Source organism: Crotalus tigris, unplaced genomic scaffold (assembly GCF_016545835.1).
Source record: "Crotalus tigris isolate CLP2741 ecotype Arizona unplaced genomic scaffold, ASM1654583v1 scf7180000023589.2044511, whole genome shotgun sequence".
NCBI lineage: Eukaryota > Metazoa > Chordata > Lepidosauria > Squamata > Viperidae > Crotalus > Crotalus tigris.
The window spans coordinates 1,165,200-1,377,743 of record NW_024100062.1 but is presented as its reverse complement, the minus strand read 5'-3'; the positions used below and the strand labels follow the sequence as shown (position 1 = coordinate 1,377,743).

Below are 212,544 nucleotides of genomic sequence, written 5' to 3'. Positions count from 1 at the left end.
TGGTATGCTGACCAAAAGAAGTTTCATCTACTGTATCTTTATTCTAGAAAAAAAATCATGCTAATCTTAATAGAACCTGTTCCAAAGCAAAACACAATCTGCTTTCACATTAACTTTGTAGCAGTTAATTTAAAAACACACGATGTTCAAGTCTGACATTTTCAGATCAGATATTCTACAGTATAAGGCATAGTTGTTTTTTTTATTTTAGTTATTATGGGGAATACTTTATTTCTACTACAGTTCGTAATAAATATGAATAATTGTTTATTGAACAAAAAAAAAGACAGAAACATTAGGAATACACAGGAGAAACCTCTGCCTAACAGTCCCATTTTTTGATAGGTTTGAACCTTGGCTGATGAATCACCTACCTACCGTGTTTTCCCCGAAAGTAAGACTTACCCTGAAAATAAGCCCTAGCTTGATTTTTGGAGGTAGGCCTAATATACGCCCTACCCAAAAATAAGCCCTAGTTTGGGGTGAGGCACACACCTAAAAATCAAGCTGGGATTGGGGTGAGGATCTGCCCCACATACCCTGCAAACCACTTACCTTGCACCAGGCCTCTCCTTGCCAGCCCACTTCTTCTCCGGTGTCCATGGAAGGCCTCTGCAGCCAAGAACCAAGCTATGGATTGAATCCATAGCTCGGTTCTGCAAGTCCTCTTCAGCTCGGTTATCGGTTATTGGCTTGCTCAGTTATCGGCTGCAGAGGCCTTCAGGAAAGGCCTAACTGTGAAATGCAGGCCCAAGCTCCATTCTGAGCTGCAGAATGAATCTTCTTCTTTGGCTACAGAAGAAGTGCCAGAGGTGAGTGGAAAGCCACCCCCCCCAAAAAAAAATGACTTGGTGCCTCTTTTGGAGGCAAAAAAAAAAAAAAGACCTGGTCTTATTTTCGGGGAAACATGGTATATTAGCAGTATGACTTTTAAAAGTGTTATTGACAACTTCCAGCAGTTTGTCAGGGAATTTTCCATGTATGCAACTTCTCAACTCACCTGATTTATTCTTGTCTGTTGCAAAGCAAAAATGTCATGGAGATCACTACAGAATAGTCAGCTCTGAGACTCAAAGAACATTTGACAATAAATTATAAAAGCTCATGAATAAACATACCAGAACTTCAAGTTTCAGTCTAAGTTATTATCTAAATTAACAGAAAATAGAAAAAAATGTTACTTTTATGCCTTCAGTGATCTTATATTAAACTGAAAGATCAGGTTTAGTCTGCTTCTGCTTTTGGATATTTGAAAATCCAATACCAGGAATATGAAAACTCTTTATGTTCTTTACAGAAGTGATATGAGTGGGTATGTTTTCTGCTCCCTTAGCTGTCCCAGCATTCCACTGAGAAATGGAACGATGGTATTTTCATTACAACATTATTTTACAGCTGTTATGCAAACAGTGTAAGTCTGAAAGCAATAAATTCATCTTATCAGTATCAATCAGAGTTTGATTTGTACCAAGGCTTGTACCAAGGCAGATGCATAAACATCTGTTTATAATAGGACAATAGAATAATGTGGAACATTTTAAAGTAAAAATGTATGAAGCGGTCTTTGATTGGGAGAAATAACTAGTACTTTTGTCATTTAACAGTCACAATTTGAGCCCTGGAATGAAATCATGATGCTCAGACATTGTAAGAGGTAACGGAAGGGAGAAGAGAAGAGAAGGGAAGGGAAGGGAAGGGAACAGAAGGGAAGGGAAGGGAGAGAGGGAGGGAGGGAGAGAGAGAGAGAGAGACAGAGAGAGAGGACGAAAGAAAGAAAGAAGAAAGAAAGAAAAAGAAAGAAAGAAAGAAAGAAAGAAAGAAAGAAAGAAAGAAAGAAAGAAAGAAAGAAGGAAGGAATAATTCTTGGGCAGGAAGCTTTATACCATCTATTATAATATTCCAAAACAAAAACATTCTGGGAGGATGGATGGTTTCATACTCTTTCAGAGTCCCTCCCTTTCCCTTTCCTTGGAAAATATTTTAAAAAATGAGTTAGCAGGGCTTACATTTTAAAAAGCACATCAGATTAATTGTACATAGATCAATATTTTAACTTGAAGCAAGAAGAGTTACTATTCCACAGGCAAATCTGTAAATGAACTTGGAGAAAGCAAAGAGTTCAGTATTTCACCATACCCAGTGACCCAGGTTTTTTTTAAAAAATATATATGCAGTATTTCACTGCTCAACCTTCTCAGAAGGAGATGGCAGTCCAGGATGAAACCCATGCAGGGCGATAACTGCTAACTAGAAGAAAGGGAGTGTTTCTACCAAAGTACACAGCAGCCAATTGATGCTACAACCAAATGCAGCGTAGCAGACAGACCGCACAGCACTGCTTGTGCTGGCAGAAGTTGGGGGGAAAAAACTACAGTACTTTTGATGTGGAGAGAAAATATCGACAAAGGTTACCTTTGCACTCAGCTGGAGTTGAACTGAGGACATTGTGCATTCCTGTCTTAAGGAAAAAAAGCTACTAGGTAGTCTTAATGATATTGGGGGCAAATGGAGCATGCAGATTAGGCCTAGTCTCCTTTGTGGAAGTACAGGGAGAATAACATGGTCCAACCTTGGTTGATTCTCCCAAAGATGCTTTTTTCCTTGAAGACGTTTCACTTCTCATCCAAGAAGCTTCTTCAATTCTGTCAGAACTGAAGAAGTTTCTTGGATTAAAAGTGAAATGTCTTCAAGGAAAAACAAAGATCAGTTGTGCCTTTTGGACAACCATAACTTGGATGACTGAGAATCTCCAGAGGCACTTGGTTGATTCATTCATTTAGATTGAGATGAGTTAGTTGTTCCCAGCCATGCCATTTGCACGAAGCCTAAATGTCATTTTCATAATCACAAAAGTAGCCTTTATTATTGCTATATATCAGTACTGTACCTCCCTTTCTTCTTATATTAGCTACATGAATTAGTGAGGCATTTGCCCCAGCTGTTCCTGAGCATGGTTTTTAAGTTTGGGACTTTAAAATGTTTCATCCCTCTTTGCCTAGACAGGTTCTTGCTTTATTTCTGACAAAATAATCTCCCATCCTTTTCATAATATTTGATGAAGCAAGTTTTTAATCTTAATTTGTACCTGTAGAATAAACAAAGTATCTCAGTTCCATTAGTTTACAGAAAGTTCTCTAGCTTGTGATTACAATGACATGTGACCTTGAAAATTATATTCATTAGTGTGCATGTAGGCAGGTTAGCTGGTTTGGTATTTTTCAAAAATGGTGATATAAATAAAAACTGACATGATGGCTGGCTACAATCCAAAACATGGCTTTATAATCCATTTATGGTCATTACTATGTAAACTGTAATATGATCTGAACATGCAACATATCCTAGAAGAAACTGATTAATTAACATATAAACAGGGTTGAAATAATTACATGACATGGTAGAATGGCATGACAAAATGTTTCCATTTTGTCTATATAGCTTCAGGTAACTCTCCTCTGCATATCAGAAGCTATATAAAATGGTTGCTGTCTTACATCTTGATGCCTTTTTCATAATACAATTACTATGCCTTCAAGGTTTTTAACAGCTCATTATACTTTGTATAATATGCAGTTAGTACACTATAGTTATTAGACTCTGTATAACAAGATACTTGGCATATTTACTTAAAAGTCTTACTGTCTCAAAGGGGTACACTATAGATGCACTTCACATATTTTTATTTATGTAATAAAGTTGATATGTTATGGCTTAGCTGTATCTGGGGTTATTTGTGAAGATTTTAGGATGACTGATATTAACTGATAAGGATGGACTTCTTTAAAATAATTTTTAAAAACCACAGGATTGAATTGAATGCAAGGTGGGATTCAAATATATGAACAACTGGTTCTCTGTGTGGATGCCACTTCCAGAAGTCCATCCTGGGCCTGGGCAACAAAAAATTAGCTACCGGTTCTGCTGAAGTGGTGCGAACTGGCTGAATCCCACCACTGATTGAATGGATAGTTTATATATCCATTACTCTTTGGGCAGTTCTCTTAACTTTTTTGTTACATTGCTACAGGAAGCATAGTCTGACTAAAATTCAAAACAATGATTAATAAGTGTTGCAATGTTCATAAGTCCATATACTTATTTTCCTTAATTTCTGCATTTAAGAAAAATAATTAATTGAGTTATGGATACTTATGTTAATGTGAGTTGTAGTCTGTCATAATATAAAAAATCAAGACCATTTTTGGGACTCTTAATAAAAGTATGCATAGATTTTCAATTGTATAAATAAGACAGGGACTAAACAATTATAGAATTATGAACCTCAGTTATATTAAAATAATTTGGATTTGGAGAATACATTTGTGCCCATATACAAAATAAAATTAAGATTGAGTATTTTAAGGTTTGAAGTCTAACAGGATGAATTTATATTTGTTCTAATCCTAACATTATTTATTTTGATGTTCTGAATATTAAATGGAGACACTATGTTTAAATAATGTGAAGAACCCTGATTTAAAGCAACAGATGGCAATCTATTTAAGGCTTATGTTGACAGTCTACTCTAAACCCATACAAATTGTGTCAAACATATATAATGGCATGAATTATACTTTTCTTAAAAGTACATTTCCAAGACTACATTTGATTTTTTCCCATTATGACAATTTACCATTTCTCTGTAAGTATGCTTAAGCATAGTCTTAATATTTATTACAGCTTCAATTAGGAGGAAATTAATAGAGTTTTATTAGGCATTTCATTTTGTACATCATTCTTTAGTCAGTTTTTGTATATTTTATAAAATCTGTTACTTTTTTGAAGGTGAAAGCATAATTTATGTAAATTTATTAGGAAATGAGTCTTGTTCATTGGTAAATATAAAAGATTATAGCCTAAAGTAATTTTATCAGTTTCCTGAAAAAAATCAGACTTCTCTTGGGATATCAGGCCCTTAGTTTGTCTTCAATTAATGGGTTAAGGATGGAATAAGTTTCAGTGTGACACTCAGGAACTCTGGATGATCATGAGACGGAAGGAAATAATTTATTTTCTGGATCTCCTTGTTGCCATCTATGGTAATCTTGGATTTCCACAGCCCAAGTCTGTCTGATTTGGGTTGACTGATTCAGATTCAGATTACGCAAGTCAATGTGCTTGTTCACCTTCTCCCTTTAACTGTTTAGGATCAAGTTATCTGAATCATTTTTCACTCATATCATCCTACCTGATCTTGAAGATCAGCAGCTGAAGAAGCTTCTTGGATGAGAAGCTAAACATCTTCAAAGAAAAACAAGAAAGTCTAATTGCCTTGTGAAAAAGCATCTTTGGGACAACTATGACCTGGATGATTGAGAATAGGCATAGACATCAGGAACTGAAATTGGGGGGGGGGGGTTGTTGCCCTCCTTTTGAGGGCTTCTTGGTTTATGAACAAAACAGAGAACTTTTTAACGGTCACCTTGGATATGGATAAGGGCATCTATAGCAGGACTTCAAAGAAGTCAAGGCATTGGGTAATAATTTTTGTGCCTTCTTTTAACATGTATTGCATGGACCTTAAAAAGCAGTGGCATCATTTTCATTTTTTAAACTTATATACCTTTGTTTCCTCCAGATAGAAAACACATCTGGACTTCATTAGACTCCAGACTTTAAGAACTACTAAAAACCCATTTATTTGTCCTACTATTTCCCTGAACAGTTGTTTTACTTTTCCTAGGATTCCACATCGCTGAGCATATTATTTTGGAAGAACTTTCCAACTTTTAAGGTGTTTCAGTGTTGGCTTTATTTTGTGTGAGCTGTACTTTGGGACTTTTACTAATTAAGCTAATAAAAAAGAATATTAAATAAACAAAAATATATGGAATGTTGCTCTGAATTCATAATATTTCTGATTGTGTTATTTTTTATCTGGGTAAGATAACTGACAGTACTATGAGGTGACCCTCATATGAGTGGGAACCAGGAACTATGGAACAAGAGAATTTAGGACTAATGAACCATTTAGCCTAAAATGAGAACCCAAAAGGGAGAGGTAAGTAGTAAGAAATAAATCAGGAATATGAATTAGGGAAGAATTTGCTGCTCAGGTAAAATCTTTTTTGGAAGAAAGGAATGTTCTGTTTTGATGGACTGATTGATTTTGGTAAGGCAGGCAGTCCTTGGTCTAAGAGCACATCACTGTGAAGTTCTCATTTGCAAATCAGTGGTAGTCCACAATTCCAGGTGTGACTCAAAATGAATTTTGATTGGTCTGTCTCATGACATTGTTAAAGACATAGGTTACTTTGTTTGTTTTTTAGTCTACAATAATGTGTTCTGAAGTAGGACAATTAATTCATAATGTTTTAAGAAAACACCAAAGTCAATAATATATGTATTTATTATGGTACGATTGCAACTCAAGACACGTTATCGTGAATGAGTTATTTAGGGAATTGTGATGGAAGAAATAGTTCCCTGTACAACTATATGGTTTAGATTCAATTTCAAAAAGGTGTTTCAGAACCTGCAGGGGCACAAACTAAAGCACTATATTGGCACAGGGGGATACCAACATAATTCCCAGGATTGTTTAGATCTCTGAAAACAACGTAAGTTATCTTATAGAGTTGCAAACAGCTGCTACATTCACATCCTCACACTCCAAAGCAACTTTTTGAAATCTAATCTAAAACACTGCACCATTGCACACAGCAGTTTGCACTTGTAATGTATTAGTGTACAGATGCATTAGACCAGGCATGTCAAACTGCCGGCCCATGGGCCAGATGCGTCACACCAAAACCGTGCCCACCCCGTTGCCGGCAATGGGGAAAAGGTCACAATACGTCGCGTGACATCATGTGACGTCGCAAGTTTGACATGCCTGCATTAGACCAAAGGAAGCTTATCTTTAATTTGCTAGGAATCTACTGTAGATACCTAAATGATGTTAAATGGACATGTATGTGTACTAAAAAAAAAGTAAGATATTTCCTCATGTTCTGAAAGGCAAAACATAGGTAGTAGTCCTGCAAAGTCAATTATTGGAAAAAAAAGGGATTTCCCTACATGTATCATTTCAGCCATGTGTTCACATTGTGCACTGTTACCTGTTATTGACCTAGTGTTTTTTGGCAAAGGGTCTTCTAGTGGCCCCCTTATCCCTCATCTATCACTATATCTTTTATATATATATATTTTATTGGTTTTTAACTATAACAATCTCCAGTGCCTGGTGTGCAGCGTGTTGTCTTGATTTATATTTTAATAAGAAAAAAAGGATAATAATAATTAATTAACAATCAGTAATGATTAAATTAGTTAATTCCATAATTAATATATTAATTAATGATATATTTCTTTGATCTTCCCTTCTCCCATATGTATTCTTAGCCATTATAATATAATATAATATAATATAATATAATATAATATAATATAATAATATAACCTTAGCTATAATATAATTCTTAATATTTTCAATATATAAATGATTATATATAGGCATTTTTTATATTTATACAAATAATAATAATCTCTCTATATAACATTTTTTCCAGCTTATATTATTCTCATAACCATCATCTCATTAGTTCAGCATAATTTTTGTTTACACTTAAATTCCCTATATATTCAATCCAATTCTTATCAGTCATAATTTTTTCATATTAGTCATCTAACTGTCCAAATTTTCCCATTTAGGTACATCATCCCAATATTTTATGTCACGCATTATAAAAATATTATACTTTTCATCTATCTTATAATATCTAGATATAATATCCTTTTTAATCAGTTTATATTTCACTTATATTAATAAAAGTTACATCAACTGGCTATTTTAATATTTCATATATTATAGAACATACTATATTACTTAAATCTCTTATCCTTCTTGTTATAAGGCCCCTTTATGTTCAAAATTCTCTATTCTTTTAGCCATATTCAAACAAGTATTTTTTCATGTAGTAATCCATCTGGTAGGGTGAGTCAGGTCTCTTGTATCTGGTCTTCTTCTTTTGCCGAGTAATTTTCCAAGTTAATGTAATCCGCTTACCTGGCAGTTCCTGTATTTTTATAAATGTTGTTGGGAATGCAAAAGATGAAGTAAGATGAATACTTTCTGTCTCCCAAATTTTGATGGTTCTCCTGATAATTCTATAGTGATAGTCCATTCCATTTTTCTTGTTGTATCAGAACCTTGTAGATTTTTTCCTGTTTGTGTCAAATTATAATTCTTTTCCTTTGTTATTACATCAATTTGATCATACTCTTCTAATTTGTAGTATGCTATCTGATTTATTTGTTCATTTGGTGTTATTTCCTGAATGTTTTTTAAATTGTAGCTTTAGATTGGAAATATGCTTATTTAAATCATCAAAGCTGTTTTGAATTTCCTCATGGTTTGAGTCTATTGTCATTTGTATTTGTCCTAACATTTCATATATTTCCTCCTGGAAAGTATTTATCTTGCCTTGAAATATTGCTTCTGGAGGCCTTTGATTTTCCAGGCTAAGTCCTTCAGAAGAAAATATTGAATGTGGTGCCTTGTCACTTTTTGATACGTATGTGATATCCATGTTGTCTCCCCTCTTCAAATAATCTTTCATCATTGTTTTAATTCAAAAGTCAATTTATCAGTCAGTCAAAATTACAGTTCAGTGTGTTAAACCACTTTAAATCCTTCCTGTAGATTCTCCTCTAAAAGATTAGCCAAAAAGCCAAGATTTTTCTTTTCCATAAACAGTTCTTAAATTTAAGCATGTGTTTTTTTTCTTTCAGACACTTTTTAATCTTATAGCTGGCTCTTCCTTTGTTCCCAGCTGTCTTCAAGGTTATTTGCAATTCAAAGGAACAGCTTTTTCTTTGTTTCTAAGCATTCTGCCAATTTCTGAGTCCTTATTGTTAGTGTTCTATTCTCTGATTCTCCATTCGATGTCAGCAGTTATTTCTTTTTTCAGTTTTTTTAATCAAAAAGTTATTTTTGTTATATATTTTTATAATTCCCTCACAAATTCTTTAGGGTATAATATTGACAGTTTGTTAGTTCCTAAATTTGTCCAGACTGTAATATTTTAAATCAAATTTTAATATATCTCTTTCCTCCTTTAATATTAATTCGCTGCTTCCGTCTGTAAGGGAATGGGAATATAGTCCTCTCCCTTTACTTCTGGAGGTTTTCTTGCTTTGGGGACCTTTTCAAGGATTCAATTAGTAGATTGAAAAAAAGAAGATCAGTACTGTCACCAATTCCAAGCATACTGTTCACCGATGTTCAGGTTCGTGCTCTGGGACTTTGGCTGCAAGTAGCTTGGGCTAGACGTTGATCTCACGCTAACCTTTCTCCTGTCGGGTTCGGAGGGCTTTCCCCAGATCAAACGAAGAGATTGCCGTTGCTTCGTGATCAGCGGGGAATCCCTCCTTCACGGTCATCTCTTCAGGGCGACTTTGGACCCATCTTGGGTTCCCCTGGCAGGCTAAAACTAGCCATGGGGAGCGGAGGTCCGCTCTCGCATAGCCATGTGCTACGGGCAGAAAACCGGAAGTCATCTACCACTATATCTTAAAATGCTTATTTTGGGATTGCAAAATCGATATTAAGCCTCTGTTCATTTGCTGCATTGTACTTTCCCATAGTGCTCCCACAACAGCATTGCTCAGCATTGAGACAAATTTAAATGTTGCTAGACCAACCTTGCATACTGCTCAGAGAAACAGGCTACATTCTTTAAGTCAGGGGTCTTCAAACTTGGCCCTTTTATGACTTGTGGACTGGCTGAGGAATTCTGGGAGTTGAAGTCCACAAGTCATAAAAGGGCCAAGTTTGAAGACCCCTGCTTTAAGTGGACCCGGAAGACAGGTATTAATTGTGAGTCTTGCCAGAGTGTTAGTTGCAACAGCTGGTAAATGATTATGAATGTTAACTATTCTGGACCGTATAGCTCTATGTAACCCTGAGAGCATGTATCAGTATGTTAGAATATCTGGCATTTATTGAGTTAAGGGGTGTTTCCTTAAGAGATGGATTATGGGAAATGCAGTTTTAGCTAGTCAGTCATCTCATGTTAATGGGTCAATGGGAGGAGTTTCTAAAGGGCATTGGGAGACTTCCTGGACACAAGCCAGATTGGAATGTCTTTGTCTGAAAGAAGCATGGGCCATCAGATGTCACCCGATGAGCCTGCACCATTATAAAGATGGTATGGAAGAGATCATCATTCTTTTACCTATAGGAATGGACAAAATATGTATTTTCTAGAAGTAACAACCACAGCATGAATGCAAGTAATCTTTCTGATTAAAATATGTTTTTTGTTATGAAATCATTTCTATTGAGTTATCTATCTGATTTGATTTATAAGGCATTTTAACTCAAGATCAGAATATTAACTCAAATAAAGAAAAAAAATTAAAAATTTACTCATTCATTCTGTATTTCATTGATCTTTTTATTTTGTCAGCATTAGAATCATTGTTCCTAACAATTACAGTTTTTGTCTCAGGAGCAGTATCAACTTCTGAAGAAAGAAGCATCCCAAGAACTTTATTACAAGGTGAAAATATTTTTTAGGAACTAATTCCTGCATTCCGTAGTTATGATCTTTTCTGTCTGCAGCTCTGGTACGACTTTTTTTGTAATATGGGCAGCAAGTATTACAAGCAGTCATTCATTATTATCCAGTTTGGCCTTATACATAGAAATAGCACTCTCTACAACTGTAACCTTACTCAGAAGACATTTTGAGGACCCAGTGGAACATATTTTGGGATGATAATTTCCAGAATTGGGCAGCATAATTCAGCACGTTGCTAATTTTTAAATGATATTCAATGTTATATTCAAAATCCATTGTGAATTATCCAGTATTTTGAATTATTCACTTAGCTGCCACAGAAGCACAAGGTTTTCCATGCAGTTATCAGTTGTTTAATAGAAATGAAGATTCCCTTTTCATCTACGATTTGTCTAAGCCGTAGTGTTACACTATGGCTACAGACGCCATACAGAACACTTAGCCATTTGTCTAGGCAAAATATTAAACAAACATTAAAATAGAACTATATTGGACTGTACTAGGGATCCATTTAACCTACTATTGTTGTGATGAACTCTTTTACCACCAAATTAGCATTCTTCTAAATGTTATCACCTAAGGCAATAGGTTTAAAACTTTTTCAGGCTGTGGAAACTGTTAGTTTAAAAAACCAGCTCCCAGAATTTCTGCAATCTGCCCCTCAGACATACAAAGTTTGATACGTCATGAGAATAAACCCTCCCTTCTTCCCTGGGATGGTGGCTTTTGAATATCAGCTGTACCATAGAGAAATTGCTAAGAAAGACCCTGTTGCAGTCAAGGCATTTTTTTTCTTTTAATCTTGTGCAGAACCTCATCAATTCCAAGTAGAATCTCAGAATCCGACAACATATAACTGGAAACACCAATGATTTTAAGAAATTGTAATTTGCACTGACTTGCTGAAAACGGTCTGTGGGAAAAATATTACTATCTGTATTTCTAAACTTTATTTCACACTATAATTAATGTAAATTAAGCTAAAGAATAGGTTTTTTTAAAAAAAAACTGACAGTAAATTGCAACCACGTCAATATTTTCAATAAGTTGTGGGAATAAAGAAACTAGGACCCAAAAATAAATGCATCAAGTTATCTACTCTTGTGATTCAATAAGCAGGGCAGCCCAATGAAAAGACCAGCTTTTAATCACAATTTCAATCTAATCTACAGAGGCAGCTTGAGTAGTTTAACAAGTGGAAAGATTCATGAAAAGGTAGGTGGTCCTTTAGCCAAATCCCAGGGGGATATTTAATCTGTGCTTATATAATATTTTTTTATATATATGAGTCATTGTTCTGGATATGCTGGTAGCCATGAGATTAGAAGAAAACAAATCCAAGCATTGAGCTATAGAAAGGCACAATGAGGAATTATCTCTAATTATTCTACTGCAACTACATGGAGGCTGGATTCATGCTAACCGTAACATTTGGTTTGGGCCTAATAGAGGTAGTCCTCAATTTATGACCACAATTGAGTCCAAAATTTCTGTTGCCAAGTGTTAAGTCAATTTTGTCCCATTTTATGACCTTTCTTGCTACAGCTGTTAAGTAAATCACTGCAGTTTTTAAGTTAGTAGCACGGTAGTTAAGTGACTGTGGCTTCCCCATTTATTTGTCATGAACCAAATTGCCTGAGATAAAAATGTTGCTCTTTATGACCTATCACATAATAGCAATGGACATTACATAATTTATGATATGATCATATAATTGTACTTTTATTTCATTTGAAGGTATTTGTATCATTTTTCTATCAAGCAGGTTTTAAAATAAACCAGTGATTTCTAGTATTATTTATCCAACCTTCTTTATTATACTTCTTTATTACCACGTCTTCCAACCTTCTTTATTATACTTCTTTATTACCACAATCGGGAATTCTTTATTTGGTTATAGGCCATAACAGAAAATTCAGTGTGTGAAAGACTTCAATTAGAAATCTGAAACTGTGTGGAAATATTACTTTAGCCTTTGCAAAAGCCTAATTTGTTTGACAGACTCTACATGCTATTTTAGCAAACTGTTTGTGAATGAAAGTTGCCTAACTTAATTTTGACATTTTAACCAAATCTGTACCCATATTCATAGCTTAAAGTCAAACTTCACTTAATCTGTTGTTGAACTGACAATTAAGAGATACTTCCAAACTAAATAGAGTAGTGCTGCAGCCTCATTTCAATCAACAATATCCTTGACATAACAACCATGGGAGCCTTTTGAGTGTATGGAAGATCTACCGAGCTTTGGCCAAGGGCCCATGCTTTTTAGCATTGTAGCTGGGAGGGCTAAATATCACCCTCCCTCAAATTATCCATTCTACTTGAACTCTACTGTGGTATATTTATGGAAGTCCTGTATGTCAAGTTATTTACACATGTTTGGTGTGACTGGAGTTTTAAGATTCCTTTTGAAGTGTTAACACCCTAATAAGTACATGTATAACACATACTGTATTTTTGAAGCAGTCCAGAGTAGCTTAAACACTTGAATCAACAGTTGCATGGCTCTCATTTCGTTAACTCTATCTAAGCTCAGCCACAGTAGGACAGGAAAGTTGAAACAGTTCTCCTTTACATGGCTGCCAATAAAAACTAGCCCTACCTCACTGGACTGAGTCATGTAAGTCCCACTGTGATGATGGAGTTCAGGCTCCACACAGAGTTCAAGTTGGGCTGACAGCACAGTACCACCCAGGAATGTAATGTACACGTTCCCTTTTATATATTCCCCAAGCTGAGACCTGTTAACAAATGAGAAACAGCAATTTAAAGTAGTTTTCCAGTCATTCTTAGATAAGGGTAGCACAATGACAGGAAAACAAAAGTAATCTTTGTTGGTGCATTGAAGAGCACTTTACTGGTCTGTTATAATTAAGGATTCAAATGAGGAGAAGCACCATTAAAAATATAGATGGAGACACTAACTCCAAACCAACTTAATTATATCTGGGGGCCTTTTGAGTGTATGGAAGACCTACAGAGCTTTGGCCAAGGGCCCATGCTTTTTAGCATCTGTAGCTATCAAGCAAGATTAGTATCAAACAAGTTAAAAGTAGAGTGGAAAAGATTTAGAAGGTATTCCATAGGTAAAAAATAGACATAATGTAACATCCTTAGATGAAAAACAAGATTTGGAAACTCAGAAATCAAATACCGGGAGTAAAGTCTGGTCACTAAGATACCAAAAAAGTTGAGATCCTAGAAAGAGTGAAGAGAAAAGCAATTAAGATAAGGGGCCTGCAGGATAAATTGTATGAGGAACAGTTATGCATACTAGCAAATACTTAAGATTTGTAGAAAGGAAGTCGGAAAAATTAAAGTACATATAAAAACAATTCAGAAAGTGACAGAAAGGCCTTTTTTCACCTCTGGGCAGTTCCATTCTATATCTTTCCCCTGCTCCTGTTTCTATGCTGATGCTGGCTGGATCCTAAATCAGCTGAAGGAAATTAGATTGGAATGCTTCAGCAAATATTCAATACAGACTGTGGACTACTCAGCTGCCTTTTGATAATTTCCTAGCTACTGTGCCCACCTGATTGACCTCCCGCTTTTCCTTTTCTCTAATGACTTTTCCTCTTTTCTGCAGCCACTGGGATAAGCTGGAAGGTTAGGCAAGAAGTACAATTTCCAGAACGGAAGCAATGTGGTTTGGAGAAGAGGGTTCAACTCTCTTCTGCAGCCTTGGTAGCCAAGGAAACAATGATTAAAGACAATTCATATAGCCAATTCCAAAGAGAAAATTTGGAATTTTCCATTCAGCCAAGTTTACCTTTCCTTACACACTCCTATTTCTTTTCCTTTCTTTCATTTAATAGCCAAGTTCCATCTCAATTCGAATAGAGACTATAAGCAAAGAACGGAAATTATGATCCAAAACATGGGTTCTTTGCCTCTTCCTACCCTTTCCCTTTTGTTTTTAATTTGACATTAGCTTTTCAAGAAGGGAAGACAAATAAGCAGAATGACTCTGCTTTCTTTCTATCATGATACTCATGTCAGTAAATTGTGGGGGGGGGGGTGAGAGGGAAACTGTTTCACGGCTATCTTGGTAAACTTGCTTTTTTTTTTTTTTTAATAACCGAGGTCCAATATACAAAGCAAAGGCCACTATTTTGTCCAGTCTTATTATCCAGAAACAGCTGTTATTCTGACTCTCCAAAAGGGCAACCTGGCAGGGCAGCTCAGTCCTGTCAGCTGAAATGTGGAAAAAGGAGTTCTCCTGCTTGAAGAAGATGGTAGGATAGTAAGAAGTGATGGTGATAGTGTAGAACTTCTCAATCCCTGTATTGCTTGTTTCCTTCCCAAGCCTAGACAAATTATAGCTGAGAGTGGATGTTATCTTGAAGCATTTTTTTCTACGTTCTTTTAGAAATCATGGAAGACTGAAGTACTGCCAGGAGAATGGAGAAGGGAAAATATTGTTCCTATTTTCAAAAAGGACATTAAAAAGCACTTAGTTAGCCTTATGTTGACACTAGGCAAAACTGTGGAATGGATTATTAAACAGACTGTTCATAAGAGTTTAGAAAAAGAGTCCAGTACTTGGCAGGAGACAGCACGGGTTTATCAGGAGTAATTCAGGTCAAGCTAATCTCCTTTTTTCACAGAATGTCCATTTTTGTTGACTGCAGCAGATATAATGTACCTTAACTTCAGTAAAGCAATTCAGTTAAGTCTCCCATAAGATCTGTGACACGATAGCAGTGTTCCAATATCTCAGGGGTTGCCATGAAGAAGAGGGAGTCAAGCTATTCTCCAAAGCACCTGAAGGCAGGACAAGAAGCAACGGGTGGAAACTAACCAAAGAGAGAAGCAACCTAGAACTAAGGAGAAATTTCCTGACAGTTTGAACAATTAATCAGTGGAACAACCTGCCTCCAGAAGCTGTGAATGCTCCAACACTAGAAGTTTTGAAGAAGAGACTGGACAGCCTGAAATGGTATAGGGCAGGGGTAGGCAACCTTGGCTCTTTTATGACTCGTGGACTTTAACTCCGAAAATTCCTGAGCCAGCACAGCTGGCTCAGGAATTCTGGAAGTTGAAGTCCACGAGTCATAAAAGAGCCAAGGTTGCCTACCCCTGGTATAAGGTTTCCTGCCTGAGCAGGGGGTTGGACTAGATGACCTCCAAGATCCCTTCCAACTTTTTATTATTATTGTTGTTGTTGTTGTTGATGATGATGATGATGATGTTTTGTTGTTGTCACCACCACCACCACCACCACCACCACCACCACCACCACCATCATCCTCTTAAAAGCGAAGATCTTGCAATCTCATGGAAGATCTCAGCTGGTCCAGTCTGCATTACATAACTACAGAGCTGGAGGGACAAGTATACTTCAATGGCTCTAGATTATGTTGAAGGAAGCATCAAGTGGCGCACCATAAGATCCTTATTTACATCTGTCTCTTTCCTGTGCAGGTAGGCATACTTCCAAATAAAGCACGGGTCTGCAGCCATGCTTCATTTTTATTTTCCAGAAAAAGATATGGGGATCCACTTCAGGACTAGAAGTGTTCCTGGAAATAAGGATGGAAATTTGCACTTTGTAGCATTCTGGTTTCTTACTCTGTATACACATGAGCCTATCTGTCTCTCCATCTATCAATTAGCATGTGGCATAAGAACTTGATGGGTACGTCTGGATTTATCCATTGGGATATTAGCCATTCCTTTTTGCTGGGAGTCACAGTGGTAAAATGCTATAAAGTAGGGATTACATAATTGGTAGCTCATGGCCCTTGTAGTCTCCAAGAATGTTTAAACCATGTATTCCAAGCAAACTGTGCTAAAATGTCACCCATTCAACCTTGACTCAATAGGACTATGCAGTATGAAATGTGATGTCCCCATTGACTGTGATGTCCCCATTCCTAGACTGCCTCTACTACTCATTTCAAGTCACCATTCAGTTGCCTTGGTTCCAAAAGAATGAATGACCAAACGTAACAGATTGTATATGCTTTGGGGCTGTCCTTGAACTACATTGGCTTAAGGGGGAGATTTCTTTAGCACTGATCGTTACAAATAGCTTAATCCTGTTTTTTTATTTTATGTAAGAAAACATGGAGTTTGGCTTAAAAAGATACCATCAGAGCATGTTGGTGCTGCAGTGAGATGAAAGAGATGGAAAAACCCATAACCCAAAATTGTTATATTTTCAGTAATTGAAAGAAAAAAAAAACAAGAAAAAGTTTTGAAATTGTAAAATTATACAAGTAATATAATGTTTCTTACTTCCTGACCTTTATGTTCAGTATGCAAATGTTCATATTAAGATATTTGGGAATCAGAGAAGATGTTATTCGAGAGATCTATAATCAGGGTTAAGAGCAATGAGGTACTATATAATTTCGATCTAAAAACAGTTTAAGAAGACAGGATTTCTTTCTATACTGTTTCCTTTAATGTAATTCCCCTGATCATCAAGGCATTTCCATGGAATTGCTTGGTAGCTAAAGAAGAAGAAAAAAACCCACTGCTATATGTGAACAGATTCCTACAATACAGCTGGCTTGCCTAGCCTTGAGTACTTCTGCAGATGTGGCATCTGCAACTGAGGTATAAAAGGAATGCTGCTCTGGACCTGAAGGTACTAGCCTCTCCTCATTAAACTCCAGATATATATTTAATACATTGCATCATTCTGTCAATTGCCTTACTATATATAATTGTTATTCTATATGTTCACACACAGCACAAAGTTATGGTTTGCGCAAGTCATAGTGACTTGGTTCACACCTTAGCCTAAGCCATAAATCACTGCTGACAAATTCCAAGGACTTGTTCTAAAGCAGAATCAAGCCACGTTACAACTTACTGTAAATTTAACACCAAAGACTTTTGCCTGTTGCCTATTTTTGCCTAACACCAAAGATCTTTGCCTATTGCAGCGATGTATAGCTAAATGACTATACTAAGACAACAACAATATTTTTTTTCATTTCAAATACTTCCTACACCCCACCCACTCCCTTCGTACTCTGCGAATTAATTTTTATTAACTGGAACACAATTTGTTTTTCAATCTCATGTAAAATCACAGAATCACAGTCATTGCCTAACAACATTTAAATTATAATTTGGAGAGATCTTGTTTAATATGGTACCAGTTTCAAAATGCTGCAGCATTCTCTGAAGTGAGATGTGTTTGAATATTAGTATTTTTTGAAGTTCTCAGATTCTATGTCATGTCTATGTTGATCACATACAATTCTGTCTCTATCTAAATCTACAGAAGCTGTTAAAGTTCTAAATTATCCTCTGATATTACAAATGGATTGGATGAGGGAAATATAATTGAAGAGTAATTCATTCCAGGTGTTCTTGGTCATGACTAAGTAGACCGAGGCCCTGGAATTGAATCTGGGCTATATTAGTTAAACTCCCTAGAATCTTTTCATTTGCATCTGGGAAAGGAACTCTTGGATTTATTCCTAGATTCATGTATTCTTGGATTGGCCCTGCTGCCAGTCTATTTGGAATACCATAACCCATTTAAACTGGGGTGGGGTTGGGGGGGAGGGTGATTTCTTACCATCTGTTGATCATTTCAGGTTTGGACTGTATTTGCCCCCTTCCATTTTGATCCAAAGCACTCTATCCTGACCCATCTTTTTGGGGTGGAGGGTGAGGAAGGAGTAGAATATAGTTGCTGCAATCTTGGCAGCTCTTCCAGCTGTTGAATATCTGATTGGCAGGGATAAATGTTGTCTAACAAATAGTATCACCCTCCTACTTTATTGGGCAGACCTCTTTTGATTAGCTTTCTGGAGGAGTTTAGGGAGTAGTGGGCTTTGAGAGATGGCTAAACTGTCAAAACCATCCACCCGTCATAGTGATGGTTTCCCACTGGCTAGTGATATTTGGAAAGGGGAAAAGCAATAAAGTCAAAGCATTTAATAAATGGATTTGTTGGACATGTCTTGTACACCTCAAACTTAGATACCACATTTCAGTGGCAAGCCAGAACATAAGTTGTAGAAGTAGAATGGAGATTGTTACTGCGGACTGCAAATTTTCAGCTGGTCTAGAACGCTGCAGATTCTTGACTAGTACCAATTACCAAGATATGAAATTTCCTTGATGGAACAAGTTTGTTCAGTACAAATATAATTCTGGGCAGTGTTTATAATACAAAAGCCCTATACTTTGAAAGAGTGTACTCAACCATATGAAGAAGTAGAAACTTTAGAGTTTTTTCGGTGCCCCATCATTGTTCAAAGCATGTTTGTCAGAAATCTGAAAACGGATCTTTTGATGGTTGCTTTTAGGTTCTGTAAATTTCTAAGGTCACTAAATTTCTCTCTGTGGAAATTCTGCGGGCAGGTAAAGATGTTTTAAGTTCCGCTCTTAAACTGATTTGTTACAGAATAAGATTTTCCTATTTTGGGTGTTATTTTGTATAAATGTAAGTTTTTTTAAAAATGAGTTTTCAGTTATTAAATGTCAAAGTGTTAACTAGAACTCGGAATACAAAACAAATGTGCTATGGAGCCCAATATTTAGGGAGAGGCTGTCAAGACTTCAAAACAGGGATGTCCAGAAAACACTCACTTTCTCTCAGCTCCACGTTCCCAAGCAAATACAAGATTAGATGAGCAACTGTACTAATGAAATCAGGAAACCACACATACTAAAAAAGCTTGGGTGTCTAGCTGTACACTGGAAACCTACCATTTTTCTTCCTACTTAAGATTCATGTTCTGGGCCCTTTCTTCCCACTTTTGTAATTTAATATATTTCTTGGCAGATTTTTTTCTTAGCCTTAAAGCTTTGCTCTTTTGTGATAAAATGGTGCTTTCTCTAGTATAAGAATTGGGCTCTCATTTCATCAGTTTTAGTGCTTTACAGAGAAATAGTTTGCAGTGAAAAAGACTCTTCTGGTCCCCAAAACTAGAGAATAGGGCAAGCGTATGTTCCGTGAATTGTAATCGAGGCCCCTGAACTGGAGGGTGTGATGCGTGGGTGTACATTCCCAGCTGCTATCCCCAAAGGCCTCATCTCATTGTTGATGTCCTCTGGATAATGCTTGAAGCTTGGGTGGCCATGGGCTTAGCTGTCCCTTCCAAGTCCACACCTAAGTTTAAAAAGCATTGTTTTTTTCTTTTGGGTGGCCATACACTTTTCACTCTCTGAGAGAAGGAATTCTAACTTGTTCCACTTTCCAACCAATCCCCATTTTATATCAGTAATGTTCTCATTTTTTAAAAAATAAAATCTGTGACAGCCTAGCCTACACACACTGTGCAAGGTCAAACCTCACCCTACTTCTAGCCTGACTATTTGAAAAAAGCAAACAAACATTCCAATCTGTCCTGATTTCTTCCCCTGATAATTTGAAGAAATGTTTTTGCCAGCATAGTTGAATTCTGAATACTGTTTCTTTTATTTAATTATCTCCAGCTGACTATCTCCCTCCAGGATTGGTACTATGACATATATGTAGGATGAAGAAGTACTCACTTCTATTTTTCTAGTCCAGCTACTTGATTTATTGACCATTTCATGATAATTACCTCTCTCCCTACATCTAAAATCTGAAATTTAAGGTGGTTATCATCACTGAGCATTAGATAAGTTTGCATAATTTTTTATAATTATCAAATTTTTTTAGACTAGATTGCAAATCCTTATTGAAGATTGGGGCTGTAACTTGAAGCAGTGAGCTTTACTAAAACGAATCTCAGGTTCCAGCCGTTTGAAAGTAATTATACTATCAAACATGGTGATAATCTTGTCTAATTCATTTCCTGAATTATGTCATACACAAGGATGTGCAATTAAATTTCATGACAGTCCATAAAAATTACAAAGTAGTATTGTATTGTGCATATGTGGATTCTGGTTGGCTTCTCCTGTAAGATTTGTTTCAGGGCTGAGGGTGGTCCATAAAACATGGCCCAATTATTAATTATCTTCTGACTGAAATCTTATAGTACTTTAAATTCTTCTTTGTCATAAGATAATTTAGTTTAATGTAAAGGATTTATCTGCAAGCTTCAATGACGCTAGTGCTATCCAACAAACAGAATGTTGTAGAACAGTGGTTCTCAACCTGTGGGTCGGGACCCCATTTGGGGTCGAACGACCATTTCACGGGGGTCGCCAAACAACGCAGTCCGCCATTTTCCCCCCCTTTCCTTAGCTGTGCTACTCCCTTTTATTCTATTGGCTTTTGAAAGCCAATAGAATAGACTCTCTTGAATAGAGTCTAATTCTATTGGCTTTCAAAAGCCAATAGGAATTGTCCAGGCTGTCTCTGCCCTGCTGAGCCCGCCAAAAGTCCAATTCTGCAAACGGTGCTGCACCAGTTGAGTAGTCCTCGACTTACGACCGGTTGAGTAGTCCTCGACTTACGACCGGTAGGGGGTCGTGGCATTAAAAAGGTTGAGAACCACTGTTGTAGAAGAACATGTGAAAACTCTAGTACAAATAGTCCTCGACTTACTAGCACAACTGAGCCCAAAATTTCTGTTGCTAAGTGAGACATTTGTTATGTGAATTTTGCTCCATTTTACACCATTTCTTGCCAGTTGTTAAGTGAATCATTGCAGCTGTTAAGTTAGTAACATAGTTGTTAAATGAATCTGATTTCCCCATTGACTTTGCTTGTCAGAAATTCACAACAGGTAATCACATGACCTTGGGATACTGCAATTGTCATAAATATCAGTCAGTTGCCAAGTATGTGAATTTTGATCACATGACCAAGGGGAAGTTGCAATGGTTATAAGTACAAAAAAGGCATAAGCCACTTTTTTCAGTGGTGCTGTAACTTTGAACTATTGTAAGTTGAGGACTACCTGTACAGTATTATAACATCTATTAGCTAGATGACTGTCTAAATCACTGTTGGTTGTATATCACTTTTGTCATAAGTCATAGTTTACAGTCCACAATAGATTCACACAATAAAATGAAACCAATTATTACTTGCATTCTGTATGAATTTGATACTAGAGAAATTGGTACAGTAGCATCCTTAAAGTAAAAAATAAGGGTTATGACAGATAACTGGTTATGGTAAGTTCTTTCAGCACTATTTTTCTACCGATCACTTTCATCTTTGGTACAGTCACGTTCACATATCAAGTTTAAATGGTATTAATTAACTTTATTGAATAAACATATCTGAGTTCACCAGATAATCTAGTACACATATATACCTCATTCAGGAACCACGGCACATAGATTTTGCCTTCAGATAAAACTAACATTCCAGCTTTATTGTACAATGTTGTAGGGATGACAACGAGTTTGGTACTGTGGTTAAAGCACTGGGCTAGAAACTGGGAGACAGTGAGTTTTAGTTGCACCTTAGCCATTAAATCAACCAGGTATCTTGGGCCAATCATTCCCTGTCAGCCCTAGTATGAAGGCAATGGCAAATCAGTTCTGAAATGTTGTCAAGAAAACTGCAGGGATTTGTTCAATCATCATGAGTGATTGTCTCAAAGGCACAAAATGAATACATTTTGTGAATGAATGAATGAATTGTAGGATCAGTAGGCGGACCCAACCATTTCATTAAAAATCACACAATTTTCAGGTACCATGACAGTATCTGCCCTAAAGTACCAAAATTGTAGCTTCAGCAACTTCACTGAAACTCCTCTCTGTTATTCTTAAAAAATGTAGAAGTGCAGCAGACTAACCTGACTTTTGAATGGGACAATCAACTGAAAGGTCAGTGCTCTGGGAAGTCTAATACCTACAGGCAGTCCTCAAGTTATGACCACAATTGAGCCAAAATTTATGTTGCTAAGTGAAACATTTGAGTTTGCCCCATTTTATGACCTTTCTTGTCACAGTGAAGTGAATCATTGCATTTAAGTTAGTGACAGTTAAGTGAATCTGGATGCCCCATCTGGATTCCTCAGAAGATTGCAAAAGGGGATCACATGACCCCAGGACACTGCAACCATCATAAATACCAGTTGTCAAGCATCTGATTTTTTTTTATCATGTGACCGTCGGGATGCTGCAACAGTTGTAAATGTGGAAAATGGACATGTCACTTTTTTCAGTGCCATTGTAATTTTGAATAGTCACTAAATGAACTGTTGAACGTCAAGGACTACCTGATTGTAAAATACAGAATTGCAATTCAACTCCTTAAAAGCTGCGGACGCAATATGCCAACTCATAGTTTGCTTAGGCAACGATGGTTTGCTGAACTAACAGACGCTTGGTGGAAACCACTCCAGGATGAGAGGAGTTGGGTTTGCAAGCAAATAAATTCTAAACTACCAGAAGTCCCCGAAACGAACTCACACAACTAGCAAAACCGGCGAAACAGTCGCGCGGGAAAACTTTGCGCATGCCCTGTATGTCTACTAAGAAAAACACGCTCTTGCTTTTGACTTCCGCCTTTTGCCGCTCATCCGTTCAAACCGACAACCTGACATTGCGTCCTTTTTTCTGTGGTTCATAGCGCCACCCGCATGCTCTTACTTGAACTTTTTTTTTTTTTTTTTAAAGAAGGAGGACGTTGGGGTGGGTGTCAGAAGAAGAAGAGGGCGGTCCCTGGGAGAAAGCTTTTGTTTCATTGGTTCACGGGAGCGTTTGTAATCTTTTTATGGCGCCTAAGTCGGGCGGTCTACGATGATTTTTTTCTTCTTCTGTTGTTAGTTACCTCAGTCGCCTCAGTCGCTTCCCTCACGGCTCCCACAGAAAGTCAGTAAAACACGCGCGTGAAAAGTGATCTCTAGGGTATCCTAGCGCGGTCCAACTTAGCATGGCTTCTTCCAAACGCAAGGATCCGGCTTCTGCAGCAGTATCCCGGATCTTTGTGCTGGAGGAAGAAGTCAGGAGCCTGACTGAGGAGCTGAACCAGTGCCAGGTTGGTACCGACGAGGGGGAAGGATGGAGATCCTCTCCGAGAGGACCAGAGACTTGGCTACTCACGGCCCTCGGGGGACTGTGGGGAAGAAGGGGGGAGACCTTTATTAGCCTGGCTTCCAGTTATGAAACTCCAGAGAAATACTAAAGGGCTTCCCCGTTGGGTCTGTCAATGCCTCACCTAGTGGCTTCATCTTCCTAGGTTCCTTAGTATTATATCAGTATTGCTTAGTATATTAATATTACTAATTATATTAATATATAATATATTAATATATTAATATTACTATTAATGTTCCAATTCTAGATGGGGGGGTGCTTGTTTTGACAGTTTTAGCATTGAGAGCTACTATAGTTCTCCGCCAGGCACACAGTGGTGAATCCCTCCAAAGAGTCAGTTTAGTTTCAGGTTGCTCAAGCAAGCAAGCCAAGCTCCCAAAGAAACATCTCTGATATACAGTAAAGCCATCCAGCCTCTGAAGAGAAAACCCATGTGGTAGGCCTTCTGGCTTTTAACTTTAGTTGTGATGCTGCTCAGAGTCACTTTTTATGAAATGGGCTGCCATACCAATTTAATAAATAAAATAAAAAGAACAAGCGGTTGACAGAAGGTTAGTGATGGTGTTCTATCTGCTCTCTATAAAGATTTTTTTTTAAAAAAATAGGATTAGGATTAGATTTTTTTTTAAAAAATTAAGGAGATAGGTAAATAGAGCGGCATAAGAATCCAACGTAGAGCCTTCTAATAGCAATTACAAATTTTTGCTTCATTGTTGAAATATTGACTTCGGTGAGGAAGTCAATACCTAAACAAATAATTTTAGAGTTAAGTTGAACCACCTAGCTCAGTGGTGGCGAACCTATGGCACGGGTGCCAGAAGCGGCCCTCGGAGCCCTCTCTGTGGACACACATGCCATTGCCCCAGCCTTGCCCCCCCCCGCAACCCCCTCCTCACCAGCAGCCCCCGGAGGAGAGTCGCCCCCGAGCGTGGCCCATGCGGAGCAGTGCATCCAAGGACATGGCAGACAGACAGCGTAGATAAGACTCTGCCCTCACGTCCCATTGCGCACAGTTGATGCTGCGGGGCGCAGGTAGAGGGCGTGGCAACCATGGCGCTGCTGGGCGATTTGCGGCGGGCCCTGGAGGCGGTGAGTGGCCCTGCGGGCAGGCGGAGTGGGGGCAGAGCGGGAGCGGGGCAGGGGTGGAGCAGGGACGGGGCCAATTTTTGGGCACTTGGTCGCTAAAAGGTTCGCCATCACTGACCTAGCTTGTCATTTAATCTACTGGTTCTGGTCCTACCCTCTGGCTTTAAACTATAGATCCATTCCTATGATGACTTAAATATTTGACGATTACTATGATGTGATATCTCACCAGTTAACTTTTTTGAAAGCTAAGCATATAGGTCCTTTAGCTTTTCTTCATATGGCCTGGTTTCTAGATTCCTGACCATCTTGATAGGCTTTCTCTGAATTCATTCCATCCTGTATGTACACTTTTTGAACTGTGGTGCTCAGCCTTAGATACCATTTTCCAAATGGGGAAATTATGCCCCCTTTAAGCATCTGCTGGCAAAACGGGTTGCTGAGCTCTACCAGATGGAAAGACAAACCCAAAAGTATGTACACACTCTCACAATAAGCAGTGAAATGATACAGTTTTAATTTGTACTTTCTAGCTTATATCCAATAGATTTCACTTGAAGAAAAAATTTTAAAGGGGTATTTAGGTTGGCACCATTGAGGTTTGGCAAACACAAATAAGGAGTTCAATTCATATTTATTTATTCCACCAGTGCCGCTCCTTTCCTTTCAAATATGATATAGAACTGACAATAACTAATGTACAGTGAGTTTGAATAATAAATTAAAATTGATGTTGGAATTCATTAACAGGATAAAAGCTTGATTAAAAAATGCTCTTCTAAAGGCAGAGAGAAATAGTGGCTAATGCAACTCCTCAGGGCGTGAATTCCACAGCTTGGAAGTGGCCACCTTTACGATGCTCAATAATTGATAGAAGGACATCACCCGATCATTATAATGGTGAAATTGCATCATACTTGTGGGAACAGGATAATTTTAAAACAGTAAATATACTTCAAAATAACGATTAGGAACATTTATATCTCTTTTTATATTGCCCCCTTTTCCAAGAAATTCAAAGAAGTGCATTTGATATCTCACTTTCTTGCACATTTTAGAATACTATGAGACAGATTACAGTAGAATTACTCTAACAATTGATTGGCCCAAGGTTAATCCAAGGGAATGTCATGCTGAAATCTCAAAACAATTAGAAATAGGTTACATTGCTGTTATCTAGTAGCATATTTGCTGGTTTGCATATGTTTAATCTTCAGTTTATGTATTAGGTTAAACTCTCATACCAACTCACTGCATAGGGTGGTTGTTGTGGGGAAAATAAGAGGAAGGAGCATTAGATATATTCGCCGCCTTGAGTTATTTATAAAAATAATAAAAGTAGGATATTAATTGAATAAATAATATGCATAGATTTTGGCTTAATGTGATATGTAAACTGGTAAATTGTGGCTTATTCAACAACTTAAGATAATACAATATTCCAATATGTTTCTAGCACATAGTTACAATGTAATAAAAAGTGAAATGTAATTATTTATTATGAAATTTACATACAATCCAGCTTGCCAAGAGGCAACTCTAGATGCTTATAACAAGAACAGAATAAAGCATTAAAATATCACAATAATATTAGCATTAAAATTAACCTTAAATTTTACAAAGATGATGAGGAAGGAAGCAAGGTACACATGGGATAGAGGTAGAATCTTCTTTTAGTCCATTAATCATTGACATATCCCATCAGGATCCCAGGACAATTGGCAGAATCAAGTCTTCAGGCCCTTTTGGAAGGCCAAAAGGGTGGGTGCACATCTCAAGAGGCAAGATGTTCCAGAAGGAGGGATATTTCCCTATTGTGCAGGAAAATATTCCATTCTCTTTCCTTTTGGCAAGTAGGACACTGGATGGATGCATTTTGTCCCCAAAAAATTAGAAAAAGGCATACATACACAAGCCAGAATCAAAGAATATTATAGAATAGAGCTGGAAGGGACCTTGGAGGTGTTCTAGTCCAAAGAAGGTGCCGCTTAAACTGAGGCTTAAACATATGCAAGTAGTGGTCATGATGCTAGTTATTCAATATTGCTGCCTCTCTCTTTTTTTTTATAAAATCCCGATATTTTAGAAAGCAACCCTGCATTTTGTCAGGAATATTTTGTATAACTTTTGACTTGCTTATAATATCATGGTTGGTGGCTAGCTCATACATTGCCACTTTTCACAAATAAACTCTTGAACATAGAATTCATTCTAACAAGATTTTGATATTATTGGGGACTTCTAGGGTGGGAGATTCACAAAGCACTAAAAAAAATTCTTCCAGTTGTAAAATTTTCCACTGGACAAGTTGCCCTAGATAAGGGCAAATAGATTCTGGTCCAATCTACTATATTCCTAGGCCATTGAGGGTTAATGAGTGGTCAAGAAAAGGCCTGCAAGTTAAAGACTGGTCAGTGTCTTGCCAGTTAACAAGACTGGTCAGACACAGATCTACCAGCTGAAGGAGTCTAGTAATCAAAGAAAACACTGAAACTTTTGTTCTCTTCTGAAAACGGCACAAATGCATTTTGCATACAAGTACTTTTTCTCACCACAGAACCTGTAATAATTTCAGGTAGAAAGCCATCTTGCTTTTTTAATACAGATAGTCCTCGATCCAATTCAGCCCAAAATATACATTGCTTTTACCTCTTTTTACGACCTTTCTTGCCACAGTTAAGTGAATCATTGCAACTATTAAATTAGTAACATGGTAGTTAAGTAAATCTGGCTTCCCCATTGATTTTGCTTGTCAGAAGGTCAATGGGGATGCTACAACAGTCAGGTGAAAAACAATCATGGCACTTTTTTCAGTGCCATGGTAACTGAATGATCATTAAAATAATTGTTGTAAATTGAGGACTATTTGTATTTGTGTTCAATGTTTGCATAACATTTTAATCCATGGTTAACTGAAGCATGTTAGCAATCCCTAATCCCAAGGGTGGGGAAACTATGGTCCTTTTATGATTTGTGGATTTCAACTCCCAGAATTCCTGAGCCAGCCAAATTAGCCACTCTTACTAGTTGCAGTTGGCTCTTACTAGTCTATTTTAGTCTAGATTAGAATGTTTGTTTTTAGAAATCATTTTGGAGGTGTGTGTGTATGGAATACATACATACTGGGAGGGCAGGCTCTAAAGTTTCATATAATTATAAAATTAATAATTTATTTTGTGGGGTGATTTTAAGAGATGAAAAACCTTGTGTAGGTTTAAAGTAGAATTTGCTTTCTTTACACATGAGGCCAATTTTTATTGTTTGGGTTGATTAAAGTGCAGAATGTCAAAAAGGGCTGAATTTTGGACCTGTATGTTTGATTGATGTCATGCTATCACTAGCCACAAATCTGCTACTCTCAGAGTATAATGACAAGCTAAAAAAAGTGTTAAATGCTAAAAAAATGTTGTCCAGGTTTGGTTAAAATCTTAAATTGAACACCTCTCTTCCCCCATATTTTTTAGTCGGATGTTTGATAACTGACATGGAGAAATCTCAGTATCAATGATTGTTCAACATAATAATTGATTTTGGAGTGAAGATTTAGTCTTCAAATCTAAGATGAAAGATCTGTTCTTCCAGGAAGACCAAATGTATGCTCTTTAATTCTATGCTTTCTTTGGACTTGAAGATAATACTGGTCACTGAAATATGTTTGCACATTTATGTTTGGTATATCAGCTACATTTTTTTCTGTGCTGGCCTGATTTGAAAAGAAAATGTTTAATGTGCCTGACAATAACCTTGGAGACCAAGGTTTAAAACAGCCATGATGACCAAGTATCTCATGCTTATCTTCAGTAATATCTGCTCTGTGATATTTAGCTGTCTGGTAATATGAAATTATAAAATGTGCTTAGCTGAATCTAGGCAAAAACCTATTTGTGTAATATTATGTCAGTGGTCAGACAGATGCAAACACACATTTTATTTATATTCTACCTATATTATTTTATAAGTAACTCAAGGTGGAAAACTTTATATAGATATAGAGAAGATATATTGATATATTGATACAGTATAGATATAACTACCGTATATTCCGGCGTATAAGGCGACCCGGCGTATAAGACGACCCGCGTCTTCAGCGCCGAGTCGCATGCCTAGAACGTCATCTTATACGCCGGAAACTACCATAATTTCTGGCGTATAAGACGACCCCTGATTTTGGTGCCGATTTTACCACTTGCAAAAGTCATCTTATACGCCGGAAAGTACGGTACAATATAGATAGTTAGTTTAATGCCGGGGCTAATAATGACAAACAGACCAAAAACTGCTTCTGATCTTGGAGGTTCTAAGACCAAAAGTCAATAATATATCTGATTTTTTTAAAAAATTAAAGTCATCATGTTTCAATGATTCTATAAATGTATTTTTTACCTGTTTTGAATCTGCTGCCATTCTGCCAATTAAATTGATTTGAAATTTTAGTACTATTAATGAATAGTTTCGTTTACCTAACAAAATTGATATTATGTACCAAAATTATTTTCATTTTTAAACAAATATTTCTGATGCAACACTTTTATCCTGCCAGTACTACGCAGTGTTAATGATATTTATTTGTAGTCTTTTTCCTAATCGTCTCTAAACTTAACACCTAACTTCCCTCTTTGTAATATTTTTAGTATCCATAATCCACAATCAATTTAATTAATATTTTAATACTTAATATAACTTTGCATCTCTTAATGTTCAACCGTAGTCAGTTAGTTTGGTGAGATCCTTTTGAAAGGATGCTTGTATTATTCTGAATAATTCCTGTCATCTGCAAACCTATTTGTTTCCTGACTCCAGATCATTTATGAATAAGTTAAATTTCACCAGTACCAATATAGATCCTTAGGGGAATCCCCTGTTTTCCATGAATTTATCTGGGACAGATGTTAGACTGACTGGTCTGTAATTATGTGGATCCCTCTGGATCTCTTTCGTTAAAAAAAATTAAATGATGCTGCATTGGCTACCTTCCAGACCTTTGCTAGGAAGATTTATTTTAGTGATAAGTTGCATATTTTTATTAAGAGATCAGCAATTTCATATACTGTATGAGCATTTTAGGAACACAGTTGAACGCTATCCAGCTCCGATGATTAAATTTATAATTTAATTATAAAACCATATCCTTTGTCCATTCATTGTAATGTAGTTTATCAGAGGTTCTTCCACAAGATACTATTTAGAGACTGATAATTTACAGAATTCATTTCTCTTTACAGAACATTCAGGGGATAGGCATAATTTAACATTTCTGCATTCATATTATTAGTGAATGGGTAGATTTATTTTTTTGAACTAGGCTCCCTATTTAGCAAGATTAGACAATTCACAGTATCAGATCTCTACCAAACACCAAATACTGTTTTGTATAAGAATTTGTTTAGTTCTAATACACTCAAAATAATCTTTCATCTAGATGCCCCTGAGTTGGATGTTTGAAACATTGATGACATCACTATGGTTCTGTCCTACCAATGTGGCTGATCAAAACAAGCAATTATAAACAGTGAAACTCCAACAGCCAAAATTTTGTACATCTATCCTGCATAGCACATTACTTTTGAATTCCCTCCGTACTGATGATTAGCAAAATCTCAGTCAAATACAGTCTGCCAATTTCTTCATTCACTTGATTCAGCCTGCTCATTCTGAACACATTTTATTTCTGCACAAAGTTGAGGCTGCCAGGTTTTTCACTCATATACCATATTTTCCGGCATATAAGACAACTTTCTAAACCATGAAAATCTTCTTAAAAGTTGGGGGTCGTCTTATATGCCCAGTCGACTTATACGCCGGAAAATACTGTATTTTCCGGCGTATAAAACGACTTTCTAACCATGAAAATCTTCTCAAAAGTCGGGGGTCATCTTATACGCCCAGTCTTATACGCCGGAAAATATGGTAATTCAATCTATATATTCAGACATAGTTTAACATAGTGTATTCTGCCTTTCAGTGCCAAGTCACATCAGAGTAAAATGTAAAAGCATGAATCTTTTAATAGACTATTTTCTCCCTCTCCTCTCCACTCTTTCTCCATCTTAGAGGTTTTCTAGTCTTTGACACTCCATAATTGCATTTGGAGGCTTTAAAGGACATGGTACAAATCAGATGCAAACAAGGACCTCAATACAGTGATACTATAGCTTCTTCAGTGTGTGTGTGTGTGTTTGTGTGTGTGCACATGCGCACTTGCGCATAATGTTTATGAACACTGAATTGAAATTTGAAGCAAATTGTTGTATTTGTATATAACTGTTATTTGCAATGGAAAAATACTTGTAATATTTTTCTTCATTTTCTTTCCCCATGATTAAAATATATTTTTTCTCTTTTGGAAAAATATGTATGTATGCACCATGTATAGGAGATTTTAATAGTTTTATGGCCCTACAGTTTAAGTTAAAATATACTTATTTATAATAAGGAGACCCAATAGTTCAGTGGTTAAAGATGCTGAGTTGTCAGCTGGAAAGCTGGTAGCCTGAGTTTGAGACCTGAGCGCCACAGGACAGAGTGAGCTCCTGTTATTTGCTCCAGCTCCTGCCCACCTAGCAATTTGAAAGCAAGTAGATAAATAGTACCACTCTCGGAAGCAGAAATGAGCAGCGTCCCCTAGAGTTGGTCATGACTAGGCAGAGGAAACCTTTACCCTTATTTATTTACAATACATATTTCTTTTTATTTTTTTCCATTTATTTTTCGTTTGTTTCATCTTGAATTTTTGAGCGTTTCAAATAAAGAAGGTCCAGCTATTTGTGTGAATATTATTATATTTATGTATTATATTCATATTATATGTGAAGCAGAAAAGGGTGAGGGTGACAGATGTAATAGCTTCCTCTAAAACAGTGGTTCTCAACCTTTTTAATGTTGCGACCCCCTGAACCGGTCGTAAGTCGAGGACTACCCAACCGGTCGTAAGTCGAGGACTTTCCCTGCCCGGGAGCACCGTACATGCGTGGTGCCACCCCTTGCGCCGGCCGAGGCATAGCTGGCAAGGGGCAGCGACGGCGCAGGGTGACCACCGGCTGGGCCACCAGCTGGCCCAGCCCAAGGGAGGTAAGGCACCCGCCGGGCCCCACGCGCGCCAGCAACCCTCCCTGTACCTGCCGGCCTCCCACCCTGGCCCTCTTTTACTTACATTTTTAATAGTTGCTCAGCAGGGAGGGGTGGAAACTTCCAGACAGCTCGCCTTCGCTGCAGACAACTTGCAGCACTGTTTGCAGAATGGGACTTTTGTCGGGCTCAGCAGAGTCTATTCTATTGGCTTTCAAAAGCCAATAGAATAAAAGGGAGTAGCACAGCTAAGGAAAAGGGGAAAAAAATGGCGGACTGCGTTGTTTGGCGACCCCCGTGAAATGGTCGTTCGACCCCAAATGGGGTCGCGACCCACAGATTGAGAACCGCTGCTCTAAAAAACCTTGCCTGTTTCAGATCCAAATAGCAACATATCCCTATTTCAAAAATTAAATTTAGTTAAGATTAATTGTAATTTGTCATTTACAAACACATTCAAAGAAATAAATACTAATTTGTTTTAAAGCAGTTTCCTCATCCACATTGCTATTACCAAGGTTGCTAGAATATCTTCAGTTCAATATACTTAACTGATACTATCACTTATGGTGAATATTTGTAGCTCAGGTTTAGGATGAGGGTGAAGATTCGTTCTCTGAGCTTGTGGGTTGGTTTCTGAACGTTTCGTTACCAGGCAAAGTAACATCTTCAACAGTGTTTAGGGGATGTCTGTGTCAATCCTTTCAGCATTCCTTCACTTCAATTTCATCTGAAGTAACCCAAATAATTTATTCTTAATTGCATTCCTTCAGTTGGAGGCTCTTGTGCTTAGCCTTTTTCATCCACTTTGAAAACATGTTTCTTTCTATCATTACATTAGTTGCAGCCTTTGTTCTTTTCTATTCTGAATGTACAATAAACTTCTTCACTTTTTGCAGCAATCATCATCTTAGATGCATTTCCCCCATCTACAGCCTCTTTCACTTCATCGTTCTACCAAGCATCCTTTTTCATATTTCCCATACAACTCCCCAGATTTCTGTAGCACTTTGTAACACAATTCTTTTTACTGTGATTCAAGCAACTTTATATCGTCTTTCCTTTCAGCCACTTTCCATTAATTCTTTTGTGAAATTAATGTATTTTAATACCTTTTTCATATAGGACTCATATTTTTTCTTTTTTGCTGCCAATGTTCTTTCATTCTTTATTGTATTTTGTTAACGCTACTAAACAATGGTCCATCCCTCATTCAGAACTTCTTATTACTCTTACTCATATATCCACTAATTTTCTCAATCTTTCATCATAAACAATCCAGTCAGCTGTGCTTTTAGACTTTCATTCCTGTCTTGTCTGTACACATGAATAAATTTATGCTTAAACCGTATGTTTGAAACAAGCAGGCCTTTTTCTAAGATTTTCACTAGGCAATCATTCTCATTCATTTCTGGATAGTTGAATGAGAACATGCTGCATTTTCCCCCCAATACCTTTCTGGTGCATTTACTATTAATCTTCAGTGGAGCAATAGCCAACTAATGGATTCCTACTTTCACATAAATTTACAACAGTGACATTGGAAAAAAAAATCAGGTCCAGTCATGTGATGTCTTGACCTTTAACCTCAATAACTTGCAACCTTAATTATGGGCTCAATTATGGTTGTAAGTTGAGGACTACCTTTATGGTTTTGGTGAGTCAAGGCTTTCACATAATAATTTCTAGTAAGATTGAGAAGATATTGTATAGGTTGGTGGGTTTTGTGCCACATGTAGCATCCCTTCTAATGCTAAAGATGGTGTTATTCAATTTTGACACATGTTGTTCATTTTGCCACAAACACTACTGAAGTCCAGTGTTAGTTCTTACATCATCATCATCATCATCATTTTTAGCAAATGGCATTGTTATAGTAGCCAGGAGACCACGATGTTATTACAGACTAGTAGTTTGGCTTGCAAAGGTACCATCCCTGTTACAGGAAACGCTTGTGCGCTTCCCAAGGTGCACCACAGGAGGGTGAGCTGGCTTCGCACCAGAGAGAAAGTAGAGTGGCTCTTCCTGCAGTGTCACCCAAAGCCCCCTCGCTTCTTGGAACTGCCTCGCAAGCGGGCATTGCATCAGGAAAGTTCAGAGCCATCAGGAATCTGACTGCCTGCACAGAGCACAGCTCATTTTCCTATTGAAGTGGTACCTTTTTTATCTACTCACATAGAACGTGCTGTGGAATTGCAAGGTGGGCAGAAGCTGAGGCAACTGATGAGAGCTCATTCATGCAGAGCTAGGGCTTGAACTGACAGAGCTAAAACCCTCTCCATCATCATTAAGCCACTGAGCCACCACGCCTCCTTCTTATATTCTCATAGTATTCTATTAAACACAACATCTTTAACATAGACCAGTTTACTTCAGTCCAGTATGTCCTTCACTTTTTCCTTTGTTTACAAATATACATACTGTACCTCAGCATATAGTTTAGTCCAGGGGTGTCAAGCTAAATTTCATTAAGGATCACATCAGCATTGCGGTTGCCCTCGGGGGGGGCGGCCTACTGGGTGGGCATGGCCAGCTCTACATCGTTCGCGTCAAGGGTGCCTGTGGGGGCCTGGGCAGGAGTGGGACAGATCTGAAGGTCTCTGGCAGAAGGGGGTGGGACCGGGGCAATGGTGCATTTCTTCATTCCTCATAAAGGGTGACACCTCCCCAGCATGCACCCAGGGGTGGAGCCAACGCGACAGGGGCTGGTTCCTTGCTGTTTCCAGATGGCCTTGTGGAGCTAAGACTGAATGCGTTTCAGCGTAGATGGCCATCACAAAATTGTACATTGGCTCCTGGCTGGTCTGGGCCAGGGCCAAGGCAGCGGGGGCAGTTCCCTCACTGTTTCCAGGATGGCTTTGTTGGCCACATGAAACCACTTCACGGGCCGCATCCGGCCCCCGGGCCTAAACCTAATCTTCTACTTTGGTAGAATAATACTACTTTGGTAGAATGAATATATACTTATATGCATACATATATAGTTGTTTTTAGTTTATTAATATCTGAAGGGTTAGCAGATAATTTTATGCTCTTTAACAATTTGTTACTTTGTAAGCATGGATTTGAAAATGTACTATCTTCTGCTTTAAAAACTGGTTTATTTTTTTACAATATCTCTACCATACTTTTCAATCAATCTACAGTACATGGCATACTATTTAATTAGTAGCTGAGTGAGAAACGTATTTGACCAAACCTTGGTAAATTCTCCTACTGTAGTATTTTGTTCATTGGGACCTATCCTAAAGATTCCCTACTTCTTTGCTTTCTTGAAGACCTGAAATTATATCTGGATTTCATAGGGTTCAATCCTTGGTTTATATTCTTAGAGTTCCTTGGATATCACTTGGCGATACTGCTTTAATATATTTTGGGTGTGCCTGGGATTTTCCTTGGAACTAGGCAGTGTGTTTTTGCCTAAGGCCTCTATGCTGTTACTCTGTTCTTAAGAAGGTTTTCGTCAGTTACGATGTAAAGAAGATTAAGGTAGAAGTATGTTTTGAACTCTTAAGAAAACTGGACAAGTATAGCAGGTGTTTTTGTATATGAATGGCCTCATGAGGCATTACGATCATCAGACTAAGCAGGAGAGAAACTTAAATAATCTCTTCTGGTCCTGAGTTTAGAAAGAGGTATCAGTATTCTGTTTTTCCTGATACAACAGTTCATCTAGAAACAGAACTACAAGAGTATTGAATAAATGCTTCACATTTTTCTAGTGTCCCTTTGCAGAAAATTAGTAATATGCATATTTAAATATAGTGTATTTTTGATCTGCATTCAATTTTAGAAACCTATTACCTCTACCTGTGTGAACATGTAAACACAGTGTGTCCCACCTCATGTATCATATTCTTCAAGGCCTCTCTTCATGGTCATGTTTGCACCCTCTGATTAGCAATGTCGATAGTTATGTTATGTATTTGTTTCTTTTTGTCAAATGTTATCCTTAACACAAGTCCAGAACTGTGAATAAATATTTTTAACCACATTTTATGCATCTACTATTTGCTGGATCTTTTGCAGCAAATCCTTTATGAATCAGATTACCCCCCCCCCCTCTTGTAGTGTAGGGTTTCAGTTTTTAGCTGATCTTGACTAATAGTCCCAAAATAATGTGCAGAGGTAGAGGCATACATGAAAAATAAAAAGTTTGTGTGAATTTAATATACACCTTAAAAAAGAAATATCTTTGTCTCATTTCCTTCCTCTGGTCTTTTATCTTTACGGTCAATAATCAATCTGTAGTAGCTATATCTGGCATAATTATATGTAGCAGAATTACTCTGCTCCCAAAGGATTCCTATAAACTAGGATTCCTATAAACATTCAAGTGTGTGTTTGTGTCAGTTAATCATTCTAATACTTAAAACACTATAAATCTTTTAAATTGAGAAAATTATGGTTATCTTCAATATTGTTTTATAGAGTGAGCCATCAGAAATAGTCTATGTTGAGAATCTGCTTAAAACTTTCATAGGAAAAGCTCAACTACTTATATCTGAATAGCCTTGCTATTACAAAATTAGTGTCTACACATTATGAAAAAGATATTTAGATTATTTTGAGGGATCATACCTTTTAATAAGACACAGAGAATTTACTCTCTTCCCATGGTGATGACATAACCACATTCAGTATTCGCAAGACAGAGATGCTTAGTTGTACTTTATTGCCACATGTCAACTTGATTGTGATGAGGTATAATTATTTTCATTGTTGACTGAAACACAATTCCAATGTTTCTCTCTTTCAAAATTGTCTCTTTTTCAGTATGAAACTTGACCTGCAATCATTGCAGGTACTTCGCTGTGCAGTAGTGGGAAGAGCATCTCATTTTCAATATAGTTCTCAAAACACTCTAAATTTTATGTTTTATACCTGTCTTTTTCCATCTTTCATCCACATTCCCACAGTGAGCAGATTCTGTTTTTGACATGCAGTGGTAGAGTGAGTAATTTTATTTTTAATAAGAAAATTTTGGGGAACTTCCAAATGACATCTATACAGATATATTTTTAACTGCTCAAGCAGACTTCCAATGACCTTTCTCTTCTGTTAACATACACTTGGTAGGCTGAGTAGTCCTTGGTACTTTGAAGATTGATACATCCTAGGCTTTGACAGCTGTAGAATTGGGTCGCTCTGCCAATTTCACACTAGAAGTGAATTTTATTTCAGGTGATATTAGTAGAACCTACAAACAAGTTTCAAGACTGTGTTATCAAGACTTAATAGTATGAAACATTTTATAAAAAGTTTGTGTGAAAAAAATAAAATCTTTCAGAGCTTCTTAATCAGATGACAATAATCAAAATAATATTTAATTCTAGCATTTTTGTTTCATTAAAACCCTTTAGACAGTGTTCAATAATTGTTTAGTAATTAACTCTGAAGCTTTAGATACATCTCCAGATGATATTTTCCAACATAAGTATATGGCTATTAGGAAGTATTAGAACAAGATTCAACCTTGAAACATTCAAATAGTTTTTTCATATTTTGAGTAGCTAAGTATCTCAAGAGAAGACAATTCTATTTACTATTACTACCCCAACCTTACCACTGACAGAGGCAATCCAGAGATATACAGTATAATCAGTAGTAGTGAATGCCAGCTAAAACTGGTGTTTTGCCATCTTTAATCTTTTTCATGTTTTGTTTTCTTAAGGCTGATAAAGAATTTGTATGGTCTTTATGGAAACGTCTCCAGGTTGCAAACCCAGATGTTACTCAAGCAATCAGTTTGGTTGTGGAAAGGTAAGGAGGATTTTTTAAACTATGCATTTCATGTTCCATTATATAAGTAAAGAAACTTTTAGCAGTGCTATTCCTGACATTAAGATGTATTTCCCTAAGATATATTCTAGATATCTGGAAATCGAAAGTAGCTAAGTAGAAAGCTATGTTTTCTAATTTATTCAAATAGCCAACACATTCTATTTGTTGGAGGATTGCAGTCTAAGCCATCCAGTTTAAAAAAATCATAGTAAATTTAGTTCTAAGGGAAAAAACTAATCTGGTAAGTTTTAGTGTAAATGGAAATAGAGATATCAGTGTCAGTGAAATGACACTGCTTTCCTGGGTAGACTCCAGCGTTGGCAGAAAATTCTGCTGGTGTAGAATTTTCCTTGGCTATGTTCCACCTGTGAAGTGGAGGTTTATCAGGATTTGGCATAGACATTCAAAGCCACATGGCTTTCTTAATTCAGCCATCCTATAACTGTTCTAACTATGACAATTTCCACTCTGGGATTTGTTGTATCTTATTTCTCCCATAATGAAAAGAAAGAAGAAAGTGTGCCTTCTGTTTTCTCCTCTACCCAGAATTAAATTTCCAAACATTAGATATGGGTAATCATTCTGCAAGAACATCTTCAGGCTTTCTTTCTCTCCCTGCATGTACTTGGGACACAATTGGGACTATATTGTCTTGTTAGCTAATGCATATATGAATTAAAATTATACAAGGTAAGCAATAGTTCTACAAATACCTTTTAAGTTTATTTTTAGGTAAATAAATGATACATATCTTTACCCAAATAAACTTTGCTACATCTTGTAGGACAGGCAGATGTAATTGGGGAGACAGAAATTTCTTCAAGTAACCCCCCATGTAGAGCTTTAAAGATCCAAATCATCAGTATAGAAGTATTGAAGCTTGGTCACTGTTACTGTCACAAGGTAGGGTTTAATAACATTCTCACTCATATTTGGTCAACTTCATCTTTTTTTTAAGAATAATTTTACTTGCAACAATAAAAAAAACTAATACAAACTGAAAACTGAAAAAGAAAAAAATAGAAGGTGCAGAAAAGAAAGAAGAGAAAAAAATGGAAAAGAAAAAAAGATTATAGTAAAGAAAAAAAAAAGAAATATATAAATATACATTACTTCCCTTCATTTGGAAATGTGAACCACATGAACAGACATTTTATCATGCTTAGAGAGCCCCTAAAAAAGCTAAATAATTTGGATTCAGATAGATACTTTTCTACACAGGAGTTTAAAACTTAACATTCAGTTGAAGCCAGAACTTTTCTGTTTAGGATTAATGGATAAACAGTTAATGACGAAGCAAGTCTGAAGGCTAGAGCAAATTAGAGTAGGTCCTTTTTAAGTTTCTTCACCTGACCATTAAGGTATTATGGACTCCCCTGTCTTTTGTCTAATCATTTCCTAGTATCATCTCTTCCCTTCTTCTCTCAAGGTTACTCTCACATACTTGAGAATGTATGTAGTAGCATTACTATTTTCAACTGATTAATTTTTATTTTTTTTTGCTGAGACATCTATATTTTAATAAATGACTTATTCTTTAAGCAGTGCACATATTTTATGTTATAACTTCCAATATAGCTTTGGGGAGATGGAGGCAGTCATAGATAAGATATTATTTAGTGACAGGAGACTTGGTTCTAGCGCTTATGCACAAGGAGGCATCTGCAGATTTAAATCTGATGGCCAGGTTAGACTCAAAAGAGTCTGAGACGGAGGAAGCTTCTCAGCATGGTCTGGAGAAATTCCAGCCTCAGGTTGAGCCTACCAATGAGGTACATGAGACTGACATGGCTGAGGTCCATTCAAGCCAGCTGGAGGCAGCACAAGATGAGAGGCTGAATCTAGGAATGTAATGATGTATGGGAATCACACTGAGAGCTTGACTGATCGGTCTGTTAGAGGTGATGGGGAGATTTGTAGTTTCAGACTTGCATGTTGCTGTTAAAGTAGCCTTCTACTAAAATAAAATTAGCTTATCTTGTTAGTTTTCTTGTCTAGTTTTCTTGGGAGGGCTGACAGTGAGTTCCTTGTAGCTCTAGAGCACATAGGGCTGAGTACAGAGCAGAATTGGGGAGATTTGAATGGCTTCTTACATGGCAAGAGTGTTCTCACTATTGAATGCCTGCATTCGGTGCAAACTGTATTTAAGAGCCCTTGGTGCTGGGTTCAGCTTTTCCATGGATGAACCTAACCATGAATATGTGCATTAATACTTTTAAAAAGTATTTCCTAAACGTAGTTCAGATAAGCCCATCTGGGGGTAAGCAGACCTCATTTTTTTTAACCAAAATACCATGAAACCTGTGATATCTGTGGGCAGCACATTTTTCATAGTATTTTGGTTAAAAAATTGAGGATCTGCGCAACCTACATTTCCAAACAGTGGCCACCAGTCTCCTATTTGAAAATTGTTAAACAAATCAATTAAAAAATGGGAAACTTTTGGAGTAACCTGATATGTGCTAAAATGTTAAAAAGTAGTGTGAATAGGTGGTCGCTTCAATTAGTTTTTTTTTTAAACTTAATTTGTTGTTATTGTTAATTGCGAAGTCGTGTCCGACCCATCGCGATAACACAGCACAAATGCTCAAGACTGGAATTTTGTCATTGTCTTATTTTCTAGGGAAGGCAACAACATGGATCCCTAAACTTATTGTCCAATTAATTTCCTAAATGTTCTATATAAAGTATATGTATGCTTTCTGTTGTATATCTCCTGCCTAGGAGAAATTTCTACTCCAAGCAGGTTTTAGGGAGGTCAGGTGAACAATAGATCAGTGTGCTGTTTTACAGTTTCTAGCATGTTCATACTGTTCCCTTGACTTTGTCTTTCTTTTTAATTTAAATTAGCCTTTGACATTATTCCTAGGGAAAGACTTCAATGGAAGTTGTTTCATTCTTTTTTAGATCAGTCTAATTATGATGTTGCAAAAAAATAATTATACAAGTTAGGTGTGGTAGCAGATATCTCAATCCAGAATGGCTACCACTTTATCCAAGATAAAATCCATCCCCTTAAACTGAATTATAGACAGCTGCCTGGGCTTCTCTATATTGATGACATAGCTACTCTCCTTCTAACCTGGATTGGCTTCAGAAACAATCTACTAGCTCTAATGGATTATTGTAGTGAAAAGAGGCTTATAAATTATGTTGTTTCCCAACGGTTTGAGATACCACAAATATCAATGGAGATAATATCTTAGACAGATTTCATCTTCCAAGTATCTTGGTGTAGTATTCCAGTCCTTGGAAATCTGTGGGAACAAATTTAATCTATTTTTGATAAAGTTAATATCTGCAAAAGGGCCATATTGAGCTTCTTTCAAACCAAAGGTGGCAAGAACTACTGAATAAAGCCAAATCTTTAAAGCTAAATTCATTTCTAAGATGTTGTTTGATTCACACATATTGTATGTGGATACAAACATTTAACAAACTTAGATTTCAAAGTGTGCTGTTCAAAGTAGCTTGCTACGGTTGTTTAGAAACCACCTCAAAACAACTTGTGTGGCACACAAATCTAATAAATAATAATAATAATAAAATAAAATGATCCCCAGAATCTGTGTAGGCTGACTATTTCTCCAGCATGATGAGTGTAGAATCCACCAGATGGGTTATTTCAGCCTTCCTGCTCAGATAGACTAGGTCAGAACTTTGGCCACGCCTCCCTCAGGGTGTGTCTTCCCAGTTTTGGCTTAGGCTCAGGCAGGGCGCAGTTTTTTCGGCTCCTTAGCTAGGCTAGGTTAATTTGCTTTTTAATTGAATTTAATTGACTTTAAAATTATTAGGTTATATTTAAATTGTATTGCTTTTCATTCAGAACTAAATTCAAAAAAATTGAAGTCGAAAGTTGAATCAGGCCTTCTGGCCTTGAGCCCAATAGGTTCCTGTGGAGAAGGCTGCAGGCCGTTTATCAAATAGGGGCTTTTCAGCTCCCAATCGGCAATCAGCGGACCAGCTGGCCAGCTGGTTTTCGGAGATCGGAGTCTTCAGAGACTCAGACAACTCAGAGGCTTCCCCCTCGGCTTCTTCGGCACGAGGCTTTCCTGGACTTCAGAATTTGCATTGCAGCGGAGGCAGCGTGCCTAACAGCAAGTGCTTTCAGGGGGAATTGCTTTTGATCAGATTAACTGGCTTAAAGTCTGTTTTCTGGCAGGGGGTTTCGATTCCCCTCGATTCCCCTATTTTGGGTGCTTGTTTTTTCCTTGAGGCACTATATGAGGCGTCCGCCATTTTAACCGCATGTTCTGCAGGCGGCCACCATACTGAATGGGTCATCAACAACAGCCGCTATTTTGAGTGTGTCTCTTAGGCAGTCGCCATTTTTAGTGTGTCTCTTAGGCAGTCGCCATTTTGAGTGTGTCTTTTAGGCAGCTGCCATTTTGAGCGTGTCTCTTAGGCAGACACCATTTTGAGTGTGTTTCTAAGCACGTGTTCCTCACAAGAATATTGAGGCCTGCTTCTTTTATTGTCACAGGTCTGCCTTGTTAGTCCTTTCACTCGGGGGCAAGTTTTCAGTGTCATCAGACACAGAGTTGATTCCTGATCTGTATCGGGTGTTATTATTCTAACTACTCATTGTACTCTAGCACATGTCCTTTTCTTCTGGGGTGAGTTGAGCAAAGGGGAATTTATTTAAATCCACCTGCTACAATTAGTGTGTGGCATTTGTCACAGGCCTAGACAGGCAGTTCTAGAGAGCTGTCTGGCTGTCCTTGCCATTGCTATTGTGCAGATCGGATCGGTTTTCCATCTCTGTCAACTAGATCTGCGTGTTTGGATTCCCCCCACTTCTGGATATCTCCTACTCGGATTATCTAGACTGCAATGGCAGACAGTCCCTCACCCCAGGCACCACAGGGCTCGGGTATTCCTCCCGCACAAGCAAAGTGCAGATCTACTGATTTGGACATGGGAGGAAAGAAAAAGGCCAAAACAAAACACCTCTCTACCAAAGAGCCCTCAAAGTCAGCCAAGCGAGAGGCTTCGAGGAGGCATTTGGCAATGGAAAGGGAATTCTCCAAAGCCCAAAGGCTCAGGTCCAGTGAAGCTGAAGTGGTTTCCCCCGCTCCATTGGACACTCCTACATCTGAGTTTCCATTTGCACCTTCTCATGATGTTCCAAGGGATTGGTCTCCTCAGGGGGAAACTGTGCAGGCTGGTCCCCCTCGCTCCTCATCATCATCTTCTCATCATGGCCCTGAGGGCACGTTTATTCCAGCTGAGGCTGGTGCTAGTTATGTGGAACAAGGGGATAGGTGGTCAGCTGAGTTTCAGTCCTTCATGCACAATGCATTTATGCAATTCATGTCTTCTAGGGGACAGCGGCCCTTTCAACCACCACCACCTCCTTCTATACCTCCTTCTCAGGCGGCATGTACCGCTGTCCCCGGTTCAGGGGTTTCTGAGACTTCTTCCCAGCTAGGGGAAGAAGGGTTTGTTAACCTGGAGATAGCTGACATGCCCGTGTCAGAAGATGAGGAGGCAGCGCCCGAACAGGCGCCAATTTCGGGGCTCTTTGACCCTTCTCTTTTCAGGTCTGTAATATTAAAGGTCATTACCACCGTTAACCTCACTGCAATACAGGAGGAGAAACCTTCTACCTCTGCCAGTCAGGAATCTAATCCTTTGTTCGTGGAACAGGTGGTGGAGGATAAGCAGATTCCCTGTCCACAGGTTTTCCGCACTACAGTGGAGAAGCAGTGGTCATCCCTGGCCACTCTGCCTTCCCCTAATAGCACAGAAAAGAAACTGTTCAATCTGTCTTCTTCATTTGCTTCCCTCTTGGAGGTACCTTCAGTTGATACTCCTCTGACTTCTTTGTTTTCCACATCTGCTATTCCAGGGGATATGGCTGAGGCCCTGAAAGCGGAGGAAAAGAAGTTTGAACTCTCTCTTCGCCGAGCGCACCAGGCTTCGGCATGGGTGATAAAGGCTGCGACTTCATCCTCTTTCTTCGCCAGGGCATCGATCATGTGGCTTTGTGAGCTTCAGACACTTGTTCCACCGGATCAGGTTCGAACACATCAGACACTAGGGAAACTAGTGGCCGCTTCAGAGTACGTGGCAGACGCTTCTCTTCGTTCGACCAGGTACTCTGCCAGGTCCATTGCAGCTACGGTTGCCTCTCGTAGATTACTGTGGCCGAAACAGTGGAGAACGGATTTGAAATCAAAGTGGCGCTTATCCATGTCCAAATATAGCGGTACACAGTTGTTTGGGCCAATCCTTGAACCGCATATTATTGAGGGCAAGGATAAACATAAGATTCTGGCACACCCCTCCAAACGGTCTGATAGACGGCCCCAACAGGAGTTTTGTAGGCAGGTCTTCCATCCCAGTGGTTCCTGGGAGTGGAGACAGCCCTTTTGGGCAGGGCAGTCCTGGGATTGGTCAAGAGGCTCACGATGCTTTCCCCCCAGACAGGATCGTATGCAGGACCGCCAGAACATGGGAGCCAAGGGCCAATTTCAATTATAAACGCCCCTTCCGGGGATCGGGCGGTCACCCGTATAGGCGGTCCAAGTGACGCCAAGGAGGACTCTCCCATCGGGGGTCGTCTGGCACTGTTCAGTAACATTTGGGAGATGACCACCACAGACTCCTGGGTAAGGGAAACAGTCAAGTATAGTCTCACCCTAGAGTTCTACTCTCCTCCCCCAGACTGCTTCATTCAGTGTCCGGTGTCAAGAAACCCAAACAAAGCAAAATTGGTAGCCACGGCCATCTCTCATCTGTTAGACATCAAGGCCATAGAACCAGTACCACGGGATCAGGAAGGAAAGGGGTTTTACTCCATCCTGTTTGTGGTCCCCAAAGCCTCAGGTGGATGGAGGGCGATACTGGACTTAAAGGGGCTAAATTACTTCTTAACCTACAGGAGGTTCAAGATGCAGACCCTAAGGTTCATTCTCGCCAGTATCAGGAAAGGGGATTTCCTCTCATCCATAGATCTAACAGAGGCGTACCTACATATCCCGATACTCCCAGAACACTGCAGGTTCCTCCGGTTTTACTACGCATACCGGCATTACCAATACAGAGCTCTTCCCTTCGGTCTGTCCTCAGCTCCAAGGGTTTTCACAAAAAATTTGGCAGTCTTGGCGGCCCACCTCAGGTTGAAGCTGGTGTGGGTGCAGTGTTACCTAGACGACATCCTAGTTTAGTCCAGCTCCTTCCAGTCGGCCCAGTCAGACCTCGAGGTCACAATACATACACTTCAGGCTCATGGGTTCTCAGTGAACTTCAAGAAGAGTCACACGATCCTCACAAAGCGCCTCCTACATCTGGGGGCGATCATAGATTCGGACCTTTGCAAGGTCTATCTTTCACAAGAACATCGGGTCAGCATACAAAAACTTGTACATCAGGTTCGGAAGGACAAAGTTGTGCCCCTGGTACAGCTGTCCCAACTTTTGGGAAAGATGGTTTCTTGCATGGAGATTGTTCCATGGGCCAGGCTTCACTCAAGACGCCTTCAATGGTTCCTCCTTCCCTTTCAGAAACAGAACCTCAGTTCCTCCAACAAAAGGATCAGAGTTCCCCACCACATCTTGGTATCCCTCCTATGGTGGGCTTCACCTGCAATGAACAAGGGGACCATCTTCAAGGAGACCCTCAGGCTCACCTTAACCACAGACACCAGTCTGTTCAGTTGGGCTGCCCATATTCAAACTCACCTGGCCCAGGGACAGTGGTCTGGGTCGGACAGAGCTTACAGTATAAATTGGCTCGAACTCAGGGCCATACACTTAGCTCTCCAACAGTTTTCCTCCCTAGTGATGGGACAGCACGTCCTGGTCCTGATGGACAACGTGGCAGCCAAAGCTCATGTCAACAAGCAGGGAGGGACCCGGTCCTGGTCGCTCATGCAGGAGGCCTTGGACCTAGGTCTGTGGGCAGAATCCAACCTGGGGTCCATCAGGGTGGAACACATTTCGGGGGAGGCGAATCGACAAGCAGATTCCCTGAGCAGGGTTACAGTGGACCACTTGGAGTGGCGACTGGACCCGACACTGTTCAGGGACATCTCGATAAGGTTCGGTCATCCACATCTGGATCTCTTTGCTTCCCCGTCGAACACTCAACTTCCCAGGTTCTTCTCCAGGTTCCTGACATGGGGAGCGGAGGGAACGGACGCCCTCCGGTGCCAGTGGCCGGGGGACCTGCTGTATGCATTTCCCCCCCTTCCGTTGTTACAGGCAACCATCTGCAAACTGATTCAGGTAAGGGCGGAGGTAATCTTGATTGCTCCACATTGGCCAAGGTGTCCGTGGTTTGCCGACCTTGTGGATCTTTCTCTCTCGCCACTGTGGAGGATTCCCCCAGATCGGGTGGCTCTCAGCCAAGGAAACCTTCAACATCCAGACCCACAGTGGCTCCAGTTAGCCGCCTGGCACTTGAGCAGGAAAGTTTAGCTAGGCAATCCTATTCGTCCGGGGTGATCTCGATGATTCAAGCCTCCAGGTGCCCCTCGACTAATAGGATTTATGAAGCCACGTGGAGAAACACTCTCGGTCACAATTCCCAATATTTTGGATTATCTGCTGGAAGGCATGAACAAGGGTTTATTACCCAGTACCATCCGCAGGCAGATAGTGGCCGTCAATGGTCTTTACCTGTGACAACTTGGTTCCCTTGTCACAACATCCAGCAGTTAGTGCTTTTCTCAAAGGGGCGGTTAGCACTAGGCTGCCCGTGGTCCATCGCTATCCGTCGGGGGACCTACCTAAGGTGTTGCAGGCTCTGATCTCTCCTCTGTTTGAACCTCTCAGTTCTTGTTCTCTTCATTTTCTGTCTTTGAAGGTGGCATTCCTAGTAGCCATAACATCGGCTAGAAGAATATCGGAATTGGCTGAACTTTCAGTTAGGAGTGATTTGTGTACCTTCTTCAAGGATAGGGTGGTCCTCAGATTGGACCGTTCCTTCATTCCAAAGGTCAATACCTTGTTTCACAGGTCCCAAGATCTAGTTCTTCCTGATTTTTGTCCGAATCCTTCTCGTGGTCTAGAATGACAGTGGCATAAATTGGATGTATGCAGGACGCTGCGTCACTATGCCAAGCGGATCTCGGCTTTCCGAAAGTCGGAGGCCTTGTTCGTGTCCTTTCAACCCTCCGCCGTGGGTCAGAAGGTTTCTTCTTCGACCATCGGTAGGTGGATAAGGGCATGCATTGCTCGGGCCTATCTGTTTCAGTCTCTTCCAGTTCCTGCAAACATTACGGCTCATTCCACTCGCAGCGCTGTTGCATCTGCTGCTTGGTCCAAGCAGGCTTCAGTCGAGGAGATTTTAGGGCAGCAACATGGTCCTCCCCTTCAGTATTTGTCAGGCATTACAGGATAGATAGGTTTGCAGCAGCGGACGCCGCATTTGGCAGACGGTCCTACAACAGGTTGTTTCTTTGCAGGGGACACAAGCCTAGACTTCCCCCCCCCCCCGTAGGGACATGAGCGGCTTTGGTATGTCCCATCCAGTGGATTCTACACTCATCATTCTGGAGAAGGGGCGTTCTTACCTGAACGCCTTTTCTCAGCATGATGATGTAGAATCCACACCCTCCCGTGAGGCAGTCTAGGCAGGTGTCTTGATAATTGGAGCCAGTGCGCCGGACTTCGTCAGAGATGCTTCACCTCGTCAAAACTGGGAAGACACACCCTGAGGGAGGCGTGGCCAAAGTTCTGACCTAGTCTATCTGAGCAGGAAGGCTGAAATAACCCATCCGGTGGATTCTACATCATCATGCTGAGAAAAGGTGTTCAGGTAAGACAACGCCCCTTCTAGTTCAACTTCCACTTCTCTGGCAGTGTCTTTCTCTAGCAATTGCCACAATTCTTTTTGATAAGTTTTCCTCTTCCTGGAAAGCTGTAATTCATGGCTTCTCAACTAAAGCCCTCCTAGCTAGGAGGTTAGCCACTAGCAGAAATGAAGTAGGTCCTGGATATTGGCAAAATATGAATAAGAAATATTTTATGCTAGGAAATGTTCTATTTAATACTTGCTCAACATACTGGAACTTTTTCTTTAGCTTCCTTTAATGTTTTCCCTCTTCAGTTTTGTACCCTTTTTGCAGAATGAACATGCAACTGCACTTCCAAGGAAACCCTAACCCACCTATTTGTCTGATGTCCTTTTTACAGCAACTTGTGCCTACCTTCATAAGTCCTTGCTAATAGCAATTTTTTTTATTGAAAATTTTTTAAAAGTTTTACAAATAAACAACCAAAAACAAATCAACCCTCACCCAATCCCTCCCAAACCCACCCCTCCCTCCCCCCTCCCTGAACTTCCCAGAACTAAATATAGGCTTATTTAAAATTTTAAAAAACCTAAACAAATTTTTACAACTTATAAAATAATAATAAGATATATGTGACATAAGCATTAAAAAGAAAAATACTTAAAAAAGAAAGAAAAAAAAGAGGAAAGAGAGAGAGAAAGAAAAAGAAAAAAAAATAAAAGAAAAAAAATAAAAGAAAAAAAGAAGGGAGAAAACAAAAGACGGGAAAAAAAACAATCTATACAAGTTATGAAAAAGCTAAATGATATTTTTCCATATCCAAATTATATTGTATAAAATTTATCCATTTTTCCCATACAACAAAAAATTTCTCTTGAGATTGCTCCTTTAAGAAAGCCGAAATCTTTGCCATTTCCGCCAAGTAAGAAACTTTATAAAACCACTCTTGTAAAGTAGGCAAAGATTCCTTCTTCCAATATTGTCCTACTAACAGCCTTGCGGCTGTAATCAAATTTAACATCAATATAACTTCCTTAGCATCACAATCAGTAACAATACCTAATAAAAATAATTGCGGGGTAAATTTTACCCTCCTTCTAAAGATTCTTTGAATATTCCACCATATCTTAATCCAAAAAGCTTTTATATTTTTACACGACCACCAAATATGATAATAAGTAGCGTCCAAACAACCACATCTCCAACATTTAGGCTGTAGATCAGGGTACATAATAGACATTTTTTGTGGGTCGGGGTGCCATCTATAAAACATTTTATAAAAATTCTCTCTTAAGTTCTGCGCTTGTGTAGGACCACAGCGTCATAATATAGTTTCAAATTTGGTACCTTGAGTCCACCTCTCTCACGAAAATCTTGCATAATTTTAAGTTTTACCCTTGGTTTTTTCCCTGCCCAAAATAAATTTGTTAATACCTTTCTGCCATTCATTTAAATTAAGTTCATTCTTTAAGATAGGTAACATTTGAAACAAAAAAAGAAATTTTGGTAGAACATTCATTTTGATAACTGCAATTCTACCCATAAAAGATAACTGTAAGTTATCCCAATTCTTTAAATCCTTCTGTACCCCAATCCACAAGTTTTCATAATTGTTTTTATACAATTTTACATTAGAAGCAGATAATATGACCCCCAAATATTTTACCTTATCAACAACTTCAAAGTCTGTTAAGTTAACCAAGGTCTGTTTATCGCAATTAGTCATATTTTTGGGTAATATTTTAGTCTTATTATTATTAATTTTAAAACCCGAAACACACCCATATTGATGAATCAATTGTAATAATTTTACTACCGAGTAAGTAGGTTGAGACAAAGTAACAACCAAGTCATCTGCAAAAGCTCTTAACTTATATTCTTTTTTATTAATCTCTATTCCTTTTATTTCTTGAGACTCCCGAATTTTAATCAACAAAATTTCCAATGTTAAAACAAATAATAACGGAGATAATGGACATCCCTGTCTTGTACCTTTTTCTATTGTGAAAACCTCTGACAAACCCCCATTAACAATAAGTTGAGCAGTCTGTTTTTGATATATGTTAGATAAAGCTTGTAATATATTTTGTCCAAAATTCATCTCCTTGATTAAACATAACATAAACTGCCAATTCAATTGGTCAAAGGCTTTTTCAGCATCCAAAAATATCAGCCCTGCAGAGACTTGGTTGTTTTTATCTAAATATTCTAATAAGTTAATAATTTGTCTAACATTATTTTTCATATACCTTCCAGTTATAAAACCCGATTGGTCCTTATGTATAAGCTGCTGCAAGACCCCCATAAACCTATTAGCTATAATTTTTGCAAAAATTTTATAATCCACATTTAAAGAGATATAGGCCTATAATTCTTGGGCAAAGTGAGATCTTGATCCTCTTTTGGAATCAAAGATATAAAAGCATTGCGCCATGACGGAGGAATCTCTAAACCCTGTAATATATTATTAAAAAGCTCACATAAAGGTTGAGTCATCTCTTCTACTAAGGTTTTATAATAAATAGATGTCAAACCATCCGTACCCGGCGCTTTGCCTAATTTTAATTGCTTAATAGCTGTCACAATTTCCTCACTGGTAATTAAACCATTAATCTCTTTTTTCTGATCTTCTGTTAATTTAGGAAGATTAGCTTTACTTAAATAATTATTTATATCTATAGTTTGTACATTGGTACTCTTATATAATTTTTGATAATAATCTAAAAAAGATTTCTTAATCAGTTCTTTCTGATAAACCAATTTACCATTATAATTTATTTTATCTATAATTCTCTGTCTCTGTTTCTTTCTTAACTGATAAGCCAGCCATCTCTCTGGTTTATTAGCATTACAAAATGTATTTTGTTTCATAAACATTAAATTAGTTGCAGCTTGGTCAGCCATCAACATATTAAATTGTGTTTTTAACAATTGTATAACTCCTTTCACCTTTTCATCTGAAGGATTTGAGATTAAAAGCTTCTCTTTTAATTTAATCTCATCTTCCAATTCTTTACGTTTCTGAGTCTGCTTTTGTCTATGAAAATTATTCATTTTTATCAAAATCCCACGCATAAAGGCTTTACTTGCATCCCATACCATTGACATTGATGTTCCCTTATACATAGTTAAAACAAAATAATCCTTTAAGCATTCCTTTAATTTTTGAACATTTTTTTCTTGTTTAAATAAATTCTCATTCAACCTCCAGGATCTCCTCTCCTCTTTCTCAGCAACCAGTTCCATCCAAACTGGACTATGATCTGTCAATGACCTAGGAAAAATTTTTACATTCGTCACCCTGTTATATAAATCTGTTGTAATCAGGAAGAAATCAATCCTTGAGAAAGATTGGTGTCTATCTGAGAAGAAGGTAAAATCTCTTTCCTCTTGATTACGTTCACGCCAATAGTCTCTCAATTCCCAATCTTCTTTCAAATCAAAAAAAAGCTTTAGGTAGTTTAGCCTGCTTGAAGAAGGTAGAAAAACCTTTTTTGTCCTTTTGTGTATCTAAAACACCATTCCAGTCTCCCATTAATATCACGGACCTACAATCCAACAGAGTTATTTTCTGATGTAACAACCTGTAAAATTGTTCCTGTTGCTGGTTTGGTGCGTACAATCCCACTATAAGTATTTTCTTACCATATAAGCCAAGTTCAATCATAACATATCTTCCTTGAGGATCTGATTCTACCAGGCAAGCTGGTAGGTTTTGCTTAACATAAATTACCACACCCCCTTTTTTCCCAGGGGCAGGAGATACAAAATGAGATCCCAAGCGAGCATTAGCTAAATATTTTTGGTCTTTAAGTAAAATATGAGTTTCCTGCAAACAAATAATGTCATTATTATGTTGCTTTAAATAGTGAAAGATTTTCTTTCTCTTCTGGGGAAAATTAAGACCGTTAACATTCCAGGTCAGGAACTTTGCCATCTCCCTCAACCAGGAGCCTGGAGAAGATTCCCTCAAGGTCTGCTACTGAAGAATGTGTTGCAGAGCTTTTGGGTCTTGCTCCTCCCACCGGCATCGAAACAATCTGATGAGAAGATTCTTTAGCTTCTTTCTTCTGTTGTTCCTTTTCCTTACGTTTATGTGCTGCACGAGTCATTCTCTGTTCTTTAACCTCTGCTTGACGCATCCATTCCACCTGCCCAGCAGCCATCAAACCTAGTCCTTCAGACTGCTGTTCCACCTCTTTGTCACTCAAGGCTCTCTGAGTCATGGATGAAGATGAGCCTGCTCCCAGGACCGTGTTGTAAAATTCTTTAGCTTTAGCAACCGTGTTAAATCTATAACGTGTCCCCGCATGGCTCAAAACAATACCCATCGGAATCTCCCATCTAAATGGCATCAATCTTGTTTTGAGTTCATTTGCTAAAAAAGCAAAATCTTTTCTGCTTCTTAAAATTTTGGATGGGATTTCCTTTAAGATAATGATATCTTGGGCAGCAATCTGGAATCTCTTGTTATAAAAAGCTTGTAAAATCTGATTACGCAGAGACTTCTTAGCAAAGTAAATCACCACATCTCTTGGCAAATTCTTCTGTTTTGCAATCCAAGAGTTAACTCTGTAAATTTTTTCCACTTCTCCACGTAATTCATCTTTATCTATATTCAAAACAACAGCTAAATCATTGATCACCATCTCCATCAAATCTTGATTCATATCTTCTTTAAGACCCCTAATTCTCAAGGCATATTCCATCTGTCTATACTGAAACATAAGAATATCATCTTGTGAAGTTTCCACCTTTTTTTCCATATCTTGGAATTTATACTCAAGAAAATCTACTTTTTCTGCGACTTCTTCCACTCTGGAGTCCAGCTTCACGACCACAGAAGCCAATCCGGATAAAGCTGAGACTATATCTTGCCTTAAAATAGTATTATTCTGTACAAAAAGCTCCTTCATTTCTTTCTTCATTTCCTCCTTACTTTCAGACTTGCTCTGTTCCAGAAGTTGCTTCACTTCCTCCCTAAATTGAGACACAGCATTTCCCATTATATCTTTAATGTCTTGTGCAGACGAGCCTGATGGGGGAGGAGAAGGTGGAGATGTAGCCTTAGGTTGCTGCACCGGTGGTGTTACTTTAAGTTGTTGTTGAACAGTTGCAATAACAGGAGAAGAAATCACCTTAGAAACTATAGAAGCTGGTTGTCTCTTTGAAGCCATTTTTTAAAGTTAGTCTCTCTTTCTTTCTTCTTAAAAAAAAGAAAATGCTTAAATCTTTACAAATAAAAAAAACCAGGAAAAGTGCAATAAAAATAAAAACTTCCAAAGCACTTTAAAAGAAAAAAGAAAAAGAAACTTAAAAGAGAAAAAAAAAGCAATGCTAAGCATACATTTCATTCAGTCCGTCTTTTCTTTCCGGAGATAGAAAAAAAAACACTTTCAAAGCGCCATTTTACTTTCACTCTCACTTTCCGCCCGAAGAAAAAAAATCCAAAAAAAAAGAATCAGCATAAGCTAAAAACAAATTAAGAAAAATAAGTCTCTAACTCTAAGTAAAATCCTTTAAACAGTTCTGTCCGCTTTAAAAATCACTCACCAGAAAGCTTTAAGTGCGGAGATGGTAGCGGCGTTTCACTTTGCTTCCGAGGAAACAAAGACAGCTGAGAGGTGGAGAAGGCACGAACTCCGAGGGAGCACTCTTTCTACCCCCCTAAAAAAAAAAATCCAGGGAAGGTTAAGAGGTTCTACCTCTATTCATGCAGTCTCTACCCCTTCCCTTTGCCCGGGAAGGGGATTTCGAACCGCGGGCCAGCTGATGTACGCTGTGCTCCGCAGATCTGACACCGTCTCAGGAGGACGGCTACAAGTAGCCGCCATCATCGTCGCTTAACCACCGGAAGTCGCTAATAGCAATTTTGAGAACAATTAATTTGCTTCCTATTGTGGAACTAGAACCCTAATGTCTTCCTCAAGTAACCCCACCCCCACTTATAGAGGCAATATTTCTTTCAGCTACTTTTGCTTTATGTAGGAAATTGCTCTTAATCTTTAGGACACCACCAATATATAATTTAATGTACACTTCGTTAATCCATTGATCTCAAAAGTTTTGTAAGATTTTTAAATTAGTTTAGAATTCTATTAATTTTTATATAAGTATTTTACTACTCGCATTTGTAGCATTATAATGAACTATATTTTTTTCTTTGTATTGGTTTTATGATTTTTTTTTTAGTTTGAACTTTGTAACCTTTGTATTGCACATGTGATGTTAAGGGAAATGAAGAGCAAAGAAGAAATATACCCCACTGGATATAATGCCTGGACTGATATATAAGTTGACAGTTAAAAACTCTGTCCCAGTAGTGTTTTTAATTGTTTATTACTGTAAATATGCAGAGCTAAGAAACTTTAAAGAGAAATATTTGATGAATACAGTCACTTAGTCTAATCATGATGTTAAATCAATTAATGCTGCAGTGCACTTCTATTAGCAGTACTTTTAAAGTATCTTTTTATCTGAGAGATTATAATTAAGGTGTGGTACTTGAGAATCTTTTGGGAAAATACACCTTTGTACTGGTTTGATGTCAGACTACTTAATATCACACAAAGAAAAGTAACTTTTCCTATTTAGAATACTTTTATGTTCCCAGACTGGGACTGAACCGCCCTAAAAATTTCAAAATGAAACAGGATCATTATTGATTCACAAGATATACAGAAGAGATCTCACTTTTCTGCATTCGTTGCTGAAGCTACATTCTTTGGCTTAATTTTCAGGTACAAACAAAAAATATCTTTAGTGTGCAAATAAGAAAAGCCTTTGGGAATATACTAAGCCCTCTAGATATTTTTAAACAAGCCACTATATATCCATGCTAGTATACTTTCCAACTACTTTAAATACTATTGATCTTTGAATTATGTAACAAACAGTATTTTATTTCTACCTCATTTGCCTTTGAAACTTTTTTCAACAGTTAAGCACAAATAAATATTTAATAATTAATTCTGAACACTTGTATTTAGCAATAAAAAACTTGAGACATTTCTGTAATATAAAAATTGCTTCTAGAAGACGAGACCTAACAACATACAGATTTGAAATTAACTTTACCAGTTGGGAAATCCTCTCTTTCAGATGTCTAATCAACATGAGCCTGGGAGACAAAATCTTTATTCCGGCTATGGTAGATGCATTTGGTGGGCATTTGGCAAGCTAAGCATAATTTTCAAGAACAGCCTCCTATGCCTGAAAAGATCAGTGTGTGTTGTCTGTTCTAACATATGTCAGCAAAACATGGACACTAACCTCACAGTCAGTACAAAAGCTACAAGTGAGGCTGGCTCCAATCCTCCTAACTTTTCGTAAGGGCCTAAAGATGTGGCTTTGCCAGCCAGCTTGGGGCCCCGGTGGGGGAACAGCACAATGGAGGTGGTTGATTGAGTAATAACAGGTCTCAACTCCCCCCCTCCCACTTTACCCCGCCCTCCCTGTGTGTCTTTGGTTTTAATATTTTTTTTAACTTTTTATGTTTTAGCTTATATGTAGCTATAAGCCACCCAGAGCTACCCTATGGTAAGAGGAGCAGCCAATAAATTTGATAAACAGACAAACAAATTTTCTCCCCAAAAAACAAGGCAACGTTTAAAATTAATTTAAAAAGCAACTAATTATTACAAGTTTGGTAAAAGAAATCCAGTTTTGCTTTCTTTCTAAACATTGCAAGAGCATGCGAAATCACACTTCCCTGGTCCAGTGACCAAATTGGAGAAAGGGCTACGGTTTGGATATTAATTTAGCTGATTATCTTTTTCTCAATCTTATTCAATTTGAACCACTTTTTATATCTTTTACTGAATACTAGCCTCATTAAACAATGCTTTTTCTTCTCAGATGCAGAAGGTATCTTTGGTCCATGGTTATTGGTTGCCTAGCACAGACATGTCAAACTCGCGATGTCACGTGACGTTGCACAACGTATTGGCACCGTTTTGCCATTGCTGGCAATGGGGTGGGCGCGGCTTTCGCGTGATGCATCCGGCCTGTGGGCTGGCAATTTGACATCCCTGGCCTAGTAGATCCAGTCTTGGAAGATGTACAGGGATTTCATATTCTTATGTATAGAATTCCTAATATTTCTACGTCTTCTTAATAATTGGATTTTTTCCTTGGTTAACTGGATTTTCATTTGTGTTTGAGATATTTATATCAGCTAATAGCTATTGAAGTAGAATAGAGTGTTCCTTAATTATGAGGTGGAAAGATTTGAAGTTGGTAAGATGCTCACTGAAATATTAGAAAAATAGCCCTAACAAAAAGTTGATAATGAAACACAAGTTTTTTTTTCTACCAATGGCTTATAGCATTAACATTTTTAAGCGGTTTATTTATTTACTTATTTGTAATATTGTCCATATACTTCTTTCAGGTATGTGTGTTTCTAGGTATTCAAGAATTTTGTTTTTGTTTCATAGTAAATAAATAAATAGCTTGTAGTTAAGTTTAAGCACAAGGAAAAACCAAACAATCTCTTCAAACTACTTGGTATACTGGATTTTCAGTATGTGAATAACTGCCTGTTTTGCAACTGAAAGTTTATATTCATGAGCAGAAGATCTTGGTTAGTTTTAAATGTCCTACTGTATTCTCTAGGGAAGTTGGATTATGCCTAGTAAGGTCTAGAAACGATTTTGCCTTGGAAGACTGAGCAAAGAGTGCAATTCGCTTTTTCTTTTTAGTTGTGGCTGAGTGTTATGTGATCTGAACAAACTACTGTATCCTTTTGAGGCAGGAGAGGAGCAGAATACAATGACAGGACAGAATTTAAACTTTACATGAATTATTTCAGATCTTCTGGCAGCATATCAAGTGAATCTATTTGTATTAAATCATTTAGCAATGCTCATTGATTAGGTTGCTGTACATGGAGTAATTTAATCAATGCGAGTTTGTCATGTATCAAATTTCTTCTTCAGTTAATCAACATATATAGCACACTGTCATACAGACTGATTACCATATTGTCACTGGATTAAAATATGGGATTAAACTAGAGGACATGAATCTTAATAAACCTAATAATAATAAATGGCTAGTTTTTTACTTTCCAAAATGTTGTATGTAAGTACATCTTAATATAGATTATAAAATATGTGTTTTGGTCACATCATATAGTCACTGCTTAGCATCCTGAATAGAGAAACATGGCGTTGCATCTAAGGTCAAAGAATTGTGATAGTTCACAATTGATGAGCATTTAATACCCTGTTTCATTAAAAATTCTCAGAACATTGAACATAAGTCAACATTCCATGGAGAAGGAAATATTACGCAGCTTGTATGTGTTCATATCTGCATATCGGAGCACAAAATATTGACATGATAATTGCAGTCAAGCTTGACTGAACAGTGGCCTATGGGAATTCAGCTGGTGTTGTACCAACTGGATGGCTGCTCATGACACAGTTTGAAATGCAAGGTGCAAGTTAGCATTTTATTCAGCACAAGCAGGCATCATTTAAAAATCCTTGGGGGAAACCCTGGTGATGTGCAGATGTTAAAACAGTCTGTTCTGAAACACTGATATTTTGAACACTGTAAGAAACTTGTGTATTTTATATTGAAAAAGTGCTTTCCAAATTAAGAAGAAAATATGATGCTTAAAGAGTTCATGCTAGTAATTGTAACCATAATCTCTACAATATAAAACATGTGCATAGCTGTAAAACCATAATTTTAGACATTTGGCTTCTAAGTGTAAAAACACAACCAATTTTCTTCAATTAAGCCTCTTTGCTACTAAACATAAAACAATATGTGGTGAAATATATAATGCAGAGCAAGTTTATAATTGTGTAACCAAATATTTTATTTTAATACAAAGTGAAAACACAATTTGTAGTCATCATATGTCTTTAAAACATTAACTGTGTCAAAAGAAATAATATTTAGACACAAATATATAAGTGTTTATGTGTGTGTACAGTATTTGTGTCTCTGTCAGTTATATTTAATGATATTAGTAGTATCAATCTTTGCATTTTTAAAACATTTTTTATTTTTCAAATTCTTGCAATACTAAGATTTTTAAAGTAAAATTTTATGCTTAAGATTAATTAGCTGAGAAACTAGAGTATTTTGCTGTAAATATCTATCATAGATATTTACAACTGTGGAATGGGAGAATATAATTAGATCCTTTCATTTTAGAAAACACTAAATGAAACTCAATCTTTTTTTTCCAGATAGGGAAAGTCTTTTGTAGAAGCAAAGCACCACCTCTGCCACCATGACTTATATTACTTTTGAAATCCTAAGGAAATACACAGTTTTTATAATTTAGTTATTCAGTTCTAATATGATATTAGTATGGTTTTTTGACCATGAAATGGTGTGATTTTCACAAATAACCATAAATTATGGTTCAAACTACAGTGGGTCGGTTCACATACTATACACTAAGGTAGCATTACCAATTGGCCATTATGAGTTAGCCTGAAGTTTGTCTGAATCTTGTGCTTGAGAGAGGGATAGTTAAAATCTCTGGCATTTTTGGATACTGATGTTCACTTCTGTTAAATTAATAATTTAAAATTTGTAATTGCATCCTATTGAAGTAAAAAATGCTGGCCTAAACTGTTGTGAATACACAGATCTGTTTGTGTGTGTAGAAAAAAAGGGGGGATTTTCAAGAAAATAAATATACTACAATAACTGGTCTTCCATACAGCAGGGTATTTCACTTTATAGTAGTTTGTAGATTTCTGTATTTTACCCTTTCTTCTTCTAAGAGGGTATATACAAAATATCCATCTCAGACTGCTGTAGTTTTTTTTAAGTATTTTACTAATTTTCTATTATTACAATTCATTAGTGCTTAATGAACAACGTGTTGTCTGGGTTGATTTTTTGCTTAATAATACAAGTTAAGTTCTTATTCTCTATCTCGTTTTTTCAGCCATTGATAAAATAAGTTCCATGTTTGGAAGTATTCCATGTCTTCTTTTTCTTTGATTCTCAATGTAAGTCTATCCATTTCAGATCAGTCCAGTATTTTCCTGATTATCTCTTCATCCAATGGTATTTTTTTCATTTTTCCAGTGCTGAACAAATACAATCCTCGCTGCTGTTAATACATGTAATGTTAAATATACATTTTGTTTATCAATTTTTCTGGAATTATACCTAATAAAAAAAGTTCAGGTTTAAAATCTACGTATTTCCCTAACATCTTTTCTAACCAAGTATGTATTTTTGTCCACACTTTTTTTGCTTTAACACGTGTCCAGAAAAAGTGATAATATGTACAGATTTTGATTACATTTCCAGCATTTACTAGACATATTTTTAAACATTTTTGCTAATCTAATAGGTGGAAGATGCTATCTTTAGAACATTTTATATAAGTTTTCTTTATACGAAGTTGCCATTGTCAATTTATAGTTTCTTTCCCAAAGATTTTGCCATTTCTCTAATTCTATATTGTATCCAAATTTTTTTGCCTATATTATCATTGTTTCTTTCACTTGTTTGTCTTCCATTTTCAAATTCAATAAAAAGTTATACAATTTCTTAATCAGTTTTTCATCAGAAGTCAAACGTCTGGTCTTTTAAAAACTGTATATTTTAACATCTTTATCATACCTCCATTGCATTTGCAGTCGAGGCCACCACGATAAGTCAATACCCTGATCTTCTACTTCTACCTCTACCTTGTTTAGATTTTAATTTGCCATCTGTATTCAAAATATCCTTATATGCTAGAATTTTCTCAAATTTAATTAAGTTTGAGTGAATGAACCTGCTGTAGGTTTTAAAGAGTTTATTCCCCCCTTGTTCCTACTAATTTTCCATTTTTTGGGGGGATAGAAACAGAAATAATTAACGTTTGTCTCAAATGCATTGTTTTATAAACATCATTTACTTGGTTAATAAATCTGTGAAAACCATATATAAAAAAGAAAAGAGCTATCCATTTGAAAAACTAGTGATGCTTTTATACAAGCCTCCACGTCTTGTACATGCATGGTATTCCAGGTGCCCTTTTTATGAAAGCATCAGAATCTGTAAACACCTCTGCTTTTGATTTCTTCTTGCCAAACTCCTCCTCCTTCATTGATCTGTGATGAAATGCCTTTTGGGAGGATTTCCTAGATTTTATTCTTTTATATTCTCATACAGAAGAAATTTTACCTGTTATGATAATCAGCGTAAAATATAAGCTTTGAATGCAGAAGAACCAGGTTCAGCGTTTGTCATTTCCAGACAGAGCTGCAAAACATTGTCTGAAAATCTTACCTTTGTCAGCAGAAATAAGAAAGATGGATCACTGCTCTAGCTTGGCATGAGGTAGCTTTTTGGCTTCTATAGCAGTGGTTCTCAACCTTTCTAATGCCGCGACCCCCAACCATGTGATCGTAAGTTGAGGACTACCTGTATTTCCCTGCGGGCGGGGGCAGGAGGAGGGGCGGGGTTTTCTCGCTGTCATTCTCTCTCTCACTTTTTATTTTTCTCTCTCTGGTGCGCACCCTCCACCTCCTCTCCTGCGGCTGGAGCACACGCTGGGCAGGCCGAGGGCGCACGCGGGCTGTCGCCCAGCAACCGCCTCGGTCTGGGAGTACTGCACATGCGGCAGGCAGGCCCAGGCGCTCCTGGGCAGCCATGGCAAGCGGCAGCGACAGCACAGGCTGACCACTGGCTGGGCCACCAGCTGGCCCAGCCCAAGGGAGGTAAGCCACCCGCCGGGCCCCATGCGCGCCAGCTAAAGTCCCTGCGCCCGCCGCTGCCCAACTAGCCTTACCTTGGCTGCCGCCCGTTCGGTGCGGCAGCAGGCAGGCCCAGGCATTCCTGGGCGGCCATGGCAAGCGGCAGCGACGGCACAGGCCAACCACTAGCTGGGCCACCAGCTGGCCCAGCACAAGGGAGGTAAGCCACCTGCCGGGCCCCACGTGTGCCAGCTACCGTCCCTGCGCCCGCCGCTGCCCCGCTAGCCTTATCTTGGCCACCGCCTGTTCGCTGCAGCGGCAGGCAGGCCCAGGCACTCCTGGGCAGCTCTCCCACCCCTGGCCCTCTTTTACTTACATTTAATAGTTGCTCAGCAGGGAAGGGTTGCTCACCTTAGCTGCAGACAACTTGCAGCAATGTTTGCCAACTGGGACTTTTGGCGGGCTCAGCAGGGCAGAGACAGCCTGGACAATTCCTATTGGCTTTTGAAAGCTAATAGAATTATATTCTATTCAAAAGAGTCTATTCTATTGGCGTTCGAAAGCCAATAGAATCTATTGGCTTTCGAACGCCAATAGAATAGACTCTCTTGAATAGAGTCTATTCTATTGGCTTTCAAAAGCCAATAGAATAAGAGGAAGTAGCACAGCTCATGAAAAAGGGAAAACAAACAAACAAACAAACAAAAATGCCAAACTGCGTTTCATAAAGATTCTATGAGGAAAAACTCCAGGACTGTGGTGACCCCCGTGAAATGGTCGTTCGATCCCAAATGGGGTCACGACCCACAGGTTGAGAACAGCTGTTCTATAGGCTTAGCCAGTTTATACTTAGGGATTGTTCAGAATCAGATACTTTTTCTTTCAGGAAAACTATATTATAAACTCATTTCGTTAGAATTAAATGTTTAACTTATATTCCAGTTCAAAATGCAAGATTTTGATGAGAAGTAAAAGATATTTCTACACAGGGTGTCTCATTGGATTGTCATCACTACCTTTTACCAGTTAAACTGTGGAAGCTGTTATAATGCAGTTTTTATCTTGATTCATGTTGCTTTGTGTAAAAATAAATCTAATTGATTTTCACAGACCGCAATTTATGTTTATTTTCATAATTTGTCTTCACCACTATTACTTTGCATATTTATTACAGGAAAGATAATATGTAAGGAGTGCAAAATACCTTTGAAAATATTTGTGGTGTATTAGAATTGTCAGGTTCTGTTTTCTCATCTCATTCATTGTTAAATGCTTCCTCATGGTCTCCAATATTTCATTTTTGACAACTCATTAAAAATGGGCTAAATCCCAGAAAATATGATTCTGTAATGTCGTATAATATATAGTGCGGGCCATATGCAAAAGAAAATGGTTACTTACAGGTAATGGTTTAGAATAATTTCTTGGATTTTTTTTTTTTTTTTTTTTAGGTTTCAGTAGCTGTTGAAAAGTGACTGTGAAAAATCTGTGGATTAAATACAGCTCTGTTAAACATTTAAAATAGGTGGTACTTATGGGAAAAGTGATTGGAGCTTAAGCTTGTATAAATTGACAGCCTCTCTTCACTCCATTTTTCATCCTAAAGAAGTCTGCAAATATTCTTAACGCACATCATTATTGCTCATCAGTGGTTCTAATTAGCTAAACTGGAGTTTGTCTCGGTCATTGATCATCATCAACTCTTTGACAGTGCATGCATATATTTTTTCTGATTTGTGTAAACACTTTTTAATGTATGATAGGCATGCATAGTGTATATTAATTGAATCAACCACAATTTTCCAACAACGCAATTTACCTTTAAAACCAAGCCTTAAATCTGCTTTCCCCCCTCTTTTTCTCTTTATCATACTTAAAATGAAGCTGCAGGTTCAATGGTATTTTAGAAGCTTGAAGCACAGAACATTATTTTGCATCCCTTTTGGGAGCCTCCCTGTAATGAGTGTTGGAAGTTATCCTACGCCACCAGGAGGAGATGCTGATAAAATTCTGTACCAGATTTTAATTTATGCTAAAGGCCTTTGTTCACATTCACTATATGCAAATTTGGTGGTAAGATTTAGATGACTATTATATGTTATAGTGTTAACTGATTCCATTTTCTGTGTGCATTTAGTATTTCTTTTACATCTGCTACCTGCAAAACAAAAGAAAAATTATATTGAGTTCATCCAAAATAAAATAACTCTCCCTTTGTTAAACAGAATCTAAGAGATTATATTCTTAAAATTCTAATTATGTAACAATCTAAGGTAAATTTTAAAAAAGCATACTATAAATAACTCTAATAGAAAATTTAACCCTGTTTGTTATATTTAACCCTATTTACTATATCATTTCATGTTATAATTACTTGGATATTAATACATTAATGCATTCTTTCATTCAACTTTAATCTTTAATTGGATTAACTCACACTAGAAATTCCAGCATTACAAAGATGGAAAAATATGGGCTAGAGGCATGCCAGCAAATACTCTTTTCTCTCACTTGAATAGGGTCTCTTGGTAGAACTAAAATTGATTTGTCTGTTAAGGAATTCACTGCCACTAATGGTGAGATGCTTATCATATGGATTTTAAATGTTGCTGTAGCAGATTTACCTGTAGTTTTTTGCCACAATATCCATTTTTAAGAGAAGAATTATCTTGATATTTGATATGGAGAGAAAGATAGAGAAAACTTTCCCCACACCGTTCTCTTTTTTGTTTCATCTCCTTGTGTCATGTATATAAGCACAAAATTGGGTTTGAAAAAGAAACCCACAGAAATTTAGTCCCTGGATCAATCTTTTTTTTGGGGGGCGGGGGCGGGTAATTAGGCTTAGTGTCTGCCTCTTTTGAGTTTCACTTCTATGAAGTCAAATGTTTCAAATAAGTTCATAGCCATAATGCAGTCTATATGGATATAACATTTATATCATTTTTTCATTGCTTTCATAGGTAATTAATTTATAAACAAAGAGCTATCTTTCTGACCGGTAGAATAAAAATTCAATTTGTGAATTAGTTTTTTTTCTGGATTATAAAGGACATTGTAAAGAAAAAATATTTTAAAAACTTAAAAACTTTTGGAAAAAGCTTAACAGTGAGTTGATGTAAGAAAGTTTAAAACAGATAAAGGGGACAGTTATTTTTTTAAAAAAAATATTTTGTGAAAATGCTTTGGAATTTAATTAGACCAACAAACCATACCTTCCTGGGAAGTTTCTCAAGAACTCAGTGGGATTGTGGAAGACAACACTGGGAGTCAGCTGAAGACAGTTCACACAAGTGGCCATCAAGTGTGGCATACACCAATGTGATGTACTTTCCACACTGCTATCCTGCATAGGTTTGAACTCCTTAGCCAGGTAAGACTGGATACAGATACAAGTTCAAGAGTAGAACTACCATCAGCCACCTTCTCTACATGGATGACATTAAGCTGTATGCTAAAAGTGAACAAGATATGATTTGCAGATCCACCTGACATTGATCTACAGTGAAGGCATTGGAATGTCGTTTGGACTGGAGACATGTGTCTGAATGGTACTCAAGAGTAGGAAGGTATGAGTGGAACTACCAAAAGATCCCATAGCAGACATGCAGACCAGCTACAAGTACCTTGATATTCCACAATCATGAGGAAACCATGATGATGAGGCAAGTCACCAGATACCTTGACAGTACAGTGAACTGGCCAAAGTCATCAGATATCCAGATAGCACAGTGAGCTGCCAAAGGAGGACATGGAGGCTGCCAATGTGAAGATTCAGGAGCTCCTCACAATGTACAGAGCTTTCTACCTCAAGTTTGTACACAAGCCAGAAAGGGAATGGGCAGGGTCCGGTGAGCATCGAAATCATTGTCCTGGATGAAACTGAGATCATCCAGGAGTACTTCAGTAAGATGGCATCCACAGATGAGCTGCTGAGAGAATGCTTAAGGCAACAATAGACATAGGAGAAAAATCAAGCAGAGGAAGTGCTGTGGCAATACAAGACCCTGCATGCAATGTACCATTCACATCTAGCCCAATGTGGCTGACATTGAGAAAACTTATCAGTGACTTGAAAAGGCTGATAAAAAACAGCACTGAGGCACAACACAAGAAAAATCACCAAGCATCAGAGTCATAAAAGCAGAGACAGAATCCAAAGTGAGAGTGTCACGGCCAATAAAGAGACATGCTTGGCATTGTTCTTCAGTAACAGATAAGAAATCACAAGTTGATTTCCTGTGTTTTACAACTTGGCATATTGATGTTTCAACAAACAAGTTGTTTTGGGTTCTTACACTTTCAGTTACGATTTTTGTATCTCTTGGTTGATTGGGGAGGATTTGTCTAATCCCAATATAAAGAACTGTTTTCCAGTTCTTCTCAGATGCAGTTGCTAGTATCTCTTACCAATATCCATTTTCACAAGATTTCCTGGTTAGCACCGTTTTTTTCTAGATGAGATGATTTTATATGCAATTAGGCAGGGAGAAGTTGGTGCAGTATGAATAAATGTACTTAGAAAATATTATATCCAGATTGTGTATGAAAACATGATAATCATTGAAACAAAAATCCAGCAATATACAATTGTATAATGTTAATAATACTGAATTTTCTGATTTGTGCAGGAATGGAACAATATAAATAATGTAGCAAACCTGATAAGTATTGCTTTGTAATTAGCACTATTTGTTTTTCCTTTATACTGCTGCATTTATTTATTTATTTTTAGTGCAAGTTATGGCATACTGGTTTTTTATTTTTGCCACATCTGGATCTTGATTGAGGATATACAGGGGAAGAATCATTTGGAACAGAATCTCCCTCCCCAGTTTCTTCACAGTTGTTGATCTTTTTAATAGAGTATATCTTTACAGTATACCAAAAGAAAAATAATAATGCTTGTCAATATGCTACCCTTACTATATTGCTAACATGAAATTAAGATTCCTTTGCTATCAATAATGTAAAAGCAGGAAGGGAAGAGTTCTTCAGAAATACTTCATCTGAAAGGTATGCCATGTATATTGTAAGTATGCATATCTAGTTTTGCTTTGATAAACACTACATCATTTAGAATAAAGTTGTCTTCATTGTTTGCAGATAAAATTTGCTGTCACTTGCCATATGTTCCATGATTAATTCTGCAAGGCTGTCAGCCACAGATAATTTAATTTTCCATGCTCTAAAATGACATTCATTATTGGGACATGAAAAATTCAAATGATTAGCAGCAAATTATGACTAATAAGTGTCAATATATTTTTGTTTTTAGAGAAAAGCAGAAGGCTGAACTCAAGGACAGGAAGGTTTTAGAGATTTTGCAAGTTAAAGACAACAAAATTCAGACACTGGAGCAGGTTAGTATTTTATATAAACTAAAGATGACAGAATATTGTTGCTCTAATTTCCTTGAGGCTGTATTACATGCACTCTGTTTTCTGATATAACTACTTGAGGTTTCAGGTCTGATCCAGTTTTCTGAATATTATTACTGGTAGCTACTGCTCCTAAATTGGCAGAATCAAAATGGAGTGTGGAGGGATATTGCAATTTCATGATATTATAATTTTATCTTTTATTATTTCTTCAGTAAGATCTGATTTGCTAGTAAGCTGACCAAATTTATCCAGTCAAGAAATAAGTTATTTTCTGTAGTCAATTACTTAATTGGACTACTTTTACAAGATGGTAAACACTTGTGTTCATCTTTGAGCCATAAGGCTTTTTTTCTTTTTACCTCCTATTCCAGGGGTGTTGCTGGCCCGTGCGCCGGTTGCATAATGCGGAGGCCACGCTTACCCTGGCTCCGGCAATGCAAAAAAAGTTGCAATATGTCGCAACACATCATGTGACGTGGCGAATTTGACACCCATGTCCTATTCCATTATTACTTTCATCTGAACAAATGCTCCAGTCTCCAAGTTTTTTGCAGCAGGCACAAGCAGAAGACAAGAAAGAAAATGGAATACAGCTAAATCTGATTTATATTGTTCATCTTACCTTTTTTGCCCTGGCAAATGTACTTTCTTTTTACTGCATTTATATACAACTTTATACTTTGGTTCTACACATGAACAGAAACACATTCTTATATGGAATCATTTTTGCCTTTTTCAGCAAAAAAATCATATATCAATGTTATCTATCACTTTTCTACCAGCATTTGCATATCTTAAAATCACTCATTTTTCATTTTTGGGAAAACACATTCTACCAAGGCACATCAATCTCTCAGCTTTAGTTTCATTATTATGTATAATTTGTAATGATTCACTATATCTTTTTTCAAACAAGACTAGCTTGGTTTTTGGTACATTAATTTTCAGATTTTATTTATTTATTTATTAAATTGGTTTGCCACCCATCTCGCCACAGGACAACATATACATACCGTATTCCTTATTGCATTATGCAATCTACCGGTAGTCCTTGACTTAAAGCCACAATTGAGTTGAAAATTTCTGTTGCAAAGTGATACAGTTGATAAGTGAGTTTGCCTCAGTTAAGAGGCAAACTTTCTCGCCACATTTTTTCAGTGCATCACTGCAGTTGTTAAGTTAGCAACACAGCTGTTAAGTAAATCTGACTTGCCCAGTGACTTTGCTTGTGAGAAGGTTGCAAAAGTGAATCACATGACCCTTATAAATATGAGTCAGTTGTCAAGCGTCTGAATTTGATCACATGTCCATGGGGATGCTGCAACATAAAAAATGGTCATAAGTCACTTTTTTCAGTGCTGTTGTAATTTCAAATGATCACTAAACGAGTGGATGTAAGTCAAGAACTAACTTGTATCTAATATTCATTGTAAATCAGTTGGATTCACAGCATCTACCAACTGTTAACCAAGGCTGAAAAAATTATGACTAACATTATTTTCCACAGGTTCTGAGGAAATTTAGGAATTTTGAAAATATTCTAAAAGTCTAGATAATTACAGTAGGGGAATGGTTTGTTTCAAAAACCTTCTCTTTCACTAGGACTATGCAAAATATTCTAAATAATTAGGTGTGGTGCTTAGTCAAGTCTCAAAGTCTAAGTGTTCTTTATTTCTCTGTCTAGGAGAGTAAATTGAGTGTAATTTCAGCCTTCAAACCAGCACCCTCTGTTTAGGCTGGGCATGTAAATATTAATTTTATTTACTTTATAATCCTATTGTGATCTGTACTAAGGTAAATCTTGATCCAGTTATTTTATACCATTTTTATACCAATTTTTTTAAAAATGTAGCGGACTATTGAAATCTTGTGGTATAACCAGAGCATTTTATTCTCATTTCATATTTTTCTTTTTTTTAATATACCAGGTTTGCATTATAATATGTAGTTCATATTCTGCAATGTGGGATGTACACATTTTAAATGTTTAATTTAAAAGGAGAGAAATATATATGTTTATTTTTCTAATACCTTTTGTTTGTCTCTCTCAAAAATGGGATGAAGGGCTGAATTGCTATCTTATATGGCCGGGAATTGGCATTATAGAAATTGTCAGGCAAGAAAGATAGTGTGAGAGCCTCATGCCTCTTATATATCAGGGTTATGGGATAGATGGTGAATGGTATGCTGGAAAATTGTAGCAATTCCGAACAATTTTCTCTCCCAAAATCATGGGACATGCAAGAGTGAAGAATCAAATTTCAATGAGGGGTGATTTGAGGCCTCCAGTCTTTCCCCCTGTGGGCTCTCAGCCTTCTTTTCACTTGTTAATAAATATTGTGATAATTTCTTCTGTCTTTTTTAATTCAGTAGACTAGAGGTTGGATTAAGCTTTTTTCCTTTCCTCACACTTTAATCTACCTGTAACACTTATTAAGGGAAAATGTGTCTGTAAATGAGGTTAATCAAATACAAAGAAGAGCAAAGTTATTACAATAGATAGCCTTAGAATTGACATTGAACATACCGAAGTGGAAAACAGTTTCTGCTTTTTAGGTTCAGGTAGCAATAGTAAAGGAACCAACAGTCAAGAAATACATCGCACTAGGATAAACTTTTACAAAATAGAGATGAAGTCCTTGGAAAAGATATTCAGATGCTGTGTTGTATTTATACCAATAGAGATCAGAATTGTGCAGCCATGGTTTTCCCTTTAACATTCTATGGAAATAGAAATTGGATTTTGAGGAAGTAAGCTAGAGCATTGATTCTTTTCAACTTTGGTTTTGGAGAAGACTCTTGAGAATATCAAACTGAAAATGTAGACAAATGGATCAAAGAACAAATCAATTCAGAGTTTTCACTAGAAGAGCAAATGACACATTCAAATTATCACTTCTTTTTGACACATATGAAGACATAGCTGTCTTAAGAAGTCTGCAATGCTAGGAAAGGTGGAAGGAGAAAGAAAAAGAAGACAGCCACTAGCATGGTGGATAGGCTAAATTGCAATAGTATAGGTACAGTGTTGAAATATCAAGATGGCAGATCCTCCTGGAGAAAATCAAGATATGTGGGTGCTCAGAGTTGATACCAACATAATGGCAATCATAAACAATCATAGCTTCATTATTCAACATATGTATTACTACTACTATCACCACCACCTCTTTTTTCTACTTTAGGTTGGTCAGGGAAATATTCTCCATTCCTCCTCCATCTTATCTTACAACCAAGTTGTGTAAGACAATAGGGAGACACCAGAAAGCAAGGTAAAAGACAACAGTGATTAAGCAGCTGACAGCTTATTTCAGAAACAGTAACATAGGTGTGGAGGGAGAAATCTGGGAGAAAGTATCTCAAAATAGCTTGTTAAACTCTAGCCTTTAATTTATCACCAAATTGCCTTTTTTATTGACATCCACAACAAACTAAAATGATCCCAAAACTACAGCTCATGCACAGTGATATTCATCATGCCAATGCCATTATGTATTTGCCTCTTGATACCAGAGACAAGTGATTCGTGATATTTGTATGATGGCATTGTCAAGCATCACTATTTGCTCACCTGTTATCCCACCGATAGCCTTTTCCTTTAACAGAATAACAGAGTTGAAATGGACCTTGGAGGTCTTCTATATCATTCTATATATAGGAGACCCTATATCATTCTGGACAAATGGCTGTCCAATCTCGTCTCAAAAACCTTCAGTGATGGAGCACACAAAACTTTTTTTTTATTATTAAAAGTTTTACAAATTTAATACACTATAAACCCCTCCCCCCTCCCCCCTCCCCCACTTCCCAGAGCTGATTACAGGGTAACAAATAAACAAACATAATCTAACTAACATTAACCAACTATACTATCAATCAAAACCATAGCACACTTTAACTCCTTTTCAAAACAAATGTTAACAAATTATGAACTCAAATAATAATATAATTAAAACTATTAATAATTATCTAAAATCTACTCATAAGCAAGATAATACTTTTCAGTTTCGTATCTCTTTTGAATGTAATCAGTCCATCTTCTCCAAACCATAATATATTTTTCTTGTGAATGATCTTTTAAATAGGCGGAGATTTTCGCCATTTCTGCTAAATTAGACACCTTAAGTATCCATTCTTCCATAGTAGGCAGAGAGTGTTTCTTCCAATATTGCCTCACTAATAATCTTGCAGCTGTTATAAGATTCAACATCAAGTTGATTTCTTTAACATCAAAATCTGCAATAATACCCAACAAAAATAACTGTGGAGTAAACTTATCTTTCTCTTAAAAATCTTTTGAACATTCCACCAGATCTTAATCCAAAAAGCTTTTATATCTCTACAAGTCCACCAAATGTGGAAATAGGTTGCATCTGAACTTCCACATCTCCAACATTTGGGCTGTAATTTCGGATACATGCAGGACAACTTTTGGGGATCCAAATGCCATCTATAAAACATTTTATAAAAATTTTCTCTTAAATTTTGCGCTTGAGTAAATTTTACATTTCTAACCCAAATTGTCTCCCATGTATCTAATAAAATCGGCTCTTGAATATTTGAGCCCATTTAACCATACAATCTTTAACTAGCTCCGTTTCAGAATCCAATTCTATTAAAACATTTTAAATTCTCTTTATATGAGCTCGACTTTGATCTTTAATCTGTTTTACCAAATTCACATCCTCTAAAGTGATACCAACCTTTTGATCTAAACTCCACCTCACTAACAATTGATTATAATGAAACCAAGAGTATACAATATTTTCTTGCTTCAGCTCAGTCAGAGACTTTAATTGCCAATCTTGCCCAAGTAATTCTTTATAAGAAATCTTATCCAAATTCACTCCCCTAGATACTCCCTCTATCTGTGTCCAGGAATCCCCCAAATTGGAATTTTATAATTTAACCTATAGTAATACTTCTTCCAGACATGCAACAAGGCACTTCTCAAAATATGGGTTTTAAAAACCTGATCAACTTTTTTTATCATAAATTAAATAAGCGTGCCATCCATATAATAAATCCCATCCCTCAAGAGAAAGGATATTTTTATTTGTTAAGTTGAGCCAATCACTAATCAAGGTTAAAGCCGCCGCATCATAGTACAATTTTAAATTATTTTATTTATTTATGTATTTATTTATTTATGAGACTTATATACCGCTTTAAGTGCAAGCACTCTCTAAGCGGTGTACACCAGTAAGCAATGTATATATATATTTACATTGCCCCCAACAATCTGGGTCCTCATTTTACCTACCTCGGAAGGATGGAAGGCTGAGTCAACCTTGAGCCGGTGAGATTTGAACCGCTGACCTGTAACACAGTCAGCTAAAGTGGCCTGCAGTACTACACTCTAACTGCTGCGCCACCTCGGCTCTTTAGGCGCCTTAAGTCCTCCTCTTTCCCGTATATCTTGTATAATCTTAAATTTAACTCTTGGCTTTTTCCCTGCCCAAATGAACTTATTAATCCCCTTCTGCCATTCCTCCAAATTAGCATCTTTCTTCAAAATAGGTATCATTTGAAACAAGAACTTTGGAAGTATATTCATTTTAACTGCTGAAATTCTCCCCAACAAAGATAATTGTAATTTTTTCCAGTCATTTAAGTCCTTTTGCACTTTTGCCCATAATGTCTCATAATTATTTTTATACAATTTAATATTAGAAGCTGTAATATATACTCCTAAATATTTAACCTTTCTCACTATTTCAAAACCTGTTAATTTAGTCAAAACATCCTTTTCCTTCATAGACATATTTTTCAATAATATTTTAGTCTTATTATTATTTACCTTAAAACCAGAAACCTTCCCATATTGAGTTAAAATTTTTACCAAATCCCTAACCGAGTCTGTCGGTTGAGATAGTGTCACAACCAAATCATCAGCAAAAGCTCTCAACCTATAATCAATCTTATTTATTTTTATTCCCTTTATTCTAGGTGACTCACGAATTTTAATAAGTAAAATCTCCATTGTTAAAACAAATAACAATGGGGATAAAGGACATCCCTGTCTTGTACCTAGCACACACAACTTCTGAAGACAATCTGTTCCACTGTTAATTGTTCTGTCGGAAATTTCTTCTTAGTTCTAGGTTGTTTCTCTTCTTGATTAGCTTCCATCCATTGCTTCTTGTCTTTCCTTCAGGTGATTTGGAGAGTAGGCTGTTCCCCACTTCTTTGTAGCAGCCCCTTAGATATTGGAAGATTGCTATCATGTCACCCCTAATCCTTCTTTTCATTAAAGTAGACATACCCAATTCCTGCAACCATTTCTTCATATGTTTTTGCCTTCAGTCTCTTAATCGTCTTTGTTGCTCTTCTATGCACTGTTTACAGAATTTCAACATCTTTTTTATATCATGGTGACCAAAACTGGATGCAATATTCCAAGTGTGATCTTACCAAGGCATTATAAAATGGTATTAACACTTCACATGATCTTGGGTCTGTCCCTCGTTAATGCAGCCTAGGACTGCATTGGCTTTTTTGGCACACTGCTGGCTTATATTTAAGGAATTGTCCACTAGGACTCCAAGATTCTTCTTGCAGTTGCTACTATCGATTCAGGTACCACCTATTCTATTCCTGTGTATTTGGTTTTTCTTGCCTAAATGTAGAACCTTTTCTCACCATTAAATTTCATTTTGTTAGATAGGGCACAGTTTTTAAGTCTGTCAGGGTCCTTCTGTATCTTTAATTATAATTATAAATTTTATATGAGGGTGAAGGTTCGTTTTCCAAGCTTGTGGGTTGGTTTCTGAACATTTTTGAAAGTTAGCCTGGTAACGAAATGTTCGGAAACCAATCCACAAGCTCGGAGAATGAACCTCCACTTTCATCCTACACCCGAGCTACAGATATTTGCCACTGTTGCATAAATTTTATAACTTTAATTATAAATATTATATTATCTACTATATTGCACTATATTCTTTATCATTGCACAACTAGCAGAGAAACATGTCAATGCAACTTTCCTGACCAGCATATTAATCTGATGCAGTTGTTTCAAAATTTCAGGCAATCAGGAATTATGTTTTCAGATATGCTTTTAAAGAACTAAACATATATTTAACAACTTGGTTCTACAACTATGGATTGGTAGGGCATTAGGAACAATGTTATATTAATGTTCTTGTACAGGCTAGAAATGAAAGGAGGAATTGACAGAAATTGCCTACCTAACTTTATTTGAATGGAATGGGATTCAGTCCAACATGTAAATGTTATGTGAAAGTTATGTTGATTTATCAACCTGGGTTGGTTGAGAGCTGATTTATGTCTCACTATTGGGAGTTTGAGGCCCCCTCCCCTTTATTTTCTTGTTCTCAGTCAGTTATTCCTAGAAGATCATTGTCAGGATGGGAATACATGTTTAGAGCAGTATTTGTTACTTGATTTACATAAAGGCCCAAAGAGCTTTATGATAGTAGCTTTAGATTATTCATAAACAATTACCAAGTAGTCTATACACATAGACACTTCAATTTAAAGCACTGAAATAAAGAAATTAATCGTTATCTTTTAATCTATTCAAGTTTTTATGTGACCACTTTTCATTGTCAGTATTCATCTTTTTTTTTAAAAAAAGAATCTGTTAATGCTAAACATAGCCACTTGGATGCAGCAGAGGATCTACTCAAAAAAGTATTAAAAGTGGCTCTTACCTTGATTTTAATGTGTTTGAAACTTAAAAAGCATGTCTATGAAAGCAGGGAAAATCTTACACATAAATGACAGTTTCTTAACCATATAATTGGTGATTATACATATACATAGTTTTAGCCTTTGTCACTTTCTAGTATTGCTATACCAGAGTCCAGTGAGATGTGCAACATATTGAGAAGGATGATGTTAATATCTGAAGACAGTTTCAGCTTTAAGGAAATGGCAAGATGTCATAGATTAGGAGTAGCTGGTGAATCCCTTACTGTTTGTAAAAGTAAAATATTTGCGATATTTTGGATAGGGAAGGTTTGTCAACCCAGACGGTTTAATGTCCTAGCAAGATAAATGGTGAAAAGTGACAATCCACAATTTCCTGACTAATATGTGAGAAAGTTATGAGATGAATTTCTACCAAACCAATAAGAATTGCATTACTTCCCACATTTTCTGAAAAAAAGTCTTTGCCCTTGAAAGCTGCAGTTCACAAAGCAGAGTAACATAAACAAATTTGTCAGTGCATATCCAGTGATTACAATTGTTATATTTTTTATATAAGAATGACTGTTCTCAATGAACACATAAAAGAAGCTGATAACTGCTTCTTTGTGGTGTCTTGCTGTAATTCATAGGACACACGATGGTGGTTATGATTCGAAACACCTGCCTTGCTGTATATATTGACTAGTTGCTAAAATGAGACATTTATAATGATAATAAGAGTAGTGCCAGATTAATTCATATAAATAGCTGCTTGATAATCATCATTGAGTAGCTAGATGAAATACAATAGCATTTTATGGCTTTTTTCTATTTTATATGACCCAATTAAAATTAAATATTAGAATCAAAAGATACGGAGTTTGGTTTCTTTGGATTGCTGGATTATCCTTGAAATAATTTTCATTCAATGCAGGAAGTTTATGATCTGGCTTTCATTCAATAAGGACTAGAAACAGGGCAAAAAGTCTTTAGTACCACATTGGACCTAAATTTGCAGAAATTGCAGGGAAAGTACATAATTATTGGAATAAACTCATCTTATATATTCTAATAAGATTAGCGTCTGGTATTTTGAATTGACCTCATAAGCAAGAGCACTACAATGCAATTAAAGGTAGTTTTACTTAGCAAACACAATTGTTCTGGTGAAATGTGGCCGGATGTACCATGTGACAGAAAGACAAAGACACTGCAAAGAGACACTGCACAGTTGTTCCCATAAAGTTATCTCATGAAGCATCACCAGCATTGCTCTCATTTTGGTGTGCATTGTTGTCAAGTTTGTAAATTTGAGTATAAGAACACACATTGGTTGAAAAATAATTTGTTTATTAACATTTATTGCTGTTGTATTTGCAAATGATTGCTTAGCGAGGCAGTTATTAAATGAGGACTACCTGTAGTTCAACTGAGGCTTCAAAAATCTTATTTCACTGAAATCAGACATTTTTCTGCTGATTGTTTTTAAAAATGTAGTACATATGCGGAGCTTTTTATCTTTCAAAATGACAATGTGAAAGGAACGCAAATAGCTAGTATATCAAATTCAAAAGATAAATATTACCAAAATATGTATTTTGGGACATTTTCATATTTTATATTAGTTTGATCTATTCAGATGTTATATAACTGCAATTAGTAATAGGAAGATTCATATTAAAACTATAGAAAAAGAACATAGTAATAAACTAAGCAGGATCAAATGTACATTATACGTATAGAATAATTTTGCATATTCTATAACATTGATTCCTTGCTTATCACTTTCATCTTGACATTTGTAGGAACTAAATAAAACTAGTCTTTTGTTTTCTTATTCTGAAAATTGCCTAGATATGAATAAATAAGGGGTTCCCAATTTTTTGGGATCTCTGGACATATTTGTAACATGATTGCTGTAGGGGTATACAGCTGCACGTTTGCTTATGCAGCAGAAGATAATTCACAAAAGACAAACAAAAAAAATCCCCAAATCAGATGTGAATCTATAATGTTCTGCCAGATGCTTCCCATGTTTATTTTTCAGACTTTTTTAAACTCTATATTTAAAAAAGTCTGATTTTTCAACACTAGCATTCATTTTTAGAATGTTGCATTTTCATTGTCATTTTTATTAAAAAGTTGATTATAAGGACAGTCCATGTTCAAACCTCTGCTTGGTCATAGAACCCATTGGATTACTTTTGGCCCAACATACCTGGTGGGCACAAGACCATCAAAATGAGAGCCCTCACTAGGCAATTGAAGTCATCCCACTTATATATTGAATATACCAAAAAGAAAATAATGTTCATCCTCCCTCCCACCCTGGATACCCTGCTGATTAAGGATAAAATGTAGAAAATGTCTGCATAAATTACATTGAGCTCTGATTGAAAAGGTGGAATTTAAATACAAAAAATTATTATCACCATAATCCTATTCGACCTCATTAACAGTGCAGTAGCTTCAGGATTCATACATGTCAACTAACTTACTTGTTGTGTAGTTTGAAGTGGTTCTTCTAAGTCAGATTGTTTTCATTTAAATATTCTGGAAAATGCAGAAAAAAATAGTGGCAAACTCTCTAGAGTAGCATGATTTAGATGATATTTCTCTGAAGAGAACTTTTTGTCAGATATTTCATATTCTTGAGGGACTGCATGAAAGCCCATACAGTACGTGCCACTTGTTCAGCAGTTGGGAAACCTTCTTTAATTATGTGTTGGATTCCATAGTGACGCAACTTGAAAAGCTGAGACGCGCTCAATATAAACTTTGTGGCAATTGTTAATGGAGAGACTTTTATAAAATGCTTCCAGGAGAGATTTTTTACTGTGCAGTCACTCTGCCTTTTTTCACAGAATGTCATGAAGAGGTTAGATGACATTTTCCTCCATTTGTAACCTATGCACCTTTTCTCACCACTTCTGTCATTTTTCTTTGCAAAGAAAATCTTTTTAAGGATGGGGGAATAAAAATCAAGTATAGCTGCACAATACCTTTTGATGGTAGAACTATGAACCTTCCATCTGAGAACATCTATACTCTTATAACACACACAGTACCTTTCTGTGATCTTAACTTTTGATGGTGTTTGACTTTAGTTGAAATATCTCCACTATTTTGAACAGACATATAGTTAAAATTGGAGCTCTTTTACTTGTATGTATAGTTAAAATTGAAGCTCTTTTACTTGTCCCTTTTGTTATTCCTGTAATACTTTATTTTAATTTTTAGCATAAATTTTAAGGATTGTGGCTGATGTAATCTCATTCTTAAAAAAGGCATTTGTGGTCCTATAGCAAACTATAAAGTGAATATATTAAAATTATAAGTGATTTGTCATATGTTCCAATAGTCAGCTAGCATTTTATGATAAGTTATTAATAATTGTATCGACGGTATATATTTTTCAAACTACCGTTGCATTTAATATGTTCCATTTGAACTTTTAAGTAGTTATATTTTACGGTTTGAGATTACAGTAACTGCTCCATATATGTTTGAAGGGAACTAATGGAATTTTCGTATTATATCCTCAAAGGACCACCAGTTTAGGTGGAAATAGATAATTGCTAAAGGCTATCTTTGTGCAGTTTCTTCAAGTAAGAGTTGGAAGAGATCTTGAAAATCATCTATCATATTCCATCTCTTACCACTTGGAAATTTCCCTTCACGCCCAACCACAATCTACTTCCTTGAAATTTAATTGATTTTGTCCTCTTATATATTGTGGAACCACTCTGACAGTTCTGCAGTATCTACTGCAAGTTACTTAACAATTGGTGTCATACCTCTCCACAGTCCTCTTTTTTTCCAGTGCTTTGGTTTTTCATATCCTTTTCTTTAGAGCCTTCTGTTGTTGTTGTTGTTGTTGTTGCTCTTGTTTGACCACACTTCAGTTTCTCAATGTCATTCTTAAAATGTGGTGTACAGAACTGGATACAATACAGCAGGGGTTCCCACTCCCCAGACTAGCACCGATCCACAGCATGCCAGAAACCGGTCCACGCAAACAAGTGAAGCCCCATCCGTGGGATGCAGGCAGCACACGAAACCATGCCCGCTCCGGTCCATGAAAAAAACCTTTCTCCATGGAACTGGTCCCTGGTGCCCAAAAGGTTTGGGGCTGCTGCAATACAGTATTCTAACTGGCCTTTCCGTGAAGAATAGAGAGAAACAGTGACTTCTCTTTATCTTGACATAATGCTTTTGATGCACCCCAGGATTGCATTAGCTATCTCTTTATCTGTATCACACTGTTCAGTGCTTTTTTAACTTTTGTTTCAAGATATCTAGATCCTGTTCTCAAGTGCTTTTGTGTCTAAATCTTGATACTGTCCTAATATGTTCATTGTTTCTCTGTTGTGTTGTTTGCAAATAATTTTTTATATTATACTGTATTTTCTAAGTCCTCATCCAAATTGTTTATAAAAATCTTAAATAGCACAGAGGCTAAAATAAAGAATATGATATGCCATTTAACACACACATCAATTCTGCTTGCTGGAGCTTATACCTGTGCAAAATTCTTTTTCATTGCCTTCATTTGAGATTGCCTTCATTTGAAGGAAGTTCCTATTTTCCCATCATATCCTCATTTTAAGACATGCAAATGAGTATATAAATGAGAAACGCAGATACACTTAATTGATGTATTTGTGCTTTGGAAGGTAGAACAAGTATTTTCATTATATAAGATATTACTACTTGTAAAATCCGTGTTGTAGGACCTATTTATATACATTAATGCACTTATTTTTCCAAATGAAAGTTTCTGCAGAGTGGCTTAGAACCTACTGAACTGTTTATAAAGTAGATACAGTAATAATAAATACAATTTAAAATGGAAGGCATATGTAAAATAAATAAGATAATATGAAAATATTCTAATCCAGATAGGTAAAGATAAAGTAGCTTTTGGAAGATAACCTAAAGATGGTTGGGCACCTGTTATTTGGAATGCTTGCACAGCTGCAAGATTAGGACTAAAAAAGAGTGTTTTGTATGCCTGACAGAATCCTGTACTATCTGTTACCTTATCATTTTATCACCAATTTTGCTCAGAATTCCAGGGTGCTATTGGAATTTTGTAGTTGGGTTGAAGACAATTATTTCCTAATGCAAGCACTGACTAGGGCTTTAGTCAAAAGTACTGCTTTTAGTGTGAATAAAGTTATTATGTCTTGTTCAGAATGGTTAAACTAACTTATTTCATGAAATAAGCAGGATATGATTATTTAATTTTAGGTTGTCCAACTCCAATTGATACATCATTATGCCATATGCTCTATTTCTTTTGTGTACTTGGTGGCCTTAATATTAATATCCAAATAACTGGAAAGAAAAACCTATTTGTTTTCCTCAGGAGAGGAAAATTAAGGATGAATAAAAATATAGTAGACCTTCCCTTTCACAACAATGTTATTTAATTAGCTTCCCGTTTTGATCTGAAGAGACTAAAACTAATCTTTTTGTCCTAGACCTTGCAATCTTTCAAAACCTTATCAGCCAATTATGCTCCAAAGGGGTTAAAATAATAGTAGCTGTCTCATTATTTCTAAACTAGAAAATGTTTGGCTTGCTGTGCAAATCTATATTAAAGCTTTTGTTAATGGGCAAAATTGAAAGCATTGTTAACTCAAGCTTTCAGCTTTACGTAAGATTAATACCTCTGTTTTTAATTTTTATCTAATCTATTTATACAGTTTTCATACCTTGAAAATAAAGTTTAGTAATTTCATTATTTTCTCAAACATGGAGTCTCAATAAAATGCTACAGTAACTTGGGACTATTTCCTAAAATGAAAGGATCTGTTTATTAGATATTATTAATAATAGTGTTTACAGTTGTAAGAAATGCAACATTTTAAAAGGTTTAAAATAAGTATGACAGACTCATGGGCTGACTGCAGTATCTTTTCAGTGATACTGTTATTGCTTAACAAAGTATCTTTACTGTTTAAAAACTACTGTAGTTTTAATTTTTTACTCTGGCTTTTTCCGCTTATGTTTACTGTAGATGTTTTAATGTTGATTGCCATCTTTGTGTCTTTTGCTCTGCCAAAAATCTGTATGATTATAGGAACTTTTAAAATATAATACAAATATTAAAACTTTGATTAAAATGCCTACTAGCCATTGATACAATTGTATACGAATTCCAATTCAGTTTATCTAGATTTCTTATCTTAGATTACTACTGTATTTATGTGTTTCCTCCAATAAAAGTAGCATATTCTTATTATTACAAACCAGTGAATTTAAAGCCACCCAAATAAGCCAAATTCCATTAAATTATTCTGAAGGAAGCTCTCTGTATAAACCAATATTCATATTTAGAGCCAAATGCTCTAAATATCCAATGATAATTGTTGTTTGGCCTAAAAAAGAGCTTGCCTGAATGGTTAGCTTTTTAACAGGAATGTGGAGAAGAATAGTCCAATCAAACTGATGCTGTTTGGTGTCAGTGTGGATGGAGATTAGGGATTTGGGATGGTGGCGTTTGACAGCCAGCCAGTGTTAATTGACTAACGTAGAATTGGTTGCAATTGTTACAGTTGATTTTGTAAATTACATTGTTTCTTTCATCCTTCTGTCTCTTGTCTTTGGTTTTGGATAATTCCTGGTGGAGTGTGGCTGTCGGTTTGTGGGCTATTGCTGTTCCTAGACCTCTAGGAACCAGCACTTCACCTCTCCCAATGACCCTCATCTAAAGTAACTTCCCTATCACAAGACCCACCAAAAGGCCTTCAATTGACACACCCATACCTGACTCATCAGAAGACCCTGATGTGATGTGAGCTCTCCATCACAAGACTTACTGACTACACGAAGCCCTTATAAACAGGGCTTCGGAACATTCGGAAACCAACCCACAAGCTTGGAGAATGAACCTCTACCCTCATCCTACATCCAAGCTACAGATATTCGCCACTATTGTTGGTTTTTTTCCCTAGCAAAGGAACATGGGTCAGGGCTGCCTCTCAAATTAAACTGTAGTCAGCTGTCACTAATTAAGATATATGCTCCCTTTTTTGTCAAGAACCTCAAAGAACAGCTCTGCCAGGTGTGGGGGTTGGAAAGCTTTATGACATCCTCATTTGACTGCTACAGCTATTTGGACAGTGCCTGTTTTTTATCAACCTGAAGTGATTCTTGTTTTTGTGTCTCCTAAGGTTGACATTCCATGCAGCCTGCTGAAGCCTCTTCTTAGTCATTGTCTAAGTCTTGACCCATAACAAAATAAAAACATGTTAATGGAGGAATATACTGAATTAACAATATTTTAGTCCAATTGTCTTTATAGCATTTTCCCGCAGGAGCAGGGTCAGCTTTTTGACGGAGAATCAACCAAGTATTGATCCATTGGTTGCAACAAGAATTGACTAATAAGCTTGTCAGGTGTTGTGGACTCAGAATGACTGGCTCAAAGTTGCCCAGTTGGCTTTCATGAATAAGACAGAACTAAAACTTAGTTTCTAACCAGTTACCTTAATCACTAGACCAAACTCACAGGATATGGCACTTTAAAAATTTCTGTAGTATTTGATTCAACCACTCAGTTCTTCCATTTGTTGATAACCATCATATTTCATCATATTTTAGAATGAGATTATGGATTCACAAGTAGTTAGTCTCCTATAAGCTGTTCACTGGCTTCCACTGATTTGGGCACACTGCTAAAGGGTCTGAATATCACTTAGGAATATCACTTGAATATCACTAGTTATAATAACTGGCTCTGAAGCATCTCATAACAATACAGTTAATGCTAAAGTAAAACTACAGGGTTTCTTATTTGTGCAAATTTGACATGTCCAATATTGCCAGCGCTTTCAATTATCTTATACTTTTAATATGCCCAGTGAGAATACGGTAATCAAATAATATTAAAATTGATATTTGTTTTACAATGCTGAATCTAAAACCGCAAGCAGGTACAGGTGTTAAAGATGAAACAGCTGTTTTTCATGATTCAAGTTTATCTGAAGGCACTCCTTTGTCGTTTTGTCTGTTCCAACATACTTGGCATGCTCCAGGTCCCTTCTTTTTGATGGGTACCCTGCAAGCGAGCCTTCTCATTCAGTCAAATAATCCCTACCAAATAAATTCTAAAGACCTGGCTATTCCCCCCAGGCCTTGTAGTAGGGTGAGTTGGAGTCCATTTGGGTTGGTGCATGGGCAGCTTGGTTGGAGGCTTTTCCCTCCAGGTGATCCATTGTTCTTTCCTTGGCTCGTTATTTTTCATATTGTTTTTGTTATTGTTTGCTGCCCAGAGTTGTCTGTAGTTGGTTGATCTAACAGATGGGACTGATGGATTTATTAAATAAATAGCTTGAACTTTTATTTTGGAACATTATGTCCTTTATCTGTTTATTTAAGAATTGTTAACTCTTTCCTAGAGAACAAGTGGACAACAAGAGGAGATAAACAACCTGGTGAAAAGGAAAATTGCTGTAGATGAAGAAAATGCTGCCTTAAAAAATGAGCTTTGCGTCTTACAACAGAAATCTCAAGATGTAATGCAGGAATGTAAGGTACATTGACTTGCACATAGTAGAAGGTAGCCATAACTTTGAAGTTGCTGTTTAAGTTGCTGGCCTGTCTCTGTGGCAGGGAAAGTGACAAGCTCAGAGGAAATATAGCCTTAGGCCTTAGACTGTACCTTTCAGTTTCCTCACACATGCCAAACTACAGAAAAGATCCCTTAAACTGAAGAATCCACACTTTATAACTTTCCAATAAATAGTTAATGATGGAAATGGAGCAAAGAAAGGAGGAGTGTGAAGATGTGGCTTCGTGTAATTAGATTCTGATGGGACTGGCATTATTAATTGATAAAGCCGAGGTCTGGGAGGATATGTCTGTGTGGGTCTCAAAAATAGCTGGGGACAGCATCAAAGGCAGTTTGATCAATTAATGGGCTCTTTGCAAATGTGTACTCATCAAAGCTGTCATCCAGCTAAAAAATATGACCCTTCCACCTGCATGAAAGAGGCCAGTAAAAAAGTACACAGGTGACCTTGGCCATCAAATATAGACGAAGCTGCTCTGAGGGTAAAATCTGCACAGTTTATATTTGCTGATTAGTTCTCAGTTTTTTAAAAAATATTTTCTCTCTTTTTTTATCGGCCCTTGCGGTCCTGTTGTACAGGACACCAAGGAGTGTGCACAGAGAAAGGATGAGCAAAGCAGACTGGTTATAAAAAATCTGGAGGAGGAAAATGAGGGTTTAAGTACACGCTATGCTGACCTGCTAAATGACCTGGAGAAACTGAAGATGCAGGAATCACAATGGAGAATAGAAAAGTCTGGCATTGATGCAAAAATAAAGGTATGAAAATGTATCGGCTCCCGGATATGATTTCAGAATCTGCTACTCACAGGTTTTATACTACATGTTATTTTCTTTAAATAACAAGTTATATATTCATAACAACCAGTGGGGACTGACATTCATTTACATTCCTTCACTTAAAACCCAAAGCTTTTTAAAAATTGATGTTTCAAAGCAAGAAACTGACTTCAAATAGCCGTCCTAAAATGTAATCATTAAATAATAAAGGCTATTTCATTCAAATATAAGGATGCTTAAAAAAAAAAAAGGTTGGAAATCTTCCTGTCACTCCAGGATTTCCCCACTCAGTGTGATTGGCAGCACAATCTTCTGCATAAGAATATAGAAAGACTATTTCTTAAACAGATCCAAAGGTCCATCTTGTCAAATGTTCTGTTTCTAGTAGTAGCCAGCATGTGTATTTTATACTTGGAAAGATTTCACTGAAGCATTTTCTTAAGGTAAATACACACAGTGCATAGTGTTAATTTAATTTAATAATATTCTGTTATGAACAAAGCATACTATAATTATCCCTGAATTTTGTTATAGACTTCACAGGTTCCAGTAGACTGACTTGGCTTGCAATTAATTGCTCTGCTATAATTTATGTTCCACAAGCTGCCCCTTCCATTTCACTGGGAAGTAGAAAATATCTTGATGTGGGGTGGTGTGTATGTTTGTAACAATCTGCAACCCCAATGCTGCCTGAGGCCTCAGGCAATTTTGTGGCAGTTGGAACATCTTCAAACATTGCTGAAAACTGGCAGCAGGTTTTACCACCATTTTGAGACATGAAATAGATTTCATGTGCAGGTTAAGAACATCCAACTTAAAGATAACGCTTAGATACAAACTATCTGTCTATTAAATGGTAGGTGGCCTTGTCTTTTCTTGAGCTGATGAGGTGCTGAAGCTGTGCAAAGCTTTCAGAAACCACGTTTTAAATATTCAGCCTGTTACCAGCAATTCCTGAAAGCACATTTTCAATGCTTTGTGTGCTTGAGGAAGGACCATGCTATCTGCCATTTTTAGTAATAGTTAAATACAAATTCAGGTTAAAAACATAGAGAATAGAAGTTCTTCACCCAGATACTACCTGTGGTTTTTAAACAAATTCCAGAGCAAAAAATAAAGAAAAAGAATCAGATCCCATGTATATATTATTTTGCATCAGTATATTTATTCTGTAGTCTCTGTCTATGTTTTTGTCTCTCTCTCTCTCTCTCTCTCTCTCTCTCTCTCTCTCTCTCATAATCACTAACAGAAATTTTGCCTCAACTATTAACATGATTGTCAATAACATCATTATAATGGTTCTATATTTTTCTGTATATGAATAACGATCTGGGATATAACCAAACATTATAGAAATTGGCAATTGGTAACAATATTATAATTTTGGATAAAAATCCGTATCAGAGCTACAGTTCTTAGAGCTTTCATGAGTATTGAGTTCATTTCAGATTTTTGTGTGGTAGTGTGACTGTATACGTGTCATTTGGGTCATAATTTGTATATATGTGAGAAAGGAGAAAGAAAGTTTGACTTGGAAAAAAGTGGATCCTGCACTTGAAGTAAAATGCTAAGAAGAAAAAAAAAGTTGTCTTCACTTAATGTTTTTTTATCTAATTTCCTATTCCTCCCATGAGTTTGGTACGTTTTCTCTTTTAGTCTAACCAAGTCTATTCTACTTTATCCTAGTCTAAGAAAGTTCTCCTTTCTTCCCACAAATATATTGCTATATTTTCCAAGAGTGCTACACTAAATTCAAAGTATCAGTGTGCTTAAAAGAGAAAAAGAGGTATATTATTTTCTAGATTCTGAACTCTTCCCTTGAGTCTGTCTCTGAAACCTAGGAGTGGGAAAATTACAAAAATCCAACTTCATGTGGAACCTTGAGCTAATTTCAGAACCCTTTTACAAGTAAGCTGTCTGCTTTTTTTATATCTGTGGTTTCTTTCTGATTCTTGTGTGATGCCCAGAATGACTTTTGGTTTCAAATAAATAAAGCTGTTCAGATATTTGATAGGAAAGTCCCCTTACTGCAGGTAATTCCTAGGTAATTAAAAGGGAAGAAAGAGTCACAGAAAAAGAAATGGCAAAAGACAGCTGTTGACTCCCACCTTGTTTTCATTTTGGTTGAATACAGGTAATCCTCAACTTACAACAGTTCGTTCAGTGACCGTTCAAAGTTACAACAGCTGTCCACGCTGTGACTGAGCGTGGCTACAGCCATTTTCCTGCTCATTCTGAGTTGCCACATAGAACGGAGAGAGGAGGGGGCTGCCCAGGTGCTTTGCTAGTCATCAAAATCTTTTGTCCGGTGGGAACCAAGGTCATTGGTTACTCCCAAGCCTGCAGGCTGGGTGTTGTAGAAAAAGCCCGCCAAATGATTGTAGTGGGGATCATAGTTGCTTGCATTGTTTTATGGGTGGGATTTTTAACTTTGTATTGGGGAATTGTTACATGTGTATTCAGACTTGGTTTCACTCTTGACCGTGCCGATGCTTTGTAACTAATAAACATGTTCTTTGAGGCATTTGCAAGCCTCGAAGTTCTGCTTTATTCATCTCAGCTCTGAAAAATGTGACTTATGACCGTTTTTCACAGTTACAATCTTTGCAGCATCCCAATGATCATATGATCAAAATTCAGATGTTTGGCAACTTGTTCATATTTATGACCAATGTTGTGTCCCAAGGTCATGTGATCACCTTTTGTGACCTTCTCATAAGGAAAGTCAATGGGGAAGTCAGATTCATTTAACATCTGTGTTACTAATTTATCAACTACAGTGATTCACTTAATAACTGTGGCAAGAAAGGTCGTAAAATGGGGCAAAATTCAATTAACAAATGTCTCACTTAACAACCAAAATGTTGGGCTCAATTGTGACCATAAGTCGAAGACTACCTGTACTTGCTTGTTTTGCCACCTCAGTATTAACTTATGGTTCCCCGGTAGGTAAACTCTATGAGAAATGCAATCTTAGTTTTGAATAAGGAATCAGCATAGGCATGTGAGAAAGGTTTCCTGTTTCTGAAAAGACTTGTTTTAATCAAAAATAGCCTAGCATATTTACAATGTAAGCCACACAATCAGATAAACAGTTTTCTTGAAAGCATACATTTCTGAATAAATACTGTATAGTGCAGTATGTATACATTGTTTCTGTTTAAAATGCTGATTGATTTTCTGTTTACAAAAAAATCTGAACGGGCAAGTTTTTCTTACAAAAAGTTGGTATTTGTACAAGTGTCTATTTAGGGTTTTGTGCAGGTTTTTTCCCCCACAGATCTGTGACAGTAATTTGGAAATCTTTTTAAATTAGGTGAAAAGGCAGTGCAAGTTGAAAAGATTGTGTTTCCGTATTTTATTTCTATAAAATTAGTTTTCTCCAGAGTTTTCTTATCAATCACATTCTTGTTTTGTACAGTTAGATTATGTTAGCTTTTGTTTACTTTCAGTTTGACTAAATGTTTCCATCTGTTTGCAGTTCGTGTGCTTGATAGATCAGGAATCTAAGACTGCAAGTCCATGAGAGCACTTTCCTTGGTCTATAGGACTATTTTAATTTTTCCCACTGGGAAATCCTAGTGACCAAGTAAAGAAAGAAGAGGGACAAATGACTTATTTTTTCCATTTCCATATTATCCATCCCACTATTTAGTCCTACAAAAACTTTGTCATGCAAGAATGCAAATTTCAAGCTTAAAAATAAAGGTATCAAAATTTTTCAGCCAGTGATCATACTTAGAAAAAAATGTTGACATTACCAAGGTTGGGACAGAGTTTTGTTTTATTCATTTTTCAGCTATGGTTTTTTTACAAAATAAGTGGCACATAACTGTGGTCTGATGTGGAAGTGAATTATATATTACAGAAGGGTTTTTATTTTGATCCATTAGACCCCCAATTTATCCTGTATTTTCAAACTTTAAGACCTTCTGGTATATTTTTCTTTTGATTGTCTACATGGCACTTGTTACACATTTGCTTTCCTTTGAATCAAAACCTGATTCACCTACTCCTATACAAATAAAGAGCTCTAGATTAACAAACGTTCTGATTATGTATTTCATTTCTAAATTCTTGCTTGTTCCTCTTCTTAGATTTGAAGTATTTGTGGCCACCCAAGAGGGATAGAATAGATCTTGGGTAATGCCAAGATCCAGAATTCAATAGGCTTAAATTGCATGACACACAGGTGTCTCCTCATCTATTAATGACCTGGAGAATATTGTTGTTATTGAAGCTGGATAGGAACAGAAGATTGTTTGTACCATACACAAATGCTATGGGTGAGTGCTGGACTGTATTGAAGTAAGAAGGCCCAAAAAAGGAACAAGCTTTACCTCCTGATGAATTTGGAAGATCTCAATGATAAAGTTACTGGTATCTTGTTTAAGTATATTGGGGGAAGTCTAGGTTGACAGGCTTTTGCCATAAATTCAGTCACAACTAACCTATTCCTGAGAAATAAAGCTTCCTTCTTTCCTGTTCCATTGGTGTGACAATCTGGTGCTCCTGGGTTAATTCCCCCTGCTTGTAAACATGGAGGATTTTAATTCTGTAGAGAATGACATATCAAAAAAACTATTGTATTCCTTCCCTTTGCTTACTCCCGTTTACCTGTTCATTCTTAACTGCAGCCTTTGGGTAGTACTTGAGATAGTCCTCAACCTACGACCACAACTGAGCCCAAAATTTATATTGTTGAATGAGACATTTGCTAAGGGAGTTTTGCCCCATTTTACAACTGTCACATTTGTTAAGTGAATCACTGCAGTTGTTAAATTAGTAACACTGTTGTTAAGTGCATTTGGTTTCCCCTTTGGTTTTGTTTGTCAGAAGGTCACAAAAGGGGATCACATGACTTGGGGACACTGCAACTGTCATAAATGTGAGTCAATTGTCAAGCATCTGAATCTATGACCATGGGGATTCTACAAATATGAAAAATAGTCATAGGTCACTTTTTTCAGTGCCATTGTAACTTTGAATGGTTACTAAGTAAATTGTTGTTAAGTCGAGGACTACCTATGCACGATTCCTGCAGATATTGAGGAATTCAACCCTTCCTGCTTAGTATCTTGTCTTTGGGCTGGTTGCGTTAGTGAGGGAAACTATTTGAAGGGAACCTTTGTATCTTTCTCTGCAATATACAAATGTTGCAAGCAAAAAGGATTTGCAAAGGTCAACCTGCAGTTTCTGTCGTTTGTTGTTACAATTATTGTTTGGACAGTCCATTCTCAATAAGTTTCTGAATCCTGATACTATCAAGCAGGAGGTCTTGGCTGTTTCTTCAGATTTTCATTACGGTCTTCTGATGTCTCAGACGAGTTTTGGAATTGGCAGCTGTTTTTTGCAAGAAGGATTTTTGTGTTATTTTGCCATAGTCTACTCTACATAGAGATCCCACATTCAACCCCAAGATGAAAAGAGCTGAGAATTATCTCTGTTTTGGTTATCTTTCATTCCCCCCCCCCAAAAAAAAATCAGCAGATGGTTCTATCTGTTAATCAGCTACACTTATCAGAGTTCTACCCTATGGGATTGCTCTATTGTGTTCTCCTCTAGGATGTCTCCCCTGTTGTTGAAAAAAAAGAGAATGAAGCTCAGTTTTGTGGTGGAGAGAAAGCTTTTTTTTTTTTTTTGGTCAACCTTGCTTTGTTTGTCACCTGGATTTGGGAGCTGGAGGAATAACCCACCCTAAAGCATTTGTCTCATTTTAGAAAAATAAGAGCAGTATTTCACTTAACCATTTGCAATTCCTCCCCCTTTAAATGTTTGCAGTTCTTATTTGTGCAACTGAGCAGCAAAAACCTTTTAGATTTTAAAAGCATTTATGTTTTTTCGCTCTTCATATGCAGAATAATATAATTCAATTAATTGATTTATATCAACTAATTTGAATTGGTTTTGAATTAGCTATGTTGCGCTTAATGTATTTTAAGATAGTATTAGCTGTATTGAAGTTATTTTATAAGACAGATTTATATTTTACAATCAATAAACATAATTTTCTTTAAGTTTTCCTACCTGCAATACAAAGTTGCAGAAACCATTGCACTAATTCACTCACACAAGGACTTATCAAGTAATTAAGGTGCTTATATATTCTATAACTATCTTTGCATTATTTTACTTATTGTTTTGTACTGTAGCTTTAACAAAAGCTTAGATTTAATTAAACTTTTTATTTTTAAACTTTAGATCAATCAACAATCCTTTTTCCTTTTGCTTACACTTTCAATGTAGTATTGTTATCCTGTACTGTAACTCTGCAGCTATTGGTTCTATCGCAATTGTCTTCCAGAATTTGGAATCAGCTTTAAGAGAAGCAAGGGGACAAGTGGAAGTCCTGCACAATAGATGTGATGACCTGGCTTCTCAGCTGGGGCTTAAGCAAACTGAATTAACACAAAAGGATTTGGATGTGGCCAGAGCTAAGTATGTTTGATATGAGAAATAAAGTGAGATAATGTTACATTGTTTGGATTGGCAATATTTTATCCAAATGCTTTACAAATAGTCCTTGACTTAATGATCATTTGCTCAGCGACCATTTGAAGTTGCAGTGGTGCTGAACGAAGGGACTTAATGATCTATATCCGAAGTCATGGCCATTGTAGAGACCCCACAGCCATGTGATCAAAATTCAAGTGCTTTGCAGATTGCCTGCATTTACGACTGCAGGGCCCTGTGACTCCCCCATCCTCCTATTTCCCACATATCTACACACATCTAGGATAGAAAAGTTATCCATTCCCTTCAAAATAAATAATAATAATAATAAAAACACTAGCCTGTACCTATCGGTTATTTTTTCCGATCCAATTAAATGTTGGCAAGAATTTATAAAAGGGCTTTGAATATCTGCCCATCAGCAGGACAATTCTCAGAAAACAGAATAAAATCAATTTTGTATGGGGAAGAAGCTTGCAAAAGAAAGAACAGATTTGAAAATAGTCCAGGTTTGGCTGATGAACTCAAAAAAAAAATATTTTTTTTTTCAAAAATGCTCCCCAATTTTATCATTATGGGAAAGGCAGTTTGCATGACTCAAAATGCATCTGATTTCAATTTTAAATCCTACCAGTCCTGTGGGATTCCCCCCTGGTCACGTGACCAGAATAAAATGTACTGATTTAATTTTCAGATGACCCATTATAGAAATCATTTGGTAGTATACAAAATGCAAACTCCTTGAGGGAGATGGGCAGCCTGGAAACACTAAATATAAATAGATAAAAATAAATGAAATATCAGAAATCTTAAACAACTATAAAAATTACAGAAGCTGTCTTGCATAGCATTAAAGAATCATTTGGGGAAAAGTTTAAATCTAACAATTAAACTCTATAGGCCAGTGGTGGCGAACCTATGGCATGGGTGCCAGAGGCAGCACTCAGAGCCCTCTCTGTGGGTATGCGCGCTGTCCCCCCCGGTCCTAGGCCTTCAGCTGGGTTTTGTTAAACCTTTTCGCTTTAGGCCTCTGTAGCTGTGTGCAAAAAAAAAAAAAAGGTTCAATCAGTCAATTTCAACTTCTCGCGGCAAAAAAGATCTTGCAAAGTTGGAATTGATTGATTGAACTTTTTAGTCCCACCCAGTCTGCCGTTACCACTGCAGTCACGGCCATCCAATGGGCCACGCCCACCCGGCACTCGACGATGCATAAATGGGTTTGGGGTTGCAGTTTGGGCACTCAGTCTCTAAAAGGTTCGCCATCACTGTTATAGGCCAACTCAAAGATGTGCTTGTAAAAGACTTCTTAACGGGCTATTGTAGATGGGAGTCTTAGATCTTATTGGGTACTGAGTTTCACTCATTTCCATCCTTTATTCTTTCCTCCCTTTGAGGCAGCTGCATGCCAGCTACAAAAGGAGATGCTCTTGGACTTGGATGTGAGTGTGTTGGGAGGAATCATGACAGTGGATTGCATTAGAGAGAGGAAAGGGGTGATATAGGCAAGAATTGAGCAAAGCAAAACATCCAAGACAAAGTTAGTTTGGTGAGTCTATGGGGGCACAGCCAGATTGCTTCAGGTGACTAGAGGCATGGAAGAAATAAGAGGTTTTTTTTTCAGAACTGATAAAAGCTGCCAACTGTGAGAAGAAAGGCAGAGTCTAGCAGCCACATGAACTTTTATATCACGCCAACATCAAGCCAAAATTAGTAAACATTTCCCTTCACAGTCGGAATCCAAGAGATACCAGAGCCCCTGCAGCAGTTCAGGCCAGAAGCAATTGATACCTGACTGTAAGGCCAAGAAAATGCCCACCAGCAACTGAGGCAGCCAAATCTGGAGATTCTGATTCTAGTAAGGCTAGAATCAGGCTGAGAAGAAAAAGAACTTCACTTTCTTCCCATTTGACAGCGAGGAAAGCAGCTAAAGACAGGGCTAGCTAAGCCATGATAATTAACATATATGTGGGCAATTTAAGCTAGCAAGTAGATGGAAGAGGGAGGGAGAAGCAATAAAGGAACTATAGATAGGCATAATAAGCCCAGTGTAATCTATAATAAATACTACCCAAAGATACATAGGAAACAACTTACCATAGAACAGTGATGGCGAACTTTTTAGAGACTGAGTGCCCAAAAACTGGCCCCGCCCCTGCTCCACCTTCTGCCCCGCCCCTGCTCCACCTTCTGCCCCGCCCCCACTCCACCCCTACCCCGCCTGCCCACAGGGCCACTCACCGCCTCCAGGGCCCGCCACAGATCACCCAGAAGCGCCATGGCCATGCCCTCTGCCCACGCCCTGCAGCATCAACTGCGTGATGGGGCGTGAGGGCAAAGTCTTGTCTACGCTGCTTGGCTGCCATGTCCTTGGCTGCACTGCTCCGCGTGGGCCACACTTGGGGGCGACTCTCCTCCAGAGGGGCTGCTGGTGAGGAGGGATAAAATATTGAATATTGAAAAATACATGGACATTCTTAATTTTGTTCGAAAGAAATCATTTTTGTACAATAAACTTTTCCTTTTTATGCTTGTGGTCTAATCCAGTTTCCCAAAGAACCATTGCAGAGTTCTACAAATTATTTTTGATTTTAGTAAATAGAAGTTACTTCTACTAATTAGGAAAATATAATAAAAGTATCTCTGAAATCTTTCCTTCCTAGCAGCAAGGGCTTATATTGCATATGTCATTATTCCTGTGAACTGAAATCTTGTTCTTTGCTATAAGAGTTAAACATTTTTTCCACTTCTCTGGCAAATCTCAGGACAACTCACCAGGATCTGTTTGAAAAACATAAACAAGAATAGGTGATATCATCATTGTCCCAAATAAATCCACTTCACATTTTAATTTAATTTAATTTATTAAATTTATATGCTACCTATCTCACCGTTGGGCAACTTTAACCTTTAAATAAGAAGTTCAAGACCTATAATAATAATATATTTATTTTAAATGATATATATTTTAATGTAACACAGTGTCAGAATCCAATTATATTTCATCTCTAGTTATCGACTATGGAAAACCCCATTTCTGCCCTCTCTAGATTCTGTCATACTACGAAGGGGAAGGGAGATGAGCAAAGGGGTTTTATGGTTCTCCCTTCCTTCGTTACAACTTCAAAGGGACTGAATGTGGATATCACCAAAAGGACTAATCATAACAATAGGGCCCATCACCTTTCATGTACTTCTCTCTGAAGTCTCCCTTCCGCCGGCCGTGAGGAAAAAGGGGGTGGAAATGTAATGCCTGGGATTGTCGCTGGAAGGACGGTGGGGTGGGGGGGCTGCTTGGGACCACCTAAAACCTTGAATGGGAGGACTTGGGCCCCAAGTCCTGTCTAGAATGCCTGCAACCATTTTCTCTTAATAAAGATGCCTGTTGGAAGAAATATTCCAAGAGTTCTGTCTTCTTAAGATGCAAAGTGGGGTGGGTCCTTACACATAGGGCCCATGAAAAAATATTATTTTAGTATGTTTATAAGCTAATTGATGCAATTATGATTAAAATTGTATTTTTAGAAAATTGAGAGAATAATAGAGTGCCATAAAATAGTTAATAAGACTATGATTTGAGATCATCATGGTATTTCTTTTGCTCAGCTTTGTTGTTTCTTGCTTGCTTTGCACAGGAAGGAATTGCAGGAGCTGCAGAATCTCTACAAACAAAACACTGAACATGCGGCACAGCAGGCAAAGCTGATCCAGCAGCTTCAGGCTCTCAACACAGATACACAAAAAGTACTGAGAACTCAGGAGGATGCTCACACAGCTGAAACAATATCATATCAAAAAGTATGCTGCTTCCCTCATTATTAAAAATATATTTCTTCTACATCTATATGATCTGTTCAAGTATCTAAGTTTTTACTATCGGTGTAAATGTACTCTCAACCATGAGCAAGCAGCAGTGGTGTACAGATAGTCCTTGACTTTCAACCACAATAGGGCCTAAAATTTCTGTTGCTGCGTAAGGCAGTTGTTAAGTGACTTTTGTGCCATTTTATAATCTTTTTTGCCACAGTTATTAAGTCACTGTAGTTGTTAAGTGAATTATGTGGTTGTTAAGTGAATCTGGCTTTCCCCATTGACTTTGCTTATCAAAACCCAGTTGGGAAGGTTACAAATGGTGATCAAATGATCCAAGGACAGTGCAGCTGTCATAAATGCATACCAATTGCCTAGCCCCCAAATTTTGATCACATGACCATGGGGATGCTGCAACGGTTGTAAATGTGAAAAACGGTGATAAGTCACTTTTTTCAGTGCTGTTGTAACTTCAAACATTCACTAAACAAATGGTTGTAAGTCAAGGACTACCTGTATAACTCTTTGGTGGAACATCCCTTACTTTCGTGTCCGTGGAATCATTATAACAATACTATTCCAGGTGTTCTGGGTTTTTTTGCAGCTGAAGAAGTAGCCTATTTAGGGCAATGTTACTTTTTTCAGATATGAAACATAGTATAGTGCCATTGTACTGTACAAGCTTACTTTGTCTTACCTGTGACATATACTGCCTGGTATTTCTTCAATTAATGTTTGCAGTTTGGGTATTATGACCATTCTAGTTTTATCCTGAACAGTGTTCTTTAAAATAATGAGATTTCAACCATTTTTCCTTCTCTCTGCTAGAATAGGAAAACTAAAATGACTAATTTTAATTTACTACACTATTCTGCTCTATTACATAACACTGTTTGAGAGTGGTCTGCTTAATATACTTGTGCTGCAATTAGAAGAAATACAGGAAGTGTAATTTCAAACTTGAACGAATGGAAATTATATGTTGTCTAAATGGGAAACCGTATTCGGTGGGTTAGCTCCCATGTAAGTATTTGTAGATTTGTTTGTAGTCCATTGAAATAACTTTTCTTTTATGAAATGTTCAGTCATCCTGATGAATAACTATCTAGAAGCCAAGACCTCAGTGAAAGGAAGTCTTGTATTTTAAAACAAAACTTCTAAACTGTAAATTTCTGAGTACTGTGATAAGGTAGTCTAGAGACTGAGAAACTCTCCTTGTCTTATTATCCTTAGTATTGATTTAAGACTTACCAACTTGAGTCTTAGGTGAGGACAAATCTATTGAGTCTCATTAAAATGAACACACTGCAGGAACACTTTGTCTGCTTGGGACTAGTAAAATAGTTGGTATATATTTTTAGAAAATATTTCTTTTTCTGGTAGAATTACTGTAAATACAGTATAAAATAGATGTCAAGGAGTTTCTTTTAATGTGGAATATTTACTTTGAATAGGGGGAAATTGTGTTGTACAAACTCCAACTAGATATTAATGTTGAAATGATAGTTTATATAAAGTATTCTGGAGTTTATTGATGTGATTTCCAAACATTAGTGAAATTTTCAACAACATATCTATTGTAGCTATATAAGCTAGAGGAAATTTAGAAACTTCACAAAATATTATTATATTAATATCATAATTAATCTATTTTTTGGAGTGTTCAGTAGTCTCATACATGATACTCCCTCTTCAAATTCCCCAAATTCCCAACTAGCAGTTGATCCAGGTGAAGAAATATTACTCATATTTAGCATTTATAGTACATTTCATATTTAAATGAAGAATGTCTTAAAACAATTACAAAGTTATTATACAGACTTTTTTGACCAATGTTTTCCATATTAAAAATATTCAACATATTTGAGAGCCAGTTTGGTATAGCGGTTAAGGTATTGGCCTAGAACAGTGTTTCCCAAACTTGACAATTTTAAGGCATGTGGACTTCAACTCCCAGAATTCCACAGCCAGCATTGCTGGCTGTGGAATTCTGGGAGTTGAAGTCCTCATGCCTTAAAATTGTCAAGTTTGGGAAACACTGGCCTAGAAACCAGAAGAGTGTGAGTTCTAGTCCCGCTTTAGGGGCAGTCACATGCTCTCAGCCGAACTCGCCTCAGCTGAGAGAGAGTTGTGTGGAAAATAGGAGGAAGGAGTATTGGTGTGTTTACCATATTGAATTGTATAAAGAGCAGGATAAATATCTTTACAACCCCTTCCCCCATATTCATGCTTTTTTAATATATACATTTGTTTTGTAATTCTGTACTAATTCATTTTCTGTATATGACTAAGCCACTTCAGTGTATTTGTTTCCCACTTTTTGTTCGATATTATATTCAATGTTCATTCATTCTTGATCTTGTCTCTCCTTCATTTGTTTACCACAGGGACTTCTGAAGTCATTGATTTCCATTGTTTTTAATCTGTATGTTTTTTTCTGAAATATTCCACTCTCATTTCCAAATAACAGTGGGCAAGAAATAAAGATTTATACAGACACATTTGTCCTCTTACAACAAAGTTTCATTTCTCATAACAGGCTAGCTACTACCTACTAACTTTCTACAATTTATATGTTTACATGTCTTAAAAATTATTTATTCACTTTTTTTGGTAAACATTTTACCAAGATGTATGCATTTATTTGCTTAGTCTACTTATTTGCTTCATTTTTCCATCCGCTATTATTTTTCATGCTTTTATTAGCATAGCTGTACACAGTTCTTTCCACTTTGTTTCAGGCAAGTTCTCCATCAATTTTCCTTACATCCATTTTCCATTCATTCTGTTTAGAAAGTATTTCTATTTTCTAATTCTGTAGAGCTATCCCATTGAACTATGTCCCACTGAATTATATCTTAGAATAGAACTGTGTAGAATTGACAACAAAATTACATATTTATTTAAGCTATGGCTTCTCTCTTTCTGTTTATTTTTTTAAAATATTGTATCATTCTTTTACAATATACCTCAATGTTATTCCAAACTAGACTACTTAAATAGTATGCTAATGCATTTAGTTTAGTATATATCTGCCATGTGACTTAAAAGTGCTGAGTAACAAATCTTGCTGTCAAGGTTAATATATCATAGTACATCCATACTGTGTTTAGTTTAGAAAATGAATATAAGAGAGATAGTTGTCTTCAAATATATTTTTTTGTTAGGGGAATTTGAAGCTTGTTAACTACTATTAGTTATTTAGAACAGAGGTCCCCAACCTTTTGGGCACCAGGGACCGGTGCCCTGGAGAAACGTTTTTCCGCACACCAGAGGGAGTGTGGTTTTTGCATACTGCCTGAATCCTTCGGATGGGGCTTCGCTTGCTTGTGCAGCCCGGTTGCTGGCATGCTATGGACCGGTGCCAGTCCACGGACTGGGGGGTTGGGGACCCCTGGTTTAGAGGATGAAAACTGTTGTATTTTAACAGCATGTCTCTTGGTTATGATAATACATTTTCATAAAATGTATCTATTTGTTTTCAATAGCTTTATAATGAATTGATAATATGTTTTGAAAAACTCAAAGCAAGTGAAATTCAGCTCCAGCAAAATCAAGTTTCTCTTCAAGATAAATTATTTGAAAAAGAACAACATATCAGTCAACTGGAAAAGCAACTTCATGAGGCGCTCTGTTTTTCATCTTCATTACCCTACCAGACTTATTCAGAACCAAAAAAAGGGGTAAGAGAAAATTTATATTTTTAAAGAAGGGTTAAGAATGAGCTTATGAGTTTAAAATGATAGCTTATAGGAATTCCTATATATTGTTATAATACTGATGCAAAACTTGGCTTTCCTGTAACATTAATTAATTAAAAATGAAGCTGATTATTTCCTCCTGTCATTTAATTACTTTTATTTGCCAGAAAAGTTTACTTTCAAATGGAAGAGAAACTTTAATTCAAAGAAAACACATCCAACCAATTTTTTGATTAAGCATATTTTGATATATTAAAAATGCTTCAGAATAATTGTCAAGCAAGATTTAAAAATATATAATTAAGACATATATAGAACATCAGCCATTGTAGCTATTGGAGCAGAGAGCTTTATTTTTTTAGAAAAAAATGTATCTAAGGTATGGTACATCAGCTTTCATGTTTGCATTGTTTTTTTTTTTAATAAAAGTTATCATCAAGGACAATATATAGTCTGTCCTGTTAGGGACATTTGGTTATGGTCCTCTTCCAGAACTGAAACGCCTGTTATTTATCCAGGATGTTTTGGCAGAAATAACAGTAATGAGGCAAACAATATTCCATCCTGACTTAAAATAACTCACACTTTAATAGCCCAACTATAATAAAGTTGGAAGGGATCTTGGAGGTCATCTAGTCCAACCCCCTGCTCAGGCAGGAAACCCTATACCATTTCAGACAAATGACTGTCCAGTCTCTTCTTAAAAACTTCCAGTGTTGGAGCATTCACCACTTCTGGAGGCAGGTTGTTCCACTGGTTAATTGTTCTAACTGTCAGGAAGTTTCTCCTTAGTTCTAGGTTGCTTCTCTCCTTGATTAGTTTCCATCTGTTGCTTCTTGTCCTGCCTTCAGGTGCCTTGGAAAATAGCTTGACTCCCTCTTCTTTGTGGCAGCCCCTGAGATATTGGAATACTGCTATCATATCCCCCCTCGTTTTCTCTTCATTAAACTAGACATACCCAATTCCAGCAACCTTCCCTTATATGCTTTAGCCTCCAGTCCCCTAATCATCTTTGTTGCTCTTCTCTGTACTCTTTCTAGAGTCTCAACATCTTTTTTACATCGTGGTGACCAAAACTGGATGCAGTATTCCAAGTGTGGCCTTACCAAGGCATTGTAAAGTGGTATTAATACTTCACATGATCTTGATTCTATCCCTCTGTTAATGCAGCCCAGCACTGTGTTGGCCTTTTTGGCAGCTGCAGCAGCACACTGCTGGCTCATATTTAAGTGATTGTCCACTAGGACTCCGAGGTCCCTCTCACAGTTACTACTATTGAGCAAGGTACCCCCTATACTATACCTGTACATTTGGTTTTTCTTGCCTAAATGCAATAAGATTTGTCCGGCATGATCTGTTTTTGACAAACTCATGTTGGCTTTTAGTAATGACTTTGTTTGCCTCTAGGTGTTCGCTGATTCGTTGTTTGATTATCTTTTCCAGAATCTTCCCAGGTATTGAGGTCAAGCTGATAGGTCTGTAATTTCCTGGGTCCATCTTTTTTAAAGATGGGAACTACATCAGCTCTTTTCCAATCCTCCGGTAGTTCCCCAATGCTCCAGGATCTTTGAAAAATATAGTTCAATGGATCTGAGGTCACATCTGCCAGTTCCTTGAGAACCCTGGGGTGTAATCCATCTGGTCCTGGCAATTTGAACTCATCTAGGCTGGACAGATGCTCACTTACCGTTTTCTTGCCTATCTTAACTTGCGTTTCTATTCTGTTTTTTATGGCACTATTTTTGGTAGGTTGGTCTGTTTTTTCCCTTTGTGTAAAGACAGATGCAAAAAACGAGTTAAATGGTTCTGCTTTCTCCCTGTTGCTTGTCACCTTCAACATGAGAAATATTAAAATTGTTTAAAATCTATTACTTGGTGGTTATTTTCTTAAAATAATTCACCAAATGTGCTTAAAGTTTCAAAATATTTGAAAGTGGCAGTCTGAACTAGCATTCTTTTTTTTTTCTTATTTTAGATAAACTAAGACAGGGGTCCCCAACCCCCAGTTCGTGGACCCACACTTGTCTGCGGCATGCCAGCAACTGGGCCATGCAGACAAGTGAAGTCCCATCCACAGGATATAGGCAGCACACAAAACCACACCCCCTCTGGTCCACGGAAAAACGTTTTTCCATGGAACCGATCTCTGGTGTTCAAAAGGTTGGGGGCTGCTGACCTAAAAGATAGTAAAAAGCAGTTTTAGCTAAGCTATACAAGAACAATTTTTTGTTTTCCTAGCCTAAAGCTTCATTAATTATATTCTTTTGCAAACAAGTTTTCCTCTCCTTCTGGCCTACTATAAAAGTACCAAAAATAAGCATTTTTCCTTTGCACTTGGATGAACATACTTTAGCAAGTTATGAAAATAACATAACATGTTATAAATAACATGTGCGTATACCTTGCATTTATATGCCCCTCTATATTAAATACTACATACGCCTATCCTATGTTAACCTTTGATACCTAGATGGTCAAGAGAAGACTTAATGTTATAATCATCAGCATCTCTCCATCAGTCAAACTGGCGATTTGTGCCAGCTTTTCTTAGGTAGACAAACCTTTAATCTTCTGTCATCTTCAACTGTAATGCCAGCCTTCTAAATTGAGTAGAATAGTTCTCCTTCTCTTTGCCACTCTTCTTTAGGAAATACTCAACAAATTGTATTTGGCAATCTTTCTACTTGCCCATTAATCCAACTCAAGCTTACTCGTTCATATTGGTTTTCTTCAAAGTCAGTACTGTCAAAAGCCAAGTATGGTGTGGTTTCCATACTTCTTCTTCCCAGAGTTGGTGTTTAAGTTCCAGCATAACATTTTTCTATGAGAAGCTAGATTGACATACACTTTCAGCTCCTTATCAACAAAATGAATAGAAACTGTTTGGAACTGCATAGATATCTGAAATGCCCAGCCAGGTAGAAGAGCTGAAATTGGGTTATCTCGCAAGTACCAACAGCCAGTAAATTTATTTTTCTTTTTCAAAAGTTAAATAATTGAATATTTAAATTTATTTACTTCATCAGGATACATGGGCATCTACTCAGAAAACATAGAATAATAAACATTACTCACATATTTCCTTAGAGAAATGTTTTTGGAAGTATTTTCAAAACAAAACAAAAAAAAATAACCGAGACAGCTGTATTATTTGCATGTTACATAGGATATCGTTTCACAGCTATTTCACAATTTACATGGAAGTTTGTTTCCTACTTCACAGTATTTCCAGATGTTGAAATATAGTAATACATACAAAAGTCAGTATAGTGCAGGGGTTCTCAACCTTGGCAGCTTTAAGACTTGTGGACTTCAACTCCCAGAATTCCTCAGCCAGCTTTGCTGGCTGAGAAATTCTGGGTGTTGAAGTCCACAAGTCTTAAAGTTGCCAAGGTTGAGAACCCCTGGTATAGTGCATACAAATGAACGCAAGTTATGTTATTTTCGTAACTTGATAAAGTGTGCTTATGAATGGTTATATCTCCAAACTTGCAGTGGACATTTACTGGAGTTCTTCACCTGTTGCACCTTCTCAGTATTTGTTATTGAAGAATAGGTTGGCTTCAAAGTGAATTAAATGAGAGTACTTTCTATTGGAACAATTGAACAATTTACTAAAGTTAACTGCCAACCTACTAGTTCGAAAGCATGGTACATAGAAAAATATATACTACTTCGGTGGGAAAAATAATGGCGCTTCATGCAGAAGTACGAACCCAACAGATGCCAGACACCCAAATGCAAGCCGACATTGTTGGAGGAAAAACCCCCAGATGATGCTGCAGGATGCCATTAGCTATTCTGAGTGCGGAGCTTAGTTCGCCCCCTGTGGTGATTTGTGGTCAGTGCACGTGTATGAACCAAACAGACTAGCAGTCTTAAGCAGCCAAATACTCTGTATTAACATTGTAGTCTTCTGACTAATGTACCATTGCCATGCGCTAGAAAAAAATAAATAACTGGGTTAGAATAATGTAATAAATCTGAAATATTTATTTATCATATTCAAGAACCACTTATCTCTCTCACATATAGTAACTAAATGTGATAAAGATGTGCAAAACATTTTGACCCTTGTTGAAAAAACTATGTTGATACCATAAGAATATGTTGATGTTGTACGATCTCCCCAAAATTTTCTGATTTCAAAGTGGCCTAGTTATATTTCTCAAGCTGTTTTGATATTGGGATATTTCTACTGAGATCAGCAGACCTTTTCTTGAGCTTAAAAATGTTTTGAACTTGAAAAAATGTATGTTACTAAAATAAAAGGTAGGGGAGGGTAAAGAAATATGAGTTTTAGAAAACAGGACTGTGTTTTTATGTATTTCTTTCCATACGGCTTCGTCTAATGAAATATGCAAGATCCAGGTTGGTATAGAGGTTAAAAGTGCTGGATTAGAAACTAAGAGATCTGTGAGTCAGCTTTTCTCCCTCATCCCTGTGAAACAGACAATGGAAACAGCTTCCAAAACTGTTGCTAAGAAAATGGTAGGGACCTTTCTAAGCAATTGCCAGGACTTAAAACATATTTGATTGCAAGAGAAAAAGAAAATATGCTATAATACTGTAAAAGTAGACAGATCTATAAAAAGAAGGTTAACTGGAAGATTAGCCATACAATTTACTGAGTAAAACCATATGATATTATCGTTTGAATATTTGTTAATTGAATTTGCATTGTTACTGATTGCTCTTTTGAGAGCTCTATACAAATAAAAGAAGTCTTAGGGCTTTTGTTTGAGATAGGAATTTCTTTGCTTGTGAATTTCAGAGTGAAGTGATCTAGATTTCACTTTGGAAATAATATGGATAAATAATTACCATCCTCAGACGGTGTCCGTTGCCAAAATTACAGTGGAGTTTTAACATAAAACATGCACACAAAACTGCATATGATGAGAAATAATGCAGAAAAAATAATTTTACATAAACTTCGTATTGATTCAAAAGTTGGTTGAAATGGGTTTATACCTGAACACATAAAAATTAATATAACTAAATATTGACTGATTCAAATAACTTGTGGACAAATCCAAAAGTATTCCCAGTTTTTTTCCCAAGTAAATATCAACTTTGTGTATTCATAACAGGCTTGCTTTTGATTGTTTGATTGTAAGTCAGTGATTTCTAGATTATGTAAATAAATAAAAATATAATATGCCAGAGACCGGTTTGAACCGTTCAGGTTATTTTCAGTGAATATTAACAATGAGTGATTCTCTATATAAGGATATCTATTAATGAGAAATGTTGCTTGGTAATGGTTTATTACTGTAACATATAAACTGCCTTTAGTACCACATTCCTTTTTTGATATAATCATGTCATAATTAGCAGCATTTATTTGAAATGCTCATGACTGTTTTCAATAAGCTTTTGGTTAATGAGCACTTTTTGATATTTAATTGTTACTAGTAACCTAACATTCAACATTTTGTATATTTGTCATGATATATATTTTCAATATGTCATTTTGGCAATAAATTAGCAAAATAAGACTTTTTCCATTGAAGTATTGATATATAGATTTTTGGGATATACTAAAATTGTGTTTATTTTGTTGTTTTTAAATTGATACATTACTTTAAGACTTTTAAAACAGCTTTGGAAAGGAAAGAAGCCCAAAATATTTTTAAAAGGAAGGAAGGAAGGAAGGAAAGCAATTAGTGCAATTCTGGTGCCCAAATGTATGTTCAGATGAGGTGCATGATTTAAATGTGTAAATGTGGTTCGTAAAAAACATTCCTGCTTAGTATAATATGTTATCCAACAAAAAGTTCAGTTTCCAAATCATATACAAAGTATGGCATCTGAAGTTTCGGTTCAGAAACTTTTTGACTGGTTTTATTCACTTGGAAAACTAAGTAATCAAGGAACACTTTCCTCCAAGCAAAGGCAAAAAGAAAGAAAAGAAGAAACAGTACAGGCTTTATAATAGGACAAGCAATTCAACTTTAACTACTGTCAGTATTCATGTTACTATAATAAAACTTAAGAACACTGTAGTAATTTTTCCCCTACAATTATTCAAAATTACATTACCCTTACTGAAAACTGAATGGCTTTTAGTGGCTTAATTAAACTGTAACTGCTTTGCCATCTGGGTACAGCTTGTCTAGTTGCTTTTCACAGGCAGATCTTTCACTGAATAAATAGTGTTTTGTGTTAGAAGGCAGCTGCTAACATGTAATCTTTAAAATACAAATGATCTGTCCTAATAATTCATATATGCGTATCCACAAATGTATGTATAATTTTGTGGAAAAATTGATTGGGATTTGGGGGTTTTTTTTATCTTAATTTTTTTGTCACTGTTTTATTCAAATTATGTTGTTTCTCAATAATTGCATTTACAAAACTAAGGACATATAATCCATATCTTTATAAGATCACTGACAATACCATATTTTGAGTTTTGAATAGATGCAAAAGAGGAAGGAAAAAGAAGGGGGGAGAATTAAGTAGATCTGATTTTTATGGCTCAAGTGGTTTCATTAAATTAGAGGGCTGTGTGCTCTTGTTCATTAATGAACTTGTGCCATATGCTTTAGCTGTTCTGGTCAATAGCTGATAAAGAGAAGCTTGTGTTAAAAAACATCTCTGGATAAAAATATGCCTGTGATGAGCTTTTATCAAAGGAGTTGCTTTGAATGCGGTAACTACTACTGAGGCAATATGGCTCACAATTTGCGACCCAAAGGTAGTCCTACATTATTGGAATACAGCCTACTGCGCTTCACATTACACAGATGTGAAGGCCTGATTATAGCAGCTTCATAATTAACAGTGATCCGATTTGTTTTGTGGCATAAATGGTGCATGTGTAGAACATTAGCCATGGCACTCTCATTCAAATGCAACTCAAGGGCTCAGCGGCAGGCGGGTCACGAGCTTCAGGGAGTAGCAGCACAAGTTCCTCCATATGTTCTTGCGGCATCTTACTTGGGCTCTGAGTGCAAGATAAGTTCCCTAAAGAACCTAATCGTGTTCTGTAATTACAGTGCGGCTTTCTGCTGGCGAGAAATGAGGGAGTAGCAAAAACCCTCATCAGATAATTTGTAAATTACTTTACATGGCGGATGCCTAACTCAGTTGGTTTTCAACTGCTGAAATTATAAATAATTGTAACAGATGTGGCAATATGGCTGGCCTCCAATAAATGAGGCCCTTGATAATTTGGCCAACCCTTTGACAGGCCAATTTAATAAAATGTGAACAAAATCTTCTTGCTAATAATTTATCATTCCTTTTCCCAATAGAATAAATTTAATTACCCTAGCAGTTAACAAGGTCACACCCAGATGCCAAACTCAGCTACAGTTTTGATAATGCAATCAGGAATTGAAAGGTGATGACAGTGTTGTTGTTTTTTTCATTACCTGGCTTCACATAAACACAGGTGGCGTAGCGCTCTTGTCAGTTTTTAATAATTACAGGCCATTATGGAATGCATAGTTAGCAGATTGAAAACCACACTTTAGTGAATTTGTTTCAGTATGATTGAATTTCTAATGTATAGAGATGATAATACATAACAAGAATTCCTGGTTTACTCCAAAATTGTACAAGACTTTCATTTCAACAGGAGTAATTTACACATTTCAGTGTATCTGACTAATAAAATTGAACATGTTAGGAAATAATAAATATAAAAACAAATGGAACATTTTGTAATGAAACCAGTATTGAGCTAATACTGTATGCTACAGTAAGTCATTACACTGGAAGAAATGTTAAGGTTGTCCAATCTAACATCTAAACAAAGATTATATTGTTTCAGCATGCACTAGTTAGATTTTAATTTGCTGCATATGGAAAGAGTGACAAAAATTTACCGCGCTATGAAGTATTTAATGCTTTCAGCAAAAATTATTTGAGAGCCTTCCGATTACTCATTAAGATAGTTCAGTCAGCAGTGCTTAGGATTTTCTTAGATCTATGTTGCAAGTTTGTTTCAGTGGAGCTTAGGAGGGTTAAAAGATTGCCATATGCAAAAGAGCTGAAGACTTAATATAAATGAAAATAAAAAATTAATGACAGAAGGGTGAAGAAAATAGCCAGAGTTTACTAGAATGTAAGCTCTAGATTGTGACTGTGTATCACAACAATAGAGAAGCAATTAATAGAGGCAGTAGAATAATTGCTGCCTGAAAGGCAGTTAGTGTCTGGAGTCGTCTTCCAAGTCTTTCACTGTGCCCCATATTTATGAAATCATGTTTGCTACACTTAAATTTGTTATTTACTCTTTCCCCAGCTTTGCTTCATTTGTCAATATTTGTACGGTTACACAATACCTCCTACTTTTGAGATTTCACAGCAGGACATACCAGGACATTCTCAGCTCTCCAAATCCTGTTATTCAACTATTGACTAAATTAGCTGAAGATTCTCAGACACATTTGGATGTGGTAGATACTTTATTGAAGTCAAGCCGTAAATAAAAGAGTAAAGTCATATATTAAAAAATGGTCTTCTTCAGAGAAAATAAATTTCTATCCCTTTTCTTGTTATTTTTCTGAACTAATGTGGCAATTTGCTCATTGACCTTGTGCTCAAAACATACTTATGTATTGCTCTGCTCTGGAGAGTGTTGATTGTTGCCTCATTGAATTCAGTCCTTATGCCATCTCTTTTTCACTTTTGCCTTTTTTTTTTTTTTTTGTCTTCCAAGTGTGAAAGTATCACTAACTTCTCTTCCACTTTCCTGGTCATGGTTGCTGTAGGGTACTATGTTTCTCCTTTGATTGCCATTTATTTATTGATTGTATCTGATGAACTGTCTCTCGGCGGGCCTCCCTTGCCCTCCTAGCTCTGACTTATTATACGGTATCAGAGAAGAGGCAATATTTTTGTCCTTTCTACCTTAATAGCTTAAATCAGACATGTCAAACACAAGGCCCGGGGGCCGGATGCGGCCCGCAAAGTGGTTTCATGTGGCCTGCGAAGCCATTCTGGAAACAGTGAGGGAATGGCCCCTGCTGCCTTGGCCCTGGCCCAGGCCAGCCAGGAGCCAATATACAATTTTGTGGTGGCCATCTGTGCTGAAACGCATTCAGTCTTAGCTCCACAAGGCCATCTAGAAACAGCGAGGAACCAGCCCCTGCCATGTTGGCCCTGCCCCCTGGGTGCATGCTGGGGAAGTGTCACCCTTTGTGAGGAATGAAGAAATGGACCATGCCTTGGCGCTTGCCCCGGTCCCACCCCCTTCTGCCAGAGACCTTCAGATCTGCCCCACTCCTGCCCAGGCCCCCACAGTCACCCTTGACACGAATGATGTAGAACTGGCCACACCCACCCAGTAGCCAGGGCAACCGTAATGCTGATGTGGCCCCCTAAAATCGGTTACAACTAGCAGAGTGAAATCTGCAGGGACTCCTTTGCCTTTCTGGGAAGAACCCCTGTTCTAGTACTCTCCCTCTCATCCTTGAATAGAGCAATCTCTGTCACTTTCTCCCTTTTTAAAAATTATTATTTTTTATAATCCTAGACCATTGAAATTATTTTTATTTATTTTATTTATATGCCTCCCATCTCATTATTGAAGCAACTCTGGACAGATTACAAAAGGATAAAAGAATAAATATAAAACCAATTAAATTTGGTAAGAATTAAATAAAGACTAAAAACCAAGAGGATGAGGGTAGTGTGTTCTTTCTGATCCTGTTAATCATTTCCAGTATAGAGCATCTCCACCAGAAAAGTCAAGTTTTAAGACCCTTCTGGAAGGCTAAATCTAACCTCTGGCAGCAGAATGTTCCAAAGGGTGAGGGCTGCAGCAGAAAAGGGTCTTCTAGACTCTGCCAGCCAAAATTCCTTGCAGATGGGGTCGGGAGCAAATCCCTTCTGCTGGAGTGAGTGTGGTGGGCCAATCACATTGGAGTGAGACTGCTTCTAAAATATAGTGAATAACAGGAGAAAAAAATTAAAAACTGAAACAGTGGTTTCTAAAAGCCATGACTATTGATAAAAAAATATTTATTTATTTATTTGGAAAATTTATATTGCCGCCTACTTCCGGCGACTCAAGGCGGCTTACAGGAAATAAAGACACAATATAAAAGAAATAAAAATAATAAAAAATAAAGACAATAAAATAATAACCTCACCACCTCAGTGACAACACACACTCATACTAGCCATTTAATGGACTCCATCCTACCTTGGATTCCCCAGGCCCACTGGCAGAACCACGTCTTTAGGGCCTTCTGAAAGAGTGTTAGAGTGGGGGCCTGTCTAATTTCGGGAGGGATGATGTTCCAGAGGGAGAGAGTCACCATAAAGGCCCTTCTGGGTCCCACCAGATGTATCTCTTTAGGGGACGGGACCCGCAACTTCCTTGCCTCCCTGCTCTAGTGGGTCAGGTTTCTGAGAAAGGAATACACATAACGAGAGCAGTGATCCCATAATCACAGAAGCAATTAAAATTACTGATATCAGCATTGGGTATATAATGGGCATTTTAATAACACGTGTGATGCACACTCAGCCTCTATATCTGAGCATAGGTAAGTGTGGTTTTCACATGGGATGTTCGTTGGTTATTCTTATGGGTAGCAGCCAATGCATGCCAAAATTTAAAAAAAAAAGTCTCCTGTGAGGGACATGAGATGACCGAGATGGAATTATATTATAGAAAAGATAGGAAACCTAACTCTGTCAATTTGAATAGCTTGGTACGAAGGTTAGAAAATGTCAGCAAGGGAAGGCTACAACCTGCCAAGTCAATGTTAATGCATATCTTTGCATAGAACCAAACTTGTCCAACAAGTTCCTCAAAAGGCTTATGGAGATTCTCAATCATCCAAGTCATTGTTATCCCGAAGATGCTTTTTCACGAGGCAACTGGACTTTCTTGTTTTCTCATCCAAGAGCTGAAGAAGCTTCTTCGATAAGAAGCGAAACGTCTTTAAAGAAAAACAAAGTCCAGTTGCCTTGTGAAAAAGCATCTTTGGGTTCCCCAAAAGGCAGAATTAAATGCACCCCAAAGAAGATGCAGCCTAATTTTAACCATATTTGAATATTAGAAGTTGAGTGAGACCCTATCAATTTGAATATTTAAGCTCCATATGGGCTCTCCAGAGTTTTATCCTAGCCAAGGGCAGAAAGTATCAGGAAGGAAAGACCACAATATGCTAAATCATTACTTGTACAACAACCTCCCTCTCTCACCCCTAGGAAATCTATTTTCCTCCTCTGAGAAGTTACTGGTGGATAGCAGATAGAGAAGACCTATTGTATAGCTAGTTAGGTAGCTTGAATTTATGGAAATACTGTGAACACAACTGTCAAAAGAGACATGCAAGAATGTCCAATAAATGCTACATTTATTTGTTGGTTTATTTATTAGATTTTTATTCTGCCTTTGTTTTTGAGTAACTCAGGGTGGCATACATATTCAGTCTCCTGCCTCCTATTTTCTTTACAATAACCACCCTGTGAGCTGGGTTGGACTGAGGCTGATTGACCCAAAGTTGCTTACATGTCTATGGGTGGACCTGTACTGAAGGTGTCCCAGTTGCTAGTCAGCACTTTAGTCAGTACACCAAACTTGGCATTCAGATAGCCCCATTTGACTGTTGTTGCTCCTATACAAGGAATCCAGATAAGTTCCATCTCAAAAATTCTTCCTTCTGTTCTTCAAGATGGCAACGGGGCAAAACTGCTAAAGAGGGGAATGAGGGAATTTTGGAAAACTGAATTTTTTTCACTGTGACTGGAAGCTGCCAACAAAAAGTCATAGGTTTGATCTGTGCTATTACAGGGAATGGTCCAATAAACCTGCCGTCCTTCTCTTAAACAGTTTTGTGGAAGGGAGAAATCTAGCAGAAAACTGTGCTTAGGGAGCACTTTCTTGGCAGTTACTGTCAGCACTTTTATTGGGATGAAGCACTTGATTCTTAAGAAAGGTTGAAGTTCCTGAAGAAGGCAAGAGCCATCTGGAACAAAGAGCTAGAAAGTGCTTGGCAGCTCCTATGAGTGTTAACCATAGGGGATCTGAAATGCTGTTACCTGATATGAATAAGTTATTATAACTGAAAACCAAAGGTTAAAAAAGTTGATCCAAGTGTCTTTCTGAGTAGTTTATTTCTGTAAGGTGGCATTTGTCTTATATTTCTCAATGATGGGAAGAAGGCATCTCTTTTACATCTGATAGTTAAAATGTAGTTTTCCATAAAGTGTAATGAACACATATTAATTTTTCTTTTTGTATTATGTTTTAATTGGTTTAATTGATTTTACGATTGTTTGCTGTCCAGATTGTTTGAGATGGGAAACTGTATAAATTGAATGAATGAGTGAATGAATGAATGAGATTCTAAATGTTCTGCAGTCAAAACAACGCATATAATATAGTCAACCAATAAAAATAATTATCTCTTACTAAATACTAATCCAACTTTTCATGGCAGATACTAGATGAGGTGGTCTCAAATCTACCCAAGTCCCAAGATGTAACAACTGGCTTCTTAAAACCCACCCTAATTGATCAGGGGGTTGATGAGGCAATGGGAGATTTGTATCTTCAGACTTGCCAGATTTTGTTAATGTATCCTTACGAAAAATAAAATTAGCTTATCTGGCCATGATGTTTTTTATTTGTATCCCCCCTTTATTATTTTTATAAGCAACTGAAAACAGCGAACATATCGAATGATCTACCTTCCTCCCCCTATTTTCCTGCAACCCAGCTCCTGCAACTGTTCTTCATATGTTTTAGCCTCAGGGGCAGAATTAGTAACCTATCTCAGCAGGTTGATATAGTTGCCGCTCACAAAATGAATGTTCTCGTTCACAATGTGGTCATTTCCAGCATTGCCACTTAGAGGAAGACATATTGTTGGAGTTGCTTCCTTCTATTCCCTATAGTCATTTAAAAACTTTTACCAAATCTTTTCTCTGCTCACCTTTTGAAGTGGAGTGGGGATGTAGTCATCCTTTCTCTTTTTGTAAGAATGCCTATGGGATGTGTGTAATGTCCAGGGACATTCTTGGAATTAAAAATGGTATTGGGATCTGGTACATGGTTGTGCAGCTTAAATGTCAATGGAGATTCTCAGTCATCCAGGTCCCAAAGCTATCTGCCATCCAGTCAGAGCTACAGAAGCTTCTTGGATGAAAAGCGAAACATCTTCAAAGGAAAACAAGAAAGGTTGTGCAGTCCTTTAGCTTTTTTTTTGCAGATGTTTTAATTAAAAGGATAATCTTTTTTTTTTTTTTTAAATTAACATGAGTAGAAAGTCTGGCAGACACAAAGGAAATGCCTTAAGTCATGGTAGAATATGGGAACCAGACTGCCTACCTCTGTGACAAGAAAAGTAAGACATAACAAACGTATATCAAGGTTTTATAATTAGCATACTACTATGTATATCTTGAGATAAAGAGGACTATGAAATTAAATAAATAAAATGCCTGGGGTAATGGTTGTGAGCAGAGGCCACATGATTTTAATAGGTACAATACAAAGAAAATTCCATAATCCTGTCTTTGAATGTAGCATATAGATATATTAGTATGGGTCTAATTTCCTCCTAATTTTGTATCTCTTACCCCTTTTGTATAAACAATTGACTTTTGTTATTTAAATTTACTTAATTAAAATGTAAACATGATGTCATTGCAAGTGCTACTTCAAACATTGATTTTACCTACAGTATTCTAAGGTGTATTTTGATTTTCTAGGAATTCCAACAGTATTCTTTCACCGAGCTAAAATACCTCGTAATGTCTCAAAAGACTGAAATAGAGCTTTTGCAAAAAAAATTGAAAAGAACAAATCGTTCACTGGCAAATCATAGTCTTTGCAGTAGAGATTTCTTGGATTGCATCAGTACTAGGGCTGGGAAAAAATACAAGGTAGGAAAGTATTTATTGCCTAGTGTATTTGTGTCAAAATGAGGTTGGCAAAGTTTGACATTTTGTTCTGGGACTCAGATAATAACAGTTTTAATAACTGTCAATGCTACTTATAATTCTGGAAGCTTTATCGAAGAGTGTTTTTATTATCTGCCAAAGACTTGTTAAAATAACTTTTGGGAGTAGGAAGTTTTACCTTATTAAACACTGGATAAAGGATTGTTAATTTAATGAAATTATTTAAAAGTTCAATTCTTTGTAGAATTCTTAGATGAATATTTATTACTTGATAGTGTTTGTGCAGTTGTCTGTTCTTTCCAAACAAATGAAACTGAGGTTAAGTTAAAAAAAATCAAGTTTGGATTTAAAAGTTTGTAATTAATGAAAATGCTGAGTTAGGAGTTTATACAAATGATGTTACTTTACTTTTAGAATTAATTACTATTCTAAAGGCAGTAATTTTACATTTATTTTGTTTCTTAGAAATTTTCTTTTATTCTGCTTTGAAAGCTCACGCCTTGTTTCACTGCATCATTAATCAGAACACAAATAAAACAACAATACACTCTATTAAAATATCTGCTGAGACTTGATACTCAAACATAATTCAAATAAAAAAAGATGCTATAATTGTGAAAAGTAGTATAATTTATGCACTGAGATTACTACATTGCCTGCCACTTGCTTTCTGGGTCAACTTTAAGATGCTCACTTTGGTACCTAAAAACTTACAAAATTTAGACCCAAGATCACCCATTGCCATAGAGTTATCTCATACTTTTAAGACTGCAATGAGGCACTTCGGATACATCCAATATAACATCAACAAATTCTGCCTTTTCCATTGTGGGATTCATATTATGGAATAAATTGCCACTAAGAGACTTCAGACTGTCCTATCCATTTACACTCAGAAAAGGATTTAAAAACCTCAATTTTTGCTCAGGTGCTTTAGAGATTTTTAAACAATTATTTTATGATTATTTTTAGAATATTTAAATGATTTGAAATTGTGCATCTGTACGTTTGTAAATCACCCAAGAACATTGGCATGAGCAGCAAATAAATAAATAAGAGAAAAGGCAGGCAGCGGTCCTAGTAGTTTGAGGATAAGGTCTAGATCACTTGAAGAAGCACCTCTGGAGACTTGAAATTTTTTTAAGCATTACAATTATACAAATAACTAATATAAATGACAAAATGCAAGATAGTGCAGGAAAAAGGAATATAGGAAAGAAAGGAGAAGGAAGGAAGGAAGGAAGGAAGGAAGGAAGGAAGGAAGGAAGGAAGGAAGGAAGGAAGGAAGGAACTTCGCCCCTAGTCACAAGTACAAACAATTTTAACAAGTTAACAAGTTACCACCTTATCTTAAAATACAACCAACAAATTCTTCCTCCTATATCTTATCGCTTGTCTATAAACAAATCCTTGTCTTTCACTCCTGGTTAGCAAAAGTCCGTTAAGGATTATATATAACAACATAGAAATAATAGTATAAACAGCATAACAATAAAATAACAATTTTAACCTTAATGAAATAAACCAAATTTACCTTCCCTTTATTTTTAACAATGTTGGTTTTTAAACTCTTCACATGATATTCTAGACAGAACTTGATTTCTTTTCATTTTTCCATTCACCCTAATCAGCAAGTCTTTCAAAACTTTAACAGATCTCCTTTGTAAATTAGTATAGGAAGATTATCCAAGTCACCCTTCTGTTTTGTTATTTGTTTGTCAGTCTTCCTAGGTAAACCAAATAGGAAACACGGCTATGACAAATTAATTCTATTTTATTGAAGACTTCATAAATATAATCTTGCAACTCTGAAAGTACAAATCTCCTTAACAACCTAAAGAGCTAGAGAAAATCCTTTATGACAGGGGTCCCCATCTCCCGGTACGTGGACCATTACCAGTCCATGGCATGCCAGCAACTCGTCCATGCAAACAAGTGAAGCCCCATTTGCGAGATGCAGGCAGCATGCAAAACCACGTTTCCTCCGGTCCACGGGAAAACCTTTCTCCATGGTTCCTGGTGCCGAAAAGGTTGGGGGCCGCTGTTTTATGAGTCTCTTTCTCTGCCCATTATGTAGCAGCAGGCTATGCCCTCTCTTATCTGACAGTTTCCTAGGCCGCATTTTTTCATCCCATCTCTCAAGACTTTTCTTACATACCATTACACCTTTGTACTTTTTAATTATGAAAACATCAGCTGATTCATTTGTATATCCAACCTATCATCTTTTTCTAGATCATTCTTGTAGCCTGACAAGAATAACATATGAAACAGGTGAAAGATTAACATCTCTTACTCAAATCTTATCTTAATATTTCTCTGATCAAATATTCCCATCTTCACTCCCAGCTCCTTAACCTGCATATCATTATCAGAATACATTTACTGTGAATTATATCTAATATCTATATAAGTATTCTTCAATCTATTGCCTGCCAAATATGTTCATTTATGTTCCATGGTGCTTAGGAGTTATGGGTCTAATATATCTGGAAGGGGTTTTGTTGGGCAAACCTGCCTAAATTGTGTCTGGTTTTTCACTCAAAGACACAAAGGTATCATCCAGGGCTGATGTGGCAGATTTACTTTGTTTTTAATATATATATTGGGACTTCTTATTCCTGTGTACTTTGACTCATAATGTGCTTTATATTAATTGATAAAATAAATTAGCCCGTTTTCTTTAAATTGTACTCATGAAATAATGTTTCAAAGAAAACATATTTTTAAACTGTACTTTCTGCCTTTGTTCTGTTCAAAATTAAAAGCTAGACTCTCCCAGCCCTTTTTCTTTTATTCAAAAGAGAAACTGCAATGACTTTTGGAAGAATTTAATTTTTTAGTATTAACTAAAAAAATTCCATGGGCAAAATGTCATTGTATATTTTGCAGTTATTAAATCATTAAAACTTTAAGATTAGCATTAAGATTAAAATGTTGTTCCATATGCTAATCACAGTTATTTACAGAAATTCAGTAAAACTAATCTGTATATTTTATTTGTTTTACATAAGGACATTTGACATAGTACAAGCAAGAAGGTTGCCCGGTTTAAGTACTAGTTTCACACATCCTTTCTCCAGATTGCTATATGAACTGCACATAATATAAACACATATTCTTGTCTCTAGTTAGACATATTATATTTAATGACCATATGGTCATTATGTTATAAGATCTACTGTCTGTTTTATTTATATTCCTCAAGCATATTGTTCCTTCAACTTCACAGTGTGTTAAACTATTTCAGAGGGAAACAACTCTTTCCCTCTTGTTTCTGGTTGTCCTATCAAGTGTAACCTTGGACCCTTATAGAGCAATTAGATCAGCCTCTATCCCCTCCTTTGTAATGAGGTTTCTTGCATTTCTGAGACTATAACCCTTTAGTCTTCCCTAATGGGACATCATTATTCTGAAAGAAACAATGTAAATGTAAATGAATATTCTCATTAACGAGTCACAGAGAAACCTTTAGTGGTAGCGCTGTGGTAATTCTGCTTGTTATTTCTCTGGTATACCATGCAGGATTTTTTTTTTTTTATAATTCATTATTAGTATTCAAAATTACTTGTTCTTTAATTTTGCATGTCTTTCATAATCCAGCGTTCCAACCACTTCAACCATGTCCTTGTTTTATTCTCCAGAAACCACATGTGAAACGTTCAAGGTCTCTGTCCCCAAAGAACTTTTTGAAAGAGTCAGAAGAATTACGGAAACTCAGAATAGCTGAAGGAAAGATTGAAAACTTAGAAAAGACACTACAACTAAAGGTGAAAATGAAAATACATAACTTTTTTACTTGGCATCAATAGACCGACAACAAAATTTGTGCAATTTATGGTATATTGCACTGTCTGTTGAAATTGAAAATGAATTAGGTGAAAGATATGTTTTATTATGTACATAAAGGTATATCTGTTTTCTGTGTGTAAAATGTTGCAACTGTAACATAAATAGTCCAGGAGATGCTTTAATTAATAATTGTAGGATCTAGATCTGTGCAAATATATTTGTCTATTCTTAAGAGGATTTCTTTGTCTGTTTCAAATATTATAAATGACATATGTAAAGTTTAAATAGCATTGATTGCTTATGCCTTAAATCTCTGTTTCTAGCCACATGGATACTAGAATCAATATGTATAGCTATTTCAAGTTAAGTAGTGCAAAATCTGTGGTCTCTGTATATAGTCATGTAAAAAAGTACTTTTTCACCATGTTAAAGACTTTTTTTTTAAATATATGTACATACAGTATCATTTTATCTTCATTCAAACAGTGTGAAAAGACAAAGGTGATATCACTGAACAACAATCTGACAAACTGATTTTGTAGTCTCATTTACTGAACAAAAAATTAACAGATGTGCTATTTCCTTCTGGGGAAAAAGGAAGTACATCTTTCTCTGTAATAATTGGTAACATCTTTTGGCAAAAACAACCATAAATAGATTTTTTATAACTGTGTACCAGTGTCTGATATTGACCTTGAAGAAATCTTTCCCATTCCTCCATTCAGATTTTTTTTCCAGCTGTGCAATATTTGAGGGATTTTTTGCATGCACAGCCCATTTTAAATACATCCACAGCATCTCAATGGCATTTCGAGCAAGACTTTGACTTGGCCATTCCAGAACACTTTCTTTTATATTTTTTAGCCAATCTTTGGCTGGTTTACTGTGATATTTAGAGTCATTGTCATGTTTCAAGCTCAACTTTGGGATGAGCTCCAGTCTTCTGACAGATGGTCTCACATTATCTTCAAGCACCCTCTAGAGAATTCCTAGGAGAAATTGTGATGGTGTGTGCTGCCCAAGGCCTAATGCAGCAAAGCAGCCCCAAACTATAACATTACCACCATCATGCTTTAAAGTTGGTATCAGATTCTTCTGGTGAAATACTGTCCTTAGTTTTCATCAAACGTGCTGGTACTATGGCCAAATAAACTATCTTTGCTTCATCTGTCCAGAGTACATTGTTCCAGAAATCTTGACTAGAAGTTCATGAGCAGTTTTAATCTTGCCTTGATATTTTTTCTACACAACAGATTTTCCTCCTGACATATGTCCTATGTAGATTTAATTTGTCCCAGCTTCTTTCTGATGATTAATTCAAGCATTTTGATAGTGTTAATAGTGATAACTACCTGGCGGTTTACATGATGAAATTCTAGGGTTTTTAGAAACTTCTTTCAGCATCTTGTGTTCTGCTCTCGGGCTAAATTTGGTAAAACAGCCTGGCCTGGACAAGTTGGCAGTTGTTGGAAATCTTCTCCTCTCATTGATGATCTTCCAGACAGTGGAATGATTGATGTCTACTTGTTGGGCAATATTTTTAAATCTCTTCCCATTTGCATAGATATTTCTAACCTTCTTTCTGAAAGTCTCAGACACCTCTTTTGATCTAGGTATGGTCATAAATCTCACACTTCAACAACAAAGAGCAAATCAGAACAAATATCTGAAGTTTCATTAAGGCAAGCTACCAAATTCTCACCAAAGGTGTTCTAAGCATTTGCCCCAGATTTGGCACATGTGATTCTAATGTGAGGTATTTGGTAAATAATAGGACTGTACTTACTTTTGCATGCAAAATCTATCTATGCTTTTATTTAAATTACACAATGGATTACAAAATGCAAATGATCCATAATATTTGTAATCTGAAATCTCCTTTATCAATGTAGTTGAAATGAACATCAAATTATATGTTGAAATATATTGAAAAAGTCAAAAATGTTCATGGGCATACTTATCTTTTCATGACGATATATCCTTACTCTGCATCTGTACAAATCTGTGCATATAAATTTGAAAGTTTTAGACGCTGACATTCTATGTAGATTATTTCCCATTTTTCATATAATCAGTCTAATGCCTGGCATCATGGATTCAGTCAAATAAATGAATTTTAAAAGTCATAGAAACTGTCATGAGACATATTATGTAACTGACAATCATGTAGTTATACAAGAATAAATACGTGAACAGATTACCATTTCATACACTTAATTGCAACATGAAGAAAAAAAAATTTCCCAACATATTTTGAAACTTACTTCTCATCCTACATCCTACATAAGATTAATCTGTTCAATCAGGTTACATCATCTTAGGAGACTTCCTTCTGCTATTAATTGCTCTCTTGATTTGCTTTTAAATTGCCCTTGTTACTGTCATGGAAAGTGTGAATGATCTTAGGGAACAAAGGGAAGAGATGATGAGAGAGAAAAGTCTCCAGGAGCTTAGTGGTCAGAGAGAAAAACTTGGGAAGGATCCACCCTGATTGATCAGACAGTTAAAAGTGATGGCAGAAAGGTTGTGCCTTCAGCTTTGCAAGATTCTATTAATACAGCCTTATGATAAAACAGAATTAGCTATTCTAGTCTTGTTTCCTGTCTGGCTTACCTGGGAAGGCTGATGTTAGGGTGGCCAATGGCTTTTTTCTAATTGTTTATTCATCAGTCATAAAAGGAAACATTTTATCATCTAATGGAAGTTGGGATGCGTGCTTTTTCTGTGGCAGCCCCTGCCCTATGGAACATCTTGCCCTTGACGTTCAGCAGACCTCCACCCCTTTAACCTTCCATAAGGCCTTAAAGACTTGACTTTCCCCCCAAAATGTTGGGAGATTAGATGGTCTGTAAGCATGGATTAGTATTAGGTTTTTGTTATGTTTTATGTTTTAACTGGTTGTGCTTTATAGTTTTTAAAATTATTGTATGTGTTTTCTTGATGGAGAGTCACCCAGAGTTGGCTGAAAAATGGGTGGCTACATAAATATTTTAAATAAATAAATAAAATATTACTCTTGAAAATCCTTTGTATCAATTTTTAAATCTTTTTTACATATCCACCAAGCATAATAGAATGTCTATTCATGTTGTTCACATTTCCAACATACACTTTGAAGTGCCTTCATACCTTCTAAATAATTTATCTGGTGCCATGTATCAACAACACAACATTTTATAAAACTTTTTTTGAGATCATAGCGCAGTATAAATTTCAACTTTTAACTACATACTTTCCCACTGATCCATCTGTATATTATAACCAAAATTCTTAGCCCATTTTATCATACATCTTTTAACCTGTCTTCCTTGTTTCAAATTTCAATAAAACTTTATACCTTTTGTCCATTTTGAGTCTTTCTGATAACTGTAAATGGGAAAGCCATTAAGATTGATATCCTTCTGCTATTAATTGCTCTCTTGATTTGCTTTTAAATTCCCCTTGATAGATTCCCAATAATTCCTGGTACATCAAGCATTGGTCTTTGCCAGCTGTTTCCTCTTTTATAATATGCTTCTTGAACTGAGATCTATACAGGTTTTTTTAAAGATACAATTTAGGTTTATATCTATTCCATGTCCTCAATACGTCATGTCTATTAAAACTATTTTTAAAGTCCAGATTAATTTTAACTTTTTTTGTACAATACTTATCAATGCTTTCCAAACCTTGTAACTCTAAAAGTCTCTTTTTAGCTTTAGATATTTAGCAATAGCATAGCAACAGCACTTAGATTTATATACCCCTTCGTAGTGCTTTACAGCCCTCTCTAAGCATTTTGCAGAGTGAGCATATTGCCTCCAACAGTCTGGATCCTTATTTTACCAACCTTAGAAGAATAGAAGGCTAAGTTAACCTTGAGCCGGTCAGAATTGAACTGCTGGTAGTGGGAATGTAGAATTAGATGCAATACTGCATTCTTACTGCTGTGTCACCACAGCTATTTGAAAGTTCCTGCATTTATTTATATATTAATTCTATTTACAGTATTTATTTATCTGTCTATCAATCCATTCTTCCATCTGTCCATCCATCCATCCAATTTACATGGCCAGCCATCTCAATAAATGCATTATTCTGTGCAACTTAACCATATCCTTCCTCAGTTTTTTTGTTTATTTATTTATTTTTTCCTGGGGGTTTGGCTATAGTGTCCAAAATATTCTAGCCTTTTTCCAACAGCAAAATCTAGGGCAGGGATGTCAAACTGCCGGCCTACGGGCCAGACGCATCATCCAGAAGTCGCACCCACCCCATTGCCGGCAGTGGCAAAACAGCCCCGATACATTGCGCGACGTCAGGTGATGTTGCAAATTTGACATGTCTGGTCTAGGGTTTTGGTTACATTTTTCTATACTTTTTCCATCAGTGTTAACATCCATTTTCAGAGGTGGTGGTCATAATTTTACATAATACCCCAAATGTAGATATAATGTAGATTTGTGTGATATTATTTGCAGTTGTATTTTATGTTTCATAAAGTTGTACAAGATTAAATTATAAATGTTCACCATACTGAAAAAGGAACTCTTTGATGATAAAATAAGTATATGGTATAATATAAAGTGCTATAAATATAATGTTCAGGTTCAGTAATTGATTCTTAAAAGTCTTCATTCATTTCCCAGATTGCAAGTGCCATTTTAGGATTCCAGAGTTTTTTTGTGGATGTATGCATGTTGCACATTGCTTTAAAATTCACATAGTTTCAATAGTAGTTTACTGTGTGTTCCTTAAGATGCACAAATCCAAATTTATGCTGAGCATACAAAACCAATTGTATAGTTCTTTAGGTTCTAGCCAAGCAATTTTTGTAACTTTTGAATAAGTACATTTGTTATTTAAGACTGAATTCTTTGAATTATAATTTAGGTGTAATAAATTATATATTAATAGATGGCCATCAATAAGAAATTTAAGAATAGCAAATTGTCATTTTAAGATCTTAAGATTTACTGAGTCGTTTGTTTTGCTATAATGCAGATTCAAGAAAATGATGAGCTGAGACAAGCACATGAAAAACGTAAGAAACGTCTACAGACGTTACAGATCAATTACAGGGCAGTAAAAAGTCAGTTAAAGGAATTGGAGGAAGGTTATGGCAGGTAAGTTGCACAACTCACTTGAATGATTATATATTAAATTCAAATATGACTTTTGATACATTTTTTTAAAATATATTTTATTGGTTTTTTAATTTTAACAAACAGTACTTAAGACACACCGTGGTGTTTGGGTAAACAAACATTCCAAAGTTAAAAAAAAAACATAGATAAACTTAATACATTCACTATGATCTCTCTATTTCCCACAGATAACATAATAAATTTAATATATTCCATTTCTAGCTTAAATTTCTATTACTACTCAACCTGTTTTAAAACTTTATCAATTTACAATTATCATAATCAAATATTGTTTTACATCAACAAATTATTACTTCGAATATCTCTACCAAATATGTTAAATTTCTTAATCTCTCTCATCCCTCTTTTTAACACCAATCTCATTCATTTCTTCTTCCAATAATAATTAACTTAATTAAAAAAATGTTAAACCTTAATTCCTTTTAATTCATTACACAAACTTCAAATTCCATCCAATTAATTGTCATACCTTATTAGATCATATTGTTATACACAAAAAACACCTAATCAATTTAAACACTTCAAAATTCCATTCTCATAACTGAACGTTTTTTCAATTCCAGAACATATATATATATATATATACATATGTATATGATTATATATTTTTTATCCTTAATACAATCCATAAAGCCAAGGTTCTTTTTTGTTTTAGTTTTTTCCACTCCAATTTTAACTTTCATATTTCTGTACCAAACAAATTTCCATAAAGCAAAAAAAATCATCTAACTAGTTTAAACACACATGTACATAATTGAATTTTTCTTACTTCTTATTCTAGATCATTATCTTTAAAACAATCCATAAGCATTGCCTTTTAATCCATTAAACAGTTTTAGATTTCTTTTTCAGTCTAATTCTGGATTTTTTTCTATGCCACACAGGCCTCCATAAAAGCGCTTCCCTTTCAACCAATAAATCCATTCTTGTTGCTTGTAATAATCTTTGAGAAAATATAAATCCCTTCCTCTGCAGTAAACGTCTTTTTTCCCTTTCAACCAATAAATCCATCCTTGTTGCTTGTAGTAATCTTTGAAGAAATATAAATCCCTTCCTCTGCAGTAAACGTCTTTTTCTGTTCTCCTTGCAGCGTCGTTGCTTTGGAGTTTGCGATCTTAGTCTTTGCTTCTTCTGATTCTCTAAGTTGCTGAAAAGAGGGTTGTCAGATGAAATAAGTTCCTCTTCTATCTCTGTAAATTCCTCTTCTGGTATATTTTGATTTATACCATAGTCAGTTGTAGCCTGAACATCAGTTTGAGACTTTTGATACATTTTGATGGAACGGTTAAACTGAGGGACGAACCATTTCTTGTTATTCTTAATTTCATGGAGAAAAACACATATTTCATAAGAAATGTAATTGCTGTTGTTCCCATCTTGCCTTATGATTTATATTGTTTTCATTTTGTGTTTTTTTTTTCCAGCTGTTTTTCACAGTTTTTGTATGTGATAAAAATAATTAGGAAGGAACTGTCTGAACTACCATTGTGCTTATCTTATATTATAACCAAGAAAGAAATCAGAAATTCCTTTACCCTATGGGAGAATTTGTTAATCTACTCCCATATGGCCTTATAGCTACCATGCCTGCAGAACTGAGTTTGCCTTTGATAAGCATGAATATGAAATTGACTCCAATGGCAATTATGATGACAACTTTATTATTTTGTCCAATGATTTATCAAGTGCAATACATCTTCTCCCCAGATGGGAGATATCTTCCCTACCCTGTTATCTAGAAGGAAGACTTTTTTGTACAATAACAATCTATATCAATATCTTGATTCTGACTTAGTTGACCAATCTGTGGATACTTCTGTGCAGATCCACATCTTATCACCCCAATAGGGTAATCTTTATCTCTGTTTAGAAACACTCCCTAAAAGATTCTACACTTTTTGGGACAAAATCCACCACTTGTTCTCTGTCTGTTTGGGTTCTTTCTGACACTGGAGATTTAGCGTCTATGAATGTTTGTACTTCTGCTTCTTGGATTGTCATTCTCCTCCCTTAGGTACAACTCATGTCCTGGTACATTGCAAAATTACATTCCAAATAATCCAGTCCAGATTAGATGCTTTATCATGGTCTAGAAAATGTCCAGTCTTTTGGCTTGACTGGGCCACATTGAGCGAAGAGGAATTGTCTTGGGCCACATCTAAAATATATAATATAGTTAATGTATATAAATCTCATAATAGTGTTGCAGGTTTACAATCTTGCTGCATTACCAGCTCTCCATGGTCACATGTGGACTGTGGTTAGAGCAGGCCTGGTCTAGTACATTATGTTATATCATCTCGCTGAGAAATATTTATAACTTGGCTAAAGATACTCTTTACACTGCTTTTATAGACTTAAGGGCAGGCTTTGATTCAATATCCCATGAAAGACTCTGGAGAAAATTAGCTGGCACTTCTACTGATTGACATATACCTAAACTAATTATAGTGCTACATTATAGCACTGCCATCTAAATCAAGGGTATCCAACTAGGTGACCTAACTGGACATAGGTCTACATGTTAACATACCCCACTATGGTTCATTTTATATTAATAACATCACTGAGATTTTTGGGAAGTCAAAAATCATCTCTTGTACACAGCTCCATTTCTATTTTGATTTATACTGACAGTGTAATTCTAAGAAAGTTGCAAAATTCTTACCAATAATCATGGCTTTTAAAAACACCATATCATTAACTATTTCAATTTTTAAATGTAATGTTATTTATATATTTTTTAATTTACTATAATTGTACTTTGCTTTCATGATTGATTTAGAACCATAAATGAATAACTAATGGAGAACTTTTTCATTTTATAATTTTCTTTAAAAAATTTAAAGATAAAAACTAACAAAGTAATAGAAAATAAGGAAGACAAAGGGGGGGAAGCAAAATGTGCAAGAAAAGAAAGAAAAGATGCAAAGTGGCTTTCAATATTCTTTGCAGGAGTTATAAGTACAGTTTTCTATAAGGTTACATCATGATACTGAGCCATAAATCACAAGTTCATTTTTTTTATTTTTATGCAAAAAGTCCATAGAAGGTTTCCATTTACCAGTAAATGTAGATAATGACTTTACTCTAATCCAAAAAGTTAGTTTATCCATCTCAGCAAGATCTGTAAATTTCAGTATGCTTACATAGTGGATAGAGTTAAATTTTTTTTCTATGTACATATAGCAATTTTGTTGCAGTAATCAATGATCCATTCTAACAATTTTATTGTTAACCAAAATGGTAGCTAAGTGAACTTGTGTGTCTGTGACAGAGGGGAGGGGAAGAGTGAGACAGACTGCGAAGATCGTTGGTTGCTGCTATGTCATTCAGACAAAATTCTTTCTTACGAGGTCCTATTCCTGACCCGGTTTTTCCCTTTAATTAGTTGATTGGAACTTCCAGCTCGCTCACACTGCTACCAGAACCTGACCAGACCATAATCATTTTTACACTGAAGGCTTTTGTTGTCAAGTGCACAAAATGTGGTCATAAATGTGCATATAGGTTGGAAACCCTAACCCAATTATTACAATCATATTTGTGAATGGTCACTAACAAAAGAAATTGCTAACCAAGAACTGGCTGCATGCTACTGAGAAGCACTTAAAACAGTTGAACTATTCTCAGGCATAAAACTGGTATTAAGGAGATAACAACAACAACAACAACAACAACAACTTTATTGTCACTTTGAATGTACACCAATCGGCATACATCAAAATGAAATTTCGTTGCATACAGCTCTCAAAGGGTCACCACATCCAATATACACTCCTTGTTCATGGCCAGCTCAAGTTTCAGAACGTCCATTCTAGTCTCTAGGGAGTCCCACCACATTGCTCAAATACATTAAAGCCTTTCCAATCATGTGGCCTATATCCCTTATATCCCTCCAAAACGTTTTCATCTTTGAGAGTCAATGCAGGTGCCGCCATCTTAGAATCTTTTTTTTAATCAAGATGTACTTGATCTTATGTAATTTACACTAACATTTCTGTAGCCTTGAAAGAACTGACTGAAAGATAAAACTTTGTTCAATGCCATCCAAAGAATTTCATATTTGAACAAAGATTTTAATTAGTTACACAATTTAGAATGCCCTGTTTTGATTATCAACCAGATAGAATGTTAAATATCATAATTAAAACAATTGATGCATGACTGTTGATGCATGACTGTTAATATCTGTTTTCATAACGTTGGATACCATTTCAATATGCTAGTTTTAAAATTCATAGATTTCTGGTAGTAGACTTGTTTTTTTCAAGCACATCACTGTCTTTGCATTTGCTTCCCATGTACAGTTCCTTGTTTTGAGGTAGTAGAAGTATTCTGAGCAAACACATAGTAAATAATGATTGCACAGCTACTCCATCTGTTTCCTATACTTTATAGATATTACATTATTTTTTTCTTATTGTCAACTGGGTTGAATTTGTATTGTCCGTTTCTAAAGGAAATTATTAAAGATCACTATGAGTTCTTTTACCCAACTCTATTGTCAAATTTCTGTTAGCTTGACTCATTCAGTGTGATCCAGATTCTAAGCATGTGAGCCGTTAATACCATAACATTTTTTTATTATTGATTTCCAATATTTCTGGCCATTGCTGCTACAACAATTTTCTTTATCGAAATAATCTCTATCTTGTTTTCACAGTTGTTGTCTGTAACTTTTTAACTATTTGGCTTTCCAAATGGTGGCCTTTTAAATCATTCAGATTTTACCTTTTCACTGATTTTCTCAACTTTCAGATAGACAGATCAATAGATGTTTTGGCATTCTTTTCTTAATTCTGTAGAAAAATTCTCTTTCTTGCATTCTCCTAATAGCCATCTTCTTCTTCCACCTTGTTTCTCTATTTTAATATAGGATTCTAAAGTATTTAGTATTCTTCTGCTTCAAAATAGGACAAGTTTATATTCTTTATTCAGGAGTTGCTTTAGTTAAAGAATGTTTAGTATCCATAATGCTAAACCTTTCCCTAAGACAGAATCTCTGATATCTTTACCTTTTATTTCTCTCATTTAATTAAATGAGAGAGATTACACTATTATCAGAAACATATCAAGTCTCAAGTGTGGCACCCCATCTCCAATTTATCATCTTTAAGATTTATTTACTTAGATCAACGTTTAGGAGCGCTTCAATAATGTCACTAAATATAGCAATATCAAATGTTGAAGTGTTGCTTTTTTTTTAACTTGGCATTTAAAAGTGATTTATTTCACAGAAAATTGTTTCATTAAATTTACAGGCCTGGAAACAATAAGAATGGAAAAGAGCGTTCAGATCCTCAGCATCTGCGCCAAGAAAATTCTGATGCAGTATGGAACGAACTGGCATACTTTAAAAAAGAACACAAGAAGCTGTTGATTGAAAAGTGAGTCTTTTTATTTTATTTTAAAAAAATACATATACATTTAGAAAAGTGTGGTTGTATATGCTTATCCTCTCCTTGTAGAGTCCTGAGGGCGAAACAAAGAATTCCTTCCAGATACCTACAATTAAATCATCTTTCTCTGCCAGAAATAAGAAAGCAAAACATTAGCCTCTTCCTATGCTCCCTCCCTCCATATCCCACTCTTAAATCAGTGACAATAAGTTTGCAAGCACTAAATGAAACAGTATTGCATGAGCTAGGGATTGTGTTAATTAATGTGGCTCTCATCTGTTGGAGGTGTCGCTCTTCATTAGCCTGTATTTTACACACTGCTGTGCTTCATTTTTGGAATGAGGTGGTGAGGGGATAACCTAGCCAGCCATCCTTGTTTGATCTCCTTGATACATACGCAATGCAGAATGCCTCAGTTCTCTTGGTTCCTTGCCCTGTCCTACTAATCCCAGCTGAGCTCATTATGGTGTAGCCTTGCTGCTACTCTTGGAGCCAGAGCTGTCCAAGCTAATTACTGGTAGCAGCAAAGCCGCCTGTTAAGGGTCTGGAGTAGATCTGCTAACATGGGCCTTCAGAGTGACCTGCAAAAAGCACGGGGGAGTGGCGCTCTTTCTTGCTGTGCACAGCCTGTCCTTCGGGTTTAGTGCTGATCCCTTTCACAGCTCTTTTAGCTGTGGTAAGGGTAAAACTTGGTGAAGGAATTCTTACTTTAGAAAACATCCAGTTTGCTTCTTTGATCTTATAATTCATAGACGATTATATTCACCCTGCTTAAGTAAGAAGCTTCCCTTTCATACTAGACAAAAGGAAGTTGGTTGGCATTGCATAATTAGCCTTTTAATGATGTTTTAAAATGTCCTTTGTCAAGTTGATTTTGTAATTTAGCAATGAGCATGCTTGAAACTTGGAACAGTTTTCTGTTCTTTTGAGACATCCGTGTAATTCTCGGGCTTGTGCCTGCATTTTAAAGCAATCAGAATATTAGCACAACAGTAGAATTTTAAAGATTGCTCTTCATTTAGCTGTTAGAACTACCATAATAAAATACATTTTATAACATCGTATGTTTTCCTTTTGTGTCAATTAGGACAATAAGAGCTTTGTTGGAAAATATGGAGCTTTCCAGAATTGTGACCATGAATCTCAGAATTCCCAATAAATATAACTGTCTTAGGAAATTTGAAAGTTGATCTTAAGATTTCTGGAGAGGATCATAATCTTTAGCAATGTAGCTGCTATTAGGGACCCTCTCAATGGAGATTCTGAATACCTTACAATTAAAAATATAGTGCTTTTTTCAAACTTCTGAATGTCAACACTGCAGTGATCTTGGCTGAAGCCATTTTTGCTTCTTTTTCGCTTGCCACAGTGCTAGGAGGGGGGATGAGTGGTTTTAAGGTTAGATTAAACAATAAATTGTCCCATGGGAACCAAGGTCATTGCTGTCTGACTTGACAGGCTGAGCTTTCCATGAGAAAGTCCACCAAAGTATTCTATTGGGGAACGTGGATAATTACATAGTGTTGGGGTGGGAAGTTCAACTTTGTAACACTTGGGAGGGAACTCCAGACTTGGTTTCACTTTTGACAGTGCCCATACTTTATAGCCAATAAATATTTTCTTTAAGGAAACCCCTTGCCTTGGAGTTCTCCTTTTACTGGTCTCATCTATTAGAACCATGACACTGAAATTATATTTGCTCAATAAATAAATAATAATTTTGACCACAAAATCATGCTATGGCAGTCAATATGGATATTCTATTCTGGCAATATGTTTTGGACCATACATTATGCTGATTTTTTTTTGAGACCACACACAGAAACAAAGCATTGTTGAACAACACCGGATTGATTGAAATCTTGATGTTGTTGGAAGAAGCACAAGGAAGTTTATAATGAAAACTATTGTATTATTATTTGTATTAATATAACAAGGTGAAATCAAACATGCCAGTTCTTTGGCTTGTGTTAGCACTGAATTCTTTCCAAGAATGTTATAGTGTATTGGCATATTAAGGTAGTCCTTAACTTCTGATCATAATTGAGACTTTAATCACTGCAGTTATATGCTGCACTCCTTTGGAGAAGTATTTAAAGGTCTTGATTTGCTCTATTACAGTGATGGCGAACCTTTTAGAGACCGAGTGCCCAAACTGCAACCCAAAACCCACTTATACATCGTCGGGTGCCGGGTGGGTGTGGCCCATTGGGTGGGTGTGGTAGCAGCAGACTGGGTGGGACTAAAAAGTTCAATCAATCAATTCCAACTTTGCAAGATTTTTTTTCCCCGCAAGAAGTTGAAATTGATTGATTGAACCTTTTTTTTTTTGTACATGGCGGTGGAGGCCTAAAGCAAAAAAGTTTTATAAAACCCAGCTGAAGGCCTAGGACTGGGGCGACGGCACGCATACCCTCAGAGAGGCCTCTGAGTGCCGCCTCTGGTACCCGTGCCATAGGTTCGCCACCACTGCTCTATTACATTGTTATTTAGTCACCAAACATGCATATTAGGGCACTAAGCAAAGATTATGATCTTGGTTTTGGAATAATTATATACATACTTTTTACAGATATTCAAAGGAATCATTTGGACCACTGTGTTATGTTATTGTTTATAATCAGTTTGTGTGATCCTCTTGCATGAGCTGAAAACATGATTTACTCATTCTTTGCTTCTTAATGCATCTATACTTTGAATCATTTGATGACTTTTCAATCCTGACCGTAATTGCATTAGTTTGAACAGTTTGCTTTTGAGCAACCAAAATCAAACATTCAGTTTCTTTTTTTAATGTTCCATTTATAAGCCATCACCATGTTTTATCTGTATCCACTTTCCCCTGGGATATTTTGTAAAATTGAGCAAGGAATGCTTTCCTTGCAGTATTCCAAGCGTGTTTTTATTACGCTGTTTCAATATTCACATTTCATATTCTGCATATTCAATAAATTCCAATTTTTATTGGAACATTCCAATGCTTGTTCTTGGCTATCTTTTACATCATCAGCCCAGGCATGCTTTTCTTCTTCAGTGGTTTTTTGACTTGAAGTTAACCTCTACCTTCATTTCTGTGGGGCAGGTATAATCTATCAATATCACTAGGGGGCTGTAATGCATTGTAAATAATCAAGGCATTTTTCCATCCAAACCAGGGGTCTTCATACTTGGCTCTTTTATGGCTTGTGGACTTCAACTCCCAGAATTCCTCAGCCAGACATGCTGGCTGAAGAATTCTGGGAGTTAAAGTCCACAAGCCATAAAAGGGCCAAGTTTGAAGACCCCTGATCCAAACTGTCCAATTCAGCTTATGTATACATAATTCCAGTAGTGTATTGTATCACAACTATGCTGTAGGTATTTATCTCTTTGATGGTATTTCCACAGTTCAATTTGTCTTAATATCATTTATTATGGTTGGTCGCACAATCATACGTTTAGGTCAGGGGTCCCCAACCTCCGGTTCATGGACCAATAGCGGGCCATGGCATGCCAGCAACCGGGCCGCACAAACAAGCAAAATCCCATCCACGAGATGCAGGCAGCACACAAAACTACGCAACCTCCAGTCCGTGGAAAAACCTCTCTCCACGGAACCAGTCCCTGGTGCCCAAAAGGTTGGGGACCTCTGGTTTAGATGTTTAGACTTAATTTGGTATTTTTTCTCCACCTATCTTTTTATCCACCGGTGATGATGATGATGATGAGTTTTTCTATCTGTCTCTCCCTCCCCCTTTCTCAGTTTAACTGAAATCAGTGCATATACCTAATAATCCTGCCTCCTACTTTCCCATATCAACAACTCTGTGAGGTGAGAGACAGAAATTGGCCCAAAGTTACCTATCTTGCTTTCATTCGTAAGATAGGCCTTAAGTTCAGTTTCCTACTTTCTAGATCAGTACTTTAACAACTAGCTTCAGTAATTCTAGCAGAAATTAAACTTTAGTCATTTATTCAGAGACTTTTTTAAATTGTACTATGATTAATCTGAAATAAATTTCTAATCTCTAAAATGGACACTGCTCAGTCTTCAAATTTATTTCAGTTTAAAACAATTATCAACTATTACAAGTTTGATTTTAAATTTGGGTTGCAAAAATTCAGATGATAGCATTTGGATAATAGTAAACACTAAGAGTTACTGGGTCTTTGTGAGCCACAGTATTTGCTGCCTGACCTTTTGCAGGCCAGATTTGGTAACATTACTAGAAAGATTATATTTTCCCTGAAGATTTTGAACTATTAGTGGCCACTGCTGAAAAACATAGTGAGTATATTTTTTTTGATAATGCTTTGGAGATTTCAATAGCACCTGTTAATGCGTTATCTCAGACATATTTTATCCAACTTGAATTTTGATCACTATTTTGAATAGAAAAGCTGCATGATGCTAATATCTAATAAGTTTTTCAAAGATTTTTACCATCAGACATGGGTAAAAAAATTAAATGTACTGAACCTAAATTTAGGATTTCTTCCAAATGGCTTTTTGGCTGTGGAATAAAATATTTTAAAACTTTGAATAACAGATCAATGTGTACATTGAAAGTCAGTTATATCTAAATGGGATTTTATTCATGCTTTCTTTAGGCACTCAAAGTCTGGTAAATAAAGTCCATTAAATCAGGGATATATTGTATTCTTACTGTACTAATTAACAGTTCCTTCGATGCCATCTTTGCCTTCTTTTTAACATCATTTTTGCCTTTTTTGTTATATATCTATAACAAATTTTAGACTCTAAAGCAGCAATTTAGATTTGTACTTCTAAGAACAGTATCTTAGATGCTTATTTAGGGGTGTCTCGGAACTACTATCTTCAGTACTACAGCAATTATAAATACGTTTTGCAGTGTACAGAATCCCTTCAAAACTGAAATGGCCATATTTCTGGCATATATATTCTGAAATAAGTATTAGTCTGTACTGTATTGGGCCTATTTTGAGAAGCGCTAAGGTCAGGGAGCATTCTTAATAAAACCGCTGTGTACTTATATCCTTTTTGTAGCTACTGAGCTCCTTAAAAAGGTATGTGGTTCTAATTCCCATTCCGGGGAAAATTTGCTATAAAACAAATGCCTTTTATGGTCGCTCAATATCATATCTCAAGATGCCATGTCCCAACACGGAGGAAGAGGAATCCCATTTTCTTTCAATAAACACACTGAAAAGTTCACATTCATAGTTCTGATCCTGAATAAATTTTTCTGTGAAATTTAAATTTTCCTCTCTTTCCCATGCTCTGTTCCTATTTGCTTGTCTGACTTGGCTCAATAATTCTTATGTAATTTATATAATAATTTCTATAGTTAATTAAAAATATTGGAAATATGCATGTAAAAAGAGAAAGAGAGCATCTTCTTAGTAGATTGTTATTTGAGATGATAAATGCAAATAATATGACCATTATAATGTTTTTATTTGATGAATCATGCTTATATGCCCAGTTATTCTCTCTCTTAAGGCCATTTTCATACTTTGTACCTGCCTTAAAGCAGTCCTCCCTATCATAGAGCAAGGAGAAAACCAATTAATATGTCATGTAATGAATAGGATGTTAAGTAACAAGATAAAAGAAATGTAGACAGTAAAAAAGTGATTGGTTTCGTTTATGAGGCCTCTTTCTTTGCCTGCGAAGGACAGGGAAGATCAGCTTACTAAATGAGAAGAGACAAAGCATTCCTTAATTATTTCTCTTCAACCATATCATGTTTCCCCCAATCACAATTCCAAGAATACCGAGCAAAAAAATGTAACCATTGTTATTAAATAAGTATGTCAATTCTACTGTCAAAATTAAAATTCTGCCAAAATCCTTTCTGTTGTTAACTATTGCTTTCATTTATCTCAAAGCATACATACGCCCATTTATTTAAGCATGATTTTGAAGGAAAGCTGCTATGATGAGCCTGGAATTTTAATTTGGAGGCAAATGCAATATGGAAAGGGATCTTCTGTTATTGGATCTTCTACCTAATACTCAATATGAGAAATGTTTGGGGCTGAAAAACTGCTGTTGCTTTGATTGTTTTTGTAATTTTGTTATGCTTTTCATTCTTGTGGGTATGAGTTTCCTATGAAAGAATTTATATACAAACTTATATAAATGCAAAATAGTTCATAGAGATTACAAGAGATAGGTATGAAATTCATTTTTAAATACAGTAATTTTTAAATAATAATTCTAATACCATTAAACAGTAAGAGATTTTGAGTTGTACTTCTACTTCTTGGTCTTAAGTGGATTAAGGCATAATGCAAGTAACCCTTTTGATAAAAGGTTGAGTAATATTTTTCAAATAGAATTTGTGATTTTCAGAAGTAACTAATATATTTTATAAATAATTCACTCAAAAAGAACTTAGTTTGAATGTTAAAGTAACAATAAAATGTAAACTTTCCTTTTGTGTTTTAGTTTTGATTAGTGCCCAATGAGGCTTGATTCAGACATTATCTTTACAATATTGGAGAGGTTTCAATGTAGTTTGGAGCTACATTGTTCTGATGTCTGTGAGATGTTTGTCTTTGACATCAAGTGAGCCGCTTGATTCAACAATGACTGCTTTCCATGCTGCCATCATCATATACCAGTGATGGCGAACGTTTTAGAGACCGAGTGCCCAAAAACTGGCCTTGCCCCCACTCCACCCCCTGCCCCACTCCCACTCTGCCCCCCACCCCGCCTGCCCACAGGACCACTCACCACCACCAGGGCCCACCATAGATCACCCAGGCAGCCCAGCAGCGCTATGGCGGCCACACCCTCTGCCCGCGCCCTGCAGCATCAACTGCATGATAGGGTGTGAGGGCAGAGTCTTGTCTACACTACCTGGCTGCCATGTCCTTGGCTGCGCTGCTCCATGTGGGCCACGCTCATGGGAGACTCTCCTCCAGGGGGGCTGCTGGTGAGGAGGGGGTCACGGGAGGAGGCAAGGCTGGGGCAACGGCACGTGTGCCCACAGAGAGGGCGCCGAGTGCCACTTCTGCAACTCGTGCCATAGGTTCGCCACCACTGTCATATACTATGCAGAGAATAGTGTATTTCAATAGCCTTTAAAGAGCTAATAGAGTCAATGTTTTGTGCAGATTTCAGTTTGATTCTTTTGTTATTCTACGCCATAGTCATACTCTGAACCATGAAAAATCATGTCCCTTTTGGATTTCTCATTCATTAATTTACTTTGAAAAAAATCTTGTTTATAACCTGCTGCAGTGTTTGTTCTTCCCATTCCTAAATTTTCATTCATTGACCAACAGACACAGGGCAGGAGGAGAAAATGGCCATAAAACTATCAAACAAACCAAAATGCTGTTCTGCAACAATTACTAATTACAGTACAATATTAAAGCACTGGAGAGAAATAAGTATGCATCTTGAGTCATTTTATTTGATTCCAAATACTAAATTCAAACCAATTGTTTAAAACAATCTCTAAGAGTATAGACCCTGAAACTCAGAACTATTGCTCATATCTCATTTAAAAATGAAAGAAACAAAGAATTAAATGTATGTAGAAAATCTCAAGTATATAATCTTAAAATACAGTATGGGGTAGGTCTTTTTTTCTTGATAACATACTCACATCTGTCTGCTGAAACATAAGAAAAAGTCCTTATTTAATGACTCCCTCATTTAATAACTGTTCTCGGTAATGAAAGAGTAATTTTGCAACAAGTCCTCAAATTTACAACCTGCGCAGGTCTGTGAAGCAAAAGAAAGTTGAAATAAGATTATAACCACAGTCACAGTTAATAGCAACTTCACTTAATGACCAATTTATCTGTCCCAACTGTGATCACTAAATGAAGAGTACTTGAAATTTATGACATTTGTAGGGACTCTGACTATTAATTGCTATCTTTATAGAATAAAAGGGCAAAAAAATTCAATAATATTATGAAAATTCATTGAAGAAACATGGTTTTGTTTTTAGCTAGCTTGGAAAGGCGTTTTCTATTAATACTTCTAAATTGTGTAACTTTTACTGATATCAGTATATGAGAAGAGCAATTATTGATTTGAATTAGAAACTGCTAGAACACAATACTTTTATGGAGCTAAGCATTTATTATTATTATTTTTGTCCATTTGTATGCAATTATATTTTTTAAGATTCATGGTGGTCTACAATATATTAAAACTCAATAAAAATTTCCAGTATAACAAAATATTAAAGAAAAAATATTTACTACTACTAATTATTATATATATAATTTTTATATATAAAGCTTTATATTTCAAAGCTTTCAAAAGGCCCCTAGCAAAGAGACCAGCCTGACCTCTAAAGGAGACTGCAAAGCAAAAGAGCATATTTCGGCCACAGCACTCCACATCGTGAAATTTGAGTATCAAACTTGGGTATCAAACTTGGGTATCAAAAAGGGTGCAACAGCCCCTCCTCATCTAGAGCCCAACAGAGATCTCAGCCAGCACCATTAATGTAATTTTCATATGAAGTCCAAGTGACAGCCTGATTTAAAAGAATCCAAATAGTCTGTTTCCTTTGGGTTGGTCTGAAATTAATTCTCAACCATGGCTTCAATAGTCTTCCCTAAAAAGGAAATATTGGAGACAGAGTGATAGTTATGTAAATGCCAGATCAAAGGAAGGCGTTGTAATAAGAAAGTGCATCAAAGGTTCCTTCAAGAAGATCTCTACTCAAAGTGAGACATGGGATCCACAACATGCCTCTCCTGATGGGACAGGTAGATGTAATCAGGGAGAGGCTGTCCTTCAGATAACCAGACCCCATGCCACTGATATAGTCCCGTGCATATTTATGTTCCTATTTTATTATTATCAGATCTTTTTTTATTCTACTGGGATGTGCAGTGAAATTATGTCCTCTAAGCATTGATGGATAATAACCTCCTTCACTCCTTCAGGGATATATCTCAGAATGATAAGAATTATCCAAGAACCTCTGAATTACTACAGATTCTTTTCCATTCTCCCCAATAAAAACATTGACTCTTCTGTATCACTAAGTTGGGATACTATATATCTTTCTTTTCTTTATCTATTTTCCATATTAAGTCTGATTATATAAATCTATTGCATTGATCAAACTTAGTGCCACAGTTTTGATTCTGCTTCGATTTTTGTAGCATGTGTCTTATTTGACCTTTTGGGGGGGCATTCTTTTTATGAATTCTTTATGTGTATTTCTAGACTGAATTTGGAGGAGGAATTGGATCAGATGAAAGTACATGCCTCTAGAGATAAAACTACAATACAAGAGTTGAATGTATGTCTACAGGAAGAAAGAGAAGGTAAGTTTGATTTAGACAATCTACAAGTAATCCTCATTTAATGTACTCAATGTACAGTTCAGCAAGTGTTTGAAATTACAACAGGACCAAATCAGGGGTACTTAAAACAGGTCCTTGTAATTGATCATTGCAGCATCCCTGTGGTCAAGTAATCACTATTCAAGCAACCAATTCATAATTACCATAGTTGCAACATCCTCAACCATGTGATTGTCATTAGTGATCTTCACTGCAGTTTCCAATAAGCAAAGTCAATGGAGAAGCCAGCAGGAAGTCACCAGTGGTGACCGTTGGGTGCTACGAATATGCAATTTTTGCCTAATGATGGCAACTGGGACTGCTGGAACTGTTGTCGTAAATTGGTGCAGTCACATGACTTCACATCTCATGACCACCTTGCTCAGTGACAGAGTTCCTGGTCCCAGTTATTGTTGGTGAATAGTACTTGTACACTTTGAACTAGGTCTGTAGGTGCTATTCATAATTATATAATTATTATAAAGTCTATAATCCAAATTATGAACACAACAGTTATTTTATAGTTCACATTATGGTTTCTTTACTTTTTGTAATGATAACACATTTTGATTCCTTCAGACTCACAAAGAAACAATATTCTTCAGAACCTCTTTCACTTTCATAAGTGATTCATTATTCTGGTTATTATATAGCACTTAGCATTTAGACTTATATACTGCTTTATAGTGCTTTACAGCACTCTCTGAGCGGTTTACAGTGTCAGCATATTGCCCCCAACAACCTGGGTCCTCATTTTACCAGCCTCGGAAGGATGGAAGGCTGAGTCAACCTTGAGCTGGTCAGGATCGAACTCCTGGCAGTGGGCAGAATTAGCCTGCGATACTACATTTTAACCATAGTACCACCATGACTGACATTATTTAATTTTATTAAACTAAATCGCACTGGTCCTATAAAGGTGACTATTCATATTTTTCCTTAGTAACTGTAATTGAGGTTATGAAACCAGACTTTCATTTGAATCTAATTAGTACTTGCTGTCACAGGCAAGAGTCAGTATTAATACAAAACTATGTGATTTTTTTTTAAAAAAAGTGAAATAATACCATGTAATCACAAATTCAAGTGGTCTGATATGTATTTGGGTAGATAGCATAACATAACATAAAGACCATGTCTTTTTTTTTAAGTGATGCTCTTTACTTTAAATAAGAATGTATTGTTACATAGCTCAGAGGAAAGACCGCTAAGAACTGGATAGATAGGGAACAAGCGTTGTCTTGAACAGAATTACATGGCTAGGTAGAGTTTTTCTTCACAGCAGCATTCCTCCAAAAAATTAGGGATGATGTCGATGATGATGTTACCATATGTGGTGTGCATTCTGACAGATAAATTTCAATTATTTGCTTGACTGAAATGAACATTTTAATGAGTCTCACTGTCATCTTTCACATTTATGAATATCATAAAAAATATAAAGATTCCTTTTCAGGTTTTTAGCCTACCTAAAAGATAAGAATATTTGTTAAGATATGGTAGCTGTATATATAATTCATATATCTAATTCTGTCATATGATCAACATTGACTGCTTTGATCAGTTTATTATTAAAAACTAAAAAAATCTTTGAAAAGTAAATGTAGATGTAAAAGCTACAATTGATATTCAAATGAGTGAATATTTTGAAAAAGATTAAAAGTAGAAAATGTATGTAGTACCACTGTGCTAAGGGACTGTGCTTGGAACTAACATGGGTGAAAATAGATTTATATCAAGGTAAAGGTACATAATCCCCAGCTGCACATTTTTCCCCTCTTCTGTTATCTTTAGAGTATTGCTCCATTTATTTCACGAACACAGAAGTTTTAATTGGGCATGACAAGTTCCAAAGACAAAAGAAAGGGCTAATTCAGTCTAACAAACTTGTTAGTCACTGTTTATGCCAAGATGATTGCTAACCTACAGAGAGTAGCATGTTTTTCTTCCATTTCTGCTTTGTTTGTAAATTGAAGATCATACCTGACCTACTCTGTCTACTTATAGTGCTGAATGGGATGGTTAAAGGAAGCGTTTCCCGTATATTCATAGGTATATTTTATAAGGAATGTTATTTCCTAATATTTACAACTTCTAAGCAATTTTGATGTAATTATTTTCCTTTAAATAACCTACTTACCATTTCGCCATTCTTAGCTGTTGAGCGTTTTATGAAAGTCAGCGGAATATGTGGACTGACTTCATTGAAAACATTGGGGCAAGTTTTTGGCAGACTGCAGATTTAAGGGGGGCAGTAATTAAGAAATGAAACACAGGGCAAGGTATTTGTGGGTGAATGACTTTTCATGGGCAAATGAAACACAGGGCAAGGTATTTGTGGGTGAATGACAATTTCCAGGAGATAGGTAATTGGAATGATTTATGAAAAGCGTTAGAACGTATATCAGAAATAATTTTCCTACAGCAGCTAAGTGTTTGAGCAATTATCATTTGGTAGAATTTATATTTCAGATTATATCCTTTTTGTACATAATGGCTAATCCATTATAAAAGTCAATTTTGAGATGCCATTTTTGGAGCTAGTCTGGGGAGAAATAGGATGTGATATTGCTAAATGCTCAAAGCAATGTATAAATTATTGGTCACCACTTGATTTTTTTTTTTAGGTTTTAATTCTTTTAAATCTCTAACATTTCTGTGGAATGTCATATGTGATTTATTTTGTACAGTGTACATTTCATCGTAACAAAAACAAGAAGTTAAAGTTTTGTCCACTATAAGTCCATAAAGTTTTCATTGCTCTGTTTACCAGGCACTCTGTTCCTCCTAAAAGGGATAAAAATCAGAGAACAAAACTGACAATGTAGATATAAATCTAGTAAGTTTGCTTTCTGTAGCACAGAGGCATAATCTAAAACAGTGTGAAGATGCAAACAGAACTATAGCATCCTCAACCTATAGATCTAATGTGCCTTTGAAAAGCTGGAGAAAAATCATGATGATGCTACCAGAATTACATAGCATAAGATTTTTTTTTAAAAAAAGTCGCTGATTTGAAACTGACAAAATGGCTTGACAAGAAAATAGACCACAATATTCTTAGTCAATGAACTCATTTCTTTAAAATGCTTTAGTATTGCTTTACTGGAATATTTACTGGAATCACAATGTATTATTTATTCTTCCTTCAAGAACTGCTCTATAAACTTGGTGAAGAAGACGAGGTCAACCACAGTACTCCAAAGAAGAATGTGAAAGAAATATCAGCACTGACATTACAGAAGGTATCCTAATCTGTAAGATATTGAACTCCACATGTTAAATCTCACTTTCAGTGTAAGGGATCATATATTAAAAGACAACATTGATAAATATGAGCCATGTGTTATTTTTTTTAATTACCACTCATAACTCAAAATAACTCTGTCAAAATTTTGTCAGAAATCAATGCTCTATAGTTGGCTCCATTCAAGCTATTGGTTTGTGCAGAAAAACAAATGTGCACTTTCTCAGAATCGGATTATTCTTACTCTTATTCTAAATATACGGTTTTATGAATATAAAGTGTGTCTTACTTTAAAGATGGAAATCATTGCATAGGTCTGTATTTATTTTGCACTGTATTAACAAATAATTAGGATCAGGTCTTGAAAATCTGAGTGTCCAGGAAAAAAGGAGGAAAGAAAAAGACATGTCATTCCTTTCCCTTTTATTAGATTTTCACATCACTATAAGAGGTACAGTGCGTTTTAACCTATATTTTATTTCCTACACAAATAATCCTGAAAAAAAAACTTTCTGCATATCATCCCTACTTCTTGAATGATTTAATGTAGGTTTTTTAAAAATATGCCAGAATAGAATAGAGAAGATCTTACGTGGTAAAATAATAAGAACAACAACATCCCAGATTCAATGAGAAAGACAAAAAAGTCCTGAGAGTGAACACTATCAGCATGGACAAAATCACTGTCATTCAATTGGTAGCTTTCCTCAGAACAACTTACATCCTGTGATGAAACCTCTAACACTATCAAACGACAACATCTGCCTTTCCTAGGTCCTTGGGAGATCTCGATAGGTGGATAAAAAATGCCAAATCCAGTTTTAAATATCTGGCTGACTATGCAACCAACTACAATAACACACATACATACACATACACACATACACACTTTTATGCACATACACAGATATATACACACACTCACAAACATACACACATACACACACAGATACATAGATCAAGTCAAGGCTGTAAACCTAGTATTCTTGCCTCCTATTTGTTCTGTCACTTAGGAAGTGACTGGCTTAAAGTCACTCATCCAGCTAATGAGTTTAGCTGTGTCCATTTATTTTTATATTTATAAAATAGCTTGTAAGTAAAGCAGTTTTCAGCAGATCAGGGGATTGTATATATTGCCATATTTCTAGGTAATGAAGGTTCTCATCTCATTATTACTAAATGACAAACATATTAAACTAATAACTGAGAACAAGAAATGCTCACATTCATTTATCTTAAGATAGAGTGAGTAATGGAAAACAAATTAAATGATAGAGGATGTCGTATCTATCACCCATGGGATAGAAGGAGTTTATGATATATAATTTTAATGACATAACTATCAAGAATGGTTTGGCCTAATACAGGAACCTCTGATGATGTCTTTCCCAAACTACTGGATTATAGTAGGAAGTAATAGCTCTAATAATTCCTTCTAGAGCAATTTCTAATTGAAATTCTGGAGTGAAGAACTTTTAGTTATGGTATCTTCTACCTAAGGTAAAAAATTTCTTTTCTTACACAGCAATCAATCTCAATGCTGGAGTTACTTAAGCCCAAATTCAAAAATGTGCTTACAATAGAGCAGTGATGGCGAACCTTTTAGAGACCGAGTGCCCAAACTGCAACCCAAAACCCACTTATGTATCATCGGGTACCAAGTGGGCATGGCCCATTGGGTGGGTGTGGCCCATTGGGTAGGTGTGGCCCATTGGGTAGGCATGGCTGCGGTGGTAATGGCAGACTGGGTGGGACTAAAAAGTTCAATCAATCAATGACAACTTTGCGAGATCTTTTTTTTTCCCGCGAGAAGTTGAAATTGATTGATTGATTGAACCCCCCCCCCTTTTTTTGCACACAGCGGTGGAGGCCTAAAGCAAAAAGGTTTTATAAAACCCAGCTGAAGGCCTAGGACTGGGTCAAAGGCGCGTGTGCCCACAGAGAGGGCTCTGCATGCCACCTGTGGCACACGTGCCATACATTCGCCACCACAGAAATAGAGGCTCAAAGATACATTGATATAACACTTATTAGTTGTTTTAGTGCAAACAGGAAGGAATACTTCTTCTTTAGATATTGTTCCTGTGAGCCTAACAGTTTTACCTGGTATGGTAACTTCTGCATCACTAGTTTTAGTACTGTATTCATTATTTAAGTTTTGGTATAATATTTCTTTTTTCAACCACCCAAAAATGGTAAAGATGGTCGTCTTCATACAGCTATTGAATCCAAAATTTATATTGCTAAATGAGACCATTGTTAAGTGAGTTTTGCTCCACTTTATGAGCTTACTTGCCACAGTTGTTAAGTGAATCACTGCAGTTGTTAAGTTAGCAATATGGCTGTTAAGTGAATCTGGCTTCCCCATTGACTTTGCCTGTCAGAAGGTCGCAAAAGGTGATCGCATGACCCCAGGACACTGCAACCGTCATAAATATGAGTCAGTTGCCAAATGTCTGGATTTTGATCATGTGACCATGAGGTTGCTGTAACAGTTATAAGTGTGAATAACAGTCATAAGTCACTTTTTTCAGTGCTGTTGTAACTTTGAACAGTCACTAAATGAACTGTTGTAATGGAGGATTACCAGAATTTCATTGTAAAAAACTGAAATACAGAATGTCAACAGCAAACTTGTTTTAAATCATGATACAAAATCAAAGCCAAAATTGTAGTCTGGACTACTATATAATTATTTTTTTTAAAAAAGTTGATTAATTACTGAGAAATCACTGAAGTTATAAATATGCATTGTTTTGTTTCATATCACTTTTGTGTCACTGTGTAAGGAATTTTAATTTATTTTATTACATATCCTTTTTTAACAGATGTATTACTGCAATACAAATGCCTTCCTTCTCATTACTGTGAAGTTATTTTTCCATTTGTTATTTGAAATAGTTGTGCTGGATAGAATTTTATTTCCAGAGATTATATAGGATATTAAGTCATAATGAAAAAACCAGCCTCTACGTAAAACATTAAAAGTGATTTTTTTAATTGTATTCAGATTTCACAATTGGAAAGAAGAATAATGGACTTTGAAAAAGATTCCAAGAAGCTGAAGGAAATTAATAAAGGGTTAGTTAAGGATAAAAGCGACCTGAAACTATTGCTTAAAAAGCATACAGACAATGCAGAAGACAGAGAAAAAGAGCTGAAGATACTTGTGGAAAAGATCACAGAAGCAAAGAAGGACAAAGCTAAGCTACAGTTAATAATAGATGGATTGGAAAAAGAGATTACGTCTCTGAAGAGGCAAGTGGCAGAAGGAAATTTATTGAAAAATGAAAATGTGGATTTGCTGATTCAAGTGAAACAACTGCAAAGCTTACTGAGCAAAACAAAAATGGTTGCCTCCAAAACCACAGTGGAAGTGGCTTGTGGACAGTGTAGGTGTAAGAATACAGGTGCCAGTGTTAAACTGAAAACAGGAAAGAAAAAGAGCTTAGTGGAACATCAATCTCTTTGCAATCAGTCCATCAAGGATATGAGTGGTGCACTTGAGAACTTCAGTAAGGACGGCTGGGAAGATATGAGTGAAAGCAGGTACAGCTCTCATTAACTTAGCTCTGTAGAAGGGACACTGTGCATATGTAAAACACTAGCAAATAGAAACTGAATTTCAACTACTGTCGATTTGATATGCAGAAAAAATACTGTCAGAGTCTTTGAAATATCTTGGGAGGTCTTGTTCTGAGTTTATTGACTGAAATTTGCATGCAAAATTAGCCACAACTGCACGAGTATTTGAATAGGTGCCAGGAAACCCAAAAGAAGGCAATGCTTGATTTCTTCTAGTGATGCTATTTTCATGTAGTCATGAGGCTTGAAATTGACAGTTTGGCAGGTTGATTTAATTTGCTGGCCCTTTGCATATTCACTTCTGACAGCTAAGGATTCCCAAGCAAACCCATGAAGTCAGTTTAGTTATCTTGTGACATGCCGACCCAGGAGGAGAAACACTTTTCCCCTTAATTTGGTTAGATAAATTTTGAATGACCCATTTCAACTTGCTACCAGATGTCTACAAGCTGTTTTGTGTCCTTTAAATTAAGGACCTTCCACACTAATTATTTCATGTATGTTTCATGCACAGTCATTGTACTAAGTATAATTGAATGATTGTTGAAATTAGTTCTGTAACCATAAGTAGAACTGTATAGGTTCCTTAGATCGCACAACATAACAAAAGTTATTTCTAAAATTGAAATCAGGTGTTTTATAGTGATTTCATAAGCTATGAGCGCAAAGTTTCTTACCTTTTGCTTGATTCTACTTTATATACATAATTCAGAGACAGTCAGAAATATTGTTCAGACAGGCCTTGTGCTGAACTTTTGAATTGTTGGATTGATATTCTGCCTTTTCTTCAAGGGTCAAAGTATGTATGTATCAATTCAGATTTATGGATTTAAAAAAAAAAACTCTGCCAAAGTCAGATAACTTTCAACAATTTACAAGCTCATCTAGTACATTAAAATAACTGAAATAATAGCTTTTCTTCCCATTTTGCTTCATGCAAAAACCCTAGCAGATAGATTTTCCTAAAAATGACTTGATTTTTCCAAAATCCCCTAGTGAGCTTCTACAATTGATGGTGGACTTTCATCTGGGTATCCCTGGTAGTAGTCCAGCATCCTAAATGGTATAGGATATCATTGACACTGTCCACTGTGTTATTTGCTAATTAATACTATAAATTAATAATCTCTAGAAAATTGGATATGGTTTAGCTTTTACATAAGATAGAAAGAAATCTTACTAGTTCTCATTTGTAGAACTTTAAATTTTGTATATTACTCAAATTCAGCTATTTAAATTTATGAAAAATTGATTTGTACAATATTTGCTTTAAACAAATGATCTGGTCCATAGTTATCTTAGTGTGCACAATCATGAATAAACCATAATTAGTTTCAAATGGGTCTCCCCATGACAGCTCCAGCTTATAGAAGAGTAGATACAAAACATTCTGAATAATATAAGATCAGACACAATTGTTTGAAGAGATTTTTAGGTATGAATTACTAGCTCCACAACCATAAATTCTTTCTTTCCTATTGCAACTTATTTGTGGTTAGAGAAAATAGAAGCATGAAAATAATCCAAGTTAATGAAAGTAAGACTTAATCACTGACTTTACAATTGGATACTAAGTTCTTATTCTGTCAGCTTAATTAAGCTTTAAGTCCCCCATTAAAGCCAGTGGTAACTCGTGATTTAAGATTATTCAATGCTGAAGACTTTTTAAAATAACTATCACATCTGCTAAATATTAAGACAATTGAGCAAGAGGTTCTTCGTACCTCAAATTTCATCATGGAAAATGCACATGGGATATGTCATACATCAAACAGATACTCTTTTACATAAAATGTTATCACAATAACTTAATAATATATTGCTTTCATATACATTAATACTGCTCACCAAGAAAAGAACTAATAAAATGCAAATAGGAAGGGTACTATGTTGCTATTTATGTATGACTTTGAAATTTAGAAAATTTGAATGTATGTCTATAGTTATTTTTCACGATAAATAATATAATAGCAATAGCACTTAGACGTATATATACCGCTTTACAGCCCTCTTTAAGCAGTTTACAGAGTCAGCCTTTTGCCCCCAACAATCTGGGTCCTCATTTTATCTACTTCGGAAGGATGGAAGGCTGAGTCAACTTTGAGTCAGTCAGAATCGAACTGCCACTGTTGACAGTTGGCAGTCAGCTGAATTAGCCTGCAATACTGCATTCTAACCACTGCGCCACCACAGCTCTTTATATAATAAAACATAATATAATAAAAATTAACACAAACAGAGAAAATGGATGAAAGAAAAAGATCCAGTGGTCCATTAAGTCTGCCTTTTGAGTTTTTTGTTTGTTTCCTTTTTAATTAATTGTTTTCAATTCTTATTTTTAATTTTTTATTTAATTAATGCTGGATGGCAGACTTGTGTTTATATCCCAAGTGTGTTTAAAGTCAGTTACTGATGATTCACCCACTATCTCTGTTTGAAAGTTGCTTCTAAACTTCTACTACTGTTTCTGTGAAGTAAGGCTTTCTAATGTTACTTTTGAGCTTCCCTCCTGTCAGTTGGAGATTATGCCCGTGTTCTTGATTTTTGCTTCATATTTGAAAATACTGCCTTCTAGAACTTTATTCACAGCCTTAATCTGTTTAAAGATTTCAGTCATGTCCTCTCTTTCCCTTCTGTCTTCCAGCCTGTACATACTCAGGAATATTTTGTCCCTCAAACCTTGCATCATTTTGTTACCTATCTTTGGACCTGCTCAATCTTATCGATATGTTTTTTTTTAAGTGAGGTCTCTGTTTAGTCATTTAGCAATCATCTGCTATAAGCACTCCTAAATCCTTTTCTTCTGTTGTTCTGTCTAACACTGTATCCCCAATACCGTACTCTGCCAGAGGATTCTTTTTCCCCAAGTGCATGATCTTAACGTTTAGAAATATTGAGCTGCAGTTTCCATATTTTTGACCTATTTTCCAACAATGTCAAATCATTTTCCTTTTACGAATATCCCCAGGAACATCAGCTCTATGACCTTTGTATCATCAGCAAAAAGACAAATCTTACCTGTTATATTACCTTACAAATACCTTACAAATCTCTCTGTTATATTATTTACAAACACATTCAACAGAATAGGACCTAGAACTGAGCCTTATAGTACATTGCTTGTGACAGGTCTCTGTTCAGACAGTGCCCCATTAACAGTCACGTGCGCTTTTAAATGTTTTTTAATCCCTTTTTTCAGGAGTGGTTCCACTAACTTCACTACTACCAGTCTTAAGTTTAATGGCTTATAGTTTCCAACTTCTTCCCTAGCTCCCTTCTTGTAGATGGATGTAATATTAGCTGTTCGTCAGTCCTTGGGAACTTCACCTGTTAGAAGAGATTGGTTAAACAGAACAATTAATGGTCCAGCGAGCACACCTAGAATTTCTCTCAGAACTTTGGTGTGAATATGATCTGGACCTTTTGCTTTATTAAGCTTTAAGTGGGATAACTCATCTGCCACCCCCACCTCTAAAACCCCTGGAAAAGAAACTGCACTACAAGGGTACTATGATCCACCCTACCTGTTTTTGTTACCGGCATCTACTTCCGAGTAGACTGAACAGTCTTCTATTAAGATTTGCTTCAGCCAGATCTCCCTTAACATAAAAGTTTTAGTTTACATTTTTAATAGTTTTAGCCAATTCCTCCTCTTTCTGTGCTTTAGCAGCACTAATGACTTGTTTGGCTTTCTCTATAGGTTCTTATACACCTGCCTATCAGCTACATTTCTGCTATTCTTATATCTGTTATATGCTGATCGTTTTCTCCTTTACTATCCTGGTAAATCCTAGCTTTTACTAATGGGCCTCACATGAAGATTAGTTGCCTCCAAGATGGCAGCTTTTATCAGCGCCCACCGAGCACTGACTCCTGTCACCCGTCAAGTTTATGTTTTAGATAATTCCCCATTTTGGTAAAATTTGTCTGCTTAAAGCCTAAACTTCAAGTGTAGTGTATGTTATATCGGCTTTAGTTTTAATGACAAACCAAAGGCATTGGTGATCACTGAAACCCAAGTTTTCCCCCATCAACTTCTAATACCCCATCCCATTGGTTAAAACTAAACTTAGAATATAATCCCCTCTTGTTGGGAATTTTACTAGCTGTTTTAGAGCCTCTAACACAGGGGTGTTAATGCCTCTAACACAGGGGTGTCAAACTGCAGGCCCGTGGGCCGGTTGCATCATGGGAGGCCGTGCCTACCCAAGCTCCGGCAATGCAAAAAAAAAGTCACAATACGTTGTGACACGTCACATGATGCGGTGAGTTTGACACCCGTGCTCTAACATATCCTCGCTCCTGCTTGTAAATTCATTTGAAAGGTTTGTCATCTCTTGGTGTAGCAGTTTGATGGTGTATTATCACTTACTTTTTAGATTATGGTCATGAGATGTTAGTTTGGGACATGCTCTTTAAAGCTGGATATTCAATTTTATCCTCTGTACCTTGAAGAGAGATGTCATCCATAATGCCAAAATTTTATGAAATAGGTTAATTGTAATTGATAATATCTCCTGCTAATTTTCCTTTGGGATAAAGTGCTTCTAATTAGAAGCTTATTGTCAAAGGTATGCTGTAGACTATAGTGTATATGTCACTACCAGCTTGACTGACACAGCAATTATCATTAATGATCAGGGGTCTGATGCTCGTTTCAGCAAGCTCAGTACCAAGCAGTTTTTCAGCAGTCATTACTATAATCAATCCTCCCAATCTAAACTTACCCTTCAGCTTTCTGTAGTTGAAGAAAAAGGAAAAATAAGAATTATTCCAAACCCTCACTTCCTCCAAAATGAATTGTTCGCAGCCAGATTTGCCTATTGTGAAACTTCTTCTTTAGAGCCATCAGTGATATAGGTTTAAATGTTTATTGCTACCTGTGCTGAATTTGTCATTGCCAAACTTGAATTGGTCCTAACAATGGGTATTGTTCTGCGCAACATATATCCTGCAGGCAATGGTCCATCTGAGTTTTTTTTTTAAAAGAAGCCAATAAATTCACTGTTGCTGTCCCCAAATTTTGCACTTTTGCAATGAGGCCTAGGAGCATTTTGCACTCCAATGCTCCTAGGCCTCATTGCCACCTCCAGTTCCAAGGTTGTGGCTGCCTCAGTAGCTGAACAGCTGATCAGTGAATCAAGTACTCCTGTATGGCCTGCAATATTTTTAATTTATTGGTGTCATCTCCTTCTCTAGAAATCATAAAGCCTGTTATAGTATATATTAGGGAAGATTAACGTTCCATAGGAGAACCAGTTTGGTATGGCGGTTAAGGCATCAGGCTAGAAACTGGGAGATTAGTAAGTTCTAGTCCTGCCTTAGGCACAAAATCAGCTGAGCGATCTTGGGCCAGTCACTTGCTCTCAGCCCTAGGAAGCAGGCAATGGCAAACCACTTCTGAAATCTTGCCAAGATAACAGCAGGTATTTGTCTACCCAGTAGACAGGAGTCAAGACACCCCTCAATTCCCCTCCATTCCCCTCAAAACAACAACAACAAACAAATACACTTCTGTGGTCTCTTTCTGATGGGGAAATTAGAGTTTAGAGGTTCTCTTTTCTTGAGCTCATTTCTTTTCCTGCTTTCAGAATTCCAAGCATCCCCAGAATCTGAAGTTTTTTGCTTCTTATTACTCTGGCATTCCTCATAGAGAATTATAGTAGAAGGCTTGAACTAACATTAAGCTGTATTTGCTCCCTCCCTCCCGTCTCCCACCAACCCCAGTATATGCTGCTTCATAAAGATAAGCTGAAACCTGATGATTCTTTTTTTTTTTTCTAATTGCTTTCTGATTTTTAAGTTAATCGGCCCAGGCGTCTCCCTATAATTTTTCCTTAGTTGACTTGCATTACTTATGCTAAGATATTCAATTGCATATCAGAGCATATTCTATAGGAACTGTAGCTTCTTCAATGACTTTTCCCTATTAAATATGAATCTCCCTATTCAACATGTAAACATTGTCATAGTTTGATAATTTGTAAATGGTCAAAGTTTCACTGTCACGTCAATTCAGTACTACCTTGATGTTTAGGCATGGATTGATATATTGTTTGGAGCCATTCCCAGGAGCATACAGTACAGGATGCATCTCCTGCAAAAAATGTCTTCAGCTATATAAGGTTCCCAATGAGGGTTCTGGATAAGTACTTTCCATATAAGTCTAAATGTACAGAAGTTATAGCAATGACATTATTTGTTCTACAACGGATCAGCATAGACAATTAAATCTAAGACCAGTAAATCTTTTTTTTTAATGCATTCTTCTTAGTGACTCTGAAATACTGAATTCTGAAAACCTGGAGACAAAAGCAGTACATCATATTTCACTGACAAAAAAAAATGAACAGCAAGAACAAAATAAGATTGAGAATAATAAAGTAACCCCAATCAGCAAGTGTTTAGAAACTGAAAGCAAATTACATCAGAAAAAGGTAAGGTTTGAGTTACTTCAGTGCATTCACTTGTGCTGCATACATAAATACATACATACATGCATGCATGTATGCATACATATATATGTATATATGTATGCATGCATGCATACATATATATATATATACACACACACTCATCTTGCCATTGGAGTGACTCTGGGCTTATAAAATGGTATAAAAAGATAAATATGAAATGATAAAAAAATAAATATAAAAACAGTTAAAATTTACACCACTAGTTATTATTATTATTTTTATTATTTTTAAAATTTATAAGCCGCCCCACTCCGAAGGACTCTGGGCGGCTAACAATAAAAACAATAAACAACAATAAAAACAGTAACAACTGGTAGTTACCTACTACCAGTGATCCAAAGTTTAAGTTTTGGTGCAGTTCACAATTAAAAAGGTCTATGCCAGACTACATGAGAATAGTTGTCACTATCAGTTTCAAAAAGCATATTTGCAAAGGACAGTTCACTAGTCCTTTTAACTTCCTTGAAAATCCATCAAGCTAGCAATTTTGCAGTAGAGTAATCTTTTATATTTGAATCCATTTTATATTTGAAAATATTGTGGGTTTTTTTGAGATCCTTTATTCTGAGAACATTTTTTCTATTTCCTCACTTTAAATAATGCAGGCATATCTTAATCTTTATATATGAACAAATACCTCTTTTAAGTTAGAGGATTGGTAACTAATTTGTGACTGCTATTTCAATAGCATTTTTAAAGATTTCCTTATAGATTAGTAAATGACTTAGTAACAGAGAACTTATGCCATTTGCATATTCCCATTGTTCTTCTAAAAGATATTAATAAATGGCAGGGGTTCAGATTGTGCAGCAATATTATTTATATTACACATGATTTAAACTCTTATACAACTGTCAGCTATTGTTCAGGTTGTATTATATACGTTCACATTTACAGTATTAAATGATCACTAAATCTAATCTTAAGCATTTGCCTTCTGATGCAATACAATGTGGGCCCAGCTCATACAAACATAAGTTATATGCAAGTATAATAATCCTATTAGAAATAACAATGTGAAAATTGACCTATATCTCATTTTGCAAAAGTATATATTACATACATACCGTTGTGTTATTCTGTAACTGAATAAGCACCATTATGGAAACAGAAGAAAATTAAGTAATAAGCAAAAGAAACGGGAAAAAAGAAATAAGTGAGAGGAAACGATGAAATGCATATTACATAAATTCACTTCTATTTTTGCAAACCAGTCAGGATGCCATCTTTTTCATACAACACTTTCTAGAGGATCTTTTATTCTTTAAAGTTTTGACTTACCTCTTTTTCAAGTACTCATGTTCATTTCTCATACCCTTTCAGATACATTTAATGCTCTAATCCCCCTGTAATTTTTGCCTTTGTACAAGGGGACAATAACAACATCCATTCAATTGTCAGATTCAGAATAAAATTTTTACACATGTCAAACAAAATATGGATATACTAAGCCAGTGGTTGTCAACCTATGGTCCTTGGACCCCTGGGGGGCATGATGTCATTGTAGGAGGGGGTCTATGAAGGCTTGAAGAAATGTTATGATTTAAATCTTGAGTTAAGTCTTGGTGGTCTGTGGCCACAAAAGATGTTTATGGGGATCTGTGGTGAAGAAAAGGTTGAGAACCATTGTACTAAGGAAATTGTATGTATATTTTAACATTTTTCCAGTTACTCCATCTGCAGCCTTATCATTTTCAGTTAATATGTTATATTACTCTACCCTGAACTAGGGATTACAGGGTTGTAAAAAGGGAGGATTTTTAAAATATTAACTGCTTACTGGTACTTTGTTTTAATTTTGTTTTCATAGTTTTTAAGTTTTTAATAATATTGATAATTGTTTTAGGTATTTATTAATTCTTTTGGCTTCGCCAAAAGTTATATGAATTGGATTAACTAACAAACAATATTTGAATATTTAGACCAGTTAAGGAAAGTCAAGCATAAGCATTGTTACGAAAAAGTAGAATTCTAGAACAGTGATTCTTTAGTAATCACTCCAAGAAAATAATCTGGGTATAGTTTAGGGATAATGGAGCAATTTGCAATTGTGAATCGAGGATCTAGTCTGGGGCTATCACTGCTGTGATGGTTTGTCTGGTGTTTGATGAAGGTCACAACATTATTCCAGATTAGAAAAAGGGATAATTTGGTCAGACAATTTAGAAATCTCTGTTCTAGGGGGACCTAATACATATGAAGTGAGTATTTCATTTAATTTCACACAGAAATAAAGACTTCATAACGTTTAACAATGGAATGACAATTATTTGGGAAGGCTGCTCAGTATGACAACACAGCATTGATAAGTTAAGGTCATAAGTGTGAGAAAGATAGCATTTTTGTTTATTTATTGTTTTAGTTCCAAGATTTGAGCATTAGCAATAAAGCAAAAATGAATTTTTTTAACACACACACACACACACATACTGTGTGTATTTGTGGAAACATGTAAATCCTATGAATATAATATTTTTTCTTGTGTTTGTAGAAAAGGAAAGGTGAATTAGTAATGACTGTCCAGAGGAAAAAGATTCTAAATTCGGCATTCAATCCTTACAAAGGTAAGAATACATAAAATCTTTTTGTAATAGCAAAATTATATTTACATTTGTGGATAGATAGCATCTGGATTGACAGTAGTCATCAATATAGCTCACAAATATCTAAAATAAAATAGATGCACCAGGATAATTATAATTTAAAGAAAAGAAATTTACTCTTCTCCTCAGGAGCAAGAAAATGAAGTCTTTTCATTAAGGTAATTTGATTTCATATTCCCTTATAGTAAGAAAAAGCAGTTAATAATAGAGTCCGAGTCATTAGGTGGTGTATTTGTCAGTACCCTCCCCTCCCTCTTTTTTATTTTTTAAAAAAATCTATAAGAAGGCAGTTGGTTACTTATATTTTAATCCTTCTCTCTAATCCCTAGTAGTTAGGATTTTGAGACCAATTTCTTCAATGTGCACTAGCAGAGGTTTCAACATAACACCAGCTGGATAAAGCAGACAATGTACTGTGGCTTAAAAAATGCCAAATTGAGACCTATAGTGGATACTGTATTTCAGATCTCTCTAACAGCATCAGAGAGGATATATCAACTGAATACATCAATAAGTAAAAAGAATTTCCTTAAAGTGGGATGGACTAGTTGCTGAGAGCATACCTGCTTTTATCTTTCTTAAGCTTGTCTTAATATAAGTAGGTTTCTTTCTCTGCTGCCTTTATGTATTCTCAAAGCTATTTCCTTCATCACTCCAGACTTTATGGCTATGCTCGTCACTCAGGATAGAAAACAGATTTTTTTAAGACTACAAAATAAGTATTCTAATTGTTTTGCAATCTTAAAATTATAAAAATATTTGCAATTATTATTGTTATTATTACTATATACACAAAAATGTGAAATCACAGCTGGCCATTCTTTTAGCTGGTATTGCCCTTTATATGCATCAAATTCCTCCTCAAAACTAGAATACCTTGATGTATTGGCATAGTATATCTATGGATCCAAGCACTGTAGCCTTGTGTAATTGATAGATGGAAATTTTGTCAATGCTCATGTTTTCTAAGTGCTGTCCAAGATTTTTTGCTATGGCATCCAATGTACTGATAACTTCTGGGACCAGTTGTACAGTGAGCCAGATGTTTATACTGGATTTGGCATTTTTGTCCATCTGTTGAACCCTTCCCAAGGACCTGGGCCAGGCAGATATACTTATTCAATAATATTAAATAAAAGCACATGTTTCACTCACCTTAAAATTTAATGTCTTATTTCAACCTACTTCATCTTTTAGAAGAAGGCTTGGCAGTCTTTTAGGCTAAGGAGTATATCCATTTCCCCCCCCCCTTTTTGGTTAGATTTTTCACTAGGAGACTACAAAAAACCCACAGAGTACTAACAAAGTAGTTTATAATGTAGTTACTAGTTTGTTTCTGATTCTGCTTTGGAAGCACAGCTAATATACTCCAGATGATATGATTAAGAGGAGCAAGTCATAGAAATGAAGCAAATTTACTGTTCTGGCTAGCAAAATATAATGTTTTTGCAATTTTGGCATTACGGCATATGAACATATACCCTGGGAATTGTATAGTATATATTGTGTTTTGTAGCAGGAGAAACTTGGGTTTGGTTCTATTGGATGTTGCAAAGGACATTCAGCAGTCCTTTGCAACAGAAAAAAAATCATTTCTTTGAAGCTAATTTAGTGTCAGATTAATAATTGGTCAATATTAAACTTTTAGTTAACAGAGAGAAGATAAGAAGTATCATGGTCCAGAAACCTGGCTGCTCCATGTCACTTTGGGGACGTATCACATCTTTACAGCAGCAGTTAGCTGTAGTACAGAAATCAAAACGAACAGCAGTATTATCTCTTAAAAAGTCCAGGGAAGCAAACAAAAGATTAACATCTCAGTTGCATCTAACCAAACAGCAACTTCAGGCCAACAAACAAACTGTTCAGGTAAAAATGTATTATAAAATATGACAAAAATCTAATGTTTAATGATTAAATGTATAGGATTGTAATTATAAGCCTATCAGTTCCAAGCAAAGTTGAATATCACCCTATTACATACAGGATATATTATTTACTGAAATCATGCATATGGTTCACAAATCTGTCTGAAAAGATCAGGATGATGCCTAATGCTTTTGAATATGAAGTGGCAAGATATGAAGATGAGAAGGCTATAATTGGTTCTTTTCTCAAGCAATACATATTTTGTTCTAAATGGTTTATTTTCGTGGATCAGTTTTATGAAAATAGAAATGACAGCCATGGGGACAAGCTCTACTGATAATTGATGTAAAGAATTACATCACACTTACAGAAATTCTGAACTGCTGTAGAAGGACCACTGAAATGTCTGAATGCATTTATAATTATGGTACTTGCCCTGACTTTAGTAGGTGAACATATTTTCATAAAAGATCAGCAGTTTTATAGAAATAGCTAGTGTATATATTATTGTGTAAAAGTAAAAAATTGAGGTTGTTATGTTATTATCTTCTACTGTGTAAAAAGAGTTAGAAGTCAACTTTTTTGTTCTTTTTCCCTTTCTACCCCACATCTTTTCTTCTCTTTTTCCTTCCCCTAGTTTTCCATTACTTTTTTTTATTTTCCTTTATATTTTATATTTTGTTAAACTAATAGAATTTGTAAACAAAAAAGCAGCATTTTGTGCACTGGTTAGTTTGCATTTTTTTTCCTGGTTAACTCCCACAACTCATAAAGACACATTATTTTTCTTATTATATATGTGCTATAACATGGAATCAGCAAGTGCATTTATACATCTCCACCTTCAAATATAATTTGAATTGTGTCATGGCCTTAGTTTTTTAAACACATAGACAGATTTAGGAACACTATAAATGCACATGTGAATTAAAAACACTTTTGAAATGCACATTTATTGGTAGTTTAGAAAGCCATATTCTAGTCAAAGAGACTTTCTATGTAGGAGCTGATTTCTACATAATACAGACAATGTAAATGCAGTTGGATATCCACATTACATTGATCATCCAGGACCCAATAAATGGATATACATTTCCCTGCATGGGAGTAGGAATTTGCATACCCATAGAGGGCTATGACATTCATGCAATTAATCAATTAGCTAAAATAGGACTCGGGTCAAAAAAAAATACAGACTAATAATGTATGAAGTGCTTTTCCCTAAATTGAATTAAAGGATTCATCTTACATTCACTGATTCTGAAGGATTAACTTTATATTAATTGATAAGAATAGAAAAAAAAAATTCTGTAGAAGGCAAAGGAATAAGCAAGAGATATAAACAATTGCAAACATTGCTACTGCTGAAAAAATGGATAACTTTGAAGAATCACTTTAGAACCAGTCATTGCTTAGCTAGAGTAATCTGCCCAGCTAATTATTTAATCCTTAACACCTAAATAAGATTTTTCTCTTTGTTCTTTCCTTTCCTTTTTATATACCCCTTCTCCTCACTCTTTTCCCTCCTGTTTTATTCCTCCCTTTTTTTTTTGGCTGTTTGGCTGGAGGAAGCAGAATGTATACATTTCTCTCTAACGGCAATTGTGTGTTAATATATGAGAATATTTGCTTGTGAGAGAGAATGATTGCTACATGTAGATGCAAGAGCAGCTAATTCCATAAATATGGTAACTTTTTTTAATAGGCAAATAATTTTAATCAGCAGTTATTCATTAATTATGTTTTTTGTCTTGGATCTTTCTTTTTTGGAGTATTGTTTCTGGCATATATATGACACATGATACAAAAATAATATACCATATTTTTTCTTGCTGGTATTACTAATAGATAAAAAGAGAAGCTACAACATTAAGAAACATTAATGCTGTCCAATAAAAAGTAAATAATATAAAACAGATGTGAGAATCCAGGCAAAATATCTAAATATGTGCCAATTCTGATTTCTTTTCAGCATCCAGTTTTAATTGAGGTGCTACAGGGCTTGACTTTTTCTCTCCTTTTGTTTAATATCTACCTGAAACTTCTGGGTAACCTCATAATTTGGGGTCAGGTATGATCAATATGCTGATGATATCCAATTATGCCTTTTGACCTTCGGCCAACAAACAGATGCTTTTAAAGTCATGCCCAAGTGCCTGGAAGCTAGGAAGGCTTGAACGGGAAGGAGTCGACTCAGGTTCTGTCCTGACAAGACAAAATGGTTATTTGTTTGATCCCGTCACCCCCACCTGCAGTCCTGGGGACATTCCATCTTTAGTCTTTATCTAAAATTTTTATTTTTCCTTCTTTTTCTTTACAAACAAACATAATACACAATACATTTTTTTCTTTTTCCTTAACAATACTATGTCCTATATCTCTTAAGTTTATTTACATTTGTTTACATTACTTCTCACACATTTTTATTCTGCAATTGTAGCTATTTATAATACATGTCCCATATCTTGTAAAATTCTGTAGCTTCTTTGTCTTTTATTTCTAAGGAAAGTTTGTTCATCTCAGGACAGTCTAATATCTTATATACAATCATTGCATTTGTTGGTATGTTCTCCCTTTTCCAGCATTGCGCATATGCAATGCGTGCTGCAGTTATAATATGTATAATGATATATTGGAGTCATTTCTCGATTTTTGGGTTAATTATGCTTAATAAAAATATTTCGGGTTTGAGTTCAATTTATTGTTTTGTTATTTCCTGTAACTATCTTCTTATTTGCTCCCAATAGGTCTTTGCTTTGGGGCATTGCCACCACATATGATAAAATGTTCCTTCTTTATTTTTACATTTCCAACAATCTGGATTCATAGTTTTGTATATTTTAACCAATCTCGCCGGTGCTAAATGCCATCTGTAGAACATTTTGTATTGGTTTTTCTTGTATGCAGTTGACAACGTTAATTTGTAATTTATGTTCCATGTTCTTTCCCATTCCTATATTTCTACCTATGTTTCGGACCCATGCTATCATCGGGCCCTTTACTATTTCTTCTTCCAATTCAATTTCTAATAGGAGTTAATAGGTTTTTGTTAAGAATTTTTCTCCCTTATTTGTCAATATTTTATCAAATTGTTTTAATGTCCGACATATCCCATACTCCTCCATATCCTTATTGTATTTTGATCTTATCTGTGTATATGGCCACCAATCAATAGTTATTCCCTGTTCTTTTAATTCATCTCTTGATCTTAGCTTCCCTTGGTTGTCTATTAATTCTTTGTATCTTATCATCTTTGTTTTATCTAATGTGTTTGGATGAATCATCGCCTCCATTGGTGAGATCCAAATTGGGATTTTCGTTTGTTTTTTTTTTTTTTACTTTTTCCCATATCCAAATTAATGCGTCCCTTATCTAATGTCGGAGGAAATATGTATGGGTTTTCTTATCTTTTCCCCATAGAAAAGCATGCCATCCAACCTGTAAATCATAACCTTCAATTGTTAAGACCCTTTTGTTTTCTAGGTTTATCCAGTCACTGATCCCGCTGCTTGATTTTGGGAGTCCAAGGCCACCTCTACTTCTATTATCCTGTAACGCTTTAACATTTATTTGTGCTTTTTTACCTAGCCATATAAATTTATTAATCATTTTATTTAATTCATCAAAAAACTCCCCCAATTTTATTGGAGCTGTTTGAAAGAGGTATAACAATTTTGATAAAACATTCATTTTAATCGCCGAAATCCTTCCTAGCAATGATAATTGTAATTCCCCCCAAATCTCTAAATCCTTTTGTACTTGTAGTATCAATTTTTTATAATTATCTTCTTTTATTGAGGAACATCTTGTAGCCAAATTCCTAAATATTTAATCTTTTTTGCAATTTGCAATCCCAGATTTTCTTCTAATCCCCTTTTTTGTTTCTCAGTTAAATTTTTAACTAATATTTTAGTCTTTTCTTTGTTTATTTTTAGTCCTGCCACCACTCCATACTTTTCTGTTTCATTCAATAAAATATTACCTCTTTCTAATGGTTCCTCTATAAAGAACACCAAATCATCTGCTAATGCCTGTATTTTGTATTCTTCTGTTTTAATCCTTAATCTTTTTATCTCTTTGTTGTTTCTGATTTGAGTTAGTAGCACTTCTAATGTTAGAATAAAAAGTAGAGGTGACATTGGACATCCCTGTCTTACTCCTTTGCTAATTTCAATCTTCTCTGTGTTTTCCCCATTAATTATTACTCTGACCTTTTGTATTCTGTATATTGACTTTATCATTTGTTCGAACTTCTCACCGAATTTCATATTTTCTAACTGTTGGAACATAAATTGCCAATTAAGATTGTCGAATGCCTTCTGAGCATCTAAAAATACTAATGCAGCCTGTTTTCCGGGGTGTGCTTCGTAGTATTCCAAAACATTTAGTACAATTCTCGTATTGTTCCTAATTTGTCTATTGGGTAGAAAATTGTTTTGATCAAATATATTATTTGATTTAATATTAATTTTAGTCGTTCTGCCATTATTGTAGTAAAAATTTTGTAGTCCGAATTCAACAGCGAGATTGGTCTATAATTTTTTATTTGTTTAGGAACCATATCTTCTTTTGGAATAAGAGTTATGTTGGCTTCTGTCCATAAGTCTGGTAATTTAGCTTTCTCCAATACTCAGCGTGTGGTCCTCAATGGAACTGCATCTACATGAAGGAAAGTGTGTAGTGGGGTGCCCCAGGGCTCTGTTCTAGGCCCAGTGCTCTTCGACATCTTCATCAATGATTTGCCGAGGGGATAGATGGGGAACTCATCAAATTTGCAGATGACACCAAGCTGGCTAGAATAGCCAACACTCCAGAAGACAGGCTTAAGATACAGGAGGACCTGGACAGACTTGGGCACTATCTAACAAAATGAAATTCAATGGTGAAAAAAGTAAGGTTCTACATTTAGGCAAGAAAAACCAAATGTACAAGTATAGTATAGGGTGTACCTTGCTCAATAGTAATAACTGTGAGAGGGATCTCGGAGTCCTAGTAGACAATGACTTAAATATGAGCCAGCAGTGTGCTGCAGCTGCCAAAAAAGCCAACACAGTGTTGGGCTGCATTAACAGAGGGATAGAATCAAGATCACGTGAAGTATTAATACCACTTTACAATGCCTTGGTAAGGCCACACTTGGAATACTGCATCCAGTTTTGGTCACCACGATGTAAAAAAGATGCTGAGACTCTAGAAAGAGTACAGAGAACAGCAACAAAGATGATTAGGGGACTGGAGGCTAAAACATATAAGGAAAGGCTGCTGGAATTGGGTATGTCTAGTTTAACAAAGAGAAGGATGAGGGGGGAAATTATAGCAGTGTTCCAATATCTCAGGGGCTGCCACAAAGAAGAGGGAGTCAAGCTATTCTCCAAGGCACCTGAAGGCAGGACGAGAAGCAACGGATGGAAACTGATCAAAGAGAGAAGCAACTTAGAAACTTCCTGACAGTTAGAACAATTAACCAATGGAACAATCTGCCTCCAGAAGCGGTGAATGCTTCAACACTGGAAGTTTTTAAGATAAGACTGGACAGCCATTTGTCCGAAATGGTGTAGGGTCCCTGCCTGAGGGGGTTGGACTAGATGACCTCCAAGGTCCCTTCCAACTTATGGATCATCGCACAGTCAGCCAGTTGTTCAGACTGGATTTGGCATTTTGTCTACCTATCCAGTCCTTACCCAGGACCTGGGATAGGCAGATGTGGATGTTTGATGGTATTACAGATATCATCGCAGGATGGAAGCAGTTCCTAGTAAGGCCGCCTTTTGCAATTAACTAATAGCGAATTTGTCAATGCCAATGGTGTTCAAGTGGTGCTCCAGTTGTTTTGGGATTGCACCTAAGGAGCCTATGACTATTGGTACTACCCTTGCTTGCTTTTGCCACTGTCTTTCTATTTCTATTTGTAGGTCTTTGTATTTTGTTATCTTCTCCAGTTCTTTCTCTTCTATTTTGCTATCTCCAGGCACTGCCACATCCACTATCCAGACTTTTTTGTCTTCTTATCGACAATTGTTAAGTCTGGGGTGTTATGTTGCAGGTGCTTGTCTGTTTGAATTCTGAAGTCCCAGAGCAGTTTAATTTTATCATTTTCTATGACTTTCTCTATTTTATCATCCCACCAGTTTTTGCTTACAAGCAAATGATATTTTTTGCAGATCTTCCAATGCACCATTGTTGCTGCTTTGTCATGCCGCTGCTTGTAGTCAGTCTGTGCAATCTTCTTGCAACAGCTTACCAGGTGGTCCACTGTTTCTTCAGCTTCTTTTCATTGGCGGCACTTACTGTCTGTTGCTGTCTTCTCAATTTTGACTTTATATGCATTTGTCCTTGAGGCTTGGTCTTGTGCAGCCAGAATTAGTCCCTCGGTCTCTTTCTTCAATTTTCCTGCTCTTAGCCATTGCCAGGTCTTGTTATTATCTGCTTTCCCAGCTATTTTTTTTTTTATGTATTGGCCATGTAGTGCTTTGTCTTCCCATACCTCTATTCTGTTCATTATTATTATTATTATTATTATTATTATTATTATTATTATTATTATTATTATTGATCATTGCACAGTCAGCCAGATGTTCAGACTGGATTTGGCATTTTATCTACCTATCGAGTCCTTACCCAGGACCTGGGATAGGCAGATGTAGATGTTTGATGGTATTATAGATATCGTCACAGGATGGAAGCAATTCCTAGTAAGGCCGCCTTTTGCAACTGACTAATAGCAAATTTGTCAATGCCAGTGGTGTTCAAGTGGTGCTCCAGTTGTTTTGGGATTGCACCCAAGGAGCCTATTACTATTGGTATTACCCTTGCTTGTTTTTGCCACAGTCTTTCTATTTCTATTTGTAGGTCTTTGTATTTTGTTATCTTCTTCAGTTCTTTCTCGTCTATTCTGCTGTCTCCAGGCACTGCTACGTCCACTATCCAGACTTTTTTGTCTTTCTTATCGACAATTGTTAAGTCTGGGGTGTTATGTTGCAGGTGCTTGTCTGTTTGAATTCTGAAGTCCCAGAGTAGTTTAATTTTATCATTTTCTATGACTTTCTCTATTTTATGATCCCACCAGTTTTTGCTTACAGGCAAATGATATTTTTTGCAGATCTTCCAATGCACCATTGTTGCTACTTTGTCATGCGCTGCTTGTAGTCAGTCTGTGCAATCTTCTTGCAACAGCTTACCAAGTGGTCCACTGTTTCTTCAGCTTCTTTGCATAGGCGGCACTTACTGTCTGTTGCTGTCTTCTCAATTTTGACTTTGTATGCATTTGTCCTTAAGGCTTGGTCTTGTGCAGCCAGAATTAGTCCCTCGGTCTCTTTCTTCAATTTTCCTGCTCTTAGCCATTGCCAGGTTTTGTTATTATCTGCTTTCCCAGCTATTTTTTTCATGTATTGGCCATGTAGTGCTTTGTCTTCCCATGCCTCTATTCTGTTCTTCATTTGGTCTTTCTTGTAGGCCAGTTTGGTCTCTCCAGTAGTCAGTAAGCCTTCCTGATATACTAATTTCAGTGCATCTTCATCATTGTTCTTCAGATATTCTTCCAAAGCCATTTTTTCTTCTTCAACCATCTGATGTACTTGTAGCATTCCACGCCCACCTATTTGCCTTGGTAGATAAAGTCTGTCAATGTCACTGCGTGGATGAAGGGCATGATTCATTGTCATTATTTTTCTGGTCTGCCTATCCATTGCTTTTAGTTCTGCTTGAGTCCAGTCCACTATTCCAGCTGTGTACCTAATGACTGGAATTGCCCAGGTGTTGATTGCCTTTATGGTATTTCCTCCATTGAGTTTGGACTTTAAGATCTTCTTCACTCTCTTGATGTATTCACCTCTAATCTTTTTCTTGACTTCAGTGTGCTTGATGTTGTCAGCTTGAAGGATACCCAAGTATTTGTAGTATCTTCCTCATCCAGACTCTTAATGTTATTTTCGTGGGGCATCTTGATTCCTTCAGTTTTCACTATTTTTCCTTGTTTGATAGTAAGTGTGGCACATTTGTCCAAGCCAAACTCCATTACAATATCTTGGCTATATATACGGACAGTGTTGAGCAGCGATTCTATTTCAGATGATGTTTTTCCATACAGCTTCAGATCATCCATGTAAAGGAGATGGGATAGTCTGGTAGATGTTTTTGATGTTTGATAGCCATGTCCTGGGTTATTCAGTATTGTTGACAGAGGAAACAGTGCAATAACAAATAGTAATGGTGACAATGAATCTCCTTGAAATATTCCTCTCTTGATACTAACCTCTCCCAGTCTCTCACCATTGAGCTGCAACTGTGTCTTCCATTGTGTCATCGATCTTTGCACAAATTTTCTGATGTTTCTACTGACTCCTGTTATTTCTAGGCACTTGATTATCCAGTCATGTGGCAGAGAGTCAAATGCCTTTTTGTAGTCAATCCATGCCACATTCAGATTGGTCTTCCTTTTCTTGCAGTTTTCCAAGATCATTTTATCTATTAGAAGTTGCTCTTTTGTTCCTCTGCTGTTGGGGCGGTTTCCTTTCTGCTCAGGTGGAAAGAGATTGTTTTCAACTATTAGATGCTGTTGTACTGCATCAGCTACCACACCAGTTAGTAATTTGAAAGTTGTTGGTAAGCAGGTAATTGGCCTGTAGTTGCCTGGTGTTGCCCCTTTTGCTGGATGATGATGATGATGATGATGATGATGATGATTTATCTAATAGTATCATTTCCAGATCTTCATACAAAGTCTTATACACTTCTCCAGGTAGACCATCTGGCCCCGGAGCTTTATTATTTTTTTGTTTTTGTACTGCCATTCTTAGTTCCATTGCTGTTATTTTTTTATTTAATAATTCTCTTTGTCTTTCTTTTAATTCCGGAAGACCATTGGCCTTTAAATATTGTTTTATATTCTCCTCCTCTGTTTCGTCTTTTTTATATAAAGATTCAAAGTATTTCTGAATTATTTTTTTCTTTTCCTCTATTTTATATTGCACCTCTCCACTTTTGTCCTGTAGTTCCTGAGTAAATCTTTTTTCCTTTTCTTTTCTTAATTTATAGGCAAGCCACCTCCCAAGTTTGTTTGCATGTTTGAAAAAAATTTGTTTAGTTATTTTCAGTTCTCTTGCCAATTCCTCTTGTTCTACTATATTTAATTTATGTTTGGCCAGAATCATTTCCTCTTTAATCATTTCATCTTGTGGCTCCCGCTGTAATTTGGATTCTAATTTTTTAATCTTTTCTAGAAATATATTTTATGTCTGTCTTTTCACCTTATTTTTCCTAGCTGTATATGCTATTGCTATACCCCTGAGATATACTTTGGCGGTGTCCCATATAATTTGTAGTGATGTTTGTTGTTTAGTGTTCTCTTTTAAAAATAATTCCATCTCTTTTTTACTCCTTGCAATAAATTCTCTTTCCTTTAAGATTTGGGTATTAAGTGTCCACCTTCTCTTTATTTTTTTCTGACCTATCCACACTATTTTCAGGGGGTTATGATCTGCGCATATGTTTGGCATTATTTCTATTGTCTCCACTTCTTGCCCTTTTTTAGTCTTTAATAGGGTTGCACTACCCCATGTGAAACTAGTGCACAGTATAGCGATCCTCTTGGATTCACAGCTTCGGTGATAGCAGCTGTGGCCAAGGAGGTTCATCTGGTATGCGACCCTTGTTGGATAGGGAGATCCTTAAGACAGTCACTCATGCTTTGGTCACTCTAGATGGGGGCTGCCCTTGCAGAAGATTGGGAAGTTACAACTGGTCAATGCAGCATTGTAGGAAGATAGCATTTCAGGAAGTGTGTCACGATACGAGCATATACCTCTACTATTTTGCAAGCTCTAGCAGCTGCCAGTTGACTTCTGGCTGAAATTCAAGGTGCTGGTTATCATAGCTACTTGAGGGAATTCCTTTTTCCATGTTTTTCCACTGGTTTAGTGAGACCGACTAGAGTGGAGACACTCTAGATCCCATCAATCAAGTAAGATCACTTTGTGGGCCCCATGAAGCATGTTCTTGCGCTGTGGAATGCTATCTCTCTGGAGATCCATACTGCTGTTATCCTCTTCCACAAATGGTTAAATCCCTTTGATTGCTGCTCCGATCTTTCTATTAGCTGTATTGTATTCTTTGGTAGTATAAGATTAGTTCTCAATTTAAGAGATGTTCTAGATTTTTATTTAGATAGAAATATTATAGTATCTGCAACTTGAGTATTGGCAGATGTCCCTTGATTCCTATGTAGCTGTACTGATATAGATGTGTAGATGTTGATGAAAAGCTACAGACATGTATATTGTATATAGAAGCATTTAATGGTAACTACATTTTTTGTAGCAGAATTACAAAAGTCTATATTGTATTTATTTATGCAATTTCTGTAGCCACCTAACTTAACCAAGTGACTCTGAGCAGCCTAATCCTTTTACTGTAATTTTTTTAACCCAGCTTTATACTGCATGGCATGGCATTACATGTTGCAGTACCGCTTACTGCAGATTAAGAAATATGCCCTGCCATTCCTAAGACTCACGATGCATATTGATCTAAAGGACTTTGTATGTAAATAAAGAAGTTAAATTGTGCAAATGGTGGATATTGCTGTGAAGGAATGTGATATTTCCGAGATTCCTTTGAAAAATATCATTACTGGCACAATCCAGGGGGGAATTTTTTTTTTTAAAGGTTGTTGTCTTTCTCCGGCATTCCCCATGCCTAATGGCGGTGCTGTAATTTTCATCACCAGATGTCTGCTCAGATTAAAACATCCTCTGCTGTATGTACTAGAGTAATGACAATTATACATGGGTAAGATGTAACATTTGCACAGCAAAAACACATAGAGACACAAGGGATGTACAATTCGGTGCAAAACTGCCATATTGTAATTTAAATCAGTAATTATTGTCTTTTAAATGTAGCAACCCAATTATAAAAGCCCCACAACTACAAAGTTACCCAGAATCCTTTGCTATGGTTCCCATAGTGCTCTAAAAGTGGCACCATAGGAGTGATTGTATTGTTTTATGGGTTGCCTTTGACATCTGAAAAGGACTTAGTAGCAGAGCAAACCATCTTCATCTGAAGAGGGCAGGATTTAAAAAAAGGAACAGACTTTCAACCCACTAGGTAACTGTTTGCAGCTCCTTTGGGTAGCACTACACAAAAGTTGAAAGCAGTTCTTCAGGAGCATTCTTCCAGATGTGTAACTGTTCTCTTTCTTTTTAAAGTCTCTGTTTGATATTGCCATATTTCAACCTAAAGAATTCCTGCAATAGTACTTTAAAATCCACTGCAGGCACTTCTTGAACATTTCTAGCGTTGTTAGTAATTTGTAAAAGAAAATCTTTGCTACCTGATGCTTTCTTCATTTTATGCTGAAAGACTTCTAAACATTTTAGAGTTAGCTGCTGCTTCAGGTTGGCATAATTTTAAAAAAGATACATGTCTTCAGTTTTTTTTTAAATGCATCCTCAAAAAATAAAAATGCCATTATACTTATTTTTTCGCTATTCTTCCAAATCAACTCGGTTTTACTGCTGTTGTTCAATTCCAAATTCCCTAAAATGTAGGTTGTAGGTTATGGAATTACAATAGAGCAGGCATCCTATCTGAGCTTTGACTAATTTCAGCAAAGTCAGAACTTGATAATACTAGATGACACACCACCAAGAAATACCAGGGCAGTAACCTAGACTGGAAACTTCACAAATCATTCCAGAAGAATCCAGCATCAAATATTTCCATATTGTTGCCAAAACAGTTACAGGAATATACTCCTGAAATCACCAGGAATCAGTTTTGAATAGTAAAACTCTTTTACTTTACATATGAAGCATCATTTCCTAAATACATAGTCTGCTATTTAAATGAGTTTCTAATCCTAAATTTAAATAAGAATGAACTAAACCTGCTTTTGCTATAACCATAGACCAGCTAAAACAGAAAAGAAGTGTTACTTCTGCCCAAAAATTTTTTCCCTTAAGACTTCCCAAATATTCTATTCTAGGAGGAAAGCTTAATTTCACAAACAAACAATATATTTTCAGCTACCTTCTCTTATTGCTATCGTAATTCTGATTATTATTACTCTGTTATTTTGCATGTACATGGAGAACTTCTGCGCCGGGAACAAATTCCTTGTGTGTCTAATCATACTTGGCCAAATAAAGTTTTCTCTTCTGTTCTCTTCTGTTCTGTTCTAGTTCTAGTTTTAGTTCTATTGGTTTTAAGGTTTGATTTTAACTTTCTCTGTTTTAGCTTAGATATAACTGTAAGCCGCTCAGAGTTATCCTATGGTAAGAGTTACCCTATGGTACCCTATGATAAGATGGGTGGCCAATAAATTTTATAAATAAATAAAATAAATTCTATTTCATTAATTTAAGCTTTTTATCTGTAGTCTAAGTTGCAATCTTTCATATGATTTTTTTTATCTGTAGTCTAGGTTGCAATCTTTCATATGATAAGGTTGTCACTATATGGGCTTGCTGGCCATTGCTTTGATCATCTGAAGTTACACAGTATGCTTTTAATAAATAGAGATAGTATAGACGGGGTAGGCAACCCTGGCTCTTTTATGACTCGTGGACTTCAACTCCCAGAATTCCTGAGCCAGCCAAAGTTGCCTACCCCTGGTATAGACAGAGTGGTGGGTAAAGGTAAGCACCGTAGCAGTCTACTTTGGCACATTTTGGTCAATATCCCCCAAGTATCCCCCAACCAAAACCTAGTTATTACTGAAACATACTCAGGCTGGGCTTTTTAACCTTGAAAATACTTTGCAAGCCAATGTTAACTGTATCTTATCAACTACAATATTAAAAAAAATCTTAAATTATCTGCTAGTAACTAGGGGAAAAAATCCTGTTACTGTAAAATAGTAGTTCCCCAGAAAATTTAAGACTATCTGTTTTTTTTTCTTTCACTAATTTACTATACTAAGTTCATCTAATTTCACAGGAGAAAAGTTTAAAGTTTCTAGCATTTCCATTGTGACTTAATTGTTTACACAATTTTAAAATCTATTTGATCATATATAGATGTAACGATTACCGTATCACTATGTTCCTTTGCATTTTTGACTCTTTAGTGTTTTGGCACTAAAAACATTTTCTGCCATTTTCTTGGGGTTGTATGTACTAAATTAGGTTCGGCTAGAGACTTTGCAGAGATTCAGTATTTAAGAATTATTCTTGTGTCAACTGTAATCAGCAAGCAGCTTGAAGATTTCCAAAAATATTTGGGATAGCAGGGAAAATGCACACAGCTATGTCCTGAACTCAACATGCAACTGCCCTACTTGGAACATTACCTATGAACATTTCCATAGGGAACAATATTTTTGAGACAAAAGAATTTAAAAACAACTCTACCAAACAGGCATCAGTCATTTGCCTATGTCCAAAATGATTCTCAGTCTCCAACCAAGTGCATAACTGACTTTTTTTTAACTACCCGCTCTTCCTCTTGACTAACTCCAGTCAGTATCAGCAGGGATGAAACCTGTGCCTGCTGTTTTATTGACTAATGCACTCTCCAGTTCTCCATAGCTGTAGGAATTCAATTAAAAAAAACCAATTGTGGCATATCGGAACACTATAGACTCAAGAACTTCATATAGTCCCAATTTTGGGAGAGAACTTGATTTGAGTGTGATTTGCTCTGTGTTTACAACATTTGAAGCAGATACTGTATTTCTAATTCTGGCTGTTTTGTATACCCCTAATCAGAATACACAAGCTTTTACAGTTAGCCAACAGTTTTTAACAGCATTTTGAAGTGAAATATTATTGCACCAACTAGAAGACTGTACAGTATGCTTGTCTTCTTTCTATTCTCAACTTAGGACTATATTTGACTTCTGATATACATTTTGAGATAATAAAATATATAGAAAGGAATACTAGAATTATGAATTGTAGACTTCTGCAGAAAACGTCAACTTCTCAGAATCATATATTAAGAAAAAAATAAGTTCTCCATCAATTTTAAAAATAAGAATGCTAATTAATTCCTTCTTGAAACAAGTTCTACATCAGTTTTAAAATAAGAATGCTAATTAATTCCTTCTTCAAACAAGGAACTCAAAAAAACCTATTGTTTTTTGCTTTTGTTTCACCTACTGTTTTATTAAGTCCAATCAGTATTCACATTTTGGAAAACTAAGATCACTTTAAAATTCTGATTATATAGAATTTATGATTCAGATTTCAATGGGAAAATGTAATGGTTCTCTTAAAGGAGCAAATTTTCCAGGCATGCTTTCATGAAATCTTTAAAATAGAATATAGCATTTAGATTTGTATTCCTATTCCCTTATTAAAGTCACCCAAGTTAGTAACCAATAAATATTGTAATCTCAGAAAATATTGAAGTACTTTGAGGTTTTCATACTGTCATATATTATCATTATATATATATATTCATATTTAAGAAGCTACTTATTATTGCTAATTAAAAGATAGGGGAGCAATAACCAAGGAATTAGTGTATCAGATGGGCTATTAATATGTTCTAGATGGGGCTGATGTCCATTAGGACTGCTATTATTTGTAGGACAAAATTATATTTAGGGATACTATATTCATATAACCATTATCATCCCCCATTAGCAAATATTGTTAATCTTTTAATTACCAGGTAGCTTGGGATTTTATTTTACTGTTCTAATAGTTATAATATGAAAGTCGTTTGCACTCTTTTGTTTTAATAGCTGTCTTTTCAGATGTTTTACTATATCTTGGTAGCCTGTGTGGAAGACAGTCCAAGTAGAGTACTCAGTACATATCCTGTATGTTGGATTCTCAAGGGCTATGGCTTTTGCCAGATGAAGCCTTTTTGATTTTGAGGCTGATGAAACGCAGTGCTGTTATTGATCTGTGCATGACATACCCTGTCTTGTCTGCTGGCCGAGTGTAGCAACATTTATCCAGGAATTTGTGAAATGTCACTTGGATCATGTTTGTTAGATAAACTCTGTGAAAAGCAGAATCCAACCTAAGAACTGGATGTGACTGTCTTCTTTCTGTGTCCTGCTCTAGCTCAGCCAAATGACATTTGTTAACCCAGTATTTATGTTTTTATATTAAGTTTTAGATAATTCAAAGAAGTATGATTGTCACTTGAAATGCTCTGGGAAATAACGTATTATTTTACCACTCTATTTTGAATAGAGTGCACGTGGGATCAGAGTATGTTAACTCTGTTTAACTCTATTCTGTGATCTGAATAATACAAGTCAATAATTGTATATAAGGAAAAAAGCAGGCATTGTTTTTCAACGAAACAAGAGCTTCCTACCTGACTTCAACTATGTAAAAACTAGCAAAGGTAGCAACAGATCCACACACCTGTATTCAAACTTTTCTCCCTTGGCCTTGTAACTTCTTCTGGATCTTTTTCTTGATTTGGATCCTGTGTGCCTGTATCAGCAAAACATCTGAAATGTTTGTCTTCCACAATATACTGCTGCCTTTCTTATTTATTGATTACTTATTCTTATTTATTGCCTTTTTTTCTGAGAGCTCAAGTGATTTACAACAGGCTCTTAATTATATCCCCACAAGAAACTTATCAAGTAGGCTGGATTGAGGGAAAGTGACTGACTAAGAGTCACCCAGCCACCCAGTCAGTGGTTGACTGACAATGTTAACCTAGATCAGTCCAATATAATATTCTGGCTCTCTAATGCAGCATTTGTCATTAAGATTATTCAAAAATGGTGGAATATGCCCCATTTACTTAAATGATGTAGAAAAATCTCAAGTTTTCCTCCTAAGTTTTTTAGCAGCCCAAATTAGTATAGTCTCACTGGGACAGTTACAGGAGACTGTTTCTAGCTGTATACAATAATTGCATATACAAAGCTATTTGTTTTACCTAATGCTATTGCATAGAAAACTTGTGCAGCTGTATCTTACCTGAGTTTTTCAAGTGGAATCACTGATTGGTGATCAAAAAATGAAGGATACACTTATTGAGCAGAATAACTCATCCACACAAGAGAAATGATAGGATCAAGCTCAGGAAGAATCTTCAGACTCAGGCCTGCAATTTCTGTCATTCAGACTAAGCTGAATAATGTCTATTTAAAACTGTGGCTTGCTCTTGGACCATAAACAAATAAATAAATCAGAAGATTTGCAGAGGTAAATTCTCTGTGGTCTCATAAATCATGAGTATATATGCTAAATAGATGTATATGTGTGTGTATAGCTCTTCAAATTTCCAGCACTGCAAATAATAGGTTTGTTCGTTTTTGTTTTTCTTTTGGCTTTGTTGCATAGTCCCTGCCTGTTTAGAAACCGAATAACTTGGATTCTCAGATCTTTCCCAGTTGTTAACTTTTCAAATTATTTTAGATATCCTTTTCTCTAAAACAAAAGGAGATCTGAAGACTTGGGTTTTGTTTTATTGGTTTCTTGATTATTAGGCTTCTTACAATTCTGCAGATAGTTTCAGATAAGTGTTTTAATGTTAGTTGAGGACATCAAACAGAAGTGTATGAACTATAATGTATAACACAACGATTAAAAGAAGAAAAAGCACATTTAATAACACATTTGATAGCAGTTTTGCTTTTCAGAAGCAGATTTAGATATTTATGTTTATAAATGTATATTCAAGTGGTATACACTCATAACTGGGAGTAAAATGTTCTTTGTATTACCAATATTTCCAGGTATTAGTAATAACATAATAATATGAGTAATCTGGCCCAATTTAAAACAAATTCCTTTGTTCTGTGGAGAGTAATATCTGTTCTGCTATTCTAATCATTGCACAGGAAGAGTTACAGAAAATTCTCTCTCCTTGCTTTGAGAAAATACATTGCTAAAAATAAATTTTCGACAAATCCTGCTTGCATTTTATGTATGCAATGAGTTACTGTCTTCATTTGGTACGAAATAGTTACCTTAAATAATAAACAAGATTTTAAAGACAGGTTTTCTACATAAACTTTATTTCAATTTCATTAAATTTTTCTAAGTGGAAAACAGATGGTAGCATTTCTCCCCCATTGAATGTTAGTGTAACATATTTGTGTGCCTGATATCTGAAGCATATGAATACTTAGGATGGCTGGTGTTAAATTTGTAATGAGTTGTAGGGATTGTAAAATTCCCTGACTGAGCATCATGTATGTTTTTCATGAGACTTGTAATTCTAAGATATGGTAAATAGTGGCTAAAAGTAAGATTTCCTTTGACTTCAGCTCAACTGCTGGTGGCTTTATGGTCATGTCCAGATAAATTTCGTGGTAATAATAGAGAAGTGCTTTACCATGGCTTTGTTTCAGGTTACATTTTTTTAACTAAACAGTTTTTTTCAACTTTCTGGATTTTTCAGATATGAGTTTTTCTCAGTTCTGCTTGAGATGCCAGAAACTAACAGTGAAATCTTATATATGCAAAGCATGTGCTCACTTTATTCAAGTGATATCTTGAATTTCTTGTTTTACATATATATTGTAGCTTCATTTTAGTTTCTGTTGTATGACTATCCATAGCTTACTCTTTGTAAGCACTGCTGGTTTGTTTCTAGATAGGAAGAATTTAATAGCCATGGGACTCGTGACATAATAAGGATCAGCAACTTTTTCAAGCTAGGTACAACATAAGGATGTTTTTCCTTTCCTCATGTAATATTTTTTAAATGCCCCAAATTATTGAATTGACATTATTTTGATATTCTTGCTAGAAGTCTCATTAATTTCATAGATCAAATATTTTCTAGAGCAGGGGTGTCAAACTGACGGCCTGTAGGCTGGATGCATCATGGCAAAACCGCACCCACCCCATTGCTGGCAAAGGCAAAAAAGTCACGATACGTGACATTGTGCATTTTACACCCCTATTCTAGAGCTTGAAAAGCCCTAAAGACATGTAGGGGAGAGGAGGCACACACCAACTGATCCTTCTGCTGCCCCCGCCTGTCCGTGTTGCTCTCCACTCCTGAAGGGCGCGTTCTGCTGGCATTGCCGCTTCCTCCTGAGTGTCTGTCCTGGGAAACCCTGTAAGCTGTTGTGGCTGTGAGCAACCAGGTAGTGGGATGAAGTGGGTAGCTGGTCACGCAGCACATCCGGCACGGGCTGGCCTGGTGGTAGCAGTGCTCCCACTCACCTGCACTATGCGGGCTTCGCAGCCCCAGAGTGCACTGGCCACTGGAGGGCTATGGCTGCAGCCAGATATCTTTGGCCCATGTGTGCTTGCCGCCTCCTGGAAAAATAAAACATTCCTCCCCCCCAAAATAAGCCCTAATGGGTCTTTTGGACCAAAAATAAATATAAGATCCGGTCTTATTTTTGAGGAAACATGGTAGCTATCATGCCTTTTACTTTTTCATTTCCACACTCAATTTTAGTTTCCACCACTTATTGAATCTTAACATCTTGTTAGTTAAAACAGTGGAAGGGCCGTTGGGTCTTGTGAGGTGAGTTGGGCTGAGAGAGAGTGACTTGCCCAAAGTCATCCTGCTGGCTTTCATGGTTAAGGCAGATTAGAACTCACAAACTACTACTTTCTAGCCTGGTGCTTTAACTACTAGATCAAACATTTCTTTAGAGATTCGGATTTTTGGTGCTTTAAATATTCTTAAAAACTGTTTGGTTAATTCCACACCATATTTAGAATGACTTCAATAATAATATAACAAACCTCAATTGTCATAGCTGTCGGTGCAGTATGTATTGAAGTTATGTTCATTTATACTAGATGACTGAACTTCTAGGGGAACCAGGTCATGATAGGCAATTAGCAGTAATTAGAGAGATTCAACTCAATAAGATGTCAACATTGGATTGCTTAAAGAAATAGCTGAATGTCAGGCATTTGAAAATAAAGTATTGCTTCCCCTGACATCCAGGTATAGCATATGAAATATGAAATGTTAATTTAACTTTTCTACTTATTATTCATGTGCAATATTATTTTGTCAGTCAGCTACTACTTTGACAGAATTCAAGGAATCTTAGAAGAGTGCTTCTGGAATAAAAGATTAATCTGGCCAAAGGCTGATGAAGTCTGATAACTATCTAAACTAGTTGTTAAAAAGTCTGCTATATTGCTTTGTTTTGCCTGACATTTCATGATATACTGTATTGTCTTCCAGCAGATATCCAATGGTAGTTTATAAATATGTGCTCTGCCATTAAACAAATTCTAAGTTGTAGATGATAATAATAATAATAATAATAGTAGTTGTAGTAGTAGTAGTAGTAGTAGTAGTAGTAGTAGTAGTAGTAGTAAGCATTGTTGAAAGATCAATGGCACGATGGAAGACACAGTTGCTGGTCAATGGTAGTAGATAGGGAAAAGTTAATATCAAAAAATAAATATTTCAAGGAAACTCACTGTAACCACTACTGTTTGTCATGGCACTGGTTCCTCTGTCAACAATATTGAATAACTTAGGCCATGGATATCAAACATCAAAAACAACTGCCAGGCTACCCAACCTCCTTTAAATGGATGATCTGAAGCTGTATGAAAAATATCATCTGAAATAGAACCACTGCTCAACACTGTCCATATATACAGTGGTATATTGCATTGGAGTTTGGACTGAACAAATGTGCCATGTTCACCATCAAACAGGGAAAAATAGTGAAAAATGAAGGAATCAATTTGCCCTAAGGAAATAACATCAAGAATCTGGATGAAAATGATCACTACAGATACCCGGGCATCCTTCAAGATGACAGCATCAAGCACACTGAAGTCAAGAAGAAGGTTAGAAGTGAAGAAATCAAGAGAGTAAAGATCTTACCATACAAACTCTGTGGAGAAAATACCATAAAAGCAATTAACACCTGGGCAATTCCAGCCATTAGATATATAGCTAGACTGAAGCAGAACTAAAAACCCTGGGTAGGAAAACCAGAAAAATAATGACAATAAATCATGCCCTTTATCCTTTCAGCAATCTTGACAGACTTTACTTAGCAAGGAAAATAGGTGGGTGTGGACTGTTGCAAGTACATCAGATGGTTGAAGAAGAAAAAAGGACATGGAAGGACAGTAAAGGACAGTAAAGAAGATGCACTGAAGTTTGTATAAGAGGAAGGCTTACTGCGTATTGGAGAGACCAAACTGGCCTACAAGAAAGACCAAATGGAGAACAGAAAAAAGGCATGGGAAAACCAAGTAGTGCATGACCAGTATATTAAAAAAAATAGCAGGGAAAACATAATAACAAGATCTGGTAATGGCTAAGAGCAGGAAAAAAGAGAGAGGGTGGCTAATTCTGACTGCATAAGAGCAAAGCTTAAGAACAAATTCATACAAAGCTAGAATTAAGAAGACAGCAACAGAAGCAAATGCTGCCTTTGCAAAGAAGCTGAAACAGTGGACCACCTTGTTAGGTGCTGCAAGAAGATTGCACAGTCTGTCTACAAATAATGGCATGACAAAGTAATTACAATGGTGCTTTGGAAGATTTGCAAGAACTGGTGGGACCATAAAATAGAGAAAAATCATAAATAATGAACATGCTAAAGTGCTCTGGAATTCAAACCCACAGGCACATAATATCCCAGACTTAACAATTGTTGATAAAAAAGATTTTAAAAAGTCTGGACAGTGAACGTGGCAGTGCCTGGAGGCAGCAGAATAGAAAAGGAAGAACTGGAGGAGATAACAAAATAGAAAGACCTGCAAATAGAAATAGACTGAACGTGGCAAAAGAAAGCAAAGGTAATATCAACAATAATAGGCACCTTGGGTACAATCCCAAAGCAACTGGAGCACTACTTGAACACAATTGGCATTGACAAATTCACCATCAGTCAATTGCAAAGGGCAGCTTTATTTGGAACAGTTTACATCCTATGTTGATACCTCTAATACCATTAAACATCAACATCTGCCTGTCCCAGGTTCTTGGGAAAGATTTGATTGGTGGTTAAAAATGCCAGATCCAGTCTGAAGATCTGGCTTACTGTGCAATGAAAAACAATGCACATTAACAAAATCACCTTCAGTCAATTGCAAAACGGCAGGTTTACTAGGAGTAGTTTACATCCTGTAATGATACCTTTAACACCAACACACAACAACATATGCCTATCCCAGATCCTTGAAATAAACTCAATAGGTGGATAAAAACGACAAATCTAATCTAAACTGGCTGACTGCAACAAACCATAATAATTATTATAATTGTATCACAAATAAAAATGTATTATTTTACAGTTATAGGTTTTAGCCAACAAAATTATTTAATGGTTTTACATGAACCACAAATGTCACCTCTCTGGAAATACTATGAAAACAAATGTTAGCCTCACTTACCAAAAATCTCTGAAGTTGTGGGATCATTTATTCAATCTGACACAACATGAATCCATTTTTCTTATCTCTATAATAGAAGTATAGAACAAGTTCAAACAATGTCTAGGTTTAACCATAATTTTGGACGTTTTCTACAAAACAGGTAATAGAAATAGAGATCAATCCCTTTCAATTCCGCAAGCCTAGATATTTGGTTTACTCAGAGATATAATACAAGAAACTCCATATATCAAATACATTTTATTCTAATTAAATCCTAATCTGTTAAATGAATACTTTTTTTCCAAAAAAGTATACTCAAACTTAAACCAAAAATAAAATATATGTTTCACAGTCATATATATCTTTGGAAAAAAGTTAACAGACTGTGACAGATATTATAATTCAACAATATTGTGGAAACATAGTAGGAGATCTGTTTAGATCTGAATTCTTGATGAATTCAGTAGATAATAGAAGAGCCAACAGATGTATGGGCAAGCTGACTGAATTTAGTATAAACAGCATGCATTATTCCAAAACCTCTCTAGATGACTAGCAGCAAGGTAGAACAGCAGCTGTAGGTGTAGAAAATGCCAATTTCTTTTCTGTAGATATATTTTAATACTGATTCTCAGAAGATTATAATTACCTGTTTATGCTCTTTGCATGTCCAGAAGCAATAGAAGAACCATAATTAAAGTATTAGAATTGAAATCAGGGCAAAACTTTTTTATTGAATAAGAATATGTTTAAAACCAAAATACTTTATACAGCAATACCTGTTCAATAGCCTTACTACCAAATGCCATTATCTTTAATAGTCTCACTTTTTAACCCAAATAAATTATTTTACCAAATGTTATTTCCAGTAAAGATAATGTTAGTTCTAATATATACCTTTTAAGTAGATTGTGCTGCTGTCCAAATACAGTATTTTTATTCCAAACTTCACTGGAAATATTTAATCAAATAGCACCTTTGGCCTTTAAAAGAATCCTATGAAAATGGCAAGTTGCAGAATTTTCTTTCATGTCTTTCTAGCTAGTAGGCATGTTTACATAACAATGTAAGAAAATCGTGAATTTGTTATGTTTCCATTGCTTTCAATTGACCTAGGTCTTCACTGAAGATGTATGCGCTGAATGTGCATGCACCTGTATGAATTATGAGTGGATCCATATGAATAAATATGATTCATATGAATTCATGAGTCCATGTGAATTATCATTGGAATTTTACACGCAGTAGACCCACTAGCAAAGTTAAATTTCATGTTTTTCTTTCATTCAATCATGTCTGATTTTCAGAGACTGCCAGGAGAAGTCTCTGCAGTTTTCTTGGCAAGGGTTTTCAGAAGTGGTTTGCCCTTACCTCCTTCCTAGGGCTGAGAAAACTGCCTAAGTGAGTTGCCCAGGGTCACCCAGCTGATTTCATGGCCAAGATTGGACTAGAATTCATGGTCTCCCAGTTTCTAGAACTAATGCCTTAATCATTACATCTAACTGATTCTCAAATTTCATGTATTATCTAAATATAATTTTATTTTAAATGTTAAAGTTACATAGAATCATGTTTATAAAATTGTTTTTTTCCCTATAAATAGTTTAAAGCGACCACTGAATAAGTCTTCTCATGCAAATCAATACATATGATGCTACATAAAGTATTAATGGATAGAAATAAGTATATAGTCTATACTTTGGACTGATCACATATTATGCAAATAGTCCTGCTCCAACATTGTAACATTTTCCACTTTGAATAAAACATATTAGTTGTTCAGCTTTTAATATAAACACTTGGTTTAGTACGTTATTCTGCTTGAATTCAGAATGTCTTTGTTAAGAGGTTGAATACATGTGTACCACCTGACTTGTGATAAACTAGTCCAACAAAATCAGTGTGTAATTTTTTAAAAACACAAGAATGACGAAGTGCAGGTAGTCCTTTAGTTATGATCATAATTGAGCCTGGCAATTGTGGTTGTAAGTCACGACAGTGCTTATAACTACAATTGATTTTATGACCTTTTTGCGTTAGTTGTTAAGCAAACCCAGTATTCACTATTGGTCAGTTTTTGCTAGACCAGAAGTAAGCATCAGTTTCTGGGAAAATCATCATAAATTATAACCACATGACCATGGGTTACTGCAAATAGCCATAAACGTAGGCCAGTTGCCAAGTGCCCAAAATGTGGTCACATGACTGTAGAGGGCCCCTGATCTCGGAACTTCAAAACTTGGTCATAAGTAGCTTTTGTTACTAAATAATTAGTCATAAGTCAAGAACTACCTGTAATTGATGAAAACTCCTAAGAGTCAAACAACAAATCTAAAAAAGGGAGTAAAACCCTGGGCAAATATTACTTTTCAGGAGATTTTAATCTCCTTATTTCACTATTAAGTATACTGAACCTATAGTTCTCTGCCTAGTTTGTGCTTTTGCAATATCTAATTGGGAATTTTCAGAAGGATTTTTTTAAACTCCTCTGAGTATGCTATCATTTTGCCTAATTGTTGATGTCAACTTATACATTATAAGCATCTTTAAAATAATGTTATTGTTGGCTTCTTGGACTCTTTCACCAGTGTATCATTAAAATCTTGGTGGCTTTCTGCGGAGTACAAACTAGTAAAAGATTGTTATAACTATTCCAAAATTAAAGCAAATATTACATATTTCATTTTCTAATCCATTCTGATACGCTGTTTCTGTGAAATAAACTATTCTGCTCCATTGTCAATCAAATTCAATAAGCCTGAGTTTGTGTGCATGCTATTCATTTGAACTAAATATCTAACAAGCCTCATCTGCTAATTAGAATTAACATTTATGTTGCTAAATGAGAAGCATTTTGGCTGCAGTGTAAGGTGGTAAGTCCTACCCGATGGAATAAACAACTAACATCTGTTACCTTGTCCTGCTCCAACTTGGCTTTTACAAGTAAAGTGCATCACTTTCAGGGTTATGGAATTTGTGGTTCCCTGGCTGTGGTATGTACATGAGGAAGAGAAGAAACAATAGCATAAAAACAAGCCAAACAGACATTGTGCAGTGCATATGCTTTGCTTTAATCTTTACAAGTCTTATAAAACTGATACAAGACAAAACATGATATTCTCTGGAATTTTTCTGTAGAATATGTATATAAATTTTTCCTGACAGCCATTATAGCCAATCCAATGTAATCACAAAGTGGTTACATTGCATATCTCGGCATTTTTCTAAATATAGCACTAGTAGTACTAATAGGGGCAGGGTAATGCAGTATTGTTGCACCCCTTTTCTTTTACCTTGCAAGATAAATACCACGAACCAGTCTCCTACTTCATTTTAGCTTTAAGTTTGTACTTTGTAACCAATAAATGCAGCCCACTTTATTGCAATTGATGACAATATATGATGAATATTGTATTTTGTAAAGCTAAACTATAATAATATAGAATGGTGTTCCTAATTGCATATTGGATACAACTATTCCTATTATTTTTGTATCTGGAAAGCAGACCCTGACCTCCAGCTTGACTGAATTGCAACGAGAAAAATCAGATTTGCAAGGAAAATTGGACCACCTGATCCAGGCGACCAAAGGGAGAGAAGGGCTGTCTCTTCTAGCATCTGGCCATACTGGAATGGCACCAGCTACTCCTGTCAAGACTGTAGATTTGGAAATGAAACAACTACAGTGTAAACTGAAGGTGAACATTTTATGCTATGAGATAGTAAATAGGCATCTTATTTATAATAGAGAATATCAGGCATTTAGTGACTGAAAAGTGGATGAAAATTTAAACACATCTTGAGATATGAGATAACTTGGCTGTTAAATTATTTTTAACAATTATAATTCAGTAACTAAATGTTAATATTGAAAAAAATGTCATAAGTTTCAAATTTATGAATATCTTTGTTTGTTGAAAGTATTTTAAGAACAGTTGCAGTAATCTAGTTTTTACAGTATAAATAGTCAAAGGTATTGCTTTTTGTAAAAATAACACTTTACTTATTGCATGTGCTATGAATGAAGAAATATATACTTTTTCATTATTGCTGGCTCTGAGAAAATTTCTCCTATCTTCGGCTACTGTCAAATAACTTTTGCTCAAGAAAAACATCTATGAAATGGCATCTTACTTGTGCTCTTTTAAGGCAAGTAAAAAGTTAAATGGTCATTTCCTGTGAGGAAGGCAGATGCTGAAACCTAAGAGAATGTGGAGGAAGAAACTGAAACAAAAGAAGAAAATAGTCACTGAAGAGGAAAACGCTGATAGAAGAATACAGGGAAATGAAGGAAAAAGATCAGTGGTTTTTGTGTGTGTGTATGTGTGTGTGCGCACAGATATAATCCTTAAAAAAACACTGATAAAGATTGTGAAAAAATAAACAATCACTTAGTAAGCACAAAGTTCCGTCCCTCTAAGTATAGTCCATTTATATCCATACTTTGTGTTACAGAATTCATTTAAAAAAGAACAAGTATTAATTTGTAAATCCCTGAATAAATGAGACACAGCTACAATAACCCTGGTATTACACACATTTAAGGTACTATGCTACAAGAAGAAGAGCTGACAATGTGCATGGATAACATTAGCATAAAGATTATTATCATTTGGGTTGGTGGCAAGGAGATTTTTGTGTGTGTGTGTGTTCATTCCCAACAGAAGGAATTATGCTACTTCTGTTCAGATAAATTCAGTATTGTCACAGATGCCCTATATTTTATTTTCTCCACATCTGTTTTGCCAACATCACTCCCAAGAAACTATCATTCCTGGAACAGATGTGTGCAAAATTATATCTAAAATTTCAAGGAATCTCTCAGATCAAATCAATGGTTGTAAAAATCGTTGTAGTTTTATTTACTTAAATTGCAATCCTGTGGTCCATAGGGCAGTGCCCCAGAAGGGTTATAAGAGTTGAAAGAAGTGCATCCTTTGAGAGTGTATTATTTGGTCCTAGAAATATCATCTAAGTACAGTACCAAAGCTTCACCACCCTGTCTCCTCCTATAACAGAACACCAGTATCAGAAAAAGTAAACAATAGGTGTGCCAAGGTCAAGCTAGGGAATGTGCCCGGAGTTATTGTTAAAATTTTAGCTATTCTAGGCCAGTTTTAAATGGATTTAATCAATCAAAAGTGTTCCTGGGAGAAAGGTGGAAGTACATTTTTTTTGTTTTTATTCTATTGTGCTACAATACTGCCAAGACCTTGGATTCATTGGAGGCCTTGACATGACATCTTAACATAAGATCGTTCTTCTCTTTTACTTCTTGAAATACATCCAATATGCTGGTTAATCTCACTGGGAAAAGCTGATAACATCAAAAGGAACAAACAAAGCATGTTCATGTAAGACAATAGATTTCATTGTGTTTTAGAACTGATAACAATGATGACTGTTAAGGAGTGCCTTGGCACATGCCAGATGCCACTTTTCCTGTGCTGTTCAGATGAGGCAACACTTATCCACATTGTGGTTACTTTCTGCCCTGATTAGTACAACACTTTCTACATCAGTTGCACTTGAACGTTTTCTGTAACATTTTAGTTGATACAAATTATCTAGGCTGCTAACTAGTAAGGATGGAAGGGGGCATATGATACATATGCTGAAAGATTTGGATTTGCAAGATCCAATCTGGGTTGGTCTTCCAAGCTTTCAGACTCGTGCTGGAGCCCATCTTCAGAGAATTTCTCTCTACCAGAATTTGTGCTTTGGGTTAGAGAGAAGTTCCCTGAGATAGGCTCCAACACGAGACTAAAAGTTCAGAAGATTAAAATCTCTGGTCCCAGTGACTGACCCAGACTGGATCTTGCAACATTATCCTGGGATACGTATATTTGCTTTTATTTGTGTTCTGGATTTGGTTTCCAGTTGTTTACAGGGCCTAATGAATATGTTGGTATTGACTTAGGGTCTGATTGTTGAAGCAAACAATCCTTCTACAAATAGTTTCAGATGCTAAAATCATCAGAAAAGGTCTTTTTAAAGATCCCTCTGCTGTCAGAAACTCATCTTTCTGGCAGGTAGATGAAGGTCTTTTATAGCATGTCTCCCAGGATGTGAAACCCTTGGGAGTTGCTCTTGACTTCTACTCTGTCAGGTTTCCTCTCTTTTGCCAAGCTTTTAATTACTGATTGATTTTAACATCTATTTTATTGTTAATTTTGATCTGTGTTTTTAAAAAAATGTTTATGTTCTTTTTTGGCTTTTAAAATTTTGGTATTTGCTTTAGATATTTGTCAGTATAGGAAGGCAGGGGATCAATCGAATAGATATAAATTAAAAAATCTTAAAACTCAGTAACAGGAGAGAAAAAAAGTATTAATAAATGAGTGAAAAAAGTAAAGGAATGAAGACATTACATTATTAACAAGAAAAAAAAATAAGTCTATAAAACTAGTCTCCCGAATGAACTACTACAAAGTTATGTTAAATTTTAATACACTAAACTATTCATTTGTTAACACATAAATTGTGTTAATTAAATTATAAAACCATTGAGCCAGTAGCATGAGAATATAGTACGTATGCACATGTTACCATATTAAGTAATGCAGTACTGCAGGCTACTTCCGCTGATTGCTGGCTGCCAGCAATTCGGAGTTCGATTCTCACCAGTTCAGGGTTGACTCAGCCTTCCATCCTTCTGAGGTTGGTAATCCAGATTGTTGGGGGCAATAGGCTGACTGCTTAGAGAAGGCTGTAAAGCACTGTGAAGCGGTATATAAGTCTAAGTGCTATTGCTATTAAGATTTAGATACTGCTCATCTCAATCCTGGAGATACTGAGAAAAAATGAAAAAGCAAACATTTAGTAATTAAGTTTACTAATAATCGTTACAATACTAAAAATTCTAATATTGCAAGAGCATCTATTGCAATTCTGTACAGTATTGCCTTATCTGGCCAACTGCCCACAAAAGTTTGCCATTTGTCATATAATATAGGGATCACAATCCTCAAGTAATATCTATCATAAATTGATCAGAATTTTAAGGAAGTTTGGAGATAATCTTGTTCTTATATATGTCTCTCTAAAACAGAAGTATAAAAGAACGCATGACATAGAGTCCACCACTCTTATTTCATAGGAGCAATGTTTTACAAAGGGGAATTTTCTTGTATCAGCCTTCCAGAATTTCTGATCAAAGAATATTGAAAAAGGCAATATTGTGCAATATTTAAAAGTGAGCTTTTGTTATCATCCCACTTTTTTATGAATTAGGCCTGATTCTCAGCTGTTATGTTTACAGAAAGTGTGTGCAATCAAATGGCCAATCTCTATCAACAAACCTTTACCTTTTTCATTCTAAGATGGCTACCACAGAGGAAGCTTGGTTATATCATGGGAAGAGAAGTTGCTATTAAACTAAATTATCTTAAACTAAGACAAAACAGTAGGAGAAAAGGGAAAGAGAGAAAGATAAAATAAGAAAAATAAAAGAAAATTTAAAAAGACTGAAGAAGAGAAAAAGCTAAGAGGAATCTGCAGAGCAGAGAGGAGAATCAGCTGTGGGGCAGGGACAAAAGCCAACTGAGGGCAGCACAACGACTGGCAGAGAGGAGAAACAGAAGAGCCAGTGAGATAGTGGAAAAGGAAGGAGAGCCAGCCAGGGAGAGAAAAGGAGAGCTTACTGTGAACCATCCAGGCAGCCCTGTTTGCTGAAGAAAGTAGAACACTGGCATGACCGACCAGCAAATGGGATCCACATGGCCGTGGAGCTGTTGGTGGCGGTGGTGGAACACTGCAGCACAGTAGACTAGGGCCTACAGATAGCAATAGACCAAGTGCTATGGATGGCGGTAGACCAGAGCCTACAGACGGCGGTAGACCAGGGTCTACAGACAGCAGCAGACCAGGTGCTGCAGAGGGCAGTAGACCAGGTACTGCAGACGATGGTAGACCAGGTGCTACAGACGGCAGCAGACCAGGTGCTGCAGATGGTGGTAGACCAGGGCCTACAGACAGCAACAGACCAAGTGCTATGGATAGTGGAAGACTAGGGCCTGCAGATGGCAAAAAATAAAAAGAGGGATTTTCAAACAATAAACTCATGGAACAGGTGACTGATACTATTGTGGTATGCAATACATGTTCCATGTATGTGCTTATGCCCAAAGAACACCCAAACTATACATGCCTTAGATGTAAACTATGTAAACTACTGGAGGAAAAAGTAAGGAACTTAGAGGCAACTCTATCCATGCCCCAATCTACGAAAGAAAGCTATACCCAAATCGAACCAATTAATGAACAAATAACTCCTAGAGGATTTGACCCTACTGATAAACTCTTGGAGGAAGACAAGTAGAGGTATATCACACATAGAAGGAAACACAATACTCAAAGAAAGAAGCAGCATACAACTAACAAACCCCTTCTACCCAATCCAACTCAACCAAAAACAGCCCCACTAAAACTGAGCAATCGATTTCTCCTCTTAGATGGAAACACACAGACCCATAACTTCCCTCTCAAAGAAAACATGCAGATGCCTAGCAAAGAAACAACTTCAAATATTCCTTAAAAAGTCACTTCAAATATCCCTATAAAAGTCACATCAACAAATACACCAGAGATAAACAGAAAAGCACTCCCAAAAAGGAAGACAAGTGTTGGTAATAAGAGATTCTATTCTCAAAGGAACGGTATTATCCGTCTGCAGACCAGACATATAATCCAGATAGGTATGTTGTCTCCCTGGAGCAAAAATCAAAGATGTGGCTGAGAACCTAACCAAAATAATTAGGCCTACTGATTACTACTCTTTCCTCCTCCTCCAATTGGGACGAATAACATGACAAAGAACCTGAGTACAATAGTAAGAGATTACAAATAACTAGGCAATAAAGTTAAGAAGCTAGGAGCACAAGTAGTGTTCTCAACCGTACACCCAATAAAAGGTTAACACCCATTGAGGGAAAAAAATTCTAGAAATAAACCATTGACTAAAGGGTTGGTGTCGCCAAGAAAACTGGTTTCCTGGATCAGAGACTCCATTTCCTATATGAAGGACTCCTAGCAAGGGATGGGCTGCACCTCACGAAAACGGGAAAATGTACTTGGAAAAAGCTCATCAGGAGGGCTTTAAACTAAAATTGAGGGGGGAGGGTGACCAATCTTTGGACTTTCTAGGACCCAAAACCAATCATAAATCTCAAGAAAACAAATCAAACAATGAGGTAGGCAAAGATGAGAAAAAAGAAAAACCCAAACAACAATCAGGAGATGCAGGAAACATGCCCACGGACAGGCATAAAGGTCTTAAATGTTTATATTCAAATGATCAAAGCTTGGGGAACAAACAGGGTGAACTAGAAGCAATAGTACACAAAGGAGGGTATGACATAATTGGCATTACAGAAACCTGGTGGGGTGAAACCCATGAATGGAATGGGCTGATAGATGGATACAAATTGTTCAAAAGAAACAGGTCTACAAAAACAAGAGGAGGAGTTTCACTATATGTAAGAGAATACTACATATCTATAGAAATGCACAAGATCCAAGATAAAATCTCTCCAGATTGTATATGGGTCAATATAAAAGAGAAAAAAAGTTACATTACCATAGGTATATACTACAGGCCACCCAACCAATCAGAAGAAATAGATGAACTCTTTGCCAACCAGCTAACAAATGTATGTAGGAAGCATACTACAGTAGTAGTGGGAGACTTCAACTATCCAGACATCAACTGGTAGACAAATTCTGCAGCAAGCGGGAGTTCAAACAGATTCCTAACCGACAATTTTGTCATCCAAAAGATGGAGGAGGGAACTAGATATAAAGCCATACTGGACTTAATTCTAACTAATAGAGAAAAGTGATAGAGGGAGTTGAAGTTGCCGGCATCTTGGGCGAAAGTAACCACGTCATACTGGAATTTAATATAACGCAAACACTAGCAACAGAAAACAATCCAGCCAGTGTCTTGAACTTCAAAAGAACTGACAGAGAGAACCTAGGAAAGATCCCATGAATGAAAATCCTAAAGGGGAAAACAATCCAAGAAGCGTGGGAAACTCTGAAAAATGTGATCATAAAAGCCCATATCATCACAATACCACTGAAAAATAAAAACAAGAAATTCAAGAAGAAACCAGCATGACTGCACAAAGATCTCTCTGACAAACTGAAAGACAAAAAGGACAAATACAAAAATGGAAACAGCAGACAACTAGATTAAATCATTAAATCATAACTAGGAGTGCATGCCATATCAAGCCACTTTCTTAAATGTTGGGCTTGGCATTATATGTGAATCTCGCCAGTGAAATTTATATACCATAGTTTATGAAATGAAATAATGAATCCAGCAAACTGTAGCTTATTAATCATACTCATTTAATAACTATTAAATTACAGTTTAGAGCAATTTAAGGTTCGTGTTTATGTATTACAAAATCCTGAAACTGACTCTAATAAGAGAAAACTTTAATCTTTTGAATGCAGTCTTAGAAATGTGTAATTAAGAAAATAATTACATTAAAGTAAGTAGAATCAAGTATGAATAGTAACTTTTCTAATCTAGTATAGTAGACAGTTTCCATACTTAGCAACAGCAGCTAAAAGCACCTGTTTTGGGAAAATGTCAGCCATAGATATTTTACTCCTGGGACTCATTGTTAGATATCATAGATAGAATTCTGGCAGAGATATTCCATTTGGAAATAAGGTGAAATTTATTTCTCTGTAGGCTGGTCCTCAATAAGTATAAGAGCATCACAGTCAAACATTAATAACCTAAGTACAAGCACATTAGTGGAATTCTTTGCTATGCTAAAATTAAAATAGACTAAATAGCAAAGTTTCACTTTGAAACTCAAATGTGAACAGTTACAGCTCTGAGTAATCCTACATCAACACTACTGAGACTTTAATAAAATATTTCATTTATTCTAGAATGCAAATAATGAAATCACTAAACATTCATCAGCCATTAAATCTTTGAAATGCGAAATCCAAAGAAAAGAGGAACAGATGCAGGAACTACAAGAAAAGTAGGTTTCCACTTACCTATTGGTTGTGTTTGGCTCCCCCTTGTGGCAAAAATGCATTTGCTTTAACTTCATGGACATTTTTCGGAACACGATCTTTCATATTTTTTTCTTTTGGCTTTTTATGTATGGTTCATATTATTTACTCTTTTATGAGAAAAGTATTAATGCATATTTTTCTTTTAAATTGCTGAGTAATTTTCAGTACAAAAGATGGCATATATCTAATAAATCATTTTTTAAAAAAAAAAATCAGATTGCAGTGTGCAACCTCTAAATGAATACCTCGGCATACTTGAAAGCAATTTTTCAAATGCAGTGATTCTTTGCCTAAGGGCTAAGAAGCATATCAAGGTTTAGATGCTTAAATTGGATTACATGTCCAATTTTATAATTTCTGAAAAATGCAAAAAAAGGCATTTTTATTTATTTTTGAGTTTATTAAAATGTATAATTTTTGCAAATTAGTTGCTTAGTTCAATATTAAAAAATATCAGATTGTAAGTGAGCCTAGTAATAATGTTTCATCTTGCAAAATAAAAATTATTTCATTAAAAAGTTTCGTCTTCAAAAGGGTTTAACAAAATGCATATTTTTATTGATTAAAGCCTTGAGGAACACCTAAGGAATCCAGCTGGAGGTGAGAAAGAATATGCTTATGTCTAACCACTATATTGTAGAGTAGATACTGAATATGCTTCAATATTATTGATTGCCCCCATAAACTAGATGTGCCTATTGAAATGAGAATTCTTTCAATTGGCTTTTATTGTGATTTTTGCTGGATCTACGTGATGCCTTAAAGATATAAAAAGTAATAAAAATTTTAAAAATGTATAAGTATTATGTTGTTTCATTTTATTGGGATAGCATGTTGTTGTCACAAGAAAATAGAAACAAGCAACAGCGTCATAAGCGTAGATTTCTGTCTGATACGTCACCCAGTGAACAGTTTTCTTTCTTACTATTTCCTACTAGGTTTACTATTTAGAAGTTGTTCATTTTGGAGAAGTCACATTTTCATCTTTGAAATTGATCTATTGATTTTTCATACCATAACTGTGTTTTACTTTTTAAAACTACCTCATATTGATACAAAGCTTTTTATGTATAAAATAATAGTTCAAAATCATGACAGCCAATTCACATAGTGATACTTTTTAAAAGCTATAATTAATTTTAATTTATTTTGCCTTTTTATGCCTAGTAAACTAGTAGAATAATCCCCTTTTGTTTATAATTAAATCATCATCACAGTATGGTTTTCTATAAATTAGTGTGTATTTTTATTGTTCTGAACTGCTACTATGAAATTGGAATTTAAGATTCAAAAGCCCACAGAGATTAAATCTACCTTTAATGCTGTTATGGAGAGAGAAAACTTCAATTTTGACATTTTTCACTTGACAAATGGTACAAAGATGAGTATGGAACTGTGCTTTAACAATTATTCAAAATAATGACATGCTGGTTACATAATTCTATGCATATTTCATTTTCTCCTTATTTCAAGGATTTCTAGAATGGAAAGAGATATAAGTATGAAAAGGCATTTAATAGAAGATTGGAGACTGCGTATGAAAACATATCAGGAAAAGGAGAAAAGCTTTAACGAAACATTGCAAAGTCTGGAAGAGAAGGTCTTTAATGTTTAGCGTTTATTTTAAATCAAGAAACTGAATTCCATCAGATTGTAGCAGCCACCATTATGATTATTACAGTTTTCATTAAAGCTGTTGAATAAGTTAATGCGATAATTAAATGCTTCCTAGTATTTTGGGTATGTTGTTCAGCTGGAATTTCACATATCTGTTTCTTGAAAAGAGACATCAAAGAAGATTCTTCTTGCAGTGTAAATCAGGAGAAAATACCATGAAGGGAAAAAACAATGACCTATAAATTATCTTTATACTAATAGTTATATGTGATCCTTTCCATTGTTATATATTTAATGATTCCATTTTATGCTCTTCTGAAAGTTGTTTTCTTCATAAATATTTAATGCATTTTTCTGGTGCTTAAACAGACTGGAAGAGAAACTGCCCCTTAGTACCTCTGCTGTGTATTTTAGCCCTGTTTTATAGCAAACAAGTCACATGTGTAGGAATCTCTTAGGCTGCAAATCATAACATCCAAGAAACATGAAAATAAAGCACTACTTTGATTCTTTTTTAAAAGCAGGTGCTAGTTTTTTTAGATGTGAACATAGTTTCTATTGGCAGTCATACATTGTCAGTTCCAGACAAAACTATCTTGCTATGTGTATATGAGATATCACTTAGATACTGTCAGCCCAAGAGACAAAATTGGCAGGGTAGGAAAAATCTCAGACAATATAAAACTGAATCAGGATAATTTCTTGGAGGCAGTAAGAAAAAGCATTTCAGAGACCTATGTTATACTATGCAACGAGGTGGTGATGGTGTTTTAAGTATTAAAAATATTGCAATTTTCTGGCAACATTCAGTTAGGAAAAAAAATCAAGCCTATTATATGCAAAAATATGATCTCTTTAGATATGTTTTGTAAATTGATTTCTTTTTTATATATAGATTTGTTTTACAAATAATAAGTAGCTATTAACTGTTGGACTGTGTTATTTGTAATTTTTCCCATCAGTACCATATGTTGACATGTTAGCAAGTTTCAGAGTTTTTAAGTGCTAGCATTTGGTTTCTTGCCCATGAATTTGATAAATAGTAAAATGTTGCAGTCACATGGCCACTTAACCTACAAATAAATCCTATTGACTTCAATGGAGAGTATCCATGTTTGAATAGTAGCCAAGATAGCCTGCATTCTATTCAGAAGGTAAATGGATTATGTACAGTTAGATGTGTGTAGTATTTTGATAGTGTTGATTTTCCATCTAAATTATTTAAATGCTTTCCTTAATAGTTTTTCTCTGGATGCTCTTCCAGGCAAAGGCATTAACTGAGGACTGTTCAAATAAAAAAATATCCATTGATTCATTAAAGCAAAGGCTTAATGTAGCTACCAAAGAAAAGGCACAGTATGAACAGATGTATCGCAGAGCTAAAGAAGACTTGGAGAAAAAGGTACACAATTATAGTTATTATGGATGATTAAGATGATGAGGATTTATTAGACTTACACCCTTCCTTCAGTTCATCGGGGTACCAATAAAAATGAGGTGTACAAAAAATACGAAAGAAAACACAGTTAAACAATTTAAAATATATGCCAATGAAATCATTATTAAATTATTTAACAAAATGCCCTATGTTTTCTGGTGCACATTTTTTTTTACAAGTAAATAGTTTCCATGATCGGTGCCTTTGCATTTTTAATTTGCCCATAGTAGCATTTGTCTTGAGTTTTATTTAAAACCATATAATATATGGTTGTAATTCAGAAGAAATTTCTGAAGTTGTATTACATTAATTACAATAGAATGTTGAATGCTTTTAACTAGGGTGAGATATAATTTTCTAAAATATACTATTTTATAGTAGCATTTTCCCTCTCCTTGGATTTTAATGTAGCCTTATCAGACAAATATTTTCTACAACAGGTGAGAAACCAGAAAGCAAACCTCTGATGAAATTTGCTTTCTTCTCCCACTGTCCCTTTTTATTAGGCAAAGTTCTGAATGAATTCATATAATGTCAGGTTATTCTACATTTTGGAGTTCCTTTGTTTTTCTGTTTCTAGATAAAGCAAAGATTTGAAGGAGATCTCAGTGTTACACTGAATTATGTCTAACAGTGCACCTAGAAAGAAAGTTTGGATGCAGTTATTATTACAGGCTTTAATCCTATATTATAAATCTTTCTCTGGATTTTACAAATTCTCTTCCCATAGTTCTGTCTGGTTGAGCGTAAACCTGTATCAATTTCTCCTACAGCTTCAATACAGGAAGCATGAGCTTTTTAGAGCCAAGATACTCAGATATAATAAGCACTAAATATTGGACAGTTTACAAAGGAAGCAGCATTTATATAAGATACACAAGCAGGATATTATTTCCCCTGAGTTTTAAACAACAGACGATCTTAGTGTGTTTTATATCTAACTGGAACAATGGGCAGGAAAGAAGACTATACAGTAGGACAGTGTTTCCCAAACTTGACAATTTTAAGGCATGTGGACTTCAACTCCCAGAATTCCACAGCCAGCATTGCTGGCTGTGGAATTCTGGGAGTTGAAGTCCACATGCCTTAAAATTGTCAAGTTTGGGAAACACTGCAATAGGAGAAGGCAATGAGCTTTACGATTAGTTTTTTGTAGGATCTTCTAGACACTGTGTTAATTTCTTTCCAATTCAGAAATGCTAGAAGACATTTTAAAGAATTGAACAGAAATAGAAGACATTTGTGTCCTCATCTTCAGTCTGCTCAAATCAAGTTCTCTCTTTGCCAAAATATACTTAACACATTCAGCAATGGGCTGAGCATTTTACCAGCTTGATTTGTTGTGATTGTATTTCAGGAACTTAATCTTTCCAATCTGGAAGCTAAAATGGCAGAGACGGAATATACCATGACTGAACTTGAAACAACGGCCTCTCAGCAGCTTCACAGCTTAGCCAGGCAAAGTGAACAGGCACTTGAAATGGTGCAGAAAAAGTGGATCCTGTCCAATGAAAAAGTAGAAGAATTCATAACTTTTGTAAAGGTTTGGCATTTTAAATATGTGTGCTACGTGTAAATATAAATACATATTTGCATATATACTTACACAAACACATACATATACATGTTTTGTACAACATTTTATATGGGAGGTATATACAGTAGCTATTTATAGCTGTATATCTATGTCCCTGGGGATGGTTGCCTCACTTTAAGCTTGTACATTAAAATGGGCTTAAGTGTTTTTTTTTTAATGAAATCTGGAGACCCACTCACTGGAGCCTGTTGCAAAAATATTTGGGGGGGAGGGGGCTGAAGATTTTCTCTTTCCTTTTTGATTATTAGAACTGAATAGAGTTCTGATTACTGTTCCCCAGCAAGAGCTACTGCTTATTGTCCCAGGCATTCTTTGTTTCAGTCATATGCAGCACGGACCATATCAGTTAACAATGGGCTGTCATTTTTTTCAAAATACTATACTCCAGTCTAGGAAAATGTTCAGAACTGATATATGCAAGTAACATCTTCACCACACTATTTGCTATGACCTCAAGTTCTTACATACACCACAGTTGTTGTTTTTTAACCAGTGTATTGAAATTGGGGGCAGGGATAATGCTCCAGTGTTTAGTGTGTTACATTTAAATGTATTATGTTTCATTTTCCATTTGATTGTCTGCCCGGCCAGTTTCAGTCTTTTGGAGCTTTTTACAATCATTTTTTTAGCATATCAAATAGTTTGGCAACATCCTCAAAACTAGCCACTTCATTACTTATCTCTAAATTATCAATTCATGTGTTTTGAGCAGCTGGAAGAATTCCCACATTTCTACCCAGGCATCATATATTAATCTTCCCTAAAATGTATAGAGTTCTAAGCCTCATGTTACAAAATGATCAGTATGTATTTCACAGCATAATTTTGGTAAAAACTATTAAACTGTCGCTCCTAATAGATAAACTGGAGGAAAATAAAGATACAGTCTGAAAGTCAAATATTGATGATGATCAGAGCAGTTGCTATTGACATTCCCCAAGTTGCTAAATATTTACGTATAAAAGATCCTCTGAAATCCTCTTTTCCTTTTTTCCCCACAGAATGTTGCTGAAAAACTGAAAATCTTTCTCAGATTTCAGTGAATGCACAAAGTAAACCAGGTTAAAACTCTACTTATATATCTACAAATGCCACTCAGGGGAAATTAAGTTAGCACAGCTAGTATTCTTTCTATTCATACCATCTTTCTTTAAATATATTTTGTACTTTTGCTCACTAGGAGAATCCCTATACTTGTGTGCTTTCCTCCTGAGGCTTTTATTTTCACTCTGCTTATGACTGTCCATCTTCTCTCAGGGCTTACGCAGTAAATACTCAATGTTCAACTGAAACTATTTTAAAGGAGCTTGACAGCTGAAAAGCTGACAGCCCCGGTTCAAGACCTGAGCATCGCATGACGGGATGAGCTCCCGTTACTTGCCCCAGCTCCTGCCAACCTAGCAGTTTGAAAGCATGCAAATGTGAGTAGATGAATAGATACCGCTTCTTTGGGAAGGTAACAGCATTCCAAGTGCCTCAGCGTATAGTAATTCTGGTCACATGTCCATGGAAAGGGACAATGCTGGCTCCTTGGGCTAAGAAATGGAGATGAGCACTGCCCCCTAGTGTTGGATATAACTGGAAGGGAAACATTTATCTTTACCTTTATTTAAAAGAGATTACTTAGACCAGCACTTGTCTATGCTGGCTGGGAACTCTAGGGACTATTTCCAGTTACTCTGAGAGCACTAGGTTTTGGAAAGCTGACCTAGAGAGGCTTTGTGTGATACATACTTTAATATGTACATGCATGAACATTGCATTGTATGGATACATGTGTGTGCATCCTGGTTATACATTTTCTTTGCACTGTCCTTACTGTTTATTTTTTTCTGTGTGGTAATTATGCACCATGTATCTGACCATCTTCCTCCAAGTCAAGTGACTTTTCCCAACTTACTAGATAAGGCAGGGAGTCAAACTTGCCGCGTCACATGACATGTTGCAACGTATCATGACTTTTTCCCCTTGCCGGAGCTGGGGTGGGTACGGCTTCTACGTGACGCATCCAGCCCGCGGGTCACCAGTTTGACACCCCTGAGATAAGGGATTGTCCAACGACTTCCATCTCATCTTTCTTTTTCATTTGACCTTCCTTTCAATATTGTACTGTCAAACCTTCACATCTTCAGCTGTGTATATCTGCAAAAAAAAATAACAACCCTGTACGCATGTCAGGTTATGTTTTCACAAAAAGGGCAGTTAAGAATTGTTGGAATGAAAAGCAAAAAATGGATTTGTCATTAAGTAATGACATTTGTGATGATAATTCAAGTAAGCCTTTTTAAAGAGCTGTTTAATAAAAATTTCATTCAGAGATCTCATGTCATGAGCATTTTTAAAAATTATGTACATTCAGATAAATTATGTCTATTTACATCAGCAATAGGCAACATTTTTCCAGCAGAAGCAGGTAAAGACTTCACCAGAAGACTACCTTCTGTTTCATTTTTATTTGATCAGATTTTGGGTTTTTTTAGAGAAAGTATGTTCAGTCTTTTTGAAGTCAGATTTTTTTTTTACTTTTGCGTAGTGTAGGAAGTTCGTTTATATTTTTAGAAAAGGTATGTTTGGAGTAATTAGAAATCTATTTTGCCTATTATTAAAAAAATTCTTAGAATTTTCTAGAGGCTACAAGTAGAACATAACATGTCCACCTATTATATCAGGGGCGGATGTTAATAGTAATTTTGTTAAAAAGTAATACAAACTTTAAAAAATTAAAAAGAAAGAATGGTACAGAAAATGAAAATAAGAAAGAAAAAATAAGAATATAGTAAGAAAAAGAAATATAAAATGAGGTTGCTTTCCCCTTCATCACAAGTATAAACAATTTTAGAGGCTTATCATCTGCTCTTAAAATAACAACAATAATATCCCATATTCCAACTATTATCTATAAACAAGTACTTAATACGTCATCATTTCAACCTTGATCAGCAAACGTCCATTAAGGGTTATCAGGGATAACAACATACCTATTTTGTCTTTGATCAAATTAATTTTATATTCCTTTCTTTTACTTTTAACAATTTTGATTTTTAGTTCTTTGAAATAATAAACTAGAATATTTTCCATATCACAATTGTAGCTTGACATTTTTAAATCCACTTAGATCAGTCTCAATCTTGTCCTGCAAACTCGATCTTCTTCCACACCATCTTATAAACGCTGTTTATAGAAGCAGACGCTCAACTTCTGGGTTCTTGGTTCAAAAACATCCTTCAGTTTGTCCAGTATTAAAATATGTTGCTTCATTCTGTGTTAGAAAATAAATCTAAGTGTTTTAAACAGCACTTTTGTGCTGTTTATTAAAAAAAACACCTTAAATTTGTATTTAAAAACTTCTTTTGCTAAGGATTGAAGGAAGCTGATCCAAGTTTTCAGACTTGTTGTTAGAAAAGGAGGTAAGGAAATCTAGTATCCTTTGGAGGCATCTAGCCATGGTTTGAGCAAGATGCCTATTCCCTCTTCTCCCAGAACATTACACCCATTAGAGATTGCTGTCCTGCAGTCTCTTTGTGAAGAGCAACTGTCTGGAGCGCTTGTGAATGCTGCTTATCCAAAAAAGAATTACAAAGAATTACAAAGAGCCGGTCTACTCACCACCTTGCTATTCTACTCTGGTCACCGGCTTTTAGCCGAGTCCCACTTATTTTACCTTTTCTTTCCTAGAACGCTTATTATATCAGCTTTGACAGAGTTTATAATTAAGGATCAATGAAATATATATGTATTAAATAAAGTTTACTCTAGTTGATTTTTATAGAAAATATTTTGAATTTTAAACAGGAGCATAAAGAGAGGAGGGGAAATTTGTCTCTTCCGCTGTAGCTTTTATTTTAATGCTAGAAGTCACTGAATGCCAGCCGTTATTTGTAGTGTTTATAAAATTTAAGGCCTCTATAACTGTCTCTAATAATGTTAGATGTTGAAGAGTACAGCACAGTTGCTAAAAAATTCCAAATGGTTGCTACTTCAATGATCAAACTAAAGAGTTTTATGGATGCAGTTCTGTGTTTCATTCCTAACTTTGGATTATGTGAATTCTGTGAATCATAATCATTTGAAAGAATGGGCACGATTGGACTTCTGGAGATAGTTCGCTGTATGATTTCTCTGGAACTGCCATTTCTATTTTAACAGGAAATATTTCAGAATGAAGATAGAATAGTTTGTCTTAATTTTACACACGTGTGTGAGTGTGTATACACACACACACACATTTACAAGTACATAAATCTTGTAAAATCCATTTGCATTCACTTTTAAACTATGAGTTAGTTTATTACAAGAACCAATTTTTATAGTGATTAAGGCTACAGACTAGGACAAGGGTAGGCAACCTTGGCTCTTTTATGACTCATGGATTTCAACTCCCAGAATTCCTGAGCCAGCATGGCTCAGCTTGGAAACCTCTCCCTTTCCCCTCAGCAAGGCTGGCTCAGGAATTCTGGGAGTTGAAGTCCACGAGTCATAAAAGAGCCAAGGTTGCCTATCCCTAGCCTAGGAGGTCATGAGTCTGGTCCTGCATTAGGGACAAAGCCAGTTGAGTGGCCTTGGGCCAGTCACTCTCAGCCCTTAGAAAGAAGCAAGGGCAAACCAAAAACCTTGCTAAGAAAACTGCAGGAACTAATGTAGGCAGTCACCTGGAATCAGAAACTGACTTGAAGACAAGAACAATAACTATAATTTATTATATATAGACTTTCATAAGCTAGGAAAGGATATTAAATGTTTTAAAATGTAAATACTTCCCTCATTTAGAAATATGCATTGAAAGAATCATCCGATCCCTTTTTTCCATGCTATTGGAAAAACTTGTTTTTTTAAAAAAAGAAAAAAAAAGCTTCACTGAATATTCTATTCACCAGCTTCCTTGGGAACAACGTATACACTAAGGCTTTTATTAAGGAACAGCCACAGTAGATTTTTCTGATTAAATTAATTCTCTATCTGAATCACTCTACATGTGGGATTTAGGCAAATTGAATCAGAGGTCTGGATGGTAACACTGAATATCTATTAGACTGAAAATATAATAATACATTTTGAATTGTAATGATTGAAGTGAGTTTGACTGGATTCTTCGACAGCTGCTCAGCCGCAGCATCTTAACGTGTCTCTTTTCCCATGCTCCTGGACTGGGCTAGAGGGCTGGAGCTGGCTTTGTGGTTTAAAAAAAAAAAAAAGCTGTCCACACTTTCTCGAGACTGCCCGCTGTACCCTCAATTCCAAAAAGAAAAGCTGCGGCTGCCTTTTAGCATTTCTTTTTCTTTTCAAAGAGCTGGGTGCAGTTGACAAGCTTGATGGTTTTAAGGAGAAGTTTTGGCTTTGCTTTCGTGAGTTAAAACCATCAAACTTGACAGGAAACAGCTTGCCAAGTGACTGACAGTAAGACAAGGTTGTATTCTGGCAATTATATGGAAGCTATATTACTTCAGGCTGATGGCCATTGTCCATCATTGGCCAAAGTTAGTCACTTGCTTCATCAGTCATTATACAATCAAAATAAGAATCAAGACATTTGTTCTTGAGTAACCAACTTTTTCTAGAACAAAATGGACAATTTGATATAAGGCATTTGGATAATGTTAAAATACATGTGAAAGAGGAGCTAGATTGCCTGAACTTTACATTATAAATGGCCCAGCAGCTTATTAAAAGAGATAATTGACTATCAGTAGAAGAACACAGAAGTGGTTCCAATTCTAATACTCTTGCAGTTAAAGTAATATATCGTGATTTATTTGCATTGTTTTCTTTCTCTCCTATGGTTCATCTATTTTGTGCATAAAACTGTCACTCAGATTCTTCAGGTCCACCAGAATAATTTTCTTTGATAGGGATTTAGAATCTTATCTGCAAAGATGTTACCTTATGATCCTGATAACAATAAAATTTTTATAACTATAGACTTTGCCTTGGGGCAGCAACTTCAAAGTAAATAGTTTAAAGACCAAATCCTTGCTATAAAATCAAATCATTCTTTATAGTTTAATTAATATTTAAACCATGTTTTTCACAAATAAAGTATGACTGATCTCCTTATGTAGAAATTACTTTTCGAATTTCCAGTAACTGTTTTCTGTGTTATTGGATTATTTTGAAATTTAAAATATACTCTCGTTACACAATGGGCCCTCATCTAGATACGAATGACAAATTGTTATTAAAATGCAGGAAAAATATACATTGATGATGGTGTTTTTCATTTTTACTATCTTCTTACTTGGAAACAGTGCTAGTTTCATGTGTAATTTATTTATTAGCTTACCCTTTCTTGCAGTCAGAATTTGGACAGTTGTAGGTTCTTTAGTTTGGATTCCTGCACTAACAGAAGCTAGATTAAGTAGTTTAAGTGATTCTTTTCCAATTCTATGATTCCTGTAAAAAATTCCTTTTTCAAATTCAAGAGCTTTGAAGTCACCATAGCTGTAGCTTCTTTTAAATTATCTTTGCTTTAGCATGTCATAAAATTATCAGTTTAAATTTACATCTATTACTTGTAAAGACTTAGACCTTCTGTTACAATTTTCACACTTTCAAAAAAAATAAAACCATAGCTAAAAATGTTACATCTTTCAGCTTTGCAAAATTATTTTAAAGGTTATCTTCATCAATGTAAAGTTCAGATTAACTTTTAGTCAGATGATGAAATATGCCTTTCTACATATTAACATGTTATTTATGTTCCGGATTATTTTTTAATGACTGGTTTCTTTTTAGTCAGATGATTTACTCTATAGCTAATCCAGTGCTTTCATGTGACAGATACTGCTTTGTTTTTCTTGTGTCCTAATGCTAACAAACTTGTATGACTGTGTAATTCAGATATAATCTCTATAAATCTATAGTAATTAATGGGGTGCTTGCTCTTTCTATTGTACTAGTATAAACTAGTCCTGTTGATGAAGCTGATCATTTTCTTTCATGCTCATCTATGAGCATATTAGATGCTTTAGAAAAATTGGGTTCATAGGAAGTCACAAGGGGAATTTTATTTTCCATAGTACTTTGGTGAGAAATTTGATTACGCTAATCTAAAACATGTAAGCTTTCATAGTAAAACCTTCATTTAATCTTTGTTACCAACATTAACAAACTTTTGGCTATTAATAGTCCTCCTGTGTTATTATTGTAAAGAGCATTGAGGAAAATTTAAGTTACCATGAAAACCTGGTACAGGGGGTGGGGAAACCAATAGACTTTGAGTGATTATAGTTCTGTTCATTGATGGGCCAGATTCAGTTAGAAGTGCTTAAGAAAATTGAAATCAATATGCTGGGTGCAACAAGACCTTAGTGCCATAGATACAGCAAGCTTTAGAGCAGACATGTCAAACTTGCGACGTCACGTGATGTCACGCAACGTATTGGGACGGTTTTGCCATTGCTGGCAATCAGTTTAGGCACAGCTTCCGGATGACTCATCCGGCCCACAGGCCGGCAGTTTGACATTCCTGCTTTAGAGGGTTCTTTACAGGTAATCCTTGGCTTAAAACCATTCATTTAGCAACCGTAAAAATTACACAGTGAGTAACTTATGACCAGTCCTCAATTGATGATTGTTGCATCATGCCCACATCACATGATCAACATTCTGGGTCTTTGCAACTGGCATTTTTGATGGTTGTAACGTCCCATGGTCATGTTGTCACCATTCATGACCTTCTCAGCTGGCTTCCAACAAGCAAAGTCAGTTGGGGATGCCCCGTGATTTACTTAACAACCCCCTTGCTTAGCAACAGAAAATCTGATCTCAGTTGTGGTTGTATGTCGTGGACTACCTGTATCTCTTTTTTCTTGTGTGGCAAATCCTAAATCAGTTTTTACTTCAGATATGAAAATTACCATGACATTGATGGCGTGGACTTAAAAAACCCACTGGAAGGCTTAGTCCCTTTTCTCTTCAGGATGGTGCTTTAATGGCTGTAATGCTGTACAAGGGCTTTGATGATTCTTTGCCTGCAGATATGTGTGTGATAAAGGTTCCGGTCACCTGCAGATAGTCAGAGAGTTGCCCATATAGGACACTGCAAATCCCCAGAATTTCAAACCAAACAGTAAATTTTTTATCAGAGTTTAAATTGCCATGAACTTTTCCTTTATTCATAACTGTGTATAAGATAATTCATCTTTAGAACCGTTTCAAAGAATCCAAGCTCAAAAGGAACACATGCATTCCTAGAGTTTGGTTTTGAAGTTGAAACGTGACATATTTTGTGTTGTGCTGTTAGTTTAGATTGGATAAAGTAATACAGGGAGAAGTTGAATGCTCAGATGGAGCAACAGGTATTTAAATAAGACAGCAGTTCTGGTTTTGACTGCCAGAGACAGGATCAGGATGGCTGCAATGGACTAACCATCTAAAATCAGAATTAATGAGCATCTGCAAGAAAATATATTTGAGAATCAAGAGGTTGAACCTGATGTGACTAAGCAATTGAACATATACTTCTAGACTCCTGAGGGTAGAGATTCATACTTTCTTTTGGTATTGCCATTTTTCTTTGTGACAAAACTAGAATATGCTCTTGGTTCTTTCCTAGAAAAGGCATTGGGGCAATTGCAGAATACATTTGGTTCCAAGAAGCCTGAGTAGCCTCACTCCACACTAAAACCATATTACTGCTGAACTCACTGGTGACCATTTGTGATTCTCAGCTTTTATGACCCAATAGTAAAGGCAAGCATTGTTAGGGACATGCCTCATTGTGGAATTGGCCCAGATTGAAGAGAGGAAAACTGACCAGATCCATCAGAAAGAGATTGGATCATAGTGTATCTGTACAACAGCAGCAACAGCCAGGTCCTCCACAGTAAGAAAAGATTCTCCTTAGGCCCAAGTATGACATCCTTATCTGGGAGAAGACTACCACACTCTCACAAGAAAAATCAATAACCTGTTCATTTGTTCACTAGTGCCCAACATTAATTCTTCACACTCTCTCAATGCGTGTGCAAGAGAGGGACCTCTCGTTTCTTTATTATGAACTTCAGAATGCATTTAAAAGTGAAAATTTTTGATTTGTTGAGCGTTCTTTATATGCTGTTGATTTGTTTTCAGAGGCATTTATATTTACTTATTTAGTTACTCTCTTATGTTGCCCCAATCTAATACTTTGGGTCACTCATAGATATTGGCATTGTCAAATGCTAATTTTTTTATTTTTTATTTTTTTTTGCAGGGCCTGGATAATTAGCAGTACGTTGGGGCTATTGTTATCACTGTTGGTTTGCTACTGTAGTTAATATTATTCATTATTCATTCCACTAAGCATTTAATGCCATTATGCATTAGAGTCCTTTTTTCTTTCAATCCATAATCATCTCTGTTTGCAAATAAAATATCAGACACAGCATGTTGCTTGTTTGATAGGCTTGGGCAAAACAAAACAAAACAAAAACTGTTGCTTGAACAAGCTAGGTAGAACAGTTCTTTTTTTTTTTTAGTTGGTGAGAATATTTTCAAAAAGGTGTTTAAAATTATCAGTTTAGGTGCAGTTTGGGTAACAGGTAGCAGTCAGAATAAATTACAATATATGCCTATCAACCCTTATACTTTTGAAATGAAACATAAGGAAACAATAGCCTTGGCCTCAGTTCCCATTTTTTTACATATGACCGGAATATACCATATTTTACATATTTTCTGCTAACATAATAATTCAGTTACAGCCAGCCTGTAATATTCCAGTTGGATATCTTACATTCTAACTGTAAAACAAAAAGTGTATGTTTCGTGATTCATGAACACCTCTATTATTCAGATGTTCCACTGATATCTTATAAAATAATTAGGAATATATATATATATACTTGGCTCTAAGAACGGCAGGGGGCCTCGAGGTGGAGCTTTCGCCTCACAATCAGGAGGCTGTAAGTTCAATCCTAGGTATCAGCAGAATCTCTCTCTCTCTCTCTCTGGGCGCAAAGAGAAACGATCTGCTGTGAACTCCGCATAGGCGTCAGGAAGGGCATGCGGCAAGTAAACATTCAAGCTCCATTCATCCTGACTCCACCCCGATGCAAGGGATTATAGGGTTGTTAAACACACGCGTGTGCACACACACACGCACACACACACACACACGGATCTGTAGATTTTCTGAGAAAGAGTTCTGATGGTTAAAATTGAGGTAGTTTTACACAGAGCTGGGCTGCTTTAACCAATAGGTCCCTGGCCTACTAATTTTTCACAGTATGACACTGATGCGTTCTACTAATTTTTCCTCTAAAAAGACCAGTTAGAGATACCTGTTTAGCATTCTAACTTAGGGCCCATAATTTTATTAATACACTAAAGTTATTACAGTATGAATAATGCATGCCCATTGATTTGGAGAATGAACAAAAAAATCCTAGGTGTCTACTAAGACCAGAAACTTTAAGTGGCCCAGAGGGGAAAACAAAATTGAGAACCACTGATCTAGATCAAAACAGGTCTTAAAATAGTGGCAAATTTACTACCGTAGCAGCCTCTGAGAATTCTTAATTGTAAGTTTGGAATATTTTATTTAAAAAAAACATGTTTTTTTCGCAATTAGTTACTTAATTTTAAAATGTATTTATTAATTTGTTTGTCAACTAATAAACAAAAGAAAATATTATTAGACATGCCTTGATATATTCAGATTATCCCATGTATATATACATAAACAAATATAAACGATATAGCATCTATATAGCATCTATTGATATAGCATTTGTAGCCTTATTTTGTTTGATGTGAACTATGACTGTATTTTGCTGGATTGTTTATTTTCCCAAATGTGTGGGCTGAAATGTGTTGAAAGTAGGTAATCAATCATAAATACGTTTACTTATTTTTATCTCCACAGAGCTTGGCGACTGAGTTACAGAATAATGTGAAAGAGATGCGAACACGAATCAGATGTACTAAAAAAATGCAAGAAGATAAAAAATGTGGTGGTAACATTTCCAAAGAATCCGTTCACCGGGCTCAGTCCTTGGCAGCATCAATCCTTAATATTTCAAAAACTGATTTAGATGACATTCTTGATGTTGTAAATGATGAGGTAAGTTATACTAATTTGTCTAAGAATTAATTTCAAATCTTTCTTTTGTGCAAAGTACCATAGGTTCTTATAAATCAGTGGGTTAAGAAATATCAAATGTTTTTAGACTTGTTTTACTTTTTTATATATAATCAATCAATTTATCTGAAGTTGTCCTTAGTTTACTTAAATAGGAATCTCATTTTCTTATTTCTTTTTATCTTGCTAGTATTGAGCTAGTATCCATTCTCAGATCTCAAATCTCCTGTTATTTTAGCCACTGAACTTTCAAAGTTCCATATGCTGCCAAAATAAGTGTTTATTGCCATCTGCCTCTTATTGATAAATTCCCTTTATAGGGATCGTTAAAAATCACTCCCCATACCTTAAGTCAGTCAGGCCTCCACTGCTATCTAAATGTGGGATATCAATGAAGCATTTTTTGATAGTATTGTGAGCCCTACTGCTCACTAAATCTAATTTTGATCTCTTAAGACAGGGATAGGCAGTTCAGACTTACACAGTCTATTGAATTTTTTGCTACAGCTTCAAGTTTCATTGACCTGGAAAAAGGTGTAAAAAACATACACTTAGAATTAAATACTTTTGTACCCAGGAATTTGTTTTGAGTGCCAGAATAAATTAATTGACCTTACAGTCCTTCCATACAAAAATTTGCTTTCCCCTAAGTTTCTTCATTTTCAGCAGTATAATCAGGAAACTGTGTCAAAAGATTTGCTATTGTTATACAGCAATGAATTAGAAAACACAACTCGTCTATTACAAATCATGGATCTATAAATGCCTACATCTGCTTTAAGCAATTTTAACTTCTATTTTCCTATGCTTAAATTCCAGCTAGGTGGCAGTAACAAGCTAATCTTAGTTTGATCTTTAAAAACTAAGTGGAGTCAGGCATGGTTGGAAGGGAGATCACCAGGAAATCTTAAAGCTAGGTTAGAAAGTTGAAAAAAATGTTCTAAAAATCTGCACTGGCAACTTTTTCTATTGTTACTGAATACACTATGGATGTATCTGCAACCTCACTGCAGAAAGTCGTTATTTTTTATATGTTAAAGTGCCCAAACTCTGAACATCCTTCATTTTGCAATTAAATTAGATGGCTGCTAGTTTGTAATTGCTGACAAAATACAGAACGGTTGAGCTTCATCAGTTGGGGAGTAAAATCAAGCTGAGATTATAGGACAGTCGTGAAAAAAAAAACAGTCCAGAAATTGTCAGGGAAAGAGATTTTTTTCTTTTCCTGCTTTTTATCCATTTTTAAAGAATTGCTGCTATCAGATAGGGTGTTCTTCTGGTCAAGTGGTGTTAATACCAACTTCACTGTAGCATAATAGACAATTTTTACAGGATTTTCTTTTAATTTTTAGGAAACAGAACAGATGAAAATGGAATATGAAAGTGACAAAGAATGGTTGGGCTATTTACAAAAACTTCTGGAAGGACAGGTATTCAACATTGACTTTTAACAATTATAACCATGACTGTGGTTTATATAGTTCATGTTGACAGATACTTATTTAATAGACCTGTGCAAATAATTTAGTACTTGCTCTATTAGAAGTTTCACAAGGGCTTTGAAGCACCTTACACTGAACAGCTGCTTTGGGGAGTAGATCAGAGAGGCCTTCATTTAAATAACCTCCAGAGGCCTATTATTTAATGAAAGAAGCCTTATCTCCCTCTTGGTCAAAAAAAAAATGGCTGTGATTAATGACAGTGATGGCCCACTTGTTCAGTTTGAAAGTTGGAAGGAATAATTTTCTCCACTGTAATTAAGTTACTTGGGTGGGGGATACTCTGAATGACACCATCACTCATGTTGGACAGCTTGGTTGAAGAGTTCCTGAGCTCTTGTAACAAAGAATTTAATGGTGGCCAGGCCCAAGGCATTTGAGAGTTCCCCATTCTGCTCCTTTCCCTATTGATAGGTTCTCATTTTGTTAAGAAATGGAAAATTGTCACAGGATATTGGTGTTACTGCAAATATCTTTTGAGTGATGTACTATTTTCTGATGGAAGAAGCTCCTATCTGTTTAGGAAACATTTCCAAAGATGTATGCCTATTAAAAACATTACAATATACTTTATCCATTTCATCTGGCAGGTGCCACTTTTGCTAGGAACTCAGAAATCATAATAAGGCTATAATCTCTGACATGGGTTTGCCATTTTCCAATAAAAAAAATGTCTGGGAAAAACATGTCCTGGCTAAGCCAACAGCACTACTCAAAAGCCATTAATTTTCTCTTCAATCAGCCCTTGTTTGTGAATCAGAGGAACACTTGCCATGAGGGCGTCTTACTTCCTTATCCAGGAAGGCAAAGGAACTGAATTGGGGGTGGGGCTGGAAAAACAGTAACACCAGTCAGGTGCAACCCAAGATCCATTGGCTAAGCATCCCAAAGCTAGGGAAAAAGAGAATGAGTTGAAAAAGTTTTGGATCCCTCGAAAGAATTCACATTAATATGAAAAGTGCAGGTACAAGTTTGATTAATGAGTATCAAACTTGTTTAAACTAATTTGTAAATTATCTTTATTCAATTTATTGATCAAAATGCTTTTTCTTGTTTGCTTGTAAAAAGTACTCCAAATTCAACTGTATTTTGTAAGCATTTTTTTCTGATACTCTGAGATGTTTTGAGTGAGATGGAGGGACAGGTTAGCACTATATTTGTTTGAGCTAACTTTACAGATAGAAACTGAAACATCGAGGGATACAGGCATACATCTTGGCAAATGTATTAATTAAATTATTGAGCTCATCTGTATCCTTGGTGGAGAGAAAAGGATCCATCCTCTCATCTGTCTTTGGAAAAAGAGATTTTTTTTATTGTGTGCCTTTAAAGTTAGTAGTTGATATGGACACCTGAGGAGTTCATGAGTTTCAGTGACCTTTTACTATGGACCTGTTTCCAGTCAATTCATGTTTTCCTCACAGCCAGACAGCTGTTTATTACCATGTCTTCCCGCATTCTCTACAATATTTTCTACTGAGACCTCAAGCAGCTTGTTAGTGGGAAGTAAATATTGATTTGGCATCCTGTCAATGCAGAAAGAATGAAAAAATTTCCACCAGAGGCCCCTCAAACATTTTCCTATCGACATTTTCTGGGCAGAGTGGAAAGCTGCATAGAGGATGACAAGGCTGAGACTAGTTGAAATCCCTGAGGGGTCCACGGAGACCGCCGCTGTGACCTGTGTGATACTTTTTCTTCTCTTTCAAGTCTTTTTTTTTAATACACACACAGTCTGCTGGGAGGCACCCCTCTTGTAAGTGATCAAGGGCAGCTTATTGGCAGGTGAGAGCCTGCTTTTCTAGTTATAGCGAAGCAGCTTTTGTTTCAAGATGGCTGACAACACATAAACTGGATTTTCAAACTTCTCTCGACTGTAATGCATTTTTCGTTTTCATTTTGTTAATGGGGTGGTCAACTTTGAAAGACAAGTGCTTTTAAAATATGCTCATGACAAACATCTTGATACTTAGTGCGCTGATAGCACCAATGTCGTTTCTGCTCATGAATTATGAATAACCAGCGGTGATTAGTAGAAAACTGTTTGTATAAGCCAGATGAGGATAGAACACGTGTTTACTTAGTTGAAAATTTAGAGTCGAATCTTATGTTATGGCTGCTATTTATTATCAAAAATTTTTGCTAAGGAAGTGTCAATAACTTGGTCAACAAATTTTGTTAATGTGACTTCAACTGGAAATAACAATTGTACAATTGCATTCTAGAGTTGATTCACATGTAAACCTGATTACTCTTAATTGTGGTCAAGAGATTTGGAGCAAATATATTTGGAACAAATGTATCAGGAGCAAATGCTTCCCCCTTACTTGGTTAGCATACAGATTGTCACAGTGCTCTAACTTTCCTCTGTCTTACTACTCAGTTGTCACCAATGTTTACAATGGCTAATGCTAAATAAGATTTGAGGTCCAAGAAAGAACTTATTAGGGGTAACATTGATGCTGATGTAGTGATCTTTAATCAGAACCTTAACATTGGAAAGATGATCTACTCCAACCTCCTCAGTAGAATACCTTTGAAGAATTACTTCTCACCCTCTGTTTAGAAACCTCCAATGGAGAAATTATCAATTTGTCAGGTAATATTTTTATTTATATAGTCAGGAAGTTCTTCCTCTTGTTTACTATGATTCTACTTCCTTGCAGTTTCAATCTGTTTGTTCCGGAGCAATAGAAGAAAAATCCACATCCTCTCCTATGTGACAACTTTTCAGATATTTGAAGATTGTTTTAGCTTCTCAGCCCACATTTTTGAAAGCTAAATCCTTTAGCTGTGAATCCCCCATAGGGCTTGGTTTCCAGATTTTCACCGTCTTGGTAGCTGCCCTCTGAACTTGTTCTAATATGGCATGGTCATTTTTGAATTGTGGTGCTTGGAATCGGTCACAATATTCCAAGTGGAATCTGACTAACTCAGAGTAAAGCACAAAATTATTTCTTGTGATCTGGTTTCCATGCTTTGTAAATGACATAAGAAAGAAAAGGGATATGTAGGAGGATGCTCTCATTTTATTTGCTCTGCCTTTTAGCCAAGGTTCTTAATTATCCAGAATTACATTTGCACCAGTATTTGAGCATGAGGCATCTGGATTTGTTCTGATATAAGGGGCACTCGCCATCATATTATTTTGAACTTCTTACCATAGCAAAAACATTTAGATTGTCAAACATTTAGATTGTCCAACTTAATTCACTAGAGCGTTAAGTTTTTGATTGTATTTGATTTTATTTCCCATAAACACAAATGCCAATTTTGGAGTTTAAGGATGACTTCTGACTTTGTTTAGGCTTTTAATCTTTGCAAGTAAATACTGTTCACATTTTATTTCATTTTACAGCCCTTAAATCGCTCTTATTGTGGCTTGCCATAGGAAAATAAAAACTGCTCAGTTTTGTACATAAAGAAAAGTATTTCCTAAGAAACAGCCCTGAATAAGAATAAAATGGCACGAGGAGGAATCTGAGGGAGATGGATTTTTTTATATTTATGAAAATAAGGGTGACATGATATGTTGAGAGGCTTTACAGTGTGCATCAGCCCATTTTTCTGGAGAGCCAGAATCATTTTACGTTCTTGGCAAGTGTTGTCTGAAAGGGACTTCTTGCTTTCTCTGTGGGGACTACACCCTAGCTAAGAAGCTGAAAAAATCAAGAGCCTCTCTTTATGATTTAAAATAACCTATTCAAAACATTTACATCAGCTTTGTGATATGCTGGGCTTCCTTTCTGTTCCCCCACCACCATTTCTTTTTTCCCTTACAAAATGCCTTGCAGCAAAGTACATGAGATCACTTAATTCTGAAGTTTGATATAGTGTCTTCTTGTGACATCAAGCCTGGCCTCTGGAACATAATTGCCCAACAGTATTGATTTAATTGCCTAGGTTTATTTGTGGACTCCTAATTATTGACTGGAGGTAAATTTAATGGAGAAACCTTTATGAACACAGGGAAACTGCTGCTGTTGCTGTTGTACATAAATGAACAGCATCACATCCCTTTCGATCATTTTTCAAGCTAATTTTATTCCACTGTGACAGTATGATAACATTTAAAATGTCATAGACATTTTATTTTTATTGCTGACATGCACCGTTTTAGTGCTACATTAGAATTTGGGAGGGAGCAGTTTCATGTGAACACTAGTTGTTCTTTATTGTCATTTAAAGATTCCCCAGGAGGATAATAATAAAGCAAGCCACACCTCAGGTGTACATTCCCTTTCCACTTGAATTTTCTATACTGTTGATACTGAAGAGGATTAAACTCACCACCTATTGCAGTTGTTAATAATAATATGTTGGGGAGCAAATATATCTGATAACTGTTGAACAGATATACTAATATCTGTATATATATGTTTGTGTGGTTTTTATCTTGCTGTTCAGACATACCGAAAAGAGATTTCTAGAACAAGTCATAAAGATGAATAACAAGGTTCTCAGGAGTATTATCTTAAAGAGAAAAAGGATTTGGAGTGAGGAGGAAAGGAGTAAAAGAGTTTCATCTAATAATTACGGTGTAGGTGGTCTAGGTACAGTCTGGCAGGGAATATGTAGAACATGTTGTCTTGAGAATAGGGTAAACAATCAAGATCCATCAACCACCCAGTCTTCCATAAAAGGGATCTGGTGACACAGCTTCTTAACCAGAAAGTTGGAATCAAAAAATGTTTGTCCCTTTTTGTTGCAGTCCATTTTGCATAACTTAAGGGTGGGAATTGAAGCAGATGGCCTCTGAGAAACAAACAACCACCATACCATTTTTTAAAAATCCCATCACAATAATAAAAAACGGGATCAGGCTGGTTTCTTCCTTGTTGTGAAGTTCTTTCTAGGAACAAGAGCCTTCCAGACAAAGTGGAGGCGCCCTGAGTGTGCTTTTGTTTGGAACTGAACGTTCTGTCTGGATAAGTGATTATTACATATAACTAGACCTTTCAATTACGTTACAGAGCAATCATATCATACATTACCCATTAATAAAATGGAATATAGCTGGACCATGAATGTTGCAGCAAAATGGTTACCATATTTAAATTTGCTTGCAGTGACCAAAGAGGATAAAAGCACATAAATAGGAAAAAGAGTAAGGCAGTGGCAGCTATTGCCATCAATCTGTGTGACAGTATTTATGTACTTTTCAAGAAAAAACAAATTAATGAATATGATGGCCTAATGTGAAAGGAAGCAAACAATTCTAAATGAAAGAAACACACAACTAAAAAACTGGAAGATCTGTGCTATGACACACAGCCTTAGAAATTTATAGGCAACAAAATACTGTGCATATATATTTATTTTACTAAGCTAATTATCCTTACCAACTAAACACATCTCCTTACTTACTTTGTTTTTTTATGTATCATACCTTTATAAATAAATTGAGTGAAACTATATGTTGAGGTTTCACACATGGATGAGGTTTGGGCGAAAACCCACCCTATACTCTTTTTGTAATGTTTCAATCCTATTTTATACCTAAATTACTAATATTTGTGGGTCTTTCTTGACTATTTCACATTGGCCACATAATACCTCCCAATAATGTCGATCCTATTTAAAAGGCTTTGGCTGTGAAATTCTTTTATGGTTAAAATAATTGCTTGGTTTTGCTAATTACTGCAGCTAGACAGAGGTGCAGATCAGCCATCTTAAGAATTGTCCCTTAGTTTAACTCTGTACTAGAATTCCCTTTCAGCTGCTACCCATACAATTGGAAGATAGTTGCGTACTTTTTCTATTGCCTCCTTAAGGCCAGCTCCAATTAGTAGAAACATGGTGGACAGAGATTTTCACAATTCTCTGGGCAGAGCTTATTGTTAGCCCTTGGCTTGATTTCTATTTGCATCTCACTCTAGCTGTCAGGCGAGATTTAATAATCTCCTAGTGGACTTTGCTGTCACTGAAAACATTTGCTAGCGAAACATTAGTAGCTGCCTTTCTGATGTCTGTGTCTTTTCTCAAGAGGTCTTGCTCTTGTGAACTCCAGAGAGGAAAGCTTCCAGCATCCTTACATTAAAGGAAGTTTAAAGCCACCATGATAGGTAGATCATGAAGGATCTATTACATAATGCAAGCACCATTAACTTCAAAGCTGTCATAGACTTGAGTAAAACTGTTTTTCATAGCTTTGGGCTTGTAATGTACTGTAATGTAATCTGATCTCTCTACATCGCTATGGCTGATGAAAAGGGATTATACATCATGACACAAAAAATTAGCTGAATAAACAGGACGTAAGTGTAAAGCAGAGAGCAGTGACAAATTGCTCACCAAGTAAATACACATTAAACCATATGGCCGTACCAGAGGGTAGGAAAGGGATATTTACTGACTTTTAGATTTTTAATTCAAACGGAAAACTCTGAAGACTAATCTTTGATGGACTTAAAACAACTTGTCATCGGTCAAATTAATCTGTCAAATATCTTGATATCTGGTCAAGCTGCAAGGCAAGGGGTAGCAAAATACAAGAACCAGAGAAAGGCCTTTCCCTTCCTGCTCTGTTCCCTCTTCTCTGTGTTTCAAGAAAGTATTGGAAAGTGCAGTTCCTTCTGCAGTTCCTGTCGTGAACGATCTCAGATTTCCAAATACAAAACAACCAGCAGCCCTCCTTCTCTGAAGAAAATCTGCACCAGGCATTATCCTCTTCATGGAAAACTTGCCCTTTCTTTTACTCCCTGACTTAACATCTTATTAAAGTAAGACTGAAACCATGCGTGCCTTTCTTCTGCCACTTATTTGTGTATTTCGTTATATTTCTCTTTCCTACATGAGAATTCCCTGTATTATTTTCTTGAACAGCCTTTAATACAGTTTTTAAAATGAATAACCACTTGATCCTCAAGTTGTCAAACTGTCACTTCATTCAGACAGCTGCCTTATAAGCCAACTTTTTGGTTTTGGGCATCTGGCCCTTGGTCTTCTGATTCTGTCCAGCTTTTCCCTTTCCAATCAGTTTCATGGCACAAGTTGTTTAATAGTAAGCCTGCAGGCAAATTTATTTTTATGGTATTATTTAAAGTTTAAAATATTTAACATTTATTTAAAACCCTAAACATATAGCTGAATAAATAGGTGTTTAATTGTTACATCTCGGTGCATGTTCAAAAACAAAGCCTTATAGCATTTCATCGTGCAATTAGTTTTTGCTTACATTCAAATCAGAATACAGCATTTACACATCATTTGCTTTCGTGGAAACTAGGGTTTCATGTGAATTGTGCATTCCATAGAACTACTGCTTACAATGAGCTCTCAAATATTTAAGCTGATAAAATGTTATTGCTTAGTTAAAATATTTCATTTGATAGCGTAATATTTAAACAGATGAAATGTACCTACTGCAGATTTCAATATTTTAAGGAACAATGGTATTTTTAAAAAATCAGATTCCAATAATGATACCAAATAAAGGTGTAAAACATGCTTTGTGCTTGAAAGAAAATAGCTATGTTCTGGGAGTTTTCTCTGAGTTCTGAAAAAAATCCGTTTCAATAGCATTATTTTGAATCTGGAGTCCTGTGTTTGATTTCCTGTTTTAAAAAAATGTGTTTGGATCTGAGTTTTTGTTTTGCAGAGCAATAATAATATGATAGGGGTCATGCTGGTGGAGAAAATAAGGAGAGGGAGTAGCAATTGTTAAGAATATGCTCAAAGACAGATGATGTTCTTAAGTCCACATTTTATAGGATGAGGCAGGAGCTGCCTCTGTATCCAGAGTTACTTTAAATGGCCAGTCCCAAAATTAGAACAAATGGAGATTGCTTTTGCTTCACCGTATACCTGATAACTTTTGTTGCTGCTATTGTTATTTTTGTTGTGAGGAAGTTAGGATTTCCTGGACTGGATTGTGTATGTTGTTCTTTTTTCTGTTATACTTTATTTTGCATGTGGATAGCTATCGCATGAGTTGCCCATGTGTTTCTACTAGCGCTGTTGAGTTTCAGATTGTAAAATGTGAAGATTGTGTTGTTTTTTGTTTGTTGAACTTTGACTTGTGATTGGGCATGGTTTTGTTATTGTTGATCTTTCAGTGCAAAGAGAATGTTTCTTTAGTGGATGGTTGAGTTTTGCTGTAAGTACATAAATATGAACGGTGCTTATTAATTGGAAAGAGAAGCTTTAATAACAGAACTATCGTCCTGTTATTGCTTTTTCCTGGCCTTCCATCTGTACAGCCGGGCTGACAAAAAAAATTATATTAGGATTTATATTAGGATTTAAAAGGAGAGGGTGTAGTTAAAAAGGCCTATCACCCTGCATATATTTATGCATTTAGTGTGCAGAGAGAGAGAGAGAGAGAGAGAGAGAGAGAGAGAGAGAGAGAGAGAGAGAGAAAGAGAGAGAGAGAGAAAGAGAGAACAAAAAAATGTTCAGGCTCCCATGCTTTCATGGTGCAGAATGCAAGTTTGGTTCAACTTGGAACACTCCCAATGAGTGTTGAAAAGGAGAACATTTGAACAACGAACTTTAATTCGTCTGGGTAGATTTTCCCAATCTGATATGCTCGAGATGGATTCCAATTTAAACAATCCTCAGCCACTACAGCCAAAGATATTCAGTGGGCACCATGTTCAGAAGAAAGAAGAAAAATGGCAATATTTTACTCGACTATTAATAAAAATGTGACAGGCTTCACTGGAAGATTGCCATGCAAAATGTATGTCTATAAAGTGAACTATATAAGAACAGAAACTGATAAATGTATAAGATGTCTGCAACATTTCAAATGCCTGTTATCCTTGATTGCACTGAATGATTAAGATGGAAACGGCTCTTTAAAAATCATTTTACAGTGACAAAGCAGCCTTAGAAGGTGATGAACAGCAAGCAAAGTATAGAATGATCACAAGCCCAAGACAGTGGTGGAATAATACATTCATCTAAGAGAAAACACTAAAAATAATAGATTTATCAAAATAAATGGAGACCTACATAGCGCAAAACAAGTTTGAGAGATTTCAGAAAACAGAGCCTGAAGGAGGAGTAGAGAATGGGGAGTAAATGCAGAAGAACATTTTGCATTTTAAATAAATAAGAGTGTTTTAAATAAATAAGAGTGTTTTTAAAAAAACACCTGACCTTATGATACTGCTTTATTTATGTTTGGATAGGAAAACTATACAGGGTAAAAATAGCTTTTTTTTCTTGCATTGCTGAAGTTAGCTGTGCTTGAATATTATAGAGTTGATCAAAATCAGAAACCATTCCTAAACCCAAGGCTTTTTTTCCCTCCAATTTAACAGAAGACACCTACAGAGATTTAAATTCCATCAAATTGATTTTGTTAGGACAGAAAACCCAACTCTGGGGCTTCACTAGTACATTTTTAATTTGGCAAGTCGTTACAAAATAACTCCCTGGAAGTAAAAAGAATCACAAAACAGAAGTTAAATGTTGGTTTTAAAAAACAGAAATATATTTGCATGATTTTGACACAGAACACCAACTCAACAACTTTTATATTAAAATTTACAGCAATGCTATAGAATACACAAGGAAAAAAAATCAAATTAACACAGAAATACAAATTTGCCTACATATCTATGTTTTCTTATATGGAATGCCAAGAAAACACTATGATATTTCAGAGTGTAAATACAGACACACGTGCCTTGTGGCTTCATTGTGATTTTGTCAAGATGACATCAAATGATGCAATCAGGAAAATCTAACATGGCTACCATTTGCCCTCAGCAGGAGTCAGACATCTCTCATTCAGACGCCTTTTCTGGACTTACTAGCTTGTTAGCAAAACTTTGCTGCCAGTGCCATACTGGGATGGCAGTATCAGCAAAGGGCCCTGTGCAGTCTCCCGTCTCCTTGCATATCTCAAGTTACTTGTTTACTCTTAAGTTCCTGTTATACAAAAGGTCTTGCATTTCTCTCAGCCCAACCAATTTTTTCAACTGATTGATTTTCCATTATTGCTTAATGTGCAAGCTAAGCGGCTTCTTGTTACCTCTGCACACAACATTTGAGATTTCCATACCACAACCTGCGGGGAAAGAAATGGGTTTTTTTTCCTCCTTTTGTCTGCTATGGTTACAGTTTTATATTCTCACAAATGTAGGTCAGGGACCATTTGGGAAATTGCCTGTCGGTTTTCTGCCATTACAGGAATTGTTGGGCCAACGTGGTACAAATTTAGAGGACCCGTTTGCAGACTGTTCATTGAGGGATCCGTGAGGTGAAGATTAGTCAGTTGTCCCATAGTTAAATCTTTACTTCTGCCACAAACCCTTCATGAATCATATTTTTCTCTAACTTGAACATGAATTTCAAATAAAATAAAGCCAGGGTGGAGATGTGACGGCTTGGAAAAAAAACATACCTCCCTCCCTTACAATATTTCTATCTCTGGTTTGGGAGCGATCTTATCATATGTCTTCTCCCATTTTCGTCACTACTAAAAAAGAGAGGGGGGGGAGTTTTGATTAGAATACTCTAATTGTGCCTTGCTCTCGGAAGTTATTTTCTGCCTTGAGTCACAAGTTTCACTGGATGCCTCTGAAAGCCTTTGTCCCCCCAGCGCTTGGAACTGTATTGATAGCTCTGTCTCTGCCCCTCCTGAGAGCAGTCAGCCTGTAGTGCTGCGTCTACTTATAAGTGCCCTAGAGATTACTGTAACTTCATATTGATCAGCTGATTGAAGATAAATGACAGAGCTGCTGGTCTTGCAGATTACATCATTAACATGGTCAGTAAACCATGAATTGTTCAATAAGGCGTTTATCTTTTTTCATTTTATTCTGCTCTTTTATCATTTTTATGATAACGAACAGTTACACACACTAATCAGAGGGATCCATTTTAGGGAAGCACTGTCCTGGGCACGAGTACCATTGTCAGGACTAAGTGAAATCTAATGGCTTCAAGATACTTAGTAAATGTTTTTTAGCTGGAAAAATATATATAGGCTTCACTGATTATTTTTCTTACTCTGTCTCCCTTCCAGTTTCCTTTTGCTTCGTATTTAATGGAAGCAGTGCTGGAAAAACTAAATGAACAAAAGAAGCTGGCAGAAGAATACAGTTGTCTGATGAAACGAGCAGTCTAGGAGGAGCTAATAAACTGACTTTTTATTAAAAAGAGGGTTTTCTTTGGCCCTGGGATCCTGTTCCTGGGACTGGTGCACAAAAATAGATGATCTATCCTATTCAACAGCATCTGGGTTTGCTTCACTTATGTAGATTAATTCAGAGAATCAAAATAGATTCACAAGTGTGTGATAGATACAGAACAAAATAAACTGGCAAGTTCATCTGACAAAATACAAAACTACTCCTAGTAGGATTTGTTTTTTAAAAAAATGTTCTTTGTGTATTGTATACCCATTCATAAATATAGATTTGTAATTATCAGTATAAACATTCTGACATCATTAATTTTAATCTGGTATCATTTTTAAAATCCTGATCATCAATAATCGTTAATTTATTTTTGATTCAGACTGTATTTTTACTAAAAAGAAAAGTGTGATGTTAATATCAGCAATGATAGTTGGAGAAATATTAAGATCTATTCAACAGATATGGGCTATGAAGTATTTAATTGTATTTTAGAAACACAT

At 36.1% G+C, this 212,544-nt stretch overlaps 1 protein-coding gene across 6 annotated transcripts; it reads left to right on the top strand.

The window, feature by feature from the left end:
* The first annotated feature begins 22,824 nt into the window (after positions 1–22,824).
* CNTLN (centlein) lies at positions 22,825–212,247 on the top strand. 6 transcript variants are annotated; one of them, XR_005553699.1, is made up of 26 exons: positions 22,825–23,379; positions 37,264–37,352; positions 65,062–65,146; positions 81,235–81,369; positions 81,987–82,166; positions 88,492–88,625; positions 92,273–92,435; positions 95,936–96,130; positions 109,835–110,008; positions 113,671–113,796; positions 118,802–118,923; positions 124,230–124,355; positions 133,540–133,640; positions 136,812–136,903; positions 139,916–140,454; positions 146,765–146,927; positions 149,458–149,530; positions 151,218–151,438; positions 176,196–176,387; positions 183,604–183,701; positions 185,212–185,338; positions 186,620–186,757; positions 188,151–188,336; positions 189,392–189,451; positions 189,648–189,811; positions 199,234–199,367. XR_005553699.1 is itself a non-coding variant. In XM_039319413.1 (26 exons), the coding sequence occupies exons 1-26, from the start codon at positions 23,275–23,277 to the stop codon at positions 212,029–212,031; spliced, it is 3,651 nt and encodes a 1,216-aa protein (XP_039175347.1). In that variant the 5' UTR covers positions 22,825–23,274; the 3' UTR covers positions 212,032–212,247. The 6 variants fall into 6 exon arrangements, 4 of the variants coding, with proteins under 4 accessions (XP_039175347.1, XP_039175345.1, XP_039175346.1 ...); XM_039319413.1 differs by lacking the exons at positions 189,392–189,451; positions 189,648–189,811 and adding exons at positions 200,802–200,879; positions 211,930–212,247 and having other exon boundaries at positions 139,916–140,163; positions 199,234–199,431; XM_039319411.1 differs by lacking the exons at positions 189,392–189,451; positions 189,648–189,811 and adding exons at positions 200,802–200,879; positions 211,930–212,247 and having other exon boundaries at positions 199,234–199,431.
* Positions 212,248–212,544: the final 297 nt, after the last annotated feature.

Excerpts from the sequence above, each read along its gene's own strand:
- CNTLN (XM_039319411.1), top strand. The coding sequence starts at position 23,275 with ATGGCTTCTTCCAAACGCAAGGATCCGGCTTCTGCAGCAGTATCCCGG. Across the intron at positions 23,380-37,263 it reads AGGAGCTGAACCAGTGCCAG|GCTGATAAAGAATTTGTATG; the intron begins GTTGGTACCGAC and ends TGTTTTCTTAAG. Across the intron at positions 37,353-65,061 it reads ATCAGTTTGGTTGTGGAAAG|AGAAAAGCAGAAGGCTGAAC; the intron begins GTAAGGAGGATT and ends TTTTGTTTTTAG.